The sequence below is a fragment of the Hermetia illucens genome, chromosome 2 (assembly GCF_905115235.1).
Source record: "Hermetia illucens chromosome 2, iHerIll2.2.curated.20191125, whole genome shotgun sequence".
Taxonomy (NCBI): domain Eukaryota; kingdom Metazoa; phylum Arthropoda; class Insecta; order Diptera; family Stratiomyidae; genus Hermetia; species Hermetia illucens.
In genome coordinates this window covers 70,434,787-70,680,295 of record NC_051850.1, presented here as the reverse complement: position 1 = coordinate 70,680,295, position 245,509 = coordinate 70,434,787, and the positions used below count along the sequence as shown (strand labels likewise).

At 43.3% G+C, this 245,509-nt stretch overlaps 1 protein-coding gene, 2 long non-coding RNA genes and 1 pseudogene across 3 annotated transcripts; 2 read left to right on the top strand and 2 right to left on the bottom strand.

Moving 5' to 3' along the window:
- Window positions 1-64,977: 64,977 nt before the first annotated feature.
- Window positions 64,978-66,993, bottom strand: LOC119649945. The gene is made up of 3 exons (XR_005249219.1): window positions 66,759-66,993; window positions 65,159-65,315; window positions 64,978-65,106 (listed from the first exon to the last, which is right to left on the bottom strand). It is a non-coding gene; the product is annotated as an uncharacterized LOC119649945 (long non-coding RNA).
- A 3,691-nt stretch (window positions 66,994-70,684) lies between these two features.
- LOC119649577 (laminin subunit alpha) lies at window positions 70,685-191,243 on the top strand. The gene is made up of 26 exons (XM_038051781.1): window positions 70,685-71,134; window positions 71,238-71,384; window positions 121,309-121,545; window positions 121,611-121,781; window positions 151,452-151,668; window positions 151,725-151,934; window positions 151,988-152,260; window positions 152,315-152,452; window positions 162,572-162,844; window positions 162,905-163,757; window positions 163,814-163,952; window positions 164,011-164,135; window positions 164,202-164,595; window positions 164,655-164,813; window positions 164,868-164,983; window positions 165,092-165,317; window positions 165,376-165,932; window positions 170,732-171,740; window positions 172,042-172,169; window positions 172,231-172,811; window positions 172,871-174,144; window positions 174,201-174,388; window positions 187,279-189,105; window positions 189,170-189,384; window positions 189,592-190,118; window positions 190,174-191,243. Exons 1-26 carry the CDS (start codon window positions 70,883-70,885, stop codon window positions 191,068-191,070), a joined length of 11,133 nt encoding a protein of 3,710 aa, XP_037907709.1. The 5' UTR covers window positions 70,685-70,882; the 3' UTR covers window positions 191,071-191,243.
- On the bottom strand, window positions 153,617-154,375 carry LOC119649578. Its single transcript, XR_005249158.1, has 2 exons — window positions 154,293-154,375; window positions 153,617-154,226 (listed from the first exon to the last, which is right to left on the bottom strand). It is a non-coding gene; the product is annotated as an uncharacterized LOC119649578 (long non-coding RNA).
- Window positions 181,904-181,969, top strand: LOC119650512 (annotated as a pseudogene).
- Window positions 191,244-245,509: the final 54,266 nt, after the last annotated feature.

The window sequence follows — 245,509 nt, the reverse complement described above, 5'->3', positions numbered from 1 at the left end:
TATTTTTTTCCTGTTTGTATACGGTGGTGGAAAGAGCTATGGTGGGCGCGTGTGGGATTCGCATCTATTAAAAACCACCCCCGGTCTCTCCTGCCCCAGCCCCGCTGGACCTCCATTTAGGTATTACTTCGCGGGGTGGGTCTTCACGTGTAAACAAAAGAAAGTAACTCTCCAAATGGTAAGAAGTCATTGACTTAGAATCCATCCGCGATTTTGACAAATCAGGTGGTGACCGAGGCACGGATTTTGGAGGCCTCATCAGATTCACGTTCCCCCACGGAGAAATCTGTGGAAGACAAGCTCTCCACTTCAGTGGAAAACCTACACCCGGTGTCTACGAGGTGGTCAGCCAAAAAGGTTAGTACAGCAACTCCCTTAGTAAGAGGGACTGGAAAGCCGCCTGTCGGTGACACTGTTGCCTAACTCTTCCAAACAACGAGAAAGGAAGGCTCGGCGGAAGAAAACTTCAGCTGCAAAGCGGAAGGGACTTCAGAATTGCCTGTCAGATGCTTTTCCTCCTCTTCTACCAGGAAAACGGAAGAAAGGGAAGCTGGTGATGTGGGCGTAACTGGTTTAATTCCGGTGTTTGATCGATTTCCCACAAGCCATCGACCGGCTAAGTCCGCGTCAACATCGTCAGCAATCACTGGCAGTAATTGCGATGGGCACACATGAGCATATTCTGACGACATCGTCCGTCGGCTGACTGTTGCAGTATTAAGAAGCAACAAACCTTGACCTGGACAATTGTTTAAGTTCCGGATTGCTGCAAGTGGTCTTCGCGACTGAGGCGACTTAAGTTGCAGCGAGGCGGAAATCAGTGGAGTTTTTATTGAGCGGCTGAATAGGAAGGAAATTATCGTTTTGTGATCTTAGGAGTGAGTAGTAGTGAACTCCGCCATGCTATTAACATAGTATGCTGGTCCCAAGCCCAGGTAAAGGAGGAGGGTTTGAGGCAACGTAACTCTGTACTATCCTCAGTTAAACAAAAACTAAAATGCTGAGATCAGGGAAAGAGATAGAGTATAGTTGGAGTTATTCTACTATGCTAAATCCTACCTGATCTCTCTTGGTGACAGGCCCCGCGACAGGTCGACCAAGAAAATGCATACAATGTCGTTACAAACATGATGATCGGATTGAGTCACAAGCCTCGAAGAAATGCTAGGGCGTCCACCTCAGTCGACGCGGCAGGACGGGTCTCGGTCCTGTCGAGAAATGGACACAGGTTCTTCACGTATGGACGGCGTCAGGACATAAGCAAGTTAGTTCGAACACAACGAACAAAACAAATACGTGTCTGCACGCTAAATGTTGGTACCCTAACTGGAAAGACCGAGGAACTCGCAAGAGTCCTTCGGAAAAGGTGCATTGACATCTGCGCTCTGCAAGAAACCCGATGGTCTGGTGCCAAAAGCTGCGACATTGAACGCGAACGCGGTAAAAATGGCTACAAACTTCTCTATTTTGGTAACCCACACACTCAATATGGTGTTGGCATTCCCATCTCAGAGGGTTTCCGTGATGCCATTAAAGAAGTCGAACGATTTGATGATCGGCTGATGAAGCTCACCATTATATCAGCTGATCGCACTATTCACTTCTTCACCGCGTATGCACCACAGACAGGTCGACCTGACGCCGAGAAAGATTTCTTCTGGCAACTTCTCGATGAAAAGACTTGTCACGTGCCTGCTGACGATTACATAATCATTTCCGGCGACCTTAATGGTCATGTGGGTGAAAAGGCAGACGGTAACAGGTGCCATGGGGGAAAGGGGTTCGGAGCGCGCAATGAAGGTGGCGAGCGTATAATCGATTTTGCGGACACCCATGACCTTGTACTTATGAATACATGGTTCATCAAACGATTGTCTCATCTTCCCACATTGTATAGTGGGAACAATAAAACGCAAATCGACTATATTCTCATAAGACGTCAACATTTTACCACTGTCACTGATTGCAAAGTCGTTCCCTATGAGACCATCGCACCTCAACATCGGCTGTTGATTGCCGTCCTGCGAATTAAGCCACCCATAAAACAGCGTGAGGAACGCACTGGCCCGCCGCGCATTAAATGGTGGCGATTTGGTGAGAAGAAAGAAGAAGCGGTCTCACTCATACGATTGCCAACCATTACGAATGTGGAAGAATCATGGAACCAAATGAAAGACACGATCCACAAAGCGGCCTCTGCAACCTTCGGGGTCACGAAGCCGAGTAAGCGGTACATCAACCGAGATACTTGGCTTTGGAATGATGATGTTGAAATGAAGGCCCGTGAAAAGAAACGCCTCTACCACAAATTTCTCGACGATAAAACGCCTGCTAATTGGCAAATTTATAAGAATGCCAACCGGGAAGCAAAGAAAGCGGTCGCTGTCACCCGAGCGAACCATTTCAAAAATCTTTACGATAAACTGGACACTCGGGATGGTGAGAGAGATCTGTATCGACTTGCTAAAAGCCGTGATGAACGCACACAGGATATCGAACACTTCCGTTGCGTTAATGACAAGAACAGTACTTTGCTTACCAACCGTCGAGCCGCAACGGATAGATGGCGAGAATACTTCGAGCAGATTTCAACTGAAGAATTTGCTCATCCTCCACTTCCACAATCATTGCCGACATTTGGAGCAGTTCCACCAGTCAGCGCAACTGAAGTCGAGGAGGCAATAAAACAAATGAAATCGGGGAAAGCAACAGGACCTGTCGACATCGCGTCTGAGCTCTGGAAAGCGAAGAGCTGGGACCCAACACTGTGACTCAGTGAATTCTTTAACCGGGTTATTCAGGAAGGAAGAACACCATCTGACTGGCAAGAAAGTACCACTGTTCCAATATGGAAAAAGAAAGGTAGCCCAGCAGAATGTTCAAATTACCGTCCGATCCGGTTACTTTCCCATACCATGAAGATTTTTGAACGCATTCTTGACAACCGTATTCGCGAAATCGTTGAAATAACCGTGAATCAAGCCGGATTTGTCAAGAACTGCGGAACTACTGACGCAATACACGCTGCGCGGTTACTCATGGAGAAACACCGTGAGAAGCATCGCCCTCTTTACATTGCCTTTCTGGATCTAGAGAAAGCGTTTGACCGTGTACCACACGAACTCATCTGGTATGCTTTACGACAACACTTCGTGCCGGAAGAACTCGTGCGCTAAGTTCAATTGCTCTACCACGATCCGAAAAGTAAAGTTCGAAGTATGGCGGGTGTATGAAAACCGCTTCGTGTCTCTGTTGGAGTTCATCAAGGAAGTGCCCTCTCACCACTCCTCTTTGTCCTTGTTATGGACACCGTCACACGGGATATCCAACGTCCAGCGCCCTACACACTGCTTTATGCAGATGATGTTTTCCTAGCATCTGATAGCAAAAATGATCTCGAGCAACTTGTTCAAAAATGGAATGATCGCCTCATGCAACACGGTCTCAGATTGAATTTAAACAAAACTGAATTTTTGACGACCGATCCCCATGAAACAGGCACAATCACTGTCAGCGGCAGTGATCTGCCCAGAACTGAGCGATTTAAATACCTCGGGTCAACGCTATCAGCCAATGGAGAGCTGCGTTATGAAATTGCTTCACGCATTAACGCAACCTGGATGAAGTGGCGTTCCTTTGTGATCGACGTATCAACGAACGTCTCAAATCTAAAATTTACCGCAATGTCGTCCGTCCAGTCGCTCTCTATGGTTCTGAGTGTTGGCCGACCATAAAAGACAATGAACGGCGTCTTGCGGTAATGGAGACGAAGATGCTACGTTGGACTAGTGGCGTCACACGTTTAGATCACATCCGAAATGAGGATATCCGCGATCGTTATGGGGTTGCACCGATCGTGGAAAAGTTGCGAGAGAGGCGTCTTCGATGGTATGGTCACGCAATTCGTGCAAACGAGAATTCACTTGCAAAGATTGGTCTGAACATCGAAGTCGATGGTAAACGACCAAAAGGCAGACCTAAGCAACGGTGGCTTGATACGCTAGATGGGGATTTGAAAGCCTCGAGATTGCACCCAGATCAGGCATCCGATAGAGCCAAATGGCCGATCACGACGAGCCGACCCCGCTTGTGAACGGGACAAAGGCTGAAGAAAAAGAAGAGGAGTGAGTAGTAGTGGAGTTTTTTATTGAACGGCTGAGTAGGAAGAAAATTCTCGTTTTGTGATCAGTGGAGTGAGTAATAGAGGAGTAGGTTAAGTTAATTATAACACTTTTTTAGCATAAGTAGAAAAAGTTAATAAAAAGTGTTAATGTGTAAAAGAGTTTTGTTCCCTTCTTTTAGAACGAAGCACTCCCCGGTGTTAGAATTTAAGATTATTTCCACAGATACTCAACAGCGAGGGATAGGAGATCGTCACTCCCAAAGGAATAAGCGCGCCTAGTAGAATACTAGGCTGGACTTGGGATGACCTGTGCCATATTTTTTAATACTCCCAAACATCCGGTATGTTGCAACAGATCAACGTAGATCGGACACCGTGATCCTGTGAGAGCTCCCAGCCGACGACTACAGAATACACTGCGAAAGAAAACGAAGTTTCTTGGGAGTGAGAACATCGGCATTGCTACAGCACCAAGTATGGCGATATCCAGAAAAATCGGACCCAAGAAAGCAGAACTTTCGGCGGAAGGTGAGGACAAGCTGGTAACCCCGGTGAGATCCACACTAAACGCAGCAAACTTTTCAATTAGCGGCGGTTTCCATATTAGACTTATCTTTACAAAAATAAGAGTTAGTCAAATTAACCTGCACCCTCTTCCTATTTATTGGTAGCAAGACTTGGAAAGTTGCAGCGCTGTTCTTACACATTTCTGCTTCAAGAGCCATGGGTTTGTTTCAACGAAATCTGTGGTATTAGGTCAATAAAGGGGACTAGGATCTTCTTCGATGAGAGATCCTTGAGACAAGGGCGTGCATTCTGATATTAAAACTGTAAGTTGCGACCATGCTGAGACAATTCTGTCCCCAGGACCTTGCTACGGCTAACTTACAATACGAGGTTAATGGTAAGAGGAGAAAGGTCATAGTTGCCTTTGCTTACTTACCCCATGTTTCTTTGTGTCCCTCGCCGACGCGAGAACTAAGGGACCTTATAGTGCAATGCAATCCTAGAGGAGACCGCGAACATAAAATGCGCCCCTATGCGAGGGGAGAGGGGGTAAGAAGAAGTCAAGTAGTTGATCTAATAATCTGCACTTCAAAGTTGTTAGAGTTGATTAGAGACTGGTGAGTGCTAGATGAAGTCTCACTATAGGATCACCGTCACTTTGAATTTAGTCTGCAGGCGAACAATCTGTAAAACGGATTGGACAAAATTCAGTGAACTTCTAGGCGACTAAAGAGTCCTTTAGCCATAGGAGATCAATTGGAAACTCTGAGTGGTACACTTCTAGAGTGCTTTAATGAGACTTGTCCTATTTCCCGACGCCAAATGGTTCCATGGTGGAACCGAGCACTGTAAAGACTCAGGTAACCAATCAGACGACTTATAGATTGTGCTTATAAAACAATTAGAATTAAGACTTAAAATATTCGACACGAGACTCCTTTAGAGCATACTGTTAGGAGGACACTTTCAGGCTGCGCAAAGTCTTTAATAAGGATGAGTCAGCCAAGTTGGAATCTCTTAGAAAACCGGATGGTACTTTCACGAACTGCAGAGTTGAGTCAATGCAGACTCTCTTGGAAGTACTCCACCTGGGAGGACAGGTCTCAGAAGTGGGAGGAAGAGAATTGTTTCTGCATATTTTACAACACGAAGGTGTTGCAAGGGGAATTGGGACACTGTGAGAGCGGTTGTTACCAATAAAAAGGCGAGAGGTGCTATACTATCCTTTGACCATTTCAAAGCACCTGACATAGATGGCATCTATCCAGTGATGCTAAAGCGGGGTATAGAGCACTTAGAGCAGCTTCTAAGAAATATTTTTCGTGGATGTCTTGCCCTGGGCTACGTGTCTTCCTCTTGGCGGAAGGTTAACGTGGTCTTCATACCTACTCTTGGGAAAGATGACTATCCAAACTTCAGGCAAATCAGCTTAATATCATGCTGAAATGTCTGGAGAGACTGGTGGAATGTCACATTCGCGAGAAGACGCTAAGATCGCACCCACTAAATGAAAACCAACGTGAAAAGTCCTAAGAGTTGGCTCTTCATCGTTTAACTTCAAAGATAGAGGACGTAACTCTGAAGGTCGAGTAGGCGATGGGCGTATTCATGGACATTGAAGGGACGCCTTTCCAAAAAGTTTGCGATGCCGCCAGAGAGCATGATATTGATGAAACTTAAACTTATCTACGCTATGCTAATGCAGAGATGGCTGTGTGCTGAAGTGGGTGTTGATCGCTACCTAACAACGGTAACGACGATAGGCTGCCCTAAAAAAGGTGTACTGTCGCCGCTTCTGTGGAGTATGTTGATCGATCCACTACCATGCGAACTGTAAATCTATCAAATACACGCTCAAGCTTATGCGGATGACAGGGCTTTGCTAGTTGTCGGTGAACATCTTGGAACGGTGTGTAGAAACACACAACGCGCCGATGATTTGATTGACAGTTGGTGTCTCAGGCATGGACTTTCAAAAAAAGTCAAGCGACGACGGCTTTACGGTTTCTTACCAGGGCAGAGGCAAATCGTCAGACGCTGCCTCACCTCTGCCCTGGGAGCAGCGTGACCGTAGCGGCTCGCAGATGTTGAATGCTCCTTTATATAACTCGTAGAACACGACATGCCTACGGATTATATTGAGCGCAAATCCGCCTTATTGACCAGAGCTTGGCCAGAGCTGAAATATTCGTTTTGAGAATGAAGGGGGTCCTAAGTCCGCATCAACTTAATGCAGGACCGGACTAATTGGGGAGCAACTTACTCCCTCTTTTCTGGTCCACGGACCCCTCGCTTAGGGCTTGCACCCAAACTTTTAAAAAAAGTCAAGCGACGACGGCTTTACGGTTTCTTACCTTACTGGACTTTCAGTAAATCCAAATAAAACCACAATATTTACAAGAAAGAGGAAACTGGATAGTTTTTGCCTTCCAGAGATAAGGAGTACAACCTCCCCATCTCTGCGAAGAAGTGAAATATGTGAGTGTTACTCTACCTTTTTTGCAATAAACATGTAGAGGTGAAGATGAAACCAGTTCTTACAGCTTATGAGCTGTGTAGGCGGACCTTTGCCCCAACATGAGGACTTTTGCGTCAGGTAGTAATATGGATATATGTTGCTATCATTAGACCTAATGTTCGCTTATGGTCCGTAGTGTGGTAGGTCTAAGTAAATCAAAAGAATTTCGCTGTAAACTAGCCAGACTGCAAAGAACTGGGTATCTGGGTATCTACAGTGCCCTAAGCACGACATCCGGGGAAGCTCTAAATTCGCTGCTCTTGGATTTGTTTATTCAATGCACTGCAATAAGAGCAGCATTAGAAGAGTTATTGTGAGATCTGAATCCGATTTTCGTACTGCCTTCTGACTCTCAGATCTCCAGGTGGAAAGGCTAAGGCGGTTGACTGGTCTATCGGAGCTTTCGACGAGGAGACATTGCTGGCGGCATTGGAGAGAGCCCATGATCCGGAGGAAACAGCGGTGGAAAGGGTCACACAGCTGTCTCGGAGTGTAACCGAGGCATGCGACGCTACGATGCCACGACGAAGTTTGCACCACGGCAAGAGGCAAAACTACTAGTGGAACACGGAGATCGCTGCCTTAAGATCCTCTTGTCTCCGAGCAAAGAGACTTCCCACAAGACAAGGGGAAGACCGGAGCGTGAGGAGGAATACAGGGATCTGCAAAGCAACCTTAAGAAGGCCATACGAAGAAGCAAGCGGGAAGCGGTCAAGACCAGACCAAGGTGGTTCGCAAGCATATTTGAATCGTGCATGGCGGAAGGATTATTTCCCGTCCAGTGGAAGAGGCAGAAGCTGGTGTTGCTACCGAAGCTCCAAACTCCACCCGGCGTGCCCTCTTCACATCGCCCTATTTGTCTCTTAGACACCATGGGGAGGATGTTGGAGAGGGTGATATACAACAGGCTGCTCCCGTTCATCGAGTTTGCGGGTGGTCTTTCAGAGCGGCAATATGGGTTTCGGCGAGCCCGTTCTACGGTCGATGCAGTAGCAAAAGTCGTGGAATTGTGCAAATGCTGTGCCCTTGTGACGCTAGACGTCAAAAATGCTTTTAACTCAGCCAACTGGGGCTGGATTAAAGGCGCTTTGGCCAAACTGGGTGTTCCTAGCTATTTGAGTCGGTTAATCGAGAGTTACCTTTCGAACACACTTCTCTGATACGAGACGGACGACAGGCCGAAGGAGTACATTTTGACAGCAGGTGTGCCTCAAGGTGCTGTATTGGGACCGCTGTTGTGGAACATCATGTACAACGGAGTGCTTGACCTACGCGTGTCGAAGGAGACAACGCTGATTGGTTTTGCGGACGACCTGGCGGTAGTTGCAATTGCAAAGCATCCCGAGGATGTGGAGCTTTATGCAAATGAAGCCATTCATACCATCAAGTCATGGTTACGAATGGCCAAGCTAGACCTGGCGGACGAAAAGACAGAGGCGGTCCTCATTGCTAACCGCAGGAAGAACAACACGGTTAATATCTGGGTTGGTAATCGTGAGGTCGTCTCAAAAACAACTGTCAAATACCTGGGGGTGATGATCGATGCCAAGCTGAGATTCAAAGGACACTTGGATTATGCGCGGGAGAAGACAGCAAATGCTACCTCATCGCTTGCAAAAATGATGCCTAACGTGGGAGGGTCGAAGTATATTCGCAGACTACTCATTGCGGGAGTGGTGAGGTCGATCCTGCTATATGCGGCCCCTGTCTGGGCGGAAGCGTTGAACCGCGCTGTCAACTGGAAAAAGATAAGTTCGGCATACCGATCAATTGCGCTAAGGGTGTGCAGCGCCGATGGAGGCAGTGTGTGTCATCGCAGGAATGATCTATATAGATCTTCTAGCGAGCGAGGTACACTAGCTCCACGAAAAACGGAAGGCCAATCTAGCCGAGGTGAATGCGGATTTCCGAAAAGCCATCAGCGGAGAATTGTGTGGCAGGTGGCAACAACAGTGGGATAACTCTAACAAGGACCGGTGGACCCATACATTGATCCCGTATATCGAGAAATGGGTCCACCGAAAGCACGGAGAATTGAATTACCACCTGACACAGTTCCTTGCAGGACATGGTGACTATAGGAAGTACTTGCATCACTTCGAGTTGGACGAGTCTCCCAACTGTCCTGAATGTGGTGCTACACCCGAGGACCTGGAGCACGTTATGTTCCATTGTCCCAGATTTCTGCAACAGAAAAGGAGGTTGAACAGCATCTTCGGGGCGGACATCGAGCCCTCGAACCTGGTGGAAGAGATGTTGAAGTCGAATGAAAACTGGACGGCGGTAAATGAGGCAGCAGCCGTGGTGCAGACAAAACTCCTGGAGTTGGATCGAGCTCGGAAGGCGACGCGACCGAGACGCAACATGGATGAGCTGGTATAGCGAACCAGAGCCTCCTCCGCGAAGTAATACTTCACGGTGGTCCCGCGGGGAGGGGCGGAAGAGTGGGGGTGGTTTTAGTGGGTGCGAATCCCACACACTGCTGCAACCTGGCGCAGCAGCGTCTTTCTAAGATTTCCACCTCCTCTTGAAATATATATATAGTTAAAAAAGCCCACGCACCCTCTTCCCGCCCAACCGGACCGAGGGGCGACCAACCTAAGGATGGGCTGAAGGCAACATGCAAAGGCCCGAATCACAGCGATGATGCGTTTTAACGCAAAGTGTGTGCAACCATGCGCTTTTCAGCGCTTTATGTAAGTTCTGCGGGACTAATCCCGTCGCTGAAATTACTACTGGGACTACTTCGATCTTTTGTAGTCTCCAAGTCTGCTTCATATCGTTTGCCAAGAGGCCGTAGTTCCGGATTTTTTCGTGCTGTTTTTCAACAGTGTTCCGGTCTAACGGTACGGCTACATCGATTATAAAGCACGCTCGTTCTTCCTTCAGAAGCAGAACTAGATCGGGTCTGTTATGATTAAAACTGTGATCCAAGATTCTCTGCGGAGCATACTTATAGTAAGGATGGTAGGTTGCCAATAAGTTATACTTCAACGCAAGGTTTTGATGGAGAATCTTGCAGACGGAGTTATGATGATTGGTGTACTAGGTACTGCTCAGCATCCTGCGCGCAGATGTTATGTGCTGGATGGTCTCCTCTCCGCAGTTGCATAACTTACAACTGGAGTTTGTGATTGAGGAGTCGTGAAGAATGTACCGTTTATAATTTTTTGTTGGGAGCGAAGCATCCTGAATTGAAGTTAGGAATGTTTCGGTCTCACAGAAAAGTACACCATTTGTCAACCATTTGTTGGAGGCTTCGATGTCAATGCCTGACAACAACAAACTTTTTATATGACCTCCGTGAATGGGTTTCCCTTTCCACATGTCGATCTTCTGTTGGACTGAAGTAACATTCGATATGGGATCCCATTCTCTGCTTCTCAAGTTCAAAGGAGATAATTTATTATCTGCCATGACGGTAGCCTGATGTATTTGGCTAGAGGATTGTTTCTCATAGAAAAACTCACGAAGAGAATGCACTTGATTGTAGTGCAACGTTTTTAAATCAAGTACCCCCCTTCCTCCCTGATGACGTGGGATAGTGATCCTCAATTTTTACGCAGCTCTATTGTGCATGTTGTTGTTTGCAAGAACTACCCTTACCCGTCTATTGACAGATTCTAAATTAGTATTACTCCACTGTATCACACCGAAAGTGTATAGAAGGACGGGAATGGCGAAGGCCTTGATTGCCATGATTTTATTTTTCCCGTACAGCTCAGTTTTAAGGACAAGATCCAGACGCCGTTCAAATTCCCCCAGCAACTTAGATTTGATTATTGCCACAGCAGGTGTTGTTGCTTGCAATATGCCGAGGTATTTGTAGACGTCGTCCGAATCCATACCCTCAATTCGGATGTTATTTTGGCTGTATCCTTCGTTGTCGGTATGTTTTCCCCGAACAATTGTTTTTATGCGACATTTTTCCAAACCCAACTGCATGCCGATATCCCTGCTGAACTGGATGGTGATGTCCAGCAAGGAGCGAAGTTGGTTCTCATCTTTGGCATACAATTTGATGTCGTCAATGTACATCAAATGACTTAATATACATTTCGACAATATGCCATGCTTGACTTGGAACCCGTATTTGCCTTCATGCAAAAGATGGGATAGCGGATTCAAAGCCAAACAAAACCACAGTGGGCTTAGAGAGTCGCCTTGGAAAATGCCACGCCTGATTGGTATCTCTCCTGATGTTTGTGAGGATACCGATAGCTTCGTGCTCCAATTCTTCATTACTGTTCTCAGAAGAAGAACGACATTCGGGTTGATTTTATACAAGTGTAACACTTGTAATGACCACGAATGTGATATGGAGTCAAAGGCTGATTTATAATCGATATAGGCTGTCGAGATATTTCGTTTCTGATGGACAGCCTGCTTTACAGCTACTTTATCGATTATAAGCTGTTATTTGCAGCCTCGGGAGCCTTTTGCACATCCTTTTTGCTCCTCAGCTATCAATTTATGAACATCAAGATGTTTTGAGATGTTGGCGGACACAACTGAAGTAAAGACCTTGTAGATGGTAGGAAAACAAGTAATTGGTCGATATTTTGAAGGGCAAGAGGCACCCTGTTCCTTGGGGATGAAGAAATTTATCCCCTTGGTGAAAAATGGTGGAACTAAATCAGGATTGGCAATCATCTGGTTAAATTGATTTGCCAATATCCTGTGAGTGCTCTTGAACCGCTTCAGCCAGAAGTTGTGAATCTTGTCAACTCCTGACGCCTTCCAGTTACCTGCCTTGTCAAGGGCTGCTTCAACGTCGACTTCAATTACGTCAGGCATGGTCATTTCGAGGAGGGCCTCATATGAACGCATAAGGTGTGGGAGCCATACTGCTTCTAAATTGCAACGGCTGGATTCGCTCCAAACACTTCTGCATCAAGCGTCCGCTTCGGGGAGCGTCGCTGGATTCTTTTCCTTTTTTTCGCTCGTGCGGACATTTGCCGGTGCGGCTTGCCGTGGTCAATTTAGGGCTTTGAAAAATTCGGTACAGCCGCATCTTCGACACACTCGCGTCATAGCACTAGCTTTTTGGAATGTCTGTATACAATAAAAACGCGGTAGGCCCATCGGACCTGCAAATGACCGCCCTCGCCGTGCGCGTTCCCCCGTTTTTGCGGCGGAACCCGGAGCTGTGGTTCGTACATCAGGAAGCACAGCTCCAGATGTCCGGAATAACGGCGGACGCTACCCGCTTCAATTACGCGGTGGTCGGTCTGGATGATGAGTCCATCCTACTGATGTCCGACGATTTTACTTTATACACGTTGCTGAAAACCGAGTTAATCAGGCGCCTGTTGGTAAGTGAGTCGGCAAACCTGGATCACTTGCTGGCAGGTTTAATATTGGGTAATCGAACTCCCAGCCAATTGCTGCACGAATTGAGGCAATTGAATGACCTGATGAAGTCGCTCTGGCTGCGTCGGCTCCCGAAGGACACGCGCTTGCGTCTCCGGTTCGTCGGAGGCACTGGCAGCTGCGGCCGACAAGGTGCACGCACGCCCGACCATAGCGGCCGTTCAACCGCCGTCGGATGAACTGGGCGACTTAAAGCGCGAGATAGCCGCCTTAACGGCCGGTGTGGCCGAAGTGCGAGCGACGGTGGACGCTCAGCGTTCGGGCACTAGCTCACGAGCTCGCTCGCGGTCCGACTTGAAAAGGGCGGTCGGGTAATAGGTCGTCAGGACAGCCTACGGCCCGCAGCATTTGCTGGTTCCATCTTAGATTCGGCGATAAAGCTACCAGATGTACGCTCCCGTGTAAATTCGCGCCTACCGCAAAAGACTAGGTCCGCGGAGGGTCCTGGCGACGGCCACCCAGAACGCAGCGCCATGTCGCCTCATGCTTTTTGACCCCCTCACCATCCTCGTGGATACTGGCGCACAGGTTTCGGTTCTTCCCGTACCCAGACACCATCGACTTTTTCCACAACCTCTCAAACTGGCGGCAGTAAGTTCCTCCCGAATCAACACCTACGGGTATAGGCAAGTGGACGTGAGTTTTGGCTTGCGTGGGACGTTTTCGTGGTGTTTCATTCTGGCGTGTTTCATTCTTGTGTTACTATGGGTTGCTGGTGGACTTGCAAAACAAGTCTCTTATAGATCCCACGACCAACCTTAATTCGCCGGGCCAAATGGCATCTCACCCAGATAACAATCTTCCCATACTTTTAGAAGACATCACCGACTCTCGTGTTCGGGCACTTCTCCAAAATTTCAGCCAGATTACTACCGAGTGTAGTCTCTCTAAACCAGTGAAGCACAATGTGCAGCACCACATTAACATTACTGGTTCCCCTATATTCTCGAAGGTGCGTCCTCTACCACCCCAGAAACTGGCTATTACGCGGAAAGAATTTGAACAACTTGTTCAACAGGGTATCTGTCTTCCCCACTGCATATGGTCCCTAAGCCAAACGCCGAATGGTGCCCATGTGGGGATTACAGAAGACTAAATTCATAGATTGTTCCTGACCAATATCCAATTCTGCTCATCCACGACTTTGCGCATCATATCGCAAATTGCCGCATCTTTTCGACCTTGGACTTAGCTAAGGCATATCATCAAATCCCTGTAGCTCCAGAAGACTTACCAGAGACGGCAATATGCACACCCTTTGGACTCTTTTTGCATTTCCATGTGTAGTCCAGCCCAAAGATCGAGCGTTTTCAGCGCTTTAACTAAATTTTGCGGGACTAATCCCGTCGCCGAAATTACCACGGGGACTACTTTGATTTTTGTAGTCTCCAAGTCTGCTCTCGTCCGTCAAAGGTTAACAGTGTTCCGGTCCAACGATACGGCTACATCGATTTTGAAGCACGCTCGTTCTTCCTTAAGTAGTAGAACCGGATCGCGTCTGCGGTTGGTGGGAATAGTGTGATCAAGATTCTCTACGGAGTGTACTTATAATAAGAATGGTAGGTTGCAACTAAATTATAATTCAACACAAGGTTTTGATGGAGAATCTTGCAGACGGAGTTATGACGATTGGTGTACTCGGTACTGCTCAACATCCTGCACGCCGATGTTATGTGCTGGATGGTCTGTCCTTCACAGTTGCATAACCTACAACTGGAGTTTGTGATTGAGGAGTCGTGAAGAATGTACCGTTTGTAATTTTTTGTTGGGAGCGAGGCATCCTGAATTGAAGTTAGGAATGCAAAAAAGTACACCATTAGTCAACTATTTATTGGAGTCTTCGATGTCAATGCCTGGGAACAATAAATTTTTGATATGACCTCCGTGAATGGGTTTCGGTTTCCACATGTCGATCTTCTGTTGGACTGAAGTAACATTCGACTTGGGATTCCATTCTCTGCTTTTCAAGTTCAAAGGAGATAATTTATTATCTGCCATGACGGTAGCCTGTTATATTTGGCTACCTGCAATTTGGATGTTTTTGTGGCTGTATCGTTCATTGTAGGTGTGTTCTCCCAGAACAATTCTTTTTATGCGACATTTCACCAAACCCAACAGGAACGCTTGCGTCTCACTTTCCGGGCTCGATCCGGTTCTTGCAGCTTATCCTGTTTCGTGTTTATTGATGCGCTTATCGTACTCCAATTTCCTTCCGATTTCAGCATCTCCTCCACGAAATTGTGGGGTCCGATAATTGCGTTGAGGGTATTGTTTAACCTCCTTCTTTCATTCATGAATCTCGGCAAATGGAATATAACATGCTCCGAGTCCTCGGGTGTGGCGGTGCATTCGGGACAGTCTGGAGACACATCCAATCCGAAGCGATGTAAGTAGTTCCTGTATCCACCGCGTCTCGTAAGGAACTGCGTTAGGTGGTTATTCAACTCTCCTCTCCATGTTTCCGCTCGTCCCATCTCTTAATAGTGTATGGGATTTCGGCCCCCCCGCGATAAGCAGCCGGTGGTCAGATTTTGGCCTTCCAATATTAGACATCATCCTTGCTAGAGATGAGTTAAATTTTGCTGCCTTTTCACGCGCATAATCCAGGCACCTCTTGAATTCAGCTTGGCATCGATCGTTACCCCCAGGTATTTAATGATCGATTTTGAAATGACCTCGTGACTACCAACCCGGATTTTGACAGTATTGTTTTTCCTGCAATTGTAACATGGACCGCCTCCGTCTTATCTTCCGCCAGGTCCAGTTTCACCATTTGGCGGCATGCTTTGATAGCATGAATGGTTTCATTTCCATACAGTTCTACGTCCTGGTGGTGTTTCGCAACTACTACCACTGACAAGGCCGAGCACTCCGTCGTATATTACGATATGTTCCGCAGCAGGGACCCCAATACGGAGCCCTGGGGAACACGTGTTGTCATAACATATTCCTTCGGCCCGTCCCGTACCAAAGGAGTCTCTCCGAGAGCTAATTCTCGATTATCCGAACTAAGTAACCAGGGATATCCAGTTTAGCGAGGATGCTCTTAATCCAACCCTAATTGGCTGAGTTAAAGACATTCTTGACATCCGGCGTCACAACCGCGCAATACTTGCCGGCGGCCGATGGCTTCTGAGCCAAGTCCACTATCGTTGCTATTGCATCGACGGTGGACCGCGCTGGCTCGACGAAGGGAAGCAGCCTCTCCAAAATGTTTCCCATAGTGTCTAAAATATAAATAGGGGTGAATTTTCCCTACGAATCTTGTTAATTACAACCCTGTAAGAAGCGCCCCTCGGGTTCGTATTTGCTTGTAGCAATTCCTCTTACTTTCCCGTATAGCCTTCCTAAAGCTACTTACAAGAAGCCGGAATTCTTTCTTCGGCTGCCGATGTTCTGGCTTCCGTCTTGTCCTTTGGTAAAGTCTTGCAGACGGGATGCTCTCAACCGCGCGATTTTTTGGTTCGACCAGTAGTTTGATTTGCTACTGTGATGGAACTTGCGTCGCGGCATTGTAGTGTCGCATGCCTCAGTTATCCGTTGACATAACTGGCTCACTGTTCCTTCTAATGCTGCAAGGAACTTTTCTTCCACGAAAGCTTCAATGGACCACCCAGCTATCCTGGTTTTTCCGCTTCGGTTGCTTACTCGATCGTCGCCTCCCCGTTCCTCTGTTCACTGCCACTCGCCAACGAGGCATTGAGGTAAGTCAGATCGACGATTGAGTCTAACCCTCTGCCTCGAAAGGTGGGCATGCATCCAGCATTGGCGAGTACGATGTCCAGCTCTGCAAAGATTTCAAGCAGGATTCGCCCCTTGGTATTCGTCACTTGACTTCCCCAGTTTAAGGCCCACGCGTTGAAATCGCCGGCTGTGGTCTCTAACGTCCAACACCAAGCCGTCTAGCATCCCCTCATATTGCGCTAATGTTGTACTAGGAGGAGTATAACAGCTTTAAATATGGGCACAAAAGTCAACGCTTTTGTCCTTGCAAAACCGGCTACAGGGAATGCCATAGTTTCTTGCGTAGCTTGTCTTGTCTTTCATCCACGTAGCATTACTGTAATTTCGCTAAGTTTCACGTATTACCGCCACGTTTACATTCGGCTCTAGAATGGTTTGCGACAGCAAGTCTTGAGCTGTCTAGCAGTGGTTGAAATTAATTTGTATTATCCTCATTTAGTCCTACGATTCAGCTCTCCTACATGCCGGGCACTTGCCACCACCTGCAACGTGCCGGTCACTTTTTCACTTTTTCACTTTTTCCCTTTGTACAACACACATCGCGTATTGCGAGTGCATTCTTTGATAAGGTGGCCCTCATCTCCATACTTCCTGCACCTTCTCGACCAATTGTGTTCACTAGTACGTGCTGTTGCAAAGTGACCGAAATCGAGGCATCTGAAACATCTCTTAATATATATTTGCTCCCTAAGTTAGCACACGTCCCCAACCTATTTCTACCTTGCCCACGGTAATCAGTTTAATCCCTGATTCAACCAGAAAGCTAACGATAGCGGTCTGTGTGCCTCCATATGGCTTCTTCATTCTCTTGATCGCGCTTTTTTCAATTGCGCGAAGATTGAATTGTCTCCTTAGCGCAGATATCTTATCGTGATGTAGTTTCATCTAGGTCTTTACTTTCGATTACTATTTGTTATCTTTGAGCTTTTACTTCGGCTCACCTAGTATCATCTCCACCTGGCCGCGAAAACTATCCGCTGTCTTCTCATTAGATTTGTTTAGCTCCAGCATCAGATTCCCCTTCTGCGTACGTCTGATATGACTCACACTGCCGTCCAGGACTGTAAATTCCGGATCGGTTTTGACCTTCCGAAGGATAGCGGCGTAAGACATATCTCCTTTCTTGGAAAGAATGACTATTTCCGGACCAATCTTCTTTCTTTATGTCTCCCCCTTTCTGCCGCCCATCTTCGTCCATTGCTGTAGACTGTTCCCCTTTCTTCACAGTTGGGGCCGTAGTCGAAGAACTACTCGGAACTTTTTCCGGCGCAGCTTTCTTCGGTGAAGTGGCTTTTTCTACTTGGCCGCTTGCTGGACACCAAGGGGTTCACAAATTTCTTTCTTACTCCGTTTGCCCGCGTTCTCACCTACCTTATGTTGGGGAGGCGTCACCTGTGTCTCCCGCATGATTTTACCAGATGACGTTTGGTTCCTCCACCGCCCTAATATAGGGCAATTTAATGCCACGTATCAGAGCCCTGATATTTTGGTGGATAATCCGCATCTTTTTGTTGAACTCACATGGTCTATTTTCGCGTCCCCCTAGTGAAACAAACGCTCTTGTAGTTTGTTGTCTTCCAAGCTCGCCTTTTACAGCATCGGTAATTAAGTCAATCCGGGGACTATCCAAGTTCCATTCAGAATCCCGCGACGAATCTCGACTACCAAGGGGCAATGTTGCTCTCAGTGGTAACCTCCCAAGTCCTTAGTTCCACTAAGACCTCAAAGGGTCAAAGGGTAGTATAGGTCCCGGGGCGAAACGTGGATTGGTACCAACGATGGAGCATAAAACCTGGGAAATGCCTGCTGAACCAACACCAACAGCTCTACTACCAAACCCTATCTCCACCTCCACGTGGTGACCGCTGGGAGCTCTTTCTTAACGAAAAGCTGCAGACGGAGAAGGATGAAGGCGAGTCTCCCGCGCCTAAAAACGGGACAAATTGTACCAACTGGTCCTCCAGGTTGGGGGTTGGGTAGGGCTGACAACCCTACACGGAAAACAACCGTTACGAAGCCACAACAGGAGCCTCGGATAGGACGGATATTAAAACGACGGACCCGGCAACGACAAAGGAACAACGATTTGCGCATTTTCTCATGGAACGTGCGCTCCCTGTACAGAGATGAAGCTGATAAGCAGCTAGCCGATACCCTGTCCCAATATAGGGCTGATGTAACAGCGTTGCAAGAGATGCGATGGACAGGGACCGGTTTCCTGGAGAAGAGCCACTACACCATATATTATAGCGGCCATCCAGTAAACCATGTGCTCGGAGTAGGTTTCTTAGTCAGCCAAAAAATGAAACCTGCTGTTATCGGCTTTGAAAGTATAAGCGAACGGCTATGCACTCTGCGCTTGCGAGGCAAGTTTAGAAATATAAGCCTCATAAACGTTCACGCCCCTACAGAGGAGACTGCAGAGTCGGAGAAGGATACCTTCTACGAGGCAGTAGAAAGAGCCCTCGAAGCCTGTCCCAGATATGATATCAAAATCATACTTGGGGATTTCAACAGCCAAGTAGGGAAGGAGCCCGTATTCAGGCGATACGTTGGCTCCCATAGCTTACACGAAAAAACAAATGATAACGGACTGCGGACTATTCAATTAGCAGGGTCACACGAAATGGTTGTTGGAAGTACCTGGTTTGCGCGGAAAGCGGTCCACAAACATACGTGGGCCTCTCCAGACGGGACCACTTTCAACCAAATTGACCACGTGTTGATCGAACGCCGCCACCTCTCAGCCTTGATGAATGTCAGAACATATAGGGGGGCCAATATAGACTCGGATCACTATCTCGTTGGCATGGTGCTCCGAGCTCGAATAACAATACCACCTAGAATCCCCTCTGACAATCAGGTGAGAGTGAACACTGAAGCCATCCACAACACAACCCTCCGCGACACCTATAAGAGGGAAATGGATGCCGCAATAACCGCAGTCAATAGAGGACCTGGAGATGAAGCATCAACTAATGATCTTCACAACCACCTGAAGAACGTTATCATGGATACGGCCACAAATATACTTGGCCCCAGCCGCAAAAGGAGTCGGAACGGCTGGTTTGACGATGAATGTAAGCTAGCAACGGAACGGAAGAATGCCGCATACCGAGTAATGTTGCATTCTCAAAGAACGCGGGCACGCGCAGAGACTTATCACGAACTCCGTCGAGCGGAGAAGCGACTTCACAGACGGAAAAAGGAAGCCTGGGAGAACCAACAAGTCTGTGAACTAGAAAAGTACAGGGAGCAACCGCACCAGGCGCGGAAGTTTTACCAACAAGTCAGCAGGATGAAGCCTTATACACCTCGATGCTCATCCTGCCGAGACAAAGAGGGAAATCTGATTTCCGACAGAATGGGCATATTAGAGCGATGGGTTGACTACTTTGATGAGCTACTGAACAACCAGAACATCGGCGAGTTGGAGGTCCCGCCAACTGAAGACGACGGACAAATACTGCCACCACCAAGTTTAGGAGAAACAGTCCGTGCAATTCATCGGCTAAAAAATCATAAGTCGCCAGGAGCCGATGGAATTACAGCCGAATTGGTTAAATATGGAGGCGACCAGTTACACCAAGTGGTTCATCAACTTGTGCTCAAGGTATGGGACAGCGAATCAATGCCTGACGATTGGCAGCGAGGCATAATCTGTCTCATACATAAAAAGGGAGATATCACACAGTGCAGCAATTATAGAGGTATCACGTTGCTGAGTACCATCTATAAGATATTCTCCACTATCTTGCTAGGCCGGATAGCCCCATACGCCCAGAACATCATTGGCCCATACCAAAGAGGCTTCACTCCAGGCAAATCAGCAACAGATCAGATTTTCTCTCTGCGGCAGGCGATGGAAAAACTGTTGGAATATGGACAACAGTTGCACCATCTGTTCATCGACTTTAAAGCCGCCTATGATAGCATAGCCAGGGTAAAACTGTACACGGCCATGAGAGAATTCGGTATCCCGACGAAATTAATAAGACTGACTAGGCTGACCCTTACCAATGTGCGAGGCCAGATAAAAGCAGCAGGATCACTCTCAAGACCATTCGACATCAACAACGGTCTACGACAAGGGGATGCGCTATCATGCGTCCTCTTTAACCTGGCCCTCGAGAAGGTGATCCGTGATGCTGAGGTGAATGCAAGAGGTACGATCCTCTTCAAGTCCACCCAACTACTGGCCTATGCTGACGATATCGACATCATGGGAAGAACCACCCGAGACGTTCAAACTGCCTTCATCCAGATCGAGCAGGCGGCGCGAGATCTTGGGCTGCACATCAATGAAGGCAAGACAAAATACATGGTGGCAACGTCAGCACCGAAGACGAATCAACCAACAACATCAAACCGCACTGGTCAAACACAAGCACGAACAAGAATAAGGATAGGGGAATACAACTTTGAGACCGTTGACAATTTCTCCTATCTAGGGTCGAAAATCACAACCGATAAAAACTACGATGAGGAAATCCGCGCACGGTTGTTGTCAGCCAACAGAGCCTACTTCAGCTTACAAAGACTGTTCCGCTCGAAACGTCTCACCATAGGGTCAAAGCTCTTACTGTACAAGACTATGATCTTGCCAGTCCTCATGTATTCCTCGGAAACTTGGGTTCTTAGCAAGAAAAATTGCGAACTCTTGGCCGCGTTCGAGAGAAGAATCCTCCGAAGAATTTTTGGCCCCCTACATGAGGATGGACGATTCCGTAGCCTACACAATGACGAAATCTATGAGCGATACCATGACCGTACGGTTGTGGATAAAATCCGGCTCAATAGGTTACGGTGGGCGGGTCACTTAATCCGTATGGATGAAGATGATCCCACCCGGAAAGTCTATAAGGGCAATATCTATGGTAGGAAAAGAAGACGAGGCAGACCCTGCCTAAGATGGAGCGATGGCGTGGGCCAGGACGCCAGACAGCTTTTAGGGATATCGAATTGGTGGACCTCGGCGCAAAACCGGGATGTCTGGAGTTCCTTATTAAGGCAGGCCTAGACCGGATACCGGTTGTTGCGCCGTTGATGATGATGAAGACCTCTTGTAGCATCAGATGCCAAAGTAGCCAAGTTTCCCACTACTAACGCACTGCGATCACTGGATATCGGCGGTCGGCAGCCCGCTTGCCCACTCCCAAAATCCCCAGGTACTGGGTTTCTCTGCACCGCAAAAAAACTTCCTTTCTCTACCTCTATATTTGGTTTGATTTGTAGGTGCCCAGCCCATAGCCAATTTTTATCCACGGGTGGGCGTTTACTTCCCACTTACTCGGCCTACGCATAACCATGCCAAGCACACACATCTCTTGCGCGCGCATGTGCCAAATCTTTCTCTCTCTCCCTTTCTCTGTCTATATATATATATATATGACAAGCCATTCAGGAAGTAATGACCCCCCCCCCCCCCCCGGAAGCCAGTTTTATAAGGGCGAAGGTCAACAGTGTACATATTTAGAGCTGCTACGTTCCTCCTAGTGCAACCTTAGCACAATCTGAGGAGATGTTAGACAGTCTGATGTTTGACGCTAGAGACCGCAGCCCTAAAATCATTGCGGGCGATTTCAACGCGTGGGCCCTGGAGTGAGGAAACCGGTCAACGAACACCACAGGTTGGCCATTGTGCTGGCCAACGTTGCATGCGTGCCCACCTTTCGAGGTAGAGGGTCGGGTTCGATCGTTGACCTGACATTTGTTAGCACCTCATTGGTAAGGGAGATGGCTTGGCAAGTGAGAGAGCACTACACCCATAGTGACTACCAGGGCATCTTCCTCAGCATCAAAAACCGAGGAAGCAATCAACGACGCTCTGGAGATAAAAAGGCGAAAGCGGTTGGCTGGTCTATCGAAGCTTATGAGAAAGAGGCATTGCTGGCGGCATTGGAGAGAGCCCATGATCCGGATGGAACAGCAGTGGTAAGGGTCACACAGCTGGCTCAGTGTGTTATCGAAGCATACGACGCTACGATACCACGACGACGTTTGCACCACGGCAAGGCGCTAAACTACTGGTGGAACAAGGAGATCGCTGCCTTAAGATCCTCTTGTCACCGAGCAAAGAGACTTTCCCACAGGACAAGGGGAAGACCGAAGCACGAGGAACGTGAGGAGGAATACAGGGATCTGCGAAACAACCTTAAGAAGACCATACGAACAAGCAAGCGGGAATGCTACTAGAAGCTCTGCATGGAGGCTAATTCGAATCCGTGGGATACAGCCTACCATCCGACGCCAAAGATCACCGCAAGTAACATGCCCACGGCTCTTGTTGTAAATAATTACAACTGTTTTCCCCCCAGATGGAGCAGGATGAAAGTGAACCACAACGGCAGCTCAGCAGGACATCTTCTCGATCCCTGGTGTTACCGAAGAGGAACTTCGGGAAATCTGCGGAGGTACTGGGGATAGCAAAGCTCCGGGATTGGACGGAATTCCGAGCAAGGCTCTGAAGGTGGCGGTCAAGGCCAGACCAAGGTGTTTGGCAAGCACATTTGAATCATGCATGGCGGAAGAATTATTTCCCGCCCAGTGGAAGAGGCAGAAGCTGGTGTTGCTACCCAAAAGCTACCCGGCGGGCCCTCTTCATATCGCCCTATTTGTCTCTTAGACACCATGGGGAAGATGTTGGAGAGGGTGATATACAACAGGCTACTCCCGTTCATCGAGTTTGCGGGTGGTCTTTCAGAGCGGCAATATGGGTTTCGGCGAGCCCGTTCTACGGTCGATGCACTAGCAAAAGTCATGGAATTGGCTCGAAATGCAATGGCCATGGGCAAATGCTGTGCTCTGGTGACGCTGGACGTCAAAACTCAGCCAACTGAGGCTGGATTAAAGGTCAAACTGGGTGTCCGTAGTTACTTGGCTCGACTAATCGAGAGCTACCTTTCGGATAGGCTTCTCTGGTACGAGACGGACGACGGCCGAAGGAATACATTGTGACAGCAGATGTGCCTCAAGATTCTGTATTGGGACCACTGCTGTGGAACATAATTTACAACGGAGTGCTTGGCCTACGCGTGCCGGAGGAGACAACGCATATTGATTTTGCGGACGACCTAGTGGTAGTTGCAATTGCAAAGCATCCCGAGGATGTGGAGCTTTATGCAAAGGAAGCCATTCATGCCATCAAGTTGAACTGATCCAGTCCTCGTCTTTACAGGGGCCGAACACAAGAAATACTTTAGTTTTTATTTATGCACTGATCCATTTATTCAGCAGCAGCTTTAAATAATTAAATCCAAAAAGGATGAACGATTAGAAAATTTCTTATTCAGTACGGTTGAGCCCGTGGTGCGCTCGCCGACGACTGGGACAGAAGAGACCGGTTCTTCTCCATGCGGTCCTTCTGCTTCGAACCAACGGCACTTTTTCACTGCTAGCTCTCCACTCCAGTGGCGAGCTCTAAAAAGCGTGGAGAGGTCCGGTGCGCGATCTACCCGCTCGTATTCGCAACATTCGAAATAAATTTCGAATGTCGCGAATTCTACCGCGCCACAAAGTCATGGCTACCAATGGCCAAGCTAGACCTGGCGGACGAAAAGACGGAGGCGGTCCTCATTGCCAACACGAAGAACAACACGGTTAATATTCGGGTTGGTGATCGTGAGGTCGTCTCAAAATCAATTGTCAAAAACCTGGGGTGATGATCGATGCCAAGCGGAGTTTTATGAGACACTTGGATTATGCGCGAGAGAAGGCAGCAAATGTTAGCTCATCGCTTGCAAGGATAACGCCTCATCGCGGGCGTGGTGAGGTCGATCCTGTTATACGCAGTCCCTGTCTGGGCGGGAGCGTTGAACCACGCTGTCAACTGCAGGAAGATAAGTTCGACATATCGGCCAATTGCGCTAAGGGTGTGCAGCGCATTTAGGACGGCGTCGATGGAGGCAGTGTGTGTCATCGCAGGAATGATCCCTATAGATCTTCTAGCGAGCGAGGCACACTGGCTCTACGAAAAACGGAAGGCAAATCCAGCCCAGATGAATACGGATTTCCGAACAAGCAAGCGCAAGTGACAACAACGGTGGGATAACTGCGACAAGGACCGGTGATCCCATACATTGATCCCGTGTTTCGAGAAATGGGTCGACTGAAAGCGCGGAGAATTGAATTACTACCTGACATAGTTCCTTAGGGGACCCGGTGGCCATAGGAAGTAGTTGCACGACCAACATAAGGATGGGCTGAAGGCAAGCAACGTCCAAAGGTCCGCATCACAGCGATGATACTTTCCAACGCAGAGTGTATGTTCCGGAACAGAACGTTGTCAATCAATACGGGTGATAGTGAAAAATAGTCGAGTTGCCCTACCAACTAGGCAACAAATATTCCAAGAGATTCCACTTGAGCTCGGTCTGGAGTCACCAACTTACCGGACTGAACAAAGGAGCAATATGAGTACTCCACTTATAAGGCACTCCATGAACTCAGTAATCAGGAGAAGCTTAGTGACTGGGGATGTCGACTCAATTTATAATGAAGCTTTGACCGCATTCCAGGTCGCATTCACAGAGTATGCTGAAATTCTCCCAGACGCTAGGCCAATGATCCCAAAACTGAAGTTTACTTCGGCAACTACTAATATCATTGCTGCCGTTGACAGAATTTTGACTGATCGTTTGGCTAGCGAGATTACTACTACGGAGGTTCACAGCCTGATCTACGTTGCAGCTGCCACGGTTATTCGTCTCCATAATCAACATCTTAGAGCGAATAATAGAGGTATGCGCAGAAGGACTTTACCGTTTTGGGTGTTTCGACTCAACAAAAGAGTCGAAAAGTTGAGAAAGGAGATTGGTCGTTTGACGCAAGCACTCCTTGGAAATCCATCACCAAGAGTGCACAGATGCGTTGCGAACATCATTGGAAACTACCATCTGTCCAATGATATGCCAATCGAAGAAATCCTCGAGGTGCTGAAGCAGAAACTTGCGATATGCTCCAATCGCATCCGTAGGTATCAAAAAAGCTTTCAGCGAAGGACAGACAGAACAAAAATGTCACCAACTCAGATAGGGAAAGTAACCTCGATCTGGATGGGGCAGAAAACTTCTGGAGAAGTGTTTGGAGCGAATCCAGCCACTGCAATTTAGAAGCAGCGTGGCGCCCACACGTTATGCGTTCGTGCGAGGCCCTCTCCGAAATGACCATGCTTGACATAACTGAAGTCGACGTTGAAGCAGCCCTTGACAAGGCAGGTAACTGGAAGACGCCAGAAGTTGACAAGATTCACAACTTCTGGCTGAAGCAGTTCAAGAGCACTCACAGGATATTGGCAAATCAATTTAACCAGATGATTGCCAATCCTGATTTAGTTCCACCATTTTTCACCAAGGGGATAACTTTCCTCATCCCCAAGAAACAGGGTGCCACTTGCCCTTCAAAATATCGACCAATTACTTGTCTTCCTACCATCTACAAGATCTTTACTTCAGTTGTGTGCGAGAACATCTCAAAACATCTTGATGTTAATAAATTGATAGCTGAGGAGCAAAAAGGATGTGCAAAAGGCTCCCGAGGCTGTAAAGAACAGCTTATAATCGATACGGCAGCTGTAAAGCAGGCTGTCCATCAGAAACGAAATATCTCGACAGCCTACATCGATTATAAATCAGCCTTTAACTCCACATCACATTCGTGGTTACTACAAGTGTTGCGCTTGTACAAAATCAACCCGAATGTCGTTCTTCTCCTCAGAACAGTGATGAAGAATTGGAGCACGAAGCTATCGGTATCCTCACAAACATGAGGCGAGATACCAACCAACCTTTGATGCACATCACCATCCAGTCCGGCAGAGATATCGGCATGCAGTTGGGTTTGGAGAAATGTCACATAAAAACAATTGTTCGGGGAAAACACACCGCCAGCGAAAGATACAACCAAAATAACATCCGAATTGAGGGCATAATGCACGCAACAACACCCGCTGTGGCAATTATGAAATCTAAGTTGCTGGGGGAATTTGAACGGCGTCTGGATCTTCTCCTTGAAACTGAGCTGTACGGGAAAAATAAAATCATGGCAATCAACACCTTCGCCATTCCCGTCCTTCTATACACTTTCGGTGTGATACAGTGGAGTAATACGGATTTAGTATCTGTCAATAGACGGGTAAGGGTAGTTCTTGCAAACAACAACATGCACAATCCCCCGTCATCAGGGAGAAAGGGGGGTAATTGATTTAAAAACTTTGCACTATAATCAAGTGCATTCTCTTCAAGAGTTTTTCTTTGAGAAACAATCCTCTAGCCAAATACATCAGGCTGCCCGCATGGCAGATAATAAATTATCTCCTTTGAACTTGAGAAGCAGAGAATGGGATCTCATGTCGAATGTCACTTCAGTCCAACAGAAGATCGACATCCGGAAAGAGAAACCCATTCACGGAGGTCATATCAAAAATTTGTTGTTGTTAGGCATTGACATCGAAGCCTCCAACAAATGGTTGACAAATGGTGTACTTTTCTATAGGCCCGAAGCATTCCTAACTTCAATTCACGATGTTTCGCTCCCAACAACAAATTATAAACGGTACATTCTTCACGATTCCTCAATCACCAACTCCAGTTGTAGGTTATGCAACTGTGAAGAGCAGACCATTCAGCACATAATATCCGCGTGCATAATGTTGAACAGTACCAAGTACACCAATCGTCACGGAGTCGTCTGCAAGATTCTCCATCAAAACCTTGCGTTGAAGTATAAATTAGTGGCAACCTACCATCCTTACTATAAGTATACTCCGCAGAGAATCTTGGAAAATGATCGGGTCAAACTACTGTGGGATCACACTATTGCCACCGACCACAGTGTTAATCATAACAGACCCGATCTAGTTCTGCTTCTGAAGGAAGAACGAGCGTTCTTTATAATCGATGTAGTCGTACCATTGGACCAGAACACTGTTGAAAAACAGCAAGAAAAAATCCAGAACTACGGCCCCTTGGCAGACGATATGAAGCAGACTTGGAGACTATGAAAGATCGAAGTAGTCCCCGTGGTAATTTCAGCGACGGGATTAGTCCCGCAGAATTTACATAAAGTACTGAAAACGCTCGATCTTAGGGTTGGACTATACATGGAGATACAAAAAGCGGTTATCCTTGCAATCTGTGCTATAGTCCGAAGAGTCCTGTCCGGTAACAATCTGACCTAATGGGTTTGAATCTTGATCCGCACTGTCTTCGATATAAGATCCATGTCTCTGTAGTGTAGAACCTCCTCGTCATTGGCTGAAGTGTTTGCGACAATCGTGATGTATAATAGTAATACATTTTCGCATGGTCGCACACACATTGCGTTAAAGCGCATCATCGCTGTGACGCGGGCCTTCAGCTCATCCTTAGGTTGGTCGCCCCTCGGTCCGGTTGGGCGGGAAGAGGGTGCGTGGGCTTTTTTAACTATATATATATATATATATATAAAAGTCTGTGTGGAGTTGCCAAATCTCCCATCAGGCACGTCCCTTCGTGCGGATAAGGGAATGCTCGGCTAATGTGCCATGGGCATCACATGCACGCATCCGGAGATGGGCGTGTATGGACATGCTTATGAGCAGGCCGAGTAGATGTGAAGTAAACGCCTACCCGTGGATAAAAATGGGCTATGGGAAGGATACCCAGAAATAAAACAAAACATGGAGAAGGAAGAGAATAAAGTAGGGAAGTCGTCGATTGGAAAAGTGAACCAGGCAACTCAAGTAACGCCTGTTCAAAACACAAAAGGGGAGAAACCGTGGAAGAGGCTGCGCGAAAAGGTGAATGAATCCGACTCTACGGTGGACGCAATTAACGTGGTGGTAAACCTGTCAAAAGGTGCACTGATTTCTGGTGGCTACTGTGTCGTGGTGGTGCTGAATGCCAAAAACGCATTCAACTCGGCCAACTGGAGTAGAATTAAAGGGGCGTTGGCTGACATAGGTGTCCCCGGATACTTGGTGGAAAACTACCTCTCAGAGAGGACTCCCAAAGAGTACATTGTCATAGCCGGGGTACCACATAATGGGGCGCTTGCTCTTCCCGTCCCAGAGGGGACTATGATTGTCGGCTTTGCTGATCACCTAGCTGTGGTTGTTGCAGCAAAACACCCAGAAGATGTGGAGGTTTACGCAATGGAAACAGTGAGAGTGGTCAAGTCCTGGTTAGAAAAGGCTGAGCTTGGCGGACGCGAAAAGGAAGCGGTCTTAATAACAAACCGCAGGAAAAATAACACTGTGAAAGTGGAGGTCGGTGGACACACGCACCGCTTTCGGTTGGATGATTCTCCGAACTGTCCCAGATGCGATGGCATACCGGAGGATCCAGAGCATGTGATGTTGCACTGCCCACGATTTGCGATGGAGAGAAGGAGCTTAAACCAGGTGCTGGGCAGGGGCGGGATTCCGGAGAGCTTGGTTACTGAGATGCTGGAGTGTGAGGAGAAGTGGCTTACAGTTGGCTCCGCCAGCAGCAAAATGCAGCAGGAATTGCTGAAGGAACAAAGAAGGAGGAAAGCCGCAAATAGGAGAAGGACAAGTGCCTAAGGACAAACCTATCCCGCGAAGTAATGCCTTAATGGTGATCCCACGGGGCTGGGGCTGGAGAGACCCGAGGTGGTTTTTAGTGGGTGCGAATCCCACATGCGCCCGCTGTAGCTGCGACTGGGGCGGACGTGGCTTTCTAGGATTTTCCACCTTCGTGTACGCAAAAAAAAAATATATGTATGTATACATAGTTAAAAAAAAATATGTATATATATAGTTAAGAAAAAAGCTCACGAACCCCCTTCCCGCCCAACCGAACCAAAGGCTATAAAGTTATAAAGTTCAGAGACCTATTGATGTTAATTGAAAACAGTACGAATCGAGATTGAAACCCACTGGGCCACACTGATACCGGACAGGGCTCTTCGGACTATAGCACAGCTTGCAAGGATTGTTAATTTTTGAATCTCCATGTGTAGCCCGGCCCTTAGATCAAACGTTTTCAGTGCTTTGAGTAAATTTTTCGGGACTAATCCCGTCGTTGAAATCGCCAATGGGACTACTTCGATTTTAGTAGTCTCCAGTCCGTGAAAGGGTTGTAGCTCCCGATTTTTCTTGCTGCTTTTTAACAGTGTTCCAGTCCAACGGTACGGCTACATCGATTATGAAGCACGCTCATTCTTCCTTAAGTAGCAGAGCCGGATCGGGTCTGTGGTTGGTGGGGATAGTGTGATCCGACAGTAGTTTGACCCGATCATTTTCCATTTTACCTGCGGAGTATACTTATAGTAAGGATGGTAGCTTGCCTTTAAATTATAATTCAACACAAGGTTTTGATGAAAAATCTTGCAGACGGAATTATGACGATTGGTGTACTCGGTACTGATCATCATCTCAGATAAACTACAACTGGAGTTGGTGATTAAGGAGTCATGAAGGATGTACCATTTGCAGTTTTTTGAAGTTTTGAAGTTAGGAATGCTTTGGTCCCATGGAAAACTGCACCATTAGTCAACCATTTGTTGGAGGCTTCGATGTCAATGCCTGATAACAACAAGTTTTTCATATGACCTCTGTGACTGGATTTCTCTTTCACATGTCGATCTTCTATTGGAAGTAACATTCGACATGGGATTCGATTCTCTGCTTTTCAAGTTCATATTATTTCATATTATTTATTTAGTTCATATTTATTATCTGCCATGACGGTAGAATGGTGTAATTGGCGGGTGGGTTGATTCTCAAAGAAAAACTTACGTGTTAAATCAAGTAGCCCCAACAACAACAGCTCTACTACCAAACCCTATCTCTACCTCCATGTGGTGACCGCTGGGAGCTCTTTCTTAACGAAAAGCTGCAGACGGAGAAGGATGAAGGCGAGTCTCCCGCGCCTAAAAACGGGACAAATTGTACCAACTGGTCCTTCAGGTTGGGGGTAGGGTAGGGCTGACAACCCTACACGGAAAACAACTTGTTACGAAGCCACAACAGGAGCCTCGGACTGGACGGATTACACAACGACGAACCCGGCAACGACAAAGGAATAGCGATTTGCGCATTTTCTCATGGAACGTGCGCTTCCTGTACAGACATGAAGCTGATGAGCAGCTAGCCGATACCGATACAGGGTACATGCGCTGCCTGTACAGACCGAATGCTGCTGAGCAGCTAGCCCATACCCTGTCCCAATATAGGGCTGATGTAACAGCGTTACAGGAGATGCGTTGGACAGGGACCGGCTTCCTGGAGAAGAGCCACTACACCATATATAATAGTGGCCATCCAGTAAACCATGTGCTCGGAGTAGGTTTCCCAGTCAGCCAAAAAATGAAACCTGCTGTTATCCGCTTTGAAAACATAAGCGAACGGCTACGCAATCTGCGCTTGCCAGGCAAATTTAGAGATATAAACCTCATTAACGTTCATACCCCTACAGAGCAGACTACAGAGTCGGAGAAGGATACCTTCTACGAGGCAGTAGAACGAACCCTCGAAGCCTGTCCCAGATATGATATCAAAATCATACTTGGGGATTTTAACAGCCAAGTAAGGAAGGAGCCCGTATTCAGGCGATACGTTGGCTCCCATAGCTTACACCAAAATATAAATGATAACGGACTGCGGATTATTCAATTAGCAATGTCATACGAAATGGTTGCTGGAAGTATCTGGTTTGCGCGGAAAGTGGTCCACAAACATTCATGGGCCTCTCCAGACGGGACCACTTTCAACCAAATTGACCACGTGTTGATCGAACGCCGCCACCTCTCAGCCTTGATGAATGTCACAGCATATAGGGGCGCCAACATAGACTCGGATCACTATCTCACTGGCATAGTGCTCCGAGGTCTAATAACAACACCACCCAGAATCTCCTCTGAAAATCAGGTAAGAGTTAACACTGAAGCCATTCACAACACAGCCCTCCGCGACACCTATAAGAGGGAAATGGATGCCGCAATAACCGCAGTCAACAGAGAACCTGGAGATGAAGAATCAACAAATGATTTTCACAATGACCTGAAGAACGTTATCATTGCTACATACTTGGCCCCAGCCGCAAGAGGAGTCGTAAAGGCTGGTTTGACGATGAACGGATGAATGCTGCATACCGAGTAATGTTGCATTCTTAAAGAACGCGGCCACGCGCAGTGACTTATCACGAACTCCGTCGAGCGGAGAAGCAACTTCACGGAAAAAGGAAGTCTGGGAGAACCAACAAATCTGTGAACTAGAAAAGTACAGGGAGCAACCGCACCAGGTGCGCAAGTTTTACCAACAAGTCAGCAGGATGAAGCCTTATACACCTCGATGCTCATCCTGCCGAGACAAAGACACAATGGACATATTGGAGTGACGGGTTGAGTATTTTGATGAGCTACTGAACAACCGGAACATCGACAAGTTGGAGATCCCGCCAACTGAAGACGACGGACAAATACTGCAACCACCAAGTATAGGAGAAACAGTCCGTGCAATTCATCGCTAAAAAATCATAAGTCGCCAGGAGCCGATGGAATTACAGCCGAATTTGTTAAATATGGAGGCGACCAATTACACCAAGTGGTTCATCAACTTGTGCTCAAGGTATGGGACAGCGAATCAATGCCTGACGATTGGCAAAGAAGCATTATCTGTCTCATACATAAAAAGGGAGATATCACACAGCGCAGCAATTATAGAGGTATCACGTTGCTGAGTACTACCTATAAGATATTCTCCGCTATCCTACTAGGCCGGGTAACCCTTTACGCCCAGAACGTCATTGGCTTCACTCCAGGCAGATCAGCCACAGATCAGATTTTCTCTCTGCGGCAAGCGATGAAAAAACTGTTGAAATATGGACACCAGTTACACCATCCATTCATCGACTTTAAAGCCGCCTATGATAGCACAGTCAGGGTAAAACTGTACACGGCCATGGGAGAATTCGGTATCCCGACGAAATTAATAAGACTCACTAGGCTGACCCTGACCAATATGCAAGGCCAGATAAAAGCAACCGGATCAATCTCAAGACCATTCGACATCAACAACGGTCTACGACAAGGGGGCATCCCCTACCATGCGTCCCCTTTATCCTGCCCCTCGAGATGCGTGATGCTGAGGTAAATAAAAGAGATACGATCCTCTATAAGTCCACCCAACTATTGGTCTATGCTAACGATATCGGCATCATGGGAAGAACCACCCGAGACATACAAACTGCCCTCATCCAGATCGAGCAGGTGGAGCAAGATCTTGGGCTGCACATCAATGAAGGCAAGACAAAGTATATGGTGGCAACGTCAGCACCGAAAACCAACCAACCAATAACATCAAATTGCACTGGTCAAACGGGAAGAATAAAGATAGGAGAATACAACTTTGAGACCGTTGATAATTTCTCCTATCTAGGGTCGAAAATGACAACCGATAACAGCTACGACGATGAAATGCGCGCACGGTTGTTGTCAGCCAACAGAGCCTATTTCAGCTTACAAAAACTGTTCCGCTGGAAACATCTCACCATGGGGTCAAAGCTCTTACTGTACAAGACAATGATCTTGCCAGTCCTCATGTATTCCTCGGAGACTTGGGTTCTTAGCTAGAAGTATTGCGAGCTCTTGGCCGCGTTCGAGAGAAGAATCCTCCGAAGAGTTTTTGGCCCCCTACATGAAGATGGATGATTCCATACCCTGCATAACGATGAAATCTATGAGCGATACCATGACTGTCCGGTTGTGGATAAAATCCGGCTCAACAGATTACGGTGGGCGGGTCACTTAATCCGTATCGATGAGGATGATCCCACCCGCAAAGTCTATAATGGCAATATCTATGGTAGAAAAAGAAGACGAGACAGACCCTGCCTAGAATGGAGCGATGGCGTAGGCCAGGACGCCAGACAGCTTTTAGGGATATCGAATTGGTGGGCCTCAGCGCAAAACCGATATATCTGCAGTTCCTTATTAAGGCAGGCCTAGACCGGATACCTGTTGTTGCGCCGTTGATGGTGATGACGCTCATTTCAAAACTGAGGGATTCAAACTTTTAATTCACGGTTTGACTTTCCAACGGACAGCGTTACCGCGTCGGAGGCGATTACAGAACAACTGGGCGCGGGAAGTTACATGTGCACCACTTTTATGGAAATTGCAATTTTGCTAATTTAGTAAGTTACCGGAAACTAATGAGGAATGCTGACGCAATGTCTGCACTTTGGAATGCTAATGTTGACCCTTTGTTTGGTCTAGATATTGTCTTACATCTTGAAGTATTTTCGCGTGTTTATTTGTGTTGCAGGTATATGTAACTCGCTGCTTTTAAATTGCAACGGCCATATTCGCTCCAAACACCTGTCCAGAAGTCTTCTGCCTCAGCCAGATCGAGGTTACTTTCACGACCTGAGTTAGTGAGATTTTTCACGTTGGTTTTGGTGTCGTCTGTCCTCCGCTGAAAGCTTTTTTGATACCTACGGATGCGATTGCATGCAAGAAGTGCTTGCGTAACACTGCCAATCTCCTTTCTCAACTTTTCGACTCTTTTGTTGAGTCGAAATACCCAGAACGGTAAAGTCCTAATGCGCATACCTCTGTTATTCTTTCTAAGATATTGATTATGGAGGCGAATACCCGTGGCAGTTGCAACGTAGATCAGGCTGTGAACCTCTGTAGCAGTAAACTTGCCAGCCAAACGATCAGCCAAAATTCTATCAACGGCAGCAATGATTTTAGTAGTTGCCGAAATAAACTTCAGTTTTGGGATCTTTGGTCTAGCGTCTAGAAGAATCTCGTCTCTGTGAATGCGACCTGAAATGCGGTCAAAGCCTCATTATAAATTGGGTCGACATCCCCAGTGACTAAGCTTCTCCTTATTACTGGGTTCATGGAATACCTTACAGGTGGAGTACTTGTGTTGCTCCATTGGCTAGTCCGGTAATTTGATGACTCCCAACCGAGCTCAAGTGAGACCTCTTGGAAGTTGGTAAGGCAACTTTTTCACTATCACCAAAGATATAGGGTATTGGCAATCATCAGATGCTTGTCGATCCGAAACTAATTCCACAATTTTTCGCCAAAAGGATAATTTTTCTCATCCTCCAGGAACAGGGTGCCTCTTCCCTTTCAAAATGTCGACCAATTACTTGCCTTTCTACCATCGACAAGATCTCTTCAGTTTTGTGCGCGAACATCTCAAAACATCTTGATGTTTATAAATTGATAACTGAGGAGCAAAAATGATGCGCAAAAGGCTCCCAAGTTTATAATCAATACGGTAGCTGTAAAGCAGGCTGTCCACCAAAAATGAAATATTTCGACAGCCTACGTCGATTATAAATCAGCCTTTGACTCCATATCACATTCGTGGTTACTACAAGTGTTACACTTGTACAAAATCAATCCGAATGCCGTTCTTCTCCTGAGAACAGTAATGAAGATTTCGAGCACGGAGCTATCGGTATCTTCACAAACATCAGGAGAGATACCAATCAGGCGTGACATTTTCCATGGCGACTCTCTAAGCCCACTATGGTTTTGTTGGCTTTGAATCTACTATCCCACCTTTGCATGAAAGTAAATACGGGTTCCAAGTCAAACGTGGCATATTGTCGAAATGTACATTAAGTATATTATATATATATATATTCAGTCCAGTAGGGATATCGGCATGCAGTTGGGTTTGGAGGAATGTCGCATAAAAACAATTGCTCCGGCAAAACACACTGATGACGACAACGAAGGATGCAGCCACAATAACATCCGAATTGAGAGTATGGATTCGGAAGACGTCTACAAATACCTCGGCATATTGCAAACAACAACACCTGCTGTGGCAATAATCAAATCTAAGTTGCTGGGGGAATTTGAACGGCGTCTGGATATTGTCCTTAAAACTGAGCTTTACGAGAAAAATTAAATCGTGGCAATCAACACCTTCGCCATTCCCGTCCTTCTATATACTTTCGGTGTGATACAGTGGAGTAATACTGATTTAGAATCTGTCAATAGACGGGTAAGGGTAGTTCTTGCAAACAACAACATGCACAATAGAGCTGCGGAAAAATTGAGGATCACTATCACACGTCATCAGGGAGGAAGGGGGTACTTGATTTAAAAACGTTGCACCACAATCAAGTGCATTCTCTTCGTGAGTTTTTCTATGAGAAGCAATCCTCTAGCCAAATACATCAGACTGCCCGCATGGCAGATAATAAATTATCTCCTTTGAACTTGAGAAGCAGAGAATGGGATCTCATGTCGAATGTTACTTCAGTCCAACAGAAGATCCACATGTGGAAAGAGAAACCCATTCACGAAGGTCATATCAAAGATTTGTTGTTGTCAGGCACTGACATCGAAGCGTCCAGCAAATGGTTGATTAATGGTGTACTTTTCTATGAAACCGAAACATTCCTAACTTCAATTCAGGATGCTTCGCTCCCAACAAAAAATTATAAACGGTACATTCTTCACGACTCCTCAATCACCAACTCCAGTTGTAGGTTGTGCAACTGTGAAGAGGAGACCATCCAGCACATAACATCGGCGTGCAGGATGTTGACCAGTACCGAGTACACTAATCGTCTTAACTCCAAAATGCAAAATTCTCCATCAAAATCTTGCGTTTAATTATACCTTGGCAACCTACCATCCTTATTATAAGTATACTCCGTAGAGAATCTTGGAAAATGATCGGGTCAAACTACTATGGGATCACACTATCGCCACTGATATAATTCATCCTGTGAACTTTGAGTCGAACGGACGTGCTAAACGGACTTTTTTATCTTATCCTCTGAGCCTTTCCCTGAGAAACCTGGTGCAGTGCGTTGTGTCAATACCTCGCGCAAGTGAAACGGCTAATTCTCGCGCTTCTTGTGTGCTCTCGAAGACTTAAAATTTTGTTCGGAAAACAATATTTTGCATCCAATTTTGGAATAACTGTTCCCCGGTCAATTACCTTTTGTTTCAAGTGCAGTGATTTGCAAATAACTCTGATTTTTTGCATATCTTTAGGCGATCTTCGTTACTAATTTCAATTTCTCTGTTGTCGAGGATACGGAAAGTGTTACGTGGTACTATTCCAACACGCTCGCCTATTGTGCGCCAGATACTGAGTTCGATCCTCCTACGCCCCGCTTTACACTTTTTCTCCCCTAATAAACTATACTGTTGCCGAATCTTTGCGCGTAATTTCATTCTCAATTGAACTTCATATTACTACTATCGATAAGCTATTGTGACTACACTCCCGTGGCTTGTGTGTTTAATCACCTTTTTTCAAATTTATTATGGCAACTTCCTCACTGATTTATGGTACTCTGTGTGCCATTTGTAAGGAGCCGGAATCTATTCGCTCCAAATTTTTAGACTGCGATGGGTACTGTGGTGCGACCTTCCACGCCAAATGCTTGGGTACTCCCTCTGCGTTTATAGATATTCGGGCTAAATTTCCCCCTAACGTTACCTATCGTTGTAACGCCTGCTGTGGTACCACGCTATCGGATGCAATTCAGCGGCTGCATCAACACACGGCGACTTTGGCGTCGATTCAACTTGCAGTTTCAAAATCGCCGACAATTCTGCCCCCGCAAGCTGCTGCTTTATCGAGCACCAGCGTAGTCTCAGCTCCTGAGATGCCGCTGACTGGCTCTGCTTATGCCTCGCCGGCGACAGCAGCCAACAAAACTGGCGCCATACCTAAGTCGCCCCGGTCGACTAATTCCAATTCTCTGCCTCTATCTGCCTCGCTCTATTTCAGTGTGTCCATAAAAGATGGTATCAACCCGATGACGTCCGCTAGCCTACTGAATAATCCTCCATCCCAGGGACAAGTTCCCTACGCAACATCGGATGCGCTACGAAGTTCTGGCGTTTATCCTACAGTCGCTACATTAGCACCACCGCACGCTTCCTCCTGTGTATCATCGACGCCCGCCACCGCTGAACCGCAGGCCCTTCCGACCTCATGTCGTCCGAGCGGCCCCCAATTGAACGTCGCCTCGCTACCGAAACAGCTGTTCGTGTCAAGGCTAGTGTACTCCACTACGCCCGACGAAATTCTGGCCTATATCAGAAGCAAAAGCAACTCAACTTTGCCACCTCTTTCCTGTGTGAAGCTAACGAAGGATGGCTCTCCTGACCGAGTGATAGCTTCCTTCAAAGTGACATATCCCCATGACTGCTATCGTCCAATCCTCCTTTTGGCCACAGGGGGTCTTCGTTAAGCCTTATCAGAGGTCTAAGCTTCGTCAAAATTTCCGGCCCGCCCGCCTGCCTCGCCGAACTTGAATGATTCCAATAACTATACGCTATTTTATCAAAATGTAAGCGGTCTAAGGACCAAGCTGTCGGATTTCAAACTGTCTGCCTTAGCATTCCAACATCATGTCATCTGCATTTCTGAAACCTGGCTAGATGACAGGATTTTAGATTCTGAGCTCCTTGAAGGTTACTCTGTCTTTCGTTGTGACAGAGACTGCGTTGCGCTTGGCAAGACAACTGGCGGAGGTGCCCTAATAGCTGTTAAGTCCCCTCTCCGTGCTGAAATCATCTTTTCCTCCTCCTCCTCGTCCTACGATTCTGTTACTATACGTGTCCTTCCGCCAAACATATGTCCCTTTATCATATCGTGTGTATATTTTCCCTGCCTAAGCCTGCCTTCCCTGCACGAGGATTTCTTCGACAGATTGTCAGAGGCCCTAACCGTTTTGTTTCCCTCACTTCGTTTCATCCTCTGTGGTGACTTTAATCTTCCTATGCTCTCCTGGCCCGGTACTCCTGGCCTTCCCTCCCTCCCTAATAACTCGACCCACCCTTCCTTTCCTCTATCCACTTTCATGTACATCTGTGGGGCCCTCCAATTTAACCTTTCTAGAAACCACTTAGATCGCACTCTTGACCTTGTCCTCTCTAACCTTCCTGTACGTTATCTTTCCCAATCCCTTTATGCTCCGTCTTACGTTGCCCCGGACGCCCATCATCCTCCTCTCGAGTTCGATGTTCAGATATCCCGACTCCACTCTCTTGTCGCTCGCAAGCCTACCAAGTTCAACTTTCGTAAGGCGAAATTCGAAGGTCTGAACTCAGCCCTGGCGTCAATCAACTGGGTCCCCCTGCTCTCTCCATTTTTTATTTATCTGATCTTCTTCCTTGTTACGTTCCCTCCTCTCCTAAGTGCTTACGCTCTTACCCCGTCTGGTTCACCACTGAAATTCACAAAAAACTACGTCAAAAACAGACTGCGAGAAAGAAGTTCCTGTCTTCTAAAAACGTTGCTGACTTAGTTTTCTCCAAAAGCCTTCGTTCCTCGGTCAAATCCTTAATACGTAAGTCCAGACACGAATATTTGTCCAGCGTGGAAGACTCACTAAAGCGCGGAAATCTGAAAGCTTTCTGGTCCCACATTCGCAACTCCCGTTGCCCTGCCCAGTTATCCCCTCCGTCCATTAAATTCTCTGGCTTGACAGCTAACTCCCCCCAACTATCTTGTGATTTACTCTGCCGCTACTTTTCGTCAGTCTATGTTCCTCCCCCTTCCTCCGAATCCCTCCCGATAGTAGATGTAGCCTGCCCCGCATCGCCTACCATTCCCCTTCTTACCCCTATCCTTGTCGAATACCTCATTGGCGAACTTGATGCCAAAGTCGGACCTGGCTACGATGGTGTTCCAAACCTCTTTTTGCTCCAAACTTGTAAGTCCATCTCCCTTCCCCTATCTCTTATTTTCAACAAAAGCCTGGAAGAGAATCATTTTCCCAGCTTATGGAAAGAAGCTCTCATTATCCCCATTCACAAAAGTGGCGATCGTTCGCTTGCCGAGAATTACCGTCCCATTTCCCTCCTCTCCTCCTGTTCCAAAATCCTGGAAAGATATGTCAGCGACTGGTTGTCCGCCCACTTTGGCCAACACATAGTGAAAGAACAACACGGCTTCGTTAAACGTAGGTCCACTGCCTCCAACCTGCTTGACTTTACCAACTTTGTCGCCAAATGTTTAAATTCACGGCAAGAAGTGCATACCATTTGCACTGACTTCGCGAAAGCCTTCGACATTGTAAATCACAAGATACTTCTATCCAAACTCTCGTCCCTAAACGTTCCCATACCACTTGTTGTATGGCTTGCCTCTTAACTTTCCAACTGATCCTGCCGCGTCTCTTTTGACGGCTGTACTTCCCCCTCCTTCTCCCCCTCTTCTGGCGTCCCACAGGGGTCTATTCTGGGTCCTTTGCTATTTTTATTTTTTATTAACGACCTTCCTCCCCTCCTTACTTGTCCCTGTTTGCTCTATGCAGACGACCTTAAACTGTTTTCCGCTATATCGTCGCGTATGGACTGTGTTTCCCTTCAGAATAACCTGGACACTCTGGTTCGTTGGTGCTCGACTAATGGTTTAGCGCTAAACGTCAGAAAGTGTCACTCTATGTGCTACTCCCTAAAATCCTCACCCACCTCTTTCTCCTACTCGCTTGACGGACATTCCTGATCCTGCTTAAACTCCACTCAAGAGCTCGGAGTCACTTTCGACAATAAGCTCCGCTTTGACACCCATTGCCTCGATGTCATCAATCGAGCAGCAAAATTGTCAGGCTTTATTCTTCGCTCCTCCTCTGATTTTGATTCCATCCAAGCTCTCTTCAATTCCCTCGAAAGGAATACCCTCGAGTATTGCTCCGTGATCTGGTCACCCTCCCGTAACTGTGATTGTCTTGTCCTTGAAAATGTGCAACATAAGTTCACCCGTTCCCTCTTCTTTAAGAAAAGCTTCCCTCGTGTGGATTACCCCTCCCGCCTCCGCTTTCTAAACCTTCCCTTCCTACAACAGCGTAAATCCTATCTGGATCTATGCACATTCTTTAAACTTTCCTCGGGGATGGACTGCTCCGCCGCTGACGAGATCACCTGCCGTCCTGCGTCTTATAACACACGTAACGCAGATATTTTCAACGTGCCCTTCGCGGAGCTCGAAGTCTATTTTCATTCTCCGATTCCCAGGCTTTGCCAAAATTATAATGCAAAACAGCTTGGTCCTTTTAACTTCCCTACTTTAAGTAGTTTTAAACGTAGGATAAGTTTTTTGCTTTCTCCTCCTCCTCCTGAGGACAATAATTAATTGGAATTCTCTCTGTTTGTTGTCCGTTAATTAAATAAATAAATAAAAAAATAAATAAGTAATCAATGAAGCCGTTCCGTTGGACCGGAACACTGTTGAAAACCAGCAAGAAAAAATCCAGAACTACGGCCCCTTGGCAGATCGAAGTAGTCCCCGTGGTAATTTCGACGACGGGATTAGTCCCACAGAACTTACATAAAGCGCTGAAGATGCTCGATCTTAGGGGTGGACTATACATTGAGATGCAAAATGCGGTTATCCTTGCAACCTGTGCTATAGTTCGAAGAGTCCTGACCGCTAACAATCTTACCTAGTGGGCTTCAGTCTTGATCCGTACCGTCTTCCATTTAAGATCCATATATATGGTGTCCGGATAGCTGAGTGGTTAGAGCACAAGGCTGTCGTACGGAAAGTCGCCGTTCAAATCTCACTGTTGGCAGTGGGATATGTATCGTGATTTGACGTCGGAAACCAGTCGACTCAGCTGCGAATGAGTACCTGAATCAAATCAGGGTAATAATCTCGGTCGAGCGCAATGCTGACCACATTGCCTCCTACAGTGTACTGTAGTGTACCGTTTCGGTCTTGAATGAAGTGCTCTAACACACCTCAAGGCCCTGATCCAGTATAAATTGTTGCGCCAACGATTATTATTATTTTTCCGAGTTATCACAATCTCGGCAGATGCCGGATTTTACCTAATATTAGCACTAAGTGCCAAGCATTTAGGCTCGGACGATCCTACCTACTTAAAAACTAAAGGGGCACTAGTGGTGGTGGCCGGTGGTAGGTCAGTGGGAGAATCCGTTGAGTACTCCCCGCAACATCGAGCACGTATGCAGAATGGTGTACTTCTGCATGGTTTGAACCAGACTGTGCGAAAGTCCCAGGACATCAAGGGAAGCCGTGAGGGATTTAGGTACAATACCTGTAGCTGACAATATTATGGGAACTACAACCACCCGCTCGAGACGCCAAATTTCTTTGATTTCCCGAGCCAATGGCTCATAGTTCACCTTCTTCTCCACGTATTTCCGTTCAATGTTGCTATTATGGGGGATAGCAACATCAATAATATACGCGAAGCGACCCGTCTTGTCAACTAGCAGTACGTCAGGCTTGTTGTGTGCGGTATGGCGATCAGTCAGAACTTGCCGGTCCCAATACATGCTGTAAGCAGAACTATCAAGTACTGCTTGCGGCTCATATCGGTAAACCGGACATGTTCCCGCGATCAGCCCATGCTTATATGCAAGGTTTTGATGGATAATCTTACATACAGCATTATGCCTGGTGATGTATTGCACCGGTGCCATAACAGTACAGCCAGAAATGAGATGGTCCAACGTCTCTAACGCCGAACCACACATTCTGCACTGGTCGTTCTCCATCCGTTCTTTCATGATGAGCTTTTTATAAGCTCGGGTGGCGACCACGCCATCCTGAATGGCACAAATGAACCCCTCCGTCTCAGCAAAGAGCTCCCCAGCACACAGCCACCTGTTCGACAAATGCAAATCGACAAATGGCTGCCAAAGACAATTCACGTGTTTACCGTGCATTGCCTTCGACTTCCATTCATCGATCCGCTCCTGGTCCGACTTCACCCCACTCAGAGGATTGAAAGATCGATCCTTCAAGTTAAGTGGAGTCAGTCCACAGTCTGCCTTACAGACAGCCGCATGCAAGGGGCTCGCCTGCTCTTTACTGTAAAAATAAGCGCGCAGCGAGTCGACTTGGCGATGATGTTGTGCCGCCACGTCAACCACGCCCCTACCTCCGATGTCACGAGGCAGGTTCATCCGCTCCACGGCAAACTTTGGGTGATGCATTCGGAATTTGGACATAGTTGTCCGTATCCGCCGCTGGACGTTTTCCAGGTCGGTCTTCGTCCACGGCAATATTCCGAATGCATAAGCCAGTGAAGGGATAGCGAATACATTCAACGCGCTTATTTTATTCTTCCCCGACAGATGCGATTTCAGCACCAGCTTTACACGTCGCAGGAATTCGGACAGCAGAGCTTCTTTCAGATCACCAACTCAAGCATGGGTTCCTTGCAGAATTCCTAGGTACTTGTAGAAGTCTGTCTCGGTCATAGCTTCGATGTGGAGGTCACCAATGCTATGTCCGGCATGCGGCTCGTGATGACCTTTGCGAATGGCTTGGATTCGACATTTGTCTAATCCAAACTCCATCCGAATATCACGGCTGAACATGTCTATTATTCGTAACAGACTTCTAAGATGGTTGTCAGTACCAGCATACAGCTTGATGTCATCTAGGTACATCCCTCATCATGCCCTCTAGCATCATTCAGTAGCCATGAAAGGCGGTTCAGTGCCATACAAAACCAAAGAGGACTCAATGAATCCCCCTGGAAGATGCCCCTCCGAATACGGATGGGCTCTGAGGTATTAGCACCCTCAGATGTACGGACTGACAAGGTGGTATGCCACCCTTCCATGACTGTCGCCAAAAACTTTATTAGTTTCGAATCAATGCGATACAGATGTAGGATGTCGATTAGCCAGGTATGCGGAACGCTATCAAAAGCCTTGGCATAATCGATATAGCAACTGAAGAGGTTTCTTTGGCCTCTAGTTGCTTGTCCTACAACTACCGAGTCGATAATGAGTTGCTCTTTGCAACCCCTTGACCCAACACGGCAGCCCTTCTGCTCCTCGGACAGAATGTTGTTGGTCGCGAGGTGCGCATTGATCCTTCCACTAATAATGGACGTGATGAATTTGTAGAGGGTTGGTAAGCAAGTGATCGGTCTTGTGTCTGCGGGGTAATTCCCGCAGTGAGGAAAGGTGGAAATTCCTCCGGCCGACTCATGACCTCATTTATACTGCGTGCCAACCGACTGTGTATGCTGGTAAATTTCTTATACCAGAAATTCTGCACCCGATCCAGACCTGGGCCCCTCCAGTTCTTCGAGATGCTTATGGCTCGTCGAACTTCCTCTTCGGTAACATCCGCGAAATTCATGCCAGGTGTATTGGCATGGCGGGTGCCTTCGGCGGTGATCCACTCAGCATACTCAGCATGCTGGGCAGGTAACCCCCAAAGTCCACCCCAATACTCTTTCGCTTCCGTCACCGAGAACTGTATTGTCTGGGCGCTCTGTTGGGATTCGTTGAGAGATCTGAAAAAGCTCCGCTGGTTCCTCGCGTATGTTGCATTCTGGACACGTGTGGAATAACTTTCGCCATACCGTCGTAACCGACTGCATATGACAGAAAGTTTCTGTTTTAGTGTGTCCAGAATTTCAACTACGGGTGTCTCACTGGGGATGGCATAGTTCCGGTAAACCCTCTGCACTTTATTTCTCACCCGTCGGCTGGCATTGCCAGTGCTGATCTGAATCAGTCTTGCAATGTCCTGCCTTAGTGAGTCCCGCCGACGTTCCAGACGAATTTTCCATGGTGGATCTCTTTTGTCACTCAGACCAATAACGCGAAAGCGAATCTTCTGACCGTGGAATCTGATAGCCGCAACTGCACCACAATACACAAGTGATTGTAGTTGCAGCAGCGACATATCAGCACACAGTCGAGACGCAATCTCATCATTGATTTGAGATAGAATTCCCGGAGTTGCTGGAGATGCATAGAGCCTGGGAATACTTGGTCTATGCAAAGGATCCATACCCGAGAATTCTATACACGCTCTTTGGAATTCGTCCCGAACTTCAGCGGAAACCTCAGCTGGACGGTGGAGAAGAGTGCTTCGACGAGTACTGAACCTGTTGCCTGCAGTGCGGCGTGGTGTTGTTGATGCCGCCGCCTCTGCCCCCATCGACTCTCGGTCACCAGTTTCCCCGATGACTTCAAGTCGAACACGTTCCCTGATGGTGGCCGGGATTGTGTCACTGCGAGTGATGAAGCGGTACTGGTCTGCGACTCGGTGCACAGTCACGTGCGCGAATTGCGGGAAACGCTCGACGAATCTCTGGTGCAACAAGGGGCGGTAAGATGTTGTACCCGCCCCCGCCGTTATTTCGTAGTAGGAGCGGATGATGAAGAGGTCCATTTCTTCAGTCCATTTCATTCGCTTCCTACGCGAACCTGCCGAAGTGGTCGCCACAGATTGTGGCGAAACAGTTGCAGCAGGCGGAGCTGTGCTCCTGGTCGTCGTGGCGCCTAGACGTCGAACCGCCCCACGACTAGCGGTTTCGACGCCGTGCTGTCCATTACGAGAGCCCGACCCAGTCACCAAGTCAGACGACTCCCGCCGGTTATCCGCACCGGACCTTAAATTTCTCCTTCTTCTCATTTTTTGGTGGTGCATTTTATCCCTAGCTGCCAGGTGTGTAGATAGCTTCCTTAGTGAGTAATCTGCAAGACTGCAAAGTTCCTGCACTTTCCTCACCTACCCCCTGAGACGCTGCGGTGGCGTACAGCCATTCAGACTGAAGCTATCCATCCCTCCTCCTTTCACAACCGGGCTTGGAACCGGCTTCGGCGGAGTTATTATTATATATATATATATATATTATTTATTTATTCTTTTTTATGGATGGAGGTGGAACTCTTACAAAGACGCTGCTGCGCCAGGTTGCAGCAGTGTCTGGGATTCACACCCACTAAAACCACCCCCACTCTTCCGCCCCTCCCCGCGGGACCACCGTGAAGTATTACTTCGCGAGGGAGGCTCTGGTTCGTTACACCAGCTCGTCCATGTCGCGTCTCGGTCGCGTCGCCTTCCGAGCTCGATCCAACTCCAGGAGTTTTGTCTGTACCACGGCTACTGCCTCATTTACCGCCATCCAGTTTTCATCCGACTTCAACATCTCTTCCACCAGGTTTGAGGGCTCGATGTCCGCCCCGAAGATGCTGTTCAACCTCCTTTTCTGTTGCAGAAATCTGGGACAATGGAACATAACGTGCTCCGGGTCCTTGGGTGTAGCACCACATTCAGGACAGTTGGGAGACTCGTCCAACTCGAAGCGATGCAAGTACTTCCTATAGCCACCGTGTGCCGTAAGGAACTGTGTCAGGTGGTAATTCAATTCTCCGTGCTTTCGGTGGACCCATTTCTCGATATACGGGATCAATTTATGGGTCCACCGGTCCTTGTCAGAGTTATCCCACCGTTGTTGCCACCTGGCACACAACTCTCTGCTGATGGCTTTTCGAAAATCAGCATTCACCTCGGTTGGATTTGCCTTCCGTTTTTCGTAGAGCCAGTGTGCCTCGCTCGCTAGAAGATCTATAGGGATCATTCCTGCAATGACACACACTGCCTCCGTCGACGCCGTCGTAAATACGCTGCACATCCTTAGCACAATTGATCGGTATGCCGAACTTATCTTTTTCCAGTTGACAACGCTTCCGCCCAGACAGGGACCGCGTATAGCAGGATCGACCTCACCACTCCCGCGATGTGTAGCCTGCGACTATACTTCGGCCCTCCCACGTTAGGCATCATCCTTGCAAGGGATAAGGTAGCATTTGCTGTTTTCTCCCGCGCATAATCCAAGTGTCCTTTGAATCTCAGCTTGGCATCGATCATCACCCCCAGGTATTTGACAATTGTTTTTGAGACGACCTCAGGATTACCAACCCAGATATTAACCGTGTTGTTCTTCCTGCGGTTAGCAATGAGGACCGCCTCTGTCTTTTCGTCCGCCAGGTCTAGCTTGGCCATTCGTAACCATGACTTTATGGCATGAACGGCTTCATTTGCATAAAGCTCCACATCCTCGGGATGCTTTGCATTTACAACTACCACCAGGTCGTCCGCAAAACCAATCAGCGTTGTCTCCTCCGGCACGCGTAGGCCAAGCACTCCGTTGTAAATTATGTTCTACAACAGTGGTCCCAATACAGAATCTTGAGGCACATCTGCTGTCACAATGTGCTTTTTCGGCCCGACGTCCGTCTCGTACCAAAGAAGTCTGTCCGAAAGGTAACTCTCGATTAGTCGAGCCAAGTAACTTCGGACACCCAGTTTGGCCAAAGCGCCTTTAATAGCCCCAGTTGGCTGAGTTAAAAGCAGTTTTGACGTCCAGCGTCACCAGAGCACAGCATTTGCCCATGGCCAATGCCACGACCTTTGCTACTGCATCGACCGTAGAACGGGCTGGCCGAAACCCATATTGCCGCTCTGAAAGACCACCCGCAAACTCGATGAACGGGAGTAGCCTGTTGTATATCACCCTCTCCAACATCTTCCCCATGGTGTCTAAGAGACAAATAGGGCGATATGAAGAGGGCCCGCCGGGTGGTTTTTGGGTAGCAACACCAGCTTCTGCCTCTTCCACTGGGCGGGAAATAATCCTTCCGCCATGCATGATTCAAATGTGCTTGCCAAACACCTTGGTCTGGCCTTGACCGCCACCTTCAGAGCCTTGCTCGGAATTCCGTCCAATCCCGGAGCTTTGCTATCCCCAATACCTCCGCAGATTTCCCGAAGTTCCTCTTCGGTAACACCAGGGATCAAGAAGACGTCCTGCTGAGCTGCCAATTGGGGTTCACTTTCATCCTGCTCCTGCTGGGGGAAAACAGTTGTAATTATTTACAACAAGAGCCGTGGGCATGTTACTTGAGGTGATCTTTGGCGTCGGATGGTAGGCTGTATCCCACGGATTCGAATTAGCCTCCATGCAGAGCTTCTAGTAGCATTCCCGCTTGCTTGTTCGTATGGTCTTCTTAAGGTTGTTTCGCAGATCCCTGTATTCCTCCTCACGTTCCTCGTGCTTCGGTCTTCCCCTTGTCCTGTGGGAAAGTCTCCTTGCTCGGAGACAAGAGGATCTCAAGGCAGCGATCTCCTTGTTCCACCAGTAGTTTAGCGTCTTGCCGTGGTGCAAACGTCGTCGTGGTATCGTAGCGTCGTATGCTTCGATAACACACTGAGCCAGCTGTGTGACCCTTACCACTGCTGTTCCATCCGGATCATGGGCTCTTTCCAATGCCGCCAGCAATGTCTCTTCCTCGAAATCTCCGATAGACCAGCCAACCGCTTTCGCCTTTTTATCTCCAGAGCGTCGTTGATTGCTTCCTCGGTTTTTGATGCTGAGGAAGATGCCCTGGTAGTCACTATGGGTGTAGTGTTCTCTCACTTGCCAAGCCATCTCCCTTACCAGTGAGGTGCTAACAAATGTCAGGTCAACCGTCGAACCCGACCCTCTACCTCGAAAGGTGGGCACGCATCCAACGTTGGCCAACACGATGTCTAACTCTGCAAAAGACTCCAACAGAATTTGACCTCTGGTGTTCGTCGATCGGCTTCCCCACTACAGGGCCCACACCGAAGATCTCCGATGCAATCTTTAATGAGGTGGCCCTCTTCCCCACACTTCCTGCAACTTCTCGACCTATCATGCTGGCTAGTGCATGCTGCCGGAAAATGGCCGAAGCCGAGGCATCTGAAGAATCTCTTTAGAGATATTTACTCCCTGAGCCTGCACACGACCCAACCTTAGCTTGCCCCCATTAATCAACTTAATAGCTGATTTCGCCGGCAACTAATAATGCCGGTCTGCGTATGTCCATATGCCTTCTTCATCCTTTTTATGGCACTCTGGTCTGTATCGCTAAGGTTGAACTGTTACTTTAGCGCAGCGCAGATGTCCTCCCGTGAGGTGACCTCATCTAGGTCCTTGCATTCAACCACTATCTCCCGCTTCCGGGCTCTTACCTCAACTTCCTCTCCTAATACCTTTTCCACCTTGCCGCGGAAGTTATTGGCCGACTTGTCAGCGGATCTACTTAGTTCTAGCATCAGATCTCCTCTCTGCGTTCGCCTGATACGGCTTACACTAACTCCATTTAGGCATTACTTCGCGAGACGGGCTTGTCTTCCGTAGGCCTTCAAGTTTGCAACTCTGCAGTCTTCCGTTTCTTTGCTTCCTTCACCAGGTCCATTCTGTCTGTAGGGTACTGCCTCTCCATTTCTTTGCGCTCTTCTCGCCCGTGCTTCTCTCAGGAGCTGGGTTTGTATCCACACAATTGTGTGGATGACCGAACTCCAGTTTTCCTCCGACCTTAGCATTTCCCGGATTAAGTTTTGGGATCTCACGTCGACTCCCAGGGCCTCGCTTAGGCTTCTTCTCTCTTCCCGGAGGCACACAAACAGCAGATGCTCTGTGTGCTCTGGGATCCCACGACATCTGTAACAGTTAGGAGAATCATCCGCACCGATACGATACAGATACGTTCCGTAGCAACCACCACATCCCGTGAGAAACTGCGTGAGGTGACAGTCCACCTCCCCATATCGTCGGTCAAGCCATATATATATATAGATATATTGGGTTGAGGAAAAAGAAATGTCGTATTTGTGATCGAAATTTGACGCTTTATTTAACGTGCTTAGAATTATCCGATTTAAGTCAAATATGCGCCGTTTTGTTCGCAAACCTGCTGCCATTTAGAAGGCAACTTTATTATCCCCCCTTATAAAACCCCCCCTCCTTATTTGCAAAAAACTCTGTCAGTTTTCGGAAGCCTCTTTTGAGGCCAACTTAGTAGCACCAAGGACGTTTTGCATGGACCGTGGATGCGATAGGACATCCCATCCGAGCTCCCGTAGCTTCTGGCGGTTCTTCAAAGATGTGTGAAGCCGAGCGTTGTTCTCGTGGAACACAATACCATTCCTATTGACCAATTCTGGTCGCTTCTGGTCAATCGCCTGCTTCAAACGGTCGAGTTGCTCACAGTAGAGGACCGAATTGAGGGTCTGGCCACAGTTGAGCAGCTCATAGTGGATGATTCCCTTTCAATCCCACCAAACACACAGTAAAACCTTCCTGGCCGTCAATCTGGGCTTGGCGATGGTTTGGGCCGGCTTGATGGACTCCATCTTGGACGCACTATAACTCGAGACTGAAACGTACGATCATAACACTGTCAAAAAAACACTTGTAGCCCAGATTGTCGCCTTCAAATCGCCGTACAGTATGACCCGATGCATCTACAGTGACAGCCAAGCTGCATTGAGCAGTCCTTTGATCACCTAGAAAATCGTTCAGGAATGCAGAAACCGTTTGAACTCTATGTGTAGATTCAATATGGTGGAACTACTCTGGGTACCTGGTCACTGTGGTGTAGAGGGAAATGAAATCTCGGGCGCTTTAGCGAAAGAGGGGTGAATCTCCCCTATGCCGGGAACAGAGCCAGCAATTGGAGTATCAGTAGCATTAGCTAAGTCTGTTTTCAAAAACTGGGAACAAGCTTCCCATGATGACAGGTGGCAGAGCCTAAATGCTGCTCGACACACCAAACTTTCCTTCCAAAACCGAACATACGTCCCGCAAAGTTTATACTGTCGAAAAGCCGGAGGACATGCAAGTGTATTGTGGGCATTCTGACAGGGCATAATTCACTGGGCATATGTTCAGAATAGGAATTACTCAAGATGATACGTGTCCCTCCTGTAATGAGGAAGCGGAATCCACGGAGCATTTCCTATGTGAATGCCCCGCCTATGGACGCATCAGGCATCAGATCTTTGGTGCCGATGTTCTCCGATTGCGACGGGTAGCATCATATTCACTAACGGAAATCCTGCGATACATTAACGAATCCGGAATATTCCGTTAGACGGGGAAGGCGAGTACAATGGGCCAACACGGCCTGAGTGCTCAGAAGCTGTAGCTTCTCCCCCACCATACACACACACACACACACAAATATGACCCGATGCGTTAAGTACAACACAAGATATGTTTAAGTGTCGCCATCTATTGATAAAATACGACATCTCTTTTTCCCCAATTTAATATATATATAGTTAAAAAAAGTCCACGGACCCTCTTCCCGCCCAACCGGATCGAGGGGCGACCAACCTAAGGATGTGCTGAAGGCAACATCATCACAGCGATGATGCATTTTAACGTGAAGTGTGTGCGACCATGCGAAAATGTATTGCTACATCTCGGTTGTCGCAAACACTTCAGCCAATGACGCGGTGGTTCTACATTGCAAAGACATGGATCGTAAATCGAAGACAGAACGGATCAAGAATGAAACCCATTAGGTAAGATTGTTACCAGACAGGACTCTTCGGACTATAGCACAGGTTGCAAGGATAACCGCTTTTTGCATCTCCATGTATAGTCCAACCCTAAGATCGAGCGTTTTCAGCGCTTTATGTAAATTCTGCGGGACTAATCCCGTCGCTGAAATTACCACGGGGGCTACTTCGATCTTTTGTAGTCTTCAAGTCTGCTTCATATCGTCTGCCAAGGGGCCGTAGTTCTGGATTTTTTCTTGCTGTTTTTTAACAGTGTTCCGGTCTAACGGTACGGCTACATCGATTATGAAGCACGCTCGTTCTTTCATCAGATGCAGAACTAGATCGGGTCTGTTATGATTAACGTGAAGGTCAGTGGCAATGCTTCCACAGTAGTTTGACCCGATCATTTTCCAAGATTCTCAGCGGAGTATACTTATAATAAGGATGGTAGGTTGCCAAGTTATAATTAAACGCAAGATTTTGATGGAGAATCTTGCAGACGGAGTTATGACGATTGGTGTACTCGGTACTGCTCAACATCCTGCACGCAGATGTTATGTGCTGGATGGCCTCCTCTTCGCAGTTGTATAACCTGTAATTGGAGTTGGTGATTGAGGAGTCGTAAAAAATGTACCGTTTATAATTTTTTTTGGGAGCGAAGCATCCTGAATTGAAGTTAGGAATGCTTCGGGCTCATAGAAAAGTACACCATTAGCCAACCAATTGTTGTCAATGCCTGACAACAACAAATTTCTTATATGACCTTCGTGAATGGGTTTCTCTTTCCACATGTCGATCTTCTGTTGGACTGAAATAACATTCGACTTGGGATCCCATTCTCTGCTTTTCAAGTTCAAATGAGATAATTTATTATCTGTTATGACGGTAGCCTGATGTATTTGGCTAGATAATTGTTTCTCATAGAAAAACTCACGAAGAGAATGCACTTGATTGTAGTGCAACGTTTTTAAATCAAGTACCCCTTCCTCCCTGATTACGTGAGATAGTGATCCTCAATTTTTCCGCAGCTCTATTGTGCATGTTGTTGTTTGTAAGAACTACCCTTACACGTCTATTGACAGATTCTAAATCAGTATTACAAGATCCAGACAAGACAATATTAAATTCCCCCAGCAACTTAGATTTGATTATTGCCACAGCAGGTGTTGTTGCTTGCAATATGCCTAGGTATTTGTACACGTCGTCCGAATTCATACCCTCAATTCGGATGTTATTTTGGCTGTATCCTTCGTTGTAGGTGTTTTCCCCAAAAATTTTTTTTTTATGCGACATTTTTCCAAACCCAACTGCATCCCGATATCCCTGCTGAACTGGATGGTGATGTCCAGCAAGGAGCGAAGTTGGTTCTCCTCTTTGGCATACAATTTGATGTCGTCAATGTACATGACTTGGAACCCGTATTTGCTTTCATGCAAAAGATGGGATAGCGAATTCAAAGTCAAACAAAACCACAGTGTGCTTAGAGAGTCGCCTTGGAAAATGCCACGCCTGATTGGTATCTCTCCTGATTAGTAGTAGCTTTGTACTGATGAACGGAGTAAGTTGCTCCCGAAATGTATATATACGTAATAAAATAAAATTGTAGTTTGGAGTAAGCTACTGGTCTATCAATTTTAGAGTTAACTACAAATAGAAGACAATATCTAACTTTTTATCTCTCCTGATGTTTGTGAGGATACCGATAGCTCCGTGCTCCAATTCTTCATTACTGTTCTCAGAAGAAGGACGACATTCGGGTTGATTTTATACAAGCGTAACACTTGTAGTAACCACGAATGTGATATGGAGTCAAAGGCTGATTTATAATCGATGTAGGCTGTCGAGATATTTTGTTTCTGATGGACAGCCTGCTTTACAGCGACCGTATCGAGTATAAGCTGTTCTTTGCAGCCTCGGGAGCCTTTTGCGCGTCCCTTTTGCTCCTCAGCTATCAATTTACGAACATCAAGATGTTTTGAGATGTTCGCGCACAGAACTGAAGTGAAGACCTTGTCGATAGGAAGACAAGACAATTAGGTCGACATTTTGAAGAGTAAGAGGCACCCAGTCCCTTGGGAATGAGAAAAGTTATCCCCTTGGTGAAAAATTGTGGAACTAATTTCGGATCGACAATCATCTGATTAAAATGATTTGCCAATGCCCGTTGAAGGCTCTTGAACCGCTTCAGCCAGAAGTTGTGAATCTTGTCAACCCCTGGAGCCTTCCAATTACCTGTCTTTTCAAGGGCTGCTTCTACGTTAACTTCAGTAATGTCAGGCATGGTCATTTCGGAGAGGACTTCGCATGAACACATAAGGTGTGGGAGCCAAGCTGCTTCTAAACTGCAACGGCTAGGTTCGCTTCAAATACTTCTGCAGAAGTCTTCTGCCTGATCCAGATCGAGGTTACTTTCCCGACTTTCCCGACTTTCCCGAGTTGGTGAGATTTTTATAAAGTCTCCGTTGATTTTGGAAGAACAAGGTGTTGTCTTTCCTTTGCTGAAAGCTTTTTTGATACCTACCGATGCGATTGGAGAATACCGCAAGTTTCTGCTTCAGCACCTCAAGGATTTCTTCGATTGGCATATCATTGGACAGATGGTAGTTTCCAATGATGTTCGCAGCCCCCAGCGGACTGATGACGTCACCGGCGCTCTCCACTCAGTTCAGACCTCGCTACAAGAGTGAAGAACAGAGTAGGTGACGAGAAACGTTAGATGAAAAAATAATAATAATAAGTGAAAAGACAGTCAGTCAGGCAGTCATTGTAAGAAGAACGAGTTTCGTGAAGAAAGAAAACAGTTACAGACGGAAATCAGTATAATTTCTAATATCTCGGAGTTATAATAAGAGTACTTTTTGAAATTGTGTATTGAACTTTGTAAAATACGAAAAACATGTCAAAAACCTATTTCGAAGAATAAAAGCTCTTGAATTTGTCAAAAGGAAAAGAATACAAGCTCCTAAATTGGTGACCCCGAAAATCGCGCACAGTGCTGATCGAATCATTGCAAACGTATTAAATGTCCATGTTCTCCATCTTGGAAGGAAACTCCGAAGTGGGAGAAGCATTTCCAACATTCCTCCACCCCATAATTAACCGAATTTACTACGCGTCTTTCGAAAACGATCGATATTTCCGTTCTAACGTCAAAAAACATATACAGTCACTACATCAGAATGTAATTCAGTTCCAATCACAAAACCTGTGGTGCTATCGGAAGCAGCCCCCGCCGTCAAGACCAGCGTCATCGCCGCAGGGTTCGAAGCCGCCGCCATCACTGCAGCCCCCGCAGACACCGCCGCGTTATTATTATTTATAATTTCATTAAAATTTTTTGTTTTAAAAACGGTGGTAAGAATAAAAACAAAATCGCCGCAAGAGACGGCGTCGAGGCGTTTGCATCATCATCTTTTCGCTTGCTCTCCGCTCTTTTAGCGAGCTTTTTGCTTTAGGGTGCGTCGTTGGTGTCGCTTTGTTTTTTCGCTCGTACGTGCATTTGTGGGTTCGGCCTGCCGTGTCGACTAGATCAGTTTCACCGCGTCTTCGCTGTAACACTCGCGTTGAAAAGAAGTTTTCTTTTTATTAGTCAAGATGTCGATCGACAACAAAGACGCGGCAGGCCCATCGGACCCGCAAGTGACCGCCCTCGCCGTGCGCGTCCCTCCGTTTTGGCGGCGGAATCCCGAACTGTGGTTCGTGCATTTGGAAGCACAGTTCCAGATGTCCGGGATCACAGCGGATGCGACCCGTTTTAATCGCGCGGTAGTCGGCCTGGACGAGGAGTCCATCGTGCTCGTGTCTGACGTAGTGAAATCGGCTTCATATTCACTGCTCAAGACCGAATTAATCAGGCGCCTGTCAGTAAGTGAGTCAGCAAAACTGGATCACTTGTTGGCAGATCGGACTCCCAGCCAATTGCTCCGCGAAATGAAGCAATTGGGTGAAAGTAAGATCGACAACGAGTTGATGAAGTCCATTTGGCTGCGTCGGCTCCCGGAAGGCACCCAAGCGGTCCTCGCGTGTGTCTCAGATTCCTTGGAGGCACTGGCAGCTGCGGCCATCAAAGTGCACGAGGTGCACGTACGCCCGACCATAGCAGCCGTTCAACAGCCATCGAACGACTTAAGGCACGAAATAGCCGCCTTAACAGCCAGTGTGGCCGAGATGCGGGCGACGCTGGACCCTCAATGTTCGGGCGCCAGATCACGAGCTCACTCGCGGTCTGCCACCCGAAAAGGGCGATCAGGTAGCAGGTCGTCAGGACAGTCCACGGACCGAGGGATTTGCTAGTACCACCGCAGATTCGGCGATAAAGCCACCAAGTGTACAATCCCTTGTAAATTCACGCCTGCCGCAAAAAACTAGGTCCGCGGGGGGTCTTGGCGACGGCCACCCAGAACGCAGCGCCACATCGCCTAACAATTTACGACCCTCTCAGCAGGCGCAACTACCTCATCGATCCTGGTGCGGAGGTTTCGGTTCTTCCCGTGCCTCGGCAACATCAACTTTTCCCACAACCGCTTAAACTGGCGGCAGCAAATTCCCCCCCATAAACACATGCGGGTATAGGCAAGTGGACATGAGTCTTGCCTTGCGTAGGACGTTTTCGTGACGTTTCATCCTGACGGATGTCAGCTTCCCCATACTAGGCGCAGACCTCCTATGGATTGCTGGTAGACTTGCAAAACAAGTCTCTTATAGATTCCACGACCAACCTTAATTCGTCGGGACAAATGGTATCTCACCCAGGCAATAATCTTTCCGTTCTTTTAGAAGACATTACCGACTCTCGTGTTCGGGCACTTCTCCAAAACTTCAGCCAGATTACTACCGAGTGTAGTCTCTCCAAACCAGTGAAGCGCAATGTGCAGCACCACATTATCACTACTGGTTCCCCAATCTTCTCGAAGGTGCGTCCTCTACCATCCCAGAAACTGGCTATTGCACGGAAAGAGTTTGGACAACTCGTTTAACAGGGTATCTGCAGGCCCTCAAACAGCTGTTGGTCTTCCCTACTGCATACGGTCCCTAAGCCAAACGGCGAATGGCGCCCATGTGGGGATTACAGAAGGCTAAATGCACAGACTGTTCCTGACCGATATCCAATTCCACTCATCCACAACTTTGCGCATCACCTCGCGAATTGCCGCATCTTTCCAACTTTGGACTTATCCAAGGCTTATCACCAAATCCCAGTAGCTCCTGAAGACATTCCAAAGACGGCAATATGTACACCCTTTGGACTCTTTGAGTTCACCTGAATGACTTTCGGATTGTGCAATGCGGCGCAAACCTTTCAAAGGTTCATTCACTCAGTCCTGCGAAACCTCGACTTCTGTTTCGTATATTTGGATGATGTTTTGGTCGCTTCTTCCACTGAGTCTGAGCACTTAGCCCATCTCGAGTGCATTTTTCGACGTCTCCTTCAGGTCGGTTTAGTCCTAAACGTTGAGAAATTCAAAAACAGGAGAGATTCCTCGCCCACTCCATTTCCCCTAAAGAACTACAGCCCAACCCAGACAAGGTACAAGCGATTACAAGCTTCCCGCGTCCGAAGACAGTGAAGGAGTTGAGGAGGTTCTTGAGCATGCTAAATTTCTACCATCGTTTCCTGCCCAAGGCCGCCCAACATCAATCCGTTTTGAACGCGTACTTGTCTAGCCCCAAAACTAAGGACACACGAGATATCGTGTGGTCTGAAGAAGCTATCTGCGCGTTTGACAAATCCCGTCAACAACTGGCCGACGCTACACTCTTGGCATTCCCTCTGCAAGATGCACCCCTAGCCGTTTTTGTTGATGCCTCTGACATCGCAGTAGGTGCTGCCCTTCACCAAAAGGTGGATCAAGTTTGGCAGCCGTTGAGCTTCTTCTCGAAGCAGTTGAATTCCGCTCAACGGAACTACAGCACCTACGATCGCGAACTGCTTGCCGCGTACTTGAGCATCAAATACTTCCGTTTCTCCCTAGAAGGCAGGCCGTTCAGAGTGTTCACGGACCATAAGCCTCTCACGTATGCTTTAAAACAGAAGCCCGACAAAGCGTCCCCTCGTCAGCTTCGACATCTGAGCTTTATAAGCCAGTTTACGTGAGACATCCAGCATGTGTCCGGCAATGACAACATAGTTGCTGACGCTTTGTCTCGTGTCTCCGAAGTTAACATCCCCGCCTCACTCGATTTCTCGACTATTGCCAAGGCGCAGGAGGATGAAGCAGCACTTCAGAGCCTCAAATCCAACCCCAAATACAAATTTCGGGAGTTGCCCATCTCCGGCTCAAACCTCTCTCTGCTGCGAAGGCTCGGAAAAGGGACCTCGACCATACATTCCGGCCACCATTCGCAAGGAAGTGTTCCACGCAGTTCACGACTTAGCGCATCCAGGCATCAGGACAACAAATCGGCTAGTCACCGAGAAATACTTCTGGCCCTCTATGAATAAGGACGTCACTTCTTGGGCCAGAGTCTCCAGGCATGTAAGGAAAGAAGTGGGCTCATTCCCCCGCACTACCAAGCGGTTCCACACAATACACCTCGACATAGTAGGGTCTTTGCGAGACTCACACGGTTATAGGTATTGTCTCACAATCATCGACAGATTTACGCGGTGGCCTGAGGAAATACCTCTGAAGGACATTACGGCGCAATCATGTGCCGAAGCCCTCTGTCGAGAGTGGATACCTCGCTTTGGCGTCCCTGCAGTGGTCATCACTGACCAGGGAATGCAATTTGAGTCCACCCTTTTCTCGGAGTTAGGCAAACTCCTAGAGTTTAAACGCCAACGGACTACGGCATACCACCCGCAATCCAATGAGATGCTAGAACGTTGGCACCGGGCGCTGAAAGCCGCCATTATGGCACGCGACGATTCGTCCTGAACCCAAGTCTTGCCTCTCGTCCTACTCGGCCTACGTACAAGCCGCCGAGAGGAATTTGCTGCCAGCCCCGCGGAGCTGGATCCGGTCTTCAACAAGAGATCGGGTCTCACAGAATTGGGGTTGGTGCGTCTGCTGAGAGACAATCTCCGGCGCATCAAGGCCACTCCTCCCACCCATCACTCGTCCGCACCTGTCTGTGCACCCAAGGAACCGGACACGTGTACGCACGTCCTGGTCAGGACGGATGCCGTCCGGAAGCCGCTGCAGGCTCCTTACGAAGGCCCGTATCGCGTTCTCGAGTGGGGAGAACATTTCTTCCAGCTCGAGATCCGTGGACACAAAAAAGCAGTCTCCCTGTCCAGGCTGAAGCCCGTGTGCATCCCTAAACAACGGCGCGTTCGCTTCAAGGACTGATGGGGAACACAGTTCCGGATTCGGTCGCTGAAACCCCTCGGTTTCATCTGGGAGCGGAGTGATGTGGCGCGGCAGGATTCGCGGCATTCGAAATTTATTTCGAATGTCGCGAATACCAGCGGACAGATGACGTCACCGGCGCTCTCCACTCAGTTCAGATCTCACTACAAGAGTGAAGAACAGAGTAGGTGACGAGAAACGTTAGATGAAAAAATAATAATAATAAGTGAAAAGACAGTCAGTCAGGCAGTCATTGTAAGAAGAACGAGTTTCGTGAAGAAAGAAAACAGTTACAGACGGAAATCAGTATAATTTCTAATATCTCGGAGTTATAATAAGAGTACTTTTTGAAATTGTGTATTGAATTTTGTAAAATACGAAAAACATGTCAGAAACCTATTTCGAAGAATAAAATCTCTTAAATTTGTCAAAAGGAAAAGAATACAAGCTCCTAAACACCCTTCGTGATGGATTTCCAAGAAGTGCTTGTGTGACATGGCCAATCTCCTTTTTCAACTTTTCGACTCTTTTATTGAGTCGAAAAACCCAAACGGTTAAGTCCTAATGCGCATACCTCTGTTATTCGTTCTAAGATGTTGATTATGGAGGCGAATAACCGTAGCAGTTGCAAGGTAGATCAGGCTGAGAACCTCTGTAGCAGTACACTTGCCAGCCAAACGATCAGCCAAAATTCTATCAACGGCAGCAATGATTTTAGTAGTTGCCGAAGTAAACTTCAGTTTTGGGATCTTTGGTCTAGCGTCTGGGAGAATCTCGTCTCTGTGAATGCGACCTGAAATGCGGTCAAAGGTTATGAACGCGACATGTAATCGATGTCTGTACCCTGATGGATTCCGTTCTAAAGCCGTGACACGGTAATAGGCGCGGACGATAAATTCGTTGAGTTGGTTCGTCCAAACCATACGACGCCTAGATCTTCCGTCCCTGGTGGTTGACTGCATAACCGCCAAAACATCCAAGGGCGAAGAGCCGCTCTGATGTTGTTGAAGGACCCTTAACCGTGTTGGGTACTGTCTTCGTGTCCCTGGGGTCCCATTAAGAGAATTTAAATTGTTTTCCCCAATTTTATTCCCACGAGTATTGGGGAAGCAGTCAACCCTGCAACAGAGCCCCAATGTTGCAATGCCCCATGGTTACCTCCAAAGGTAGGGAAGGTATTTGGAGGGGAGCCGCTGAAATACAGTGTAACGTCACTGCAATTCATCCGATAGGCGCGTCGATCCCTTCACCCCGGATTACGGATTTGTTAAGGAGGTTTACTCCCCCTGAACGGGAAGAATCGGTAAGGGAGGGCGAACACAAAGGGAAACGTTCTGCTTGTCCGCGGCTACTTATTTACAAGATTAACTTGCGATATTCGTAGCTGTGTCTAGCACACAGGAACTATTTATTTTATCCAGCATTGAACGTGTAAAGCACACTACACGTATCTACTGCTAAGAAAAGTCATGTCTCATCGTTTGTTCAAGCAAAGTTTACAGAACCTTCGAGAGGTTCCGAAATTAAACGATTTCCTAAAATGTCCAGCATTGTTACTATCAAAAAAGAAACTAGAGTGTCCCATTTTTCAGAAACAACAAGATTTATAAACGTTCCGAGTTTCTTAACCTCGGTGTACTTGAAGCCATAGAGACTGCGAAAAAACTCCAATACTGTTTGAATTGCCTGAGAAGGTATTTAAGTGCGATAAGCGACATAACGGATTGCTGTACATGGAGAAAGAATATTCTAAACCGAAAACGCAAACTCTTAGTCATTCAATGAAATCAGAAGGGAAAAACCCTGTCCTGAACTCAGGACCACAGTTAAACTTTATAACAGAAAGATTATTCATAAAACTTGGGGTAAGAGCAATCAACAAAAGATCCATATAAATTGCATAGGATCAACAAGTCTTTAAACTCCAGGCATCATCAATATACCAATTCATTCAAATAGCTACAAGCTCGACAGTCAAAGCAGTCATAATACCACAAATAACTGCGCAGCAGCCCACGCGATGGATCAACATTGCCTCTTGGCCCAATTGTAAACCCAACTTGTAAATCCAGAGTTCTTCAAGCCTAAGGGAGTGGACATGCTCTTGGGAGCAGAAATTTATACTGCCCTTATCTCAGTTAGGCAAATCAAAATGTCTTCTGAATTACCAGTTCTCTAAATCTCGGTTCTGGCGTGGATAGTAGTGGGAAAAGCGGCCAATAATAAAAACAGCAATTCATCATTTTGCGGAAACAGCACAAGTGTTCTAGATGATTATCTTCAGAAATTTTGGACCTTAGATGAATGTCAGACCTCCATTCGTGCTACAACGAAGCAAAAGAAAGCTTGTGAAGATCACTACCATCAAACAACATATCAAAATGAAGATGGTCACTTTGTCGCCGAGCTACCATTCAAGCGAGACCCGGAATGCTTAGCAAATTCCAAGGACATCGCGATGCGTCGATTCTTGCAATTAGAGATCATCCATAAAAGTAACAATATAACAACTTCCTTCCGAAAGTACAACCACAAAGTTATGGGTTATGTTCAATGCATCATGTAAAGCCTAGAGGATGACCTGTTCACTTCACAAATATGTCTTCACTGCTGACATAACCAAAATGTATAGACAGATTCTTGCCTCGAAAGAACATCCGAATTTTCAACTTAATTTGTGGAGAGATCAACCATCAGAATCAATTAGGTGCTACAAACTTCGTTCAGTAACATATGGAACTACAAAAGCTGCTCAAAAAAGGATGGTTTTCCTCTGAGAAAATGGTGTTCTGACCACCCTGATCTATTAAGGGTCGTCGAAAAAAGACCTAGAAGCGTTAGCAACATTCAACGAAAATCAAGAAACTTACACGAAGTCGTTAGATTTAATATGGTATCCCCAAGGTGTGTGTGTATTTGTAATTCGAGTAAATGTGCCGGATGTTAGGAGAATCATACGAACACTGTTTTGCCAATGTCGATCATATCTACGTTCACCTCGGATTAATCTTCTTTCTTCTTTTTCTTCAGCCTTTGTCCCGTTCACAAGCAGGGTCGGCTTGTCGTGATCGGCTTCGCCATTTGGCTCTATCGAATGCCTGATCTGGGTGCAATCTCGAGGCTTTCAAATCCCCATCCAGCGTATCAAGCCACCGTTGCTTAGGTCTGCCTTTTGGTCGTTTACCATCGACTTCGATGTTCAGACCAATCTTTGCAAGTGAATTCTCGTTTGCACGAATTGCGTGACCATACCATCGAAGACGCCTCTCTCGCAACTTTTCCACGATCGGTGCAACCCCATAACGATCGCGGATACCCTCATTTCGGATGTGATCTAAACGTGTGACGCCACTAGTCCAACGTAGCATCTTCGTCTCCATTACCGCGAGACGCCGTTCATTGTCTTTTATGGTCGGCCAACACTCAGAACCATAGAGAGCGACTGGACGGGCGACATTGCGGTAAATTTTAGATTTGAGACGTTCGTTGATACGTCGATCACAAAGGACACCAGTTGTGGAACGCCACTTCATCCAGGTTGCGTTAATGCGTGAAGCAATTTCATAACGCAGCTCTCCATTGGCTGATAGCGTTGACCCGAGGTATTTAAATCGCTCAGATCTGGGCAGATCACTGCCGCTGACAGTGATTGTGCCTGTTTCATGGGGATCGGTCGTCAAAAATTCAGTTTTGTTTAAATTCAATCTGAGACCGTGTTGCATGAGGCGATCATTCCATTTTTGAACAAGTTGCTCGAGATCATTTTTGCTATCAGATGCTAGGAAAACATCATCTGCATAAAGCAGTGTGTAGGGCGCTGGACGTTGGATATCCCGTGTGACGGTGTCCATAACAAGGACAAAGAGGAGTGGTGAGAGGGCACTTCCTTGATGAACTCCAACAGAGACACGAAGCGGTTTTCATACACCCGCCATACTTCGAACTTTACTTTTCGGATCGTGGTAGAGCAATTGAACTTAGCGCACGAGTTCTTCCGGCACGAAGTGTTGTCGTAAAGCATACCAGATGAGTTCGTGTGGTACACGGTCAAACGCTTTCTCTAGATCCAGAAAGGCAATGTAAAGAGGGCGATGCTTCTCACGGTGTTTCTCCATGAGTAATTCATCTCGGATTAATAAACTCAGTTATCTCGAAGATAAAAATATTCATCCGACAACTGTGCTAACCTCGGATTGGGATACTGAGATTCCGTCAGAGTTGAAGGTTAAATGGGAAGCCTATTGTGAGGAATTCAAATTGTTGACGAAACTTCCCATTCCATGCCTTTTCAGCACCATACGTTCATTCAATAGCCAAGCACGGAAATGTTACTCTGTACCACATCATTACCTCATTTTGAATTTTTTGCAGCTCATCTAATGGTCGAATTGGTGGAAAAGACAAAAAGGGCATTTTCGGCTAACGAAATATATTTTTGGAATGATTCTATAATTAAATTATCGTGGATACGCTTCCGAAACCCAGCAGAACAATGGAAATACATCCCAACCAAAGAGAATCCAGCCAATCTTGTTTCTCATGGGATGTCAGCTCTTATCTGAGTTATAGTTTCTAGGACCAACATGATCATTCCGGCCAGCAGAAGAGATCAAAACAATACACACAACAGAAACAAGTCGGGAAACCGGAAGCTAGACGCTTCAGGTATGAAAGGTTTTGTGTATTTCTTTTATAAAGAGATTTGGGTGTGCATTTGTCTTATTAGCATGTAGCACGTAAAATATGCATATATTATGTGAAAATAGCCACTTTCAAATGATATTGACATTCATAGTCTCGAATTTGCAGAGAAGCGACAGCTTTGACCTGGTATTACTTTGTTAGCAATAGTGCGATTTTCACCAAATTTGGCAGGATCATGCTCTATACTATAGCCTATATTGTTGCAAAATTTTGTGATTCTAGAGTGAACTTAAGGGGGGTTTTCCTGTTAATTACTAAAAATTATAGTAATGTACTATTATTAACTTTATTTGAACAGGTATCGGTATGGAGGGTATTTCGGAGCCTAGGCACTATATAGTGACAGCCCCCTGATTTTTTTCAGATTTTTCGGTTGGGTAGTTTCTGAGAATGGGTTCGTTAAAAAAATGACCACTTTCAACCCCCTGCACTCCCCACCTTTTCAACAAATGTCAAAACTAAGACTGGCTTCGAAAAGTATTGATCGAGACCTTTAATTTGATACCCCACATGACTATATTTGATGAAAAAAAATTTACACCCTCCCTTTCCATGTATGGGGACCCCCTTAAATTCGTCTTAAAAGGATGTAACTCACTATATGCGTGAGCGTTCACAGTTTCCACCTTTCTACCAAATTTGGTGCCAATCGCTACAACCGTCTCCGAGAAAAATGCGTGTGACGGACAGACAGACAGACAGACAGACAGTAAACCGATTTTAATAAGGTTTTGTTTTACAAACAAAACCTTAAAAATGCGAGAAGTTAAATCCGTGTTACTTTTAGCGGAATCATAAACTTAATAAACTATGATAACTCATTCAAACATGCTGCACTCCTTGACTCCATTTTTAGATGAATATCGCCTGATGAGAGTAGGAAGAAGCTTATAAAATCCTACTTGGCATTTAACGTAAACCACCAAAACTATAAGGGAGTTGAGGTTCAGAGGGTTATTCGACAATGCATTCAACGCACGCATTTGAAGCCAAAGCTGACATCACAATTCATGGATGATTTACTTCGTGAAAGAGTTGCACCTGCCAGGCCATTTATGAATGTGGGTGTGGACTTCTGTGGCCCGATACACGTTCATTAGAAAACTCGTGTAAAAAAGCCTACAAAAACATATATATCACTTTTCGTGCGTTTTTCAATAAAAGTCGTTTGCCTTGAGTTTGTGCCGGACTCAACAAAATATACGTTCATAGGCGCTCTTCAACGCTTTATAAATAGAACATGGCGTCCAGCTACAATATTTGGCGATAACGATTTCATTCCATTCAGATCTCCATATTTCGGTGAACTCTGGGAAGCAGCAGTAAAATCGGCTAAACATCATCTAAAGAAGGTCATCAACAGGACTTCTCTAACCTACGGAGAGTTGCAGACCGTAGCTACAGAAGTTGAAATTACTGCAGAGGTGGTAACATGTGAAATCCATTCAACCAGAATTTAGGAGCCGTTGGAACGGAGAATATCTTCATGAGCTGCACAATATAACCAAGAGGAAGCAGTCTGTTACGATGAGAGTCCAGCGTGTCTTGTCAGTCACTAAGGCTGTCCACCAACCAAACTCCCCTAAAAGATTCGTGACCGACCACCAGACGGCACGCGCTGGAACTAACCCGAATGCTAATAGTACGGTGAGATGAAGGTCGAGTTTCTTGGTTCTCCAATATTATCTCCCTGTCAGGAGTCAACAAAACTAAACCCACCCGCGGTTAACTAATCTAATAGAGACGCGAAGGCTTAAAGCGGATTAACAACACCGAAGATTTTAATCCCAAAGGAGCCAAACTACCAAACGGGCTAATAAGGGAAGGGACTAAATCACAGAAAACCCAATTCAATTCGTAATTACCGATAATATAATATCATAGCAATAACTGTGGACAGGAAGAGCCGCAACTAAAGCATAATGTGTAACAATTCAATGTAACGTATAATTGAATAATAAATGGTTTCTACCTCGGAAACCGTTGTCATGTTTTGTTCTGGTTTACATGCGGAAACTTAAGTACTATTGCATTAAATGATTCGAGATATTTTTGTCCTCTTTATGATTTTGGTTTTTTGTTTTTTTTTTGTTTCATTCTTTTATAAATTTCGTTTAATCATATTCGCTTTGAGTATTTTATATCTTCTTAACCTACAGCAATATATTAAAGTTATTTATCATATAATAATAAATCAACATTTCCTTGAAATGGTTAAATTGAAGTTTTCTCACAGAAAATTTGAAATAAGTTAGAAAAGAATATAATAAAGTGAAATAACACGGAAAAACAACTTATGTATCTATATATTGGGTTATTAATAGCGGAGAGTATATATTTTTTTTATTATTATTTCTGCCATTGGCCGCGTTCGAGAGAAGAATCCTCCGAAGAATTTTTCGCCCTCTACATGAGGATGGACGATTCCGTAGCCTACACAATGACGAAATCTATGAGCGATACCATGACCGTCTGGTTGTGGATAAAATCCGGCTCAATAGTTACGATGGGCGGGTCACTTAATCGGTATGGATGAGAATGATCGCGCCCGGAAAGTCTATAAGGGCAATTTCTATGGTAGAAAAAGAAGACGAGGCAGACCCTGTCTAGAATGGAGCGATGGCGTAGGTCAGGACACCAGACAGCTTTTAGGGATATCGAATTGGTGGACCTCGGCTCAAAATCGGGATGTCTGGAGTTCCTTATTAAGGCAGGCCTAGACCGGATACCGGTTGTTGCGCCGCTGATGATGATGATTATTTCTGCCATTGAGTAATTCTATCATTGTCGTGATTATGATCTTAAATTATTATTTCAAACATGAACAGATCGGAAAACGTTTTTGTAAATACCTTTATCGATTCGATCCTTCCATCATCTTCATTCTTCCTTGCATCTATTCCTATCATCCATGCTTCATCTCAATTGTTTTAGTTTATTGAAAGTTCTATACGCCAATTCAGAACGAAAAGCTGCAGACGGAGAAGGATGAAGGCGAGTCTCCCGCGCCTAAAAACGGGACAAACTGTACCAACTGGTCCTCCAGGTTGGGGGTTGGGTAGGGCTGACAACCCTACACAGAAAACCGATGTTACGAAACTACGAAAGGAGCCTCGGACAGGATGGATTTTACAACGACGAACCCGGCAACGACAACGGATTAACGATTTGCGCATTTTCTCATGGAACGTGCCCTCCCTGTACAGAGATGAAGCTGATGAGTAGCTAGCCGATACCCTGTCCCAATATTGGGCTGATGTAACAGCGTTACAGGAGATGCGTTGGACAGGGACCGGTTCACTGGAGAAGAGCCACTACACCATATATAATAGTGGCCATCCAGTAAACCATGTACTCGGAGTAGGTTTCTTAGTCAGCCAAAAAATGAAACCTGCTGTTATCGACTTTGAAAACATAAGCGAACGGCTATGCACTCTGCGTTTGCCAGGCAAGTTTAGAAATATAAGCTTCATTAACGTTCACGACCCTACAGAGGAGACTGCAGAGTCGGAGAAGGAACCCTCGAAGCCTGTCCCAGATATAATATTAAAATGTATACTTGGGGATTTTAACAGCAGTAGTAGGGAAGGAGACCGTATTCAGGCGATACGTTGGCTCCCATAGGTTACACGAAAAAACAAATGATAACGGACTGCGGATTATTCAATTAGCACGAAATGGTTGTTGGAAGTGCCTGGTTTGCACGGAAAGCGGTCCACAAACATACATGGGCCTCTCCAGACGGGACCATTTTCAACCAAATTGACCACGTGTTGATCGAACGCCGCCATACATAAAAGGATCGCACAGTGCGGCAATTATAGAGGTATCACGTTGCTGAGTACTATCTATAAGATATTCTCCGCTATCTTGCTAGGCCGGATAACCCCATACGCCCAGAACACCATTGGCCCATACCAAAGAGGCTTTACTCCAGGCAAATCAGCAGCAGATCAGATTTTCTCTCTGCGGCAAGCGATGGAAAAACTGTTCATCGATTTTAAGCCGGCTATGATAGCATAGTCAGGGTAAAACTGTACACGGCCATGAGAGAATTCGGTATCCTGACGAAATTAATAAGACTGAATAGGCTGACCCTGACCAATGTGCGAGGCCAGATAAAAGCAGCAGCATCAATCTCAAGAGAGATGTCGAGATGTTCGAGATGTCATTACTAAATCAGGAGAATAACCTTCCAAAAATGTTTGATATAGAGTATACTGGTAAATCAACCCCTTGGATACAATTATATTATCCTAATAATTTAATTTTCACGGGAAGGGAAGACACACCATTGAACATATCAAGAAACGTAAAGGTCAACCGGTCTTTTAAAATATAAGGCCAACTCCAACATTAAGCAAATGTCACTTATAATCAGCGCCCATCATCTATATTAGAATGAAGTTAATGAAGCATTTCAACCAACATTATCAATTAATACAACACCACCTTCTTTTGCTGTAAAAATTCGTAAAACTTCACAAACTAATCCTCCGCAAAAACTCGAAAGACATCAGGAATTTAAAGGCAGCAATCGACTTAGTTAAACAACAGCACCATCTTCCGCAAAACTTGACAACAGACGTTCATCAGTTCACTGTCGGTTACTTGACATTACGCATACGATCAGCATCATCATCTTTTATTTTATCAGATGGTTCCTACGACGACGACCCTCAGAAGCGCGTTCTCATCATCCTCCTGAACCAAACCCAAGACGAATTAACTTCTGGCTTTAGAGTGTCTGTACGTATATGGAACGCCTCCTGCCGGATAATATGAATATTCTGATAGTAAATGTATGGAAGAATTCTTTTGGGCCTGACACGGTATTTCCTGGATAGTATGAATGCTTTTGTCTGTACTCTGCTGGACACCTTCCTTGTTAGATACGTAACGCCTGCTACTGGATAGTATGAATATTCTAAGAGTAAATATGTATATGGAAGAATTCTTTTGTGTCTGATATGTTAAACGCTACCTGCTGGAAAATATGAAAAGAGCAAGAAGACTATATACAGGAGATTCAACTCCCAGCATATTCTTTGAAATTTTATGCAGACAGAAAAGTCTTGCACACGTTCATCCGCGACGAGAGTTGTGCCAGCAAAACTCCACGAGTGAGGACTGGTTTAGTGCCGTGGATATGATACAGTGTATTAGTGTGCGCCCACGTGGCAACAGTGTATACAGACTAAACAAGGTAATATCAATACGAAACGTCAAATTGCTGATGACATCATTTGAACCGATATAATGTATAGTGAAATTTAATAAACATACTGTATCTCTGGAACTATTATGGCTAAAGGAAAGTTATGAATTAAGATTTGTAGGTAACATCTCTATTTACGAATAAAGTCCATATCTATAAAAGTCCGTGGAAAAGTCTCAGAGATATTCGATTTCGAAATTCCAATTTGATAAGATGATCACAGATTTGTTAATACTGCAAGCAAAAATGAAGTCATCATTAAATTTTATTGTTAGTAAATCGAATGTTGCATTCAATTACGAACAACTGAACTCCTCGCTTTCAGAAATTTTAAGAAAAATTTGCAAAATTCATTCATAATAAAATCAATCAATCACGTGTATATTCAATAAAGAACATAAACATAAAACAAGTCGGAATACCGGAAGCTCGCGCTTCGGGTAAGCAAACTCGTGGGATTTAAACGCCAGCGGACTACGGCATACCACCCGCAGAACAATGGGATGCTAGAACGTTGGCACCGGACGCTGAAAACCGCCATTATGGCACGCGACGATTCGTACTGGACCCAAGTCTTGCCTCTCGTACTACTCGGCCTACGTACAACCTACCGAGAGGAATTTGCTGCCTGTCCCGCGGAGCTGGTACACGGGGAGAACCCGAGACTCCCAAGTGATCCGATCTTCGACAAGAGATCGGCTCTCACAGAATCGGGGTTGACGCGCCTGCTGAGAGACAATCTCCGGCGCATCAAGGCCACTTCTCCCACCCATCACTCGTCCGCACCTGTCTGTGCGCCCAAGGAACTGGACACGTGTGCGCACGTCCTGGTTAGGACAGATGCCGTCAGGAAGCCGCTGCAGGCTTCTTATGAAGGCCCGTATCGCGTTCTCGAGTGGGGAGAACATTTCTTCCAGCTCGAGATCGGTGGACACGAAAAGGCGGTCTCCTTGTCCAAGGCTGAAGCCCGTGTGCGCCTCAAAACAGCGGCGTGTTAGCTTCACGGATTGATGGAGCTTGAGCGAGCGGTCAGATGACGCCACCGGCGCTCTCCACTCAGTTTGGAGCTCGCCACAGGAGTGCAAAACAGAGTGCCATGAGTTGGCGGTAGAATGTCAGAAAAAAAGAATTGCTGGATTCTGCGGTCAAATTTGGAACACCGACACGGAAGTTTTTTTTCCAATATAATATAAATTAAAACTTCATTTTTTTTGTGAATTCCTCTCTGAGAATTTTCCACTAAAAGTTGTAAAAATTTTAATTAAGGAAAATATATCTGAGCATAATAAATTATGTTTTAATATAATAATCAAATCACACACACATGTCTGCTTGGAGTAATTGATATCCATATAGAAATGACTGAAAACTAAAAAAAAAAATAATTCTTTGTGACCCCATTCATGAGAACTCATTTCATTGTGGTATTGAGGAATTGATATGTGATGATGACGTCATCAGGTTGTAGAATGCACGAAATTCACAAAAAATGGCAAAGTTTCATCCCCTATAAGTTTGTTAATAATAGTTCGATTTTCTTCAACCTTCCAACTTGTGCGTTATGTTCTTCACTACACCCATCCCAAATTTTATACTTCTGGGATGAACATAAGGGGGGTTGCCGGGTAAATTGCTAAAATGTAGAAATATACTATTATTAACTTTATTTGTGCAGATATTTAAACCGGATGTATTTTGAGGCTTAGATTTCGTAGAGATGCACCACTGTAATTTTTTTCAGATTTTTCGGTTGGGTAGGTTCTGAGAACGAGACCTGTTAAACGTTGTGATGGTCATATTTTGAACTCTCACTCCCCTATGTTTCACCCAATATCAAATATGGAACCAGTTTCGAATGATGTTTACAAATTTTTCTATGGGAAGCTTGATGGAAGCAAACACGCGCAACATTCTTCACAATATATCCATGTTTGCTGTCCTAGGAAGTGAGGAGCGAATAAGTAGATCCATGATCAATCTTTCGGATGCATTCGTTTCCTGCTGGGATAAGATAAAAAACACAGGGAAGAAAACAATCTAGGCCATAGTATATCTAATAGGCAATACCCACACTCAATGGGCCAGACTTGCGAATGTATTGGGGAAGCTTATTCGAACATATCATAGGCCCTCACAATTGGCGGTATCTAGATGTGGTTTAGTGCTGAGATGTGTACGGATAAACTTTTCCAATCCATTCGCTAGTCCGGTCCATCTAGGGTGGATACTACTTATTTCATGGACTGTATGATCTTGGCGACATCGACACACCAATGCCACTTACCTACCTCTTCCCTATCCGAAAGATCCCCAAAGAAATTCTGTGCCCCTTTGCCACTGAAGTTGCTCCCCCTGTGTATAGCCTTCTCGGAATAGAGCATCAAAATAACACTTCCAAATAATAACCGGAAGTGGCGTTATATATGTACATAACATGCAAGCAAAACTAACTTAAATAAATGGTGCTTCCTTTAGATCTGCGGTAGTACTACCCACACACGAGATCTCGTCTATGGATTTTATCCAAGTCTGTATACAGCCGATGTTCCGACTATCATCAAATATTCATTTTTTGCTTAATTTGTGTACTATCATGTATCCGTTTGCCCCGCACCCCTTTACACCTGATGTTTTATTTAACTTGGAGAGCTCTTTGCTTTAAAACGAGATATCCAATATTCTGCAGCCAACTATTCTTAAATCAATAAAAAAATACATGTATGCATATTTCGCATAAGTCAGAATGGACCAGTGTGCGCTGCTTTCAATTATGGTATTCGTTCACAATCCTACACATACGTGCATAAATACAAATGCTCAATAAGATTAATTTCATCAAGTTTGAGAGAGTGGTACACAGATTCCTTAGCATGACTGACATAACTGGGCCATCCCTGGAAATTTAAAGCACATACTGTCCCGCTTCATTGCCAACTTCAATATGGATAACCGGTTAAGGACTATTTATGATGCTATGTTCGTTGTAGCTCAAGATCCAACAAAATCTGTCTTCATCTATGTGTATTTAAATGTGTGATGTGTGTGTGAGACGTGCACGTATTTATGTGCTTGGTTTGGTTTAAATTTCCGCTGATGCGGGGAATGTCTATTTTTAAAATTCTTGTAGAGATAACACTTTCCGGAATCCGGATAAGAATAAACATACATATGCTCTTTTGTGCGGCTGGAGCCAGTATTGAGGCTAGTTGTGTTCCGTTGTTGGAAGGAGTGGGATGTGTTAGAAAGGTTTATTTGAGTTCAGATTTGGCTCTTTATAGTGCAGTGATAGTGTGAATTTGTAATTTGGTCGTTGAATTCGGGACTAGGGTAGTGATTAGCCCACCGGGCTGCTATTAAAATGATGGTACCCGCAGTGAATGTTAATTACAAAGATAGAGCAAGGTTCTTCTTTGGGACTGTTCTCCTTTGTCTGCTTATATTGGACTGTACTGATGCAGAGCTGACTCCACCCTACTTCAACTTAGCCACAGGTCGCAAAATTTATGCAACTGCCACTTGCGGTGTGGATTCGGATGGTCCTGAACTATATTGCAAACTCGTTGGGGCCAATACTGAACATGATATTGAATATTCAGTCATACAGGGGCAGGTAAAAAGCCTTATTCTATTATATATTCGATGCATTTGAAGATAGTTTTCATGATATGGGTAATAAACGAAATCGTTAATAAATATTTTGACTCTATATGCAGGTTTGTGACGTATGTGAACCCTCGAAGGTCGATAAACGCCATCCTCCAGAGTATGCAATCGACGGGAAAGAGACTTGGTGGCAGAGTCCTCCTCTTTCTCGAGGCATGAAATACAACGAAGTTAATCTTACTATTGACTTCGGCCAAGTGAGTATATGAGGAGAAATACATTACAATTGAATTTTACTTTAAGAAAATGTGTTAGTAGATGTTTAGTTTTTGAACAAATCTTTTAGCCGCATGTAAGCATATGGTAGACACAGATACGCAAGCGCAAGCAATTTTCTAGGTATCAGTTACTACATTAACCCACATGTATATATAATGCTATGTTTATCTTCTATATATACATATATATATATATATAGTTAAAAAAGCCCACGGGCCCTCTTCCCGCCCAACCGGACCGTGGGGCGACCAACCTAAGAATGGGCTGAAGGCAACATCCAAAGGCCCGCATCACAGTGATGATACATTTTAACGCATATATATATATATATATGGGGTGGAAAAATTGGACTTGTTTAAGGAGAATTGGTCAATGGAATGGGCGCTCTATCCTTTACCGTTACAGAGTTAAAGCGTTTTTCGTCAGTAGTGTCAAAAAGTTTGCTCCCAAAAAAATCATAATTTCCCAGTCCCTCAATCATTTAATTCCAGATTTGATACCATTTTCGGTAACTAAATAAAATTTCGTATAATAATTGCTTTAAATTGCAAAGGTCATCTTTACTTTGAAAATATACCTTTTTAAATTTCACAGAAATTTAATGATGGAAGACTAAAGAATATTACGCAGTAAATATTTTCTCATCTTGATATGGATCAAATTCACTTAGTTAAATGTGATAGTTTTAAATGCGAACAATGGAAAATTAATGCCCCAAAACACTAGAACTACTATATTTAAGTGAGTTTGCTTCATATCAAGATCCCTTTTCTCCCATTTAATGCGTACTATTCCTAAATTTTCCATGAATAAGCCCATTATTTTTCCATGCCATTTGAAAGATGCTAGGCATTGACACTCATACAAGTCAGAAATATCTCTTGCTTGAATTCAAAATGCTTCGCTCTTAACAAAAAGCTTTAAATGATACATCCTTCGTGACTCCTTAATTACCAACTCCAGTTGAAGGTTATGCAATTGTGAAGATAACACTGTCAAAAACATAATATCTACGTGCAATACCGAGCAGACAAACCGTGATAACGTCTGTAAAATTCTCCATCAAAAAGCGATATTTGGGCGTACCTCCTTGGAATTTCCCAGCAGTTACCACTATTACACAAATATAAACGTAATCACAGGCCATGATATGTGTTTATCGTTGCAATATTTCCCTTAGTGAGGTATAACGCGTCAATCACACCTACACGTGATCGCTCGTGGTTACCCGAAATGTGCTTTAGCTCCCCCTTGAGCTTCCCGAGAATTCCGCACTTCTTCTTTACTGCTCTGTGCCAAGTGCCCTTGAAGTAATCCATTCATCGGCCATATTAGGAGAGTCGATTCCAATGTAAGGCAACAAGGACATTGCCGCCCTTCCTTAATTTGTGACCTATCCACTGCCATTTCCGCCTTCCGATCATAGACGTACCAGGCCTGTGCACGGATCTAGCGAAATAGCGCTTCTTAGATATACAATTTGATCGACACATTCGATGCGTTGCTGTCTCTGATAAACTTTGAAGTATGATGTCAATTTCATCATAAAATTATTAATTTGATAGTGAGGTTATGCTTATGAAACATACTTTAGTTTTGATACTAGCTATATTATTTCATGTTGCGATTCTCAGAAACTACCCAACCGAGAAAAATGGAAAAAAAAATCACGAAGTACCTCTATAGGGCCTCTAGACCTAGGATTATAAACATGCAGTAATAAAAGCTATGATATAAAGCATGATACTATGTAGGTAGTTTGGTGAGTGACGAAGTTATATAGCTCAAAATTATCTTTTGTGAACATTTACTTGAATCCAAAACAAAAAGTAAGACTCTGATAGCAGATTTTATAAGTCAAATTCTTAAGAATTATTTGCCGCTAAAAGATTCTATATTGATCATGGTTCATGATTGAAGTATTACATTTAGAGACTGGTATTGGAGTGTTGTATCTCTGGATTGGTAATAGTTCTATGGTACTGTTATATATTATATCTATCGTGATCATAAACAAACCCAAAACGGAATCTGATATTTTTATATTTACATATGTGGTTGTGAGCCACCGAAACCTCGTATGTGCGTAGCAGCTGTTAAGATTGAAATCTTGCCCCATAGCCGAAGAAGTTGTGTTCATTTACATTTGTTATATCATCGAAATATTTAGATAACAAATGATTCATATGAGTAAATTGAATCTTAATGTGCAAACAGAAAGTCACGCACTGAAGGGAGAATATCAGAGAATTTTTCGATATATCAACGGGAGACTTTGTGAAGAATGTGCGCATTCGAACTTATATTTCTGTGTTTGCTCAGTAAACATTAATAAAGAAAAAAATTGAAAATACATATTTTTGGTAGATATTTTTCCAGTGCGTTTCATATCAATTAACGTACCGTGGAAGCTTGGCATGTGTAATTAATTAATAATAACAAAGAAAAACTTATGTTATAAAAGTATTCAGCAAATATTGTTATGCGCTACAATAAGATTCTGAACTGAGTGAGAACGTTGACTATAACGCCAAGTTATTCACAATCGACTCTGGAAACATGGTTGACTTCAATAAGATTAAATACATTAAATACAATCAATTAAATAAAGTATCTATATTAATGTGTGTCCGGATAGCTGAGTGGTTAGAGCAAAAGGCCATCGTACGGAAGGTCCCGGTTCAAATCTCACTGGTGGCAGTGGAATTTATATTGTGATTTGCCGTCGGATACCAGTCGACTCAGCTGTGAATGATTACCTGAATCAAATCAGGGTAATAATCTCAGTCGAGCGCAATGCTGACCACATTGCCTACTACAGGCTATTCTGTAATGTACCGTTATGATCTTGAATGAAGTGCTCTAACACAAGGCCCTGATCCAATATGGATTGTTGCGCCAATGATTATCCGAGTTATCACAATCTCGGCAGATGCCGGATTTTACCTAATATTAGCACTAAGTGCCAAGCATTTAAGCTCGGACGATCCTACCTACTTAAAAACTAAAGGGGCGCTGGTGGTTTTAGCCGGTGGTAGATCAGTGGGAGAATCCGTCGAGTACTCCCCGCAACATCGAGCACGTATGCAGAATGGTGTACTTCTGCATGGTTTGAACCAGACTGTGCGAAAGTCCCAGGACACCAAGGGAAGCCGTGAGGGATTTAGGTACAATACCAGTAGCTGACAATATTATGGGAACTACAACCACCCGCTCGAGACGCCAAATTTCTTTGATTTCCCGAGCCAATGGCTCATATTTCACCTTCTTCTCCACGTATTTCCGTCCAATGTTGCTATTATGGGGGATACATCAATAATATATGCGGAGCGACCTGTCTTGTCAACTAACAGTACGACAGGCTTGTTGTGTGCGGTATGGCGATCAGTAAGAACTTGCCGGTCCCAATACATGCTGTAAGCAGAACTATCAAGTACTGCTTGCGGCTCATATCGGTAAACCGGACATGTTCCCGTGATCAGCCCATGCTTGTGTGCAAGGTTTTGATGGATAATCTTACATACAGCATTATACCTGGTGATGTATTGCACCGGTGCCATAACAGTACAGCCAGAAATGAGATGGTCCAACGTCTCTAACGCCGAACCACACATTCTGCACTGGTCGTTCTCCATCCGTTCTTTCATGATGAGATTTTTATAAGCTCGTGTGGCGACCACGCCATCCTGAATGGCACACATGAACCCCTCCGTCTCAACAAAGAGCTCCCAAGCACACAGCCATATGTTCGACAAATGCAAATCGACAAATGGCTGCCAAAGACAATTCACGTGTCTACCGTGCATTGCCTTCGACTTCCATTCATCGATCCGCTCTTGGTCCGACTTCACCCCACTCAGAGGGTTGAAAGATCGATCCGTCAAGTTAAGTGGAGTCAGTCCACAGTCTGCCTTACAGACAGCCGCATGCAAGGGACTCGTCTGCTCTTTGCTGTAAAAATAAGCGCGTAGCGAATCGACTTGGCGGTGCTGTTTTGCCGCCACGTCAACCACGCCCCTGCCTCCGATGTCACGAGGTAGGTTCATCCGCTCCACGGCAGACTTTGGATGATGCATTCGGAATATGGACACAGTTGTGCATCCTCCAGATTACCAACTCGAGCATGGGTTCCTTGCAGAATTCCTAGGTACTTATAGAAGTCTGTCTCGGTAATAGCTTCGATGTGGAGGTCACCAACGCTATGTCGGGCATGCGGCTCGTGATGACCTTTGCGGATGGCTTGTATTCGACATTTATCTAATCCAAACTGCATCTGAATATCACGGCTGAACATGTCTATTATTCGCAACAGACTTCTAAGATGGTCGTCAGTCCCAGCATACAGCTTGATGTCATCTAAGTACATCATGGGCTCTGAGGTATTAGCACCCTCAGATGTACGGACTGATAAGGTGGTATACCATCCTTTCATGACTGTCGCCAAAAACTTTATTAGTTTGGGATCAATGCGATACAGATGTAGGATATCGAGTAGCCAGGTATGCGGAACGTTATCAAACGCCTTGGCATAATCGATATAGTAACTAAAGAGGTTTCTTTGGCCTCTAGTTGCTTGTCCTTCAACTACCGAGTCGACAATGAGTTGCTCTTTGCAACCCCTTGACCCAAATCGGCAGCCCTTCTGCTCCTCGGACAGAATGTTGTTGGTCGCGAGGTGCGCATTGATCCTTCCACTAATAATGGACGTGATGAATTTGTAGAGGGTTGGTAAGCAAGTGATCGGTCTTGTGTCTGCGGGGTCCTGCGCCGTGTCCTTCTTAGGGATAAGGTAGGTAATCCCCGCAGTGAGGAAGGGTGGAAGTTCCTGCGGCCGACTCATGACCTCATTTATACTGCGTGCCAACCGACTGTGTATGCTGGTAAATTTCTTATAACAGAAATTCTGCACCCAATCCAGACCTGGGACCCTCCACTCCACACTCGTCGAACTTCCACTTCGGTAACATCCGCGAAAATTATGTCAGGCGTATTGGTATGGCGGGTGTCTTCGGCGATGATCCACTCAGCATGCTGGGCGGGTAACCCCCAAAGTCCACCCCAATACTCTTTCGCTTCCGTCACCGAGAACTGTATTGTCTGGACGCTCTGTTGGGATTCGTTGAGAGATCTGATAAAGCTCCGCTGGTTCCTCGCGTATGTTGCATTCTGGACACGTCTGGAATGACTTTCGCCATACCGTCGTAACCGACTGCATATGACAGAAAGTTTCTGTTTTAGTGTGTCCAGAATTTCAACTACGGGTGTCTCACTGGGGATGGCATAGTTCCGGTAAACCCTCTGCACTTTATTTCTCACCCGTCGGCTGGCATTGCCTAAATCTGAATCAGTCTAGGAATGTCCTGCCTTAGTGAGTTCCGCCGACGTTCCAGACGAATTTTCCATGGTGGATCTCTCTGGTCACTCAAACCAATAACACAAAAGCGAATCTTCTGACCGTGGAATCTGATAGCCGCAACTGCACCACAATACACAAGTGATTGTAGTTGCAGCAGCGACATATCAGCACACAGTCGAGATGCAATCTCATCATTGACTTGAGATAGAATTCCCGGAGTTGCTGGAGATGCATAGAGCCTGGGAATACCTGGTCTATGCAGTAATAAAGCGGTACTGGTCTGCGACTCGCTGCACAGTCACATGCGAGAATTGCGGGAAAAGCTCGACGAATCTCTGATGCGACAAGGGGCGGTAAGATGTTGTACCCGCCCCCGCCGTTATTTCGTAGTAGGAGCGGATAATGAAGAGGTTCATTTCTTCAGTCCATTTCATCCGCTTGCTACGCGAACCTGCCGAAGTGGTCGCCACCGATTGTGGTGAAACAGTTGCAGCAGGCGGAGCTATGCTCCTGATCGTCGTGGCGCCTAGACGTCGAACCGCCGCACTACTAGCGGTTTGGACGCCATGCTGTCCATTACGAGTGCCCGACCCAGTCACCAAGTCAGACGACTCCCGCCGGTTATCCGTACCGGACCTCAAATTTCTTCTTCTTCTCATTTTTGGTTTTGCGTTTTATCCCTAGCTGCCAGGTGTGTAGATAGCTTCCTTAGTGAGTAATCTGCAAGACTGCAAAGTTCCTGCACTTTCCTCACCTACCCCTGAGACGCTGCGGTGGCGTACAGCCATTCAGATTGAAGCTATCCATCCCTCCTCCTTTCACAACCGGGCTTGGGACCGGCTTCGGCGGATTTTTTTTATTATAATATTATTATATTAATATTTAGATTGGCTTGAACACACATCGACAGCGCTCTAACCAATAAGACATCCGGACACAATGGTAGAGAATAAAGGATGCCCAGAAGACTTCGCACAAAAAACAGACGACGTCTTCAGTTCAGATTTGTATGTTGATGACAATAATATAGTAGCCATGAATGCGTTGACCTGATTATTATCTGTCATCCTGTACTTTCCCAAGTAATTATTTGTCGATTAATCAGAAAATTCCACATCTGCTTTTATAAGGCATAATTATTATAACAATAAACAGTACATGGTCCATCAGACAATTATATATATCATCATATATATCATACTTCATATTAAAGTCTATATTACTAGAAATTTTTATTACTCTAGGACGAATTTAAAGAGGTGTCTAGTCAATTTCTCCAGAATGTAGTAATATGCTATTACTAACTTAGTTTGGATGGGACTCAGATTTTTCGGTTAGGTAGTTTCTAGAATGGCTCCGTGAAAGAAACGATAAACTTCTGGCCCCCACGCTCGCGGTCTTTCTAACAAATGTCAAAATACAGATCGTGTTCGGAAAGAACTAATCCAGAGCTTTCATTTGATACCCCACATGACTATATTTGGTGAAAAAAAAATTACGCCACATTAGGATTCATTCATGCTATTTTGAAGTTCATATGGGCATGAATATGAATAGAAAAATCATTTCCTTGTCAGGGCAAAGTTGAAATTCATTTATAAGAGACCTGCAATATGTTTGAACTTTTTAAAAATGTGTGAGAGTTCAAAATGTGCAAATTTAAAGTGAGATAGGAGTCATTTTCGGAAACTACTATCATCATGATAGTAAGCTGCAAGACAGCTCCTCCGAAGAACCAAAACAACGTACTTATTTGGGAATTTATAAACGGTTCTTATTTGATATTTTATCCCACAAGTAAAGTTATAAAAATATACATCTTATCAGACAGTGAGATTAAGCAATTGCAACTGAAATTGGAGGATGATGATTACGTGGCTACATGATTATGATTACGTGATTACAGTCGTAATCACGACAACCCGATTATGATTACAATCATGTAATCATGGAGTTCGTAATCATAATCACGCCTTGCGTCCTTTTTCAGATGCACATTGTGTGAATAGAACTAATTTTGAATTGCGGTATTTCTAACGTTCAAGGTCTTCTAGCATTAACGGAGGTAATAAATTATTCCCGAAATATCGGCATTTGCATTAAAGTAAAATTTAACTAGCGATGGGAACGACGACGAACATATTGATTTTTCAAATAGAACGGCCATTTGAATTAATTGCTAGTGTCGCTTTGAATTTTTCATATTTTTTATTATAAAGCAAACAAATATTTTCCGCTGGAATACAAAAGTTTTAGCTATATCAGGCATTTAACTATGTACTCATTTTAGGTTGATTAAGTTATCAGTTTGATCGCCAAGTCTATTCCCATCCATTTTTTATAAACGATCACACTAATTCAGAAACGTACGAATTTAAAATAGGGAATTTGAAATTGGGTAGTTGAGGTCAAATACATTTACTAACAATCAAACAAAACTATCTTAATAAATGTTTTAATTGTATTTTTAGAGCAGCAATTAGTTTTGATGAAAAAGAAACCAACTTCGATTTACTGATAACATCTGATCTGTATACCGGAAAACAAATTTGATAAGACCGCATAAAAAAGAAACACGCTTCTTTCATTTTTAAATAGGGTATTATACCCTAAATGGTTGTGACCCCAAAGACCACCAAACAAAGCGCTGTAAAATCGGTTATTTTGGATTCACCCGCAATTATAGTTACATGTTGCTATATAATAATAAACTCGTTATACTGAAATATTAATCATATTTATCCTGAAGGTAAATAGTATAAGCTAGAGAGGTGTCAAAAAAAATCTGTTTGCCAAATTGGAGGTGAGACTGACTAGGCAAGTCTTGAATTTTTCCAGGACAAAAAAGACCGCGTCTGATGGGCTGTCAAAATTGCAGTTGCGTTCTGCGCATTTTCATTGGGATAATTTCTCATTTGTGTAATGAGGTTAGTGCAAACAATTCGGAATTCCGGAAGTTGGGATGTTATAAAGCGGGTGCGGAAAACCCACCTTTTAGATGGAGCGGAAAGCATATGTATCATCGAAGAAAGGGAGGCAGGTAACCTTTAATCACGATGAAGGAAACTGCGCAACGACCCTGGTAAAAAAGGTGTGCAACAGGTAATAAAAAATAGGGGAAAAAATGGGAAGGATCGGAAAAATAAAAAACAGTACCCAGTAATTTGTAGAGCAAAAAGTTACGGTATAAATAGGGGTAGTTTGAGACGTTAATTAATTAATTAGCATTAATCAGCACTAAGAAAGGAGGCACGTGGTCTCCGAAACAATTGTATGCGGAAGGAAAATAAAAATATTTACAGTATAAGGGACAATATCTAGTTCTTTTCTTAATTTATATATTAACTGTAAAAAAACATGGACACTAATTTCAAAATATTAATTTTTATATCTAACTCCACTATTCATATTAGTTTACTTTATATTTTGATGACAACATACACGTCTTAGCTTGCGATTAATTCTCGCGAAAGACAAAATTTTTACCTTCTATAACTTTGTTAATAATGGTTGAATTTCCTTCCAAATTTATACCTTATACCCGTTCCAAATTTTGTAATTCTACGAGGAACTTGAGGAGGTTTTCGGGTAAATTTCCGAAATATGGTAATATTCTATTATTAACTTTATTTAAGCAGGTATCGGAATGGGATATATTTTGAGGCCATATGACCATATTTTGTGAAAAAGAAAATTTTACGACCTCCTTTCGCATGTGTAAGGAATCCTCCCCTAAACTCAGCAGAAAATTGCACCGCTTGCTATATGTAAAGGGATTCACAGGCCACAGGTTCTCACCACTAGCTAGCTGTTTTCGAATAAATCAGTTATGACAGACGGACAGACATTGAATCCATTCTAATAAGGTTTTATGTCACACACAATCGTAAAAATAGTACAAAAACGTTCAGCCCGTACTAAAACAATCTTCCTAAGAAATCACTAATGCTACGATAATGCGAATCTTTCCATAGATACGCAGCAGGCTTTTTAATGAAAACTATTATAATAAATTTATTACTTTGACCAAATCAACTGTTTTAAATTGAAATATTATTGGTGGATATAATTTCCAATTTACATTCGAATTTCTTTAGGATTTAAAAAAAAAACCTTCAACAATTCTTGCATTTGTACTGAAGATATCTCAAAATATGCATGCAAAGAAATATACATAATCGCATATTTTTTAAGTAGAAGTGTCTTTTCCAATTGTTTGCAGGGGCCAAACTCATATCATCTGACGCTGATGGTCAGTAGTAGATTAATGGGAGAATCTCCCGAGAACTCTCCGTAACATCGAGCATGTATGCAGAATGGTGTACTTCTGCATAGTTTGAAGCAGATTGTGTGAGTCCCAGAACATTAAGGGAAACCGTGAGGGAGTGAAAATATTATGGAAATCACAATCAGCCAGATTTCTCGAGCCAGTGGTTCATACGCACCTTTTCCTCGTTTTGTCAGCTAACGCTCAGACTTGTTGTGCGATATGTCTATAAAGTACTGCCTGCGACTCAGAACGGTAAACCAGACATGCCAGGTTTTGGTGGATCACTTTACATGCAGCATTATGCCTGTCTGTGTATTGCACCGGTGCCATTACAGTGCAGAAATGATATGGTCCGAAGTCGCAGCACTGAACCAAACATTCTGCTCTGGTCCTTCACCACTCGCTCTTACAATATGAGCTTTTTATAAGCTCGGGTAGTGACCACACTATCCTCAATGGTACAATAATTATGATCTTTAATTTGCACGTTATGATAATTTACAGTTTTATTGGTATTTCCCTACATTGGAACGTGAAGCTATGTAGTTTTATTATGATGTTACTTCGTTACCAAAATTTGGTACTATTTAAAGCTTCTAATCAATTGATCACTTTTTCCCACATTTCACTTGGTACTTGACATTTTTTTCGACTTCAAAGGAGTCCAATATACAAACAAGTATGTACTAAAAAAATTTCTTAATTATTTTACGATTTTTAATGAATATGTGATGCGTGGTGTATCTCTTTTTTTTCCGCCGGTTTTTCGAATTAACTAATTCCTCTTCTTCTTTAGCCTTTGTCACGTTCGCCAGTAGGTTCGGTTCATCTAGGTTAGGCTCGCCGCTTTAGCGAAATGAATATATCCGCCGTCGATATGGAGTAACATCGATAGCGGAAAACTTGAAAGGGTTGTCTTTGTCGGTATGGTCACGTAATGCGCGTTAACGAGAATTCACTTGCCAAGATTGGTCTAAACATCGAACTCGAAGGCTTGGTCCGGGTAGAGTCGAAAGATTATTAGTTCACCATCTACCAATCTATCGTTCTTTTGGTCGGTCGTTGGGTCGTTTTCTATCGGCTTGGATATTTAGGTCAACCTTAACTAGTAAGTACTCGTCAGTGCGGACCTCATCGCCGAGGACGCTTGTCTGGCATCATCCCCAGCATTACTGCAACTCCATGACGAGCGTATCTTTGTATTCATCACCGACAGGCGACGTTCATCGTTTTTGTTAAACTTAATTTCTTAACAATGCAACACTCATTAATGTAATTCTAATTCGTTGTACCAAGGATCTGTTTGTCGAACCTCTGTTGCCGGATGCTCATCGGTGCGATGTTCCGGAATCAAATTCTTGGATTAAATTTCTCAGAATAAAGAAAAATAAACGATTTGTTCTAACTCTTCAATGGTTCTGATAGCTTTATTGGCATTATTTTACACTTAAATACAATTCTATATTGCTGACAACCATATGACTGGAATTCACATTAAAATGCAAAAATGCAATTATCCAATTTTCATGTGAACTAAGAATTTAGAGTGCAAAAATGACATTCTGCAATTATGCAATTCTAATGCGCATGAGCAGTTCACACGGTTGTCGTATCTACAAATTATGTTTGCTGATTGGCAAGCGCATGACCGGAATTCACATATAAGATTCAATTTCACAGTCAAAGCTGGTTAGTCACACCCTTGTTGATTTTTTTTCCTACTCAGCGTAATGTTGCATGCATGTGCCATTTGAATACATTTCTGAGCAAAATGAATTTTAATAGTATTGTGGCGCAGCAGGATTAATAACATTTGAAATTTTTTCGAGCTTCGACTTCGGTGCATTTTTTTCAATAGGAAGCGACGCTAATCGATGAATGGCTTCCTCGGTTCTTCACACTTCGATCACTCGAACTCTTCTGTCATTACTTTTGTACATTTTTTCTACTCTTCCTAATGCCCCTTTAAGGGGGTCATCCCGTGTGTTGGATCCGCGGAATCGATTTTTTTGGCATCAATTTTATTTAGATACAGTGTAGAATATATGGGCAAGATGATTTTTTTATATTTGGAGTCATTCGGAAATTATAACGTTAAACGCCTAATAAGTCATATGCCCAATTTATGTCGATCGCCGTAATAAACCGCGTATTTATTGGTCTGAATGACGTTCGAATGACTTCGCTAAAAGGGCAAGAATTAAAACCAAGGCTCTACATGTGTTTCTTCAAGAAACTTAAGGTTTATGGACTAGGTATGGCAGATTAATGAACATTCTCACATTCACACATCACATTCTACTTTTTAAATGCGCTTTTCTCGAAACTGCATATTGAAAATCTGCTGCCACCATAGCCCAAAACCTACCCAACGAAATTCTTTGAAATTTTAACGACTTCTTCCGAACATATTTCTATGGTCCGCAACCTAGGATAACTGCGATTCATTCAGCAGTTTTTTTTATTCATTAAGAAAGCCCTTAAAGAACACCAAAATTCACAAAAAGAAAGTTTAACACGGCACCAAAAATTTAGCTTTTAATATTTTTTAATAATCCTAGTTTGCGGACTGTAGTTAACCCCGCAGGTTAAAATGCCGTTTACTTTTTTTCTTTAAAATGATCACAGCGCCCTCTAGCCTGGCCGCAGAAAAAGACCTTTTTTGGAGATGCGCGTGTAAATTGCTCTGTAAATCAATAATGAACTATGCTATCGGGCTGGAAAAATTATTACGCACGAGAATTCAGTATTGCTTCTCTTTGTATTAATGCTGTTTCCAATTTTTCGTAAGTTAAGGACGCGATACCAACAGCTTTTCGTAAAACGCCCTTCGCATTCTTTACCGCCGCCTCCCATAGACCACGGAAGTGTGGGGCTCGCGGGGGGATAATTGTACTATGTGTTTCTATACTGTCCTGGGCCTTCACAGAATAAATGTCATCTTGTAACTCTTCTATCTGTTTTTTTTGTGCCTACAAAATTGGTCGCAGTATCACAGTAAATATTTTTGCAGCTGCCTGTTCGAACCATGAATCGTTTACTCTCAAGCTCGAAGTGCACGGCCTTTGTAACGAAACAAAAACGGCCATATACAGGACGTTCTCCCCGAATCGGGTGGTGAATCCAAACTGGACCACAAAAATTAATGCCTACGGTTCAACACGATCTGCTGGCAGATTTCCTATTAGTTGCTGCAGTAGGTTCGGTTTTGCACGAGTACAAATAGCACAACGTTGTATAATTCCGCTGCCTCGTCTTAGGTAATAATGCTAACTGTCCAAAGTACATGATAGTAAGATCAGGGGATGTCGCATATCATATGATAGCTGTGATGTTGTCAATCCTCCTCCTACACTTAGGATTCCTTCTTCATCTATGTGGCTTTTGATACCTTATTGTTTTTGAATATAATCTCGCGGTGTTTTTAACGATTAAATTATTTGAAATAATTAAGTGGTTCGGTTCGGTATTTGCAAGGTTAATAAATTATACTAGCGAAAAGCAAAAACAAATCTTAATTATTTCAAATACTCATTTTTTCGCTGGAGGTATATGTCTTCTTCATGCTTCGACTTTTGTTGTGTAGCAGGAGTTTTTGGCGGTTTGTCATGTGGCTGCCTAAATTCCACATACAGGCTAAGATGCGTTATAGTCGGCGGAATGAAGTGTGGTGCTCGATGGTATCGATTATGCTCCTTCCTATACAATCTTCTGTTTCAGTTATAGTACGAGTAAGTGAACTCTATTTCTTTTCCATTTCGCACTCCTTAGTTGAAATATATTTTAGCGGCCAACCAGAACCAGAGATGATTTCTTAGCAGTTGGTTGGAATTGCGAGGATATCTGTAGGGTTCTCTGTTAATTTTACATGACGCCACTGTTCTGGTATTGTTTGCTTGTACGTTACTGACGACGAACGTTTTATATGAGCATAATTTGGAATTAATCCATGCCAGGATAATTGTTGAATCTGTCCAAAATACGATGCTTTTGTAGTTAAGACCGATATCTTTGGTCATCTTGTGGATTAGATCCAGGGCTAACTTCGCAGTACACTTTTCGAAGGCGAACTATTACAGTTTTGATTTGTCTTTTGATCTCACGTACATCGTTGCTCCATATGCGCTTTCGGACGCACCCGAAAACACGAGAAATTTCATAGTTATTGAGGGTCAATAGGATAGGAATATGAGTACGTTAGTACTGCTGATATTCACTTTACATGCATATATGTATGTATGCTTTTGTGCACGGAGTAAAGTGGAAATGCGTGAAGATACGTTAGATCAATTTGGATGGACAACATTTGTTTATTTACTATAGAATTAGCACAATATTGATGTCATTGATATGTATGTAAACATGTATATCTGACAGTTAATGAAGCAATGTTTTGCATGGAGTCTTGTAATGGAAAATCGTGCGTATGACCCAGCGCTCAGCTTGCGGTATCCCAACTTGTTTGAGTAGGTTGGTGCCAAATTATCATCCAGGCTTCTACTCGTTCAGATGATAATTATCCACATTTCAACCGGAAGCCTGTTCTTTTGATTGTGTTTTGACGGTAATTTCCAATGCCTTGTATTTTTCGTTCCCACTGGCTTAGTGGTAACCAGTGTTGAAACTAATTAGCTAATGAAACTAATTCATTCAAAAGTTTGTTGTAACTAACAATTGAAAACTCAATTGTTATTCGAAAATGTAAAACTAGTTTTTTGATTTGCATTCATTATTCGAACAATTTCAATTGACTAACGGTTAGTTACATGGAAATCAGTTGCGCTCGCCCATGATTATTACCCTTATTTGACTCAGGTACTCATTTACAGCTGAGCCGATTGGTATACGACGTCAAATCACACAAATTCCACCGCCACCAGTGAGACTTGAACCGCGACCTTCCATACGGCAGCCTTGTGCTCTGGAGCATTTGAAAGGTTTTGTGATTTTCTCCTGTAAAAATTAGCGTGGACGTTTTGGGACTGGGGGGATGTTCTGGAATGTAAATGTCGTTTGTTTGTGGATGTTATAACATTGTTGTCGGCGTTGTTTTTATAGGTATTTTGTGGTTGCCGCGTCGGTGTTTTTTGGATTTTTTTTTGGGTTATCATTTTCGACAGAAGAGGTTAGGATTGCCGCTCTTGATTTGGGGCCTTAAATTTTGAGGAAAAAAAGTTGCCTTTTGAAAATTTAGGCGGAATAAAATCCAGAAAAATAACGTTGTCGAACATGCAAATTATTCATTTTTGGTGTTGTTTGAGGATATTTTTAGCACGTTATTTGAGTTCTCCAGTGGTGCTTTGAAAAATTTTATTCATTCATTCATAATAACACAAAAGGTGAAGAGTTTTCACATTCGGCAACTAAATATTTTGCTCCGCCGAAAATACTTAAATGCTCATGGGGCAATCCTTTTTCTAAAATTCACGACCTATAAAATCTAGAGCAGCAACCCTGACCTCTTCTGTCGGAAACAATCCTATTACAAAATTGCCATAAAAATACGCAGTAGCAGTGTTCCCTTTGAAGCATCTAGAAGGGAAATAACAGCCCTGCAAAGAACCCACAGAAAAGAAATCCTCTCTCCATCAGCTAACAAAATCAAGTTACTGATTAGTTATTAACAACTTCGTAGACCTCGCACCGCCCATCAGATTTCGAAATAAGAGATTCAGTTGTTTTCCAATAAGTGCCCATCTGTTGCAGACAGATAGTTTTAAAAAATGCTTTGTTTTATACAAACTTGAGGCACGTTCTGGATGTACATGTTGATACAAAAATGTCCAGTTTTAAGTTAGCTGCTTAGCTGCTTTGACACGATCACCAACCGATAATTTAAAAAATTCTTTGCACGTAAATAATGAATGTGGTCTTTTGCATTGAATGTATGACGCTACCGTTGATGTTAATGCTCGATATACGTTTTTGCTTCCGGTTGCGAGTTCAAGTCTTCTAAAGTTTGAAATCCTGATTCCTTCCTTAATAGTTGCTCTGGTGTTGGGGGTTGTTTCGGGTTCTCCAAAGATTGTTCGAAGAACATTTGTGATGGCTGATCTAGCTCTTTTTACTAGTAAATGAATCAATATCAGGTCCCAATTGGCTATTGAAATGTCAATTCAGTGAAGCATTGTTTCGTTACATCATGGAAACTTTCGATAGCTATTTACGGCTGCATAATTGCATTGCATAATTGGGTTTCGATAGCAGCTTATGGACGAGCACTTATACCAATAACCTTTTATTATTGAATCTATCTTCTAATATCTGCCATGCAGCTTTCGCATGATGTTAACAATCCTCGGGTCGCCTTTGCCCTTGCTTATCAGCACAAGTCTCACAACATTCCAACGAAAGGGAGAAACACCCACTGTCAAATATGCGTTGAATCCGCCATATGAGTTTCATACTTCGCTGGAAATACCGTCCGAGATTATTACCCTGATTTGACTCAGATACTCATTCACAGCTGAGTCGACTGGTATTCGACGTCAAATCACGATACTCTACCCGATACCTTCCGTACGAAAGTTTAGATGGGGCAAGGAAAAAGGGCCCGATTTCTTCCATTTTCGTTGCTTCCATAGAACAGGGCGATGATGGGTACTGAGGCCTCATGGCTCTTTGTTTACGTTGTTGATTAGCTCCTGCCAGCAGCGTTCCTTCTGCCTGTTGGTTTCATGGCGGAGTTCGTTTTTCCCACTCTTATACTCTGCCGCTCTAAGCGTCATCTCTTGCGCGCTGAGCAATCTGCCGGAGTCTGGGGCAACACGTTCATAGGCTTGCGATTTAAGCCGTCCACCAGTACACAGTGAAGTTTCCGGGACGCACCTGGATCTTGACGCTAATTTACTCATTCTGAGAGAGCTTCGCCAAATTTTGCCTCGTCGATTTTCCCGATATTACGCCCGGTAGGTATTTGTTGGACGACAGAATATTGGAAAGAGCCATTTGTCACTTTGAAGGAAACGTGCTAATGATCACTGGCGGTAAAATCTTCCAGTATCTACCCTCGTGGTGCCTCTGACACTAAGGACTCCATAGCAAAAGTTATGTCAGGGATTGTCCCCTTGCAGCCAGGTCGGAGTGTTGTCGGAGTGCTACCGGTATTTAGAACAATAAGTCCTGTCCTGGCGGCCATCTCCAAAATCTGTATGTCTCTAGAATTTGGTTGGGCAAGATCCCTTTCGAGGGCTCTGGCATTAAAGTCTCCTCCGACAAGTATTCTCTTTTCGGTGTTTCTAATCTCATCCTCCAAGGCCGCTAGCCTATTGCGAAAAGCTTGGTATAGATTCGTTCGATGTGAGATAAACGCTGAAAAACGTAATCTGCACAACGAACCCCAAAGAAGACGTCGCCTTGACCATGGACCCGTGTCTCTCACCGAGATGGCAGCAGTGCCAGATGTATTGGCATACCACGATGGTAAGCTCCTATCTCGGTACTGTTCGCTGAAAAGCAACAAGTCAACTCTTTTTTCTTGCACTATCTGCCCCATCAGGCCGTGAGTAATTGTACTCCTAGGCATGTTTGCTTACAGGATGTGAATCATGGTGCTTGGCTTTGCGCTTTCTGTAACTCGTCCTTTAAGACCTGGCAATGTCCAGAACCGGGGAGTCCTTGCAAAGGACATAGAATTTTGCCGAAACACAAGTCTTCATTTTGTGCCCGGGTTCGCCACACTTGTAACATAAAGTGCTTCTGTCCTGCCCCTTGCAACCCCCTGCTATATATTCGTATGGCCAGCACTTAAAGCAACATGTTGGAACTGCCCTTCGCATTATTCTTCAAATAAATAAATCCACCCGATCTTTATTTTCCCGCATAGGAGAAGTTCATGCCTAGAATGTTCTAGTTTGTCCGGCAGAATGTACTCTTCTTTTCGGTCTCTTACCCAAGCTCTACAAGTATATCACCAGTTCGAGTCCGTCGGATAAATTTAACATCTACCCCAGCGTCTTCTGGTTTGGCGTTGTTGCGGATTTCTCGAAAAACATCCGCGAAAGATCTTCCTTTGTTCGGCTTAAAGAGAATGGCCTCTGACCGTGGTTTGCCCATTATTTTTCTTTGACGCTGATGTCCTAGTCGACTTCGACTTTGCTACCGTGGAGCCACTGCTGTCGCTATTCAACTTAGGTTGTTGTTGCTGAGTTTTCTCCTGTTTTCGACGCTGCTTGGTCCACTTGATTACCACCTTACGTGCAGATCCCCGAGTTCCCCTTGCTTCATTTTGATAATTTTTTGTTCCCCCTCTGGCGGGCTGAGGCCACTGCGTTTTGCGCAGTTAGAGGCTGCACTAACGATGTCCTTTTTCCCCAGCTCCTCTTCGGCTATCATCCAGGAGTTTCGCTGGTGTACAATAAGGTCCAGCAATTCTTCCATCTCCATTATGTAATTTTTGACATTCATGGAGATGGTTCACTGGGCGATGGTTTTTTGGATGAGATCCATGGTCTCCGGCGAGATGATTTGCATTTTCGCCTGATTGAAGAGTTCGTGTGTCACGCAACTCGGAGTTTGCCGTCTTTACTCGCGGCTCTTTTTCTGAACTCTAATTCGATAGCGTCTCGCATTTTTGGTCACCAGGACTCCTAGCATCTACGTCATCACTCCCTTCTATTATTTCCAGACACCTTCACCGTTAGGACAGTGGCTCTTTCTATTTTTTCAATAGGTGACCGTCATAACTTGGCGCTACTTGCAAAGAGATTTATAGTGGGATGTCCCATTTTAGCTGCCAGGAGCGATGAGCGTGGTGTATTGCTGCTCCTTTTAAAAATTTCGGCTATTGTCGGTTATTTCGTCGTGTTTGTTGTTTGTTATTCTTACCATTTTAATTTGGGTCCCACCTGCAAGCCGCTATCTTCGCTATAAAATGCAGTTAAATGATCCCCCGATTGTCTATGAGAGGAGGGACGTCACGAAAACCCACGCTTGACACAAATCCTTATGGGAGTTTGCCTTCAGAGCCAGGATCAGACGTTGAGCAGGAGTCCATCTTAAGTGAGCCTACACTGCCAACTTGATGGTGTTATAGCTTTGAATGTACTTGCAATCTTGTCAAGGTTATTATTGGGACGGAGACAGCTGTAACATTAACCTGATAGCCGTTTCCACAAGCTGTCACTCTCGTGTCCTAAGGTAGCAGGATGCCACAGCTGTCAGCTTATGTGTAACCAATTCCGAATTGTTCGCCAAATCATAAGTCAATGCCATGCCAGGTCGTCGTCGTTGTCGCCGCTCACGTTGGTTCAGCACCAGATTGACTAGTGGTTATCCGGGGTTACCAACCAGGAGGTGTGAATCGACAACAAGCGTTGTTGTCATCCAGCAATTTTGCTCTGTGTGTCTGAACCAGTTTAGCGCTGTTTAGGGCGGTATGGTGATTGCATATTGGCTTGGTACCAAAACTTCTCCTACCATTTGAAATATTTAGGCGGTTTTTGCTTTTGCGCCAGTATTTTTATTTTATTCGCATATCCCGGCGTGGTAAAGAGCGCCATCAATATATCGAGCAGGAGATGCGACCAGGTCAGTTATGGTGTTCGCCCTCTCATCTTTTTGATAAGAACCCTGTACGCTGTTCCTTAGGGGTGTTGGTCTGCCTCCGCGTAAATTTTCTTAAAGCAGGTGCGCATAACCTGCTTAATCCTACTTCGAAAGTTCGCGTTTACATCGCCTTGACATGGTAGCGTCGCATGCTACCTTTTCTGAAGCTACAACCATCGGAATTGTGGCCTAATAGTATCTCAATAAATACATGGCCAGTATTGGCTTTTTAGTACCAAAGGTACTAAATTTATTAGTTTTTGAAGTTCATTAGTACCTCAGTACTTTTTTTAATTTTTCAGTATTTTTTTACTCCTTTCTTTCAACGAACGACGAAGTTAATATTTGCTACTGTTAACGTTTACCTGCGAATTGACGAACTTCGTGAAATTAGCCAAAATTTCGGAAAAGTCGCAGAAGCAAAGTAGTGGTTTCGGTGAATGCCACGGTGTATGCCATCACATCATAAAACGTATAGAATAACCCAGTAAGTTGGGTATAAATTGGAACCACCCACTGCGAAAGCTGGCAGTTTTAAAATAAAGAGACGTCATTCGCAATTCGCATAAAACTCGACCGAAAAGTCGGACAGGTTTACTTCTAGTGCAGGCGCATAGTATTATGGTCTCCCGGCCAGAAGAAAACTGTTCATTTCAAAAAATAAGCGAGAAAACAGCCTGCCTTTGTGGAAGAGCGTGCTATCAAAACCTGTTTCAATACCTTTCTAATTCGATTGATTCTTGTTTTACAGTTATACGCAATACGTAACATTAAAATTTAAGATCGATTTTGGTTGTTAAGGTTTTGTGTAAACACAAAACCTTATTAAAATCGGTTTACTGTCTGTCTGTCTGTCTGTCCGTCTGTCTGTCTGTCTGTCTGTCTGTCTGTCCGTCACACGCATTTTTCTCGGAGACTGCTATAGCGATTGACACCAAATTTGGTAGAAAGGTGGGACCTGTGAACGCTCACGCATACAGTGAATTACATCCTTTTACGTCGAATTTAAGGGGGGGTCCTCATACATGCAAAAGGGGGGTGTAAAATTTTTTTTCATCAAATATAGTCATGTGGGGTATCAAATTAAAGGTCTCGATTAGTACTTTTCAAAGCCGATCTTAGTTTTGACATTCGTTGGAAGGGCGGGGAGCGCGGGGGGGTTGATAGTGATCACTTCTTTAAGGGGGCCATTCTCAGAAACTACCAAACCGAAAAATCTGAAAAAAATCAGGAGGCTGGCACGATATGGTGCCTGGGCTCCGAAATACCTTCCATGCCGATATCTGTTTAAATAAAATTAATAATAGTATATTACTACAATTTTTTTCAATTGGTTAGAAACCCCCCTTAAGTTCATCCTAGAACAAGCCTTGTGCTCTGGAGCATTTGAAAGGTTTTGTGATTTTCTCCTGTAAAAATTAGCGTGGACGTTTTGGGACTGGGGGGATGTTCTGGAATGTAAATGTCGTTTGTTTGTGGATGTTATAACATTGTTGTCGGCGTTGTTTTTATAGGTATTTTGTGGTTGCCGCGTCGGTGTTTTTTGGATTTTTTTTTGGGTTATCATTTTCGACAGAAGAGGTTAGGATTGCCGCTCTTGATTTGGGGGCCTTAAATTTTGAGGAAAAAAAGTTGCCTTTTGAAAATTTAGGCGGAATAAAATCCAGAAAAATAACGTTGTCGAACATGCAAATTATTCATTTTTGGTGTTGTTTGAGGATATTTTTAGCACGTTATTTGAGTTCTCCAGTGGTGCTTTGAAAAATTTTATTCATTCATTCATAATAACACAAAAGGTGAAGAGTTTTCACATTCGGCAACTAAATATTTTGCTCCGCCGAAAATACTTAAATGCTCATGGGGCAATCCTTTTTCTAAAATTCACGACCTATAAAATCTAGAGCAGCAACCCTGACCTCTTCTGTCGGAAACAATCCTATTACAAAATTGCCATAAAAATACGCAGTAGCAGTGTTCCCTTTGAAGCATCTAGAAGGGAAATAACAGCCCTGCAAAGAACCCACAGAAAAGAAATCCTCTCTCCATCAGCTAACAAAATCAAGTTACTGATTAGTTATTAACAACTTCGTAGACCTCGCACCGCCCATCAGATTTCGAAATAAGAGATTCAGTTGTTTTCCAATAAGTGCCCATCTGTTGCAGACAGATAGTTTTAAAAAATGCTTTGTTTTATACAAACTTGAGGCACGTTCTGGATGTACATGTTGATACAAAAATGTCCAGTTTTAAGTTAGCTGCTTAGCTGCTTTGACACGATCACCAACCGATAATTTAAAGAATTCTTTGCACGTAAATAATGAATGTGGTCTTTTGCATTGAATGTATGACGCTACCGTTGATGTTAATGCTCGATATACGTTTTTGCTTCCGGTTGCGAGTTCAAGTCTTCTAAAGTTTGAAATCCTGATTCCTTCCTTAATAGTTGCTCTGGTGTTGGGGGTTGTTTCGGGTTCTCCAAAGATTGTTCGAAGAACATTTGTGATGGCTGATCTAGCTCTTTTTACTAGTAAATGAATCAATATCAGGTCCCAATTGGCTATTGAAATGTCAATTCAGTGAAGCATTGTTTCGTTACATCATGGAAACTTTCGATAGCTATTTACGGCTGCATAATTGCATTGCATAATTGGGTTTCGATAGCAGCTTATGGACGAGCACTTATACCAATAACCTTTTATTATTGAATCTATCTTCTAATATCTGCCATGCAGCTTTCGCATGATGTTAACAATCCTCGGGTCGCCTTTGCCCTTGCTTATCAGCACAAGTCTCACAACATTCCAACGAAAGGGAGAAACACCCACTGTCAAATATGCGTTGAATCCGCCATATGAGTTTCATACTTCGCTGGAAATACCGTCCGAGATTATTACCCTGATTTGACTCAGATACTCATTCACAGCTGAGTCGACTGGTATTCGACGTCAAATCACGATACTCTACCCGATACCTTCCGTACGAAAGTTTAGATGGGGCAAGGAAAAAGGGCCCGATTTCTTCCATTTTCGTTGCTTCCATAGAACAGGGCGATGATGGGTACTGAGGCCTCATGGCTCTTTGTTTACGTTGTTGATTAGCTCCTGCCAGCAGCGTTCCTTCTGCCTGTTGGTTTCATGGCGGAGTTCGTTTTTCCCACTCTTATACTCTGCCGCTCTAAGCGTCATCTCTTGCGCGCTGAGCAATCTGCCGGAGTCTGGGGCAACACGTTCATAGGCTTGCGATTTAAGCCGTCCACCAGTACACAGTGAAGTTTCCGGGACGCACCTGGATCTTGACGCTAATTTACTCATTCTGAGAGAGCTTCGCCAAATTTTGCCTCGTCGATTTTCCCGATATTACGCCCGGTAGGTATTTGTTGGACGACAGAATATTGGAAAGAGCCATTTGTCACTTTGAAGGAAACGTGCTAATGATCACTGGCGGTAAAATCTTCCAGTATCTACCCTCGTGGTGCCTCTGACACTAAGGACTCCATAGCAAAAGTTATGTCAGGGATTGTCCCCTTGCAGCCAGGTCGGAGTGTTGTCGGAGTGCTACCGGTATTTAGAACAATAAGTCCTGTCCTGGCGGCCATCTCCAAAATCTGTATGTCTCTAGAATTTGGTTGGGCAAGATCCCTTTCGAGGGCTCTGGCATTAAAGTCTCCTCCGACAAGTATTCTCTTTTCGGTGTTTCTAATCTCATCCTCCAAGGCCGCTAGCCTATTGCGAAAAGCTTGGTATAGATTCGTTCGATGTGTGATAAACGCTGAAAAACGTAATCTGCACAACGAACCCCAAAGAAGACGTCTAACACGTGTAAACACAAAACCTTATTAAAATCGGTTTACTGTCTGTCTGTCTGTCTGTCCGTCTGTCTGTCTGTCTGTCTGTCTGTCTGTCTGTCTGTCTGTCCGTCACACGCATTTTTCTCGGAGACTGCTATAGCGATTGACACCAAATTTGGTAGAAAGGTGGGACCTGTGAACGCTCACGCATACAGTGAATTACATCCTTTTACGTCGAATTTAAGGGGGGGTCCTCATACATGCAAAAGGGGGGTGTAAAATTTTTTTTCATCAAATATAGTCATGTGGGGTATCAAATTAAAGGTCTCGATTAGTACTTTTCAAAGCCGATCTTAGTTTTGACATTCGTTGGAAGGGCGGGGAGCGCGGGGGGGTTGATAGTGATCACTTCTTTAAGGGGGCCATTCTCAGAAACTACCAAACCGAAAAATCTGAAAAAAATCAGGAGGCTGGCACGATATGGTGCCTGGGCTCCGAAATACCTTCCATGCCGATATCTGTTTAAATAAAATTAATAATAGTATATTACTACAATTTTTTTCAATTGGTTAGAAACCCCCCTTAAGTTCATCCTAGAACAATGAAATTTTGCAATGATATAGGCTATAATAGAGAGCATAATCTTACCAAGTTTCGTGGAAATCGCACTATTACTAACAAAGTTATAATACCTCAAATTTGGTGCTTCTTTGAAAATTGAAGACTATGAATGTCAATATCACCCGAAAGTGGATACTCTCACATAATATATGGATATATTATGTGCTACGTACTAAGAAATACACAAAACCTTTCGTACCTGGAGCGTCCAGCTTCCGGTTTCCCGACTTGTTTTTAATTAGAATCGGTTTATTTTTCTTGCTGTATCAATACTTTTGTTGTACTCGGATACAATGTATCAACACTATTCGTGTGTCGGATGGGTCAATGGTTCGAAACTCACTGGTGGCAGTGATATTTGTATCGTGATGACGTGTGACGTCGGATACCAGTCGATGCCTCTTCGGTACATTTTTGAGGCTTTACTACCATTGGTTTCATTGACGTCGGCGCCGCTGTTTCTAAAATTTTGGTTACTTTGGTCGTCTTTCCCTTTTCCGACAAGAGGTTTTTTCCACAAAAATCGCTTGGCTCTACTCCTGTTCTGCAATTTACCGCCCTTTGGATTTTTAGGGGGCGTCAGTTGTCTTGCCTGAGTGACGTTTGCTTTCTTCGAAGCAAAGATTTGATGGCATGGTGCACATTGTGTTTGTCCTTTATGAATTCGGGGAACTCTAATTTTCCCTCCGAGAAAGGGGAACGATTATTCGTCTGTATTCGGACACCGTTCCTCTGTTTGGTTTTCCTACTACGTACTTGCGTATTTATTAGCTTTCCAGGGGTTTCCCTGATTTCGTTCATTCACTAACATTGACTTTGGGGGAGATCGCAGGATTTTCGAGCTTCTCCTTAATAAATAAAGCATTAGTTCCTGTAATATCCGTGACCGGGTGTAGTCACCCCATAGTTCGCTGACGAATATCCAGTCTATGAAACCTCTTTCCGTGTCTTTAGTACATGCATTCTCGGGAGAATACTTATAGTATTAGATGCAACGGTGGCCAAGTAATCCACCACCGAGAAAATTTCCTTTAAGCCTAGAAGTATAAAAGGTTAAAGTTTTGTGTTTCTCGTCAATTTATTGCACTATAGGACGCCCACGTATTCGAGGAGGGTGATCAGACCCGAGTCTGCAAGGGACTCATCTGAAGTGGCTTCGGCCACGAAGCCTCACCTGAGGTTATCTGGTAGCATGGGAACCGGGACGGTTATTTGCGGTTGGCCCCCTAGTGGGAGTTTCATGGTGGTTGTGGTTATGCCTACATCGCAGGCAGAGCTCCTCGGAGCTCAAGCGTGGACTTGCGCTGTACAACTCGGGTGCCGTACCCCTTAGTTGCGGCAGATGTGTTAGATAGGCCTCGCATCCACTCGTATGAATACTGAGCCTGCAAACCAGGACCGCTATACTTGCATGGCGGGGCTCTGATTGTAGTCCCAAAATCAACCCGCGTCCGAAGAGGACCGTAGGATTATGCCTACACAATTTAGATATGTATGTGTATGTACATATATGTAAGACCTGAATTCAATTCTCCCAATAACTCTTGCAATGCCACGTCCGTTGTTTTGTCATAGATCTAAGCAAATTTATTTATGAGTTGCTCTTATTCCAGTGCTTTGAATAAATATATCCAGGGGCTGCAAATTAAGTAATACATCTATAGCTGCGGATGTTGTGCTCATGGCACTGGTAATACCCAGACACATAATTCTTTGCAGTGCAGCTAGTTTACGGTGAAGACTTTCTGCTTCACCGCAACCCACCATACTACGGATGCGTAAGCGAACATAGACCTAATGTTATCAATGTATATCTACATGAGGCCTGAGGCCCCATATCGAAGCAAAGGTGCGCTTACACAGACCATACGCTGAGAGAGCTCTTTCAACTTTACCTCTACATGTTTGTTCCAAAAAGCTTGCTTCTTATCTAGAAAGACTCTCAGATATTTCACTTCTTTGGAGAGCTGAAGGGTTATACCTCTCATTTCCGGGAGGAAAAAGTCCATCTAGTTTTCATCTTTCGGATTTGGATTTACCGAAAGTCCATGATTGAGGCACCAACTGTCACCCAAAACCATGTCACGTTTGATAATTTTATCATAGCATAGATCCACCTAATTAAAGTATCATCGAAACCAAGTGCTCTAGCGACATCACAAAGTTTTTAGAAGGACGCACAGTCAAGCGCCCCTTCAATGACGACGAACATTCACATTGCGTACTCACCTTTCAGAGCTGCATTTTCTGTCTTTGAAACAGGAGAATGAAGAGCAGACTTACCACGTTGGGAAATCATGTTGGTTTTCAAAATCGGTTCGATGTCTGTCTCTCCGTCTGTCTATCTGTCCGTCACATCCTATTTACTCATTGTTACGATATTTTGGGGGATCATGTAGTCTGCGTGTCCTTTTACATGCAGTGAGTAGCACCATTTTGGGTTAAATTTTAAGAGGGGCTTCCCATACATGCGAAAGGAGGGTGTAAATTTTCTTTTCACAGAACATGGTCATGTGGGGTATCAAATGGATGGACTCAATCATTGCTTTTAGAAATTGATCCTTTTAAGGTTTTGTGTGAAACTGTCTGTCTGCCTGTCTGTCACACCCGATTTATTCGGAAACGACTGGACCGATTGTCACGAAACTTGGTGGGAGCATATGATCTGTTGTTCCCTTTGGCGCCATTTTGTGGTAAGGTTAAGGGGGGTTCCCCATACATGTGAATGGAGGGTCCAAATTTTTTTTTTCATAAAATGTGGTCATGTGGGATATCACACGAAAGGGCTCAATTAGTACTTTTCGAAATTGGTTGCATATTTGATATCGGGTGAAACATAGGGGAGTGAGGGCTCAAAATATGACCTCCAAAAAGTGTAACAGGTCTCGTTCTTAGAACTTACCCAACCGAAAAATCTGAAAAAAATCACAGTGGTGCATCTCTACGAAATCTAAGCCTCAAAATACATCCGATTCCGATATCTGCACAAATAAAGTTAATAATAGTATATTTCCACGTTTTGAAAATTTACCCGGCAAACCCCCTTATGTCCATTCTAGAAGTACATATTTTGGCGTGGGTGTAAGGGATAATATAATGCACAATTTGGCTGGTTTCAATAAAATCCAATCATTATTAGCAAAGTTATAGCGAATGGAACTCTGCCATTTTTTGTGAATTTTGTGTATTCTACAATGTGTATGACGTCATCATTCCATATAAATTCGTTAATACCACAACGAAGTAAGTTCATATGAATGGGGCCGCAAAGAATTATTTTTAATTTTTTAGTCATTTGTATATCCATCCATTATGTCGGATTTTACCTAATACTAGCACTAATTGCTAAGCACTCTTGGTCCGACTTCACTCCACTCAGAGGATTGAAAGATCGATCTTTCAAGTTAAGTGGAGTCAGTTCACAGTCTGCCTTACAGACAGCCGCATGCAAGGGACTCGTCTGCTCTTTGCTGTAAAAATAAGCGCGTAGCGAGTCGACTTGGCGATGATGTTTTGCCGCCACGTCAACCACGCCCCTACCTCCGATGTCACGAAGCAGGTTCATCCGCTCCACGGCAGACTTTGGATGATGAATTCGGAATTTGGACATAGTTGTTCGTATCCGCCGCTGGACGTTTTCCAGATCGGTCTTCGTCCACGGCAATATTCGGAATGCATAAGCCAGTGAAGGGATACCAAATACATTCAACGCGCCTATTTTATTCTTCTCCGAGAGATGCGATTTCAGCACCAGCTTTACACGTCGCAGGAATTCGGACAGCAGAGCATCCTTCAGATCACCAACTCGCGTATGGGTTCCTTGCAGAATTCCTAGGTACTTATAGAAGTCGGTCTCGGTCATAGCTTCGATGTGGAGGTCACCAATGCTATGTCCGGCATGCGGCTCGTAATGACCTTTGCGGATGGCTTGGATTCGACACTTGTCTAATCCAAACTCCATCCGAATATCACGGCTGAACATGTCTATTATTCGCAACAGACTTCTAAGATGGTCGTTAGTCCCAGCATACAGCTTGATGTCATCTAAGTACATCAAGTGTGTCAGTTCGCACTTAGCACGTAGGCCATACTTTATTGTAAAACCATGACCTCTAGCATCGTTCAGTAGCCATGAAAGGGGGTGCCATACAAAACCAAAGGGGACTCAATGAGTCCCCCAGGAAGATGCCCCTCCGTATACGGATGGGCTCTGAGGTATTAGCACCCTCAGATGTACGGACGGATAAGGTGGTATGCCACCCTTCCATGACTGTCGCCAAAAATTTTACTAGTTTTGGATCAATGCGATACAGATGTAGGATATCGATTAGCCAGGTATGCGGAACGCTATCAAAAGCCTTGGCATAATCGATATAGTAACTAAAGAGGTTTGTTTGGCCTCTAGTTGCTTGTCCTATAACTACCGGGTCGACAATGAGTTGCTCTCCCTTGACCCAAATCGGCGGCCCTTCTATTCCTCGGACAGAATGTTGTTGGTCTCGAGGCGCGCATTGATCCTTCTACTAATAATGGAGGTGATGAATTTGTAGAGGGTTGGTAAGCAAGTGATCGGTCTTGTGTCTGCGGGGTCCTGCGCCGTGTCCTTCTTAGGGATAAGGTAGGTAATCCCCGCAGTGAGGAAGGGTGGAAGTACCTGCGGCCGACTCATGACCCCATTTACACTGCGTGCCAACCGACTGTGTATGGTAGTAAATTTCTTATACCAGATATTCTGCACCCGATCCAGACCTGGGCCCCTCCAGTTCTTCGAGCTGTTTATGGCTCGTCGAACTTGCTCTTCGGGAACATCCGCAAAATTCATGTCAGGCGTATTGGCATGGCGGCAACTCCGAAAGTCCACCCCAATACTCTTTCGCTTTCGTCCCCGAAAACTGTACTGTCTGGATGCTCTGTTGGGATTCGTTGAGAGATCTGAAAAAGCTCTTCTGGTTCCTCGCGTATGTTGCATTCTGGACACGTCTGGAATGACTTTCGCCATACCGTCGTAACCGACTGTATATGACAGAAAGTTTCTGGTTTAGTGTGTCCAGAATTTCAACCACGGGTGTCTCACTGGGGATGGCGTAGTTTCTGTAAGCCCTCTGCACTTTATTTCTCACCCGTCTGCTGGCATTGCCAGTGCTGATCTGAATCAGTCTAGCAATGTCCTGCCTTAGTGAGTCCCGCCGACGTTCCAGATGAATTTTCCATGGTGGATCTCTTTGTTCACTCAAATCAATAACACGAAAGCGAATCTTCTGACTGTGCAATCTGATAGCCGTAACTGCACCACAATACACAAGTGATTGTAGTTGCAGCAGCGACATATCAGCACACAGCCGAGATGCAATGCCATCATTGATTTGCATAGAGCCTGGGAATACCTGGTCTTTGCAAAGGATCCATATCCGAGAATTCTATACACGCTCTTTGGAATTCGTCCCGAACCTCAGCGGAATCCTCAGCTGGACGGTGGAGAAGAGTGCTTCGACGAGTACTGAACCTGTTGCCTTCAGTGCGGCGTGGTATTGTTGATGCCGCCGCCTCTGCCCCCATCGACTCTCGGTCACCAGTTTCCCCGATGACCTCAAGTCGAACACGTTCCCTGATGGCGGCCGGGATTGTGTCGTTGCGAGTAATGAAGCGGTACTGGTCTGCGACTCGCTGCACAGTCACATGCGAGAATTGCGGGAAACGCTGGACGAATCTCTGGTGCAACAAGGGGCGGTAAGATGTTGTACCCGCCCCCGCCGTTATTTTGTAGTAGGAGCGGATGATGAAGAGGTTCATTTCTTCAGTCCATTTCATCCATTTCGCGAACCTGCCGAAATGGTCGCCAGAGATTGTGGCGAAACAGCTGCAGCAGGCGGAGCTATGCTCCTGGTCGTCGTGGTGCCTAGACGTCGAATCGCCCCACGACTAGCGGTTTCGACGCCGTGCTGTCCATTATGGGAGCCCGACCCAGTCACCAAGTCAGACGACTCCCGCCGGTTATCCGTACCGGACTTCAAATTTCTCCTTTTTCTCATTGGATGGATTTGGATTTTATACGTAACTGCCAGGTGTTGGGATAGCTTCCTTAGTGAGTAATCTGCAAGACTGCAAAGTTCCTGCACTTTCCTCACCTACCCCCTGAGACGCTGCGGTGGCGTGCAGCCATTCAGACTGAAGCTATCCATTCCTCCTTTCACAACCGGGCTTATTATTATTATCAATAAAACTTGCCGGTAATCTTATATATAAAAATCAATTGCTGTTCGTTAGTCTCGCTAAAACTCGAGAACGGCTGAACGGATTTATCTTATATTGGTTTTGAAATGTCCGTGGAGGTGGTGGAGGGACGGTTTAAAAGGTGAGAAAAATTCGAATAATTGCCGGTAAAACCCTAAAAAACAGCACTTTTCTTCTTCCCATATAAACGATTTTTTCTAAATAAAATTCAATTCAGTCAATTTGAACTTTATTGTTGTTTGTTGTTAAGTTCAATCACTCACTGTGTTCATCGGACCTCATATTACAACCAAGTGACAATCTTTTATTTCTAAAAAGACAAAAGACATCAAATGTTTAACAGCTCAAAACATGTTGTATTGGAAAATAGAATTTCTGTTTTTACTATTTTTGTTTCTCACCCTTTAAACCTTCTCTGAATTTCCATAAATATTTCAGGACCAAACCAGACTATCTAGACCTAGACTAGACATTAAGTTTTGTTACAAATTAAATTTCTGAACGCAACGATGATATTTGACATTAGATTTGACAACCAACTAATATGCCAATCCATCCTGTTGCATTTTAGAACACGGAAAGAAGTATTACGATATTGTGTTACGATATCTGAGTGCGCGAGAACTTTCTTTACTTTGGCGATCCTTTATGATAGTGACATTTCAGGAAATGTGCTCTTTTTAAGGTTTTGTGTAAAACAAAACCTTATTAAAATCGATTCAATGTCTGTCTGTCTGTCTGTGTGTCTGTCTGTCACACGCACTTTTCTCCAAAACGGCTAAACCGATCCGAACGAAATGTAGCTCTGGTAGCTTTTCCACGATCAGTGCAAACCCATATTGATCACGGATATTGTCATTTCAGACGTGATCAAAACGTGCCACGCCACCAGTGCAATGGAACATCTTCGTCCCCATTACCGCAAGACGCGGGTCAATGCTGTAAGCCAATGAAGAACTTATGTTCCTCACATAGGGAAACACAAAACCGTTTATACCTGAAGCGTTAAGCTTCCGGTTTCCCGACTTGTAACCAATATAATAGATATGTGTGCTCCGGTTACCAGCGGTTTTTATTTATGTACCTAACGTATATATAGTATGTATGCTTTAGTTCACGGGGTAAAGTGGAAGTGCGTGAAGATGGGTTATATCGATTTAGATGCACACATATATATGCATGCATCGTCATGCGATAATAGACAATGTTTGTTTATTTAGGGTGAAGACAGTATTTATGTCGTTATTTGTATGTATAGTACATATGTGTATATTGGCATTTGGCAAAATATTACCGAATATTTTGTATTTTTAGCTATGTACAAGTGGAAAATCATGCATAGCGAGTTTCTCACATAAGATGAGTTAGACATTGTTTTTCAAACCAAAAACAAATGCCGTGACGAGACCTATTGTTCTTGACTGATCCAGGCAGACTATTTTTGCTACCTCGTTGCTCCGCCGACATCGTGGCTGTCAACAGGTAGGCAAGCCACTAACCTGGTGTGGGGCTCGGACGAATCTCCGCTAAACGACTCCACATTACACCGCCTCTACAATACCACCGGGTTTTCTAAGAGAGTCCAACTTGGCAGACCCTACAAAATCTTTCTCCCTTTTGCCTTCCAGTTCATACTCTATACAAGTCTCGTCTCGAACGTTTTATGAGCCTCTTATATTAACGCTGTGAGATCCGGATGTTTAACCAGTCTCCATTGTTATTGCTTTTAGAAGCTCGATTCGTCTGTTGATTTTCTGAGTTTTTGTAGTTCGGAATTCTCCTAAGGAAACGTTTTACCGTCTTGGCTCCAGGGAAATAGGACAAGTTTCTTCATAGCTCTTTAAAAAATTGAGATTCAGAGTTTCCAATTCAATTTCTAGCGCGTTTAGTCGCGTTGGGAGCTACAATTTATTGCCAAGAAGTTCATTGTCCATTTCTTTCGTTTTGCTTGGATTCCGTCTTTGTATTATAGACTGGTTGCCTGCAATAGTCAGATTGAATTCTAGGCATCGGTGACCCAACGGTGAGATTTGGTCTAGCACCCACCACACCACAGGTCAATTACTTCACTCCTTCTCGGTCCTTTAAACGTAGGGGCTCCTCCACTCTACGTTTGCAGTTATAAGATCAGCTGAAGTGATGAAATCAAGTAGCTTCTCTCCTCTTGGATTGCATTTGCTACCTATTAAAAGTTCGAGGGCACTTGATTCTATTTACGCTACCAGATACCTTAGTTTTGCGTCGGTGGAAGACACTAAGGATAAGAATAATAACTAAGCAGAAGCAACTATGATGTTTTTCCTTTCGCCATTAATCTGGTATTGTAAGATGATCGTAATTAGGTCCTCTAGTTTTGACATAGTGACATAGGCTTTCGGTCTTATGGATCTTTCATTGTAAAAGGTCAAGCCGCAAAGAAAACCTAGGGCACCAATCCGGTTAAAAGAAAGAGCTAGTGCCGACTCTTGCGGCCTGACGTGTTTTACTTTAATAATGATGAAATAACAGAAAAAAAATGAAATTCAAACTATAACTATGCTTAAACTAATTCCACACATTTTGTTGCTTCTTTTTGATCCCACGTAACTAAGTTTCGACTACGACTAATGACTAATCAGCAATCTAAATGGAATTTAGTACTTGTTCTTTGTACTCGGCATCAACGTTGGATGGACCAGTTTACGAAAAAAAAACATTTCAGTTTTGTATCTGTATTGTGTATCTGAACGGAGATGATTCAATTTCAAGAGTTGAAAGCGACGCATTGATACTTCTCTGCCACGCTCAGTGACCACGTCACTTCTACTAACCGAAAGCCGCAAATACTTCGAATGTTGCTTGTTCCCTTTGACTTCTAATCTCGGTCTCACTGTACTAGTCATCAGCATAATTCTCCTTCGGGTCTGGATAGATAAAACCAATGTCAGAATGAAGCCGGAAGCTGGCTACAATCTCTTGCAATTTGCTTCAATTATTCCAGAGAGGCGAGTTCTTCGAGGTCACCACCCACTTATAACATTTATTTATTTTACTACACTAATTAATTTGTAAATTATCTTTCTATTAAAAAATTTCCTTTTTTTTAAACAATTTGAATTTAATATCCCTAACAAAATTTCAAATTGTATAACTAATTCAAAACTTTTTTATGTACCTACTTCACACCTGACCGGCCGCACTCGCTCCGCTACGTTCTCATCCATAAAGCGTCTCATCTCATCACGTAGAACATTCTTCTGTTTTCCATTTAACACCTTCACTGGTTTGCATAGCTCCGAACACACAAACTGGGATCAAGACATTTCCGTTCGCGTCCCCAGCTTTCCTTTCTTCCGTAAATGGTGGTTCCCTTCGCCACTGCGAGTCTTCATAGGAGGGTAGCCCTACTGGGGTTTCTGGAAATATATCTCAGGCGTCTGCCCCCTCTCTGACTCCCTGATAAATTTGCAATCTTCTTCCACTCTTCTACACCGTGTGGTTCTATAGTAAACGACACGTCGCCCATCTTGTGATAATGGGTTCCGTTGTATGGTATAATGGTATAACCTGCAATGGGATTGGCACCTTCTTTCAATGCCATTATGTCATGCAATTGAACCTACAATCACACGATGTACGACGTGTAGGTTACCCTAGAGCCATATGGTGTAGAAGAGTGGAAGAAGACCTTCTCAGGGAGTCCGTGGAGGGGCAAACGCCTGAAGCCTATCTCCGGAAACCGCGAACAATGGCTCGTAAGCGTAGTTAGCGCGAATTACGTGACCATACCACCAAAAACGCTCCTCTCGCAGTTTTTCCACGATCGGTGCAAGCCCATATCAATCGCGGATGTCCTCATTTCGGATGTGATCAAAACGTGTCACACCACCAGTTCAACGCAACATTTTCGTCTCCATTACCGCAAGACGCATGTCATTGTCTTTTATAGTAGGCCAATATTCAAAACCATAAAAAGCGACAGGACGGACGACATTGCGGTAAATTTTAGATTTGAAACGTTCGTTGATATGTCGATCACAAAGAACATCAGTTGTGGAACGCCACATCATCCAGGTTGCGTTAATGCGTGAAGCAATTTCATAACGCAGTTCTCCATTGGCTGATAGTATTGACCCGAGATATTTAAATCGCTTAGGTCTGGACAGGTCACTGTCGCTGGCAGTGATTGTGCCTGTTTCATGGGCATCAGTGGTCAAAAACTCAATTTATTCAGATTCAATCTGAGACCGTGTTGCATGAGGCGATCATTCCATTTTTGGACAAGTTGCTCAAGATCATTTTTGCTGCTAGAAAGAGAACGCAGAGGAGTGGTGAGAGGACGCTTCCTTAATAAACACCAACAGAGACACGAAGCGATTTTGATACACCCGCCACACTTCGAACTTTACTTTTCGGATGATGGTAGAGCAATCGAATCCAGCGCATGAGTTCTTCTGGCACTTAGTGTTGTCGTAGAGCATACCAGATAAGCTCGTGTGGCACACGGTCAAACGCTTTCTCTAGATCTAGAAATGCAATGTAAAGAGGGCGATGCTTCTCACGGTGTTTTTCCATGAGTAACCGCGCAGCGTATATTGCGTCAGCATTTCCACAGTTCTTGATAAATCCGGCTTGATTCACGGTTATTTCAACGATTTCGCGAATACGGTTGTCTAGAATGTGTTCAAAAATCTTCATGGTATGGGAAAATAACCGGATCAGATGGTAATTTGAACATTCTGGTTGACTTTTTTTTCCATATTGGAACAGTGATACTTTCTTGCCAGTCAGATGGTGTTCTACCTTCCTGAATAACCCGATTAAAGAATTCACTGAGCCATAGTGTTAGGTGGCAGCTCTTCGCTTTCCAGAGCTCAAATGCGATATCGTCAGGTCCTGTTGCTTTCCCCGATTTCATTCGTTTTATTGCTTCCTCGAGGGTTTAACGTGAGCACCTGTCTGGACGACTTAATCCCACGGTCTTTTTAAGACACGGATTGATTTTGTGACCACAATCCGAGCCCCGCTGAGACAAGCAAGAACGATAGCAGTCTATAGACTGCTTGGTATACCAAGTGCATGCGTTAGCATTCATACTGGTGGATGCAAGACCTACCTAAGTTTCTACTGAACTAAGGAGTACGGCACCCGTGTTGAAACACAACACCACGCTGAGCCCCAAAGGTCTCTGTTTGCTTGAACGCAACCATAACCCCCATGAAGCTCCCACTAGGGAGCAACCGCAAACAACCGAGCTGTACGCACATACAACAGGAATTTTCCTGAAGTATGTGAGTCCAGGGGCTACCCCGGTTCCCATGATACCAGTATACCCCTGGTAAAGTTTCGTGACTAATTGCCACTTCAGATGAGTCCCCGTGCAGACTCGGGTCTGATCGCCCTGATTAGGCCTTTGGAGCATTCGCCTACTGCATCACTGCCGGCAAATCAAAGTGAGTACAGCGTCTCCCGGTGCCAACACTATGGAGGTTCTCCTCGGCTGGCGGTGGAATTACCTAAATCTCTACCGAACTATGGAGTACGGCACCCGTGTTGATACGCAACACCACTTCGAGGCCCGAAGGTCTCTTCTCGCTTGAGCATAACCACAACCACCATGAAACTCCCACTAGGGGGGCCAACCGCAAATAACTGAGCTGTCCTCACATACAACAGGAGTTCACCCGAAGTATGTGAGTCCAGGGGCTTTCCCGGTTCCCATGGTACCAGTATACCCCTGGTAAGGTTTCGTGACCAATTTGCCACTTCAGATGAGTCCAAGTGCAGACTCGGGTCTGATCGCCCTGATTAGGCCTTTGGAGCATTCGCCTACTGAATCACGGCCGGCAAACCAAAGTGATTACAGCGTCTCCCGGTGCCACCACTATGGAGGTTCTCCTCGGCCACTTGGTTTTGGTTTGGCCGATAGGGTTGCCGCCCCATCTTCCTCGCCGCCACCTCTGAGCACCAGTTGCGCTAACAGGTGGAATTGCTCTAAATGTCGGCAATGATTGCGGAAATGGAGAATGAGCAAATTCTTCAGTTGAAATCTGCTCGAAGTATTCTCGCCATCTATCCGTCGCGGCTCGACGGTCGATAAACAAAGTACCTCACTTGTCATTAACACAACAAAAGTGTTAGATATCCTAAGTGCGTTCGTTTCGGCTTCTGGCAAGTCGATGCAGATCTCTCTCGCCATCCCGAGTGCCAGTTTATCGTAGAGATTTTTGTAATGGACTGCTCGGGTGATAGCGATGGTTTTCTTTGCTTCCCGATTGGCATTCTTATAAATTTGCCACTTTGCGAGTCGAGAAACTTGTGATAGAGGCGCTTCTTTTCACGGACCTTCATTTGAACATCGTTATTCCAAAGCCCAGTATTTCGTTTGATGTACCTCTTAACTGGCTTGTTGACCCTGAGGATTGGGGAGGCCGCTTTGGGGATCGTGTTTTTCATCTGGTTCCACGATTCTTACGGAAGAATCATCGTAATGGTTGGTAATCGGGTAAGTGAGATCATTTCTTCTTTTTTCTCACGAAATCGACACCACTTAATGCCCGGCGGGCCAGTGAGTTCCTCACGCTGTTTTATCGGTGGCTTAATTGGCAGGACAGCCATCAACGGCCGATGTTGCATGTGCGATGGTCACATAGGGAACTACTTGGCAATCAATGACGTTGGGGATCCTCTGATGTTCAGAGTGGATTTTCGGAACTTGTGGATGATGTATATTATGCCTATGCAGATGATGAATCCTTGAAAGCTTAATAGCGTGAAGGTGGATATATGTTTCCTATTTGTTATGTTCTGTAGGAGTTTGCTGACTCTCGTTGATGAATTCATTTATTCGTACGTTGCAACCTTCAAAGTGTATGAGTATGGTGCCTGATACGTTCCTGGGGACGAATGAACATCAAGACTCGATTTCGGTTTCTGAGCTATTGATGATGTAATTATCCTCTGGTTAGAAGATATTTGTTTCTCTGTCCGCTTCAGTGAATTTACAGTTCGCGGGTTGGTTGTGGATTAAGTCGCTGATGCATTTTAAGAGCTCCTTATTTCCTTGGTACGGAGGTTTAGGGCAGTAGAAAGTATTTCCGTAGTATGGGACATCTTTCTCGAAATGTTGGATATCGTTTTCATGTAGCATTCTATAGGTATTAGCTGGAAAAAAGAATAATTTTCACTCCGGAATGTGGGGATTTGCATATTAAATATGATGTTAGTGCCACTTATGTAGGCTTGTAAGTTCAAAAATTCGTACAAAGTTTCTTCTAATTCTATTGGAATTTTTTTATCAAGGTATTGTAAATTTCGCAACGTTCTTTGGAGGTAAGGATTTGTTTTGAAATTATGCTCAATTTGGCAAGGATAATCGCTTTTGCGATGTCGGATAAGTGATTGTGAAGTGTATCGATATGGTAGTTTAGTTGATTCAAAAATTGTAGGTGCTAAAGGGTTCTATTCTTACTTGGTTATTAATTTTGCCCGATTTTTTTTTGCCCCTCGATTTGCTGATTTAACCGAGTAGCATCGTTAGCATTAATGTTACCAGTGAGAAATTTCATGGCTGTTCCGAGTTCGTTTATTAGTCCTCATTTAACCTTAAATTTAAGTAGTATGGAGTTCAATTTCGATTGTAGTTCGCCCAATTTAAGGTTTGTTGTAGCTAGTGTATTATCAAGTGCGAGTAAGCCGTTAAGCCCGTTAAGTAAATGTCGTATTGAGTCCACAGTCTGTATGTAAGATTGTTTTATGGCGGTTTATGTGTATTGTCAATTTGGCGGTCCCCAGTTGCAGTGGTAGAAATCTCTGGTTGATTTGTAGGTCGTGAATTTCCAGCTTCTGTCCTAGTACCATTGTCCGCATGAAAGTCAGCGATAGTGCTATCATTTTCCTTGATAAGTGATGACCGCAACCGGTCCTTTTTCCACTATTCCCTGATTTTAATGGGTTTCCGGAGACGATATTCACTCGTTCCACAACACGAAACATCTGTTTATCGATATACCGTCCATATTTTACTTTGAACGATTTTCCGGGGACCATTTTCTCTCGTTCCACAACTTAAACTCTCTTTTTAAGGTTTTGTGTGAAACAAAACCTTATTAGAATCGAGTCGGTGTCTGTCTGTCTTTTTTTCTTTTTTTGAGGAGGTGGAAATCTTGAAAAGACATTGGTCTAGACCAGCGTGTGGGATTTTTACCCACTAAAACCACCCCCGACTTCCTTCCTGCTCCGCGGAACCACCATAAGGTATTACATCACGGGGCGCAGGCAGCTCGCTCTAGCTTAGTCACCTTTCTTCTATATGCGGCGCACGTAGATGCGATTATGCAGTGTGTGCTAGCATTTTCGGCACCAGATTTTCTGGTACCAGCACCTCTCCTAGAGTCTCCTCTAAATTCCTCCTTTCTTCTACAAATCTCGGACAGTGGAAGAATACATGCTCTGGGTCCTCTAGGACTCCATCGCAATTTGGACAATCGGGTGAGGTCTCCAATTTAAACCTGTGAAGGTATTGGAGATATCTTCCATGTCCCGTGAGAAACTGGGTGAGATTATAATTAGAGGCTGGTTTCGCGTTGTTTATGTTCGTCATCCCATCTGCCAAGATGTCAATGGGCATCATTCCATCATCTGAGACAGTCCTGAAGGCAGAGCATACCCTCAGAGCTGTCCTCCTGTAGACTGCATTCAGTTTGCTAGTGTTAACTGACATCCGCAACGCCTCCCATCAAACTGGGGTTGCAGAGCATGATCGACGTCACCACCCTGGCGATAAGCAACCTAGAGGTATGCCGTGGCCCTCCCACATTCGACATCATCCTCGCCAGGGCCATACTAGCAGTGGATAATTTATCGCAAATATACTGCACTTATTGCTTATAGCTGAGCTTCCTATCTATCACCACCCCCAAATATTTGATGGTTGGCTTGAAAGTGATATGATTCCCGATCCTAATACAGGCATAATTTCTCTTCCGGTGCTTAGTGATGAGGACCGCTTCCGTTTTTTCACCGCCCTATACTGCTGATCTGAAAGGCCGCCTTGGCTCTCAACAACTGGGAGTAATCTATTATAAATTACCCGCTCTAACATTTTCCCCACAGTGTCCAAAAGACATATGGGTCGATATGAGGATGGTTCACCTGGAGGTTTAGAAGTACCAACTTCTGCCGCTTCCATGCCGTTGGAGATATACCCTCAGACATGCACGCTTCGAATCACCGTGACGGTTTCTGTACGGCTCACTTATGATGGCGATTTCCATCTCAGATTCGAACGTTGTCTGCTCAAGTAAATCCTGAGCGACCCTGCAATGATTCAGGTTTGTTTGAATAAACCTCATTTGCTCATTGCAGTGAGCACCTTCCTAAATTCCGGACATTTACTACTTCCGGCAATATGTCAGTTATCTTGTCCCTTTTTCACCTCGCACAATAGGCAATTGGAGTCCCTATTGCACTCCCTGGCAATATGGCCCTTCTCCCCACACTTTCTCCATCGATCGGATCGATCAATGTTGCTGGTGCAGTGCCCAAACATGAGGTTTTTAAAGCACCTCTTTAGTGAAGTCTGTTCTCTTAAACGCCAGACAATCCATCCAATCCGAACTTTTCCGACTGACAACAACTTCTGCGCTCGGCAAGTTCTTGCAACTTGAATTGTACAAATTTCTGCTTTCGATGTTATTTCATCGAGATCCTTACATTGTATGCAGATCTCATGTTTTTGGGCACGCACTGCGGCACTCTCCCCAAGTGAGTCCTTCACCCGAGTGTGAAAGTCATCAGCTTTGCCCACGCTGGATCTTTTCAGCTCGAACATGAGATCTGGGTTCTTCGGATTCTGTTCACATTTCCGCTCAGATATTTTAGGTCGGGATCTGCTTTGACCTTTTTGAGTATCTCTGCGCATCTGGACGAGCTCGCACTTTTGCTTTTCGTTTCGCTTTTTTGTCTATCCATCGTTTTCGTTCGTCTTGTGCTTCGTCACGCTGTTCGACTTTCCTACATTCGCTGTACGCTTTCCTCCTTCAGAGCTATTAGTGCTGGTTTTCAGAGTTTCCTGTCCGCCTTTTTTTCTCTTAGGCGCCTGCTGATCATTTAAAGGATCCCCCTATTTTTCCCACTTCACTTGGGTCGCTTGTGACACTGTTGGCACAGCGGGGTTCGGCGTATCCTTCTATCTTTTCCTCCATCTGCGATCTATTATAGAGGACTCTAATAGCTCTCACCATATTCTTTAAGGCTTGGTGCACGTTGTGCTTGTCTTTGATGAACTCGGACAGCTGAACTATTTTTACCCCAAGCTGGATAAAGGGTAATTCCTCCGGATCGGGACTCCGCTCCTTATAAGCCCCGACAGGGTTACTCCTTTTATACGCTGTTTCACTTTTGCCAGTTATTGATCTTGCCTGTACTTTAAACTTCATCGTCTTTAGCATTGGTGGAGATCTCAAAGTTGATGAACTTCTTTTGAATGGATCCTTTTATTGTTCCTGGAGTACCTCTTGCTGTCGTGCCTCTTGAACATTGTTGTCCAATGATCCGTCTTCAGTTCATCCTTGGTTGTTCTTGCTACTGGTGTTCTCGGTAAGGTCGTACTTCGCTCGAATGCTTCCTTCTCCAGATCCAAATCATTTGTAACATTATATGCCAAGGTGGCCAAGTTGACCACCACCTGCGGTCGAGGGATATCGACGACCGAGAGCCCGCTTGCTCACTCCCAAAAGCTGCCGGTACTGGGGTTCCGAGCCCCTGCACCGTAAGTTTACTCCTTCTCTCGTCTTCCATGGTGGTTTTATGTTCTGGGTATCCTTCCCATAGCCATTTTGGTCCGCGCACCAGAGATGAGCAAACACTAGTCCATGCACAGTCAGAAAAGAAAAGTGCATGAACACACATTTACACACAATAGGTATGCCCCAATCCGCCAGCTGGGGTCGCGCCTGATGGAAGAGCTGCCACTGTCCGTCTGTCTGTCACAGGTACTTTTCTCAGAAACGGCTAAACCGATTGCCATGAAAATTGGTGAGAGTATGTAATCTGGTGTTCCCTTTACATGTAGTAAGTGGCGTCATTTTGTATTAAGTTTAAGGGGGCTCCCCATACATGTCAATGGAGGGTGCAAATTTTTTTCTTCACAGAATGTAGCCACATGGGGTATCAAATGAAAGGTCTCTTAGTAGTAGTAGTACTTCTCGAAACTGGTTCAATATTTGTTATTGGGTGAAACATAGGGGAGTGAGGGCTCAAAATATGACCGCCCCAAAAGTGTAACAGGTCTCGTTCTCAGAACCTATCCAACCAAAAATCTGAAAAAAAATCACAGTGGTGTATCTCTACGAAATGTAGGCCCCAAAATATATTCGGTTCCGATATCTGCATAAATAAAGTTGATAATAGTATATTTCCACATTTTAGAAATTTACCCGGCATGTGATGGTCGCGTTGGGATCGTTGCCGTAACTAATGGTCACGTTGGTGTCGTTGACGTATCTCGCGCATTACCCACACTAAGAGATGGGTAGAACACATATACTCAGGGTACTGAGCATTTAAATGAGAGAACCATTCTTAGAAACCACCCAACCCAAAAATCTGAAGAAATAAAATACGATTATGCTAGGTCACAAAATCGATATCCCATCGACATCTACTAAAATAAAGTTAATAATAGTACCGGTATAGCGGGGAGCTATATTTTTCGGAAATTAGCTGCAGGCATGAAGGCTATTGCATGATTACAAGACAATCTTAAAGTAATAAATACACCGAACCTTTCATACCTGAAGCGCTGACTTTTCGGTTTTCGACTTGTTTAAATAACTAGGTTCGTCCGAGCCTAACTGATTGTGACGTAGTGGACTTAGCATTCTGAAGTAAGGAATACTTCTGTCTCATAAAACAATATATCATTAGCCAAGCATTTTTTGGAAATTTCGATGTTTATATCTGGCCAAAACAATCGATGTGCCCTTCGTGAATGGGTTCCACTTTTATTATGTTGGTCTTTTTCCGGACTGGCATGAAATCCAATTCTCTGCTGGTTAAGTTAAAAAAAAATAATTTGAAAGATTGCCTTGGAAGATATTTTTCCGTTTTATTGGCTAAACGTGCCTAAAACAAATACGTATTTCGTGGACCAACTGTCCTCTTCTTCAGTGTTTTTATCTTCTGCAAATAACTTCCTAATTGAAACCAAGAAAATAATTTATTTTAATATAAATTTCAACAATATGCCATGTTGCAATTGAATTGAATTTTGTGCGTAAGGTGGTACAACAGATTTAATGCCAAACAAAAATACTGAGGACTTAGAGAGTCACTTTGATGGATTTGACGCCTGATTGGTGTCTCTTCTGATGTCTGTGAGGATACCAATAGCTTCGTATGCTAATTCTTCCCAATCACTTCCCAATAATTGGGTTGATTTTGTACAAGCGCATCACTTGTAGTAGCAGCGAATACTGTCAGCGAACATTGTCTTTATCTTTGGTTCAATTAGAAAAATACTATTATTTCACTTTAAAACATTTTATTTACCCACGAAATTAGACTACTGAAAATAGTGACAAGCACCTCGAGTGAAAATGTAATAAGTACTGAGAGAGTAGCGATACCCATGCATCGTTTTTGTCACAGTTAGATACTAGACAGCTACCTCACTCCCCCTTGTCCCTCAAGGGAGGAAATCAGTGCGAGTACACACGATTTCAAATTGTTTTGCCCTTTAGCATGAGTGAGATGTGCCGAAAACCCGATCAGCTGTGTTTGACATACCGCCCGGACTTGCCAATGTATTGGTGAGATTGGCAAGTTTTTGCTTATGTATAAGTGAATACGTGAAACAACTTTTTACTATATGGGTGATCACGCCGTAGTACCAGAATAGCAAAAGCTCACCTATCTCTCTCTTACCAATACGATTTGACGAAGATTATACCTTTTCCTTGTTTAGCGTCTCTGATGTGTACAGATAAGCTTCTGCAACCACATTTGCAAGTGGGGTCATTTTTGTAAGGGTACTGCCTATAGTAGATATACTGTGGTTTTTGTAATATAATTGCATTGACCGTGTGTCTGTACGATTGAATAGTGTTGAATGCAATTATGCTGACAATATCTACACAATTGCATTAGTGTTATATTACATTGGATTTTTGGGTAATATCTTGTGCTTCAAGAATGATATCGTTGTACTTCTCAGAAGTTTTTATTATCTGATTTGAATTCTTAGAATCCGATGCATATATAACTAGCTGTCAAGGTATTTCGTTTTTGATAGAAACTCAGTTATTTTTTTGAGCCTTAAGGACATTATTCTTGCTCCCTAAATAGTTTTCAATTATTTGCGCTGACAAGTAAATGAGCGACATTTTGAAAGGCAAAGCTCTGTACCTTATAGATTTGATGAAAAATGATAGAGTCACATTAGCAGTGGTTTGATTAAAGTAATTTGCTAATACCCTGTGAGTGTTCTTGGCCATTTTAGCTAATTACCTGCCGTTTCAAGGGTTACTTCAACAGCTTCGATTAATTAGACTTCTGTGGGTGCTCTTGATCCCTTTAGCTAATTACCTGCTTTTTCAGGGGCTACTTTAACATCATCTTCGATTATATCAGACATGATCATTCCAGTGAATGCATCGCACGCTGTTGCTGGGTTGACTCCAAACACTTCTCCATGAATCTGCTGCCTGATACAGATAAAGGTTGCCGTCCCGACCGGAGATATTGAGATTGTCGTGAAATTCTCTTTGGAAGAACAAAGTGTTATCTGTACTATGCTGAAAGCTCTTTTGATTAGAATAAATCGGAAGTACTTAGAATATTTAACTGATTAGTGTTTCATTGAAAAGGAAGTAGTTTCCAATGACTTCTCCAACATATCTATGCATAATGATGTACGGCGGTGACTTTCTAAAGTGTGTTCCGTTACTCGACCTATCTCTTGTTTCAACGTTTCGATTGTTTTGTAGAGTTGGGTATAATCGAATTTTGCGGACACCCATCATGAATATATGGTTCATCAAATGATTATCTCATCTTTTTACATTTTATAGTAGCAACAGTAAAAAGCAAATCGACTATATTCCCATAAGACGCCAACATTTTACCACTGTCACTGATTGCTAATTGGCAAACTTATAAGAATGCCAACCGTGAAGCAAAGAAGGCATTCGCTGTCACCCGAGCGAACCATTACAAAAATCTTTACGATAAACTGGACACTCGGGATGGCGAGAGAGATCTGTATCGACTTGCTAAGAGCCGTAATGAACACACACAGGATATCGAACCCTTCTGTTGCGTTAATGACAAGAACGGTACTTTGCTTACCAACCGTCGAGCCGCAACGGAAAGGTGGCGAGAATACTTCGAGCAGATTTCAACTGAAGAATTTGCTCATCCTCCACTTCCACAATCATTGCCGACATTTGGACCAGTTCCACCAGCCAGCGCAACCGAAGTCGAGGAGGCAATAAAACAAATGGAATCGGGGAAAACCACAGGACCTGACGACATCGCATCTGAGCTCTGGAAAACGAAGGGCTGGCATCCAACACTGTGGCTCAGTGAATTCTTTAACCGGGTTATTTAGAAAGGAAGAACACCATCTGACTGGCTAGAAAGTACCACTGTTCCAATATGGAAATAGAAAGGTAGTCTAGCAGGATGTTCAAATCATCGTCCGATCCGATTACTTTCCCATACCATGAAGATTTTTGAACGCATTCTTGACAACTGTATTCGCGAAATCGTTGAAATAACCATGAATCAGGCCGGATTCGTTAAGAACTGCGGTACTACTGACGCGATACACGCTGCGCGGTTACTCATGGAAAAACACCGTGAGAAACATCGCCCTCTTTAGATTGCATTTCTGGATCTAGAAAAAGCGTCTGACCGTGTACTGCACGAACTCATCTGGTATGCTTTACGACAACACTTCGTGCCAGAGGAACTCGTGCGCTGGGTTCAATTGCTCTACCACGATCCGAAAAGTAAAGTTCGAAGTATGGCGGGTGTATCAAAACCGCTTCGTGTCTCTGTTGGTATTCATCAAGGAAGCGCCCTCTCACCACTCCTCTTTGTTCTTGTTATGGACACAGTCACACGGGCTATCCAACGTCCAGCGCTCTACACACTGCTTTATGCAGATGATGTTTTCCTAGCATCTGATAGCAGCAACTTGTTCAAAAATGGAATGATCGCCTCATGCAACACGGTCTCAGATTGAATTTAAACAAAACTGAATTTTTGACGACCGACCCCCATGAAACAGGCACAATCACTGTCAGCGGCAGTGATCTGGCCAGAACTGAGCGATTTAAATACCTCGGGTCAACGCTATCAGCCAATAGAGAACTGCGTTATGAAATTGCTTCACTCATTAACGCAACCTGGATGAAGTGGCGTTCCACAACTGGTGTTCTTTGTGATCGACGTATCAACGTATATTTGAGACATACGTTGATACGTCGATCGTGCGATCGTGCGGTAAAATTTACCGCAATGTCGTCCGTCCTGTCGCTCTTTATGGTTTTGAGTTTTGGCCGACTATAAAAGACAATGAACGGCGTCTTGCGGTAATGGAGACGAAAATGTTGCGTTGAACTGGTGGCGTGACACGTTTTGATCACATCCGAAATGAGGACATCCGCGATTGATATGGGGTTGCACCGATCGTGGAAAAGTTGCGAGAGAGGCGTCTTCGATGGTATGGTCACACAATTCGTGCTAACGAGAATTCACTTGCGAAGGTTGGTCGATGTCGATGGTAAACGTCCAAAAGGCAGGCCGAAACAACGGTGGTTTGATACGCTGGAGGGGGATTTAAAAGCCTCGAGATTGCAGCCAGATCAGGAATTCGATAGAGCCAAATGGCGAAACCGATCACGACGAGCCGACCCCGCTTGTGAATGGCACAAAGGCTGAAGAAAGTTGGGTAACTCAGCAATATATCCTTGTTATTCTCTCAAGATGTTGATTGTGGAGACGAATAACTGTGATAGCCTCAACGTAAACCAGACTATGAAACTCTGGTGCAGTCATCTCGCAAGTCAAACAGAACTTAAAATCAGATCGGGCTCATTTTCAATTATCAAACAAAAGTATATTATCAAATTTTTGAAATTGACCGGAAAACCCGCCTCACTTTGTATAATATGAAACCATATTAAAATCGATTAGATATGGCTGTCCAAATTTACTCAGAAACGATTGGAATTATTGTCACGAAATTTGATGAGGACCTGTAGTGTGAATCCCTTTATATGCAATGAGTAGCATGATCTTGTGTTCAATTTAAGAAGGGGTTCCCGATATATCTGAAAAGGAGTGTACATTTTTTTTGTCAGAATACGATGATTTGGGATAACAATTTAAACGGCTAGAACTTTCCAAAACTGAGCTACCTTTCCATATCAGTTGGAAAATGAGGTAGTTGGGATCTGGAATGTAACTACCTTGAGGTGTAACAGGTTTCGTTCTCAGAACCTATCCAACCAAAGAATCACGATAATGCACCTATACAAAATCTAGGCCTCGAAATACATCCCACTCCGATATCTCAAATAAAGTTAATAATAGTATATGATTGTAATTTAGAAGATTATCAAAAAAATCCCCTTAAATTCTTTCTAGATGCAAGAAATCTGGCATAAGGATAAACCATGATAGAGAGCATAATATCGGGTTTGCTGGAAATGCTACTATTGCTAACGAAGTTATAATAGGTCACTTTTTAAGGTTTTGTGTGAAACAAAACCTTATTAGAATCGAGACGGTGTCTGTCTGTCCGTCTGTCCGTCTGTCTGTCTGTCTGTCTGTCTGTCACACCCGATTTATTCGGAAACGACTAAACCGATTGTCACGAAAATTGGTGAGAGTATGTAATCTGGTGATCCCTTTACATGCAGTAAGTGGCGCCATCTTGTGTTAAGTTTAAGGGGGGGCTCCCCATACATGTGAATGGAGGGTACACATTTTTTTTTCACAGAATGTAGCCATGTAGGGTATCAAATGAAAGGTCTCAATTAGTACTTTTCGAATCTGGTTCAAATATTAGATGAAACATAGGGGAGTGAGGGTTCAAAATATGACCCACAAAAAGTGTAACAGGTCTCGTTCTCAGAACCTATCCAACCGAAAAATCTGAAAAAAATCACAGTGGTGCATCTCTACGAAATCTAGGCCTCAAAATATATCCGGTTCCGATATCTGCACAAATAAAGTTAATAATAGTATATTCCTACATTTTAGAAATTTACCCAGCACCCCCCCTTATGTTCATCCCAGAAGTACAAAATTGGGCATGCGTGTAATGAAGAACTTAATGCACAGTTTGGTCAAGTTTGAAGAAAATTCAACTATTATTAACAAAGTTATAGGGGGTGAAACTTTACAATTTTTTGTGAATTTCGTGCACTCTACAACCTGCATGACGTCATCATCACATATCAATTCGTCAATACAACAACGAAATGAGTTTTATGAATTGAGTCGCAGAGAATTATTTTGTTTTAGTTTTTTAGTTATTTGTCAGCCAGACATGTGTGTATGTAGGTATATAATAGATGCGTGCTAATGAACTTTGCGGGTAGTGCCTAATTCAAATAGATATAAAAAGTAAATCGGAAATATGGGTACGATCAATTTATATACGTGCATATATGTATGTGTACAGTATTCGGTAATAGGCAGTTTGTTTGTTTAGGGTGAGCGTCATATCTATGGCTATAATAAGTACGTATGTCTCGTAGTTTGGAAAATATGAAGGATTATGTTGGATTTGTAGCTATATACGGACAGAAAAATGTGCGTTGAAGTTTCTCACATAAGATGAACACAAAACCTTTATACCCGAAGCGCGAGCTTCCGGTATTCCGACTTGTTTTTATTTCACTTGAATTTACTGCCCTCTAAAACACAATAAAGTAGATAAAATCATCTGAGATACTAAGAGCCCTTGTAGTTGGGAAAATTGCATAAACAATGAATACACGATGGCAAGCTAATCTTCTCTTCAAGCCTTAGTCTCAATAAAGCAATTAAAATGATTGAGAAAAATTTGAGTAAAATGCAAAGCAACCAGAATTAAGCTACCAAAATTGGCGGGGTGAAAACGAAAGTATGAAGCGCGAAGTGAAAATTTAGATTATTGAGATCGATGTCCATTTTGAAGGTTTTGTGTGGAAGGGTGACACGCATTTAAGCGTGTCGGACTCGTGTCTCAGGCAAACTATCGGCTAAATCATCCCCTGCGGTGTCTAGGACTCTGATCCGGAACCGTTTGGCACATTACTTCCTGGCCTATTTAGTATAGGATGGATTCATTTCTGCATTTCTCTTATCCATCCTTTTTTTCTTCGCCTTACGAATGCTTTGAGTGTAACGTACCATTCGGCTCCACGTGTCCTCGCTTTGCAGCATGGCTTCAATTATGATGTTCGGGAACGCAAGATACCTTTCTCTCGGAGGTGATGTCGATGTCACTCTCACCTTTTGCAGAAGAAAAATGTGTAACAGGCATCATCCATCACATCCTTGCAATAAATGCAGTTAGGTGACCGTGATTTTCCGATTGTGTCAGACAAGATTGAAAATGCACATGTCCGCTGAGCAACTGGGTTAGGTAATAGTCAACCTCACCGTGTTTTCGATTGAATCTGCACGAAGGAGTTCATCTTCGTGTCTATTATGATGCCAAGGTACTTCACCGCCGGCTTCGACAAGATCATGGTTTCAACAGCTTGAATAAGGAGGACTGTGGGAATCCTCTGCTTAGTCAGTACGACTTCGGTTTTCTCCAAAGCTAAGGAGAATCCATGTTCAGCTATCCATCTGCTTACTCACCGCATCACCATTCCCAGTGTGTGTTGAGCTTTCTCAACCCTTTCGTGCCGTAACCAGTGCCGCAACATTATCCCCGAATCCGACCACGTACGAGTCATCAGGCATCTCGAGTCGCAGAAGAATATCATATAAGGCGTTCCAAAGGTCCCGACCAAGGATAAATCTCTTAAGCCGCTCCCGATGTTATCTTCATTCTGCGCTGTCTTTCCCGGGTCGCATTTCGATACCTGCTCAAATAAAGTCAGTAATATTTAACGGAGTTCATCCTAGAAATGCAAGTTGTGTTACTGTTGTAAGTAATAAAAAAGTACATAATTTTGGAAAGTTTGAAGGAAATCCAACTACTATTAACAAAGTTATGGAAGGCCGAAATTGTTTATTTCCCTGAATTTATTGCAATCTAAGACGTGTATGACGTCATTACCATATAAAGTGAACTGATATGAACGGTTGAGTGGGATATATCAAGGAATATTTTGAAATGTTGGCTATGTACGAATAGCAAATTTCTTAAGCAATATGAAACAAAATCTTCTATACCTGAAGCTTCTTTTATTCCGACGTTTGGTTTTAAATGGCCGCCTCAATTTCACAAAACATATACCATATGCCTACGTAATTTACGGGTAGTTGAATAAATTTGTAGGAACGTTCTGAATGCAAGCAATATCCGCTTTTGCACACAATTTAGATTTGTACATATATATGTGCGCAATAATAAGCGGTAATGGAGAATGTTTTTTTGTATAGAAGGAGCATATTTGAGCTTTGAAGTACATAAAAAGCGTACATTGAAAGTTCCTCGTGTAAGAAGCGTCTAGCTTCTGGTTTTCCGACTAGTTTATATCTGTTTTATCATAAATGGACTTCTGCATTTTTGCTAAATGACACTCAACTCTCACGGTGAAGTCAAATTTTAACGGGTGTGGACTTTTATCAGTAAAGTAGTTTCTTTAACTATATATGTAATTGTAAACGGTTCTTGAAAAATAGTGCACGATTAAATTCGTAATTAGATAACTTTTTGCCGTGAACTTAAGATAACTCACATAAAAAGCGCAAAACCTTTCATATCTAGTTCGTACGGCTCCCTGTCCCCCAATTTGTTTATTATATTATTGTTACTATTGGTAGTCATAAGAGAATTTCGAATGTAAATTTTCTGTCTGGATATGGTACATATATGAGAAGTCGCGACTTAGGGAATTTATTTATGAAAATAAAATAAGCAACTTTTTTTTCTAGGAATTCCACGTCGCCTACTTATACATTCGGATGGGAAATTCACCGCGACCAGGTCTTTGGTCTCTAGAAAAATCAACTGATTATGGGAAAACATGGGAACCATGGCAACATTTTTCAGACACTGCCGCAGATTGTGAAACATATTTTGGAAAAGATAGTCTGAAGCCTATTACAAATGACAATGACGTAATCTGCACAACGGAGTACTCGAAAATCGTTCCGCTTGAAAATGGCGAAGTAGGAATTTATTATTAAATTCGATCAGAAATGATATTATCAAGTAATATGTTTATATATTACAGATACCTGTAATGCTTTTAAATAACCGGCCTTCAGCAAACGACTACTTCAATTCAACGGCTCTACAGGAGTGGACCAGAGCGACAAATGTTCGAATTCGATTGCGAAGAACAAAGAATTTATTGGGACACTTAATGTCAGTAGTGAGCAAGGATCCATCTGTAACACGACGGGTAAATAACCTCAATTTTTACTTATTCCTAATCATATATACGAGAGAGTATCCAAATAATGATAGGGGGACATTTGCAGTCTTCATAAAAATATAAAAAAATATGTATGGCTTGGTAGTAAAGCATAGGGCCTTACTAGTTATATGTATATTATATATGTAAATCATATAAATACAGTACTGGGTAAAAAATCCGGCCAGTTAAGTGCGCCCTACTTAATCTCGCGTAGGTCCGTTATTTTAAGTTGAATTGAGAAGCAGTTTTTTTGTTGTTGTATAAATACCGATGTGAGGAAAGCATTTGTACCGTTAGATTGTATGCAAAAACACGTAGAATGAGTGATATCGACAAAGGAGAAATAATTACGTTATTTCATAAACAATATAGCACACAACAAATAGCGGTCGTTGTGGCCTTTAGTCAGTCCTTTGTAGCTGATTTTTTTTAAAGAATTCCCGGCCACTGGGTCGACTGCTCGGAAACGGATTTCTGGAAGGCTGACAACATCAGCCAAAGACAGACTGGTGCGGTGATTCTGTCTTCGGGATCGGTTTAAAAGCTCATCCAACATTAAAAAACATTACAATTGTTCGTCGAGAGCTCAAAGAGGGCGGATTTCATGGCCGACGTTCCGCAAAGACAACTTTTTTAAATGGAAGAATGCGGAAGCAACGCTATTTATGGGCAAAGGACCACGAAAATTGGACCCTGGAAGAGTGACAAACTGTGGTATTCTCCGATGATTCCCAATTTAATATTTTTGTGTCGGATGGGATTCACTACTTATGGAGAAGATCAGGTGACCGATACAGTGTATTCAGACCACAGTGCACCAATCGGTGAGCAGGATGATCTAGGGCGGCTTTTCATTTCATGGTGTGAAAGGACTTTCATTAATTTATGGAGGAGTCAATGGTGCATCCTTTAAACAAATCTTGGAGGAGCATCTGATAGCTTGAATTGAAGAGCAATATCAGTATTCAAGTGGGGTCATGTTCCAAGGCGATTCTGCGTCTTGTCACAGGTCCTTCATTGTAAGTAATAATTTTTTTTTATTTTCTCTAGCTGTTTATAAAACTTCTATCTTGAAGGTTTTCCAATTATTTGGCCTTACTTGCTTTGGCCGAAAACGCAGTAAGGCAGTTGACCTGGCCCGGGAGCAGCTCGGATTTAAATCCTATAGAATTAGGGCACTAATGAAGAAAAAGGTAGCTGAACAGAAGCCGGAAACCCAACATGAGCTTGATTTAATCCTCTTAAGGAAGTGGAATGATGAAGTCTTATTTATCTTATTTCATCAATGCCAGCGAAGATTCTTCTTCTTCAGCCTTTGTCCCGTTAACAAGCGGGGTCGGCTCGTCGTGATCGGTTGCGCCATTTGGCTCTATCGAATGCCTGATCTGGGTGCAATCTCGAGGCTTTCAAATCCCCATCCAGCGCATCAAGCCACCGTTGTTTAGGCCTGCCTTTTGGTCGTTTACTATCGACTTCGATTTTCAGACCAATCTTGGCAAGTGAATTCTCTTTAGCATGCGTGACCATACCATTGAAGACGCCTCTCTCCCAACTTTTCCACGATCGGTGCAACCCCATAACGATCGCGAATATCCTGATTTCGAATATGATCTAAACGTGTGACGCCACTAGTCCAACGTAACATCTTCGTCTCCATTACCGCAAGACGCCGTTCATTGTCTTTTATAGTCGGCCAACACTCAGAACCATAGAGAGCGACAGGACGGACGACATTGCGGTAAATTTTATATTTGAGACGTTCGTTGATACGTCGATCACAAAGAACACCAGTTGTGGAACGCCATTTATCCAGGTTGCGTTAATGCGTGAAGCAATTTCAGTTCTCCATTGGCTGATATCGTTGACCCGAGGTATTTAAATCGCTCAGTTCTGGCCAGATCACTGCCGCTGAGGAGTGGTGAGAAGGCGCTTCCTTGATGAACACCAACAGAGACACGAAGCGGTTTTGATACACCCGCCATACTTCGAACTTTACTTTTCGGATCGTGGTAGAGCAATTGAACCCAGCGCACGAGTTCTTCTGGCACTAAGTGTTGCCGTAAAGCATACCAGATGAGTTCGTGTGGTACATGGTCAAACGCTTTCTCTAGATCCAGAAAAGCAATGTAAAGAGGGCAATGCTTCTCACGATGTTTCTCCATGAGTAACCGCGCAGCGTGCATTGCGTCAGTAGTTCCGCAGTTCTTAACAAATCCGGCTTGATTCACGGTTATTTCAACGATTTCACGAATACGGTTGTCAAGAATGCGTTCAAAAATCTTCATGGAATGGGAAACTAACTGGATCGGACCGTAATTTGAACATTCTGCTGGACTACCTTTCTATTTCCATATTGGAACAGTGGTACTTTCTTGCCAGTCAGATGGTGTTATTCCTTCCTGAATAACCCGGTTAAAGAATTCACTGAGCCACCGTGTTGGGTTCCAGAGTTCAGATGCGATGTCTTCAGGTCCTGTGGCTTTCCCCGATTTCATTTGTTTTATTGCCTCTTCGACTTCAGTTGCGCTGGCTGGTGGAACTGGTCCAAATGTCGGCAATGATTGTGGAAGTGGAGGATGAGCAAATTCTTCAGTTGAAATCTGCTCGAAGTATTCTCGCCATCTATCCGTTCCGTCTCGACGGTTGGTAAGCAAAGTACCATTCTTGTCATTAACGCAACGGAAGTGTTCGATATCCTGCGTGTGTTCATTACGGCTTTTAGCAAATCGATACCGATCACCCTCGCCATCCCGAGTGTCCAGTTTATTGTAAAGATTTTTGAAATGGTTCGCTCGGGTGACAGCGACCGCTTTCTTTGCTTCCCGGTTGGCATTCTTATAAATTTGCCAATTAGCAGGCGTTTTATCGTCGAGAAATTTGTGGTAGAGGCGTTTTTTTCCACGGACCTTAATTTCAACATCATCATTCCAAAGCCAAGTATCTCGGTTGATGTACCGCTTATCCGGCTTGGTGACCCCGAGGGTTGTAGAGGCCGCTTTGTGGATCGTGTCTTTCATTTGGTTCCACGATTCTTCCACTTTCGTAATGGTCGGCAATCGTATGAGTGAGATCGTTTCTTCTTTCTTCTCTCCAAATCGCCACGATTTAATGCGTGGCGGGCCAGTGCGTTCCTCACGCTGTTTTATCGGTGGCTTAATTCGCAGAACGGCAATCAACAGCCGATGTTGAGGTGCGATGGTCTCATAGGGAACGACTTTGCAATCAGTGACAGTGGTAAAATGTTGGCGTCTTATTAGAATATAGTCGATTTGCGTTTTACTATTCCCACTATAAAATGTAGGAAGATGAGACAATCGTTTGATGAACCATGTATTTATAAGTACAAGGTCATGGGTGTCCGCAAAATCGATTATTCGCTTCCCACCCTCATTGCGCGCTCCGAACCCTTTCCCCCCATGGTACCTGTTACCGTCTGCCTTTTCACCCACATTACCATTAAGGTCGCCGGTAATGATTATATAGTCGTCAGCAGGCACGTGACAAGTCTTTTCATCGAGAAGTTGCCAGATGGCATCTTTCTCGGCATCAGGACAACCTGTCTGTGGTGCGTACGCGGTGAAGAAGTGAATATTGTGATCAGCTGATACAATGGTGAGCTTCATCAGCTGATCATCAAATCGTTCGACTTCTTTAATGGCATCACGGAAACCCTCTGAGATGGCAATGCCAACATCATATTGAGAGTGTGGGTTGCCAAAATAGAAAAGTTTGTAGCCATTTTTACCGCGTTCGCGTTCAATGTCGCAGCTTTTGGCAACAGACCATCGGGTTTCTTGCAGAGCGCAGATATCAATGCCCCTTTTCCGAAGGGTTCCAGTTCCTCGGTCTTTCCAGTTAGGGTACCAACATTTAGCGTGCAGACACGTATTTGTTTTGTTCGTTGTGGTCGAACTAACTTGCTTATGTCCTGACGCCGTCCATACGTGAAGAACCTGTGTCCATTTCTCGACAGGACCGAGACCCGTCCTGCCGCGTCGACTGAGGTGGACGCCCTAGCATTTCTTCGAGGCTTGTGACTCAATCCGATCATCATGTTTGTAACGACATTGTATGCATTTTCTTGGTCGACCTGTCGCGGGGCCTGTCACCAAGAGAGATCAGGTAGGATTTAGCATAGTAGAATAACTCCAACTATACTCTATCTCTTTCCCTGATCTCAGCATTTTAGTTTTGTTAACTGAGGATAGTACAGAGTTCGTTGCCTCAAACCCTCCTCCTTTACCTGGGCTTGGGACCAGCATACTATGTTAATAGCATGGCGGAGTTATGCCAGCAAAGATTAGAGCCGTAATTATGGCAAAAGGAGGTGCAACAAAATACTAATTAAACAATTATGAGTTTATTATTTAGTTATTAATGAAACAAACAACAAAAAAATTTATTGGGATACGACGAATTTTGTGATTGATATGATGAAACCTAAATAAAATTTACTTATTTTTCGTAAAGCTGACTAATTTTGAATAAAATTCCCTTCTGGAAAATTTTATATAGGTTCTTTTTTCTCCAACAATTATTTTTAGTGCAAAATATCAATACAAAAAAAACCCCACATTTTCTTTTTTTATCAGCTCGATATTTTTTCTCAAAAATCAGATTTTTCTACTGATCGAATTTTTTTGCCCAGTACTGTATGTCGTTATTTCTATGTGCAAGGAAACTGTGATTTATCTTGAAGCATTTCTTCTTGAAAAAATAACTAAAGAAGTTCAGGCTGATTTAGGTTTAGAAAGATGGTAGTAATAGTAGGGAAACAATATAACATTGTATTCGTTTAATGGATCAATTTGATGTTTCAGTTTATCGAAAAAGTAGGTTACTAAGGAAAGATCAAATCAAATTAATTCAAGAATTTCGCTTTTGAAAAACCAAATTAACCATCACTTTTAAGTTATCCTCTTACCTAAGGACAGCGAGAAAAAGCAAACGATGTCGATTCAAGGAATAATTGAAGAATGTCACAGTTCGAAACGAAGATATGAATAAGAAAAATCCATTCCCTTTTCTAGTGATTTTAGGAAAGCAAGTTTCTGCTGCTGCCACCACCAGGCACGGACGAAACACACCGTGCAATGTATCAGCTTAACAATCATAAATCGCCAAGAAACGATGGAATTGTAGCTGACCTAATATGGAGGCTACAAACTACATCAAGCGGATTATCAACTTATGCTCAAGGTTCTATACATAAAACGGATATCCGGCAGCAATTATAGAGGTATCACGTTGCTGAGTGCTATTAATTATTCTCCGCTATCCTGCCAGGTCGGATCGCCCCATACGCCCAGAACATCATCGGTCTATGCCAAACAGGCTACACTCTAGGCAAAATATCCTATTTTCTCTCTGTGGCAAGTGTTGAAAGAACTATTGGAGTATGGGCATCAGTTGTCCCATGTCTTCTACGACTTCGAGAACAAATAATAGGACAAGGATACCTCTCGAGGGCTTTTACCACCAAAACAGTCTATGAAAAGGGGATGTCATATAATGTCTCCCTTTTAACCTGAGTACCAAAAACGAAATAAACCACAACATCAGACGGCATTGACCAACTGAAAACAATAGGGATAGGAAAATACAACTTTGAAACTGTTGACAATTTTTAAGGCTTTGTTTCCAAATGATTTCTTTAACGGACCCATTCTCAGAAACCTCCCAAACCAAAAAATCTGAAAAAATTCATGAAGCTGCCTCTATATGGTGCCCAGCCTCGAAATACTCTCCATATCGATATCTGTTCAAATTAAGTTAATAATAGTATATTACCATGTTTTTGGGAAAATGGAGTAAAAACCCCGTTAAGTTTATTTCAGAGCTATAAAAGTTGGTAGTAGAATAAAATATAATATGAAGCATATTATCTCCATCAAAATCATACTATTAGTAACAAAGTTACAGTAGCTCAAAGTTGTCTTTTCCGTGTAAATTTACAACAGGAACTACTAAATCTGACATGCTAAATGCATATAGATAACGAGCTACGTACAAATGGGATAGCTCTACACTCAAATATACTCACAGAAGAAGCAAACAAAACCTTTCATACCTGAAGCACCCAGCTTCCGGTTTCCCGACTTGTTCTTATCTAAAGACAAAAATGACAACCGGCCACAAATACGATGATGAAATTCGCGTATGGTTATTGGCAGTAAACAGTCTATTTTAGCTTACACAAAATGTTCTGCTCGAAACGTCTCTCGTCAAAGCTCTTACAGTACAAAACAGAGATTTTGCCATTCCTTATTTTTTTTAAACGATATATTTATTTCATCGAATCTTTCTAAATAGAAACTTCCAATAAGTTTTCAAATCTTAGAGCTAAAATTCAGATGTACTCTTCGCCGGTGCTATAGAATACATTATTCTCAAAGTTAAATTACACATTAGTCTACAAACAGAACTTTTTATTTGTCTTTATTTACATTTTAGAATGCTAATTTTTTTTCAATCGACTTTCACTAGGCTTTCGTATCAGTCTCCTGACTTAAGGGGTTAGAGTGGGAAGGTAACCTTGCTTTGTATTTTGTCACTTGGAATGAGATCTCTTCTCTCATTGTCGCAATTTGAAGGTCCCTGTGGATGTTTTCGTTTTTCATATGCTAAGGTGCACGGGTGATCATTCGCTGCAACTTGGCATATATCATAACTATGCTCTCTGTGGCAACTCGTTGTTAGATGTGCACGCTGAGCCCCACAGCTGAATTCCGTAAGTCCATATCGGCATTCATCATCATCATCATTAACGGCGCAACAAGCCGTATCCGGTCTAGGCCTGCCTTAATAAGGAACTCCAGATATACCGGCCATCAGGTTCTGTCTTCTTCTTTTTCTACCATAGATATTGCCCTTATAGACTTTCCGGGTGGGATCATCCTCATCCATACTGATTAAGTGACCCGCCCACCGTAACCTATTGAGCCGGATTTTATCCCCAACCAGACGGTCATGGTATCGCTAATAGATTTCGCCGTTATCTAGGCTACGGAATCGTTCATTCTCATGTAGGGGGCCAAAAATTCTTCGGAGGATTCTTCTCTTGAACGCGGCCAAGAGTTCTAAATTCTTCTTACTAAGAACCCAAGTCTCCGAGGAATACATGAGGACTGGCAAAATCATTGTCTTGTACAGTTAGAGCTTTGACCCTATGGTGAGACGTTTCGAGCGGAACACTTTTTGTAAGCAGAAATAGGTTCTGTTGGCTAACAACAACCGTGCGCGGATTTCAAGATCGCAGCTGTTATCGGTTGTGATTTTCGAAATTGTCAACGGTCTCAAAGTTGTATTCTCTTATCTTTATTCTTCCCGTTTGACCAGTGCGGTTTGGTGTTGGTTGGTTGGGTTTTGGTGCTAACGTTGCCACCATATCTTTTGTCTTACCTTCATTGATGTGCAGCCCAAGATCTCGCGCTGATTGCCGCCTGCTCGATCTGGATGAGGGCAGTTGGTACGTCTCGGGTGGTTCTTCCCATGATGTCGATATCGTCAGCATAGGCCAGTAGTTGGGTGGACTTAAAGAGGATCGTACCACTTGCATTTACCTCAGCATCACGGATCACTTTCGCGAGTGCCAGGTTAAAGAGGACGCATGATAGGGCATCCCCTTGTCGTAGACCGTTATTGATGTCGAATGGTCTTGAGATTGATCCTGCTGCTTTTATCTGGTCTCGCACATTGGTCAGGGTCAGCCTAATCAGTCTTATCAACTTCGTCGGGATATCGAATTCTCTCATGGCCTACACTTTTACCCTGACTATGCTATCATAGGCGACTTTAAAGTCGATGAATAGATGGTGCAACTGGTGTCATATTTCAGCAGTTTTTCCATCGCTTGCCGCAGAGAGAACATCTTATCTGTTGCTGATTTGCCTGGAGTGAAGCCTCTTTGGTATAGGCCAATGATGTTCTGAGCATATGGGGCTACCCGGCCTAGCAAGAGAGGAGAATATCTTATAGATGATACTCAGCAAAGTGATACCTCTATAATTGCTGCACTGTGTGATATCTCCCTTTTTATGTATGAGACAGATAATGCCTCGTTGCCAATCGTCAGGCATTGATTCGCTGTCCCATTCCTTGAGTACAAGTTGATCAACCACTTGGTGTAACTGCTCGCCTCCATATTTAACCAATTCGGCTGTAATTCCATCGGCTCCTGGCGACTTATGATTTTTAAACTGATGAATTGCACGGACTGTTTCTCCTATACTTGGTGGTGGCAGTATTTATCCGTCGTCTTCAGTTGGCGGGACCTCCAACTCGCCGATGTTCTGGTTGTTCAGTAGCTCATCAAAGTACTCAACCTATCGCTCCAATATGCCCATTCTGTCGGAAATCAAATTTCCCTCTTTGTCTCGACAGGATGAGCATCGAGGTGTATAAGGCTTCATTCTGCTGGCTTGTTGGTAAAAGTTGCGCGCCTGGTGCGGTTGCTCCCTGTACTTTTCTAGTTCACAGATTTGTTGGTTCCGCCAGACTTCCTTTTTCCGTCTGTGAAGTCGCTTCTCCGCTCTACGGAGTTCGTGATAAGTCTCTGCGCGTGCCCGCATCCTTTGAGAATGCCACATTACCCGGTATGTGGCATTCTTCCGTTCCGTTTCTAGCTTACATTCATCGTCAAACCAGCCGTTCAGACTTTTTTTGCGGCTGGAGCCAAGTATGTTTGTGGTCGTATCAATGATAACGTTCTTCAGGTAGTTGTGAAGATCATTTGCTGATGCCTCATCTCCAGAACTTTTGTTAACTGCGGTTATTGCGGCATCCATTTTCCTCTTATAGGTGTCGTGGAGGACTGTGTTGTGGATGGCTTCAGCATTCACTCTCACCTGATTGTCAGAGAGGATTATAGGTGGTATCGTAATTCGAGCTCGGAGCACAATGCCAACGAGATAGTGGTCCGAGTCTATGTTAGCGCCCCTATATGTTCTGACATTCATCAAGGTGTTCAATCAGCGCGTGGTCAATTTGGTTAAAAGTGGTCCCGTCTGGAGAGGCCCATGTATGTTTGTCGACCGCTTTCCGCGCAAATCAGGTACTTCCAAAAACCATTTCCTGTGATACTGCTATAATAATGCGATAATGCGTAATCAGTTATCATTGGTATCCCTATGTAAACTATGGGAGCCAACGTTTCGTCTGAATACGGGCTCCGTCCCTACTTGACTATTGAAATTTCCAAGTACGATTTTGATATCATATCTGGGACAGGCTTCGAGGGTTCGTTCTACTGCCTCGTAGAAGGTATCCTTCTCCGAGCCTGCAGTTTCCTCTGTAGGGGCGTGAACATTAATGAAGCTTATATTTCTAAATTTGCCTGGCAAGCGCAGAGTGCATAGCCGTTTGCTTATGTTTGGGCACATTGGATGGCCACTATAAAATATGGTGTAGCGGCTCTTCTCCAGGAAACGGGTCCCTGTCCAACGCATCTCCTGTAGCGCCGTTATATCAGCCTTATATTGGGACAGGGTATCGGCTAGCTACTCATCAGCTTCATTTCTGTACATGGAGCGCACGTTCCATGAGAAAATGCGCAAATCGTTAATCCGTTGTTGTTGCCGGGTTCGTCGTTGTAAAATCCATCCTGACCGAGGCTCCTTTCTTGGCTTCGTAACATCGGTTTTCCGTATAGGGTTGTTAGCCCTACCCAACCCCCAACCTGGAAGACCAGTTGGTACATTTTGTCCCGATTTTAGGCGCGGGAGACTCGCCTTCATCCTTCATCCTTCTGCAGTTTTTCATAAAGAAAGAACTCCCAGCGATCACCACGTGAAGGTGAAGATAGGGTTTGGTAGTAGAGCTGTTAGTGTTGGTCCAGCAGGCGTTTCCCAGGTTTTATGCTTCATCGTGGGTACCAATCCACGTTTTGCCCTGGGACCTATTGTGATGTGCCACCTTATGTGGTTGTTGCCAGTCCACTTGGTAATCCCTGTTATATGCCACCTTATGTGATTGTTGCCAGTCCACTTGGCAACACCTTACTCTTCTTTCTTTCTAGATTAGATTATGGTTAGTCGGAGCAGCTAAATGCCAAAACTCCAGACTAACCAGCTATGGGAGCAGCAATTGCCTGAACTCCACAATGATCTAGTCAAGCAGTGTAAATTTTGGGAGCAGCAAATTGCTTGGACTCCACAGAATAAAACACGTTAAGCTTGAGTTTGATAGTTCCAACGAACTACGTATTTTTAATTTATATTTCCTATTTTATACATTTTTACCTATACTTAGTAGGCCGGTACATATGAATTTACAGTATTTTAGAGAAAATATTACATAGTAGGCAATGATAAAGTGGATAAGTTTACAGTATTTTACACCTTACCCCTTTTGAAAAAAATGAATTGTCTTTAGGAACGGTAGACAATTCGTTTTTTCTTTATTGTTTATATTATGTATAGTTAGAAGTTTTTTTTTTTTCTTTTTTTAACAATAATGAGTAATATTTTTAAAGTCTACTTATTGTAATATATTGTATTGGTATTGATTAATTAGGTGGTATATTTATATTTATAATAGTATTTTCAACAGTATATGCAATTTCAAAGCAATTTGGTTTATTTTATTTATTTATTTATTCGTCTTAACCTATTTTTGTGAATTTTAGATATTTTATTGTTCTGGTCTTTTATCAGGCAATTTACATTGTCAATTGATATTATGCTATAAGGACCTTCATACAATGGGTCTAGTTTTCGTCTGTTTTCGACGGATAACAAAACTTGATCTCCTATTTTCAATGATAATGGGTTACATTTTGGGTCATTTTGGTTTTTTGTCTTTTTCTTTGCTTTTTCTAGAAGTTGTCTGGCTTTGCTAATGGAATTTTGTAATCTGTATTTTAGTTCATTATTGTACAAGTCGTAATTATATATTGGTTCTGGTTTTGTTTTAGAGAGTTCTGAGGGTATATTTACTTTTTTTCCAAACACTAACTCGAATGGTGTGTAACCATGTATGGAATTGGGTGACGTGTTGTAACAGAAAGAGTAGTACTGTACCCAATCATCCCAATCGTCTTTGTTTTCGTTAACGAAACTTCGTAGGTATTCGTTTAGACACTTATGGTTACGTTCTAGAGCTCCTATGGTTTCAGGATGAGCTGGTGTTGCAAATATTTGTTCTATTTTTAGCAATTTACATATCTCTGAGAATACTTGATTTTTGTACTCAGTACCGAGATCTGTTTTTATTTTGTTCATGGGTCCGTAGTTTAATATGAATCCATGGACAATTGCTCTTGCAACAGTGTTCGCTTCCTTGTTTGGAATAGGTATTATTATCACATATTTGCTCAGATCACACTGCATAGTTACAGCGTATTTATTACCTTGGTTGGTTTTGGTAAACGGTCCAACTGTGTCTATGGACATGGTATCGAATACTTTGGTTGGTGTTGTTGTTATCTCTAGTAATTCCCTATTTTGTTTTTGATGTTTATTTTTTGTACATGAACTACAGTTTTTAATATAATTAGCGATTGTTTTTTTCATGTTTTTCCATTTGTATATTTCACGAAGTTTTTTATACATTCTACTCTGTCCAATGTGTCCTGCTGTTGGAGTAGAGTGATTGTTATGCAATATTTCTATTATTTTCGATTTGTCCGTTATTGTAATTAGTGGTTTGTATATTTGGATATCCATATTTTTCAAAGTATGATTCGCTAGCGTTTTAAATGCGGTTGTATTTAATATAGTGAATAATTCACTTTCGGCCGATAGTTTCAGAGTCTTGGTCTGAAACCTATTCTTTAGATATTTTTCCAATTCTGTGAGTTCCTGCACTAATGCGGGTTCAATTGATTGGTTATTATTTAGATTTATATACCGCTTTATTTGGACTTTATTTTTATGTATTACGTTTATTTCTATATCAGTATTTTTATTTTTATATTGCGCAATATTAAATTTCAATTCCGGTAAATGCATTACTTCATTAGGTGATAAAACCTCGAAAACGTGCAGTTGATCAGGCTGCATGTCTTTGCTAGTAATGTGGTTTTCTGAAGTATTGTGAATGAGTTTTGATTGATTTGTGTTTTTGGTCATTGCTCTTGTTTGTATTTGCAAGACATTTTTCAGGTTTGTCAGGTCTGTTATATCTAGTTCTATTCTAGATAATGTATCTGAGCCAATGTTCTCTTTACCTTTAATGTACTGTATGTCAAATTGATATTCTTCTAGATCAAGCCTCATCCGTGTTAGTTTGGATGATGGGTTTTTCATCCCAAATAAGTAAATAAGTGGCCTATGATCTGTTCTTACTATAAAATGTCTTCCATAAACATATGGTTTGAAATACATTATTGCCCAATGAATTGCTGTTAGTTCTTTTTCTATGGTAGATTTATTTTTTTCACCTTTAGTGAATGTTTTGCTAGCGAAAGCTATTGGCAATTCAGTTCCATCTATTGTCTGTGATAGTATTGCTCCACATGCATTTTCGGATGCATCTGTGGATATTGTAAACTGTTGTTTAAAATCAGGGTACTGAAGTATGGGCGGGGACATTAATATTGTTTTAAGGATGTCGAATGCAGTGCTACACAGTGGTGTCCATTCGAATTTAACATTTTTACGCAACAATTGATTTAAAGGTAGGGCAATTTCAGCGAAATTTGGGACAAAACGTCTGTAATAATTACAGAATGCGACGAATCGTCTTACTTCGTCTGGGTTTTTTGGTACTGGAAATTGTTTAATGACTTCGAATTTTGAAGGATCAGGTTGTATTCCTTCGGCAGAGATCTGATGTCCGAGATATGTTACTTCTGATTGAAAGAATTTACACTTATCAGGGTTTAACTTTAAGTTTTTGGCTCGTAAGCACTGAAATACTGAAGTTAGATTTTTTAAGTGATGGTTTTTCGAACATCCAGTGACTATTATGTCGTCAATGTATAAGAAAGCTGTGTCGGGTGATAAACCTGATAATGCTATGGTCATCATTCTCTGAAAGCTATTGGGACTAATATTTAGTCCGAAGGGTAGGCGGGTAAATTGGTAATGTCCCTGGTTTGTAGAAAAAGCTGTGTATTTTCGCGATGATTGTTTTAGAGGTATTTGATGAAATCCAGATAGTAAATCTAAAGTGGAAAAATATTTGGCTCGACCCATTTGGTCAAGAATTTCATCTATTCTGGGAAGTGGGAATTTATCTGCTACCACTTTTTTGTTAAGATTACGAAAATCAACTACCAAACGCCATTTCTTATCTCCTGTTGATGATTTTTTAGGGACTAGTAGTATAGGTGAGTTGAAATGCGATGTTGAGTGCTCAATGATACCGTCGTCCAACATTTGTTTGACTTGACGATTTATTTCTGTTTTGTGGGCTTCAGGTATACGGTAATTTTTTGTGTATACCGCTGAGTTATCACTCAACTGGATATGTTGGCTATAAAAGTTGTTGGTGGTTAATGGCTCATTTTCCATATTAAAAATATCCGCGAATTCTCGGCATAGTGTTTTAAGGTCTTTTATTGCATATTCTGGTACGTGTTCTACGTCCAATGTATTTAACAATTTTTGCATTCTTTGTGTGTTATGGAATTTATCGGTATTGTTGTATACAGAATAATCCGAAAGGTGTTCCCATTGAGGGTTGAGGTTTTTGATTTTTACTGTATTTGAAGTGGTGTTTAGGATTTTAACTAGTGGGTTTTGAGGAGAAATAATTGATCCTGCTAAGAATATTCCGGGTTGTATTTCTTGTCCGGGTATAACTATGTCGTTTGAGAATTGATTGTTTAGTTTGCGTATTACTTCGCATCTGGGCGGGATTAAGATTGTGTTCCGTGTAGGACCATCTAGAATTGGAATTTCATGAAGAATATTATTGATATTAATTGTCAATATCCAGGTGTCATAGTCGATTATTGCCCTATGTTTAGTAAGGAAGTCTAAACCTAGAATCGCATCTGCGTCTAGTGGAAAGTCATTAGCAACTATTTGGAATGTGTGCTCAATTGAAAGAGTACTATCGAATTTTATATGGGTTTTTGTTGCACCAATTGATTCTTTTTGTACCCCAGTAATGCCCTGTATTGTGCATGTGTTATTTGGATAGTATATTTGATTATTGTCAATTTTTCCCCGTTTAAATATAGAAATGTCAGCTCCTGTGTCTATTATAAAGGTACATGTTGTGTTGCACATGTCAACGAAAGCTCGTACAAAGCTTGTGAGTGATGGATTTATAGTATGGAATGTGACCTTTCTTATTGATTTCCCCCCAACCGATTTTGGTTGGTTTCTAGTACCGACTGAGGGGGTTGGGATTCCCCCGAACTCAAATGGTTTATATTTTGTCGGTTGTTACTGTTGTTCCAGAAGGGTCTTCGGTAATTGTTGTTATTATTTCTGAACCTGTTATTTTGGTTGCGGTTATAATTTTGGTTTCTATTTGGAGTATTGTTTCTGTTAAAATTTTCATATGAATTTCTATTTGCGGTATTATTAAAATTTTGATTATTACGTCTGTTTTGGTTATTGAAGTTATTATTGCGATTGTTACCTCTTCTGTTAGTTTTGTAATGATAGATATTTTTGGGACTTGGTTTATCGACTGCAATTGCCTTTGCAATTGTGTCGGATAGATTTGTAAGATTACCGGCACGCAAAATTAATGAGGTTTCGCTGTTCGAAACATTTTCCGCTATTGTTTGCATTGCAAATTTTTCGGCTAATTTCTCTGCAGTTTCGCCCTCTGCGACTTTTTCTGATACAAAGGCTCTTGTCAATTGTCTTGACAAGTCCTCTATTTTATTTGTAAAATCAGTTAATTTGGTATTTCCCTGTTTACAACTTTTAAGTTGTGCCAGAACGGCATCAGACGATATTTTTATAGAGAATTTTACTCTCAGTTTATCGGTTAGTTTAGTTATTGTGTTTAATTCCTCGGATACCGTGTATTTGGCTTTGCCGGTTATCCGGGTTTTCACAAATTTAAGTAGAATACCTTTGTGTTCTACTGGTGTGAGTTCGTTCAATAGTGAAACTGACTCAATGAAGGATTCTGTTTCCTCTGGGTTTCCGTCAAAGTATTTGACTAAAGCTGTGGCTGTTTTAATGTCGAAAGCCATGTTCCCTAATTGTTGTTTGTCTAATATTGAAAGTATTTCAGCAGATAGTTGCTGTATTTCCTTGCAAACTCTTTTTATTAGAGTTGCTGTTTTAACGTCTGTTCGTATATTTTGTTCAGTCGACTTTGCGTCTATTAGTGTTTGTTCAATTAATTCGCGTTTTTCGCGTATAGTTTTTTCACTGTAAGGACGATTTACACTTTTCCGTAGATTTATTAGTGTAATTTGAAGTTTCTCTTTTAGAGATTCTAATTTGTCCATTTAGAAAAAGCAAAGAATAACATTTTCAGACATCTACTTTTATATTGTTATATTGTCGTGCTTTCAATCATGTTATACAAATACTAACATTATTTGGAACAAACAAACAAAAATCATTTATTATTTATTACTATTACATTTATTAAACTAATTCTAATTTGGAACAAACATTTTTTTATATTATTTTACTGATTAACTTTATTATTTTTTTTTTGCATTTTTTTTAAATAATTTATTTCTTTTTTAACTTTGGTTATTAAATATTTATACTTGTTGTTCTCTTCTGGTGTAGCTGCGATTTGCTCTAACCGTTTATATTTTATGAACTGCCGCTGGAGTTCTCTTCTTCGTCCTCCTTTAGCGCTGACAGATACATTATTGGATAGTCGTTTCGTTCGTTTCTTATATTCTTCAATGGTAAGGCGTCGAGGTCCCGCAAGTTTATCATCAACCGTAGTTGTCGGTGTTGATTCTGACGGCTTCCAGCGTGGTGGTTGCTCTCCAACTTTATATAGTGTTATGCCTCCATTGTTTCGCTCTGGTTTTTTGAGCAATCGCCAGATTTTCTGGTAAAGCTGGTCGAACTTTTCCCCAATGTCGTTCATTTACACGACCTTGATTTTCAAATTTTCACAATAGTAGAAACGCTAGTAAGCAGAAGTCTTTAGACTGTTACTTATGTACGAAGTCTTTAGACTGTCACGGTCGCCATGTGATGTGCCACCTTATGTGGTTGTTGCCAGTCCACTTGGTAATCCCTGTTATGTGCCACCTTATGTGATTGTTGCCAGTCCACTTGGCAACACCTTACTCTTCTTTCTTTCTAGATTAGATTATGGTTAGTCGGAGCAGCTAAATGCCAAAACTCCAGACTAACCAGCTATGGGAGCAGCAATTGCCTGAACTCCACAATGATCTAGTCAAGCAGTGTAAATTTTGGGAGCAGCAAATTGCTTGGACTCCACAGAATAAAACACGTTAAGCTTGAGTTTGATAGTTCCAACGAACTACGTATTTTTAATTTATATTTCCTATTTTATACATTTTTACCTATACTTAGTAGGCCGGTACATATGAATTTACAGTATTTTAGAGAAAATATTACATAGTAGGCAATGATAAAGTGGATAAGTTTACAGTATTTTACACTATACTACCCTTTGACCGCCAGTGCTGATTTAATGATATCAAATGCCAGCTGGCATTTCTCCTATGTTCTATGTGAACTTAACATCCTTACGGGGTAGTTTGTAAGCGGTCGGACAATTTTTGAGAAGTCTGGAATGAACTTCCGGTAATAGTTGACTAATCCCAGAAACGATTGGACGTGTTTTACTTTCGCGGGCCGTGGGAAGTCTTCAATGCTTGCTACTAACGCATCTGGTCTTGCTCCTTTTTCTGAATAGACATGTCCTAGGTACACTACTTCCTTGCACAGGAATTTACATTTCTCAGAGTGTAATTTCAAGTTACTTTTTCTCAATCTGTCGAACACAGCTCATAACATCTGATTGTGGTCTTCTAGGTTTTTGCCATAAATTACTATGTCATGTAGATAGACGAAACATTCCAGGCCCTGTAGTCCAGTAAGAACGAAATTCATTAGCCTTTGGAATGCTGCTGGAGCCGTCATCCGTACTAAAAGCAGTCTTGGCCCGATCATTCAGGTGCACTAATACTTAATTGTATCTGCTAGTCTAGTGTGGAGAAATACCGTGAATGTCCTAACTGGTCCACTATGTCCTCAATTCGGGGAAGAGGAAAGAGTCTCTTATGGTTAGTTTACGAAAATCGACCACTACTCTCCATTTCTTTTCTCCGTTAGGCCCATATTTCTTCGCGACCACCAATAGTGGTGAATTCCATGGACTCTTACTTGATTGGACTAGTCCATTTTCTAGCATTTCGACCAATTGGTCGTCTATACTGATATACCTGCGGCAATCGATAACATTTTTGGTTAATAGGTGCCTGATCCTGCACCAAAGGAATTTGATGGCTTATGTCCGTTGTATCGGTTAACTTATCTCCCTTCAAGTGGAATATTTCATGATATTCCTTACATAATTTTCTAATAGAAATTTCCTCCTCTTTACTCAATCGGTCGCCTTCAACTCGTTTCTTAGCTGGCCAACCTTGCTTGTTCTCTGTTCTGTTGGAGGCCATCGACTGTGAATAGTTGACCAAGGTGGACTGCGCCCATTTTCGAGTATGTATACATGATACCTTACAAGCGGGTCGGTTAGTAATACTATATTTTTTAATTTACCCTCAGTGTCTGTACTATTCACGACTGGGATGGCTACTTCTGCGGTTGCCCGGGTAATAGACACCGCTACTTATCTCTTGTTCCAGACAGAGGGTGTCTAGAGCCAAGTATACCGGTACCCTGACCAACGCCTGAATACGCGGCGGTACTCTCATTGGCTCTTTTAATTTTATCTCTATTGTATTACACTCTCGTTTGTCTCTTACTTGTTCGTTGTCATTCCGCGTCTTTCCTCTGGGTAGTCAGACCTCTAACTGCCCCCCTGACGTCCTATACAGCTTTCTAATAACACTGACCCCAGTTCTGCGGTTAGCGTATCTTCAATTCCTTGCGAGGAATCGGCTGCCCGACTGGAGTCTCGACAGTAGAAGAATCCCTTCTAAGTTTTGGCTTCAGATTCGTTCGTGTCCATATCTGTCCTTGATCCATTTTTAGTACACACTCGGCATTCCCGTGTGTAGTTTTAATGTTGTCCCGCATTTGCTTAAAGTTTCGTCTTTCCCAAATGGGGTTTGTAAAATACAAGCTTCGGTTTAATTTATTTCGGTCCCTAGCCTTAACGATTCCTCCTGTATTATACTTCTGCGCCGTTTCAACGACCAACTCCACCTCTCCGTGCCCCTACGTTCAGAGGGACCCGGACCAATGAAATTGTCTTACACGATGCACCGGTATACCCTCCTATGCTATTTTTGTCGGTCGCATTTGGGGATTTTAACCCAACCTTTGGGAGTCTTCCTGATGCCGGGATTCCCACTTTGCTTTAAATTCGCAATCTTTCACCAAATGTCCTAAACGTCCACAGAAATAACAACTCATTTTTTCTGTCGGAGGTCCAGTTGTTGCTGCTTCAGGAAGTTTATCTTGTTGTGTTCGCTCTCTTCTGTTATTTCTAGAGCCACTATCTTGTCTACTACAAATTTGAACATCATGATTGTACTTTTTACATATAGTACAATATGGTGTTTTTCGCTTGAAGCATTCGTCGTAATGTATTCCCCTTTTTGTGACAAAAAGCACATATTATATTTCCTGTTTTTCTGATTGTTCCCTGCCTGTACCTCTTCTACTTGGACATTTGTCAAGTTCAATTAGGCACTGTTGGCTTGCTAGATATTTAGTGGATTTTGCATACCCATTTTCTAGCCAGTAACTTCTCGGTCACTTCAAAGGTCGACGGCTGGCTGTTCACAAGTAATTGATCCTCACCCCTAAGTCGAGTGGGCAGTAATTGATTGAATATTGTTTGTTGATTCGGTGTTAAACAAGCCCACACACTTTTGCAGCATCCGAGGAGAGCGTTTAACTTATGATGGCACGTTGGTGATTCTTGCCCGGATAATATGGGATTTAACTGGCTGACCAAATTAGGCACTTCAACAAAATTGTTGCTACTACAAATTTGGAAAGATTGTTGCTCTGAACTAGTAGTCATGGTTATTACTTCGAAAACTTGCATACAATTACTCACACTAAAACTATTTTCAGCTAAACTGATGTTTTTTGTAGTACTATTATTGGTCTCGAGGGAGAAAGAGGATTGCTCAAATGCCAATAAATCTGCTCTAAATTTTTCGACGACTTCCCCAATTTCAGTAACTTTTTGCTGTCTTTGCAGCTGTGGCTGTTCAAAATGTCTATTTAATGTTTCCCAATCGGAATACGTTAGATCATTCTTATTTACTACTGTTCCTACTAAGATGGTCCCACTGCGTAGTCGGCTCGGTGACTGCTCCTCCCTGATACTGGTAGATGTGGTTGACATACGGGTCCGTGTTTGCTTTAATATTGGTCTAAAAGTTCATGTTTTTGGAGGTTAAGACTTTACGTATCCACCCTCTCAATGGTTTTCATTAATGTCTTCTCTGATATGTCCGGTTCTCGAAATAAATTTTTAAACAAGCACCGCGTTTTCCACAAAAGTGTTGGAGTTAAATTGACTATGTCAGCTGTCCAACTACCTTGTGAGGAAGATGGCAATGATACGTGTTGAGGATTTTCAAGCTCTTATGTGTTAGAGCACTGCTGAGCTTCCCCAATCTCACCAAATTGGTAATGCATGAAGCACTACCGGCTACGCCAAAATGTTAATGTTATGTACTGCCACCATGCACCTTGGGACCTCTTTCCCAAAGTATAGCAATACATTTAAGGTTTTCTGCTAGCTGCTCTGACATGTATACTCGTACGGGTAGCCCCCAGTCTCATCTGTCACTACTCCTAGACCAAATGAAAAGAAGAACATTATCTAGAAGATAGTTCTTTATTAATATTTTCTATTAATTTTTGGTTGGTGGTATACAAATCTATATGTACAATCTGTAGTGGGCCAAAATCTAACTATGAAATGTGCTAGAACTCCCGGCTGATAAGCACACGAGGTCCATTGGACGAAAGCGCAGTAACTACCCTCGGCTCAGGGCCAACTTGAGTTGCTATGCCTTTCCTAAAATAGAGTTTCTAGCATGAAGCCAGCAGAACTCTATCCTAAAGAAGGTCAGAATCGGCTTGGAACCAACTAAAGACCTATCTGTCCAGTGTAAGAACTAAGAGATACCCTTTTCCTATCCTCGACTCGAATTTTATTTTAATTTTGTGTTTGCTAGAATCAGCAAAATTCCGTAATTACCGATTCTGGAATTGAGTATGAAAAGTTCAGACATCGTAGTGATAAAAAAATGCAGTTCATCGATATGCAAGAAGTGTATAAAAAATTTATATACAAACAACAGCTATTACTCGAAGCCCATGGTGAAAACTGGTGGACGTGGTTTAGATGGGCGTGCGAGGGACTATGCTGCCTCGCTTCAGGATTGTACTACTGTTAAGTACCAAAAGTGTCTGAAGCTTTGAGCAATGACTTTTCACATCATAACTGAGACTGAGTACCTTGGTGTTGTTGGTGTTTATCTTCAGTTCAACTGTACTTGCCCCTCTTTTCAAATCAAAAGCCATTTGACCAAAGTTCATGTCCAGGTGAATGAGCAGACAGATGCCATCAGGGTAGTTGGAGTGTTTGAGGAAAGATGTCATGGAGCATGTCGGATGTCGGAGCATTTTGACATTTTGCGCCATCATATGTCCGTGTCCGTGTGTCCGGATAGCTGAGTGGTTAGAGCACAAGGCTATCGTACGGAAGGTCGCGGTTCAAATCTCACTGGTGGCAGTGGGATTTGTATCGTAATTTGACGTCGGATACCAGTCGACTCAGCTGTGAATGAGTACCCGAGTCAAATCATCTAAAGTGACCCGAGGGTTGTTTATGTGGTCAATATAGGTGGATCTAGAGCGGAAACCAGCCTGCTCCTTGTCGATCAAGCTCTCAAGATGTTCCTTGATGTGTTCCCGGGTTATTTTAGCTATTGTTTTTTCGACATCAGAGAACACGCAAACATCCCTCCATTTATACCAGCATCGCGGATCACTTTTTCCAGAGCTAGGTTGTTGATGATGAAAGGTCTCGAGAGTGATCCAGCTGCTTTTAACTCGCCTCGCCTCGCTAGCAGCCTTGTCAGACTTATCAATTTTCTTGGTATATTGAATTCTCTCATGGCCGTGTATAGTTTTACTATAGCTACGCTATCATAGGCATCCTCGAAAACGATCGCTTGCGACAAAGAGAAAGTCTGATCTGTTTCTTATTTGCCTGGAGTGAAGCCTTTTTGAAATGGACCGATGATTTGCTGGGCATTTGGAGTTATCTGACCTAGCAAGATAGCGGAGAATATCTTATAGATGGTACTCAGCAACTTGACCTTGAGCATAAGTTGATGAACTGTTTGATGCAGTTGATCGCCTCTATATTTAACCAATTCGATTGATTTTTAAGCCCATAAATGACACGGACTGTTTCTTTAATACTTGGTTGTGGCAATATTTGCATTAGAGATAAGCTAATTTTAAATCGATTGGACTGATATCGATATACAGTCACATCCAACGTCCACCACCCTATATACTGCTTTATGCAGATGATGTTTTCCTAGGGTCAATAGTAAAGATAATCTCGAACAACTTGTTCGAAAATGAAATGATCGCCCCATGCAACAGATTCAAAATGAATCTGAATGAAACGGAAACGATCTGCCTAGAAATAAGCGGTTTAGCTATCAGCCAATGGTGGATGGATGGTGCGCTATGAAATTGCTTCACGCATTAGCGCAACCTGATTGAAGTGGCGTTCCACAGCTGGGGCTCTGTGTGTTCGATTTAGCAACGAACGTCTCAATTCTAAAATTTACCGCAATGTTGTCCACGTTTTCGCTCTCTATAGTTCCCGAGTGTTGGCCGACTTTAAGAGAAAATGAACGGCGTCTTGCGGTATTGGAGACCGTGAACCGTGAATTTCTGTTGGGATTTTCTAGCTTTTTAACCGCTATGTCATCCAGATGACGTATATATTGAGCTGCTAGAAGCAAGCGAATCAGTACCTTCACATCGCTACTAACAACTAATCAATTTTAAACGGGCATTGAAGGAAAAACGTGAAGAATAGACTAGGCTCATGAAGTGTTGGGGCTGGAAAATTTTACTCAACTTCATGGATTCACCATAAATAGTCTACCATAGACGGCTTGACTGTCTCCCGCGGAACTGTTCATCGCAGCTCAGGCTGTCTCTGTAGAGCTGCTTCTTTGGCTTACCCGTAACTCCGGGAGATCTGAGCCCCAGTGACTAGAAGAAGAATTTGAAATTCAAAGCGGGTTCCAACGAGATTGTATTGTGCCACCGATACTACTCCTTCTTATGTGACATTCTCCGCGTTGCTTTGTCCGCAGGAATTCAATTGATTCTCTCGTTGAATCATGGACTTTTTCCAACTGGCTCTGGGTTTGGGAAGAGAAGCAAGTTTAGTCGAACTGAAGACAAACCTCGACAAAACCAAGGTTCTCAGTCTGAGTGCGAGGACCTACTTTTCCTATATGCATTATTGGGCAGAACGTAGAGGGTGTTGATTAATTTATCTATCTTGGTAGGTTTTTTTTACCGATAGCGATACCGAGCTTGATGTCACTCGAGGCATTAGATCCGCCTCAGCCGTTTTGTCTAAAATTCATCGGTGACCTGAGGCAGATGTGTTGATTAGACGGAAAAGGTAGTGAAGGGCAAGTCACATTTTAAAGAAAGGCGCCAGGTAGATTGCTGGTGCTGTGCCACACAATGGAGTCCAATTAACCAGAGTAGCCGATTAGTGGGTCGCCCTTGAATCAAATGACATAGAAAAGAAGGGGTTGGTGGATGCGCTGTGCTCCGATTAAGAGATATTGGCCACTATATAGTTAACATGGACTTTTGGAGCAGCAATTCAATTCCTAAGAAAAAATGAAAATTTGAGTCATATAGCTAGCGACGGTTATTACTTTGATGTTGCATAGCATATCTTCATATATACTTAAAATCCAGACAAAAAACTGCTTTTCATATAAGTGTAATATATTGGATACCTAAGACTAGACTTCCCAAATGTTAAATTTGGCAACCTTATAAAATGTTGTGTTTGGACAGAAACAAATGACTCCATCATTATAGCGGTGTATTAAAAAGACAAGAGTACAGAGACTGTTCTGGTTTATGTTTTTTGCACAGCATGCGTTATTGCGCCAGCACTTCTAACCCAAATCTATCGATATCGTGCATTGAGTACATCGATTGCTGACAATAGCGAATGTGATCCATTTCAACCTTTATTATAAAATGCAACTTTTGTTTTATCATTAATAATATATAAGAATAGAATTCATAAAATAAAATTCATTCACGTTTCGATTGGAATACGTGTTTCTTTCATTTTCATTTTCTGATTTGCGAAAAAGGTACCGTTTTCAAGTGTCTTATACCTTTACCAACGCGTTCAAGTTACATTTTCTGCGGGATATCACGGTTCCAAATATCGTGCATATTCAATTAAAAAAGTTCAGTTGAAAAAGCCTCACTATATACATTAGCGACCGTGACAGGACGAGGAAGAACATCGTGTCCTTGTACTAATTCCATCATGGATCAACTAGTTCGCAGTCAAAAGACCGCTGCAAAGGAGATTCAGCGCATAATCACGAATGATAATAAGAATTCAGCGTAACCGCAGCAGAGGGATTTGAGGCCACTGAAATCAAGCAACTTCTTGATGTACAAAGGCAATCACTACTTCGCCAGCGACTACTATAGTTGCATCATGACGTTATAAAATCAGTATCAGGAAGTGTTTCAGAGTCAAATCAAGCGATTATCCTCCAAGATAAAAGATCTAGTAGCAACCCCATAAGTCACCCGTTGAGGCAGCTCAATGCAGTCCAGACCCACCTGGACCACATTCTTCAAACATTAGAAAAACCACTTCCCTCACAATCGAGGTCGTTTTAGGAAATTCAACACCAGACAATGGCCAATTGGAAGCAAATTCAAGCGCTACATCGACGTTTTTGGATTGCCAAGGTAGGGTTCTGAGAGCGAGCACAATACTGTCTGATTAACTAGAAAGACGGGGAGCATGTGCGTCAACACAACTAAAGCAAGCAGAAATCACCACCATCAGCATCAAAATGAAGCTACTTAATCTGGTGTCAGTTCCACGATTTATTTTCCGAAATTATCCTGTCTTGTTCCAATATAGGACTGATGTAACAGCATTGCAGGAGATGCATTGGACAGGGACCGGTTTCCTGGGGAAGAGTTGCTACACCATATATTAAAGCGGCCATCCAGTAAACGATCTGCTCGGAGTAAGTTTCGTAGTCAGCCAAAGCAGGATGCAGCCTTACACACCTCGATGTTCATCCTGCCGAGACAAAGTATAGAGGAAACAGTACGTGCAATTCATCGGCTTAAAAATCATAAGTTGCCAGGAGCCGATGGAATTACAGCCGAATTGGTTAAATATGGAGGCGAGCAGTTACACCAAGTAGTTCGTTAACTTGTGCTGAAGGTGTGGAACAGCGAATCAATGCCTGACGACTGGCAACGAGGCATTATCTGTTTCATACATAAAAAGGGAGATATCACACAGTGCAGCAATTATAGAGGTATCACGTTGCTGAGTACCATCTATAAGATATTCTCCGCTATCTTGCTAGGCCGGATAGTCCCATACGCTCAGAACATCATTGGCCTATACCAAAGAGGCTTCACTCCAGGCAAATCAACACTGTTGTAATATGGACATCAGTTGCACCATTTTTTCATCGACTTTAAAGTCGCCTATGATAGCATAGCCAGGGTGAAACTGTACAGGGCCATGAGAGAATTCGGTATCCCGACGAAATTGATAAGACTGACTAGGCTGACCCTGATCAATGTACGAGGCCAAATAAAAGCAGCAGGATCACTCTTAAGACCACTCGACATCAACAACGGTCTATGACAAGTGGATGCCCTATCATGCGTCCTCTTTAACCTGACCGGGGAACCTGCCTCCAAAAAACTGTGGTACTTACGCGCCAATCTGACCGGTGAAGAAAAGAACTTGGTAAAACATCTACCGTTGACTGAGGAAAACTACCTTACAGTACAACCATCTCATGACACGGAGACGGCAACAAGTAGCAAGGTGATGACGACCCGGGGGTGTTTGAAGGGGTTAGAAAATATCGGAATCCCTACGGATACTTTGGACTCCCTTTTACTGCACTTGCTAATACGGAAGCTCGACGACTACACATACATTGTTTGAACAATCCCTGACGCATCCACCGAAGCTACCATCTACGGAGTTTCTGGCATTTTTGGAAACCCAGTTTCAAGCATGGGGCGCATTCGGTGACAAAGCCAACGAGTAGTGACGAAAAATGACCGTCTACAACAAGGCCATTAACGTCAGTTGTACCTGATTTTTCGAGCTTCATAAACTCGATGTCACCCATCCAGTTTTCTCCTGCAAGTGCTTCCTCAAGCTGACACCAGTAGATGGACTGGAATTAATTCAGAAACATTCTAGATCCGTTAACTGTCTTCAACCTGCTCATACCGATAAGAGCTGTCCAAAGGGGGCTTGCAAACTCTATGCCAAAAGACACAATGCCCTGCTGCAACTGGCGAACAGCCAGGATAACGCCCCATCGAAATCACCTCATGATCGGAAACCCGAGCCATCAATACCAAGCACTAAACTGAGGAACAACACCAGGAAGGAAATGAAGGAACTGACTGACTGACAACAAAAACTCTACGGTACTTGTCAATTTACAAGGTACTGATTGTACTCAGGTTAATTGTTGAGCTATTTTACATTCCAGATCAAAAATTCGATGTGAGCACGTGCAAAAATTCCAAACACATTCAGTTCGCAGACCCTTACTTCTACAGGCCTGATCGGCTGGACTTGCTTCTCAGTGTAGAATTCTATTACCAGCTTCTATCAATCGGACAAATTAAGCTGGGAGGCAACCTCACCAACTTTCAAAACACCATGTTACGTTGGATTGGGGCAGGCGCAATCGATGGTGCAACCAGCAGCAATGCAATGGAACGTTTCTGGAGTCTAGACAGCATTCCCCGCAATACACCACCTCTCGCCAAGTGAAAAACAATGAGGGGTACATTTTGGCCAATGGACCAAGCGAACTACCGAGGGATGATACGAAGTCGCATTGCTTTTCACAACCGATCTAGACACTCTAGGCGAACCCAAGGGCATGGATGTTCTATGCGCTTGAGCGCAAGCTAACACGTCAACTTGAACTAAGGCAAGAGTACATCAAATTCACGGATGGATATTTGAAACTAGGCCACATGCAGGAGGTTACAGACATTCCCCAACCACACTAATACCTAGCACAGCATTGCGTCGTTAAGCCTGACAGTACCTCAACAAAGGTCAAAGTGGTCTTCGATGTGCCGGCTAAAACCACGTCCAACGTCGCACTCAATGACATATTGATGACCGGTCCCACTATTCAGGAGTAACTCTTCACCATTTTACTTCGATTCGGACAGCCTAGATACGTGATCACGGCGGACATTGAGAAAATGTATCGGCAAATCGAACTCTGTCCAACAGACAGCAAATTCCAACTGATGCTCTGGAGATGCACTTAAAAGATCGGTTTTCGATCTTCGTTTCGAAAGAAAAAACTTGGTTCTTTCTCGAGTACAATTTTAATACTAAATCAGATACAAATTTCTTCTTAGGTTTACAACGTTTCTACTACACATTTTTATCTTTTGTGGGATTTTCCACATCCTATCTTTTCCTTTATATATATCTAAGACTCCAACTTTTTACTGGACAGACTCCCGGATTGTCTTATTTTGGATTCAGTCACAATCTTCCGCCTTTCACAAATTCGTAGCCAATAGAATCATCGTCATTTATGAGCTTTCCCAGCTATCACAAAGGCGGCATGTCAGTGCCAAGATGAACCCGGCCGATGTTCTAACTAGACCAATGTCTAAATTAACGGATTGCCTCTTATGGTTTTTCAGACCATGTTTCTGCATGGTAAAGAACAAGGACTGCCAGCTGCTTATACTAATTCGATTGAGGAAGATGAAATCGAGCGCAAGGGCAGCACATCAAAAGGATGATCATGGAAGACATACATAAGAATCCTTTCCATGTTGGCCTCCAAGGCCTTAACCTGTTAACAAGTCATATTTTCTGGCCACTGAAGGGCAAGACACTATCATGATTCATCGTTCACAAGTGCCTCAATTGCACGCGGGCTAATCCAAGCTTGTTCAGCCAAATGATTGGTAACTTACTTGCCTCAAGAGTATAGTCAGCACGACCATTTATCGATACTGGTGTTGATTTCTGCAGTACAATATACTACTACTCCCAAGTCAGACGGAAAGGACCATAGAAGACATACATTGCGGTATTCTTCTTCGCAGAAGGCAGTGCACCTGGAATTAACCTCTAATTTGTCAACAGAGGCCTTAAAAGGCACACTAAGAAGATTGATTAGTCGACGAGGGCATTGTAGGAAGATTTTTTCCGACAACGCAACCAGCTGATTTTGTGCTCCTATTGGAACTCAAGGAATCGTGCTCCTATTGGAATACGAATATATTCGTATTTGAAAAAGTGAATATTTTGGTATTTACACAAGTGAATGCGAATGCGGCCGTGTTCTCACATCAGAAAATGAATACAAACGTATTCGTATTTACGAGTACGAATACGAAATAGATATTTTCTTTGCCTGAAGAATTGCAAAGCAAAGACATTCTTCTTCTTCTGTGGTTGTGTCAGTTCAATGTCTGTGCCTGTATTGGACATCAGACAGGCAGATGGTGTGTGTCGGACAAATATCTGCTTCAGATATTCTGTATTAGATGTATGGGTGGGCAATGGACTCACCCAGTACGTGCATATACATAATGCTACATACGAAGCGCAATACTGACCACATTGCCTCCTATTGCCTCCTATTTCAGCTTACAAAAACTGTTCCGCTCGAAACGTCTCACCATAGGGTCAAAGCTCTAACTGTATAAGACAATGATCTTGCCAGTCCTCATGTATTCCTCGGAGACTTGGGTTCTTAGTAAAAAAAATTTAGAACTCTTGGCCGCGTTCGAGAGAAGAATCCTCCGAAGAATTTTTGGCCCCCTACATGAGGATGAACGATTCCATAGCCTAGATAACGACGAAATCTATGAGCGATATCATGACCGTCTGGTTGTGGATAAAATCCGGCTCAATAGGTTACGGTGGTCGGGTCACTTAATCCGTATGGATGAGGATGATCCAGCTCGGAAAGTCTATAAGGGCAATTTCTATGGTAGAAAAAGAAGACGAGGCAGACCCTGCCTAAGATAGAGCGATGGCGTAAGTCAGGACGCCAGACAGCTTTTAGGGATATCGAATTGGTGGACCCCGGCGCAAAACCGGTATATCTGGAGTTCCTTATTAACGCAGGCCTAGACCGGATACCAGTTGTTGCGCCGTTGATGATGGTTTCTTAAATAGCAATATTTATATTCACTTACTCTGTGAGTCAATTGCAATTCGGCTTACAATCAACAACGCTTGTAGTTATGTACATACATGTGTACGAATTGCAAAACAACCCCTCACGATATTGGATACTGGATGAATGGGTAATCATAGTGTACTACGATTTGTCAGCATATTGGAAATAAATAACTTCATTGATCAACGGAACAATAGCATTACGACGATTCTGTAAATTAGCGCGCCACAGGACAAATTGTCAAACAACGATAATCAACATACTGATCAATGCCCACCAAGGAACTATGAGCCCATTGCTCCGGTCGCCACATCAACTCTGGGAGAATTTCAAAATCATCAAGGCTAATTTATCTAACACATCTTCCCATAGAAGAGGATAATGTGCTATACCCCCAAATGAAGACCATAGGACGATTTATCAAGAATTATGTACTATTTTCAGTTGGCTAGCTGACAGAAGAAAGTTCGATTTATTCAACTTAGTTCCGATACCATTCACCAACTTGATAGCTGCCACTAAACATCGAAACGTATATTTCACGTTGAGTACAGAGGAGTTAAGTCCATGTGACATCATTGGACCATAAACCTTTTTATGTGAAAGAGCCAGCCTCATATACAATGTAGATGGCTAATTTGCTTGCTGTGAAATGAATCTGTTAGCCGAGGATTCACCGCAGACATGCCAAACCCAAATTATTCCTCGGAACCATAGTTTGATTCAATTGTACAACAAAAATAAATGGATGTTCGGTATAAGTCATAAACTCAGCACTTAATATCTGTTGCATTTTTTATTATTTTATTATCATTAATAATATATAACAATAGAATTCGTAAAATAAAATTCTCTCACGTCTCGATTGGAATACGTGTTGAAAGTGAAAATCACTTTCTGATCTGCAAAAAAGGCAGCGGTTTCAAGCGCCGTATACCTTTACAAACGCGTTTAAATTACATTTTCTGCGGGATATCACGGTTCCAAGTACCGTGCATATCCAATTAAAAAAGTTCAGGCAAAAGAACCTAAATTATTTATCTGTTGTGAACTTGGATGTCAACATTATATTTAATTTGGTTTGTAGCTAATCCCTTTTTTCTTTGTAGTATTTCTATTCAATCAAAGATATTTCAATTGGTGGTCGGTGTATGTGCAATGGTCATGCAGATACGTGCGATGTTCTAGATCCTAAGAGCTCCAGGCGGCTTTTAGCGTGCCGATGCCAACATAGAACATGTGGGATTCAATGTAATGAATGTTGTCCTGGATTTGAACAGAAAAAATGGCGGCAGAATACTAACGCTCAGCCATTCCAATGTGAACGTGAGTGCTGGGATTATCTTCTTATTGGTTTTTTACTAATATGATGTTGTTCACAGCTTGCAATTGCTTCGGTCATTCGGACCATTGCATATACGACAACGAGATAGACGAAAAAGGCTTGTCTTTGGATATACATGGAAATTATGAAGGTGGCGGTGTATGCCAAGAATGTAGGCACAACACAGAAGGAATAAATTGCAATAAATGCAAAGATAAATTTTATCGACCGTACGGGAAGCATTGGAATGAGACTGACGTTTGTGCACGTAAATCATTTTTTTTACAAACTTATCAGAAATTTAATATTGAACAATTCTAGCATGTGACTGTGATTTTTTCTATTCAACGGGAAATTGCGAAGAGGAATCAGGTCGTTGCGAATGCCGTATAGAATACCAACCCCCGAATTGCGATTCTTGCGCGTACGGTTATTTTGGATATCCTAATTGCCGAGAGTGCGAGTGTAATTTAAATGGAACAATTGGCGATCACTGTGCAGCAACTGATGGCAAATGCCCCTGTAAGGAGAATTTCGCGGGACATTATTGTAAGGCCTGCGCTGAAGGATTTTATGGGTATCCTGAGTGCAAAGGTAAATGATTAACATGTCACTAAAATTGGCCGCATTGACCTGTATTTCTGAAAGCTTGTGGGTGCAACGAACTCGGATCTGCCAGCCGCAACTGCGATCAGGTGTCTGGAAACTGCACATGTTCAGGAAGTTTTGGTGGAGAGAAATGTGAGAGATGCAAACATGGATATTTCAATTATCCAAATTGTCAATGTAAGTATTTAGTAGCTATAGAAATCAATATTTTGATTAATTGACCGTCGAATTATTGAATAACCTACTTCGCCAACCGCTTAATTTGCCTTCTTTATAAACTTGCATAACCTAAATTCTTTTGGTTCTTAAGTATTTGTTCTTAAGGTTATGTTCCTCGAAAGTATCGAGTTTAAAACGACAAACTCAGTTTTAATCGCTGTTATAAGCAAAAATAAATTGAGCGAGGGACTTTAATCGTATTTACATAGAAATTTCTGTGTTCGGATGGAATGGCATGGGCATGCCACAGTGGTGTTATAAATTGAGTTTCGTATTTAGACGTCGAGGGGTGCGAGTACCGACCGTGTACAGCAAGAAGGAGGGAGATGTTGACATTCGGATCTTCATAAGCATCAATTATTTCTAAAACACAACATTAATGATAGATCAGCGGTCAGTTTGTATATTTAAAGCCGCTCTGCAGTTAATTAGAAATTTTCAGTAATTTTTAATGTAGTTTTCATCATCGTCGGATACCAGTCGACTCAGCTGTGAATGAGTACCTGACAGTCAAATCAGGGTAATAATCTCGGGCGAGCGCAATGCTAACCACATTGCCTCCTACAGTGTACTGTACCGTTAGGGTCTTGAATAAAGTGCTCTAACACACTTCAAGGCCCTGATCCAATATGGATTGTTGCGCCAACGATTATTATTATTATTTCACCTTCATCATCAACGGTGCAATAACCGGTATCTGGTCTAGGCCTGCCTTAATATCAAAATCGTTGCAATGTTAAATTTTCAACAATTTATTTATTTTTAGAAAATTAAATATTTTTGATGTTTGTGTCTTTGTGAGTACTTCCCTGAAATTTTGAAAACGTGGTTTCAAATAAAACACGTTTAAAGTTTTGTCAATATTTTTTTCCTAACAAAAATTAGTAACGAGATGTTACAAAATTCTTTCTGGTATACTGTGTCGACTTCTTATTTTCCAATACTATATATTTTTAAATGATGCCTAGATCTTAACCAGTTGACTATAACAATATAGGATCAAGTATATTATGTAAGAGGGGCGATTGAAGTAGCTGCTGCCGACTAATTTCCATTTCTACACCTACTATTGCGTGCTCCATTCTTTGTACTAAAACTTTAAAAATATCTTAAATTTCAATCTTAGATTTTGACGGTATATATTCAATAGATTATACTTACGAAATATGTAAAGAAAAAACAAGATTTTTCAAAATCGTCACCTTGTGCTACTACCTTAAATATGCTAAGCTTCTATAACAGTTTGTAGTGCAATCAAGGTACTTACAAGTTGTTTAAATGAAAATGTTGCTACCGAATTTGCCTGACTTTTCAAGTAAGCTTACATAATATATAAACCAAGTGTGCAAATGCTTAACAATGTACACATGGAATCTGCAAAGTCCTAACAATATACAAATTAAGTGCAACGTAATCGTACAACAATCATCAACCGAGTATAAATAAATAAAGGTGCTTTTTCGAATTTATTTTTTATATCGCATCTATTTGAATGCTTAGTAAATAACGCTCTATTCCCATCTGGCTAACTCAATTTGTGTTAAATACAGTTCTTTCAAAAGAGTCCGACACTTGTGGACTCTCGATACGCAAACGCTTGCCGTTTTCTTTCTTCTCTCTGTTTTGCAGGTCTATTGACTCCTGCAAGCTTTTAATGAGGGCTGTCAGACCCTCGTTCTGCTTCCGCTGCTCCTCTATCTCAATTTTCGCAGCGGCTAGCACTAAAGGGTACCTAAAAGATAACCACTCCTGTAAAAAGAAAATAAATTTGTAATTAAAAATTCTCAAAAACTTTTACCACTCTGCTGCTGTCCAAAGACGTCTGCTGCGTTCGGCTGAACTCTCAAGAATCTCCCCACATCAAATGAACACAAAATCTTTATGTCCGAAGCGACCGGCCTCTGGTATCACGACTTGTTTATGTATGGGACAGATAATGCCTCGTTGTTAATTGTCAGGTATTTATACGCTGTCCCACATTTTGAGTATCAGTTGATGAATCGCTTACTGTAATTCCGTTGGCTCCTGGCGACTTGCGATTTTTAAGCCGTTGAATTGCTTGGACTGTTTCTTCTATATATTACTTGGTGGTGGCAGTATTTAACTGTTGTCTGGCGAGAACTATAACTCACCGATATTCTGGTTGTTGAGCAGGTTATTAAAATATTCAACCCATCGCTCCAATATCATTGACGGTGAAGATCATTTGTCGATTTTTCTTCTCCAGGACCTCTGCTGACTTCAGTTATTGCATCATCCATTTATCCCTTATAGGTGTTACAGAGGTCTGTGTTGTGGATGGCTTCAATGCTAACTCCCGCCTGATTGTCAGGGAATTCTAGGTGGTGTTTTTATTCGGGCCCGGAGTACCATTTCAATGAGATAGTGATTCGAGCCTATATTCATCATCATCATCATCAACGGCGCAACAACATCCAGTCTAGGCCTGCCTCAATAAGGAACTCCAGACATCCCGGTTTTGCGCCGAGGTCCACCAATTCGATATCCCCAAAAGCTGTGTGGCGTCCTGACCTACGCCATCGCTTCATCTTAGGCAGAGTCTGCCTCGCCTTCTTTTTCTATCATAGATAGATTTTTCGGGTGGGATCATCTTCATCCATACGGATTAAGTGACCCGCCCACCGTAACCTATTGAGCCGGATTTTATCCACAACCAGACGGTCATTGTATCGCTCATAATTATCTAGGCTACGGAAACGTCCATCCTAATGTAGGGAGCCAAAAATTCTTCGGAGGATTCTTCTCTCGACCGCAGCCAAGAGTTCTAAATTTTTTTTACTAAGAACCCAAGTCTCCGCGGAATACATGAGGACTGGCAAGATCATTGTCTTGTACAGTTAGAGCTTTGACCCTATGGTGAGACGTTTCGAACGGAACAGTCTTTGTAAGCTGAAATAGGCTCTGTTGGCTGACAACACCCGTACGCGGATTTCATTATTGTAACTGTTATCGGTTGTGATTTTCCACCCTAGATAGGAGAAATTATCAACGGTCTCAAAGTTGTATTCTCCTATCTTTATTCTTCCCGTTTACCAGTGCGGTTTGATGTTGTTGGTTGGTTGGTTTTCGGTGCTGACGTTGCCACCATATATTTTGTCTTGCCTTCATTGATGTGCAGCCCAAGATCTTGCGCCGCCTGCTCGATCTGGATGAAGGCAATTTGTACCTCTCGGGTTATTCTTTCCATGATGTCGATATCGTCAGCATAGGCCAGTAGTTGGGTGGACTTGTGGCGCGGCAGATGACGTCACCGGCGCTCCACTCAGTTCAGAACTCGCTACAAGAGTGAAGAACAGAGTAGGTGACGAAAAACGTCAGATAGGAAAAATAATAATTAAGAGAAAAAAAACAGTTGGTTGGCTGTCACAGTGAAAGAAAAGATTTTCGTGCAGAAAGAAAACAGTCACATACGGAAATCAGTATTATTTCTAATATCTCGGAGTTATCAGATTTGCGTGCAGAAAGAAAACAGTTACATACGGAAATCAGTATTATTTCTAATATCTCGAAGTTATAATAAGAGTAATTTCTTGAAATTGTGTATTGAACTTTGCAACATACGAAAAATATGTCAAAAACCTATTTCGAATAATAGAAGAATAAAAGGTTAAATACAAGCTCCTAAATTTGACTGAGAACTCTTATATTGGTGACCCGCAGCGAACATCGCCGCATTAAAATACGTTTAGAACCAGACTGTCCTAGATTCCACCGGGGAATAAAGCGCAGAATAAATTCTCAAATGGAAAGTATATCGAAGATGGAGGAAGAAGTGCAGCTTTAAGTGGAAACGGTGCGAGCAAGATCCCGTGAACATGCACCAAAGTGCGTGAAAAGCCGCCGCCCTCAAGACCAGCGTCGTGGCCGCGTGATTTGAAGCCGCCGCCCTCAAGACCAGCGTCGTGGCCGCGTGATTTGAAGCTCCCGCCCTCAAGACTGGCGTCAATGCCGTAGCCGCCGCCACAACCATCAACAACGGCGCGTTATTATTATTTATGATTTTATTAAAATTTTGTTGTTTTAAAAAAGTGGTAACAATAAAAACAAAATCGCCGCAAGAGACGGCGTCGAGGCGTTTGCATCGTCATCTTTTCACTGGCTTTCCGCCCTTTTAGCGAGTTTTTTGCTTTAGGGTGCGTCGTTGGTGTCGCTTTATTTTTTCGCTCGTACGTGCATTTGTGGGTTCGGCCTGCCGTGTCGTTTTAATCAAGCGGTGGTCGGCCTGGACGAGGAGTCCATCGTGCTCGTGTCTGACGTAGTGAAGTCTGCTTCATATTCACTGCTCAAGACCGAATTAATCAGGCGCCTGTCAGTAAGTGAGTCAGCAAAACTGGATTACTTGCTGGCAGGCCTAACGTTGGGAGATCGGACTCCCAGCCAATTGCTTCAGACTTAAAGAGGATCGTACCTCTTGCATTTACCTCAGCAGCACGGATCATTTTCTCCAGAGCCAGGTTAAAGAGGACACTATGATAGAGCACCCCCTTGTCGTAGACCGTTATTAACTTCGTCGAGATACCGAATTCTCTCATGGCCGTGTACAGTTTTACCCTGGTTATGCTATCATAGGCGGCTTTAAAATCGACGAAGAGATGGTGCAACTGTTGTCCATCGCTTGCCGCACAGAGAAAATCTTATCTGTTGCTGATTTGCCTGGAGTGAAGCCTCTTTGGTATAGGCCAATGATGTTCTGGGCGTATGGGGCTTTCCGGCCTAGCAAGATAGAGGAGAATATCTTATAGATGGTACTCAGCAACCTACCTCTATAATTGCTGCACTGTGCGATATCCCCCTTTTTGTGTATGAGGCAGTTAATGCCTCGTTGCTACTCGTACACTTTGAGCACAAGTTGATCAACCACTTGGTGTAACTGCTCGCCTCCATATTTAACCAATTCGGCTGTAATTCCATCGGCTCCTGGCGACTTATGATTTTTAAGCGGATGAATTGCACGGACTCTCTTCTCCTATACTTGGTGGTGGCAGTATTTTTTCGTCGTCTTCAGTTGGCGAACCTCCAACTCGCCGATGTTCTGTTTGTTCAGTAGCTCATCAAAGTACTCAACCCATCGCTCCAATATGCCCATTCTGTCGGAAATCAAATTTCCCTCTTTGTCTCGACAGGATGAGCATCGAGGTGTATAAGGCTTCATCCTGCTGACTTGTTGGTAAAAGTTGCGCGCCTGGTGCGGTTGCTCTCTGTACTTTCCGAGTTCACAGACTTGTTGGTTCTGCCAGACTTCCTCTTTCCGTCTATGAAGTCACTTCTCCGCTCGACGGAGTTCGTGATAAGTCTCTGCGCGTGCCCGCGTTCTTTCAGGCAACATTACTCGTTATGCCTCATTCTTCCGTTCCCTTGCTAGCTCACATTCATCGTCAAACCAGCCGTTCAGACTTTTTTTGCGGCTGGAGCCAAGTATGTTTGTGGCCGTATCAATGATAATGTTCTTCAGGTTGTGAATATCATTTGCTGATACTTTATCTCCAGGACTTTTGTTGACTGCGGTTATTGCGGCATCCATTTCCCTCTTATAGGTGTCGCGGAGGACTGTGTTGTGGATGGCTTCAGTATTCACTCTCACCTGATTGTCAGAGGCGATTATAGGTGGTATCGTAATTCGAGCTCGGAGCACAATGCCAACGAGATAGTGGTCCGAGTCTATATTGACCCCCCCTATATGTTCTGACATTCATCAAGGCTGAGAGGTGGCGGTGTTCAATCAGCACGTGGTCAATTTGGTTGAAAGTGGGCCCGTCTGGAGAGGCCCATGTATGTTTGTGGACCGCTTTCCGCGCAAATTAGGTACTTCCAACAAACATTTCGTGTGATACTGCTAACTGGATAATGCGTAATCAGTTATCATTGGTATCCCTATGTAAGCTATGGGAGCCAACGTATCGCCTGAATGCGGGTTCCGTCCCTACTTGACTATTGAAATTTCCAAGTACGATTTTGATATCATATCTGGGACAGGCTTCGACGGTTCGTTCTACTGCCTCGTAGAAGGTATCCTTCTCCGACTCTGCAGTCTCCTCTGTAGAGGCGTGAACGTTAATGAAGCTTATATTTCTAAATTTGCCTGGAAAGCGCAGAGTGCATAGCCGTTTGCTTATGTTTTCAAAGCCGATAATAGCAGGTTTCATTTTTTGACTGACTAAGAAATCTACTCCGAGCACATGGTTTACTGGATGGCCACTATAATATATGGTGTAGCGGCTCTTCTCCAGAAAACCGGTCCCTGTCCAACGCATCTCCTGTAGCGCCGTTACATCAGCCTTATATTGGGACAGGGTATCGGCTAGCTGCTCATCAGCTTCATTTCTGTACAGGGAGCGCATGTTCCATGAGAAAATGCGCAAATCGTTAATCCGTTGTCGTTGCCGGGTTCGTCGTTGTAAAATCCATCCTGACCGAGGCTCCTTTCTTGGCTTCGTAATATCGGTTTTCCGTGTAGGGTTGTTAGCCCTACCCAACCCCCAACCTGGAGGACCAGTTGGTACAATTTGTCCCGTTTTTAGGCGCGGGGGATTCGCCTTCATCCTTCTCCGTCTGCAGCTTTTCGTTAAGAAAGAGCTCCCAGCGGTCACCACGTGGAGGTGAAGATAGGGTTTGGTAGTAGAGCTGTTGGTGTTGGTTCAGCAGGCATTTCGCAGGTTTTATGCTCCATCGTGGGTACCAATCCATGTTTGTCCCTGGGACCTATACTACCCTTTGACCAGCCTATATTGGCCCCATTATATGCTCTGGCATTCATCAAGATTGAAAGTTGATGGCGTTCAATCAACACATGGTCAATTTGGTTGAAAGTGGTCCTGTCTGGAGAGGCCCACATTTGCTTGTGGACCGCTTGCCGCACAAACCAAGTACTTCCAACGACCATCTCGTGCGACACTGCTTATTGAATAATTTGCAGTCCATCATTGGTTAGCATTATTTAAGTTTTGGAAGTCAAAGCATTGTCTAAATTCGAAGTTCGTCTCTAATTGGCTGTTAAAATCTCTTGGTTTGATTTTGATATCATACCTAGGACCGGCTTCGAGGGTTCTACTGCCTCGTCGAAGATATCCTTTTCCGACTCTGCAGTCTTCTCTGTAGGGGCGTGAATGTTAATGAGGCTTATATTTTTAAATTTGCCTCGGAAGTGCAGAGTGCATAGCTTCGTAACAAATTGTTTTGTCAGTTGGTACAATTTGTCCCGTCTTTAGGCGCGGGAGACTCACTTTCATCCGTCTCCATCTGCAGCTTTTCGTCAAGAAGAGGCTCCCAGCCGTCATCACGTGGAGGTGGAGATAGGGATTGGCAGTAGATCTGTTGATGGTGCTTCAGCAGGCGTTTCTCAGGTTTTATGCTCCATCAGTTTTCCTGCGATTGGTAATATGCACCTCTTCCCTCTTTTCATCCGCCACGTCCAGTTTAACTAATTATAACCACCCATTGATGACATGAATGGCTTCCCTTCCACAGAATTCACGGCCACAAGGGTTGGAACACAGAATCCTTAAAAAGAGGCTTGCAATATCACATGTTGATATTTTGAAAGCCATACTCCTGGTATTTGTAGAAAGATGTTTTTTCCTTAGACCATTTGGCCAATTTCCATCGCCATCGGTGAAACCAATCTTGGCAACTGAATTCGCGTTACCTCGATTTACATGATCATACTATCTCGCAATTTTGATATGATCGATGCAACCCCATGTCGATCGCAGACATCCCCATTTAGGATGTGATCGTGGCCTGGTACGACACAAGTCCAATGTAACATCTTCGTCAGCACCATAGCGGGCGATAGGACGAACGATACTGCGGTAAATTTTCGAATTGGTATCGTTAATACGTCGATCACAAAGAACGCCACTTCATCCAAGTTGCGCTAATGCGTAAAGCAATTTCAACTAAAAATTTTAAATCGCTCAGTTCTGGGTAGATCGATGCCACTGACAGTGTTAGTGTCTGTTCCATTAGGATCGGCTATTAAAAATTTCGTTTTATTCAGATCCAATCCGAGACCGTGTTGGATGAAGTGATCACTCCATTTTTGAACGAGTTTCTCATCTTCGTAAACCAAGTCCCGTATATTAGCGCCCATGATAAGAGCAAAAAGGAGTGGTAAGAGGACGCTTCGATATGTTCGCTACGCTTGGAACTTTACTTTTCGGATCGTGGTAGGACAATTTAACCCAGCGCACGAGTTCTTCCGGCAATAAGTGTTACCGCATTCCAGATGAGTTTGTATGCCACACCTTCAAACGCCTTTTATAGATCCAGAAATGCAATGAAAAGAGACCGATGTTTCTCACTGTGATTCTCCATGAGTAACCACGCAACGTGTATTGCGTCATTAGCTCCACAGTTCTTGACAAACTCGGCTTGATTCACGGTAATTTGAACGATTCCGCAAATATGACTGTCAAGAATGCGTTCAAACATCTTCATGGTATGGGAAAGTAACCGGATCGGACGATAATTTGAACATTCTGCTGGACTACTTTTCTTTTTCCATATTGGAACAGTAGTGTTTTTTAAGTCAGGCTGATGATGTTCTACCTTCCGAAAGCGATTGAAGAACTCACTGAACCACAGTGTTGGGTCCCAGCTGTTCGCTTGCCAGAGCTCAGATGTGATGTTGTCAGGTCCTGCATTGCCAGGTGAAAGCCGACAATGCTTGTAGAAGTGGAAGATGAACAAATTCTTCCGCTCGTCGACCGGTAAGCAAAGTATCATTTTTGTCATTAACACAACAGAAGTATTCGATAACCTGTGTGCGTTGGTTTCTACTTTCGATAAGTCGATGCAGATCTCTCTCCGCCCCGAGTGTCGGGAAACTTGTGATAGAGGCGTTTCTTTTCACGGACCTTCATTTGAATATCATTATCGCAAAGCCAATTATCTCGATTGATGAACTACTTATTTGACTTGGTGACTCCCAGGATTAAATACGGCGCTTTGTGGATCGTGTTTTTAATTTGGTTCCACGATTCTTTTACATTCGTAGTGGTTGGTAATCGCGTAAGCGAAATCATTTCTTGTTTTTCTTTATGAAATCACCACCATTTAATGAGCAGCGGTCCACTGCGTTCATCACACTGTTTTATCGGTGACTTGATTCGTAAGACAGCAATCAAGCCGCTGCTGAGATGCGATGGTCTGTTAGGGAACGGTTGTAAAATGTCGTCGTCTTATGAGGATATAGTCGATTTGCGTTTTACCTGTTCCCACTATAAAATGTAGTAAGATGAGGAAATCGGTTGATGAACCATATTTTGATACGCACAAAGTTATGAGTGCCCGCAAAGTCGAATATACACGCACCACCCTCGTTGCGTGCTCTAAACCCTTTTCCCCATGGAACCTGTTGCAGCTTGCCTTTTCACCCATGCAGCTTGCCTGCAGTGACGATATAGTTATCAGTCAGAGGCGTTACAGGTTTTTGTATCGAGAAATTGTCAGAAGTCATTTTCTCGACATCGGGTACCTGTCTATGGTGTGTATGCAGTAAAGAAGTGAGTTTGATCAGCTGATATAATGGGAAGCTTCATAAGCCGGTCATCAAATCTTGCGATTTCTTTAATGACGTCAGGGAAACCCTAAGAGATGGCAGCGCCTACATTTTTTAGAGTGTGTGGACTACCAAAGTAAAGAAGTTTATAGTATATACTATAATATACAGAAGCTTACAACGACTGTTACCCCAGGAGCGAGTTTCTTGTAGAGCGTAAATATGGATGAGATTTTCCCGAAGGGCTCTTACCAGTGTTTCCAGTGAGGCCGCCAATATTTAGCATCCAGACACGTACTCGAGCAAATGGTTGTGACATCAAAACCGTTTTAATAAGTTTTGTTTAACACAAAACTTCAATAATGGTTAATATTTAATTTGATAAGTGCCTGAAGTTACGAATTCGTATATCACATTAAAAGTACAAATCCCTTGATTGAATTATAGTAATAATGATGGCCAGAAAAAAATGTGATAGAAGGTCAAGTCATGGTTAAACCTTCTTTCTGTCAAATATAAAAGTTGAAATTTGAGAGTGATTTAAAATTTACTTCTAGATTGTGATTGCGATGTTCAAGGAACTCTTCCTGATGTATGTCATAAAGAAAGTGGAGAATGTCTTTGCCGTAAAGGTTACGGCGGTAAACGATGTGACCAATGTATTCCAGGATACTATAATTACCCAGACTGTATACCGTGCAATTGTTCCTCGGGCGGCAGTACATCTAAAACATGTGATGTTTCCGGAAAATGTTCCTGTCTTAGAAACTTTGCTGGAAAACAATGTACATCTTGTAGCGCAGGATTTTATTCATACCCTGATTGTCTTCGTAAGTTACAGATACAAGAGTGTAACATCTTTCTACTAAAATTCTTCAATTTTATTTTAGCATGCAATTGTGATCCACATGGCTCAGAAGGAATATCTTGCAATTCGGATGGACAGTGCTCATGCTTCCATAATTTCGATAGTAAAACGTGTAATAAATGCAAAGAAGGCTTTTACAATTTCCCATCATGTGAAGAATGTAATTGTGATCCAGCTGGTGTTATTGATAAGTTTACTGGTTGCGGTTCAGTTCCAGCTGGTGAACTTTGTCAGTGCAAAGAAAGGGTTACTGGAAGAATTTGTGACCAATGTAAACCACTATATTGGAATCTGAATGTGAGTAATCCAGACGGTTGTGAAGTGTGTGATTGCTTCTTGGATGGAACAATAGGGTCACTAGACACATGCGACTCTAAGACAGGACAATGCGCTTGTAAACCTTCTGTTGGCAGTCGGCAATGCAAAGAATGTATTGACGGAACATTTGATTTATTTGGTGGAAGTTTATTTGGATGCAAAGATTGTGCTTGTGACATAGGAGGCTCACGTAATCCTGTTTGTAATAAAATGACGGGAGTTTGTAGTTGTCATCCACGCGTTGCGGGGCGAACTTGTTCGCAACCACTAACAACTCATTACTTTCCTACTTTGTATCAATTTCAATTTGAATACGAGGATGGATACACACCATCTGGAGCTTATGTCCGTTATCAATTCGATGAAAATCAATTTCCTGGATTCAGTAAAAAGGGCTATGCAATATTTTCCAACATTCAGAATGAAATTATTAATGAAGTCAATATTATGAAATCATCTGTATATCGGATGGTAATACGGTTCGTAAATCCTGCCGATGAAAATATCACTGCTAGTATTCTGATTACATCAGATAACCCAAGTGACATAGATCAAAGGTTCTTATGATTTAATATATTTGCACGGTGGGTTTTTATGTATGAAATATTTTCAGAGCCAATGTACTGTTCAGACCAACACGGTTGCCTTCATTCGTTACCGTCTCTGGGCTCAAGGGAGAAGTTCCATCGGCAGTTGTTCTTGATCCTGGTCGATATACTATCAGTATCAAAACAGCGAAGAATGTGTTATTGGTAAGCTTCTATTATGTGTTATATCAATTTAATTTTATTCGCCAATTGATTTGTTTAGGATTATTTTGTTTTGCTTCCTGCGGCCTATTATGAAGCTTCCATCTTATCACGCAAAATCGAAAATCCGTGTGAACTTGGCAATTTACAATTCTGTCGCCATTACAAATATCCTTCCGTAGAAGAGTATGTGGTTATATTTTTAACACTTATAATACTTTTTCATGTTATTTGATATCTATTTATTTCAAGGTTCGGTCCAGAATTCGATGGTCATATTCGGGAAAATGATATGTTATATCCATCTACAGAAGTGTATGAAAACGTTGAACATTTATCAATCCTCGATAAGTCATCAGCTATTGAAAATATCCCAATTATAACGGATTCACAAAAATCTTTATTTTATAAAATAGTCGTTCCTCATACTGGCCAATATATAGTTGTCGTTGATTATATAACTGATCGTACGACTCCCGAAACATACATATTGCAAGTTCGGAGAGATGGAGACCCAAATTACGGTTTTGTCACAATGTATCCCTGTTTATTTACTATGAGCTGTCGACAACCAGTTACTGATTCTGAATCAAGAGAAAGATTATTTTTCTTGGAAGCCACCAACTCACGTCCGATAGAAGTTTATGTAAGATTTTTTCTTTCTCAATGTAGAAATAAGCAAGAATGAAATGCATGTGCTTTTAGCATGAACATGATGATTTCGGCAGAGTGGCGATCATTTCCGTAACAGCAATTCCGGTAGATCAGTGGTCTATTGATTACATCAAACCAAAGCCGATCTGCGTTATGCAAGGTGGAAAGTGCATTAAATCATCATACAGAAGTGTACCTGATTCAAAAAAAGTAATAGAATGAATGTAAAAAAATATGTATTTTCTAAAAAGTTTCCTTCAACAGATTGAATTTCATACAATGCACGAAAGTAGGATAGCATCCAAAAAGGCACCAGCTATTTTCCAGAATTCAACCAAATTGATTTATTTGGATAAAAATAATTCAGCAATTGAAGTCATGTAAAATTCTGCTTAAAATGTTAACTAAGATTAATTTAATTGGGTTCAGAGCACATTTAACAAATTACTGAGGCTTGATTGCACCAGCTAACACATTGTTTCTTTTAGGGGTAAAGCTATCAGACCTGGGCGCTATGTAATTCTGGTCAAATATTTTCAACCAGATTATCCACAATTTGCTGTTCTATTTCGACTAGAGTCATCTAAACAGGCATACGATGGAAGATTTTATGTGGAACATTGTCCTTTGAATATTGGTTGCCGTGCACTAATTAAGCCCCAAACTAACAGTCCCTGGTTCGATATCAATGATGAGTTTACTTTTACTTTGACGGTATGTGTCTATGATTATTTTTATATTTCAACATATTATTTACACTTACACAATTTAGACTCCAAAATCAAAAGGGATTTGGGTGGAATACATGCTTGTTGTTCCCGTGGAAGAGTATAGTGATGGCCTCCTTGATGAGGAAAAATTCGACCAAACAAAGGAATTTATTGAAAAGTGCGGACAAAACCACTTTCACATTCAACTCAATGCTTCGGAGTTCTGCAAAAAAGCCGTTTTCTCGTTGACAGCGGATTTTAATGACGGAGCTCTATCTTGCGATTGCGACTACGATGGATCGACCAGTTTCGAGTGTGACCCCTTCGGTGGTCAATGTCCCTGTAAACCGAATGTTATTGGGCGACAATGTGAATCGTGCCGCACGGGATTCTATGGTTTTCCGGATTGTAAGCACTGCGATTGTCCACTAACTGCACTTTGTAAAAAAGATACCGGCGAATGCATTTGTCCGCCAAGAGTGACAGGCGAAAAGTGTGATAAATGTGAACCGTACACTTATGGATTCCATCAAATTATTGGATGTGAGGAGTGTAATTGCAACGCATTAGGTGTAGAGGGAAACAACTTGCAATGCGACCTAAACAATGGCTCTTGCATGTAAGTATGAAATTTACATCGAAAACAACTAAATTGAAATATATATCTTATCTCACAGAACCGTTTAAAACGCTAAAATCGTTACCGTCAAGTCAGCCTGTATCCGATGCGTGGTTTGCGTTTCGGCAAATTTCGTTTTCTTTAACTCACCTTTTACAACAAATAGAGAATACTCTAAATGTACGCCTAAACTCCAACTCAATAGAGAGAATAGGGTTTTTTATAAGAATCAAGTCGATCTCTGTCTGCCTGTCTGTCTTTTTTTTTTTTTTGAGGAGGTGGAAATCTTCAAAAGACACTGGTCTCGACACACCAGCGTGTGGGAATTTTACCCACTAAAACCACCCCCCACTCCCTTCCTGGCCCGCGGAACCACCATATGGTATTACATCACGGGGCGGAGTCAGCTCTCTCTAGCTTAATCCTATTTCTTCTATAGGCGGCGCACGTGATCGCGTTTTTCTCCTTTCCTCTGCCTTTCGCAATTTATCTTGAATAGAAGCGATCGTGGAGTTGACCGCATCCCAATTCTTTTGATGTGCTAGCATTTTCGGCACCAGATTTTCTGGTACCAGTATCTCTCCTAGAGTCTCCTCTAGATTCCTCCTTTCTTCCACAAATCTCGGACAGTGGAAGAATACATGCTCGGGATCCTCTGGGACTCCATCACAATTTGGACAGTCGGGTGAGGTCCCCAATTTAAACCTGTGAAGGTATTGGAGATATCTTCCATGTCCCGTGAGAAACTGGGTGAGATTATAATTATAATTAATCTCACCGTGTCGTCTCTCCAACCACTGCTTGATGGCAGGAATGAGCCTGTGAGTCCAGCGACAGTTTCCCGCGCGTTCCCCCCGCTCTTGCCATCTATTTATGGATCTCTCCCTCTCAGCCTTCTTCGTCTGCAATAAGGGATTGGCTTCGCATGGTATATAGTCGCCATCTCATCTGCCAAGATGTCAATGGGCAACATTCCAGAGATGACGAATGCTGCATCATCTCAGACAGTCCTGAAGGTAGAGCATACCCTCAGAGCTGTCCTGTAGACTGCATTCAGTTTGCAAGTATTAACTGACATCCGCAACGCCTCGCTTCAAACTGGGGTCGCATAGAGCATGATTGAGGTCACTACCCTGGCTATAAGCAACCTAGAGGTATGCCGTGGCCCTCCCACATTCGGCATCATCCTCGCCAGGGCCATACTAGCAGTGGATGATTTATCGGAAACATACTGTACGTGTTACTTATAGCTGAGCTTCCTGTCTATCACCACCCCCAAATATTTGATGGTCGGCTTGGAAGGGGTGATATGATTCCCGATTCTAACACAGGCATAATTTCTCTTCCGGCGGTTCGGGACGACGATCGCTTCTGTTTTTTCCTTCGCAAGCGTCAGACCAGAGCTCTCTAACCAGCATTTGACAGCACTGATTGCCTCGCTTGAGTATAACTCAGCATCTTCGAGATGTTTTGCAACACTAACCAGTGCTATTTCGTCAGCGTAACCCACCACTGTGGCTTCCTCCGGAAGGGGAAGATTAAGTACATCGTTGTACATGATGTTCCACAGTAGTGGACCCAATACGAAGCCCTGCGGGACACCCGCGCAAACAACGTACTCCTGGGGTCCGTCATCGGTGTTATACCAGAGCCTCCTTTCAGTTAAATCACTATCGACGATAGCAGGGAGATAGGCGGGAATACCAACCTTCGCTAAACATTCCCGTATTAGATTCCAATTTGCCGAATTGAATGCATTTTTCATATCCAGTGTTACTACCACGCAATATTTGCTGGTACTACCCTTTCCGTGAATTGCATCTTCGGCTAAGCCAGTAACCAATTTGATGGCATCAATGGTTGATCTGGCTTTTCGGAACCCATACTGCCGATTTGAGAGGCCGCCTTGGCTCTCAACAACCGGGAGTAATATATTATAGATTACCCACTCTAACATTTTCCCCACCGTGTCCAAAAGACATATGAGTCGGTATGACGATAGTTCACCTGGAGGTTTACCAGGCTTAGGCAGAAGTACCAACTTCTGTCGCTTCCATGCCGCTGGAAATATTCCCTCGGACATGCACGCTTCGAATAACTCAGCGAACATGTCCGGCCTGGATTTCTTGCTGGGGGAATAACCCCTGGATGATTTTCAGCAAGAGGATGGAACACGTGATTTGCGGAGATGAATGGCCTCTAAATCGTCCCATCACGATTCCATAAGCTCTCCCCCACGGGTTTACGTCCGCTTCTGAGCAGAGTTCCTTAAAGCATTTCTTCTTGCTTCGCTGGATGGCGAGCTTGAAGGTTTTGCGGGCTGCCTTATAGGCGCACTCTTTCTGCCCTTGATCGACTCTACCTACCGCCCTCTGAGCCGCTCTTCTGGCTCGGTGGCAGGCTGATCGAAGACCGGTCAGTTCATCATTCCACCAATAGTTTGGTCTTCTACTGGGGAATGAACACCGTCTAGGCATGGTCGCTTCACATGCTGGCGATACATTGAGCAAGTTGGACGGCTGTTTCCGTAGAGGCGCCTGCTTTATCAGGTTGATCTAACCACACCTCTATGAAGGTCTGCTCATCCAAAGATTTTGCAGAACAGCCTGAAATCTTTTTCGGTTTCAGGCATGATAGTCCTTTGCCCCATGTCTCAAAGAAGATTGCCTGGTGATCGCTGTGGGTATAGCGTTCGCTGACGCACCAGGGTATACCACGCGCCAGCGAAAGGCTGGCAAAGGTCAGGTCTACAACCGAGCCTGACCCCCTTTCTGGAAGGTGTTTACAGCACCTTCGTTAGCCAAAATCATGTCCATCTGCGCGAAAGCTTCTATTAAACTGCCCCCCTTAGCATTTGATTGTCTGCTGCCCCACTCTAGGGCCCAAGCATTCAAATCACCAGCAATCACCGTTGGGCTTCGTGCCCTTGTGTCGAGAACATCAAATCAAACATTTGCTCGAATTCAGACAGTGTCAAACTTGGTAGGGCGTAGCAGCTGTATACATATACACCACTTATTTCTGTCTGTCTGTCTGTCATTCTGTCACAGCCGATTTATTCGGAAACGGCTAGACCGATTATCACGAAAATTGGTAAGAGTATGTGATCTGTTGTTCCCTTTACATGCAGCAACTGGCTCCATGTAATACCATGTTGAGTTTAAGGGGGGGCCCCCATGCACGTGAAAGGAGGTGGTAAATTTTTTTTTCACAGAATGTGGCCATATGGGGTATCAAACGAAAGGACTCAATTAGTACTGGTCCCCCTCCACCGATCAATTTATATACGTGCATATATATGCACAGCATTCGGAAATAGGCAGTTTGTTTGCTTAGGGTGACGATAATATCTATGGCCGTAATATGTAAGTATATCTTCTAGTTTGGAAGAGAATGAATGAATGAATATAGGAATAGAAAAATGTACGTTGAAATTTCTTACCTAAAATGAACACAAAGCCTTTATACCCGAGGCGCGAGCTTCCGGTATTCCGACTTGTTTCGTTCTTACGGTTCATACATATGTCAGTTGAGGATTACGCTTTTTACTCATCACAGTCCATATATTTTGAGATTCTATTTTCCTGGTTGTGGTCAATAGATCCAATCGAATCATCCTATTCAATGCATACATATATGTAGATATACCAGGTGGAAAAGCTTATAGGCTAACATGCAGATGGCGTTATTAGCATTGAATCTATATGATTTTTAGTTACCCCTAATCCTCAAAAGAAACGTGTAAAAATTTGACAGCTGGTCAATTAGTTCGTGAAATAGATCATTTGGGGTGAAGCAATTTTTGTTAGTTTGAAGAAATGGATTAAAAAGAATTTCGTGTGTTAATAAAGCATTGGTTTTTGGCGAAAAAATACTGTTGAAGTTAAAGCTTGGCTTGATAAACATTATTTGGACTTTGCATTAGGAAAATCAACCATTGAGAAGCGATCTGCTAAGTTTAAACGAAGCGAAATAAGCATCGAGGACGATGCGCGCGGTGGATGCCCCACGGAGACTGTTACCGATGAAAACATCAAAAAGTCCACTAAATAATTTTGGATGAAGTTGATAGATGAAATGAGTAGGACATATCGTGCATGATTCCTTGGGTATGCGAAAGCTGTGTTCAAAGTGAGTGCTGCGCAAGCTCAGAATCGACCAAAAACAACAACGAGTTGACCATTCTGAGCAGTATTTTTTTCTCCATAAAACCCCGAATTTATGCTATGGCATTAGTATTTAGAGATGCGCACGGTGTAATATTCATCGACTACCTTGAGAAGGGAAAAACCATTAAACGGCCTCATTTGAAGAAAAGCAAAAGTGTCACAAATCAATGGAAACTATGGCAAGATTGCATGAATTGGGCTTCGAATTGCTTCTGCACTCACGGTATTCTCTAGATCTGGGCCACAGCGATCTCTTCTTGTTCTCAGACCACAAGAGAATGTTCGCTGGAAAGAAATTGAATGCCGATGAAGAGGTAATCGCCGAAACTGGGTCTATTTTGAGATTAAAGACAAATCGTTCTATAAAAATGGTATCGACAAATTGTATGACCGCTGTAATCATTGTATCGCCATCGAAGGCAACTATATTAGTTAATAAAATCAAATTTTATAAAAAAATATTTTCATTTTTAATTTAGCCTACGAACTTTTCAACCCATCTCTCGCATCAAATGTCATGATAATAGCGATCCCAAAATCTATACGCTGTACCTTCGTCTCTTCTTATAAAATTTAGTTTAGGTGATATATTGTAAATTTCCACATAAACATTTTCAATTTCAATTATAGATGCCGCAAGAACATCGAAGGACGAGCCTGTGATAAATGTGCAAACGGATTTTTCGATTTTCCACATTGTCAGCCCTGTAGGTGCAACGTTCCCGGAACAGAGTTTGAAATATGCGACAAAGTGAATGAATCGTGCTTTTGCAAGAAAAACGTTGTAGGACGATACTGTGAACAATGTGCAGAAGGCACATATAATTTACAAGCGTCAAATCCAGAAGGTTGTACAAAATGCTTCTGCTTTGGAAAAACGAATAGATGCGAAAGTGCTCATTTGCGAGTTTTTAATGTGAGCATATTAGAAAATGCGACCATCAGCACAATTAACATTGAAAATGGAGTAGTCAATGTTAAACTTTGGGAAATTCCGCAAGAGGAGGTGACGATAAACACAACTACCTCACAGGCTGATTTTTCGTATCGACGGAATGAGGATGGACTGGTCTATTTTGGAATGCTACATTATTTTGGTAATCAGAACAATCATTTGACTTCTTATGGCGGTGTATTAGCGTATACATTACTCTATACCACTGGCCCATTTGGATCCGCTACCTATGGTCCCGACGTTATATTGAGCAGCAAAGACAACATTATCACCCATCGAAGTTATGAACAGCCTGCAAGTGGCCAGCTATTTCGTGGGACGGTGCGAATGTTAGAGACCAGTTTCCAAACGGTTGATAATAGACCCGTTACTCGCGAAGAATTTATGATGATGTTACGAAACTTGGATTCAATTTATATTCGAGCTTCCTACTGGGAGCAAAGTGTAATTACTCAAATTTCGGATGTTTTCTTATCCATGGGCGATTACGACGAGCGTTCTGATTCAGGCGAACAAATTTCCGTAGAAAAATGCTTTTGTCCACCAGGTTATGCAGGTTTATCTTGTGAAGATTGCGCACCAGGTTATTATCGAGACCCCGATGGACCTTTCGGAGGCTACTGTATTCCTTGCCAGTGCAACGGACATGCGAGAACTTGTGATTGCCAAACTGGAATTTGTCAAGTGGGTGTTTAATTTGATTCCTACATAAAATAATCTTCTAGAAATTAAATGAGGCACTAAATTTTGTTTGTTTTCTCTAGTGTTTGGAAACAATTAGATGGGCAACACATTTGTTTAGTATAACAAATTTGCTCTCATAACAAAGTTATCAGAAAACGAATAGCCGTCTTCATTTTTTTCCTACATCTACACTTAAATTCGCACTAATGAGTTATTCTTTTTAACTGACATATTGCGATAATTAATTTAACTTTGAATTAATTGGTTCTGCGGGATAATTCACTCTTTATTTTCTGTTAAGGATTGCCGGGATTTTACAACCGGAGACCATTGCGAAAAATGCATCATTGGATATCATGGTAACGCAACTATCGGAACTCCTAACGACTGTATGATATGTGCGTGCCCACTTCCATATGAGTCGAATAAGTAAAGCTTTTGTTAGATGGAATTATATATGGTGTTACTAAATATATATATTTTTAATAAGTTTTGCAACCAGCTGTGAAATATCAGATACTGGCAACGAAATTCACTGTGAATGCAAACCAGGATACACTGGACCTCGATGTGAAAGTTGCGCAGCAGGTTTTTATGGGGAACCTGAAAAACAAGGTGACTACTGCAAACCGTGCGAATGTTCTGGAAACATCAATCCCGACGAACCAGGGGCATGTGATACTGTCACGGGAGAATGCTTGAAATGTTTGAATAATACTCATGGTAGAGCATGCAATTTGTGCGCACCAGGCTATTATGGTGATGCAGTGAAATTGAAGGATTGTAGAAGCTGTGATTGTGAAATGTTGGGCACAAAGTATTGTGATTCATTTGTTGGAAAATGCAATTGCCATGTTAACGTAATTGGCGAACGATGCGACCGGTGCGAAGATAATCATTATGGTTACGATTCTGGATTGGGGTGCAAGCCGTGCGACTGTGCAATTGCTTCTAACAGTTCACAGTGTGATTATCATTCTGGCGAGTGCGCTTGTAAACCTGGGGTCGCAGGAAGGCAGTGTGATCGATGCGCAGCAGACCACTGGGATTATTCTGTTGACGGTTGCGTTCGTGAGTATTACAATTATCTTGGTAAATTCAACTTCAACTTTAGCGTCATTTCTTCACAGCTTGTTCCTGCAATAAAGGTTATTCTCGTGGTTTCGGTTGCAATGCTCTTAATGGACAGTGTGAATGCCTCCCGGGAGTTATTGGTGACAAATGCGATTCGTGTCCATATCGCTGGGTGCTCATTAAAGATCAAGGCTGTACAGATTGCGATACCTGCATTCATGCGCTTTTAAACTTTACGGACAGTTTGCATAATGAACTTGAACCAGTATTTTCGGACTTTCAGAGCGTTGCTCTATCGTACTTCACAGCACGAAAATTAAACTATTTTAATGAACTAGCTGACAAAATTGAACCGCAAGTTAAAGCGTTAGACCCAAAAGGTGTAAATCTGACTCCTTCGCGCCAAGAAATTGAAAGTTTAGAAATGGATATGAAAAATTTGAATCAGCAAATGAGTATTATGTCCACTAGTGCTATAGAATGCCAGGAGAGCGGTGATAAGTTGTTGCATAATGCACGTGTTATTTTGGATGATAGTCAATTAGTGACAATGAATACATTGGCGACGATTAAGGAAGTAGAAGCTTTTGAAGATAGCTTCGACAGGGCAGCTAGTACTAAGGCGGAAAACGCTCTTACTGAGGTGAAGATTATTTTCGACGAGCTTGCTAAAGCGGTAGAAGAGTCTGAACAAAATAATTTAGAGCAGTTGAAAAATTCACAAGAAATGTTAGCAGAAACACAGTTTACAATACTGCCAGTCACGCGACAAAAAGAGGCATTAGACAATTTAAGGCGCGATGTTAAAAGTTTCAATGGGAAATTGGACAACTTGAAAGACTGGAGTATCGCTGCAGACGCTAGAAGCAGAGAAATTTCTCAACTAAATGAAAATAATAAAGAATCATTTGCTAACTCCAAATTCGGAATTGTATCTAATCAAACAACGGGAGTGAAGGAAAATATCGAGGATTCAGAAAAGCTAATAATTAATGGCAGGCTTACATTTGAAGCGATTGATAAAAATCTTGACATTTTAAAAGATGATTTATCTGGATTGAAAGAAAATAATAAAAAAGTGGACGAAATTTTGCCCGAGATTGATGAATATTATCAAGATGCAGAGTCGATTGTTAGCAAAGGGAAACTACATTTGTCTAATATTGACCAGTTAGCAAAAAATATATCTGAGCAATATTCAAATATCACATCTAATTCAGAGAAAGCTATTAAGGCTTCACGAGCGTACAGCGATATTGTTCAAGCTGTATTGGATGCCCAGAAAGCACTGAAACTTGCTAAATACGTTGCAGGAAATGCAACCGATTTGGTATATGTGAATAAAATAATATTTTCTACTTTATAACATACAAATAAATTTTTCAGAGTGATGGAGTGCGAGAGCGTGCACAAAAATCCGATGAAACAGCTGCAGAGTTTTTGGTACACGCTCGAAGCTCCTTACAAGTCGTACTAGAGAAATTGGATCCCCATTTGAATAAATCTGCAACTGCTGTAAACATTATTTCTGAAATGAATAAAGAAAGTGATCGCAAATTACAGGAAATCAATCTGTAAGTACAATGGGTATTGGTTTTGGAAATATTCTTAAATAATATTCGACCGCAGTTCCGAAAATTCATTGCTTGGATTTGAATTAGCAAAAAAATAATTAAATATGGCCTTAGATTATTAAAATATATTAGGTTTGGAAGACCGCTTACGTAAGAACAACAAATACACGGTTTTTTTGTAAATCATAATCCTTTTGAGATCGGTTTACAAATCATAATTGTTTTAACTTGGTAAAAATCTTGTGATTATTAATAAGAGTATAGTAGGTGAATTTCTTAGCCATCATGAAAACATAAGCGAAGGGCTTTGCGCTCTACGCTTGCGAGGCAAATTTAGAAATATAAGCGTCTCTAACGTTCAGGCCCTACAGAGGAAAATCGAGAGTCGGAGAAGGATACCTTCTACGAAGCAGTAGAAGGAACTCTCGAGGCCTGTCCCAGGTATGATATCAAAATCATATTTGCTGATTTTAATAGTCAAGTAGGGATAGGCGATACGTTGGCTCCCTTAGCTTACATACCAATGATAACGGACTGCGGATTTTTTAATTAGCAGTGACGCACGAAATGGTTGTTGGAAGTTTGTACGGTAAACGGTCCACAAACAAAAGTGGGCCTCTTCAAACGGGACCACTTTCAACCAAATTGACCACGTGCTGATTGAACGCCGTCACCTTTGCACCTTGATGAATGTCAGAACATATAGGGGGCCAATATAGACTCGGATTACTATCTCGTTGGCATGATGCTCGAATAACAACGTCACCTAGAATTCCTTGTGACAATCAGGTGAGAGTTAGCACTGAAGCAACACAGACCTCCGAAACATCTATAAGGGGAAAATGGATGCCGCAATAACCATCGACAAATGATCTTCACAACCACCTGCGTAACGTTAACATTAATACTGCAACAAACACGGAAATACGGCCCCAATCGAGAAAAAAAACGAAACGGCTAATTCGATGATGAATGTAAGCTAGCAACGGAACGAAAAAATGCTGAATACCAAGTAACGTTGCATTTTCAAAGAACGTTACAATACAATTTTTCTCATCTGATTTTAGATTTAGACAACTAAAAGCAATGTAAAATTTTGCGTTGTGTTTTAAAGTGCAGATTAGTCGGTTTTGAATGAATTTTATACTGTGGAAAACAAGCAACTCCGGCGATATCTTCTTTACTTACGTATATATTATTGTTGAGTTAAATGTTTTTAAGCCAGAGTTTAGTTATTTTCTTAATATCTGGCTTAAACATAACTGACCTCTTCAGGCTTACCGTTCGGTAGCCGAGTCGATCGCAGACTTGGTTTGGGTGAAGTCGAGAGGCTCTCAAATAACTATCTAGTGTATCAAATGATCGTTGTTTCGGTCGGATCTTAGGTCGTTCTCAACAAGTTCGATACTCAGCCTAACCCTAGCTAGTGAGTTCTCGTTGGCGTTCATGTCCATACCATCGAAGACAAATTCAGTTTAAAACCGCGTTGCATTGTGGTGATCATTCCTGTTTTGAACAAGTTGCTCAAGATCACCGAACGTTTCGAAATTTATTTCTCGGTTCGCACGAGTTTTTCTGGCACTAGGTGTTGCATGTAATCCCTTCGTCTAGTATGCACACGGTCAAACACGATGCTGCTTATAGTATTTCTATGAGTGACCGCGTAGCGGTAAGGCGTCAGTATTTCCGTAGTTTTGATAAACTCAGTTTGGTTCACGGTATTTTGGATAGCTTAGAAATTAGCACTATCAGCGGATTCATCATCATCCGATCTAGTCCTGTCTTAATAAAGAACTCTAGACACCCTGGTTTTGCGCCGAGGTCCACCAATCGATACCTCTAAAAGCTGTCTGGTGTCCTGACCTACGCCATCACTCCATCTCAGACAGAGTCTGCCTCGTCTTCTTTTTCTACCATAGATATTGCCCTTATAGACTTTATAGACAAAATATATGGTGGCAACGTCAGCACCGAAGACGAATCAACCAACAACATCAAACCGCACTGGTCAAACACGAAGAAGAATAAAGATAGGAGAATACAACTTTGAGACTGTTGGCAATTTCTCCTATCTAGGGTCGAAAATCAAAACCGATAACAGCTACGATGATGAAATCCGCGCACGGTTGTTGTCAGCCAACAGAGCCTATTTCAGCTTACAAAAACTGTTCCGCTCGAAACGTCTCACCATAGGGTCAAAGCTCTTACTGTGCAATGCTATGATCTCGCCAGTCCTCATGTATTCCTCGGAAATTTGGCTTCTTAGCAAAAAAAATTGCGAACTCTTGGCCGCGTTCGAGAGAAGAATCCTCCGAAGAATTTTTGGTCCCCTACATGAGGATGGACGATTCCGTAGCCTACACAATGACGAAATCTATGAGCGATACCATGACCGTGCGGTTGTGGATAAAATCCGGCTCAATAGGTTACGGTGGGCGGGTCGCTCAATCGGTATGGATGAGAATGATCCCACCCGGAAAGTCTATAAGGGCAATATCTATGGTAGAAAAAGAAGACGAGGCAGACCCTGCCTAAGATGGAGCGATGGCGTAGGTCAGGACGCCAGACAGCTTTTAGGGATATCGAATTGGTGGACCTCAGCGCAAAACCGGAATGTCTGGAGTTCTTTATTAAGGCAGGCCTAGACTGGATACCGGTTGTTGCGCTGTTTTTGATGATGATGTGAAACAAAACCTTATTAGAATCGAGTCAATGTCTTTTTTAAGGTTTTGTGTGAAACAAAACCTTATTAGAATGGTGACGGTGTCTGTCTGTCCGTCTGTCTGTCTGTCTGGCTGTCTGTCTGTCTGTCTGTCTGTCACACCCGATTTATTCGGAAACGGCTAGACCGATTGTCACGAAAATTGGTGAGAGTATGTAATCTGGTGATCCCTTTACATGCAGTAAGTGGCGCCATCTTGCGTTAAGTTTAAGGGGGGGCTCTCCGTACATGTGAATGGAGGGTGCAAATTTTTTTTTCACAGAATGTAGCCAAGTAGGGTATCAAATGAAAGGTCTCAATTAGTACTTTTCGAATCTGGTTCAATATTTGATATTAGATGAAACATAGGGGAGTCAGGGTTGAAAATATGACCCACAAAAAGTGTAACAGGTCTCGTTCTCAGAACCTATCCAACCGAAAAATCTGGAAAAAATCACAGTGGTGCATCTCTACGAAATCTAGGCCTCAAAATATGTCCGGTTCCGATATCTGCACAAATAAAGTTAATAATAGTATATTTCCACATTTTAGAAATTTACCCGGCACCCCCCCTTATGTTCATCCCAGGAGCACAAAATTTGGCATAGGTATAACGAAGAATATGGTGCACAGTTTGGTCAAGTTTGAAGAAAATCCAACTATTATTAACAAAGTTACTGGGGGTGAAACTTTACAATTTTTTGTGAATTTCGTGCACTCTACAACCCGCATGACGTCATCATCACATATCAATTCGTCAATACCACAACGAAATGAATTTTTATGAATTGGGTCGCAGACAATTATTTTGTTTTAGTTTTTTAGTTATTTGTCAACCAGACATGTGTATATGTAGGTATATAATATATGCGTGCTAATGAACTTTGCGGGTAGTGCCTAATTCAAATAGATATAAGAAGTAAATCGGAAATATGGTATTGTCAATTTATATGTGTACAGTATTCGGTAATAGGCAGTTTGTTTGTTTAGGGTGAACGTGATATCTATGGCTGTAATATGTACGTATGTCTCGTAGTTTGGAAAAATATGAAGGATTATGTTGGATTTGTAGCTATATACGGACAGAGAAATGTGCGTCTCTTACATAAGATGAACACAAAACCTTTATACCCGAAGCGCGAGCTTCCGGTATTCCGACTTGTTTTTTTTTTGAGGAGGTGGAAATCTTCAAAAGACACTGGCCTGGACACGCCAGCGTGTGGGATTCTTACCCACTGTGGAACCACCGTACGGTATTACATCACGGGGCGGAGTCAGCTCATTTTGGCTTGGTCCCCTTTCGTCTCTATGCGGCGTACGTAACCGCGCTTTTCTAGTCTCCTCTGCCTTTCAGAGTTTTTTTTTGGGGGAGTAGTGTAGGTGAATGCGTTTACGCACAGAGTGTTGGACTCCCGCAATAGCACGCTGGCGGACTACCAAATAAACACCTCCCTGTCATCAGAGAACTAGCCTGGAGCCGTTTGACACATTACTCCGGGCTAGCCCTCCCGCTCTCCCGGCTTTGGGAGCCTTCAAGTCAGGGAATTCCTTTCACCAACGGGAGGGGAGGGTAGGAAGGGAGTTGTTGTTAGTTCAGGGAACCCCTTACCGTCCGATCCCTTTGCCGGTCGAGTTCAATCTTCTTCGTAATAAGAAGAGCCCGAACATAATGCGCAATACGATTCCAGCTGCCAGCGCTCTTCAGCATCTCTCGCACAATGTTGTCTGGAGAGAGTTCCCCTGTGTCAGCATAAAGCTGCTCGCGGAGGCCGTCCCACCTCTCGCAAGAGAAAAAGGTGTGTTCAGCGTCATCCGCCACTCCATTGCAGAACACACAATCAGGAGATCGCGCCTTCCCAATCCTGTGCAGGTAAGACTGAAAACCTCCATGTCCACTTAGAAGTTGGGTAAGGAAGTAATCAATCTCACCGTGCTTTCTGTTCAACCATAGGTCTAATTTGTCGATGAGCCGCGCAGTCCACTTGCCCCTTGGCTCATTTTGTCAAGAAAGTTGCCACTCGCTAAGGGTGCGTTGACGTTCTTCACGGGCAACCACTTCTCTTAAGTTTTCGCCCTTACGGCATAGATAGCTTTGCGCTCCTTGGCAAGGAGGGCAACGGGGATCACTCCCGCAATCACCATCGCAGCCGGTTCGGAGACGGTGCGATAAGCAGACGCCACTCGCAAAGCTCCCCGCCTCTGCACTTGAGCGAGGTGTTTACGATGCACCTCCTTGTCAAGGGCATCAGTCCATACCTCCGCACCATAGAGAAGAACGGACTGCGTTGCTCCCATGAGGAGACGTCTCCTAGTTGATATAGGGCCCCCAACATTTGCCATTAGCCGACTCAAGACCGCGACTGCAGCTGCAGCCCTGTCCGCGGCTGCTTTGATTTGCTCGAAGGAGCTCATCTTCGAGTCGAGCATTAAACCAAGGTATTTAATCGCTGGTTTTGACTCTATAGTCAACTCGCCGATCGATATGGGACGCCGGGTCGGGATTCTCCTTCTGGTCAGGATGACTATTTCGGTTTTTTCCAGCGCAAGGTTGAAACCGTGAGCAGTCATCCATCCGCTTACCCGTCGTATCAATATGCCAAGTCTGCTTTGCGCCTGTTCAACAGTGCGTCCGGCAACAAGTGCCGCAACGTCGTCTGCATAACGGACCAGGCGCGACTCTTCGGGCATATCGAGTCTCAGCAGACTACCGTAGGAGGCGTTCCAGGCGTCCGGCCCTAGGATGGAACTCTGTGCTATTCCCGATGTGATTTCCATCCTCCTCTGGCCCTCTAGCGTCTCAGAGCAGGGAGCGGTCTTTCAGATAATCCCTCAATATCCGCAAGAGATAGCTTGGCACGTGAAAGGAGTTCTCTAGTGTGTCTAGCATATCTGTCCATCTTACGGAATTGAAGGCATTTCTGACATTAAGCGTTATGAGGAGCATTATCCGTCGAGATCGGCGGCTGTGTGCCCCGGCTCGATTAAACGCATCTATGACCTCCATAACCGTATCCCCTGTAGATTTCCCTATTCTAAACTCGAACTGTCTTGCGGATAAGTCCCCGGCAGCACGAATCGCTTCAGCGAGTCTACCCCTGATGTGCTTCTCGAGCACTTTTCCGGCCGTGTCAAGCATACATAGCGGTCGGTATGCACACGGTAGCTCCGGGTCTCCTTTACCCTTACTGATCAACGCGAGTCTGGCCACTTTACAACGACAGGGAAAAATGGCCTCCCTCAAGCACGCGTTGAACACTTCAAGCAGCAACTCTGCCCGTAGGCGGAACACCAGTTTGTAAACCTCCGCCGGGAGGCCTTTCGCAGTTTGCTCTGGATAGATACGACAATAGAGTTGATCGCATCCCAGATTCTCTGGTACAAGCACCTCTCCTAGAGTCTCCTCTAGGTCCTTCCTTTCCTCCACAAACCTTGAAGCATACATGCTCTGGGTCCTCTAGGACTCCATCGCAGTTTGGACAATCACATGAGGTATCTTGTTTAAACCTGAACAGGTACTGGCGATATCCTCCATGCTCCGTGGGAAACTGAGTAAGATTATAATTAATCTCACCGTGCCGTCTCTCCAATCACTCCTTGATGGCAGGGATGAGCCTGTGTGTCCACTGACCCTTTCCCGAGCATTCCCAACGCTCTTGCCATATATTTAGAGATCTCTCCTTTCGGAATTCTTCGTCTGCAATAAAGGAGAGATAGACTTCGCATTATATATATTCGTCATCTCATCTGCCAAGATGTCAATGGGCATCATTCCAAAGATGACGAATGCTGCATCATCTGCAACCTGCAATAATAATAATAATCGTTGGCGCAACAAGAGAGCACTTCATTCAAGACCGTAACGGTACACTAGGAGGCAATGTGGTCAGCATTGCGCTCGCCCGAGATTATTAACCCTGATTTGACTCAGGTACTCATTCACAGCTGAGTTGACTGGTATCCGACGTCAAATCACGATACAAATTCCACTGCCACCAGTGAGATTTGAACCGCGACCTTCCGTGTGATAGTTTTTAGTATAACCAAAAATGAATTTGACAATAGTATTAAAACCGAGAACGATTGCCGTAATAATTGGAAATATCTACTAATGTAACTATGTCTATGGTATTATTATCATATTGTTTAAAAGACCCATCGTTTTTACACATTGTGTTACTTTTCGCTGTCACTACCTCCAAAGACAGTAGCTGTACTTGAGTTCCTTGTCGTTCAGTTTGTTAGCAATGATACTGAAAGCTATTTTATTTATGTACTTTGGATAGTCAGTGACTACCTGCTTAACTGACTGATTAACAGCGAGGTTGCCCCTGTTGGAAAAGTAAGTTTGTCTGGGGCGATTAGACGTTTAGATTGCGGATGTACATATTTCACAACTGACCTGGAGTCGTATTACCCTTTTATATTTGTGTCTTTATTAAGGAGGTAAAAATTGTGCCCATGCTGGAGCCAAGCACATCAAAATAACTTCACCAATTATATTTCTAAGGCGGCTATTTTATTGTGTTGCCGCATAGGATACACTTTAGATTTCTTTTACTAGTGCTACAACCCTTAGAATTGCCGGAATAAATCAAAGTTTGATTGTTTTTTGTACTTACCGCGGAATCACCTAAAATCACTATCTCGCACCCTTTGGTATGTTAAGGGTTAACAAGGTTTTTCGCTTAGGCACACAATTGTTGGCATTTTATAGGCATAAAAAATGACACGAAAACTTTAGAAACGGACTTTTTGCGGGCGATACCACTTATTTTAAAGTACCCTGTCTAGCAAGGGCACAGTTAGCTACAACCTTGCTTCGGGAGAACATATATTAAAATTGGAACGATACAGAGAAGATTAGCATGGCCCCTGCGCAACCTGCAATGCCTTTCCCCAAACTGCATAGCGGAGGATCGAACTCACTACCCTAGCTATAAGCAACCTGGAAGCATGCCGTGGCCCTGCCACGTTCGGCATCATCCTTGCCAGGGCCACACTCGCAGTGGATGCTTTGTCACAAACATACTGCACGTGTTGATTATAGCTAAGCTTCCCGTCTATCATCACTCCTAAGTATTTGATGGCAGGCTTAGAAGTGATGATATGATTCCCAATTTGAATACGGGCAAAATTTCTTTTACGGCGCTTGGTGATGAGGACTGCTTCCGTTTTTTCCTCCCCAAGTGTCAGACCAGAACTCTCTAGCCAACCCTTAATAGCACTGATCTCTTCGCATGAGTATAACTCAGCATCCTCGAGATACTTTGCGACCACAACCAGCGCTATATCATCGGTGTAGCCCACCACTCTGGCTTCCTCCGGAAGGGGAAGATTAAGAACATCGTTGTACATTATGTTCCACAGTAGTGGGCCCAGTACGGAGCCCTGTGGGACATCCGCGGAGACAACGTACTACTGGGGTCCGTCATCGGTGTCATACCAAAGCCTCCGTTCTTGTAAATAGCTGTTGACAATAGCTGCAAGATAAGCGGGAATATCAATCTTCGCCATAGATTCCCGTATTAGGTTCCAATGGGCCGAATTGAATGCATTTCTCACATCCAGGGTCACTACTATGCAATATTTGCTAGTACTGCCCTTTCTGTGGATTGCATCTTCGACCAAGCCGGTAACTATTTTGATAGCGTCAATGGTTGATCTGGCTTTACGGTACTCATACTGCCGATCTGAGAGACCTCCCTGGCTCTCAACAACCAGGAGTAATCTATTATAGATTACTCGTTCTTGTATTTTGCCCACAATATCCAAAAGACAAATAGGTCTGTAGGAGGTTGGCTCACTTACAGGTTTGTCAGCCTTAGGCAGTAGCACCAACTTCTGCCGTTTCCATGATGCAGGAAATATCCCCTCGGACATGCACGTTTCGAACAACTCAGCGAATATGTCCAGTCTGGATTTCACGGCAATCTTAAGGGGCTTATTCGGCACGCCATCCAGACCCGGAGCTTTGTTATCTCCATTCCTAGCGCAGATCTCCAGCAGGTCATTACTGGTGACTAGCGGTATTGCCGTGTCGTTCTGAGGTCACTGGAAGTTTTGTATGCCCTCCTCGTGCTGGGGGAATAACCCCTGGATAATTTTTAACAAGAAGGGCACGTGATCTGCGGAGATGATCGGACTCTGAATCCCCGGTTGAAAAAATTGCATAATTCATCGCGCTGAACAGTCGATATAATCTGCGAAAGTTGCAGTTCGTCAAGAAAGTGCCCTCTTGCCAGCCTTCTTTACTCTTGTTGTAGAGGTTGTTAGAAGCTTCAATATCCAGAGCTTTACACATTGCTCTATCCAGATGCTGTTTTCCCAGCTTCTCGTAGTAAAGCTGGATAAAGTAGCGTTCCACAACTGGCGCCCTTGGTGATCAATGCATCAACGACCGTCTCAAATTCAAAATTTTTCCGCAGTGTCATTTGCTCTGTCGCCTGTATATTTCTGGCTGTTGGTCAACTACCAAAGACAACGAAGCCTCGCGGTAAAGGAGGCAAACATGTTGCGTTAGACTAGTGGTGTAATAAGCCATGATCACATCCGAATTGACAACATCCGCGAACGATATGGGGCTGCACCGATCGCCAAAAGGTCGTCCGAAAATAAGTTGGCTTGATACGCTGGATGGCGATTTGAGAGTCTCTCGACAGCATCTAAATCAGGCTTTTAATAGAAGAAAATGGCGTATCCGATGAAGACGAAGAGAATCCGCCTCCGATCCGGACAAAGGCTGAAGAAAAACATAGCGTCCAACATTGGCGACTCCACGTCCTTTACTATCTTTCCTAATCATCATCAGCGGCGCAACAACCGGTATCCGGTCTAGGCCTGCCTTAATAAGGAACTCCAGACATTCCGGTTTTGCGCCGAGGTCCACCAATTCCATCGCTCCATCTTAGGCAGGGTCTGCCTCGTCTTCTTTTTCTACCATAGATATTGCCCTTATAGATTTTCCGGGTGGGATCATCCTCATTCATACAGATTAAGTGACCCGACCACCGTAACCTATTGAGCCGGATTTTATCCACAACCAGACGGTCATGGTATCGCTCATAGATTTCGTCGTTATCTAGGCTACGGAAACGTCCATCCTAATGTAGGGAGCCAAAAATTCTTCGGAGGATTCTTCTCTCGAACGCGGCCAAGAGTTCTAAATTTTTTTTACTAAGAACCCAAGTCTCCGAGGAATACATGAGGACTGGCAAGATCATTGTCTTGTACAGTTAGAGCTTTGACCCTATGGTGAGACGTTTCGGGCGGAACGGTCTCAAAATTGTATTCTCCTATCCTTATTCTTCCTGTGTGACCAGTGCGGTTTGATGTTGTTGGTTGGTTGGTTTTCGGTGCTGACGTTGCCACCATATATTTTGTCTTGCCTTCATTGATGTGCAGCGCAAGATCTTGCGCCGCCTGCTCGATCTGGATGAAGGCAGTTTGTACGTCTCGGGTGGTTCTTCCCATGATGTCGATATCGTCAACATAAGCCAGTAGTTGGGTGGACTTAAAGAGGATCGTACCTCTTGCATTTACCTCAGCATCACGGATGACTTTCTTGAGGGCCAGGTTAAAGGGGACGCATGATAGGGCATCCCCTTGTCGTAGATCGTTGTTGATGTCGAATGGTCTTGAGAGTGATCCTGCTGCTTTTATCTGGCCTCACACAATGGTCAGGGACAGCCTAGTCAGTCTTATTAATTTCGTCGGGATACCGAATCCTCTCATGGCCGTGTACAGTTTTACTCTGGCTATGCTATCATAGGCGGCTTTAAAGTCGATGAACAGATGGTGCAACTGTTGTCCATATTCCAACAGTTTTCCCATCGCTTGCCGCAGAGAGAAAATCTGATCTGTTGCTGATTTGCCTGGGGTTAAGTCTCTTTGGTATGGGTGTTCTGGGCGTATGGGGCTATCCGGTCTAGAAAGATAGCGGAGAATATCTTATAGATGGTACTCAGCAACCTCTATAATTGCTGCACTGTGTGATATCTCCTTTTTTATGTATGAAACAGATAATGCCTCGTTGCCAGTCGTCAGGCATTGATTCGCTGTTCCACACCGTCAGCACAAGTTAATGAACCACTTGGTGTAACTGCTCGCCTCCATATTTAACCAATTCGGCTGTAATTCCATCGGCTCCTGGCGACTTATGATTTTTTAGCCGATGAATTGCACGGACTGTTTCTCCTAAACTTGGTGGTGGCAGTATTTGTCCTTCGTCTTCAGTTGGCGGGACCTCCAACTCGACGATGTTCTGGTTGTTCAGTAGCTCATCAAAGTAGTCAACCCATCGCTCCAATATGCCCATTCTGTCGGAAATCAGATTTCCCTCTTTGTCTCTTCAGGATGAGCATCGAGGTGTATAAGACTTCATCCTACTGACTTGTTGGTAAAACTTGCGCGCCTGATGCGGTTCTTCCCTGTACTTTTCTAGTTCACAGACTTGTTGGTTCTCTCAGGATTCCTTTTTCCGTCTGTGAAGTCGCTTCTCCGCTCGACGGAGTTCGTGATAAGCCTCTGCGCGTGCCCGCGTTCTTGGAGAAGGCAACATTACTCGGTGTGCGGCATTCTTCCGTTCTGTTGCTAGCTTACATTCATCTTCAAACCAGCCGTTCCGACTCCTTTTGCGGCTGGGGCCAAGTATGTTTGTGGCCGTATCCATGATAACGTTCTTTATGTGAAGATCATTTGTTGATGCTTCATCTCCAGGTCCTCTGTTGACTGCGGTTATTGCGGCATCCATTTCCCTCTTATAGGTGTCACGGAGAACTGTGTTGTGGATGGCTTAGTGTTAGTGTGGCGGCGTTTGGTCAACACATGGTCAATTTGGTTGAAAGTGGTCCCGTCTGGAGAGGCCCACGTATGTCTGTGACCCGCTTTCCGCGCAAACCAGGTACTTCCAACAACCATTTCGTGTTACCTTGCTAATTGAATAATCCGCAGTCCGTTATCATTTGTTTTTTCGTGTAAGCTATGGGAGCCAACGTATCGCTTGAACACGGGCTCCTTCCCTACTTGGCTGTTAAAATCCCCAAGTATGTTTTAATATCATATCAGGGACAGGCTTCGAGGGTTCGTTCTACTGCCTCGCAGAAGGTATCCTTCTCCAACTCTGTAGTTTCCTCTGTAGGGGCGTGAACGTTAATGAGGCTTCTATTTCTAAACTTGCCTGGCAAGCGCAGAGTGCATAGCTGTTCGCTTATGTTTTCAAAGCCGATAACAGCAGGTTTCATTTTTTGGCTGACTAAGAAACCTACTCCGAGCACATGGTTTACTGGATGACCGCTATAATATATGGTGTAGCTACTCTTCTCCAGGAAACCAGGCCCTGTCCATCGCATCTCTTGTAACGCTGTTATATCAGCCCTATATTGGGACAGAGTATCGGCTAGCTGCTCATCAGCTTTATCTGTGTACAGGGAGGGCACGTTCCATGAGAAAATGCGCAAATCGTTAATCCGTTGTCGTTGCCGGGTTCGTCGTTGTAAAATCCATCCTGTCCGAGGCTCCTTTTGTGGCTTTCTAACATCGGTTTTCCGTGTAGGGTTGTCAGCCCTACCCAACCCCCAACCTGGAGGACCAGTTGGTACAATTTGTCCCGTTTTTAGGTGCGGGAGACTCACCTTCATGCTCCTCCGTCTGCAGCTTTTCGTTATGAAAGAGCTCCCAGCGATCACCACGTGGAGGTGAAGATAGGGTTTGGTAGTAGAGCTGTTGGTGTTGGTTCAGCAGGCATTTCGCAGGTTTTATGCTCCATCGTGAATACCAATCGTTTCGCCCTGGGACCTATACTACCCTTTGACCACCTCTCTTTCCTAATGAAATAATAAATTAGTAGCTCGAAAAAGCATCGCTTTGCAATTTATAATAATTTTATTATCGTCTTGAAATATACGAGGGGCTAAGTTTTAGCTGTTGTATGTATTTTTTAACTAGAGGTTTGGAATAGTCGGTATGTATTTCTGACCTAAATTGATTTGAAGATTTAAGAGTGTTCTAGACGTTAAAGCCACAGTACACATACGGGTCACTAAGATAAGCCGAATTGTAGGAATATTGTTAGAATATACGATTCATTATAGTTTAAATTATCGTCTTAAATTACATTGAGAGTTGATTTTTTTCGAAAACGAATAAAAATATAGTGTTATGTTTTACTATTATATTATTCTCGTATTTATAGGGTATTGGAGGAATTCCCGAAGCATTCTACAGTCGAAAGTTGGAAAACAGCTCAACAGCAAGCCCTTTCAGCTCAAGAAGGATCACACGCTGCCATGGACATAATAAATCCCATCGTTGATCAAATTCCATTGGGTCTAAAAATGGCTAAGCAAACTCCAAAGGATATTGACATAACAACAAAAGACATTGGTCAAACTACACATCAGGTTGATAAAGTAGAAGCGCTGTTACCAGAACTTTCAGCTTTGGTTGATAAAATGGATAAGAAACAAGCCCATACAAGTTTGATTGGCAGCGACTTAGGCGATCGAATTGATAAGCTTAAGAAGAAAATCGAAATGGCACGGAATATTGCTAACGGTATTGGCGTCGGCGTCACTTTCCATCCGAATACTGTGCTTGAACTGAAACCACCTGAGAATCTCTCACGACTGGCAACTACATCCAGAGTTTCAGCTTATTTCAATACAACTAAACCAAATGGTTTCTTGTTCTATCTCGGAAATGAAAAAAAAACCGGAGTCCGTTCTGGAAAAGGCCAGGATTTCATGGCCGTTGAAGTTGAGAATGGATATCCCGTACTGACAATAGATCTGGGTAATGGACCAGAAAAGATTATCAGTGACAAGTACGTTGCAGATGGTTCTTGGTATCAGGCTATAGTCGATCGAACAGGAAATCACGTAAAATTCAACATACGAGAAGAGTTAGACAATGGAAGTGAAGTGGTTCACAAAACAGAACAAATTCTGCCCGGAACATTCTCCGTATTTGATGTGGATGAGAATAGTAAACTGTATGTTGGTGGATATTCAGCTGACTTCACAGCACCAGAAGACCTGCGTTATAGTTCATTCGAGGGGCAAATTGAAAATTTAAAAATCGGTGATGAGCCTGTTGGTCTATGGAATTTTGTGGATGGTGGAGAAAACATGGAGGGAGCTCGTGAAAGAAGTAAACTTATTGCACAAGAAACACCTGTAACTGGATACAGGTTCAACGGAAATGGATATGTCATCATGGATGCAAAACCACATCACTTTAAAACACGATCAACAATTCATTTCCGATTTAAAGCTTCTAAAGATGCAAAGAACGGTTTGCTCTTTTATGCAGGCCAGGGCGAACATTTCATTTCAGTTGAGCTCAAGGATGGAAGCATCAGCTTTCAATATAAACTTGGTGAGCATAAAGTTATTATAGGGACCAACACAACACTGAACGATGATCAGTGGCATCGGGTTGAAGCTGAACGGGATGGTCGAAAAGGAGTACTTAAAGTGGATGGAAAGGACATTTATCAGGAAGAGTTATTATCAGGAAGTGAAGAGAATCTTCTAATATCTGAGGAAATGTATTTTGGTGGCCACCCTGGGAAAGATGTTCACTCAGATATTAGTAAAAAAGGTTTTAACGGATGCATTGATGAAGTGGTAGTATCAGGCACCCCCGTTGATTTAAGTCGAAATTTGAAAGCATATGGAGTTCGACCCGGATGTCCTGAAAAGTTCTCTGCTTCTGTTTCGTACATGCCGGGACAATCCGGATATTTGAAATATGCAAATATCTCGGTAAATAACAGTTTGCATCTCAACTTAAAATTCCAAACCCGCCAAGAAGAAGGCATAATTTTCTACGCAAGCGATAAAATTAGTGGTGGAAAAATTGGATTAACCATTTATAATGGAGATCTTGTTCTGTGGAGTATGGATCAGCACAAACTCACAACCGGAGATAAATATAATGACGGTCGATGGCATGTTGTGGCTGTTAAGCAAGAGGGCGAATTTCTACAGATGACTATAGACGATGAAGAAGAATACAAGTAATCTATTATTCTAATATTTTCTGTTTTGCTCTTTTTTTTGAGGTGATATATTAACTTTCAGAATTGAAAATGCAACCCCCTTGATCATTGAGCGCGGAGATATTTATTTTGGTGGATTACCGGCGAATCATGGGTTTCCCAAGAGTATATTGTCAACAACGGCATATTTTGTAGGCTGCATAAGCGATGTCACTATGAACGGAAATATTGTAAACTTTGCGGCAGCAGTTGATAAGTCCGCTGTTAACATTGAAGGCTGTCCAGCTGATATTTTAGGTAGAGTTATTTCCATCTTTTTGAGACTAGTTAGAGTAAATGGCATGAAATCTTACTGCCGAACTGAGCTGCATCGTGTAATTTGAAAACTGAAAATTTTTTAATCAATTTAGCCAGTATACGGCTTTGAATATATGTTGGGCAGAATATTTCGATAAGCAGATTTTATAAAACGAACTATTCAATAATATGGAATTTTGTGTTTAGATTATGATGTGTCAGCAGTTCCTATCTATTACCCGGGAGATGTTGTTAAAGAAATTGAGAAAAATGTTGTTAAACATAAACTTGATGGCGATGAATCGGGTACCATTAGTAGAGAAAACGAAGAAGAAAATACAATCGCCCCACCCGTTGATGTTTTTGAAAAGCAGACTTACACGGAAGAACCGATCACTACGACAACATTTAGTCGGCACCATATAGTCACAACTACTCCAGCGCTCGTCACAAAACGTCCAACAAGAAAACGACCAGATTTTGGAATAAAACAAGAGCCTATCTGTAAATTACCCATAAATCCCAACCTCGATGATATCGACGTTGTAAAAGCTGGTTATCGATTCGGGACAACAGTTAATAGCAGAATAGAAATAAAACAAATTCCTAGCAGAATGAAAAAAGCATATGAAATTTCCTTGGAATTTAAAACCGAATCGTATGAAGGCGTGTTATTTTATGCCGCGGATCCTAGTCATACGGACTTCGTGGCGCTTTATTTGAAAGGAGGAAAGGTAACTTTATCGTCTGTGAACATTACTAGTTTTAAATTTGATCGTTTTTTAATAGGTTCACTATACTTTCCGCATTGGACAAAACTCGGTTAACGTCTCATCAGCATTCTATTATAATGACGATAATTGGCACGAAGTAACTATTACTCGGCAACAGCTTAAAGGTGAATTGATTATCGATAAAGAAGACATTAACCAAGCGGAAATGCCAAACGGGTCAAAAAATACAATCTCAATTCATGCTCCACTTTACATTGGTGACGTAGATGTTCCTATGTCAGACGAATTGAATTTAAATTTAGAATTTGAGAAAGGATCACGCTACAGTGGATGCATACGAGCTGTGAAAATCCAAAATCGTGTTGTTCCTGTTTCTAGTTTTAATGCAGTAGGCGTAATACCTTGTTCAGACGACGTCGAAAAAGGAGTTTATTTCAATAAAGGTTACGTTAAACTGCGTGACCGCTTTAATGTTGGAGCGGAGTTCACCGTTAGTTTCGATATTAAACCGAGAACAACTACAGGAATGTTACTAAGTGTTCATGGACGAAATGCGTACTTGATCTTGCAAATGCTGAATGGAACCATAAACTTCACGGTTGATAATGGCGAAGGGCCTATCACTGCTATATTTAAACCTAATCCTGGGGAGAATTTATGTGATGGCCATTGGAGAACTGTTGAAGCCATTAAATCACAATACGTTATCACATTGATTGTCGACTCTGTAAGTTCTCAACCTGCAATTGGAAGTGCCGCGCATCCATTAACAGAAACAACTCGGCCATTATTTTTGGGTGGCCATCCTCACATAATGAAAGTTCGAGGTTTGACTGCTCGGAAACCGTTCATTGGATGTATTCGAAACCTCAAAATCAAGGACCAAGTCGAAGTAATTCATCCTCATATGACTTTCGGTGACGTTCGGACAGGTGTCTGCCCTACAAATTAGAATTGATGCAATTTTTGAAAGCTTATATTTCCTTCCTTTTTGCCTTTAAATGAAATATTTACAGATTTTTAAAATATTATGAACCTCATGTCAATATTAAATTTTACCTTAAAGTTTTCTATGCATTATGTTAATAACTAAAATATTAATTAATTAAACGCTTTCAAAAAACTGTTAAGTGTCCTCCATTCATAACCATGCCCTTCAACTTGTAATAGCATTTTACCTTTAAACATAATGTAGCAGATATGGCTTTGAAACATCGTGCTTATCAACCTCTCGCACTGCCCTCCATATATCCATCCTTATCTAATTATCTGTTTATGTATGTGGTGATTAAGCAAAATGCTGTAATGGAAGGTCGCCGTTTAATTCCCCGGTAGCAGCCGGTTGAATGAGTGAATACCTGAGTCTAATCAGGGAAATAACCATATCGTTTCCTAGTATACCATTACGGTTTTGAGATGAAGCGCTCTAACACACTCCTAGGTTCAAATTGGATTATTGTGTCATCGATTATCATGCGTATAATAGGAACATATCGGGGAAGCTAGAAATTCGCTAAAGAGATACCCTTCACAGGCAGCAGTAGTCCAACACATACTGGATGAATGCAGTTAAGAATTCTAATACCCTTGGAAAGCTACACGTTGTTTGCAACTTTGGGATGAAGAGCGAATACTTTTTTCCGGCACTGTATAAACAAAGCCTTCTTCCGTATATCAGCTGCGTTCGTGTGCTAACATATAAACAAACGTCAAGCGAGTATAAAGCATTCGCTGGCCATACACACACGCACCAACCCAGCAAAGTGGTCAACGGAGAGTAAGAATTAGTTAGTAAGCCTTTACTCATATTAAACAGAACTGAGTTGGGGGGGAGGAGTTTTCCTCGCCCTATCCATCTTTTTTAAAAAATTTTTTATGTGAAACAAACCCTTATTAAAATCCATTCAATGTCTCTCCGTCCGTCACTCCCGATTGACTCGGAAACCGTTAAATTAATTTTCGTCAAATTTAAGGAAAACATGTGCTCTGTGTGTGCCTTTACATGCAGCGAGTAACCTCACTTTGCGTTCGTTTTAGTCTTTCAATCATTTATGTACCAATATCAATTACTCGATAGACATATGTATGCATTTATATAATTATGTTAAGGGGGTCATCCGGTGTGTCGGATCCAAGGATCCGATTTTTTTGTTGTCAATTGTATCTAGATATAGTATAGAATATATGGGCAAAATACTTTTTTGATATTTGGAGTCTTTCGGAAATTACAGTGTTAAACAGGTAAAATGTTACATGCCAGGTTTATGTCGATCGCCGTTATAAAGCGCGTATTTATAGATCTGAATGACGTTCCAATGACTTAGCTAAAAGGACAAGAATTGAAGCCAAGTCTGTACATGTTTTTCTTGGCGAAACCTAAGGTTTATGAACTAGCTTTAGCAGATTAATGGTCAGTTAAGTTTTTATGGTTGAAAATCGCATTCTGCTTTTTAAATGCGTTTCCCTCGAAACTGCATATTGAAAATCTGCTGCCATCATAGCCCAAAATCTATCCAACGGAATTCTTAGAAATTTTCACGACTTATTCAAAGCATATTTCTACGGTCCGCAAACTAGGATTATTGGAATTTATTTTGGTAGTTTTTTTTATTCATTAAAGAAGCCTTAAAAGACACCAAAAGTTACAAAAAAAAAGTTTAACAAGGCACCAAAAATGTAGCTTTCAATAACTTTTAATAATCCTAGTTTGCGGACTGAGGTTAAGTCCGCAGGTTTAAATACCGTTTGCATTTTTCCTTTAAGATGATCACAGGGCCCTCTAGTGTTGCGGCAGAAAAACACTTTTTTTGGAGATGGGTGATAAGTTGCTCCGTATTTCAATAATGAACTACGCTATCGGGCTGGAAACATTACTACGCGTGCTCAAGATATTATTAAATATATGGTGTAAAATTCGTATTTGTACCTTTATCCCGTTCTACACAAAAATTTTCTAAAAAAGTGAAGATAAACGACCTTCACACGGAATGACCCCCTTAATGAAACTTTGGGATACTGCCTAATTCAGGCAGATAGAATTGTACATTAAACCAGTGGTATTCATTATACATACTTTATATGCACATATGAATGCCTTTGGGTACGAAATAAGTCGGAAATATGTATACCATCAATTTATATACGTGTATATATAATACAGTATTCGGTAATACACAATGTTTGTTTATGGTGAGCATAATACTTACATCTGTATCTACGTCTCTAAGATGTAAGTATATTCTGTAGTTTGAAGCAATATTTGTGTTTTTACCCATATTCGAATGGCAAAATATGCGTAGAAAGTTTCCCACATAAGATGAACACAAAACCTTTATACCCGAAGCGGAGTACCCTATACTCCGATTTGTTTAGTTATTTATCAATTCAATTTATTAGTGTGAATTACTCGAGGCAGGGATGTGTATATATATGTATGTGCGAATAAAGCTTGCCGGTAGTAACTAATAAGATAGATATGTGTGGTACCAGCGGTTTTAAATTTTTGGTACGCACACATATATATGCTTTTGTGTACGGAGCAAAGTGAAAATGCTTGAAGATGCGTTAGATCAATTCAGCCACTAACATATGCATATATGTATGCATCGGCAATAGGCAATGTTTGTTTATTTATAATGAACACAATATTTTTTTTTTTTTTTTTTGGGAGTAGGGTAGGTGAATGCGTTTACGCACGGAGTGTTGGACTCCCGCAACAGCACGCTGGCGGAGTACCAAATAAACACCTCCCTGTCATCAGAGAACTAGCCTGGACCCGTTTGACACATTACTTCGGGCTAGCCCTCCCGCTCTCCCGGCTTTGGGAGCCTTCAAGTCAGGGAATTCCTTTCACCAACGGGAGGGAAGGGGAGGAAGGGAGTTGTTAGTTCAGGGAACCGCTTACCGTCCGATCCCTCTGCCGGTCGAGTTCAATCTTTTTCGTAGTAGGAAGAGCCCGAACATAATGCGCAAAACGATTCCAGCTGCCAGCGCTCTTCAGCATCTCTCGCACAATGTTGTCTGGAGAGCGTTCCCCTGTGTCAGCATAAAGCTGCTCGCGGAGGCCGTCCCACCTCTCGCAAGAGAAAAAGGTGTGTTCAGCGTCATCCGCCACTCTATTGCAGAACACAACCAGGAGATCGCGCCTTCCCAACCCTGTGCAGGTAAGACTGAAAACCTCCATGCCCACTTAGAAGTTGGGTAAGGAAGTAATCAATCTCACCGTGCTTTCTGTTCAACCATGGGTTTAATTTGTCGATGAGCCGCGCAGTCCATTTGCCCCTTGGCTCATTTTGTCAAGAAAGTTGCCACTCGTTAAGGGTGCGTTGACGTTCTTCACGGGTAACCACTTCTCTTAAGTTTTCGCCCTTACGGCATAGATAGCTTTGCGCTCCTTGGCAAGGAGGGCAACAGGGATCACTCCCGCAATGACCATCACAGCCGGTTCGGAGACGGTGCGATAAGCAGACGCCACTCGCAAAGCTCCCCGCCTCTGCACTTGAGCGAGGCGTTTACGATGCACCTCCTTGTCAAGGGCATCAGCCCATACCTCCGCACCATAGAGAAGAACGGACTGCGTTGCTCCCATGAGGAGACGTCTCCTAGTTGATATAGGGCCGCCGAAATTCGCCATTAGCCGACTCAAGACCGCGACTGCAGCTGCAGCCCTGTCCGCGGCTGCTTTGATTTGCTCGAAGGAGCTCATCTTCGAGTTGAGCATTAAACCAAGGTATTTGATCGCTGGTTTTGACTCTATAGTCAACTCGCTGATCGATATGGGACGCCGGGTCGGGATTCTCCTTCTGGTCAGGATGACTACTTCGGTTTTATCCAGCGCAAGGTTGAAACCGTGAGCAGTCATCCATCCGCTTACCCGTCGTATCAATATGCCAAGTCTGCTTTGCGCCTGTTCAACAGTGCATCCGGCAACAAGTGCCGCAACGTCGTCTGCATAACGGACCAGGCGCGACTCTTCGGGCATATCGAGTCTCAGCAGACTATCGTAGGAAGCGTTCCAGAGGTCCGGCCCTAGGATGGATCCCTGCGCTACTCCCGATGTGATTTCCATCCTCCTTTGGCCCTCTAGCGTCTCATAGAACAGGGAGCGGTCTTTCAGATAATCCCTCAATATCCGCAAGATATAGCTTGGCATGTGAAAGGAGTTCTCTAGTGTGCCTAGCATATCTGTCCATCTTACGGAATTGAAGGCATTTCTGACATCAAGCGTTATGAGGAGCACTATCCGTCGAGATCGGCGACTGTGTGCCCCGGCTCGATTAAACGCATCTACGACCTCCATAACAGCATCCACTGTAGATTTCCCTGTTCTGAACCCGAACTGCCTTGCGGATAAGTCCCCGGCAGCACGGATCGCTTCAGCGAGTCTACCCCTGATGAGCTTCTCGAGCACTTTTCCGGCCGTGTCAAGCATATATAGCGGTCGGTATGCAGACGCGAGCTCCGGGCCTCCTTTACCCTTACTGATCAACGCGAGTCTGGCCACTTTCCAGCGACAAGGGAAAATGCCCTCCTTCAAGCACGCGTTGTACGCTTCGAGCAGCAATTCTGGCCATTGGCGGAACACCAGTTTGTTAACTACCGCCGGGATGCCATCAGGACCTGGCGCCTTCCTGTTTTTCATAGTGAGAACCGCTTCTTCGAGTTCTCCCATTGTGAAAAGGGGGCAATCCACGACGCTTTCCGCGCTATTCACATCAACCCGTACAGGGTGTCTGGGGAACAATGCCCGCACAATGCGGTCCATCTGGTCGGTGTTCAATATGCAGGGCTTCCGCAGAGCCCCGATTTTCCGAGTGACAAGCTTATAGCCAAGTCCCCACGGGTCATCATTCCCCTCATTAACAAGATTTTGCCAGCCGCGAGCTTTGCTTTTATTTATAGCGCTGCGGAGTCTTCTTTTTGCTGATCTATATTGTGCCCTTATGGCACATGCCTCCTCGTTGGCGTACAAACGTTATGCCAAACGACGGAGCTTATGACACTCCTTCCGTAGGTCGGCAATTTCCGCCGTCCACCAGTACATAGAAGGCTTGTCGCGCCTGGGGCCTCTGCGTGGCATGGAAGCCTCACACGCCGTCGTTATTAGATTCATCACTGAATTTACGACGGTGTCAGTTGCGACACCACCACCCCCCGGAGCGCCCCCAGCGCGGCCCTACCTGCTCCAAGAGCTTCGACGAACCTTCCGATGTTCACCCTCGCGACATTCCACACGCAGGGGGAAGGTCGTGTTGGTGATCGCCGGCAAGTAGCGTCAAACACTTCGAACGCAATGTACTGATGATCACTTGCCGAGAAGTCTTCTAGTACTCGCCACCCGTCCACCGATGATGCCAGAGATTGCGACGCAAAAGTGATGTCAGGAATGCTTCCTTCACAACCTGGGCGCCGAAACGTTGGCGTGGATCCGGTGTTTAAAATGACGAGCCCGGTTCTCGCCGCCATTTCCAGAATCCGTTTCCCTCTGGAGTCTGATTGAGGCATGCCCCATTCAAGAGCCCTGATAATAAAAGCACCGCCAACCAGGATTCGTCCCTCCGTGCTCGAAACGGCGTCCTCCACAGCATCAAGCCGGCGCTGAAAGTCCGGAATCGACTTATTCGGCGTCAGGTAAACGCTTAAAAACGTTATCCCTAAACACCGGATCCAGACAAATCCGTCCCCCCGGCCTTCGGCAAGAACACGAAGTCGAACGTCGTCCCGAACCCAGTTGGCAGCGTGCCCGATAAGTCGAGATACCATGAGGACGGGTCCTTGTTTCGGTATTGCTCGCTAATCAGCACTAGATCAGCATTTACTTTCGCAGCGAACTGTGCCAGCAACTGGTGAGCGGTTGCACTCCGGTGCATGTTAATTTGCAAAATGCGGATCATGGCGTTCGCACCCTAGCCCTCTCTAATTCCGCCCTGAAGATCGCACACCGTCCCGAGCCCGCAGTGTCTGTGAACACAATATTAGCTTTGATATGTATGTACATATTTGTAGCTTGGAATTTAGCAAAATATGAAGGAATATTTGGCATTCTTAGCTATCGGCGTAGAGTTTCTCACATAAGATGAATACAAAACCTTCATAACTGAGGCGCCCAGCTTCCAATATCCCGACTTGTTTCAGCGTTTAGAGTGAGCGGTTAACAAAGACCTTTTGAGTTAGCAGCCTTTGAAGGACCAGTCAAAGGATATAATATCGTCTTTGGGCAGGCCCAAGGCGTCGGAAGTTCTTCAAACATACGCATTTTATCAATATTTTAACACATTCCCTGATGGTTGTCACTCTTAATTATATTTTGCAAACCGCTCTGATATAATCCATTATAAAAGAAGTCGGAAACAGGAAGCTCGGCGCTTCAGGTATGAAAGGTTTTGTTGATTTTTTATGAATGAATATTTGGGTACATGGTATGGTTCTATTTATATATATACAGTTACGGATAAAAGTATTCGCACACCTGTTTTTTTTTTAAACAAATTTATGAAATTATGTGAACCAGAAAATTCGAACACATTTATTTTTGAAACCCTCTTTCTGTTTCGTTTCCTGTTCATTTTCACTAATAAATGATTTTCTGCAAGGTATTCTACTAGTGTATTATAACGACCAGAATGGATAACTCTATGAATAATAATAATCGTTGGCGCAACATTCCAATTGGATCAAGACCTTGAAGTGTGTTAGAGTACTTCATTCAAGACCGTAACGGTACACTATAGGATTACAGTATCACATAGAAGGCAATGTGGTTAGGATTGCGCTCGCCCGAGATAATTCCCTTGATTTGAGTGAGGTACTCATTCACAGCTGAATCGACTGGTATCCGACGTCAAATCAAGATACAAATTCCACTGTCACCAGTGATATTTGAACCGTGTTGTGTTGTATATTTTATTAATAAAATTACATTTCAATCACAAATACATTAAAATTTTTTGGTTAGTACCAGAAATTTATAGATTGTTTTAAAGAAAATGGGGTTGCGAAAACCTTTGTTCTTAACTGTATCTCGTAGTGCATGTATGTTGAATATACCTAGTACAGTATTTCATCAGTCTGCGGTCAATCAATTCATCAAATATTGACTGACGAATAGCTGATGGACTGATGGGTGCCCCTACAGAACCAGTCATAAGCGGGAAACACAATTACGATGTGCAATGAAGATTCAGGTCGGCAAAGTTTGCTCCACGTTGGCAAGGTTCGTTCTGATGACAGATTGCGCCATTTGCAATTGGGTGGCGCTTTTTGTTTTCGACTGCTACTTTTGAATGTAATTAATTCAAATGAATTCGTATTGAGAACTGCTAAATTTATTTATTTATTTATTTCGCTCGATCGACTGTGAACTGAGTGCTTGTGATTTTGCTTTCTTCCATAATTTTTCCGAATTATTTACTGATTGCATTTGATATTATCATTTACATTTTTCCATATTCGTTACTTTCCTCGTGATATTAACTACTTCGGGTCTGTAATTAACAAAGTGAAGGTGTTTTCTTTTGTTGAATTCAATTTGAAAATTCCAGTCGGAATAGTGGCTTTAACGGTCTGACTTTAACTTCCTGTTTTGGATTTTTTCATCTTGCGCGTCGACATTTTTTATAGTGCAGCAAGCCTTGCAAATTAGCAATTTATATGTAACTCAGTGTGAGAGCGTCTGCCTTTCAATCGCGAAGCCGTCAGTTCGAAGTTGTGGAGATCTGCCCTGAGCTTTTTATTTTTATTTTTTTAAACAATCTCGCAGTGCGTAATTCCGTCATCCAAATTACTCTTTCCTGCCCCTTTCGGCGTGCCATTCCGTTTACATTTTCATTTTAATTGACGCAACTTTTTGTCTGTGCATAATAGTTCACCTGCGATTTGCATATTTGTAGGCAATTATTTTATATTTTATTTTATTGAATAACGGCGTCACCTCCAATTTACGACATCCGATGCGCGCAGTGTAACGAATCTGAATCCTCGCGCTCTAAGCTCCTCGATTGCGACGGTTACTGCGGGAAATCTTACCACATCAAATGTCTAGTTATTCATGCAGTATTCTTAGAGATCTTATCGCTGCAACACTTGCCATGGCTCCACGCTGTCTGACGCAATACAGTTGCTCAATAAACAGTCCTCGACCTTGGCCGCCATTCAGCGCGCCGCTGAGACTTCCGCTTTGGTACCGAAGTCAAATGGATTCCCTCTACTGGCGGCTTGTACTGTATCTACTGTACCTCCAGCTGTGTCTAGATCTCCTTCTGCCAAGGACGACCATACCAAGCCCCCCGATTCAGCCCAATCACTGAATTCCGCCGAAAATGTGAACCGAAAACGTGAACCGCGTGTTCCCGACGGCTCAGGAATGCGTTAGACGAGACTGTGACTTCCGAAAAGGCGCTTCCTACTGTGCATAATAATGTAGCCTCAACATCATCTCAGGAGTCTATGCACCAGGCCTCTCAATCTGTGTTGAATTCGCCTGCGATGCCCTCCTACATCAGGGTTGCTTCCACTGGCTCTACACCCCTAATCCAGCGGCCCCCATGCGACGAGTTACGGTCCACCGAGCCTCCGATCCTGTCTCGCTCCATCGTGCCTACGACGGGACAATATCCGCAGCCTCCTCAGCAAATTTCGAATCGGAACACAGCCGCCCCCCTTTCTGACATCGTTCCTGTTGCCAACGAAGCTCAGCTTCCCGCTACCGCCATATATCCTGGCACTTCATCCATCCATACCAGTGGCCCCAAGTTAAAGGTGGCGTCCCCACCTAAACAGCTCTTCATCTCCTGGCTAGCGTTCACAACTTCTACGGACGATGTTCTGGAGTATATAAGGAGCAAAGTTGGTTTACTCTCCTCTGTTCTGCATTAAACTGCATTAAAGACGACAACACCGACCGAGTGATTGCATCTTTCAAGGTTACTTATCCACACGAAGTTGATGTTCTCGGCAACCCTTCTTTCTGGCCTGAAGGTGTATTCATCAAGCCATATAAGCGTCCCAATTCGCGGGTAAATTTCAGGGCAACCCACCTGCCTCGCCGAGCTATATAACTGGATCCATGTTCACTGTCCGTCTGTTTTATCAGAATGTCAAGGGTTTAAGAACCAAGCTGGGGGCCTTCAATTTATCCGCGCTGGCTCAGCAACACCATGCCATCTGTATCTCCGAAACCTGGCTAGACGATGCCATGTTATACTCCGAGCTCCCCGAAGGCTACTCCACTTTTCGCTGTGACAGGGACCGGGATGCTTCTCGTAAGTCCACTGGCGGTGGAGTCCTAATTGCTATAAAAGATTCACTCCCCGCTGAACTCGTCTTCTCCTCCTCTGGCTTTCCTTTTGATTGTATTGCCCTTCGTGTCTTCCCGCCCAACTTCCTCCCGTTTATTGTTTCTTGTGTATATGTCCCCTGTGCTAGCCCTTCTCACCTGTATGAAGAATTGTTTGACAGTTTGTCTGAACTCCTTACCGTCAGATTCCCTTCCCTCCCTTTCTTCCTTTGTGGAGATTTCAACCTCCCCATGCTCAACTGGCCTAATCATCCTAGCCTTCCAATTCCTTCCAACAACCTCTCCCATTCTTCCCTCCCACTTTCTTCCTTTATGTATACTTGCTCTGCCCTGAATTTCAATACCACCAAAAACTCCTTGGGCCGCACTCTCGATCTCTTCCTTTCCTCCCCGAGCGCCACCTCTCTTTATTTCCTGGCACATACCCGTATGTAAAAACCGACGCTCACCATCCCGCGGTTGAATTTGAAGCGGATCTCCCTCGTTCAAAACCCAAAACCAAGCGTAAACCCACTAAGTTCAATTTCCGCAAAGCCAATTTTGACGGTCTGAACTCAGCTTTAGCGTCTTTCAACTGGGTACATATATTAAGTAATTCATCGTGTGATCAAGCTCTTAACACCTTCTACAATATCCTCTCTGATCTCCTCTCCTGTTATGTCCCTTCTTCCCCTCCCTGCCTACGTTCGTACCCAACTTGGTTCACAACGGAACTTCATATTAACATTCGCTTGAAACATACACTGCGGAAGAAGTTTCGGGCTTCTAAAAATGACGTCGACCTTGCTCACTTTAAGGCTATACGATCTACTGTGAAGTCAATGGTCAGAAAAGCGCGTAAAAGGTACCTTTTGAGCGTCGAAGCCGCCTTTGTCCGCGGTAACTTAAAACCCTTTTGGTCTCACGCTCGCAACTCTCGTAATCCAACTCAATCTGCCCCTTCTTCTATCAGCTTCGCTGACTCCACTGCCAACTCCCCACAACAATCCTGCGACCTTCTCTGCACCTACTTCTCTTCAGTGTTTTCTCCCTCGAGCCCTTCATCTTTTACACCTTTCATAACCACAGGCTCCTCCGAATCACTAGCCATTCCTCTCCTTACGCCTTCCTTGGTTGAGTTCCTCATTGGTAATCTTGTCTTGCAATGTCGGATCTGGCCCCGGTGGGCTTCCTGATCTCTTCTCCTTAACTGTAGAAAACACATTTCCCTCCCCCTGTGTATAATCTACAACAAAAGTCTAGACGAATGCTACTTTCCCCGTCTCTGGAAAGAGGCCCTTATCATTCCTATCCTCAAGAGCGGAGACCCTTCCCTTGCTGTGAACTACCGCCCCATTTCTCTTCTCTCCTCTTGCTCCAAAACCCTAGAAAGATACGTCAACGACTGGTTGACCGCGCACTTCGGTCACCTCATTGTCAAAGAGCAGCATGGTTTCGTGAAACATAGATCAACGGCTTCAAATCTTCTGGTCTTTACCAACTTTGTTGCTAAACGCTTGAATTCACGACAGGAGGTTCATGCTGTTTATATTGATTTCTCCAAAGCCTTTGACACCGTTGACCATAACATTCCCCTCTCTAAACTTTCTTCGCTAGACTTCCCTCCCTCAGTCATCTCCTGGCTTTCCTCCTATCTCTCATACCATTCCTGCAAAGTTTCTTTTCATGGTCACTCATCTGGTTCCTTCTCTCATTCCTCTGGTGTTCCCCAAGGCTCTACACTTGGCCCCCTACTCTTCCTGTTTTTTATCAATGACCTCGCCTCCATCCTCACCTGTCCGTATTTGCTTTACGCAGACGACCTTAAATTGTTTGCCTCTGTTTCGTCTCCATTGGACTGTGCTCTCTTGCAATCCAACCTTGATAATTTAGTCCGTTGATGTTCGGTCAACAAGCTAACATTGAATGTCAACAAATGTCACTGGATGCGCTATTCCCTTAAACCCTCCTCATCATCCTTTTCCTATTCTCTCAGTGGTCAACCCCTTTTACTACTGACCTCCTTCAAAGACCTGGGTGTAATATTCGACGATAAACTTCGTTTCAATTCCCACTTCGTTTCAATTCCCACTTCGTTTCAATTCCCACTTCGTTGACATCATCAATAGAGCTTCCTAAATGTCTGGTTTTATCCTACGTTCCTCGCCCGACTTTATCTCAATCCAGCCCTCCTTAACACTCTTCAATTCCCTTGTTAAAAACACCATTGAATATTGCTGTGTAGTCTGGTCCCCCTACCGCATCCGTGACGGCCGCGCTCTTGAAGCTGTACAACGCAAATTCACCCGGTCTCTCTTTTATAAAAAGAACCTTCCACGGGTTGATTATCCGTCACGACTCCGCACCCTCAATCTCCCTACAGCAACGCCGTATCTTCCTTGATATGTGTACTCTTTTCAAACTCTGAAATGGTCTAATGGACTGCTCCGCCAACTCGGATATTACTTTCCGTATCGCCTCGTCTCATAACACACGTAATGCGGACATTTTTTATGTACCTTTCGCCGAGCTCGGATTTACTTTCACTCTCCGATCCCGAGGTTTTGCCGGTCCTACAATGCCCTGCTTTAAGCGCAAAATATGCCATTTACTTGCTCCTCCCTCTGAGGACAATATGTAATAAGAAATTTGCTTTCTGTGTATTGTCCTCATTAAATAAATAAATAAATAAATGACCTAACGAGACAAATTCTAAAACGGTAGAGTTATCTAATGAAGTTATGGGCTTGTATGCTACTTCCTCTGTTTTTAAAATATTACTTTGAATTGGCGAACTTGTTCATGCACTCATTGCAAGATGACATTTCTATTTATCAAAAATGTCTATCACACGTTTACGTATCTGCTTTTTTGCCTTACTTTGAAGACGGAGATTTTTTAACAGCTTTTTGTCCTTTAAAATACCTCCTGCGTTTAAACTTGGAAATCGACTTTGATTTTTTCGCCTCAAAGGGATTGGATCTTTTTCGAGATGAACGATTATTGATAACAACCTCTGAAGAGTTTATTTATACTTTTCTGGGTTAGCTCCCGGGCAGCAGTTTTAGCCTGATAGTATCGTCTTACCAGTTTTTACTGCTTGTTGTTTTAAGATTGTAGTTCCTGCCGGGACCAGAGGGCTTACGTGTCGCACTAAACCTCTAAAGAAACTCCCAACACCTCCATTGTGCTGGCTAATATCTGACGGTCGATATAAATTCTGAATCGTCGTTCTGGATTAGGTAATAACGTGTGAAATAGGAATCCATGTCTGTGACAATTCAAACTCCTTAAGTCTTGCAATCAGAATATAGCTGGTTGACACCCAGACAGTTTATTCATACTTTATCGGAGTTTGAAATGCAGTATGAGGTAGGATGGAGCCTCGCTGCACGGAATTCAATCAATTCGCCTTGCTGTCCAGTTACTTCCACAGAAATAATTTTAATAAAAGTTTTTCGATCGGATGATATTCTATATGCTCAAATTTTAACAATTTTCCAGTCTTCCAGTGGTATTACACATAAGCATCGTACGAATCTATCACACACCATTGTCGGTCTTACAATGTCGCTGAAGATGAAAGCCATTCCTCCATTGCCATATTTGCTAGATACAGTGGGCGACTTTTCTGAAACTTCTTCATCCAAACATCGAATTTCATCTAATATCATCAAAGTTCAAAGTTCTTTGCATAAAGCCTCTACCAGAATCAGAGGTTTTCTCATCAAGTTTTCCACTAACTTCACCAATTAATTCATTAAGACTGCTAAATTTATTCATTATTGAGGTGTATTCTTCATGAATCTTTTCAGATGATGCGGTTTTTCATCCGGCAGCCTTCCATTATACGATGAATGTCCCTTTCTATTGTTTTAACCTTTTCTAATAATATTCCACTATCAGTGGTTGGAGGCTTGCTAATAGATTCAGTGGATGGTGGCCGCAAATTTGCACCTAAAACAATAATGGATTCTAAACTGTCATACATTCTTCGTTTCCTTGGGATTTGACCCATATCACATCAATGAAGTGTTCAATAGAGGGATATGTATACATTTTTAAAATAACTTTCTCTATTTCTCTCTATTTCTATTCTCTATTTGTATACATTTTTAAAATAACTTTCTCTCCAGCAGTGTCGGATTGTTTTATGTTTAGTGTAAATTCAGTCGGAACAGCCTCGTAAGAAACTTCAGCTATGACTTTATCTGTTAAATAACCCTCTACAGGTTTCCACATTTTCTCTTTTGCTCTGATGATCCCCCGTTTGTGAACCATGAAAGTCAGCTTTAGTTATTTCTGGTAAATCAAGTTTTGTTTTCTTCTAACCACTTTCCTCAATTGGCTCACCGGGAAATCTTTCTGTGCTCATTTTTTGCACTGATAATGCTACTTCTCGAATTCCCACACACCAGGTATCGTTTAGTTTACACAATCTTGGTAATATATTTCGAAAACGTACCTGTATGTTATCAGGGTAAAAGAGCAATGTACTATTGCTTAGAAGGGAAATATAAAAATCATTACCTTCTATATCGACGGGCATCTTTATTACTTTATATCCTTTCCAAATCAAAATTCTGTACACTAGTGGCTCGCTCCCTTCTATCTTTCAAACGTTTTGTCTTGCAGTTTTTTTCACTGGAAATGATATTTCATATTGACCAGGAACTAGACATGAAGGTTTTAATGTAGTTTTTTGACAACTCCTTTTTGCTTCCTTTTATACTCTTCCTCTACTTTCTCTTCTAACTTCTCCATAGCTCTGGCAACTTCGCCGGGAGTCATTTCCATAGGAAATGTATATTAAGTTATACCATCATTGGGTATTATTATCCTATAATCATCCGTGCCTGATCTACTTGTACTAGTTTTCTGCATTTTCGGTTGCTGAAGATTTTTTGCAATACTACTTGCTGATAAACGTCGTTTAGCTGCGGGTGAAAGGGATTTTCTGGGTGGCGTTATTTCTTCAGCCTCTTTTCCGTCAAGAACGGTCCCCTTTCTGGTGATGTCTGGGTCGATAAATCTTCTTTAAAAATCAATCTTGTCTGAGTCTGATTGTCTCGAAGTCTTTCCTATTTGCTCAAACCTCTACTAGCTGCTGGAAAATCGACTTTTAGTTCTCGAACATGTCTACCTCGTCGCTTGGTGTTTAAACAATTTATTAGATCATTTCTATAGCTATACCATTTATTCATATCAGGAGGCTTTTATTCTTCAGTATTTTACTCATCTCCTTATCAAATAAAGTCTGATTGTTTGATTCTTCAATAACGTCTTTGAGGTTTTCGTATACCTCGGGTGATAATAGAAGCATTTGTTAAGAACATTGTTTCTCTACATATTTATTTTTAAAGAACTGCTCCTATAGGACTGGAAAGTAGACTTTCTGATAATATGGGAAGAAAGCCACCCCGCTGTATAAGAACTTTTCGCTCTGTTCGACGTTTTGCTTCAGCTAACTTTCGCATATTCTTTTTATACCTGCAGAGTTGATTAAATACTTTTCTGCATGGAAGGTGGTTACCATTGACGGTGTTTAGTGTTATTTCACATATAGCTTTTATCACTTCCGGATCAGCCGTCTTCATTATTGCATTTCCTAAACGGGATTCAGCACTCTTGAGAACGCACAATATATGCTTATTGTCCTTTAATCGTCTCAATTTCGACACCATGATTATCTCTTACACGGAAACTTGTGTTAAAAATATCGGTCCGAAATCTAAGGATTTCGTTTATAGCTTGGGTTAAATCCACCAACAAATAACTATACCGCCTATGTGTGATATCTTTATATATTTTCACTAGCTCTCTACTATTCTCTGGATAAATCTGTTTAGCAAGATGGGGAAACTGGCTTTTGTCTCGGTGGTTTTTAAAAACTGGAATAGAATCTAAGTATTCAATTTGCAAACGGTAAGTTTGAAGGTAGGGCATGTTTTTCCGAATTACACCAAATAATTTTCTTCATTAGAAAATCTGTAATACAATCAGATTTTCTATAAATGCTGTCTTCCCACATTCTGAAGGACCGGTAAGCATAATTGTAAACGGATGAATAAACTTGAACATAGTTCTTATCTCACGCACGAAAACACTGGTATGTACAATCAATATAAAAATAAAATCCAAGCCGATATTTATACGCATTTATTATGAAAATGAGTACATTTTCCAAATTTGCCTGGGCGCGGCAATAAAAAATAAAAGCAAGGTCGAAGTGGCAAGAGCGATGGAGACAATTCTAAACCAAAAATGTGTACTAAGAAGTTTGCAGATAGATGATGGCAAACAATTTTTTAATAGAACGTTTAAACAATTGATAAAAAAATTCGAGATCAATAACTCTCTACCTACAGTTCCTTGAAAGCGTCAATTGTAGAAACGCTAAAACATTTTATGTGGAAAGAATTCAGTATGAACGGGAACTATCGTTGGATCAATTTGCACGGCACATTGAGAATTGCACACATTTTATATGCATAGTAGAAAACATAGAAATAAGTGTAGACATATTGTTGATTCTAAAGAATACTGAATGATGGATGATGTATAAACAAGTATTATAAAATAAATATTTGAACTTTATCAACAAACTTTTTCATTTAAACGTCATCCCATTACCTAAGTTTGCAATGATAACCGCATAACCTGTATCGGCCAAGCCAACCGGCTCAAGCCAGCAGCGAAGCCTACCACTTAAAGCCCGCACCATAACCTCCCGCCGTAATCCCCAAAAACCAGGTTAATAAGTTCGAAAAAGCACACCAAAAATTTCGACACCCAGAAAAACTTGACGCCCCCCAAAAAACCCTCGGAAAAAATCGCCATCTCAGATACATACCAAATCAGCTTAATAACCCCCAAAAAGCACGCCAAAAAGACCAACACCCCCATAAAGGGACCAAATAAAACTTGACACTCCCCAAAAACATTTGCAAAAGATCGCTATCTCAAAATCACACCAAAAACCAGCTTCACATCTCCCAAGACGCACATTAAAGCTCCCTATCCCAGAAACGCATCAAAACGTAACTTGGTATCATCCAAGACACGCAACAAAAGTACTTATCCCATTAAAACACTAAAAGAGCCTTATATCCCCAAGACACAAACCACCCACCCCAAGACACAACCTGCGCCAAAGCACACTCCTCCACACAAAGCACCCACGTACCCGAGACATAAACCCCAACGCTCCCACCAAAGGCACACATCTCATCACCCAACGAACACACCTGCAAGCCCCACAAAAGGCACACACTCATTACCCAAGGCACACACCCGAAAGCTCGCAGTGTAAAATAGACGGAGCGAGCGAGATAGCATGAAAGCTTAAAAGCTCGATCGTGCTATGTCGCTTTAACACACAGAATCTATTGGGGAGTATCCCACTTACTACTGATACCCTGTCCCAATATAGAGCTGATGTAACAGGGTTGCAGAAGATGCATTGAACAGGGACCGGTTTCTTGGAGAAGAGTCACTAACACCACATATTATAGTCGCCATCCAGTAAACCATGTGCTCGGAGTAGGTTTCTTAGTCAGCCAAAAAATGAAACCTGCTGTTATCGGCTTTGATAACAGAAGCGCACGGCTATGCACTCTGCGCTTGCGAGGCAAATTTAATGTTCACGCCCTCACAAAGAAGCCTACAGAGTCGAGAAAGGTATCCTTCTTCTACGAGGCAGTAGAACGAACCCTCAAAGCCTGTCCCAGATATGATATCACAATCATACTTGGGGAATTCAACAGCTAAGTAGGGACGGAGCCCGTATTCAGACGATACACCGGCTCCCATAGCTTACATAGGGATATCAATGATAACGGACTGTGAATTATTCAGTTAGCAGTATCGCACGAAATGGTTGTAGGAAGTATCTGGTTTGCGCAGAGAGCGGTCCACAAACAAACGTGGGCCTCTCCTGAAGGGACGATTTTCAAGCATATAGACCACGTGTTGATCGAACGCCGCCACCTCTCAGCCTTGATGAATGTCAGAACATATAGGGGGGCTAATATAGACTCGGATCACTTGTTCGTTGGCATAGCGCTCCGAGCTCGAATTATGACACCACCTACAATCCCCTCTAATAATCAGGTGAGTGTGAATACTGAAACCATTCACAACACAGCCCTCCGTAACACCTATAAGAGGGAAATGGATGCCGCAACAACCGCAGTCAAAAGTTATCTTAGAAATGAAGTATAAACAAATGATATTCACAACCACATGAAGAACGTTATCATTGATACGGCTACAGAGATACTTGGCCCCAGCCGCAAGAAAAGTCGGAACGACTGGTTTGACAATGAATGTAAGCTAGTAACAGAACGGAAGAATGCCGCATCCGAGTAATGTCGCACTCTCAAAAAATGCGGGCACGCGCAGAGACTTATCACGAACTCCGGCGAGCGGAGAAGGTACTTCATGGACGGAAAAGGAAGCCTGGGAGAATCAACAAGTCTGTGAACTAGTAAAGTACAGGAAGCAACTGCACCAGGCGCGGAAGTAGTAGCAGTACCAACAAGTCAGCAAGATGAAGCTCTATACACCTCGATGTTTATCCTGCCCAGACAAGGAGGAGGAAATCTGATTTCCGACAGAATGGACATATTGGAGCAATGGGTTGAGGTTGTTAATGGGCTGCTCAACAACCAGAATATCGTTGGAAGTCCCGCTAGCTGCAGACGACGGAAAAATGTGGCCACCATCAAGCATAGAAGAAATAGTCCGTGCAATCCACCGGCTTAAAAACCATAAGTCGCCGGGAGTGGATGGAATTGCAGCCGAATAGGTATGGGAATTGGTATGGAGGTATGGAGGCGACCAACTACACCAAGTGATGCTCAAGGTGTGGGACAGCGAATCAACGCCTGACAACTGGCAACGGTACATTATATGTCCCAGATATAAAAAGAGATATATTATTGCTAGGCGGGATAGCCCCATACGCCCAGAACATCATTGGCCCATACCAAAGAGGCTTCACTCCAGGCAAATTAGCAACAGATCAGATTTTTTCTCTGCGGCAAACGATGGAAAAACTGTTGGAATATGGACACAAGTTGATAGCATAGCCATGGTAAAACTGTACACGGCCAAGAGAGAATTCGGTATCCCGACGAAATTGATAAGATTGACTAGATTGACCCTGACCAATGTGCGAGGCCAGATAAAAACAGCAGGATCACTCTCAAGACCATTCGACATCAACCACGGTCTACGACAAGGGGATGCCCTATCATGAGTCCTCTTTAACCTGGCCCTCGAGAAAGTAATCCATGATGCTGAGGTAAATGCAAGGGGTACGATCCTCTTTAAGTCCACCCAACTACTGGCCTCTGCTTCGTCAGCAGACATCATGGGAAAAACGACCCGAGACATACAAACCGCCTTCATCCAGATCGAGTAGGCGGCATGAGATCTTGGGCTGTACATCAATGATGGCAAGACTCAGTATATGGTGGCAACATCAGCACCGAAAACCAACCAGCCAACAACATCAAATCGCACTGGTCAAACGGGAAGGATAAAGATGGGAGAATACAACTTTGAGACCGTTGATAATTTCTCCTATCTAGGGTCGAAAATCACAACCGATAACAGCTACGATGATGAAGTCCGCACACAATTGTTGTCAGCCAACAGAGCCTATTTCAGCTTACTAAAACTGTTCTGCTCGAAACTTCGGACCATAAGGTCAAAGTTCTTACTGTACAAGACTATGATCTTGCCAGTCCTCATGTATTCCTCGGAGACTTGGGTTCTTAGAAGAATTGCGAACTCTTGACCACGTTCGTACATTCATCGTCAAACCAGCTGTTCAGACTTTTTTGCGACTGGGGCCAGTGATGTTTGTGGCCGTATCAATGATGATGATTCTTCAGGTGGTTGTGAAGATCATTTGTTGATGCTTCATCTCCAGGACTTCTGTTGACTGCGGTTATTGCGGCTGCATTTCCCTCTTATAAGTGTCACGGAAGGCTGTGTTGTGGATGGTTTCAGTATTCACTCTCACCTGATTGTCAGAGGGGATTGTAGGTGGTGTCGTAATTCGAGCTCGGAGGACCATGGCAACGAGATAGTGATCCGAGTCTGTATTGGCCCCCCTATATGCTCTGACATTCATCAAGGCTGATAGGTGGCGGCGTTCAATCAGCACGTGATCAATTTGGTTGAAACTAGTCCCGTCTGGAGAGGCCAGGCAAATTTAGAAATATAAGCTTCATTAACGTTCACAATGAAGCTTATATTTCTAAATTTGTCTTGCAAGCGCAGAGTGCATAGCCATTCGCTTATGTTTTCAAGACCGATAACAGCAGGTTTTATTTTTTGGCTGACTAAGAACACATGGTTTACTGGATGGTCACTATAATATATGATGTAGCTGCTCTTCTCCAGGAGACCGGTCCCTATGCAACGCATCTCCTGTAACGCTGTTACATCAGCTCTATATTGGGACAGAGTATCGGCTAGCTGCTCATCAGCTTCATCTCTGTACAGGGAGCGCACGTTCCATGAGAAAATGTGCAAATCGTTGTTCCTTTGTCGTTGCCGGGTCCGTCGTTTTAAAATCCGTCCTATCCGAGGCTCCTGTTCTGGCTTCGTAACAAGTTGTTTTCCATGTAGGGTTGTCAGTCCTACCCAACCCCCAACCTGGAGGACCAGTTGGTACAATTTGTCCCGTTTTTAGGCGCGGGAGACTCGCCTTCATCCTTCTCCCTCTGCAGCTTTTCGTTAAGAAAGAACTCCCAGCGGTCCCCACGTGAAGGTGGACATAGGGCTTGGTAGTAGAGCTGTTGATGTTGGTTCAGCAGGCATTTGCCAGGTTTTATGCTCCATCGTGAGTAGCAATCCACGTTCCGTCCTGGAACCTATACTACCCTTTGACCACCACCACCACCACCACCAATTTTTGTTTCTTCTCAATTAATTCGTGGGAGGTGTCGCACTGCATGCGCTTCTGGCCAGGGATTAAAAACTTGTGGATTAATTGTAGTAGCGCATTCTAATTTTGAAGAGCTACCCAGGATATAGATGCGATATGGCTGTTTTTATTTTGTCGTAGGCAAGAGCCACAGTACATTGTCACTGACTTCACAGAAGGATCAAGTTCGGAATTGAAATAGTGATACAGACGTTACGCGATTTCATTTGCCCAATGTGCAGCCATGGCTTCGTGCCATACATACCAATATGTTTGGTTTTGGTCACAATCAAATACCGTTGAAGTTAAATGTCCATAGTGACCTTTTATAGCAAGTTACTGGGTTCTTTAACAGTGGAGGAATTCTGTTCCGAAATTCTTTAACGTCCTCTTTTAGACTTTCATTTCGACCATCGGAAGGAGGGCCTCCTCGGCGATCTTGGCGTATCATTCCTGATGAAGAATGTTGTTCATTCTTAACAACAGTTGAAAAGAATCGTTTAGCTTCTCCAAAAAGGTTTAAAAAGCATTTTCGGCAAACCTTTATCCGTGCGCCGTTAATTTCGACGTAATATTCACCCGTGATCTTGATTTTTTCGGTTTTTGAAAGTTTAGAAGTTCCGCAATATAGCCCAGTCTTCTATGAAAATCTCCTATATTTCAATATTGTTGTTGGGTAGCTTATAGAACGACCGCTCCAGTCGTTGTATAATCTAACTTAAGGAAAGCGATAGGATCCAATTGTAGTAGGATCAAATCACTTGTGAGTAAAGGGAGTGAGGAACCATTGTGTAAATATTTGAGTTATAGAAAAGATTGTTGTTTCTATATCAACGTTATAATCTCACTGACTTTTCTTAACTTACCAAAGTGTATTTATACATAAATAATCTTAATATTAACTGTGTGAAAAATAGATAATGTTTACATTGCAAATTTATCATACATGGCATGTGCATTGATTTTGATGGGGTCAGCTATTGATTGAAGAAAAAATTGAACGACCGATCCAATTACATTAAATTACATTTGAATCGGAACGTTATGATAAATTGAAATGTGCTAACTTTAAATTTTTCCTAGACGAAATGTGAAACCGGAATGTTACAATTGATTTTAGTATATTTGAAAATTTATCGATTAAATTTTGAATATGATTATTTTATATTGATATTATAAAATATTGGTACAATGTTGAATGGATTCAACATTCACACAGATTCACAATTCCTGAAATAATTATTGATTAAACTTGAACATTTGTTCCGGCACTCGCCCAGATCTTCTCTTTCTCTCTTTTCCGTGTTATGCTTCCTTTTTCGTTGCTCTCATTTTTCTCATGTATCTTCTTTCAACCCTCGTTTTCTCAAAGTCCCCCTTTTTAATGTTTTGTGTGAAACTACATGCAGTAAACGGCGCCATTTTGTGTTAAGTTTAAGGGGGGCTCCCCATACATGAGAATGAAGGGTGCATTTTTTTTTCCACAGAATGTAGCCATGTGGGTCTCAATTAGTACTTTTCGAAACTGGTTCAATATTTTATATTGGGTGGAACATAGGGGAGTGAGGGCTCAAAACATCACCATCGAAAAGTGTAACAGGTCTTGTTCTCATTACCTATTCAACCGGAAAATCTGAAAAAAGTCACATTGGTGCATCTCTACGAAATCTAGACCTCAAAATATATTCGGTTCCGATATCTGCACAAATAAAGTTAATAATAGTATATTCACAAGTTTTAGAAATTTACCTGGCACCCCCCATATGTTCATCCCAAAAGTACAACAACTTTACCATTTTTTGTGAATTTCGTGCACTCTACAACCTGCATAACGTCATCATTACATATCAATTTGTCAATACCACAACGAAATGAGTTCTTATAAATGGGGTCGTAAAGAATTATTTTGTTTTAGTTTAGTTTAGTTTAGTTTAGTTTTAGTTTTGTTTAGTCTGGAAATCTTAGAAAGACACTGCCGCGCCAGGTTGCAGCAGCGTGTGGGATTCTCACCCACTAAAACCACCCCCACTTTCTCCTTTTTCTCCCCCGCGGGACCGCCGCAAAGCATTATTTCCCAGTATTTACCGCTTTCTCACAGGCATAGTCCAGATATCCCTTGAAATTGATTTTAGCGTCAATCATTACCCCAGGGTATTTGATAACCGGTTTCGAAGTGATGACGTGACCACCAAGATGAATATTAACCGTATTCTTCTTCCTACGATTGGTAATCAAGACCACCTCCGTCTTTTGTTCCGCAAGGTCAAGCTGAACTATATCCAGCCACGCTTTTATAGCGCTAATGATTTCGTTAGCGTGCATTTCAACGTCTTCAGGTTGTTTCGCGACGACAACCACAGCTAGATCATCTGCGAAACCAATTATCGTGGCCTCCTTTGGCACGGGAAGGACAAGGACCGCATTGTACATGCCGTTCCACAGGAGAGGACCCAACATTGAGCCCTGTGGTACTCCTGGGGTCACGGTGTACTGCTTGGATCCCTCATCTCTGTCGTACCAAAATGTCCTCTTCGAAAGGTAACTGTTGAGGAGCTTAATCGAATAACTAGGGACACCCGTTTTAGTCAGTGAGCTTTTTATCCACTCCCAACTTGCGGAATCGAACGCATTTTTCATGTCCAACATCACCACGGCACAGCATTTCTTAGGCGACATCGCGTCTCGAGCCAGCTTCAAAACCACGTCTACGCGTCGATCGTTGTGTGGGCTTGACGAAATCCAAATTGTCGCTCCGATAGTTCATCCTTATATTCGATGATAGGGAGCAGTCTGTTGTAGATGACCCTTTCGAGCATCTTTCCTGCCGTGTCGATAAGGCAAATCGGTCGGTATGACGATGGGTGTCCTGGGTGCTTATTCGGCTTCGGGACCAAAACTAGTTTTTGCTTCTTTCACCGGTCGGGAAAAACTCCTTCTACCATGTATCTTTCAAACACGCTGATAAACCAGTCTGGTCTGGTCTTAACAGCGAGTTTAAGAGCTCTATTGGGAACAGCATCCAGACCGGGTGCTTTGTTATCGCCAATTTTCCGGCAAATTTGCGTAAGTTCCTCCTCAGTTACTGCAGGTGCGGTGAGATGTCCAATGCTTGCTTGTGTTGTTTGCGCTCCCCTTTATCCGGGGGGAAGAGCGCCGTCACGATATCGACCGGAAGATGCGGGCAGATCAGTTGGGGTGTTCGCCCTCTCATCTTCTTCATAACTATCCTGTATGCTGTTCCCCAGGGGCTTTGGTCTGCCTCTGTGCAAAGTTCCTTGAAGCATTCTCGCTTGCTAGTCCGTATAGTCTGCTTAAGTCTACCTCGAAGGTTTACATATACTAGCCTTTTCTCGTCGACGTCTGGTCTTCCTCTAGATCGTTGGCAGATCCTTCTAGCACAAAAACATGCATCCCATAACACTGCGATCACTTCATTCCACCAATAGTTGAGCGCCTTTTTGCGAGAACGCGTCGCATGCTCTCGTTATGCGTCCCATCATTTACTTTACCTTTTCCGTAGCCGCACAACCGGGATCTATGAATGCATCCTCCTTAAGTCTTTTCACGGACCAGCCTCGGTTCCCAGCTTCACGGGAAGGCACATCGACGCATGGCCCATATTCGATCTGGAGGAAAATCGCCTGGTGGTCGCTGTGAGTATAATGCTCACTGACAAGTCATGTTATCCTCCTCGCGAATGTGGTACTCACATATGTCAGATCGACTATTGAGCCCGACCCTGTCCTATGAAAAGTGGAAACGTTTCCCGTGTTGGCAAGCACCAAGTCTAGCTCCGCGAAAGCCTCAAGCAGGATAGACTGCCTCAATCCGCGGCCCATGCGTTGAAATCACTAGCTATGATCTTGGGGTTTCGACTTCTTGCATCCGAGACTAGCATACCTAGCATTCCTTAGAATTCTGCTATCGTCTATGGTGGAGCATAGCAACTATATATATAGATACCAGCTATTTTTGCCCTGACGAATTCAACTTCTGGAAGCTGCATCACTTCTTGAATGGCTTGATTTCCACACGCCCATATTTCCGCCTTGTCATTTACATCTGCAGTCCAGGTACCGCTCTTATTGTTGCGATAAGGCCCGCTGATTATGGCAGCTTTGATTCCCTTCTCATAGATGGTCTGCGAGAGAAGGTGTTGCGCTGCCTCACAGTGGTGCTGCTGCTTGCAACGTGCCGACAGTCTAGGCCATTTTTTTCCTTGCAAAGCATACATTCTGGTTCAGCCTTGCACTCCCTGAACATATGGCCTTCTCCCCCACATTTTCTGCAACTTTTTGACCTGTCACAGTTACCGGTGCATTTCTCCGCTATGTGGCCAAATTCCAGGCAACTAACGCAGCACTTAAGGGACACCTGCTCCCTGAGTCGGTAAACGACCCAAGCTATTTTTACTTTTCCAACCGCGAGCAGTTTGAGTGCTGCTTCCGCTGGTAAGCTTATGACTGCCGTTTGCGTGCCTCCGTATGCCTTCCTCAGACCTCTGATTGCGGAATCTTGCAAGCCAAGTGGTCCGAACTGCTTTTCTAAGGTGTGGTGGATATCCTCCTTGGTCGTGATTCTGTCAATGTCCTTACATTGTATGACAATCTCCTGCTTTCTTGCCCGTACTTGAGCTTCTTCTCCTAAGGACTTCTCCACCTTGTCGAGGAAATTTTCCACCGTTTTGCCTGGAGACTTCTTCAGCTCCAGTATCAAATCTCCTTTTTGGGAGCGTCTGATTCAGCTGACGTTTTCTCCAAGGTCCATCAGCTCAGACTCGGATTTGACCTTCCTAAGAATATCGGCGTAAGTCATATCCCCTTTTTTGGAGATGATGATTAAATCGGGCCGTAATCTTCTTTTCTGTGTCGTATTTTTCCTTCTGCCAACCTTGGCTATGGTTCCTTGGTTCCTTTTTGAGGCTTTGCCTCCCTTGGGTCGATTGGAGCCGGCGCCGCAGTTTCCACGATTTTGGTAACTTTGTTTGACTTCCCTTTTGCCGGTGAGAGGCCACTTTGCGTTTTCGCGTCCTGTGAGGATCCGTCTGTCCGTCTGTCTGTCTGCCTGTCCGTCACAGACGGTTATAGCGATTGACATCAGATTTGGTAGAAAGGTGGAAACTGTGAACGCTCACACATACAGTAAGTTACATCCTTTTAGGTTGCATTTTAGAGGGGGTCCCCATGCATGCAAAAGGGGAGTGTAAAATTTTTTTTCATCAAATATAGTCATGTTGGATGGGTTACCTGGCGGAGAATCGAAGTCGCTTTCCACCTCATTGTGATTGTCATTTCCGTCATTGGCATTTTCAGTCTCTAGAAATCAATAACATGTTCTAGGAAAAATTCCATCCAGTGTTAGTGACTAACGGGCAAAGTGCAAAGTTTTATACTAGTACCAACTTTTATAACTATGGAATAAACTTAAGGGGGGTTTTACTCAATTTTCCCAAAAATATGGTAATATACTATTAACTTAATTTGAACAGACGTCGATATGAAGAGTATTTTGAGGCCTGGGCACCATATAGAAGGCAGCTTCATGATTTTTTTTCAGATTTTTCGGTTGAGTAGTTCTTGAGAATAGGTCCGTTAAAGAAATCGTCATTTTCCACCCCTCCCCCTCCCCGTCTTTTTAACAAATTTCAAAACTAAGACCGGCTTCGAAAAGTACTAATTAAGACCTTTCATTTGATACTCCATATGACTATATTTGATGAAAAAAAATTTTACACCCCCCTTTTACATGTATGGGGACGTGGAAGGATATCACTCACTGCATGTCTGCGGGACCACAGGTCCCAACTTCTCACCAAATTTTCCGTCAATCCGTATAGCCGTTTCTGAGAAAAGTGTCTGTGGCAGACAGACAGACCTGTAAGGAGTGGCCAGATCTCCCATTAGGCGCGACCCCAGCTAGCGGATTGGGGCTTACCTATTGATGTGTAAATATGTGTTCATGCACTTTTCTTTTCTGACTGTGCATGGGCTGGTGTTTACTCATCTCTGGTGCGTGGACCAAAATGGATATGGGAAGGATACCCAGAACACAAAACGACCATGGAAGACGAGAGAAGGAGGAAACTTACGGCGCATGGGCTCGGAACCCCAGTACCGGCAGCTTTTGGGAGTGAGCAAGCGGGCTCCCGGTCGTCGATATCCCTCGACCGCAGTGCTTCGGTGGTGGACCTTGGCATATAATGTTACAAATGATTTGGATCTGGAGAAGGAAGTGTTCAAGCGAAGTACGACCTTACCGAGAACATCAGTAACAAGACCAAGCAAAGATGAACTGAAGGCAGATCGTTGGATGACAAAAAACGTAATAACTCCCACTGCATATGTTCAAGATGCGCGACAGCAGGAGGTGCTCCAGGAGCAAGGAAGAGATCCATTCAAAAGAAGCTCGTCAACTTCGAGATCTCCACCAATGCTAAACACGATCAAGGATAAAGTACAGGCAAGGTCAATAAACGCCAAAAGTGAAGGAGCGTATAAAAGGAGTAACCCTGCCGGGGCTTATAGGGAGCAGAGTCCCGATTCGGAGGAGTGACCCTTAACCTAGCTTGGGGCAAAAATACTTGAGCTGTCCGGGTTCATCAAGGACAAACACAACGTGCACCAAGTCATAAAGAATATGGTGAGGGCTATTAGAGTCCTTTATAATAGGTCGCAGATGGAGGAAAAAAATAATAACGATACGCCGAACCCCGCGTTGCCAACAGTATCACAAGCGATCCAAGTGACGCCTAACCGTACTATTATCGAATCACAGCGAAATAAACGAGTACGTGGAAAAGAGGGGGATCCTATAAATAATCAGCAGGCGCCTAAGAGGAAAAAAGGTGGCGAGGACATTCTGAAAACCAGTATCAACAGCTCAGAAGGAGGAAAGCGTACAGCGAATGTAGGAAACTCGACCAGCGTTGCGAAGCCCAAGACGAAAGAAAAGGATGGATGGACTAAAGTTACCAACAAAAAAGCGAAACGAAAAGCAAAAGTGCGAACTTGTCCAGATGCACGGAGATACTCAAAAAGGTCAAAGTAGATCCCGACCTAAAATATCTGAGCGGAAATGTGAACAGAATCCGAAGAACCCAGAAAGGAGATCTCATGTTCGAGCTGAAAAGATCCAGCGTGGGCAAAGCTGATGACTATCGCACTCAAGTGAAAAACTCACTTGAGGAGAATGCCGCAGTGCGTGCCCAAAAGCATCAGATCTATATATGTTACAATGTAAGGACCTCGATGAAGACCCATCGAAAGGAGAAATTTGTACTGTTCTGAAGGAGCAATTCAAGTTGAAAGAACTTACAGAGGAGTCTGTTGTGGGCCTACGAAAAGCCTACGGTGGCACTGAAACGACTACAATACGAGTACCAGCGGAAGCAGCGCAGAAGTTGTTAGCTGCCCGAAGGTTTCGGATTGAATGGGTTGTCTGCCGTTTAAGACAGCAAATTTCACTAAAGAGATGCTTTAAATGCCTCATGTTTGGGCACTCCGCGAAGGCATGCACCAGCAGCATTGATCGATCCGATCGATGCAGAAGGTGTGGGGAGAAAAACCTTATTGCCAGAGAGTGCAATAGGAACCCCAAATGCCTATTGCGCGAAGCAAAAGAGGGACAGGATAACCGGCATATTGCCGGAAGTGGCAATGTCCGGAATTTAGGAAGGCGCTCATTGCAATGAGAAAATGAGGTTTATCCAAATAAACCTGAATCATTGCAGGGTCGCACAGGATTTACTTGAGCAGACCACGTTCGAATCTGAGATGGAAGTTGCCATCATAAGTGAACCGTATAGAAACCGTCACGGTGGTATATGAGTCACAGACTCGACTGGTGGAGCGGCGATATGGGCTTGCGGTCGACAGGCCATACAATGTATTGCAAGTCAGGTAGTCAGTGGCTTTGTGTGGGCGAAAATAAGTGGTGTATATGTATACAACTGCTACGCCCTACCAAGTTTGACACTGTCTGCATTCGAGCAAATGCTTGATAGTCTTGTTCTCGACGGAATGGGACGAAGTCCAAAGGTGATTGCTGATGATTTCAATGCTTGGGCTCTAGAGTGAGGTTGCAGAGAATCAAATGCTAAGGGTTTATTAGAAGCATTTGCGCAGATGGATATGGTTTTGGCTAACGAAGGTGCTGTAAACACCTTTCAGAAAGGGGGTCAGGCTCGGTTGTAGACCTGACCTTTGTCAGCCCTGCGCTGGCGATTCAGTGGCCGTTCCTCTCCGAAGATCACGTGCCCCACCCTCTTGCTGAAAATCATATAGGGGTTATTCCCCCAGTAAGACGAGAGCACCGACATATTCCAACCAAATCTAAATGTGACGGCAATTCCTCCAGTCACCAGAGACGAACTGCTGGAGATCTGCGGCAGAATAGGAGACAATAAAGCACCGGGTCTGGACGGAATACCGAATAATGCCCTTAAGCTTGCCGTGAAATCGAGGCTGGAGATGTTCGCTGAGTTGGTCGGGCATGCATGTCCGAGGGAATATTGCCAACGGTATGGAAGCGGCAGAAGTTGGTGCTTTTGCCTAAGCCTGGTAAACCTCCAGGTGAAGCATCGTCATACCGACCCATATGTCTTTTGGACATGGTGGAGAAAATGTTAGAGCGGGTAATCTATAATAGATTACTCCCGATTGTTGTCCCCGGGAAGGGTAGTATCAGCAAATATTGCATGGTAGTAACCCTGGACGTGAAAAATGCATTCAATTCGGCTAATTGGAATTTAATACGCAAACCCCTTTCGAAGCCTGGTATGCCCGCCTATCTCGCCGCAATTGTCGATAGTTATTTAACTGAACGGAGGCTCTGGTACGACACTGATGACGGACTGCAGGAGTACGTCGTTTCCGCTGGTGTCCCACAGGGCTCCGTGTTGGGCCCACTACTGTGGAACGTCATGTACAACGATGTACTTAATCTCCCCTTCCGGAGGAAGCCACAGTGGTGGGTTACGCTGACGACATAGCACTGGTTAGTGTTGCAAAGCATCTCGAAGATGCTAAGTTATACTCAGGCGAGGCAATCAGTGCTGTTAAAAGTTGGCTAGAGAGCTCTGGTCTGACAATGACGGAGGAAAAAACAGAGGCGGTCCTCATCACCAAGCGCCGGAGGAGAAACTACGCCTGTATAAGAATCGGACATCATATCATCAGTTCCATGCCGACCATCAAATACTTGGGGATGGTGATAGACAGGAAGCTCAGCTATAAGCAACACATGCAGCATGTTTGCGATAGATCGTCCACTGATAGTATGGCCCTGGTGAAGATGATGCCGAACGTGGGAAGGCCACGGCATACCTCTAGGTTGTTTATAGCTAGGGTGGTAGCCTCAATCAAGCCCTATGCGACCCCAGTTTGGAGGGAGGCATTGCAAATGTCAGCTAACACTAACAAACTGAGTGCAGTATACAGGAGGACAGCCTTGAGGCTATGTTCTGCCTTCAGGACTGCCTCAGATGATGCAGCATTCGTCATCTCTAGAGTGATGCCAATTAACATCTTGGCAGATGAGGTGGCGAATATATACAATGCGAAGCCAATCTTTTCCTTATTACAGACGAAGAAGGCTGAGAGGGAGAGATCCATAAATAGATGGTAAGAGCGGTGGGAATGAGCCTGCGAGCCCACCGACCCTTTCCCGAGCGTTGGAAAGGGTCGGTGGACTCGCGGGCTCATTCCTGCCATCAAGGAGTGGTTGGAGAGACGACACAGTGAGATTAATTATAATCTCACCCAGTTTCTCACGAGGCATGGAGGATATCGGCAATACTTGCACAGGTTTAAATTGGAGACCTCACCCCGCTGTCAAAATTGCGAGTCCCAGAGGACCCAGAGCATGTATTCTTCCCACTGCCCGAGATTTGTGGAAGAAAGGAGGAAACTAGAGGACACTCTAGGAGAGGTGCTAGTACCAGAAAATCTGGTGCCGAAAATGCTAGCACATCAAGAAAATTGGGATGCGGTCAACCCGATGATCGCATCTGTCCAAACCAAACTGCGAAAGGCAGAGGAGAGGAGAAAAGCGCGGTTACGTGCACCGTGTATAGAGGAAAGGTGTGCCACAGATATGTAATCCCCTCGTCTCCTTCTATCAATTGTCTTTTTGCCCCCTGGTGAGTTGAGGGCCCCACGTTTTGCGCAGCTAGGGATTGTGCTAGCGATTTGCTTTTCTTCAACTCCTCTTCGGCGGCCCTGCCGGTGTTTCGCTGGTGACTAGGCAACCAATCTTAGTAAGGTCTTGTTTTTACAAGAAGTCTTGTAATGTGATCATAAGATTACTGAGATGGTAGAGTTATATACATATATGGGTAGATTATTTGCTGTTTTACTATACAAATGTGGAAAGCATTCAGTTTCCATACTACAATAGGCATGTATGTATGTAGGTACATGTAGTGATGCTAACCATGTGTTCTGATGAAAGAGCGTTGCTCAGATTATTATTATTGTGAAAACTCAGGTGAAGTAATTTGCATAAAAAGCTAATATTTCTTTGCCTATTGAGGAGGCTTTCATAAAATGTACGTACATATCATTAACCATTTGTCGAAATCATCTTCCATGGCACGGAGTAAGTACGGATAACCTCATTGTTGTATTCAAAAGTATGCTTACATGTTGTTATTGATTTGTTGTCTGCGGCAATCGTGTGGGATTTAATTTGATTTATGAACCCTACCTGAACAATGGATGTTTTGAACTTGGGCACTAACTCTTTTCCCCATGATCGTGCACTATAAAATGAATTTAAAGCAGCCATAGTAATTGTTGCTAGTCAGTGATTATTCATTCATTCGATTAATCTCAATGCATTATTTCAATCTTTTCGGTATACATACCCATTAGCTCTAACTCTTTGCAGCAGATATTTGGGGCATATATGTACTCGTATTTATATTCAAATTTAATGTAAATGACAAAATACGGTTAACAGGTAGCAGATATCATGTATATATAATACGAGAAGGGTGCGAAGCAAAATTGAATTGATTTTTTTTGTGATAATGAATGGATGAATTTTCCCATACTATATTTCAAAGTGTCTGAAACAAAACCTTAAAAAACTAAAAAACGACTAAGTCTAAGTCTATCTCTAATGCTGTATGATAAGTGATAAGTCCACGGCAGCAAGACAAACACAAGGCGAACACCCAGGACAAGTGAAATTTGAACCCAGGGCAACGAAATCGAAAAGCCAGCGCTCTAATCCTCCAAACATCGCGCAAGAGCGTCATCTTAAAAAATTGAATTTGACGAAGATTATTGCTTATCCGTATTTGAACGCTACGGTGTATATTGATAGGCTTGGAAAATATATTCACAAGTCCGTCCTTTGAGTGTGGTAATTATGTAATAGATAAAATGTGACCATAGCCATTACTAGTAGGGGCATCTTCATAAAATATGGAAGAAGTAATCAAATTTATTCCTTTTGCCGATTCCTTTGTGGAATATAGAGGACCCAAGCAGACTGTTGTATTTTTTTCCTCTTTCATTTGATTTTTAAGAAGACTCCGCTCCGTTGTCATTACCATCACATTTTACGGTATGCAAAAAGCCTAACGAAGCAGAGTAGCGCAAAGACAAAGATAAACATCAGGACGAACCGGAATTCCAAGCCAGCAGAACGAGGTTTAGAGGTTGACGCTCGAAAAAACCGATGAACCCTCCTGGGCCAGGCTAGCAGAGAGGAAACCAAGCGTGTGCCGACGTGATATTTCAGTGTTGCTTGTGTTATGTGTTATAAATGCAGATTTAGACAGGTTCCACAATCGCAGACTACTCAACGAAAAAATCTGAAATCACAATGGATCCGACATCGACATTTAACTCTTAAAATACACCCTGTTTCCTCCATTCCGATGTAGGTTAGTTAAGTTAATAGCAGTATATGACCACATTTTCGAAATGAATTGGAAATTCCTCTTTAGTTCGTTTCAATAGCTCATAACAATTAACATCGAGCTGGCCCCACCAAATACAGAGCATTATATTCGCAGCATGTAAGTTATCACACTCTTAATCATGCGAATATACACAACGTGATCTATATGCACACGCTTCCCATAGGTAGGCAAATTTCAGTTCATCAATCGATGCACATTGAACTCGGCAACTAGGTTTTATATTTGCACATTTGGCACTTTTATAATTACAGTAATTGCACATTTTATGTATAAATAGATGTAAGTCTTAAGGAGTGGGCATTCTTGTTGTGACTATAGAGAACAAATAAAGTTTATAAGTCGACCGTGCGTTATTTTTTTAGCATACCCACTGAAGGAAAAGATAACTGGTGCCCGAGCAAAATTTAATACTGTACCCACGAGAACACAGTATTCCGGTAGTTAAAAGTCCGAGAAAAATCTTAGTACTTTCCGGGTAAATACAGCGCGTTCGATTCAAAACCGTATAGTAATAGCTGTTCCCACGAGAACACAGCTACGGTTAACTAATAATTAACTAATTTTCTAATTGGCCAGGGGAACACACGAAGCCTAAAGGTTCCTTAAAACTATCGCTGAGGCTGGCGGTCGACCTGATCTTAAAAAATAATAATATATATAATAATAAATTAATAGTAACAACAAGCCCGAGCGATTTCATCGTTCCCATAGGAACACGGTGTGTGAGGGTAATATTGTAAGCAGATAGTGCTGTAGCTGCAAGTGAGTGATTAGATCCAGTACCATTAGTAGGCGCATCCCAATCCATCCACTAACGGCCTGCGCTAAAGAGGAAGAATACGGACGGTCCCGAATAAGAAGCAGTTACTTCAATGGCATTTATATATATTTTTCTGTAAGCATCAAATTTTTTATTTTTACAAATTTCTCTTAAACACTGATTGAATTGTTACCATACGTAAATTGAATAATCGAAATATTATATAAATCAAATCTCTATTTTTTAAATAAGTGGAATCTGTGTGGGAAGTGTTCAATTGTGATTAGTGTGAGCCATTTTCAATGCGCAAAGAGTGTTAAAAAAAAAGAAAAGGAAGGAAAAAAGGATTTTTTTTTGGTTTGCCTTGTGCATACAGAACACGGAAAATCTAAAAAATCACAACTCCTCATGGTATCGTTCCCGTTCCTATAGGAAATAATGGAGACTATTCAGGAAACCTTAAGGCAATTAACTGGGGCGCTTAATGCCCAAATCGAAATTTAAAAAAAAAAACAGAAGCACGATTGGTGTTTCTAGAGAAAGCAATTAAGACCCAGCCTTCAGATTCTCAAAGCCAATCAATCCCCACGCTCCCCCAGAATGAGAAGGATCTAGAGGATATTAAAAAACTCCCTGATTGTGTTAGGGACTTACAGGTATTTGACGGCAACCCAATTCAATATATATCATGGGTCCACAGTGTGGAAACCATTCTTGCGGATTATCAGATCGTCCGCCAGAAACCGATATATAGGGCCATTATTCGCATTCTTCGCTATATTATGCTCTCATCTCCTACAATATATTCGATGACGATTGGTCTTGCATTAAGCAATGTTTATCGCTTCATTATGCGGACAAGCGAGATGTTCGTACACTGGAGCACCAGCTACACTCAATGTTCCAAGGGAGCAAGAGTGTCGATGAATTCTATGCAGCTGTGAATCACCAACTTTCCTTGTTGGTGAATAAAATCAAAACTGAGGACTATTCCCAGCACTAACGCAGAATTATAGGAATAGAGCATTGGATGTCTTCATCAGGGGTTTGAATGGGGACCTTTCAAGAATGTTGATAGTTCAGAAACCACAAACTCTTCCCGTGGCTTATGCTTCCTGTTTGGAGTTTCAGAACCTCAATTTCAGAAATATTAACATCCGACATAGGAACGTTAATAATTCCATATCTTCCCCAATTAACCGAATCTTCTTTTCGCGCCGCGCTTTTAACAATCCTAGGATAACAGTACCATATCAGCAGTTAAGTACAGCTGAGCGAAATTGGGTATATAATAATCGGCCTAGCAACCCATCGCAGCCGGATACACATAATTCTCCTCCGAGACCCACAAATCCTAAACCTCCAACACCTATGGAAGTGGATAGATCCACCCAGACTCGTCAAGTGGATTATACGAACAGACCCCGTAACTTTTACCCTAATAAGCGCTCAAACGATTCTATGAATCTGCCTAGGAAATCGCAGCATCTCCATAGCCTAGAATCGCAGGAGCAAGTAACTGATCCGTGTATTGACCATGATCAGCCCGGTTATTATAACGTAGAGTCTCAGGACGAACCAGAGGAAAGTCACTTTGATGAAATTGAGGAATGCGAGTCTGTATTTCAAGAAAATCAACTAAATTTTATGATGGACGCCTATCTAGCGTACCATACTTAGAGTATCGTATTCGAAATGGCAGAATACTCAAGTTTTTAGTGGATTCTGGTGGGAACAAAAATTTCATCTCTGTTGAATTTTCCCAAAATGCGAAACCAATAGCTAAACCATTTAAAATTCAATCAGCCGCGGGGGAGATCCTTATAGCACTAGGAGTTACTGGCAAGTTTTTTGAGAGCGCCGGGAATGACACGCCACTAAATTTTTACGTTTTGCCTGGTCTGAAATCATTCGACAGGATAATAGGCGACGACACTCTGAAGCAACTTAATGCTGTCATTGACAGGAAAAATAATACTCTCAAAATTTCGCCGAACATTAAAATTCCCTGAAAGCAAAGGAATCTAAGCAGGTAAATAGCATAGCAATAAAGAACGACCACATCTGTGAATGAAAGAGAAATTGCGGGGGTTATTAGAGGAATATAGCGAGACCTTCGGTCACCATTCCAAACACGTACCCCATACCGGACATCACCAACACCCTAGCAAGCTTCGGAAGATCCAAGTATTTTACGACACTCGATTTAACATCAGGATTCCATCAGATTAGAATGAAGGAGGACGATATAGCTAAAACGGCGTTTTCAACCGCGAATGGCAAGTACGAGTTTACTAGACTCCCCTTTGGCCTAAAGAATGCTCCCGCTATCTTCCAAAGAATGATAGATGATGTGTTAAAACCGTTCGTTGGGAAGATATGCTACGTGTACATCGACGACATTATCATCTTAGGTGAAACAGAAGAACAACATTTAGGAAATCTACAGACGATACTTGGGTAACTGAAGAAAGGAAATCTAAAAGTCAACTTAGAGAAATCTAAATTTTTAAGGACTCAAGTAGAATTTCTGGGATATGTTATCTGCCAGGAGGGCATTCTGCCTGATCCGAATAAAATCGCTGCAATTAGGAAAATCAAGCCTCCAACAAATCTCAAGGATTTAAAGGCATTCCTTGGATTAGCCTCTTATTATAGGAAATTTATTAGAGACTTCGCAAAAGTCGCGAAACCTTTAACCAACATTACGAGAAATGGGAGCGCACAAGTCAAGGCTAACCAATCGAAGAAAAAGGAAATTAAACTCGGGCCCATAGAATTGCAAGCTTTCGACGAGTTGAAGGAACTCCTTACGTCATCCGAGGTTCTAGCATTTCCAGACTTCGAGAAGGCATTCATTCTAACCACTGACGCGTCAAACCATGCAATTGGAGCAGTTTTGTCGCAAGGTGAAGTGGGAAGTGACAGGCCTATCATTTATGTTTCAAGATCACTAAATAAAACCGAAGAGAATTACGCCACAAACGAGAAGGAGTTGCTGGCTATTGTTTGGGCCCTCGACAAACTCAGGACGTACCTCTACGGGGCAAAAATGATAAAAATCCCAACAGACCATCAACCACTTACGTTCGCTCTGAGTAATAGTAATAACAATGCGAAACTCAAGCGATGGAAATCGAGAATAGAGGAGTACAATTACGAATTACTATACAAACCAGGGAAAACCAATGTCGTGGCCGATGCCCTCTCTAGGCTGCCGTTGGAGGTAAACATCCTTGACTCCGGCTCGGCAACAATGCACAGTGCAGAGGAAGACAGCACAGATCTCATCCCTCATACCGAGGCTCTAATTAATGTGTTTAAAAACCAGCTTATAATATCCTAAGGTAAGGAGATGAGTGCTTACGAGGAACCACACCCAGCGTACAACAGACATTTTATTCACTTAAGCGAAATAAACAAAGACAGCTTAACTAGGGTACTCAAGGAAAGGTTAAACCCTAATGTCGTTAATGGCATTAAAATTCCCGAGCTATATTTGCAGTTACTTCAGGAAGTTTTTAAGGAAAGTTTTTCAAAATTCAAAATTCGCATCACCCAAAGAATGGTACAGGATATTGCTAATGAAGAAAACAAGGTCGAAATTATACAACATCGGCGAGCTCATAGGAATCATAAAGAAAATAAAGAGCGATATTACTTCCCGGAAATGACGAAGGAAATTAAAAATATGTGGCAACCTGTGACAATTGCAATAGGAACAAGTATGACGATCACCCAGCCAAGCCGGAATTGCAGGAAACACCTGTTCCAGAATATCCGACACAAATCTTGCATATGGACATTTTTGAAATTTCGGGGGAAAAATACCTTACCTGCGTGGACAAGTTTAGCAAGTTCGCAAAGTTTTTTCACTTAAAGAATAAGTCCGTCCTTCATCTACGCGACAAGCTAATCAAGGTGCTTCACTATTTCAGCGTTCCTGAATTACTGGTTTCAGACAACGAACCAAGTTTTGTTAGTCCAACAATCTTAAACTACCTTGAAGCATTATAGCGTCCACACACGGTAAACCAAGTTGGTGACCAAGTTTGCGGGTCGTTTGCCACAGACGCAACAACCGACCGGCAACTTCATTTCGTTGCGAGATCTCGGCGAGTGCACATCGTCGCGCCGTAATGGTCATTACGATGCGAAATATCGAACAGTGCACGTCGTTGCGTCGTGAGCTTCGCTATGTTGCGCGCTCTCTTTTAGTGTGGCGAGATATATGTTTTCTTGAAAGTGAAAACGCACGATTTATTTATTAAGATGATTTTATTTCCAATCGTCAAACTCAACTCTAACAACTAAACTGTTCTTTACATGTCTTTTTCGTGTCCTTATATGTGGACAATATTATCTTAAAATCAACCTTTGAACTATTGACTAAATAAGAAAAATGAAACGTTCATTAGGATTATCTGAAATACATTATCGCGTGGACTCATTAAAATGCATCCTTCTGCTCATACGTATTCTAAGCCTAATCAGAAAATTGATTCTCGCGTCTCAAATTTATCTTTATATGTCGTTGTCGTTTCATTTTGCTTATCTCGAGTGGTCTGGTTTATGACTGGCGTTAAATTACATACGTGCGTAGTCCTTCGGGAGGGTTTTAGGGAGTAGCAATGATTGAGAGTAACCAGGTTTTAACCAAACGATGGTCTTTATGTTCAATTTGAAAGCCATTAATTGACTAGTAAGTTTAAATTGCAACGGAAAAGTAACAAATCTAATGTGAGCTGAGTCTAATATTATGTAGGCAGGCCAATATTATGTAAATCTTACTAAAAACGATCCTTGTTTGTTGTTCTTTAGTTCCGATAAGCCATGCATTCTTATTGGAATTCGGCATTAGTTTATTGGAACTGATATGTTAGATTATTTGTGCATTACAACATCTTATTTACTAAATTTTATTGAGTGTTTGTGTTGGTTTGTATAGTCCGATGTAACACTTTGACGTCGTGAGCATGTAAATGCCAATATTGTAAATTGTTTTTGTGGGGGAAGATGCCTTCCCATCATTGAGGAATTTGATGAAACCGTACAGCCGCAATAATCTATCAATAGAGGAAAGGGTATACAATTACAGGGCTAGAACTGTGGAAAATGCATTTGGAATTGTGGCAACGCGATTCCGCATACTTATAAACCGCATGAATTTGAACAATAAAAAAGCTACCATAATAGTTCTAGCATGTTATCTCCACAATTTTTTAAGGAGAACCAATCCCTCGGTCTACTTAAGAGGAAGTGTTGATGTTGAACACATAAATAATGGTGATATTCAATTGAGTGCTTGGAGACAAGACAGCCAGCAGCTTTCTGAACTTCAACCAACTGAACCCAGAAATGCAATTTTAATAGCAAAAGAAACAAGAATCAAATACACAAAGTATTTTAATGGAGTTGGAGCAGTGCCTTGGCAAAGTTTGTTTATAAATGAAAACAACAATTAGTATTTTTGATTTTATAAGTATGTATTTATATGTAACTATATGATTAAATAATAACAGAAAGGAAGGAGGCAAAGTTATTCACCGCTATGTTCACTTGGAATTGCTAAGGCTTCAGCAACATTTACTGTAGTCAACCGTAGGGCTCCCAATTGCCCTAGCGTGAAAATGTCTTGTATCGCTTTTTTGGCATATATTTGTTGGAGCGACGCAAGCTAAATAGCAAAAATGAGAAAACTATGGTAAATAATTTGCTTATTTACAAAAGCAAAATGGGGAAATATATGTGCCACCTTTGAACATTGCATTTAATGCTTTGTTTTTCTTGTCATAACATATACATTTAGATTTCTCCTGAAAAATTAATAAATGGTTCCAAACAATTAAATTATATTTATAGAAGTAGCTATTCCGCTTATAGAAGGCCATTTTACCTATAGATTAAGTACAAATATAAGCATATCAAAATGTATATTTGCGTCGTCGTTCACCAATATTTGATGGATCAACTTGTTAATTTTCAGTGCGCATAATTTAATTTAATTGCATGTATATAAATACAAAGAAATTAACGGTATATTGAGCGAATTACTGATTATTGTATCTTAAATGATTTTCCTGTGATTACCTGTTGCATCTTAATTAACGAATTGGTGGACCTCGGCGCAAAACCGGGATGTCTGGAGTTCCTTATTAAGGCAGGCCTAGACCGGATACCGGTTGTTGCGCCGTTGATGATGATGATCTTAATTAACGAGTTAATTTCAAGATAAGCGCAAAGGACAAACGTCACTATAATTTCTCACTTTCAGAAAATGGTAGGCAAAGTTACAGAGTACAGGTACATCGCAAACCCATTTTTTTTTAAAAAAACGAAATTCCTATTTGAACAATACCCAAACGCGGTGTTTAGCTTTCGTTAATACAGAACATAATTATTAATTACGAGGCATGTGCCGCACGGGAATTCAACCTACACAGCCATTCGTCGCCTACTTGCAATTAAACAACCTAATAAAAGGATTAAGGTAGACCAGAGGGATCATTGCTCTTTCAAGTAAAATTCCCTTCGTAATTTCTTTCTTTAAGAGTTGATGTAAACATATACAAATAATTAACGGTGGGAATCAGCCGTACGAAACAACAACTCGGTCTTTTTTATAAGAAAGTACATCCAGTATAAATCGGCTTCTGTTGCTCAACTCATAGAATCCCCATAGAGTACCCTAAACACCTGTTCAAACGAGAATTATGAACCATTCAATTGAACAATAAGAAATACTCGTAAGTGCATCCGAAGCGTCATAAACCAATAATGAAATGTATGAAGTATCAAATGCACATCTGTTTGAATATTCAAGGATAAGGAACATCATAAGATACCACAGAACATGTCTTTACATTCCAAATAAGCTAAATGCATTTTACGAAAAGCATATGAGCGAACAAAAAAGAAGAAAACTAAGACATTATCGTAATTAACTTGTAGCGACCGGGTAATTAAAAGTCTTGCACTTTAATTTTACATAGTGGCAATCTAATCTCCATTTCCCATCCTACTCAGAAAACACTTCTCAAGCGTTCGCATCACATTAAAATCGCTCGAAAGCTTTTCAAATGATCAAGCACACACCGAACCGATTCGTAACCGATTCACATTTAGAGGCCACTCCCACAAAATATCAAAGCATTTTGATGTTCGCGCAACCGTTGCTGCAACCGTTGCTCCAACCTGAGTTTGTATGGAGAATTTCTCCACAGACGTCCAACCGCACTGCAACCGCCAACTTGGTCACCAACTTGGTTTGTCGTCTGTGGCCGCTATTAGGGATAACCGTATACTTGACACCACCTTAAAAAAGTGAAGTGAGGTTAACGGTACGGCTGAACGCCTGCATTCCACTATTCTTGAACTTTTGTGATGCATCCGACAGGAATACCCTGACCTTTCTCTTAACGAGGCAATAAACGTTACCGTAGACAGATACAATAATTCCTTTCGCTCCGTTACTGGGAAGAAACCGGTTGACATATTCTTCGCTAGATCACAGCGCATAAATTATCAGAAGTTACTTGATTTTAAAACCAAACTAAATCAAGGTGTTAAATGCGAAATCATGCGAAAACAAAAGAATCAGATTAGTAAACACAATTCTAAAAGAACTAAACCAAAAGCCTACAAGCCTGAAGATGTAGTCTTCAAGGTTGATAAGCAAATTAAAGCAAAAAGCAAACCCTTGTATAAGAAGGAAACTGTTGCACAGGACAACCGTGTCACTATCACCACAACCGAGGGTAGGGAGGTTCACAAGTCTCATCTAAAAAATATCCCTTCCATTTCAGACTGACCTTTTGGAATGTACGGGCTTTTGTGGATGTTTACGAGTACAATGGACCACTTATGACCATGAAACAGGGAGTCGGGAGAATCTTAACAGGGAACTTTAAAATTATTCATGCGATTAATATTAGCCATTACGACGAAGTTATTAGTAGTATAAAATTAACAGTGAAATACCGAGTCAATAGAACAAGTATTTTAGTACCTCAACTTAATCATCGCATTTCCGAAATAGAGAGGCTAATTGACCAACTAAGATACAGGGAAGTACGTAGGTCTAGTCGATCAATAAATTGGTTAGGTTCTGCCTGGAAATGGGTTGCGGGAAGTCCGGATGCCACTGATTAGGATAGCATTGTCAAGAGTCAGAATAATATTATAGACAACAACAACAAGCAGTACAGAATCAATAGGTATATTAGCAGAGTATCTACAGAACTTAATGATAACTACAATAGAATCGTTGCCGACCTTGCTACCCTAAATAACGATAAGTATGAGCAAATGTTATTTAATAAAATGACGATTTTAAAGGAGGAAATAGAGGAGATTGTTCTGGCCAACCAGCTCGCTAAGAGGGGTATAGTCAATTCGAAACTTCTGGACAGGGTTGAAGTAAACGAAATCCTCGCACAGGTTGAGGCGCTCCCGTACAGCAATGATATTCAAGCTATTGAATACGCGGAGCCTATGGTGCTTGTAAAAGACTCGATTCTTCTCTACGTCGTATGTTTACCAAAAACGGGAGGCACCGATTTCAATCACCTCTTGATCCGTCCAACTATTAAAGATGGTAAGATGATTTACATCAACTATTCTAGTCTATTTTTGAGCCACAAGAAAAAGTACGGCGTAAGCGAGCAATACTCCGAAATTCAAGGCATAACTATTTGCAATAAGAATCAGTTGCGAGAACTAAGATCTATTGAATGCCTTTACCAAATATTGCAGGGAACCAATGCGATCTGTGACTACCAGTTCCACAATAGTCCCGTAGTCGAACTCATTAATGAAAACACGCTATATCTAACAAATTTTGTAGGTAAATTAAACTGTGATAATACAACAAGGGTTCTCAACGGCACCTTTCTAATTAATTTCCAAAATGATACAGTACAGGTGGACGACGTAAAGTACACCAGCAGAGAAATCAGAAGCTTCCATCTTTTACCCTCAATTTTAACTAGCAATTTAACCGAAAATGTAAAAGTTGATATCGAATACCTGCACAAACTTCATTTGGATAACATTAAAAGGCTTGAAAATCTAACATCCAACAACGTTGTGTCAATTGCTTCTGACACTGTAATTGCTATCGTAACCTTATCATTAGCCGCCATTGTCTTATTCCTTTTTTTACGGCGTAGAAATACCTCCCTGAAATTAGAAACAAACCTACCCTATTCCCATCCGCATCCTATAAGATTACAGTTCTAATCTGTGGGACACAGATTTTTGAGGAGGGAGGAGTTATCACACTCTTAATCATGCGAATATACACAACGTGATCTATATGCACACGCTTCCCATAGGTAGGCAAATTTCAGTTCATCAATCGATGCACATTGAACTCGGTAACTAGGTTTTATATTTGCACATTTGGCACTTTTATAATTATAGTAATTGCACATTTTATGTATAAATTGATGTAAGTCTTAAGCAGTGGACATTCTTGTTGTGACTATATGGAACAGATAAAGTTATAAACTTTACCGAACGTGCGTTATTTTTTTGGCATACCCACGGAAGGAAAAGATAACTTGTATATACGTCCGAGCCGACGACGTAAAAGCATGACCGGATCGGTGACTTTCTTTTCTTTGGGTAGTTGCAATGAATCCATTTTTCATGATCCATCATGATGTGATGAGAAAAAATCTTTTTTTTTTTCGCAACTAGTTGTTCACCTAGGCTTCAAATCATAAGAGACCTTTAACTAAAATAGTCAATTTCTTTGCAAACCACAATTTTTAGGTACACCGGAACATATACTAGGTTTTTTACAATCAATACTCGATAGATGTAATAATTAGAATTTATTAAATTTTAATGAATCAGTAAGAGCAAACGACTATTTACACGTTAGAGGCAGAAGTGAATCATCTCGCTTCATGTGTTTCTTTCTGCCCTTAACTCATGGCACACTTTCCTCGCTAGTCCTCCACTCCCGTGGCGAGCTCTACAAAGTGGATAATTCCGCGCCATCTATTTGTTCACATTCGCAACATTCGAAATGAATTTCGAATGCTGCGAATCCTGCCGCGCCATATCACTCCGCCCCCAGAAGAAACCTAGGGGTTTCGGCGACTGATCCCGGAGCTTCGTTCACCGTCAATCTACAAAGCGGACACGACGCTGCTTTGGGGCGCACACGGGTTTCAGCCTGGACAGAGAGACCGCCTTTTTGTGTCCACCGATTTCGAGGTGGAAGAAATGTTCTCCCCGCTCGAGAACGCGGTACGGGCCCTCATATGGAGTCTGCAGCGGCTTCCGGACGGCATCCGTCCTGACTAGGACGTGCGTGCACGTGTCCAGTTCCTTGGGCGAACAGGCAGGTGTGGACGAGTGTCGGGTGGGTGGTGTGGCTTTTATGCGTCGGAGATTGTCCCTCAGCAGACGCACCAACCCCGACTCTGTGAGACCCGATCTCTTGTCGAAGACCGGATCGCTTGGGAGTCTCGGGTTCTCCCCGTATACTAGCTCCGCGGGGCTGGCAGCAAATTCCTCTCGGCGGGTTGTACGTATGCCGAGTAGGACGAGAGGCAAGACTTGGGACCAGGACGGATCTTCGCGTGCCATAATGGCGGCTCTCAGCGTCCGGTGCCAACGTTCTAGCTTCTCATTGGATTACGGGTGGTATGCAGTAGTCCACTGGCATTTAAAACCAAGGAGTTTGCCTAACTCGGAGAAAAGGGTGGACTCAAATTTCATTCCCTGGTCAGTGATGACCACTTCAGGAACGCCAAAGCGAGGTATCCACTCTCGACAGAGGGCTTCGGCACATGATTGCGTCGTAATATCTTTCAGAGGTATTGCCTCAGGCCACCGCGTAAACCTGTCGATGATTGTGAGACAATAGCTATAACTGTGCGAGTCTCGCAAAGGCCCTATTATGTCGAGGAGTAGGGTGTGGAAACGCTTGGTAGTGCGGGGGAATGAGCCCACTTCTTTCCTTACATGCCTGGAGACTTTACACTTCTGGCATGCGATGCACTCTCTGGCCCAGGAATTGACATCCTTATTCATAGAGGGCCAGAAGTATTTCTCGATTTGTTGTCCTGATGCCTGGATGCGCTAAGTCGTGAACTGCGTGGAACACTTCCTTGCGAAAGGTGGCCGGAATATATGGCCGAGGTCCCTTTTCCGAGTCTTCGCAGCAGAGAGAGAGGTTTGAGCCGAAGATGGGCAATTCCCGAAATTTGTATTTGTATTATGTTGGATTTGAGGCTGTGAAGTGCTGCGTCATCCTCCTGCGCCTTGGAAATGGCCGAGAAATCGAGTGAGGCGGGGATGTTAACCTCGGAGACACGAGACAAAACGTCAGCAACTATGTTGTCCTTGCCGGACACGTGCTGGATGTCTGACGTAAACTGGCTTATAAAGCTCAGATGTCGAAGCTGACGAGGGGACGCTTTGTCGGGCTTCTGTTTTAAAGCATACGTGAGAGGCTTATGGTCCGTGAACACTGGGAACGGCCTGCCTTCTAGGAAGAAACGGAAGTATTTGATGCTCAAGTAAGCGGCGAGCAGTTCGCGATCGTAGGTACTGTAGTTCCGTTGAGCGGAATTCAACTGCTTCGAGAAGAAGCTCAATGGCTGTCAAACTTGATCCACCTGTTGGTGAAGGGCAGCACCTACTGCGATGTCAGAGGCATCAACAAAAATGGCTAGGGGTGCATCTTGCAGAGGGAATGCCAAGAGTGTAGCGTCGGCGAGTTGTTGACGAGATATGTCAAACGCGCGGATAGCCTCTTCAGACCACACGATCTCTCGTGTGTCCTTAGTTTTGGGGCTAGACAAGTACGCGTTCAAAACGGACTGGTGATGGGCCGCCTTGGCAGGAAACGACGGTAGAAGTTTAGCATGGCCAAGAACCTCCTCAACTCCTTCAATGTCTTCGGACGCGGGAAGCTTGTAATCGCTTGCACCTTGTTTGGGTCGGGCTGTATTCCTTCAGGGGAAATGAAATGGCCGAGGAATCTCACCTGCTTTTGGAGACATTTGCATTTCTCAACGTTTAGGACTAAACGAGGAGACGTTGAAAAATGCACTCGAGATGGGCTAAGTGCTCAGACTCAGTGGAAGAAGCGACCAAAACATCATCCAAATATACGAAACAGAAGTCGAGGTTTCGCAGGACTGAGTGAATGAACTTTGGAAAGGTTTGCGCCGCATTGCACAATCCGAAAGTCATTCGGGTGAACTCGAAGAGTCCAAAGGGTGTACATATTGCCGTCTTTGGAATGTCTTCAGGAGCTACTGGGATTTGGTGATAAGCCTTGGTTAAGTCCAAGGTCGAAAAGATGCGGCAATTCGCGAGGTGATGCGCAAAGTCGTGGATGAGTAGAATTGGATATCGGTCAGGAAAAGTCTGTGCATTTAGCCTTCTGTAATCACCACATGGGCGCCATTCCCCGTTTGGCTTAGGGACTATATGCAGTGGGGAAGACCAACAGCTGTTTGAGGGCCTGCAGATACCCTGTTGAACGAGTTGTTCAAACTCTTTCCGTGCAATAGCCAGTTTCTGGGATGGTAGAGGACGCACCTTCGAGAAGATCGGGGAACCAGTAGTGACAATGTGGTGCTGCACATTGCGCTTCACTGGTTTGGAGAGACTACACTCGGTAGTAATCTGGCTGAAGTTTTGGAGAAGTGCCCGAACACGAGAGTCGGTAATGTCTTCTAAAAGAACGGAAAGATTATTGCCTGGGTGAGATACCATTTGTGCCGACGAATTAAGGTTGGTCGTGGGTTCTACAAGGGACTTATTTTGCAAGTCCACCAGCAATCCATAGTGACACAAGAAGTCTGCGCCTAATATGGGGAAGCTGACATCCGCCAGGATGAAACGCCACGAAAATATCCTACGCAAGCCAAGACTCACGTCCACTTGCCCATACCCGTATGTGTTTATGCGGGAGGAATTTGCTGCCGCAAGTTTGAGCGGTTGTGGAAAAAGTTGATGTTGCCGAGGTACGGGAAGAACCGAAACCTCCGCACCAGTATCGATGAGGTAATTGCGCCTGCTGAGAGGGTCGTAAATTGTTAGGCGACGTGGCGCTGCATTCTGGGTGGCCGTCGCCAGGACCCCCCGCGGACCTAGTTTTTTGCGGTAGGCGTGAATTTGCAAGGGATAGTACACTTGGTGGCTTTATCGCTGAATCTGCGGTGGTACCAGCAGATCCCTCGGTCCGTGGACTGTCCCGACGACCTGCTACCCGAACGCCATTTTCGAGTGGCAGACCGTGAGCGAGCTCGCGATCTGGCGCCCGAACGCTGAGCGTCCAACGTCGCCCGCATCTCGGCCACACTGGCTGTTAAAGCGCCTCAAGTCGCTCACCTCATCCGACGGTGGTTGAACGGCCGCCATGGTTGGGCGTACGTACACCTCCTGCATCTGGTCGGCCGTCGCTGCCAGTTCCTCCAAGGAACCGGAGACGCAAGCGAGGATCGCCTGGGTGCCCTCCGGGAGCCGTCGCAGCCAGAGCGACTTGATCAAGTCATCGCCGATCTTGCTCCCACCCAATTGCCTCATTTCGCGAATCAATTGGCTGGGAGTTCGATCACCCAACGTTAAACCCGCCAGCAAGTGGTCTAATTTTGCCGACTCGCTTGCCGACAGGCGTCTGATCAACTCGCTCTTGAGCTGCGTGTATGATGTCGACTTCACTACATCGGACACCAGAAGAATCGACTCTTCATCCAGGCCGACCACCGCATAGTTGAAGCGGGTCGCGTCTGATGTGATTCCGGACATTGGGAATTGCGCTTCCAAATATATGAACCACAGCTCCGGGTTCCGCCGCCAAAATGGAGGAACACGCATGGCGAGGGCGGTCACTTGTGGGTTCGATGGGCCTGCCGCGTCTTTGTTGTCGATCGACAACTTGATTAGTAAAAAGAAAACTTCTTTTCGACGCGAGTGTTAAAACGAAAACGCAGTGAAACTGTTCTAACTACACGGCAGGCCGAACCCACAAATTCACGCACGTACAAAGAAATCACCACCGAAGCGGACGCTTTTAAGCGCAGACCGAAACCACTTCCCAGAACTTCACCCAGAGAGCGGACAACCAACGATGATCCGCACCTAAAACGTCTGAACGCTGTCTCTTGCAGCGGGCATAATATTTATTGTTTTTTTTTTTTTTTTTTTAAATAAATAAATTCAACTAAACAAATTAAAATTCAAACAACAAAATTCAAGAAATTACAACAATGATTCGCTGCTGCGGCGGTGAAGGTGACGACGGCTGCAGCGGCGCTGGCGGCAACGGCTGCGGTGTTGATGGTGAAGGCGGCGGCGGCGTCGATGCTGGAGACGGCGAGCGTGGCTGCGGCGGCGTCTCTGGTGGCTGCGGCTGCTTCTCTGGTGACTGCTGCGGTGTCTCTGGTGGCTGCGACGGCGACTCTGGTAGCTGTGGCGGCAGCGATAGTGGCGGAGTCTTTGGCTTTTGCCTGATAGCGGTGGCTGTTGAGATGAAGTCAATTGTGGCCTTATTTGAGTTTAAGACCGCGGTTGCCAAATGATCGTTCGTTTTCTAGGTTGCTGCTGCCAATGTTGAAAGGTGGTCGCGCTTGTTGAACTTCTGATGCGTCGGCTCTCCGAGTGGTTCTGGATACGTGGCAAATGATGGGTTCGCTGCTGCGAGTCAGAATTGCAACAACGGTGGCGGAGTTTTCTGACAGTGTGAATAGCCGACACTTTCAATTTTTGCATTCGCGACTTGTTGAACGGCCTCAGTCGCTGCAAACGAATTGCTCTCAGTTACACAAGTAATGGGATATGAGAACTTTGTTTTCCTTCATGGACAAATTCTCGCATAGGAACTAATGTGAATTTCTTTTCCTGGATCAATTCAGAGAATGTCAACATCATCCAACTAGGAGTCACAAAACAGTCAAACAATATCGAATTCTCGGCAATGGATTTTTTTAATTTTAAGATCCGTTACTCAAACTTTTTGTTATGGGGTCATCAATTTAACTAAAATAGTCAATTTCTTTGCAAACCACAATTTTTAGGTACACCGGAACATATACTAGGTTTTTTACAATCAATACTCGATAGATGTAATAATTAGAATTTATTAAATTTTAATGAATCAGTAAGAGCAAACGACTATTTACACGTTAGAGGCAGAAGTGAATCATCTTGCTTCATGTGTTTCTTTCTGCCCCTAACTCATGGCACACTTTCCTCTCTAGTCCTCCACTCCCGTGGCGAGCTCTACAAAGTGGATAGTTCCGCGCCATCTATTTGTTCACATTCGCAACATTCGAAATCAATTTCGAATGCTGCGAATCCTGCCGCGGCACAGACCCAAGTTCCTTGCTTTTGAATCATTTCCAGTGCTTGTAATCGCTTGGAAATGCCTTGGCGAATAACTGCTAATACCGAAACAAGCTGCTTCTGCCTTTGGTGCGGATTCTCATCGAGCAATTCCTTCGATTTGGCGTCTTCAAAGCTTTTTAGCCTGCCTTCATGTGAACAATCACGGGACGTTATTTCACATCGAGCAATATTTCCGTAAGTTTTCTTTAATTCTCGATACGTTTCATCTGCCGTTACCTTTGAATGAAATGAAAAGTAATACTTCCTCCAAATGACGATTACAGGTAAGTATATGACGCCACAATAATATTACTTTCACAATGGAGCCATCTACTGACAAACAGAAGAACTGAGTTCCGTACCAAACACTTCCTTAAATTTAAAGTCATACGTGTCGCTAGTATTATAAGGGACCATCTAATCTTTAGGAAACCTTTTAATTTGTTGCTATGTACGAAAAGAAAAACGGGCATAGGAAGTTCCTTATATAAGATGAACACAAAACTTTTATACTAGAAATGCCCCGCTTCGGGTGTTCCAACTTGGCAGTGTTTTAAGAGAATATCGTTGATTTGCGTTTTACTAATCTCTGTCGACTTCAGTTATGGTTTCTTGAAAACTCGTAGAGATGCCAATGGCGATAACACATTGAGTGCATGGCTGCCAAAGTAAAATAATTGATAGCTATTTTCATTCACATTGTATGTCGCAGCTCTTGCTACCACCACATCGAGTTTTTCAGAAGCGGTTTTATATACTCCCAGAAGAGAAATTTCGCAGGAAGGTTGTAATTGTACAGATGCAGTGTGCAACTCTTTCTATGTTGAGTTTTAAGAGTCCCATATATACAAAAAGGGGGTATAATTATTTTTTTTACCGAATGCGGTCGTATGAAGTCTTAAATGAAAATTATTATTTAATCAAGTCAAAATTTTACATTTATACTCGATTAAAAGTTTTGGAATCCGGCCTTATTTTTTCCATCAATTTCAAGGGACCATTCTGAGAAACTTCTCGAAACATCTCAACAGGAGCGCACCCACTGGGACCGATACGACAATACAGTTTTGCATACGCTCACTGGGAACGACACGACAGATTGGCTAACACCCACTGGGAACGAAAGGACAGAATATTACCTACGAGTAGTGTATTTGCAAGGTATTGAGAACACTATTATTAACTTATGTTTAGCGTAGGAAAATGTCTCCGGTTGCGTCAGACAACAGACATCAGATAGATAAACGTCTGCGTTAGACAAATGTCTGTTTCAGACAATATTTTTTTTCACGCCAGACAAATGTAGGTGTCTATCTCACACATTTAACAGACATTGTCAGAGAAATGATGTGACATCAGACAGACAAATGCCTGCGTGAAACAAATGTCTGTTCCAGACAAAACCTTTTTATGCATTCATCAGAAATATCTGTGTCTGCCTCACAAGACAGACAAATGCCTGCGTCAGATAAATGTCCGTTTCAGAGAAAATCTTTTTCTGCATCAAACAAGTGTCTGTGTCTGTCTCGGCCAAATGTCTGCTTCATGCTGGCTGTTTCTGTTTCAGACAAATCTCTGTCTGATGTCTAACGCATGCTTAGACATTTGTCTGACTGATGTCTGTTTGATGTGTGAGACAGACAGAGATATTAGTTTGATACAGAAAAAGGTTTTGTCTGGAACAGACAATTGTCTGATGAATGCTCTGAGCATCTTCAAAAGAGATACATATGTTGCCTTCATTAAATAAACAAGCACAACTGGTATTTTATAACCAAGTCAAATATAATATCCCACTCACGAGATTAGATTTTCGTTCAATCCTTGTAGCCCAAAGGAGGAGTAACTTTATCCAAACTAGTGTTTTTTGTTATATAGTTAAAAAAGCCCACGGACCCTCTTCCGGCGCAACCGGACCGAGGGGCGACCAACCTGAGGATGGGCTGAAGGCAACATCCAAAGGCCCGCGTCACAGCGATGATGCGTTTTAACGCAAAGTGTGTGCGACCATGTGAAAATGTATTACTACATCCCGATTGTCGCAAACACTTCAGCCAATGACGCGGAGGTTCTACACTACAGAGACATGGATCTTATATCGAAGTCAGTGCGGATCAAGACTGAAACCCATTAGGTCAGATTGTTACCGGACAGGACTCTTCGGACTATAGCACAGGTTGCAAGGATAACCGCTTTTTGCATCTCCATGTATAGTCCAGCCCTAAGATCGAGCGTTTTCAGTGCTGTGTGTAAGTTCTGCGGGACTAATCTCGTCGCTGCAATTACTACTGGGACTACTTCGATCTTTTGTAGTTTCCAAGTCTGCTTCATATCGTCTGCCAAGGGGTCGTAGTTCCTGATTTTTTTGGGCTGTTTTTCAACAGTGTTCCGGTCCAACGGAACGGCTACATCGATTATAAAGAACGCTCGTTCTTCCTTCAGAAGCAGAACTAGACCGGGTCTGTTATGATTAATACTGTGGTCGGTGGCAATAGTGTGATTCCACAGTAGTTTGACTCGATCCAAGATTTTTTGCGGAGTATACTTATAGTAAGGATGGTAGGTTGCCACCAAGTTATACTTCAACGCAAGGTTTTGATGGAGAATCTTCCAGACGGAGTTATGACGATTTTTGTACTCGGTACTGCTCAACATCCTACACACAGATGTTATGTGCTGGATGGTCTCCTCTTCGCAATTGCATAACCTACAACTGGAGATGGTGATTGAGGAGTCGTACAGAATGTACCGTTTATAATTTTTTGTTGGGAGCGAAGCATCCTGAATCGAAGTTAGGAATGCTTCGGTCACATAGAAAAGTACACCATTAGTCAACCATTTGTTGGAGGCTTCGATGTCAATGCCTGACAACAATAAATTTTTGATATGACCTCCGTGAATGGGTTTCTCTTTCCGCATGTCGATCTTCTGTTGGACTGAAATAACATTCTCAAGTTAAAGGGAGATAATTTATTATCTGCCATGACGGTAGCCTGGTGTATTTGGCTAGAGGATTGTTTCTCAAAGAAAAACTCATGAAGAGAATGGACTTGATTATAGTGCAATCTTTTCAAATCAAGTACCCCCCTTCCTCCCTGATGACGTGGGATAGTGGTCCTCAATTTTTCGGGAGCTCTATTGTGCATGTTGTTGTTTGCAAAAATTACCCTTACCCGTCTATTGACATTTTCTAAATCCGTATTACTCCACTGTATCACACCGAAAGTATACAGAAGGACGGGAATGGCGAAGGTGTTGATTGCCATGATTGTATTTTTCCCGAACTGCTCAGTTTTCAGGACAAGATCAAGGCACCATTCAATTTCCCCTAGCAAGTTAGATTTGATTATGCCACAGCAGTTGTTGTTGCTTGCAATATGCCGAGGTATTTGTACACATCGCCCGAATCCATACCCTCAATTTGGATGTTATTCTGGGTCTATCCTTCGTTGTCGGTATGTTTTCCGCGAACAATGCGAGAATGCACTTGATTGTAGTGCAACGTTTTTAAACCAAGTACCCCCCTTTCTCTCTGATGACGTGGGATTGTGCATGTTGTTATTTGCAAGAACTACCCTTACCCGTCTATTGACAGATACTAAATCCGTATTACTCTACTGTATCACACCGAAAGTGTATAGAAGGACGGGAATGGCGAAGGTGTTGATTGCCATGATTTTATTTTTCCCGTACAGCTTAGTTTTAAGGAGAAGATCCAGACGCCGTTCAAATTCCCCCAGCAACTTAGATTTCATAATTGCCACAGCGGGTGTTGTTGCTTGCAATATGCCCTCAATTCGGATGTTATTTTGGTTTTATCTTTCGCTGGCGGTGTGTTTTCTCCGAACAATTGCTTTTATGCGAAATTTCTCCAAACCCAACTGCATGCCGATATCGATGCCGGACTGGATGGTGATGTGCATCAAAGGTTGGTTGATATCTCGCCTCATGTTTGTGAGGATACCGATAGCTTCGTGCTCCAATTCTTCATCACTGTTCTGAGGAGAAGAACGAAATTCGGGTTGATTTTGTACAAGCGCAACACTTGTAGTAACCACGAATGTGATGTGGAGTTAAAGGCTGATTTATAATCGATGTAGGCTGTCGAGATATTTCGTTTCTGATGGACAGCCTGCTTTACAGCTGCCGTATCGATTATAAGCTGTTCTTTACAGCCTCGGGAGCCTTTTGCGCATCCTTTTTGCTCCTCAGCTATCAATTTATGAACATCAAGATGTTTTGAGATGTTCTCGCACACAACTGAAGTAAAGATCTTGTAGATGGTAGGAAGACAAGTAATTGGTCGATATTTTGAAGGGCAAGAGGCACCCTGTTCCTTGGGGATGAGGAAAGTTATCCCCTTGGTGAATTGCCAATATCCTGTGAGTGCCCTTGAACCGCTTCAGTCAGAAGTTGTGAATCTTGTCAACTCCTGGCGCCTTTCAGTTACCTGCCTTGTCAAGGGCTGCTTCAAAGTCGACTTCAGTTACGTCAGGCATGGTCATTTCGGAGAGGGTCTCGCATGAACGCATAAGGTGTGGGAGTCACGCTGCTTCTAAATTGCAACGGCTGGATTCGCTCCAAACACTTCTCCAGAAGTCTTCTGCTTGATCCAGATCGAGGTTACTTTCCCGACTTGAGTTGGTGAGATTTTTATAAAATCCCCGTTGAAGAACAAGATGTTGTTTGTCCTTCGCTGAAAGCTCTTTTGATACCTATCATTGGAGAGATAGTAGTTTTCAATGATGTTCGCAACGCATCTGTGCAACCATGGTGATGGATTTCCAAGAAGTGCTTGTGTGACACGGCCAATCTCCTTTCTCAACTTTTCGACTATTTTATTGAGCCGAAATACCCAGAACGGTAAAGTCCTCCTACGTATACCTCTGCTATTCGCTCCAAGATGTTGATTATGGGGACGAATAACCGTGGCAGCTGCAACGTAGATCAGGCTCCTCTGTAAAAATTCAATCAACGGCAGCAATAATTTTAGTAGTTGCCGAAGTTAACTTTAGTTTTGGGATCTCTGGCCTAGCGTCTGCAAGAATCTCAGCATATTCTGTGAATGCGACCTGGAATGCAGTCAAAGCCTCATTATAAATTGGGCCGTCATCCCCAGTTACTAAGCCTCTCCTGGCTACTGGGTTCATAGAATGCCTTACAGGTGGAGTACTTGTGTTACTCCTTTGACTAGTCCGGTAATTTGATGACTCCACAGCGAGCTCAAGTGAAACCATGTAGTCTATGTCTTTACCTTCGTCTTCGTGTCCCTGGGGTCCCATCAGAAGAATTTGAAATATTATCCCCAATTTTGTTCCCACGAGTACTGGGGAGGCAGTCGACCCTACAACAGAGCCCCAATGTTGCAATGCCCCGGGGTTACCTCCAAAGGCAGGGAAGGTATTTGGAGGGGAGCCGCTGAAATACAGTGTAACGTCACTGCAATTCATCCGATAGGCGCATCATTCTTTCACCCCGGATTACGGATTTGTTAAGGGTTTACTCCCCCTGAACGGGAAGAATCGGTAAGAGAGGGCGAACACGAAGGGGAACGTTTTGCTTGTCCGCGGCTACTTATTTACAAGATTAACTTGTGATATTCGAAGCTGAACTTTGTGACCGTTGACAATTTCTCCTATCTAGGGTCGAAAATCACAACCGATAACAACTACGATGATGAAATCCGCGCACGGTTGTTGTCAGGCAACAGAGCCTATTTCAGCTTAGAAAAACTGTTCCGCTCTTACTGTACAAGACTATGATCTTGCCAGTCCTCATGTATTCCTCGGAAACTTGAGTTCTTAGCAAGAAAAATTGCGAACTCTTGGCCGCGTTCGAGAGAAGAATCCTCCGAAGATTTTTTGGCCCCCTACATGAGGATGGACGATTCCGTAGCCTACACAATGACGAAATCTATGAGCGATACCATGACCGTCCGGTTGTGGATAAAATCTGGCTCAATAGGTTACGGTGGGCGGGTCACTTAATCCGTATGCATGAGGATGATCCCACCCGGGAAGTCTATAAGGGCAATATCTATGGCAGAAAAAGAAGACGAGGCAGACCCTGCCTAAGATGGAGCGATGGCGTGGGTCAAGACGCCAGACAGCTTTTAGGGATATCGAAT

Coding starts and splice junctions, on each gene's coding strand:
- LOC119649577 (XM_038051781.1), top strand. CDS start 70,883: ATGATGGTACCCGCAGTGAATGTTAATTACAAAGATAGAGCAAGGTTC. Junction 164,814..164,867: donor GTGTACCTGATTCAAAAAAA/GTAATAGAATGA, acceptor TTCCTTCAACAG/ATTGAATTTCATACAATGCA. Junction 165,318..165,375: donor AGTTTACTTTTACTTTGACG/GTATGTGTCTAT, acceptor TACACAATTTAG/ACTCCAAAATCAAAAGGGAT.